This window comes from Lepisosteus platostomus, chromosome 13, assembly GCF_059453375.1.
Source record: "Lepisosteus platostomus isolate fLepPlt1 chromosome 13, fLepPlt1.hap1, whole genome shotgun sequence".
Taxonomy (NCBI): Eukaryota; Metazoa; Chordata; class Actinopteri; order Semionotiformes; family Lepisosteidae; genus Lepisosteus; species Lepisosteus platostomus.
In genome coordinates, this window is record NC_142623.1 from 17752770 (window position 1) to 18040152 (window position 287383).

Below are 287383 nucleotides of genomic sequence, written 5' to 3' on the forward strand. Positions count from 1 at the left end.
TAGCAGCACTGTATCTAGCTGAGGTTGCAATGAGAGAAACAGTGTGTGGGACTGAACAACCCTTTGTACCAGTCTCACTGGTTTTCAGCAGGATTGAGACTGGGGGATGGTTCTGCCACTGAGAAAGCGCATTCATTTGACTGGGTGTTCCTAACACTGTCTTTTGCCACATTAGTCTCTGATATTGACCTCAGCTTCCTGAGTCCACCTATTCACTATAATCAATCAACACCACATTTAAAACAGCACTTCATAGCATATGCTTGGTTTCCTAACACTCCACTGTAATTATTTTATCCACTCCTGTGTAAAGAGTTGCTTTACTTTGACAGCTCTCTCTCTCTATCTATTGAACACTTTTCTCCAAATGTTACTGCTCTGTTATCTGAAAGCTGTGTACAGTTATAAAAATCCTTTTGCTAAAATAATTAGCCTCTTTCAGGACCCAAAGGCCTGAACATTTGCATATTGGTCATCCCCAGAATGCAGCCCAATATTAGTCTACACTCTTCTAGTGATCAAACACAGAAGACCTGGACAAGCAAAGATGTATATAAAGATGCACCTTGCAGTAAATACTAACAATCAGAAATAGGTGCGAACCCTCTAGTGGTGTTACATGAACAACTGAACAATCAGGATAACGGTGATTTTTTTATTTAATCAAACAGAAGGGGATTCATGGCAAATATCTACTTAAAAAGGGCTGCATTAATATAAAGAGGTGTGTTAACCTGCTGGGGCTGCTCCTCTGTGCCTTCTCTTTCATTCTGTGAATAGAAGCAAAAGGTCAGTGACAATGAATCCCCAGGTCATGTGGTTTCAAAATGTTTTGGTGGGGACAGCGGTGTTATTTTAAGAAAAACAAATTTTAGGATAGAAATAAAGACTTCAGTTGCCTGGCAATTTGATTCATTTTGCACTTGAAGAGCCACATTATTTTTGGCATGTCTTAAGAAAATAAATAATGAAATAAATTCATTAATAAATAAAAAATAAATACATAACTCAAAATAAATAATGCTGTGATGCATTTTACAATAGTCTGCAACCTGGAACACCCAAAATGGCGTGAACTGCTATGCAATGGGAGTCTTATTTTTCCAAGATGAAAATCTAAAACGTCTAAGTGTCCCAACCATTCTGTGCTCACATCCTAAAAGATCTACATAATGTCCACAATTTGCATTTCTGTCTCAGAAGTACAACTGTGCTTTGGAACCAGCTAATATATAATGTATGTACATTCTGTTATTAAATTTACAGAATTGTCAGTCCTGATCTTCAGGCTTTTCAATGTATCCAGACAGTCTGATTTTTTTCATGCCTCACAGCCTGGAGCAGGCCTAGTCTGAAAAACTTAAAAACACTTCCTAAGATCAAACATTGCCCTCTCATTGAACATTTACCAGTATACAGAATTTCTTTAAAAATGTTGATGTGATTAATTATACCAAAATATTAAGCGGTTACATCCAGTACATCCGAGCAATGCCAGGTACAAAAATTCTCTAAGCAGAACAAAAAGAGAATGAACTGCATCAATGCTGCCACCATTCCCAGCTCTGTGGATCTTCATGTTGAAATCCACAGCCAGCCATTCTCTGGCTCCCCTCTGACAAACCTTTCCCCATGCTGTGCATGGGAGACTATGACAGACTGAAAGAGCCACGGGTAAGCTCCCAATTGCCAAGGCTTGTCTGTAAGAGTTTTCAAGAAATATAATACTGTAGGTCTATTTTAAACTTTAGCAAGCCAAAGTGCTGTGCAACTGCTATTGAAATTACCATGCTACATCTGGCCAGTTTCCCAAAGGTTTCATTAAACTGCTAATTTAGTTACTTTGCCTTGGTTTCCCAATAATTTGTATCAGATCTGAATCCCCTGCCTTTCCATTTCATTTACTAGGTCTCATACAAGATGGATAGCTTCCCAGCTTTATGACGACATTCCAGCAAGGAATGAGAGAGGTGTGGGCCAGGATCTCTGCCCTGGTTACTGCAGTTACAGTACCTTGGCCTCCTCAGAGCTGGCCTCAGCCCCCTGCTGCAAGGCCTGGCTCTCCTGCTGCACCCTGCTGTACTGCTCCTGCAGCTCCTCCAGGCGGCGCCGGCGAGTCTCGGTGCTGTGCTTCAGAGCATTCAGCCGTTTCATTTTGTCACACACCTTCTGGTCCATGATCTGGATCGCTGCCTGGAGACCAAGCATAGACAGGAATAAGGTGAGATAACAGCTACCTAAGTGTGTTTCAAGACTTGTTTCAGCATAACCAGTTTATTCCTGAACAGAACAAAACCGAGGCTGCGACTGCAGTACAGCCCGACAGCCATATATTCCATTTCAGGTTTTATATGCATGTGTTCAAATTACACAAGAAAGAAAATTAGTGAAAAAACAGACCTAGTATTAAATTTTTTTTTTTTTTTTCATGTACAATGAGGGGCATTGTCCTTAAAAGCTAGAGCTATGCAGGTTTTACAGGCAATTTTCTCTTAACTCCCAGTTACTCAGTGTGCCAGTGGCTTTCAGGCTATCTGGTCACCTTACAGGAATTCCCTCACCTTCCCTGTCTTATTCCTCAGGGTGGCACTCTCTGCAATGCGGTTCCGGAAGGCATCCTTTATCACATGCTCATCTCCCTGCAGAACCAGACAGCACATTGCAGAAAGTTAGAATCTGTGTTATATCTCCTCTTCCATCATCCCCTCAATCCAGTATTCCCAATTACTGTTTCACCGGGTTCTCAGCTTCACATGGGCTTTGTTCAGAAATGCAGCTCTCTGCCAAATTCACTGAAAAATTATCTTTTTAACTGCCCTTCAAAAAATGGACCATGGGCTAGGAAACCACCCTATGCATCACTGTCATTTGAACCTGACTTAAACCAAGGAGTTCACAAAATAAAACGTCCTTTAATGCAATTAATTAAAGGGGGGTTGATGAACCCCAAGCTCGACCTTGAGAAGCAGATGTTTTGGAAGTATAAACTTGGTCTTCCAAAGAGATCCCAGCCTAGACTTCGACTGTCCCTGGTCTTCCAAGGCCGCAGTGTGCAAAGTTTATTAGCCCCAAGTCTAGATTTGTGAAGCACATAAGCAGAATGCGGATGTAAAATGATCCAATCTCTATTCCTGCCTCACGTGAACTAGTCGGCAGGACCAATGTAGCACAGACACATGACGTCTGTTTGTGCTGCGAGGCAAGAGGCCAATGGCTTCTTATCCTAAACCATCTTACTGCTAAGGCTTCAGCCAACTTCTTATGTAGCCTCTTGTTCTCCTGACGGAGCTGCAGGATGGCTTCCTTGTTCTTCTTGATGGTCCACTGGGAGCTCTCATAGTAAGCGCTTCTGTCCCCCTCTGCGAGTCAGAAATGTCATACTTAAGACGCTCCACTCTTCCTCAATATCAAAACCATTACAAAATCTACTGTAACACATATTGTTGCAGTAAATCACCACCAGGCTCTTTTGTGCTTTTATTAGAGCTATGCAGAATGGTTTTCCCCGCACAACGTGCTTTAAAAATGCAGTGTAGCTAGCAGACGTGTGGCAGCTTGGACACCGAAGTAGCTGGTATGAGAACAGAAACCACCTGTGTGGTTTTGGACGTTTCCACCATCCCCACCCCCACGGATGAACACGCATTGTACAGGCAATGCTGGAGAACAGAAAACAGTCAGCACCGATAAGATGATGAGAAATAATGACTCTTCTGGGGTACAGAGAAATCGCGGAACGCTGATATTGTCAGGAGAGCGCAGATATTACAATAATCCGCCGGCATCTCGAACGCACAGGTGGTTGATTCATAATAAGGCATGCAAGGCGTCCTTCCCCAGAGCTGTCAAGTTGGTGACACCTCCACTCCCTCCCATCATACTATGATCTCTCCTAACTTCTTCCTGTACCCACAAGGACTGTACTCCAACACCACTACACACATGACATGTAAGCCGAAATTCTATTGTCCCTTCAATAGCTCAGTAAAACTGTATTAGTTGTAATATTTATTAATCACCATACTATTTTTGCACTGTTCCCCGAATTACCTTGCACTGTTTTTGTCCTGTTATATTTTCTCTGTTTGCGGATTTTGCACAGTTTTGATTACGTTATGGTAGTACACGTTACTGTTATTGTTATTGTGTTAGTCTATTGTCTTATCTTCTGTCCTGTTTATATACTGCACCTGAGCGACTAATGAGAAACACTTTTCATTATACTATGCACCTGTGTAAGTACAATGACAATAAAGTTGAATTGAATTGAATCTGGTGCGCAAATCTCCCACTTTCTGCGCGGCCCCCACCCAGCGTTAGCTGCAATGTTTTAGTTTAGTCATGCCCTATAAACTTTGAAGGCTCGTCCTTCCAAGCGACTGATATGGTCCACGTTTTATCATGACAAGTTCTTGCCAACTCTAACACTATCCTTACATAATCTACTATTTATGTACTACTTACTGTACAGTACGACTGTACAGTAAAAGTCGAGATAAAGTGCCTACAAAATCGACTTTAACTCACACCTTTGTTAAATTACGTGAAAGTTGCCGATTTTAAGTTAACATGTTTCTTTAAAATTGTATTTTATGCACCGTGGTGCGTACACTTAATTTAAACCAGACGAACTCAAGTTTCTAGCTAAGGGACTTCAACGGACGCGTTTAACTGCTTCCCTCAGATGACAGGCTAATATCAGTCCAACGTTAATGAAAAGAAATACCTACCAAGAAGCTGAATTTTCCTCTGGAGCTCCGATATCTGCTCGTGTAGAGGAGGCTTAATTGCGTCGGTATTAAACGAGAGAGGCATGCTTACCAGGTGCGCCTTGAATGTGAAAAAGATAATGTGAATAACCCTATGCCTGACGCCGATAACGTCAAGACCTAGCACTCAGAGCTTTCGGGTGCCACCGTTATTTCAGTGTGCTGCGCTGGCGCCGAGTTTCGGTAAAATGAATTTTTCCTCTTGTAAGGACTCGGGCCTTCTTCACTCAGCTACCTAGGCTGGAGCTGTGAAACACTAGGAGCTTGTCTGGGTGCCCAGCAACAGCCATCCGTCTCCATGGCTACAGTGGGAGATAAACAAATCACGTTGCCAGGAAAAAGTTCCACCGCAATGCATGCTGGGCGTTGTAGTTGAAGACGATCATGGCCGTGCACACTACTATTTCCTACACCGAGCACCTTTCAAAATACCCAAATACACCTCATTGCACTGCCCAGATGCGGAGGTAAGGATTCGCATCGCTGGTTCTTACTATCAGTGTTTCTAAGTCTCCTTACGTTACAACAGCTACCTATCTTATAGCAGTTATAGCAGCCATATCACCCTGCAACTCACAACTGGCAGCCCACTGAAGCTAAGCAGGTGTGAGCCTGGTCAGTACCTGGATGGGAGACCTCCTGGGAAAAACTAAGGTTGCTGCTGGAAGAGGTGTTAGTGGGGCCAGCAGGGGGTGCTCACCCTGCAGTCCATGTGAGTCCTAATGCCCCAGTATAGTGACGGGGACACTATGCTGTAAACAGGTGCCGTCCTTCGGATGAGATGTAAAACCGAGGTCCTGACTCTCTGTGGTCATTAAAAATCCCAGGGTGTTTCTCGAAAAGAGTAGGGCTGTAACCCTGGCATCCTGACCAAATTTCCCATTGGCCCTTACCAATCATGGTCTCCTAATAATCCCCATCTATCAATTGGCTTCATTACTCTGCTCTCCTCCCCACTGATAGCTGATGTGTTGTGAGCGTTCTGGCGCACTATGGCGCTGCTCATTGGTTGTGGTGGAGGGGAGTCCCCATTACCTGTAAAGTGCTTTGAGTGGAGTGTCCAGAAAAGCGCTATAAAGTGTAAGCAATTATTATTATTATCTTGGAGAACTTCGTAATTGGAGCAGTTTTGTCCCGTTTGCATAACATTTCAACAACCTGCAGCTGGATTCCCTGCGTTCAAAAGATTTGAACTTTAAATGTAACGTCATTAAAGTTACAAAAGTTACAATACCCTTTAATGGGTATTGTATCCTGCTGGATACAGACATTTTGACCAGCTGTGGGAGGGGCTAGGAACATGTGTTTTTTTATCCAATTAAAACATACGAGGGAGTCATGTGTTAAGGACTTAGGTCATGTGATTTCATCTGAGCATTCTGGGATAGACTTGTCACTCCTTTCTGAATCTGTCGTGATGGAAGATGGAGAAGGCTTCACTGACCATATGGTGAGTACCTGTATTTATTTTATACATAACGCAAATTTTGGGGGCACATTTTTATAAGCTATTCATTTTTAAGCATGATATGACATGTTAATGTGAAAAAAACTGTGAATTATATTTGTACTGTTCTCCAAATCTGACATTAAATATCTGTATCCCCTGGGATACGTTGCCTAAATGGGGGCGTAAAACAGTCATTAATAGCACTATGGGTGCCTGTTCTTTTAAAGGCCATAAGTATTAGATATTAAATAACAACAACTGAAATGCTGTTTTTTTATTCTTTCATCACATAAAGGTGCATTATTGATTAACTTTAATATAATTTACTAACTATTTCAGGGAATTTCCACAAAGATATTTTATAGTAGGCCTAGGAGAGGGATTCAGCCACCTGTTGGCTCTTCAGATTCAGAGCAAGGGACAAGTGAGGAAGATGATGAAGCCTATGTAGATGCAGAAGGCCGAAGAGAAGATAGCAGCATTAGCAGCGAGGATAGCAGTAGTGACAGTAGCTGTAATGTTGAGGCAGCAGAAGGAGGACACCTGTCCAAACAAATTAAGAAATTTAGGTGATGTAAACCATTAAATAGGATATTGTTGATAAAGTAACACTATATACTGTGTGTTCATGTGGGTGTGTGCACTTACTGTACATGAATGTATGCATGTGGACTGGAAACCAGACAAAAATATTTTATGTCCAAGACTGCTAACTGACCATGAGAATGTGTACATGGAAGTAATACATGTTATTTATAGAATGTATAGTGAGCAAAAAAGGGGAGTGTGAGTGGTTTCCAATAAACCATTATATATTTCATTCCTTTCTAGGTGGAAAAAAACAGATTTTGAACACCAGTCAGCTGCAACACCAACATATTTCATGGCACAAGATGGAATCTTTTCTCCACCAACCTATTTTTCCAAATTCTTTGATAATGCGATTTTTGAGCTAATTGCTGATCAGACCAATCTGTACTCATGCCAACTGATTGGTGGAAGCATAAACACCAACATAAGTGAAATCAAAGCATTCATAGGTATCAAATTGTTCATGGGTGTAGTGAAAATGGCTGCAATGGAAGATTACTGGGCCAATGATACAAAATGTGACAAAATAGCAGATGTCATGCCAATTAAGCACTTCAAATGTTTGTCCAGAATGCTACACTTTCAAAATAACCTGGTCCCTGAGTCCCAAGAAGACCGGCTGGTGAAAATCAGGCCTGTGATAGACCATATGAGAAAGAAATGCTCTCAAATTGAAAGTGAAAATCAGTTCTCGATTGATGAAATGATGGCGCCTTACAAAGGTCGAAAAGCTGGAAGTCTGCGCCAGTACCTACCTGCCAAACCCAAGAAATGGGGTTTTAAGATCTTTGTGCACACTGGGGTATCTGGTTTTGTGTATGACTTCTTTGTCTACACGGGGAAGTCTTCATTTGCTTGTGCTACACAAATTCCACTCAAAGAGTTTGGTTTAGGGGCCAATGTAGTTTTGCATCTTTGCAAAACCATCAGGAACCCCCCTGACTGTGTGGTCTACTTTGACAACTTCTTCACATCTCTCAGCTTGCTAACCTATTTGAAGGATTCCATGGGCCTCAGAAGTTTGGGAACCATTAGAAAGAATCGCTTGATGGGCTGAAAACTGGAAGATGATTGAGAACTACTGAAAAGAGGAAGAGGTAGTTTTGACTACCGAGTTGACAACGATGCACAGCTTGCAATAGTCAAATGGGCTGACAGCAAAACAGTCACCTTGGGGAGCACATGTGCTTCTGTGATGCCTGTAGGTGAAATGAAGCGCTTCTCAAAGAAGAAGGGAAGACAGATATCTGTCCCATCTCCACAGATCGTGGCAGAATACAGCCATCACATGGGAGGTGTGGACTTGGCTGACATGATGATTGGATATCGCACTCCAGCCAAGTCCCATCGGTGGTACCTTTGCATATTCTGGCAACTGATAGACATTGCTGTGAATAATGCATGGTTGCTTTATCGGCATGACGCAACAGCAATTGGTCCAGTAAAGCTGAAGAAACTGAAGGCCTTCAGGCTAGATGTTGCCAAAGGTCTCATCTATCCAGAAAAACAAAAAAGAGCCCGGCCTTCCCTAGGAAATGAGAATGATGCACCAGTGAGGGTTGTCAAGCAGCCAAAGGTCCCACAGCCTATAGATGAAATGCGCCATGATGGAAACAGCCACTACCCAGTTCTGTCTGTGAAAGGGAGATGCAGGATGTGCCCTGATGGACAGACCTCCATCATGTGTGAGAAGTGTAATGTGAGGCTTTGCATTGTCACTGGACAAAATGCATGCAACTGCTTTCATCTTCGAAGAAATACGGTTGAACATAAGGACAGGTTCATAGTACCAGTATTAAAAAAACAATGAACTGTTGCAATTTTGGACCCAAATGATTTGGGGTTTTTGTAAGATTTTACATTTTTTAACATTAGAGTAACTTGTAAGTTTTAACACCCGTTGTAATTTTTTAAACACCAAAGCAAGTAGGGATAAGGGTGTATTGTATGTTTGGCATTCCTTTTTTAATGAAACATAAAAATTAGTCAGTTTTAATGGTTTTATGGTTCTTTTGACTATGGGAGCAGTTGCCAAAAACAGTTCAGATGTATACCCCAAATGGGCACTGTATCCTGTGGGATACAGTTTGTAAAATGGAAAATAAACACACAGTTTTGAAAAAAACTTATGAAATTGTGTTATTTGAGACAAAATGCACTAGAAAAGAACAAGTAAAACATTTTCAGTTAGGTTTTTATGTACTTGCCCATTAAAGGGTTAACTCTGGTAGCTTTAGCTCCTATTAATGTTATGCTAAGATGGTAATTAAGACTACAATGATAGCAGGGTCAAAATTCCTGCCTAAGCCAGAGATGAAGAAGCCATCAGTTGCTACGATTAAAAAACCAAATCAGCCCTGTTGGTGTGGTTAGAGATACCACATGGCGTTGTGCTCTCACACAAACCATCAGCTTTTGTACCGATAACGCTTCTCGAAGTCTCACAGACCCCGAGAGGACCACGCCTTTCTGGCAACCCTCTGCCGCCAGTCCCTTGTCGCTGCTGACACCGCTCTGCCTGGAGAGGGGGCAAGTGAGCAACGCTTCGACTGGACCGAGAAATGCACAAATGAAAAATGCCTTTAGTTAATCACACACAGCCCCAAGTTTACAGAAGCCTCCGCAACGTCTGTACGAGTCTGGGTAGCCCATACTCTCAAGCACCTTGAAATTTCATTCTTTCTCAGAGTTGCTCCCAGACTGATATTCACCAAACTTAAGTTTTGTTAATTGCCTTGAAGCACGTCGGCTAAGCTATCTATAAACATCACTATCATTTTTCAGACGTTTTTAGAGTTTCAGCAGTCGTTGTATGTTATACATATCTTTCAGTGGATACTTACCGTGACCAGTAGTTCAGATCTGCCACTGATCAGACTGAGAACCACCTGTTCCCTGTCAGTACTGGATCAGGAGGTTCCGTGGCAATCAGATCTATACATCGATACTCAAATACATTGCCACTTTTAAAGAAAACAATGCAAGATTCCAAAAGTACATTTAATAAAGGTGTTGTATCCCAATGACCTATAAATGTCAACAGACATTTATTATTCTGCTTACTCATTGGTTTAAGTCAAACCTCAAAGCAACTTCAAAATCTCATTCGGTCTCCAGGCAAGTGGCATGACTAAAAGAGGAGCCTGAAATTAATACGCAGTCCAAGCATACCTCCAAAATTGGATTAAACTTTAATACATCTCAAAACAAATGGATTGTACAATGCTGTACCCCACATACGGACTACCACTTGGGTGTCTGTGCATTCGTACAGCAACACCGTGAACCCCTAAAACCGCAGATCGCGTAGTCTACATTCATATTCTTCATCTCGCATAATGGGTTAAAAAATAAAGTAACAACAAAAATCTGCAAAGGCAGTTTAACATCAGACAGCATTTCTCTTCCCACTACCCCCCCCCCCCCCTTCTCCTTGCTCGGTGGTCCACAAGTCCACCTCCAAGAACAGAAATCCAAAAGCACTTGTTCTTCTCCCTAATAGACTGTACAGACATGAGTGCCAGTGAAAAACTCTGTAGGGTAAGCTCTCCGAATCACTACACACCACCAAGCTACTGAGGCACACAGGCTCATATTGTGACCTTTTAGAACAGACATGTTAATATGTTTACCTTTAAACAGGCTTTTTCTACAGAATCCTTGTTTTTTTCAGGTCAAAAAAGGGGGACGATCATCTTCATTATTGCTTAGGCTGGCCTCAGGTTTCCCTTAGCTTACCTTGACATTAGTTGCGAATAAATACCAGCATAACATCTCAGAACGTTTGTGTACAGAATTAAGAAAACAGTGGAGCTAACAAAACTCTATAGTATAAATGAAATAAAGTTAAAATACATGGTTAATGTTTAATAATTTCTGCCAAAACATAGATCTGAACAGAAGTTTAAAAAGTTTGTTTTCTTCCTTCCAGGTAATGTCCCACATCCATACCTTGATCAGTTTCAGCACAAACCAAATCTTGGGTGTGACAGTTTAGAAGAGTGAGAGAAAACGGGGTGACTACACCCCATCTTTCAAAATCCGAGTGGGAAAGCTAAAATGCTATAGAACAGGGGGACATGGGAGACATTGACTTATAGAACAAGAGCCGAGAGAAAACAATCCTGATTTTCATGGGCAAGGGTAAATCACGGATGTTCACTCAAAACAAAAGGAAAAAAGCCATCCACCCTCTGATCAGCAGATTTGTGTAGGTGCCAAATCCCATACTCTTCCCATAATTCCCCAATGTGGCAGATGGATAACTCTTCCCTTCCCCCCAAGACAACCAGGTTCCTGTACCGCTAAACCAGTGTGCGGTGCAGTGCTTTAAAAAAAAACAAGACCACAATTTTGTCACTGAATCAGCTCTTTGGACTGAGGCACGCCCCCAACAAGAAATTGCATTCAGGTAAACACCCTTAAATGGGTCCCACAGGTGTATAGTTCTATGCTTCTCTATTCTAAGAATAGCCTGAGGGCCACTAGACAGGGTTTCAGGTAATTGGTCAGTAAATCAGTAAAAATAAAGTGATTTTAAATGCAGTAATTGAGCCATATATTTAAGGCTAGGCTAAAAACTGGACCTTTCTTGTGGTTCCCAGGGTTACAATTCCTGATCAAGGAAGCAGTCTACAGAATTCCCCTAGTGGAACCAGAACACATAAAAAAAGGTCACAAGACCTTCCACTATACCCAGCTTCTACCGACAAAACCAAAATCACACAGACCCAAACTGAAGTAAAAAACAGAGATGCTTTAAACACTGCTATCTGAACATACAGCACTGTAGTTGAAGATTTTGTATATGAATGAAAACCATTTGGAAAGGTCAAGATTGGATATGAATCCAAGATGCAGGACGTATTGTGGACTTTCCCCGGATCTCTGATAGGAAAGATAATGCAAAGAAAATACAAGTCAGACAAACATTTCGTGGAGTCTCTGAAGTCCAACACTGCGGTTTCCGAAAGATCTGGCAGCAGAGGAAACCACGCACCAGGCAGGGACAGAAGAAACCGATTGTGTCCAATGGCATAAAAACTAGAGACGGGCATCCGTGGAGGGCAGGCTTGTTCACTCTGCGTGGGGTGGCAGAAAGCAGAAGCTGGAGCTATCCCACGGTTTTTTCCTCATTCTTTTTTTTAAGAATCTTGAGCAGAGCCTCAGGCATGTAGTAGGGTCTTTCCTGGGAGCCGTCGTTGCGTTCCAGGTCCTCCACTGTGGAAAGAGAGAGAGCACGCCGGAGACAGACAGGGGGAGGCAGAAGGGAAGAGGGTGAGTGCTGCATCTTCAAGTGGAGACACTAGTCCTACTTTTAAAGGGGGGGTGGGGGGCTGCGGCATTGGGGATTAGAGTCATTTTTTTGCACTTCTCTCATCTTCAGATTCACCTTGATGTCTTCAATTTTACTTTGAATTACGGTGCAGCCAAGCTTCACAGGGAGACTCATTCTCTTCCTACTCCCAACCCAACGGGGAGATTGGATTGATCAGCGCTTGAACATCGATCCAAACCAGCTCAAAACTTGCCCCCTGCTTGAGTGACTGAGTATTGGGCGAAAAACCCCTGAAATACCAGCACAAAAAGTCCACTTGAATATTAATCATTTCAGTTTAAGCGGCCTTCACACGTTCCAAGTTAAACCCTAAAGTCTGTTCTGAATCATCAATTCAATTTTTGTAGAAACCCCCCTATTCCCAGAGAAACAAGCAGGAAACACAGAGTAGAAAGATGCTGGGTTTTAATAAAGATTACAGCATGCAGACAAGGATTAGTAATGGCACAGTCAGAGGTTAGAGGGCCAAAAAGGCTGCATTAGATTGCATTTACAGTGTCAATCAGTGTTCCAAGGCAAACAAGGTGCTTAATTGTATATTTTTTTAAAACAAGATCCATTCCATATTGTTGAAACCCAATCAAAACCCAGTTCCTCACAGGTTGTAGCATTTTATGGCTTTTTCTTAATATGAAATTGGATGATTATCTGGACAAATATTAGGATATTTTTCCAGGATTGCATTTAAAAAAATCTCATTTTTCAGGGGACCAAGCACATCTAAAATAGACCTGTAGAAAAAACTAACTTTCCTGAAACTAATCTTTTCAACAGATGAAGCGACAGTCTTTGAAATACATTATGTCTATTGACTAAATTGACCCCGAGTCCTCCATCTCTAACATACTGTACAATGAATGTGAGAATAGAAGGGGATTGGAGAGCACTTACGGACACACCCTCAAGCATTTGATTGGTTCATCCAGGTCCAACCATCTCCAATGCACCTCTTACTTCGTGGGAGTGGTTTAAGGATCAATAGCATGACTTGAAAAACTTAAATCGATCTTAGGTCTTTGGGTTTGCAAAAATTGTTAATCCCTGTTCTACAAATCTATGTTAAAAGAATTTCAGGTACCAAAAAATGAATGTTTCATTCCCTGTTACAAGCAGGGAGGAAAACACTAATGGAATTCAGTTTGGAGTCTGGTACAAAGCAAAGACTGATTGTTTAGGCTTTTTTAGTGCTTATGAGATTTTATACTTTGCAGATGGAGAAAACCAGAAGCCGTTCAAATGAGGCCACAAACAAGTCATACAATTCCCTTTGCAGTTGGCAGATGGGAGAGTTATTGTTTCCTGTAGTGACAAATGTTGGATCTTTTATCGGACGCATGAGGAAGCCAGCTTTGTGGAAGACGCATTGAAAGAATTTGGTGCTACTGTTAGAGAATTGTACGATCGTGCAGATCTTTTTACAAATAGAGCAAATTGTTAGGAAACTATTTTCCTTTTGAGCAAATGATCTTGTAATATTCCTGTGCCCTGTGGCAACGTAGAGACGTTGTAACTGGTTGTAAAGTTACGTGATGAATAAGGTCTTTTAAAAGACCCTGGGATCACAAGTATTAGAAGCTGATGCGTAGAAAATCAGACGTACAAGCATGTCGGAGTGCAGACAAGCCACCAAGTTCTGGTCAAGAGGCTCAGAATGGGATCAGGACCGTGACCCAGAAAAAAAACATACCCAAGTAGAAGTGGCAGCTGTAGCTTTGCATATATCAACACCCACACTGAAGAGAAAATACGACACTAAAGATTAGGCACATGAGCTATCCTGGGTCATATTTACACAAGGCTCCTTGGTTCCATGTTCAAAAGAAAACCAGAGATCTTTGGATGCTTAGCAAAAGAGCTAGTATACTTGTCCATTACTGGGCTGTTTCCCCTGTGACTTTACACTCAAGCATGATGTGCAAGAGGTGGGTCCTGAATTTTAGAATTTGCAGATTCCAGTAATCCCAACGCCATTCTGTGTGAACAATCTTTTGAGGTTTCCTCATTTCCAAAGGGCACAAGCCTTGAGCATACCATCTACTGTACATCTGTCAACCACAACCTACCCAACAGGCTGAGATTCTGCAAGACGAGGCTGGATGAAATTCAGCGACAGGTTAGCTACTAGCACTTGAGCACAGATACCTGTAACATTTGCTATACGATCACAATCAAAGGTTTTTCCTACACAGTGATGGAACAAGGTACTGTGCTATCACACAGGAAGTATTCAGAAGGCAAAGCCCTTTTCTGAACACTTTAGTCAGAGGGAGTGAAAAGGGTAAGAGGAGTTAGGAAAGCTTCAGGACATCTTAATTTACTGTTGAAAGGAAGGTACCCATACCATCTCAGCTATGAAAAGGGGGGGGGGGGTATTCTATTTCTACATTCATGCAACCCACACTTAACCTGCTATCCCAAATCCACCATCCATCTTAGCAATTAAATCAAGATGGACACCAGTCGCCCACAGAAAAGGGTTGGAATGTGTGGGTTAAATCCTTAAGACGCAGTACAGCCAATCTTCCCCCACAGACACACTTTGGTACAATCAAAGAGAAGCATTTGCTTCAGGCTGAATGAAAAACCCAACACTGCAATAAAGGGCGTTCTCTTTAAGAGGTGGGGTAGCTTCTTCCAATAGTGCCTCCAGAGCACCAGTGGGAGATATAACATCGCCTCCCCACAGTTCCCTTTGGCTACTCCTGGGCCTCATCAGGTTTTTCAGCTTGCGGTTCTTCCTCCTCTCTAGGCTCACTCTTGGAGAGTATCAGATGGAGCTCGGAAGACATGTAGTATGGCCTCTCCTCGGAACCGTCGTTACGTTCCAAATCCTCACCTTGCGAGGAGGGGGAGGTGTTCAGGCATTTGTTAATACAAGGCAGGGGTGGAAGGGAAGAAATGAGTGGGAAAAAAAGATAGAAAAAAAGAGTCAGAAGCAAAGCCAGGATAAGTCCCATCATTTTTGCCAGAGTTTGAGCCAATCTGCATTTTACAAGGAAGGCATGTCATTGGGGATTCCACACTGTTAGTACACTTGTAAATCATGCAGATTGGTTAAAATCAAGATAGAAGGAAGGCACAACTTGCATGGCTATCAGCAGTGTCAGAAGTAGAACAGTGCAGGAGATAAAAAAAAGTTAACCCCCCTGATCATATTATGTGCGCCAATGTCCCAAGACCACAAGCTTGAATTCGTGAAACAGGCACCATGCACTCTCTGAGACTTGCCATTCCGACGCTGAAGACCACATGAATGTTCTGCGCTAAAATCAGAATTGCCGCACCCCCCTTGTTTCCTACATGGAGACTGGCGAGATTAACCTCAATGTCCGTTTCACTGTGTACAATCAGCAGTTTATGGATTCGATATTTAAAAAGCTGGACAGAAGACCCAGTGAAGTATGGACAGCCCTTAAACACAGTGCTGAGCAACGAGATTCAGCTGGACAGTTCCGTTATTAAAGCGAATGCTGGGTGGCTATTTCTACTCGAGCCGATCATCGACCCACGATCTTAACACGCAAGGACCCTGTACTCGTACAGTCAATTTTATGAAGGATAAGCCTACTCCAATAAAGGGGATAGCCTCTGTAGGCATGCACCGTCAGGAGTTGACAAACACGGGAACGGTTCTCCTCTGGGATTGCAGTCAAAAAAGGTCCCTTTTACTGAGCATCTCCCCCATGCCAGCTCAACTGCCCTCTCAAGATTTCAGAGTGATGAATGAGCGACGTTGCTTTGCACTCAAGCCTCCTTGCTTATTTCCCGGAATAATTCGTTGCAAGGAAACCTGTGTGGGCTATGTCTTTGGGCCTTGTGTCATTACGAGACCAAGCGGTCCAGAAAGGAGGATGCAAATCCGTTCACAATGGAGAAGGCGTACTTACAGAAGCAGAGGAACAGCGTATCCACACACATGGCATAGACGCTGAAGAAGCCGTGAGCGATGAGATACGAGCCGACTATCACCGTCTAAGGAGACCAGAGACAAAGAGAGACCCAACTCAGCCACTGCCTCTCATGTTTCTCAAAACGCCAATAAAATTCAGAAAAGGTCAAGTTGTTAACGTACAACTATTACAATATAGTCACACACCTGAAGAAGGCTCCACGGCCGAAACGTTGTGTTCCCTTTCTTCTTTTTTTCAGCATGGAATAAACCTATTACTTGTTCCTTTGCAGCCTACGCATACTGACGCAGCTACCCACCTGAACTATTACAATATAGTACTGAATAAACAATACTTTACAATATAGCTTGAATAAAACAATCAGATAAATAATGCTTACTGAAGAAGCTACTAAATTTCAGATTCATAAAAGCGTTTTAGCAAATTTTAAGTTTCTCTACTACGCTGTATTCTAACCAAAACAAGGGCTCAAGGTCAGAACCACTTCCAAACACAGGCAAGAAGACCAGGAGCTGCCAAACTACCAGGTTAGGACGAATTGGCTTCCCCTCACATGAAACTCATTCTCAGATAAATCGCCACAATGACAGGCGCTTCCCGGACACTCACCAGGATGGGGACCCAGTAATAATTGAGGTTTGGAGTGGTGTTCTCAATGGCTTTGATTCTCCCCGAAAAAAAGAAGAAAGACAGAATTCCTGCAAGAAAGAGGTCAGGACTGGATCATGGGTTATAAATTAACACACATTCCCGAATGAACAGCGATGTTGGGGGGGGGGTATCTCGCATTCAACTTACCAACAAGCCCGACAATCAACAGCTTCCCCAGGAACAGTAGGAAGTCCGTCACCTTGTCCAGGACGGCCACCCTGAAACCAGCGAGAAACAGATTGACACGGAGAGTTCAGCCCAAGCTACCCTGGCCAGGCCACATGGGGACATCTGCGTAGGTACACCTCCCCCTTCCCATCTCACCTCACTATGTTCCTCATCAGGAGGAAGAAAGCATCCCTGGCCGAGGTGCAGAAGTTTTTTCCGTAAATTGCGATCTAGACAAAAAACCAAAACAAAACGGCAGATGTTATTGTAAACCGCAATGCAAAAAAGTCTCGTTTCACTAGAGTCTGGCCACTCAGGCTGTTTGTAAACGGTCAGTTTTACTGTAAACCTGGACATTCAATATAGACTTTTAAAAAGATGCCTGAAAGACATTAAAATGTGAAAATTGAGCATAAACTGGTTTATCAAAGGTTTTAATGCTTTTATTTAAAATTACAAAGCAATTCAATTGGCAGATTGTAAGCTTCATGCGGTTACTCAAGTTTGTTCAAATCCCTAGTTTATACTGTGCTCTAACCTGCACAGAAAAGAAGAATTATCAACACAGAATCTTTGAAAATTACTCTTTATACATCTGATGCAATATTCCAGAAACTTGGAGATTAGTCTCTATCAAGTAAATGACTGATATAATTTAAATCTCCTGTACATTCTACAATACTGTAATGTTGACAAGTACTACAAGTGCAAGTAGTTAAGATTTCAGTTTAGATCATGTTGATTTCTTTCAGCTTCCATTGCTCAAAGCAGGGGTTATGGTGGCCCCAGGGTCACTTCAATATACACTCACCATGATGTAGGCGTTTCTGTTCAAGAACTTGATGAACTTCTCCAGGCACCAGAAACAGCACTTCAGGCAGCACAGCAGGAATTTGGCAAATTTGTTTTGGGCACCTGTAAAGGTGTGTGATATACCCAGAAAACATCAGGGGCCAATACATTTCCAAGAAAAAGCAAAATCACTGGCATTTTCGAAAAACCACCCGTGTCCATTCAGTCACTCTGATGGAATTACCCTCGACCATAGGTACCGATTTTTCTTTGGAATACTTGAACACAACAGATTTCCCAAATTTTAATTGCAACATCAAGAATGGTACTTGTCCTGCAGAAAACCAGTCCTTCCAGTCCAGAGCCATGATGCCCCACAGCTAAATTTTGCACTATTTAACTCAAATTAATTGCTTTAATTGAGTCCTCTAACATGGCAGGAATCTAGCCATGGAATGGATGGGAATATCCTTGGGCTAATTCCACCTCTCCCGACTCACCTTTGAGTTTATGGTCCAGGTATTCCAACAGAACCCGGATGACCTGGACAATGGCCAAGATTAAAGATCCAAAAGCCAGGGAGCCAGTGTGGTACCTGGGCAGAGAGACAAAGATACAGCAGAACTAGCATCACCAACTTGCGATACACCTGTTCCCTAGATATCCCCAAATAACACAAGCTGTGTTATTTGAACTTGTATTCTCTCACTCATTCCACAATGGCACATTCAGAAAGCCTCGTGAGAAACTAGATCATACACCGTGACAGAAATTTGATTTTACCATGTTTGTACTGTACGTTGAGCGACCCGCTCAATTTTTAGGAACATTGGAAATCGATTGGTCTTGCCTTGTTTGGTAGCTGAGGTTTTTCTAAATTTAAGGATGTTTTACTTGAAAAGACTCAATTTCAGTTAACATTTACTTGATTTGCACAAATATAGCAAATGGGCAACTTGTTCCCAGCAAGGTGAAGGTACAAACTTCCCCGTCTCGCACATCTTTAAAACGGTGGGGAGATGCCTTGCAGTTGGTCGTGCTGGGGCAAAAGCGACTCTTACCTGAGCGCCCGGCCCAGGGAGGAGAAGACAGGGAAAGCGGGCATGTCGTCGGGCTTCTTGAACGCCCAGTAGTAGGAGGCAAACGCCCCCGCCAGAGTTATCTGGCCCAGCGCCGTGACAAAGTTGGCACACCAGAAGAACAGGAAGACGTTGTAGAACTGCAGGGCGATGAGGTACTTGTGGTAGTACGACTCCCCGCCGTAGAAGGCGAACAGGCACTCGGCGTCGGGGCACTGCTTTCGGATGTTGGTGGTGTTGAACGTCTGTGGGAGAAGCACGGGCAGTCTGTTACCGACCCGGCTACCAAAAACCCAGCTATTGCAATCCATGCTCTGCCAGTCCAGAACCATATCTGTCCTTCAATCCCACATTAGGATTGTGGGCTAGTTTGGTATGAGGTCATCTGGGATGGAGGGCTTATGACATTTTTAAATGTAAAAGCTTGCTTTGCCAATTTCAAAATGGGGTCAACAGCCTTCAGAGAAAGGGTGTGTCGTATTCTGGAACCCCCGACTTCAAATATCTCATCTCTAGCAGAAATGCTCTCGTTTCCCTCCCCCATACCCGTGGGATGTTTTTGGAAGCCGGCTTGCTCACCTCAGGATCACAGGTGCTCCTGCTGTAGTTGCACGTAGTTTCATTGGCAAACACTTTGTAAACGGGCTCATTGGAGGTTGAGAGGAAGCTAGCAATTGCAGCTAAGGAAACAAAACGCAGGCCGCAAGGCATGTGTGCCTCAAATAATTAGCCAGACAGACATTGAACCACAAGCCATTGATCTTGCAGACATTAGAGAGACAAAAGGGGTCAGAGGTCACCCCTCTCAAAAGGATACACAGCTGTGATGGCCCAGTATGCAATGACCAGGGCCAGGAGGGCAAAGGTCAACAGCGGGTAAAACAGCGATGACATCACATGACCGATCGCCCTGCAAAGAAAAGAGGTGCGAGTCGCTGTCGTTGTGCTGGAGTGCGGGGCAACGGAAGAGCTTCGTGCACGATGGGCGAATCGCTTACCTGCTGGCTTCCTTGATGAGAGCGATGGCGATGAGGATGCGCTTGCGGAGGAAGATGAGCAGCAGAATGATGATCACCTCCAGTATGCACAGGATGATCACTGCAATACAACGCAAAGGAACGGGGTGGTGTCAGGACACTAGACCGGCTAGAGAGGGAAAACCAATTTGCACCCGTTTCAAAGTCCAGCACCAGATTTCTGTTCTTTAACCTCACTGTGCAATCTAAACAAAGACCTCAAGCGTCTCACAGAATGTTTCAAACAACTACAGTTCTTTATGACGAAGGGTCCGCAGGTACACTCATTTAGCATAAGGTCTCAACACTCTTTCCCAGGCCGTCTTGCAGACTTAGGAGCAGTTCTTAGAGCGGAAGAAGAGGATCATGGGAGCAGAGAAAAGTGGGGGAAGGGGATCCTGGAATTGAGGCAGGTGGACTCACTAAAAGCCAGCCAGGTCTGTCTCAGCTGCAGGTACACGGCGAAGTCAGTCTGCAGGCCCAGGTCCTTGATGGAGACGTCCGACCCAGGGACGCCTTTCAGAGAAGCGTACTCCATGTAACAGTGGAAGATTCCTGGAAAATCCAAGAACGGAGATCTCGCATCAAAAGAGCAATGAGCTACAAATAACAGGAATTCATTTTCCAATGAGGAGTGTCCTGGAAATACAATATCTAAAAGTCCCCATATCCATTCTCCAATATGAGTGGACTTGCTGTAGTTATTCATGTTTGAGCAACTGCCCAACTAACAGTGCAATCAGACAAAGTGTAACCATGGTCAAGAGAGAATAGTCAGCTAAAATTCCAGCTTGGACATTGCAAATCTGACCTCCTTATCTCATCCACTGGAGTCCTACTGCACTGCAGTGACTCCTGATCTCCTGCTGGGTAAAGTGCTCACGGATCCTTTCAGCATAAAAGTGCATTAGCAGCTGAAGATAGTATTATATTACAGTCACCTAGGTGGCCTAATAAGAGCTAGAGGTCAGACGGCGTACCGTAGCCAATGACGAGGATGACTAAGATGATCATGATCCAGACCATGATGCCTGCAAGGTACCGTAAAAGCACGATGAAGATGAGGCTGACGATCATGGCGATGACCAGGCCACTGCACAGAAACAGAGAGGATTAGAATCCTGGCCTGGAAAGAAGTCATTCTGATTTTTTTTCCCCAGCTGGAGGGGTTGGAAGGAAAAGGAGGTAGAGAGAGAGGACACTCACAGCAGAATCCAGTACCAGGACTGTGTGTAGTCCTCAAAGATCTTCATGGCCACCTGTCGCGCCTCCAGCACCATGTTGGCTTTCCTGTAGAAGCAACACGACCCTTAGTCATTTCAGAGGAGCTCAGGTGGGAGTCCAGTTCACTCCGCAAGCTACTGAACTCCGGCAAATTAGATCCAGGGCAGAACAGGATTGTGCCCACATGCTCATTTTTTAAAGATTAATCCTCATGTGTTTACAAACCTACATAGAGTTATTCTTTGTTTAAAGTTTATTTGCTTTTGACTGCTGTGAGCCAACATGAACAGCTCAGCTCATTCGAGAGTTTATACCTCCCTGCACAGAAGCCAGAAGTTCCTCCTATCAAGAAAATGGGCCCGGGTTTTGACATACAAGCTTCAGGGCCAGTAAATTGAGACAACACTACCAGTACTGGGATGGTTTTCTACTGCACCAGACAGCAACAGCAAAATCCCTGGAAAATTGGGATGAGTATCATACAATGCATAGCATGCATTATTGAGAGCGTTTCTGCACCAATATGGTAACCTTACAGTAAGTGGCCCCGACTAGAACAACTAATTGCATGGTTATTAATGGAAGCCAGATAACCTGTCACTGTTAAACTTATACATTTAGAATTTGGATGCCCTAAAAACAATGAGACACTACATAAGTCTACATAGTGCATTTATTTGCACTGTGAGGCGGTGAAGATGGCTGCTTTCCAGCAGTCAGCACTAGGGGAGAAATAAACACTGGGAATCGTGCAGTTTGGTGACAATCTATCGGCACACAGGTGAGATAGTCCAGGCTTGGGGAAGCTGTAGGAACAGACTGGTGGAAGTGAAGGATCCTGACACTTGGTTAAATCAGCAACGGATCAAACTGCTGTTCAGTGGGAGCCTGCAGGGATGAGAAAGTGCTGAAGAGTGGGAGGGTGCCAGTCCTCTGGGGAGCTGGCGGCAGGCCGGAGGGAGTGTGCCGGGCTTCAGTGAAACACGAGGAGCGCCGCGGCTGGCCGGACTCACTTGGCGCCTTCCAGCAGCTCGGTGACGTTGCGCACCTTCCCTCGCCCGTCGTTGAACGTGGTGTCGTTCCCCACCGTGATCACCCCCTTACTCGTCTGGAGAGCGGGGAAGCACCTGCGACTGACTGGCAGCCGGAGGGGAGAGAAGGGGGAGGGATTTAGAAACGGAGGTTCCCGTCTCCTGGCCTCAGGGTCCTAGAGAACCGGACTCCTTAAAATTTTAACATTGAGATTGTGTGGGGGATAAACTGTACCAGTTAAGGCATAACTTGGTCCAATTATCTCATCACCCAGATGTAGGGCTGGTTTAACAAAGAAAAAGACTTATCCAAGAAAACCGATGGGTCGCATTCGCAAAATGGTACATGAGAACTTGGAACCGTCAGTGGCTTCACTTAAGACCCACAGCATTGGAAACCTTAAATTCTCAATCAGATGGGCCCCAGCTCCAGCAAGCAGCTCAGAACAGCATCTCAGTCCTGCCCCAAGGGAGCCCAGCTTCTGGTGGTTATTATTTCAACCGCGTTTGGGTACTGATGCAAGTCGGTTATCTTGGTAAATGCAATCATACTGTCCGGCACTTTAATGAACTAACGTACCTTGCTCAAGGGTACAACAGCAGCGTGCCATCCACAATTTGAACCTGCAACCTTTCAGTCACGGGGCCAGAGGTCCAGGCTGCCGTGACCTAACCAAGCCCTTGTGTCCTATGCACAAGTAGCTTTTTGTGCCTTTAAAAATGGCCTATGGTCCTAGAAAGATATAGCAGATGGATTTATCAATCACTTCAGTTGGATCTGAGGGGGATTAGGTATGCGAAAGCTGAGTTGATCCATTTCCAAACTCCAGTTCATGACTGTGGTAATAATACCCTGGACAATCACCAAGCCTTCCAGTGTGTATAGTGTTTATTTTCTAGTTATAATTAACTGAGGAGGATCTGTAGAATTTTGTTTTCACTTAAGCAGTATTAAAGCGTTTCATGTCAATCCATGGTAAAAAAACAAAACAAATTAAATTATAATTCCACATTGGGCAGTGCAGTTGCAGAGTGGTTAGCACTGCCGCCTTGCTGCGCTGGGGCTCAGGGTTCAATTCTGGACCTGTGGTGCTGTCTGCGTGGAGTTTGTATGTTATTATATGGCCCCGGGTTCAAATGGGTTTCCACCCGATCCTCTCAGACCAAAGATATATTGGTAAAGTAGGTCAACTGGCTTCTGGGATAATTGGCAAACAGTGCGAGTATGCGTGTGCTTCTGTGTGTCCAGAGTGTACCCCGCCTTGCGCCCCTTTTCTGCCAGGATAAGCTCTGCAATCACATGCAGCCCTGAAGTGGAAGAAGCAGTTAGAAAATGGATGGATGGATGGGCGATTTCATATTGTAACCCAATAAAACGTGGTCAAGTCCAAGAGCGTGAATACTTTTGAAAGCCACTGTATTGGAAAATTTTACCATTGGTATTTAGGTCTTCAGAAATGTAGTAGAGTCTAAACAGAAACACATTCATAGTAGAGGTTCGCTTTGAAAAGAACAGTAAAAGAACACCCCCAAAGGGTTTCCTCCCCAGAGTGTTGGCACGAATTTCGGAAAACAAGCGCCTGTTCAGCAGGGGTCAAGCTTATACTTACATGGCTTGCTGGGGGTCAGCATGGCTGGACACAGACCGTCCCTCAGAACCTCCACAGCTGTCTGTAAGACAAAAATGCATGGCTGTCACAAACATCTGCACATGGGATGATGCTAGGAGCAAGGGCTGAGCTCTGGGGATCTGGAGCAACTTCACCCTGATCAATCAAGCAGGCGATCCATTTCATCACCTGCTTGATTTGGAGACCTGGGACCGAGATCCAATTCCCCTTCAGCCCTCAGGAGCCAGAGGTCTCTTAACTGAGCAGATTACTGGCTTAACTGACCTTTAATATACAGGGTGAGCTGCAAGGCTCACTGGAGTGGCCCAGAAAAGTGAACTAGGGCCTCCAGACTGGTTCCACTGGTAAAGGTACAGGTGGAGCTCAATGATCACAGGTTCGAGACAGGGTCATTTGACTAGTGCACAGCAGCTGGGACCCCTTACTACTATAGGGCGGCATTCGACAACATGGGCTCTCTCTCTCTCGAGGAGTCTCCCCTGGGGGTGGTGAAAGGACTCATAGTAGCCAATTTTTCACGTGTCCGTTCAATTATTCCAAACTGGGTGGGTCCAACAGAAAATGAGGAATCCTGAATTTCGACCCAGAGAAAGGAATGGCTCCAAAAGGAGGGTGTGCCCACATTCTCTCATGAGCTGCAGCCATGGGCTCAGTCGTAAACAACCGACAACTTCACACTGGCTGGAGATACGATATCATAAAGCTGGCAATCCAGGTTGTTTTAAAGGAGAAATAAAACCAAAGTAGGTGCCTTGCACACCACAGAATGTCACTGGTGCACAACACTCGAATGACTGAGTCCCCCCCAGGGCCTGCCCACCTTCCACTCAAAGGCCTCCTTCTTTTGCAGGTGCAACTCACCAGTTTAGAAAAAAAAATGTTTTCCTTGCAGAATGTCTGATAGTATTTCAGGTCTGCTGGGTTTGCGTAGGCCTTCAGTAGTGTCATGAAGCGATCCGGACACTCATCAACACAGATCTGCCAAAAGGGAAGTCACACATCAGCCACTGAGCACCGCCTCGAGTCACCCTGAACATGGGCCACTGCCCACTTCGAAAATCTTAATCTGAAAGCTGGCACAGGACAGTTCTCAGTGTTGGCAGGTGCAATAGCCAAGTGCTTCATTCATATATGACTACAGTGCAATCATTGGACATTTGCCTTTCTGGGAAACAAAACCCCAAATTGCACTTCTACATTTCTAGTCATATTGTAGTTAACTGTTCCATTGTTACAAACTGAAGTCTGTTCCGTTATCAAAAAATAATAGGCATTTTCGTACGGTTTCGATACTCCCATTGAGCGTTTGCATTCAGGACCTCCTGAAGAGAGGTCAAGGGTCACGCGGGTGATGGACCTCACCTGCGTCGTGGGACACTGGAACTCCAGCAGGACCAGAGGGCTGGCACACTTCATGATGTTGAAGTAGAACAGGTTCCCCTTTTTCCTGGAAATAAAGAAACACGCAAAGCCAAGGCCTTGTTAGAACAAACAGGGGGCAGAGAAACTCTCGTTTACTTAATGACCACCCATTGGCTTTCTATCCCTTTAAAAGACTGGATTCTAAAGAAATAAGTGGAGTTTTAATCTTGTTTGGCCTTTAAAGAAGATCAGGACTGCCTGATCCGGGTTCTTTGGACTGGGCGTCTACTGTTCTGGAAAACTAGTGTCTCCTGGTCATCAACTTGCTGAGCTCCCAACAACTTAATTGGATTAAGCATCTTAATTAAGCTTTCCAGGTCTCTGCTTGTTGACCATTTAAAGCTGCAGGGCTGGTGTTCTTGCACCCAGGCTGCAGAGCCTAGCTTTTAATGAAGAGTATCAAACCTGTGGACATTAAGGTCCAAGAATTAAAAATTAGGCCTTAATCGGGGATCCCCAATCCTAATACAGGAGGACCAGTGCATCTGTAAATTCTCTGGTAAAATGGCTCTTAAACAGTAATGAGCTGCAGCTTCTTGGGTTTCTAGTGCTTTAAAGAGAGCTAGAAAAAATGCAGAGACACTGCCTGCTTCTTCAGGACCAGGCACCAGTGAAAAATGTTCAAGTTCAATGCTCTTCCTCACATTCTAGGGTACTAATGACAAAAGAGGTTCAACAGTTTAAGAAGGATTAGCTGAAGTACATCACTACATCCATAACTCCCAAAACAGGAGTCCTGAGGTACAAATTCCTTGGTTCTCAGAAAAAAAAATGAACTTCTCTTAACTCTCAACAGGTTTTTAGACGCTTCCCAAGTCAGTAAAGCACACTGTTGCCTCTGTGTACTAAAAGCATCTTTGCAAAATTTTACAAAAGAAACTATACTGGGCATCCAGAGAAACCTACCCCTATTCATGCATGCATGCATGGTTTTGGAAAATTCAAGTATACGGATTTTGGATATTGATTAAATAAATTAATTGTAATTACAATGATTACAGGCCTGCAGCTCTCAACTGGCTACCCAGTAAGATAAGCATGGTTGAGCCTAGTCAGTACCTGGATAGGAGACCTCCTGGGAATCTATGGTTGCTGCTGGAAGCGGTGTTAATGGGACCAGCAGGGGGTGCCCACCCTACGGTCTGTGTGGGTCCTAATGCCCCAGTATAGATGACGGGGACACTATACTGTAGTGGATGCCATCCTTTGGATGAGATGTTAAAACAAGGTCCTGACTATCAGTGGTCATTAAAGATCCCTGGGCATCCCGGTCATCCCGGTGTCCGGGCCAAATATCTCCTGCCTTTACCTTGGCCTCCAAATTGTCCCCATGTACGACTGGCTTACACTTGCCCTGCAATGGACTAGCATCTCGTCCAGGGTGTACCCTGCCTTTTGCTTGTTGCTTGCCAGGTAGGCTCTGGCTTCCTGGGACACCGTATAGTATAAAGTAGTTTGGCAAATGACATGACAATGATTGCAAGAACTAGTCTTTAACAGCATTTCAGGTCCTTCTGTAATAAAGGATCTAAATAACGAAAACAACCATCGTTTCTAAACTGGACTAAGAAGTACATATCCCCGAAAAGCAGAGACCGAGAGAGTAGTGCAGTGATACTCACTCCAGTGGGGTGCCAGCCTGTCCACAGAACTGCCCTCTGCTGTCAGTGGGGTAGATCACCTTTCTTGGGTCACCTTGAGACCAGGCTGGGCAAAGACATAGGGGACACCATTAGAACAGCAGGGGCTCCAGTGAATTGCCTCTCCACATGAGCAATCAGCTATATCCCATTGAAGCTGCCTTGTTAGCGGTTCACAGGTGCAGGGTGGCACCAAATAGCTCAGACACCCCAGGAGAGCATTTATACACCCAGTCAATGTCTGAATACCAGAACGGATTTGTCTAGTCACTTATTCCACATTTTTAATGATTTCCATGTACCTGATACATTTCTGAAGTCTCAAGCAGTTTATGAATTGAAAATGATCATTGTTCAAAATCAAATCATATTGGTTCCAATAACTCAAAGCTGTCAAGATGAGTTTGTTTGCGATGCGGTGGCTCTGTGGCTGGAAGGTTACCGGTTTGTATCTCGCAGCCAGCAGAGGAATCTAACTCTATTGGGCCTCTGGGCAAAGCCCTTAACCCCAACTGCTCCAGGAGCGCAGTATAAATGGCTGACCCTGCGCTCTGACCCCAGGCTTCTCTCTGTCCATCTGTGTGTCTCATGGAGAGCAAGTTGGGATATGTGAAAAGACAAATTCTTAATGCAAGAAATTGTGTATAGCCGAAAAATTGATTTTATCTTATCAACTACACCAAGCAAGGAATTTCAGATGAAGGAACTTCGAGATCATGTTGTACTAGCCTGGCAGAGCTGGCACAGGTACAGGGAATGAATGCGTGTCCGGACAAGCGCCTGGTGCCCTTGGAGGATAGAGCCGAGTGCCCTCTTGCGCCAGCAGCAGAGCCACCGCGCCAGTCCCATCTCACACTTACCCACGATGCCCACGATAAAGTAGCCGATGATGGCGACGATGAAGAGGATGCAGCAGATGATGTCAGTGCAGCCCCTGGGGGAGGGCAATGGGAGAGTCTAGTTAGTGCTACCACAGGGGTTCCCAATCCTAATCCTGGGGACCCCTATGCCTGCTGGATCACTTTACTGTAGCCCAGCTCCTAACCTAGTCCTTAGCTGAATGGTTGCTTCTACTCAAAGGTTCGAGATTTTAAGTGACTTCAATGCTGTAGTTAAGGAACTCCAACAGGTTTAGGAAACGGGAAACAAAAGAAGAATTCAAATGAAACCTGTTATTCAGTCTATTAAGGATTCAGGTGTGGAGGAACCCAGGACCAAGACTGGGAACCCCTGAGCTACTGGACCTTTAGATTAAGTAACACCCCCTCCACCCAGTCTCCCCACACTGACCACCAGCCCACACTTCCTCTCTCTTACCGGTTATGAATGGGTCCTTTAAAACTGGGGTCATACTTCTGCGGTTCCCCTGCAGAAATAAAGAAAATAAACTCTTTAAAGACAGAAAACACAAACCCACAGAGCTACTGTATTTCGTCTTGACTTATTGATTCTTTCTCTGTGAGCTCAAAAGTCATCTTGCATTTAACTCAGCAATTTATTACTAATGCTGACAGAGCTTGTGTTTTCTCTCCCTGCCCTGCATCGCACTAAGTGAAACGCTGGCCCAGGGGCACACCCAGCAGAAACCTCCTGCTGGATTCTTGCCATGACTGTCATTCCATTTTCAAAGCTCTTGATTGCTGCAGTATTTAATCCACAACACCAGAGGGCAGCACTGAGCTAAACTGCTGTTAAATGGCCACTAGAAAATGTTTTATCGTTTTAAGAGATGCTCATTTTTTGTTTGAAAACAAATGAAGGAGGACTGCTAAAATTAGAAAATAAAACGGGAGGCAGTGAATAAATGTATCCCTCTTCTCAGAAATTGTGGTGATAAATTAAGGTAGAGCACACATTTCAGATTTTCCCTAAATATGTATCCTCTGGTTTCACTCAAACAAAAAGGCAAGAAAAAAAATTAGAAGTAGAAGCTCCAGGAAAACAGCCTCCAGAAGGAGCGTCCAAGGCTCCTCAAGGCTGGTTTAAGTGCAGTAATAAATATTGCAGTTTTGACTCCACAGAATAGCATGCTTGGAAAATCAGAAAAAGCAGTGAAGATTAAAATATCCTCTTTATCAAGCATCGGGATTCTGTTGTGTAACAGATAAGCAACAGTTTTTGGAGATATTCCAGACCAAACAGTACTCTCCGATTTAGGGCTTAATTTTAAATCTCCAAAGGTTTGAACCTTTTCAAACCTCCAAAAAGCTGGATGGACACAGATTCTGTCCTCAAGGATCAGAAGACCCTGTATGCGAGTTACCTTGGTGTTTAAGTGCCCAAACACGTCAGGGTTTCAGATGCCAAAGGGAAAACAGCAGTGCTTCTTCTACACAAATCTCTTCTGCTCTTTGTGGGGATCAGGAAAAAACAAACTTGATTGCACTGCACACAGTGCTTCTATTAGCACCAAAAACACCCGTGTAAATGAAAGTCATCCAAAAATCGAGTTTAGGTTGTGCTAAAAGAAAGGGCATTTCTCCTGAATACAAGAAGTCAGGGCTGTTTACACAGAAACGTTCTGTGGAACAATTTCACACCCCTTCCTTAAGGAGTGAATATTTCAATACTGGTGTAAAAGGGCATTATAGGCACTTTCTTGTATAATGGAAAAACAAACTTAAGATTCTCCTACAAAAACAAAATTAGCATCAGCGTTTACTCCCAAGATGGAGCAGAATTGGTTAACACCCTGATAGCTTGATCTTTGATCTCTCCCCCACACAGAGGAATGTTTTCAAGCAAGGCTGGGATAAGGCCATGACATAAAGCAGAAGTGTCTAACTCTCCAGCACACACCCGCAGGTTCTCGGAATCTCTTCACCCCACCGGCTCCTGCCGATCTGGGAAAAGAGCTTCGTCAGGTCTCGAATTCGGGTCACTCGGATCCGAGCTGGACCAAACACTTGCCGACACTCAGTCCACGCCGACAGAAAAGGGTCTGGTACATTGCCTTCTAGATACAGCACCGCCCCACCCTTCGTTTCCCGCACGAGCTACAATTTCAATTCCCAGGACGTCGCCACAAGCTCCGGAGATCCCAGTGCGGTCAGGCCACTGGCTCCACCACAGAAGAAAGTGACAGTACAGCATTCACCAGAAGAGCAATAATCAGCCGAATAACTGCCCTCTCCTGTAGCAGATTTGACAAGGAGTAAGGACTGTACAACCCCTTATTTCCACAATATTAAATACCTTTGCCAGGATTCCTTTTTGCTTCCACATATTTACATTCTACTGGACAATCATAAATGTACACTCATCTCAGAGGCCGTAGATACGTGGTGTAGGCCTAGGCAAATTAAAATATTTTATATTAAATTTTTATAAATCCATATTGAAACGTATTATTGAATATTTGTAAGGGTACCATGCATAGCGAACATCGATCATGGTAAATAGGTCTACACCAAGTGGTACCCACTTCTCCCCAAACCCACCTCCCCTGTGGGGGGCTTGGAGAAGGGGCTTCAGTAGTTTCCCCTATGCCCTGTGTCAGTAGGCAGCCAATACTCTAATACCGCTGTACTCACTGAGGCACTCTGAGGGCTGAAGACAGGATTCAGGCGCAGGTTTAGAAAACAAGAAAACAAGCAAACACGTAACCCATGAACAATAGCCAGGAACAGGCGGAGTCCAAACCAGGAAAGCTCCGAGTGAAGGACCACAGGGACACACAGAAACAGGAAGCCAGGGCTGAAACCCAGAGGAATCATAAAGCAGAGTACAGGGCCAATCCAGGAACACACAGAGAAGGCAAGTACAGTTGAGACACAGAAAGTAAGAGACTGGACAACACTAAGAGTAGTAACTGATGAGCTAAATTCATTCTATGCTCGGTTTGAGGTCAGTAACGCAGACCCAGTCATGAAGATTCCAGAAATCCAAGACGGAAACCCACTGATCACCTCCAGAGCAGATGTGTGTAAAGTCTTAAAAAAGACCAGTCCACACAAGGCTCCTGGCCCGGATGCCATCCCTGGCCGCATTCTGAAGGCATGTGCAGACCAGCTGGCAGATGTCTTCTCGGACTTATTCAATCTCTCCCTAGTTCAGTCTATAGTTCCTTCCTGCTTTAAGAAAACCACCATTGTCCCCGTTCCTAAGAAACCCAGAGTCAGCTGCCTAAATGACTACCGCCCTGTTGCACTCACATCAGTTATCATGAAGTGCTTCGAGCGGCTGGTCAAAGCACACATCACCTCCTCACTGCCCGACACCCTAGACCCACTGCAATTTGCGTATCGCCAGAACAGGTCAACAGAGGATGCTATTGCCACTGCCCTCTCACACCTGGATAAGAAAGGAACATACTGTATGTGAGAATGCCATTTGTTGATTACAGCTCAGCATTCAATACCATAGTGCCCTCAAAGCTTGTCATCAAGCTCCAGGACCTGGGACTGAACACCTCCCTCTGTAACTGGATCCTGGACTTCTTGACAGAACGTCCACAGGTGGGCACCAACATATCCTCTACCACTAAACACTGGAGCCCCCCAAGGCTGTGTGCTTAGCCCTGTCCTCTACTTCTTATTTACTCATGATTGTGTCGCCAGGCATAACTCAAACTCCATCATTAAGTTTGCGGACGATACAACAGTCATCGGCCTGATCACAGATGGTGAAGAGTCTGCGTACAGGGAGAAGGTTAAAACCCTGGCAGCATGGTGCCAGGAGAACAACCTCTCTCTGAACATCACTAAGACCAAGGAGATGATTGTGGACTATTGAAAACACGAGGAGGTCACACACCTATCTACATCAGTGGGACTGCAGTGGAGAGGGTCAGCAGTTTTAAGTTCCTGGGAGTTAACATCTCAGAGGACTTAACCTGGACCCACCACACCAACACCGTGGTCAAAACAGCACGGCAGCGCCTATTCTTTCTCCGTAGGCTAAAGAGGTTTGGCATGCCATCACATATCCAGGCCAACTTCTACAGGTGCACTGTTGAGAGCATCCTGACTGGTTGCATCACTGCCTGGTATGGGAACTGCTCCGCCCGGGATCGCAAAGTACTGCAGAGGGTGATGAAGTCGGCGCAGCTCATTACTGGCTGTGAGCTACCAAACATCCAGGATATCTACTCAGCTAGATGTCTGAAGAAGGCCAGGTCCATTCTCAAGGACCCCAGTCACAAACGCTTTTCCCTCCTACCTTCCGGTAAACGGTACCAAAGCATTCAGTCCAAGTCCAACATACTGCGGAACAGCTTCTACCTTCAGGCAATAAGACTGCTAAATAGCCAACCTGCAGCTCCTTTAGCAAATCACCTGCAATGGCTACATGGACACACAGTTTTCACTGTATTCAGCATAACCGCACTACTTGTATATATTGCATACACCATGGACACATAGCAGCTCTACTCATATTGGGTTTTATTCCGTTTCTATTACATCTATTACCTCAGTTCTGCGATTTTTGTGATTTCTGTGATTCTTGTGAGATAGCAGAAAAGACATTTCATTGCCAGCAACTACTGCTGCACGCTGTATTGTTGTGCATTTGATAAACTTGATTGATAACTAATAACTAAGACTAAGACTATGCACCAGAGGATGAGAAGGGGGGTCTTAAATACCAGATTATATTAGAGTCTGAAAGGTGGTACTGATTAACCACAACTTTGCTTTGGTAGGCAAAGACTGAATGACGGGATTGGCGCTGCGAGTCTGGTGTGATTGTTTGTGGGCCGACAAGCACAGGTATGACGAAAACATGCCAATGAAGCTCTTGAAATACATGAAGGAGCTCACTTTAGCCACTCCTGCTGCACAACAGCCTCCCCCTTCAAGGGGAGGAGTGAGAAACTGCTTCACGAGTTGAATTCAGGGACCTGGGAGATTACACAAGCACAGAGTGGACTTGAGCCAGGACAATGAGGTTCTCACTACCTAGTGTTACCACAGTTTCTATCTACTGGTCCTCCAACACCAATTCCAGCACCAACCAGCTTCTCTTTACTACTGCAGTGGGCAGTCCTCATCTTGGAGGGCAAGTGTACCCACAGGGTACTAAACCGCCTCATTACAGGGTTAACTGGACCAATTTAACAGCTTATCCCAGCTAATCAGCTGCTTGACACCCTGCAGAGACCCCCTGACCCTCCAGGACCAGGACTGGACACTTCTGCCCACCCCATTACTAACCAATCCCAGCCTCGGTCACTCCCCAGTCTCTGGGCAAGACGAGGGGCTGTTGCCAGTATTATCAATTCAGCTCGTTGAGAAGCAACACCTTGATCTGGTTAGAAAAGGCCACAAAATTAGCTCACCTGCACACAAGGTGCATTTTATGCAGATGGGTAACCCAACGAGTTCAATTCCTGCTGCCTGGCCAGACCTTTCCGCAGTGTGTCTTTAACACAGTGGGTGTGGGCAAGAGGCGGCTCCTCCTTGTTTGTTTGAGCAAGTCAGCTTCGGAAAGCAGATTTTCCAAACCTTGAAAGAAAAAGTCTAAGACAGAGCGGCCAGTCTCATCTCTCATCGTCCCTGGGCAAAGGCAGGACCATGTTAGCAATGCTCAGTTGCCTTCCACCTCGATACCTCCAGGATATCTGACCTTTCTCAAAACTTTCCCAGAGAATTCCCAGCCAAGGCTGTAAAGGAGGTGTGACTCACAAAGCCCTGAAATTCGATAGCCCAACATTGCACAGGGACAGCGCAGGAATGCCCGGCTCCTGCATTTTCCTGCAAACTGATCTAAGGCTCTGGACTACAACAGGTTGGGCAACAGTGCACAGCTGTTTTTAAGCTCAAGCTACGATATAACAGGAGCTCTACAAACACCCGATAAAGAACCAGAGGTTGTGTTTTAACAGCATGGCAGTTTGTTTTTGCAGGTCTGCCGAAAACTCGGTGCACGTTGTACATCTCGGCTTCCTCACTCCCACACAAGCACACCCAGAGGACATGCATGCACAGTCAGACAAACAAAGTGACTTTACCATGTTTTCCATAGTAGTTCTCTTCTTCACCTCCCATCTTCTCCTCCGTTTGGTTTTTATGTCCACCTTTACGGCAAGAAGAGGCTCACCAATTTTGCAGTTTTTTTTTTTTTGTTTGTTTTGCGGGCTCTTTCCTTTCTCAGTGTCGTTCTCTCTTTCAGCACCCACTTCCTTTTCCTCTCTGGGTAAGAAACTAGTCAGACCAGCACTGGACTGATTTAAATAACACTAGGCCTTACCTTTCTATTCCCTGCACAGTCCTCCCCTCTGTCTCTTTCCCCTCCCTTTCTCACACTTCCTCTTTCTCTCTCTCTCCCTCCCTCTCCCTCTCTCTCCTGAGAGCAGGCCCCACACATACAGCACTCCTCCCTCCACAGCCAACTCAAACAGCAGATACTGAGAGATAAAACCAGCCCACAGCTGAAACAGCACGTCACTATGCCCCAGCAGCCCACAGGCAAGGCACTCAGGGACTATTTCATCACTCTTTCAGACTCAAGCAACAGCTTTTTCTTTCTGTCCTGCTGTTGGGTTATGAGAAAAAGCAGTCTGCATCTAGGCTATTCATGCTTATTCAAGACAGCTGGACTCCTTGACTTGGCAAATTGGTTCACTGCTTGAGAAACTGAAGGATTTCCCCCTTCACCCCAATTTCTACCCCTTCTAAAAATTAAATAAAGTTACCAGTTGGCCTCCTAAGCCCTCTAAACCAGTTGAGACAGGACACAGTTATAGAGCTGCCCCTAAACCGAAAGAAATTAGCACATAAACGCAGTTCGACTAAACTAAAACAGACCGACAACTCAGTTACTGAGTGTTGCTGCCTTGCAATAAGCATTGAAAATATTCTTCTTTATTTATTTCATTCCTGCCCATTCACTGTTTGTTCTGATTTATGTCCCCCTCATTTTAAAGTCAGAGTTGATCTTTTCAAGCCCTTGAGGGCAGACCCCTCCCGCCGAAATCAATAACACCAATCAGCTGTTCTGTCTTCCTGCTGCTGATCAGACAAAATGAGCAGCTGATCACAATAACTAATTTGATTGCTATTAAAGCGCTTAAACCAAATCCTCAGGTTCATTGAGTCTTTCCTCTGCTGTAAAAAATTCATTTAAGCTGTTGCTTCTATTAGGAATATAACAGGGTTTTAAAGATACCTGATATAACCTATAGAACAGTGGCCATCTATAGGACTAATACCTGCACAATACAATCTTTCTGCCCAGCTGAGGCATTGAAATGAATTCATTTAAAGTAGAACGAGAATTGACAGTAGGGATACCCTGACATTTCCAGCTGGTCACTTTAAAAAAAATGTATTTATATTGGTGCTCTGCTGAAGACCTATTCACTATTCTAATTATCAGACAATATGTGTGAATGATTGATCAATTGTACAGATTTGCATAGGCAAGCCATTGCAAATTAGAAGTGTCCTATAGATCCATTACTCTCGATGTAGAGAACAGCCTCCCTCAGACTTCAATCCAGGCGCACATGTTGTCTCAACACTGTTGGCTGGTCAGAAACCAGACAAACTACTGACAAACGTCTCAAAGAGGTCATTTGAGGACAAATAAGACTGTAATGAATTCTAATTCAGAACTTTGGTTTTAAAACAAAATTCCCATTCACAACGCTATAGTACAGTGCTATTTGTTTTGTGAGTCAAACAAAAAGATGGTTTAATTGCTTGCAGTGGTGGCTGAATTGTGATCTAATTATCTCTGAGACAAGAAAAATGACAACACCCCCACAGTCCATTTCTATTATGAGCTCTGAGAGGAAACAGGCAGCTCATTCTGGAGGCTGCCCAGACTAATATTCAAACATTACACCAAGGCCTCTTTCTAGCGCTCTGTCATAATAGCAATCAATCTTGCCTTATAAAAAGCATTCTCCCTCCCTGACACTCAACATTATACTGCCACCTAGTGGCCACATTGGTATACAACCACTTGAAATAGCGTGCGTCCACGAGGCCTGCTCTCGCAGAAGAGGCCCTCCTGAGAGGGTGGAGTCATGTGGGGAGTGAGCCACATCTAAGTAACCACTCCCATTCTGCGAGCTTTTGCTGTCTGAGTATTACAGAACACGAAATCCAACAGCCTTTTGAAATGCATAATTCTCAATATTACCTTACTCCTGCTGCCTGTGTAACGAATACACCCCTGCATATAACAGGGATAGAAGAGGAGTTCTCCTTTAGCTCAGCTGGCAAGTTCCCTGTTGCGTGACGCCGGAGACCCGGGCTCATGCCCAGGCAGTGAGGGACGTACTGGCAGGGCAGGAGGGGCAAGGGCGGAAACCCCAAGAACCGTTACACCTGCCTCTTTTCAAGGAAAACCCCAAATAATGTTAATGGGAGTTACGCTGCTTGTCCATAAGTCATTACGGATGAGATTTGCTGCACCAGCAGTGACAGCAGTAGTAGCTCACACAGCACTTACATACCAGGAGAGGTGTCCCTGCTGAAGCCGGGAGATACCTGATTTTCTCACAGGACTTCTGGGATACACATTGTCTTGTCATAAAATGTCAAGACCTCAGCAAGAGCAGCTGCATGGCTAAATTAAAGGCTAAGCTGCCAGATACGCATGAGTGTGTGTTTGTGTCTTTTCCATTTTGTGCCGGGTGTTGTCTCAGCTATGCAAGCCTACCTCTGTGACAATGTTCACTGCATTAACAAGACAGAAACTCTGCCTATATGGTCAGTGTATATCAAAGAATTAATTAACCCTTGAAGGGAAACAGACCCAAAATCTTACAAGCAGGCACCCAAATATACAGAAGCATATACAGCATGTACCACAGATGCACACACAGTATGTGTGTATGCTTGCAGAAGCAGAATGCTTCCAGTCACGTGCCCAGCATCTCCTGCTCACAACTGCGATGTTTGAAAATGCATGCCTCTTTCAGAAGCTTTTACAAGCTTTATCTCTCTCATCTAGCTGGGAGAGAGGAGAATAAGGGAGAATTTGGGGAAGGAATTCCCACGTACTGGTGTGGCTGAGACTGGACAGCACTATCCTCCACATGTTCAGGACAAGATGAACAGGCCCCGAAAGTCTAGACAGAAAGGAGGTTAAGCAACACACTGTCTCTTCTGTCTTTCCTAGCACTTGGTAGGATGGATTATTGTTCAATAAAGGGAACTTGCCCAGCCTGTTCTGGCTGTGAAACACTGCACAGACATTTACATTAAAACCACAGGAGGTACACACTGGTCTGCTCACAGTGAGGTGCATATACTGTATCATTAGGCTTCAGTCAGAGTGAGTGAGCAATTTTTAGAAGAAGGCATTTTCAGCAGTTATGTCACCCTGTAGCTTACCACTGGCAGTGAGCTAGTTAAGCGGCCCTTAACTAAAGTTAAGTTTAGCAGCCCCCTAAAGTTAAGCTTTGAGTAGGGTATCCAGAAAAGCTCTATATAAGCGTAAGGAATTATTATTAGAGCTGCCCAAGCAGGAGGAAGGGCTGTGCCCCACAATGCAGAATGACTCACAACACATGTGACTGCTTCAAGAGCAAAAGTGAAACCTGAGCCCGGCACGCACAGTGCAGAAAATACCATTATTGGAACGTGCATCTCAGGAGGCACAGTGGTTAGCACAACTGTTTCTCAGATCCCGGGTTCGATTCCAACCCAGGGGAGCCTGCACATCCTATCATTTTTCACAGGCTGAAAGATATGCTACCATTGACACTGTGGTATAGTCACAGTCACATAAGTGACTGACCACTTTGAACTGTGCGCTTGGGGTCCATCATGAGGAAGGCAGCTGTGTTCCCCCCCACCTCGTTGCCCAACCATGAGTGCAGAGGAGTTCAAGCCTCTCCACTGCCCAGGTCCTGACAACAGGGCATGAGCCTCTGCAGACATAGAGATGCATGTCGATGCCACAGCTCGAACAGCAGGTTTGGTCGGAGGGGATGCAGAAGACTCTTTCACGCAGATGGAAACACGTGACGTAACTCCAGTGCAGCAATCTTCATGAAAGGCCACAACTGTATCAGGTAGGCCATTTTTTCTAGTTTTCCCTACATTCTTTATGCTTCGATATGACGTCTCAGCATGTACCACAACTCCCTCCCTGCATTGCAGCCTGCTTTAACCATGAGTCCATGGACCAACACTTTTACCAAAGCAAATCTACAGCAGAGTCCATGTGGTGCAGTTATGCAAGAAAAACTACAGGCTACAACTTTTTCTCTATTGTTTTGCTCGCTTTTGTACTCTGTATTTTTGAGGTAGAGTTAAGTCTCCTACTAAAATGTCAGTATTGTCATAGTATGAATTTGTGATGCTTTGAAAGTTAAAGGGAGGGTGCTCATGGCTCAAGTACTGGGAATTTTCAGCTGAATAGATTTTTTCCGGGACAAGGAGGGGATGGTGGGCTTTGTGAGGCCCGACACAGACTTTCCTTCCCCCCTCTTATCCAGAACAACCCCCAGGCCTCAATCCTGCTGGAAAACCAGTGTAATTGTTTCCGGTCAATTTTTTTGTAGATTGACGAATTGCTCTGGTGATGGGGAAAACAATGACGTGAATAAAATACATTTTTTTTCATTTCTGCATTGTCTCTTCATTTAAAAACGATTTCAGTAAATTACACCCGTATGTTTTAAAAACAGGGCAGCGCGGTGGTGCAGGGGTTTGTATAGGTCCAACACAGCGCTTGGGCCCAGGGTTCAATTCTTAAGGGTGCTGTCTATGTGGAGTTTGTATGTTCTCCCAAAAATGTGAGTTTTCTCCGGGTGCTCTGGTTTCCTCCCAAAGACCAAAAAACATACTGGTGGGTTAATTGGCTTCTGAGATGGAGTTAAATTGACCTAGTTTGTACAGAAGTGTGACTGCAAAAGCCCCTGGAGTTTTAGTCTAGATTTTAGGCTGAAAAATGCCCCCAGTACATAGGAGTTTGCATATGACTCCACTTCTGTAAAACAGGAATCAGGCAGGATGCTGTTCACTGCTGTACTGTTAGAAACCAGCTCCCAGTTTGAACACAGAAAAACAGGAAAGGCTCCTGCCTTCTCCTGATTAACATGACTTATGTAGATGTTTAACCCATTTAAAAGGGTGAAATGAAATATATTTGTTGACAAAAACATGCTTTATATAAATAAACCTCAGCCTGTGAAGAATACTTCTGCCAGGAGCACTGCTCCAGAGGTGTGGGAGAATTTCCCTGTTGCCAGACATTCGAATGTCCATCACACAGCGTGCTGCACTGGTACACAGTAAAATTACCATTTGGGCCGGCTCTCTTACTCAGAATGACTTCTATTCCAGGGGTGTTCCCTGAGTCAGTCCGAGTGAGACTCCCGGCTCAGAGGAACACAGTAGCTCCCCCACCCAGGATTTGATCTGGACCATCCAGTCCAGACATTTGAATCCCAAATGATGTGCAATCCTCCCAGTCAGAAAGCAAAAGGTGTAAGCGTATTTAAAACAGAGTGAAGCACTGGGAGGTGTTTCACAGACCAGAATGGAGACCGTGACAGCAGAAAGGCTCTCTTGAAGATGACAGAGAGTGTTTATCTTTATAGAAAAAATCCCTAGACACACATTTACTGGTATTCACCAACTTGCAGTACAGAAGGGTTTCATTCCGCACAACCTTAAGCCAAAATTTACAGAAGTCGGAACGCACTCTTAGATTACACATACAACTGTTGTTATTACAGTACTGCAACAATGCATCCATTCATTTTCTAACCACTTCATCCAATTCAAGGTCACAGGAGAGCTGCAGTCTTTTGAGCAATGGTCACAAGGCAGGATACACCCTGAATGGTAGACAGGGCAGAGAGACACAAACACGCACACACCAGGGTCCATTTTCCCAAAAGCCAGTTAAACTACCAGTATGTCTTTGCCCTGTTTGAGGAAACCCATGCGAACAAGGGTGACACCATGCAAACTCAACACTGGCAGCACACCAGGTCTGGAATTGAACCCAGGGCCCCTGCACTATGAGGCAGATATCCTACCTCAATAATTCCTTTTTTGCAATATTATTACAGTATACTGTACTCTTGCACAGTAATTGTAACAGTGCCTTAATTCAGCAGCAGAATGCTTTTCAGACATGAATAATATATAATAACAATAAACTTTATTTCATATAGCGCCTTTAAAAGGTGGCTTCTCAAAAGCTCTTTACAGAATAACCACAACAATTAAAAAAATATACAAGATATGCATGATGACAATACACAGTTAAGAGGAGACAGCAGATGGTGGTACTAAATACAGTAGGAGCAGAGGGGTAAAGAACAGAACCAGTTAAGTAAAGGTTCTTCTAAAGAAGAAGGTTTTGATTCTAGATTTAAAGGAGTTTAGAGAATGTGACTTTCTGATATCCTAGGGGATAAAGTTCCAGAGCTTTGGGGCAGAACAGGAGAAGGTCCTGTCACCCGCAGAGTGTAGACGGGCTTGGGGGACACATAGGAGACCAAGATTTTGAAGTCGACATGAAACATGACAAGAAGCCAGTGCTAGGACTCCAGGATAGGAGTGATGTGATCAAAAGTGAAAAAAAATGCAAATAAAAGGGTAACACTGCAAACACACAGCAGAAGTTATTCCAGACTCATGGAAGAGAAGATATGCACACAGGACAGTGCGGAACAAGACTAAGCTGCATGCGATTTTTTTTAACGGAAAGATGGATTTATGTGAGTCCGAGACTATCTGAATTCATTTGGCTGATGCTTTTATCCAAAGAGCTTAACTCTACTAAACTATGAAAGCGTTAATATTAACTATCCCTTATTAATAATAAGTAATGTATAAAGAGTTAGAATGACAGCACAGCAGATAATAAATGTTAGGTTGCTTTAAAAGACAAATAGATCACAACACAGGATTAGTCATTGACTACACACATGAATTATTCACTTTTGGAGGCCATCTTCCGGGAATGTAATTTAATACTAAAAACATTCGTGGTCATCATCTTGGAATATTAAACTCGTCTTCTTTCGGCTTCTTCCCACACGGAGTAAAACAAGGTAGCATTGAAGCCGATCCAGATATTCCTCTACTGGGTAAGGACAGGGAAAGCTGCTGACTGCTAGGGTCTGCCTTCTCTTTTCCCTTAAAGTGTAGCCAAGAAAAACTCCCCAACTTGCCGACTGACATCTGTATTTCACAGGCTCTTCCGACCGACAGAGGGATCTGCCTGGCTTATCACACTGAGCACACAGCTGCTGTCAGCTCCTGACTCAGTGACGAGAGCCTCTTTAAAGACAGCACTGACAGGCGGTGCTCTCATGGTGGCCTCACCCTGGCCCTCCAAGGCAGGTGAAGCTGATCAGCGAGAGACTGCAGCAGGGCCAGAGGACAATGGCCAGGGAACTCCCAGCCTTCAGCAGTCTGACTGGCCAGTGAGAGGGTGTAGACACACAGCCTTGTTGTTACTGCTCAGACAGTATGACACTGGGCTGCTTCATCTCACACAGAAAGGGATCAGTCCTATAGTTTGTGAAACAGAAAGGCACAGGAAGCACAAGACCTGGAAACAAAGCTGGTCTTGAATCCCCACCACCTAGAACAACATCTTCGACCATCGTGCAACCTGCAATTTGTGGTCAGAATAATCTGTTTTTTATCTCTTTTCTTTCCATCTTGGAGAGCTCCAAAACCTGACGAGTGCCACCGCCTATATATTTCCTTACTTCTTTATTTAAAGTAACATCTTTTCTTCAGAAAAAGCTCCCCGGATTTAATTTCTGGACTTCACAAACCATTTGGGATGGTCTCTACCAGGCACCGCCCACCCACGAGATCATTTGTTCAGCATACATGTTGCTCACTGCTGATTGGAGGAGAGGCTTGTCGCTCACTGATGTCTATGCCACCCTGCAGTTACCCGTGAATATCGCTGGGGTCGCTGTTTTGCTGCGAGCCAAAAGACTCCTGTCTTATTCCAATCTTTGAACTGCTCTGGAATATTGGTAGCAGTCAATAAATGACAGATTATGACGAATTTTGGTGGGAGGCTCCGTGAGCCCATCGAAATTAAACGTATACGTCATTCACAGTACATTACAGTCATCCAATAGTTCGACTATTGGAGGAAAGTAGGCACAGTCCTCGGTTTCCCGTATGTATTAGGATCGCAGCCATGAGCTGAGTTCATGAATCCGCGGCCTACCCAAATTAGGAGTGTATAAAAATAATAATCAAATGTCTGGGCGCATTACATCAATAATAACGCGCTCAATGTGTCAGAAGTTTAAGTCTTTCACTCGGGAGTCAATTATGCCGCGTATATTTATATAGAAGTCAGAAACAGAGACGCTGGTCTACGAGTCGGTGCCAGTAACAGGAAATCAGAGAATTGCAAGGTATTGGGACAGAGCCTAAGCGTTTTGGCAGAAGCGTGCCTCCTCAACTTTTGTTACTCAGATTTTCCTTAACGCTCTGCTTTCTTCCTCCAGCTACACGTCTGGCTCCATCCCCGCAAACGGCAGAGCTGAGGAGCGGTCAGCTTTCAGAACTACGAAGCAACGATGCAAAATGATTACTTTTATTGGAACTTCAAACTGCAAGAGAGCTTGCTGTGGGAGCAGCACGTTTGCATTGTAGAATCCGATTTAGGTGGCAAGAGAGAGAGAGCGCCTGTGTTTCTCACCTCCGGTGTGTTGGTCACCTGACGGATCTGTCATATCTTTGCCCCCCTTCTCTGTGAAATTCAATGCGTGCTCCCTGTAACCGAGAAGTGCTAGGTTCTTTTACATCTCAGGCAGTGGAACTAAAATTTCCACGAAGCCCGTGGAATTGTCACACACAGATATACTGTAGAATTGCAGTTTTGTGTTTCCGGAATTAGAACCATGACACAGGAATTCAGATTCTTCGACAACGTGAGACACAGAATCACGGTCCTTTAAGCAATTAAAATGAACTGAGGGAAGACAGACCCCATATATTTATATAGACACACATCCTTATGTACATTTACACAAGCACTGCCTCATCGATGCACAGACATTTGTACAAGAGTATTCTCTGCCTACAAACTGACCAACACCATTGTCAGAAACCCAGGAGACAGGCGCTCCCTTCTATAATGTTAACTGACCAGGGTTCACACAGAATTAAAAACATATTTTGCTGCAGTGACGTAACTGGCATTAATTCAACATTATTTGCTGATTGTTGCATGGGGAAACATTTGGCTACAGAGAAAAGAAGGCGGCTCTATTTTTAATATACCAATTCTCATGAGTCATTTATTTTCGTTATGACAGATTTAGCACCAGTTAACACCCAACACCCTAGCCCCTGATATTTCAGAAAAGGAATTACCCCAAGTTTGTTCCAAGGTCGAGTTAACGGTTTAACAGAGAGCACTGAATAAAAGAGATTTAGGCTATGGGTTTCAATCCAAAGCTCTAGAAACGGAAAAGCAAATTTAGTTTCATGATTAGACAGTACCTCCTGTGTATTTACAAAGTACCTCTCAGTACCTCCTCTGTATAACAGAACCAGCTTGAACAGTGTTGTACCAGTTGTTTCCTTGCAGTTCTACATAAAACCATAAATGGATTAAGCTGCCATGGAAAGGGACTTTTTACTGGCACTGCTGTATCTGCGTTGTTCAGCAACCGCAGGGTAGAGACCAAAAGACCTCTTCTTGTTTGCAACCGTTCTGAACTCGGTTCTCATTCGCGTCTTCCTGCGCTACCTTGTGCTAATCTTGCAGCGATCAGCGCGCATGAATGCACTCGTCTCCTGCAAAAAGGTGTTGCAGCTCCGGCCAGGTTACGAGGTGCAGCTGAGAGAGAAGGTGGTCTCGCTGCCACACATTACAACTGGGCAGCAAGCGGAGCAGAAACGGCTTCGGATCGCATCCAACAGGCATTGTCCTGCCCTGATATCCAGCTCCCACTAGCATCGCCTGTTGTTCTTTTATAGCCGTGAAAAGCTCTGACAGCAGGAAGGAAAAACAGAGCTGTGAGCAAACTCGAAGCATGAAAAACCACTGGTTTCCTGTTCGTCTGTTTTTGTTTTTGTTTTCGCGCTTTCACGCAGCGCGCACTCGTCACCTGACCCGCTGTAGCCGTATCCTCACTGTGGACTTCACGGTTTCTCCCAGTAGCAGAAAGTCTTTTTACGGCTCCCCGCTTGCAGCGAGAATCGTCTTGCTGACTGCTAAAATGCAAATTTGGGAAGATTTAGCGGGCCTCATATCGTAAAGCCAGCAGCTGTATCACCCTGCAACTCACAACTGCCAATCCACTGAAACTCAGCAGGTGTGAGCCTGGTTTTCCCCTGGATGGGAGACCTCCTGGGAAGCTATGGTTGCTGCTGCAAGAGGTCTTAGTGGGACTAGTAGGGGGCGCTCCCCCTATGGTCTGTGTGGGTCCTAATGCCCCAGTATACTGATGGGGACACTATACTGTAAAAAGGCACTGTCCTTCAGATGAGACGTAAAACCGAATGGTTGTTAAAAATCCCAGGGCGTTTCTCGAAAAGAATAGGGGTGTAACCCCGGCGTCCTGGCCAAATTTCCCATTGGCCCTTACCAATCATGGCCTCCTACTAATCCCCATCTATGAATTGGCTTCATCCCTCTGTCCTCCTCCCCACTGATAGCTGTTGTGTGGTGAGTGTACTTGCGCACTATGGCTGCCGTCGCATCATCTAGGTGGGGCTGCACATCGGTGGTGGTGGGAAGTCCCCATTACCTGTAAAGCGCTTTGTGTGGAGTGTCCAGAAAAGCGCTATATAAGTGTAAGGAATTATCATTAGTTATTAAAGCTTCTTAAAATTAAACATAAGACGCATGCTAACACAGTCCTGCAACACTGCAGGTTCAGTAGCTTTCATGAAGGTCTATTAATATACAGTAAGCATAGCGAAATGCACTTAAGATGCACATCAGAAATCAGCACAGGTCTTAAGATAAGGACTGCTCATAAGGAGAATTAGAAGATGAGGTGCATCCTAAGCAACTGCCTTATATAAGCAGTTTAGGTGGATGGCTGCGTCAGCATGCGTAGTCTGCAAAGGAACAAGTAATATAAGTTTATTCCATGCTGAAAAGAGAAAAGAGAAAACCCAATGTTTTGGCTGTGAATGCCTACTCCACAAGCGGCTTCACAGTCAAAACATTGCGTTTTCTTCTCTTTTCAACATGGAATAAACCTTTACTTGTTCCTTTGCCTTATACTGTATAAGGACCACTGGCTATCAAGCCAGGAGCAGAGCCAGAAGTGCAGAGCTGGAAGTGTAGGAAACACAGTGTCAGAAAGCAAACGCTTTTTGGAGAATAAAAAATAGCCAAAAGGATTTTTTTACAAAATCCCCAGATATGAATCTGCAAAGTCAAATGGGAATGAACACCCATTATAAGAAATTCATTGAATCTGTGCAGTGTGGTAAAGGTGGAAAAGTTTGTGAAGATAAGAATAGTACCTTGCAGGACAATGGCAAAATTAAGTTGCCACATGTACTGTAAATCCGGTTTCTGCAGTGTGAGTCTGCATAGGCTTCAAACAGGCAGAGAACAACATACCCAGAGACTGGGACTGTACTTGTGCTCAAAGTGTATTTCATGAGAATGTCTTCTTCTGGTGACCCAAGTAAGGTTTGTCTTGCCCTATAATCTTTGCGGTGTTGCAGAAAGGCGTAAGAAGGGTCTCCGCTCAGCTCTTGATGCCTGCTTGGCATCAGTGCCACACAGCGTGGGATTTAGAGCGTGCCTGCAGCTGGTTCAGTGTGTCACAGCTCTAAGTGCTACCTTTCAACATCACTCCAATACATGTTCAGCAGACGCTAATGGAGCCTCTTTGTGTTTTTAAAGCCCGTGTATTAATGCACTTGTTCCAATATGTACACACGCAAACAGAACAGATCAACAGTTGTCCAGCGAGATACAGTCACTATTCAGTCTGCCCACTGCTGATCTTAGGCCAGATGAGGACATTTCCTAAGGTGGCCGAGCTCAACGGCTGCCGTGGTTTAAAGCTCTCAGCTTCTGTTTCCAGTGTCCCGAGAGGTCGTCTCTTTCCCTGAATCGCCATCCCAAAGTGCACAACGGTCTCCGCCGCAGGGGATGAGGAGAGATCAGATGACCCACAGAGAGCGCAGCCAGCAGTTCACAATAGAGTCCTTTGATCCTGGTTCTCCCACAGGCCAGTCTGTACAGTGCTTTGGGCTTGGCAGCCTGGAATGACTCTATTTTATCTGCAGATAATGGGCTTCGCCGATGTGGAAGGACAAGATGCCCTTTGATGAACAGTGAGAGAGGAGAGAAAGCTCTGTTGCTGCACAGCACAGCCAAACAGCTGCGGGAGGAAGCTCTGACAGCATTTTGCCATTTGGACTCTACAGTTAGTTTCTCTTTTAATCCGGGCATTTTCAGAGTCAACGCAGCCTCAGGGATGATAGCCCGGGCCATGACAAGAGGAAAAACACAGTTATCTATCCTCTTCATCCTCAAGTAAGGAGGCTCGATTCCCACAGTGCTCACCTACAGAACGAGCGGGACTCTGCAGCGAGCGAGATTCAGCTCCAAGCTCCTGAACAGAACTGGTCTTCATAGGACACTGTAAAAGGAAACCACTCGAGATCACGGAGCATTTGATGGTGGAAGCCTGGAAACAAATGAGCTTAGAACGGAAAATGATTTTTTGGAACAACATAATTATGGCTGAATACCAGAGGCATGCCTGGCAGATCAGTACAGAATAAGGGCTTCTCTGCATTCATAAGACAGAGCTGATATGTTCATGCTGTACCCATCCATCTTCTAACAGCATCATCCAATTCAGGGTCACGGGGGAGCTGGAATCTATCCCAGCAAGCAACGGGCATCGCAGACACAAACGCACACACATTCACACCAAGGCCAATTTTCCTAGAAACCAATTAATCTCCCAATATGTCTTTAGACTGTGGGAGGAAAATGCAGCATCTAGAGTAAATCCATATGAATACAGGGAGAACAGACAAACTCCACACAGACAGAGGCCCAGGTCTGGAATTGAACCCAGGGCCCCAGTTCTGTGAGGCAGCTATACTAACCACTGCGCCACCCTGCCAGTGGCAAAAAGATGAAATCACTCTGATGCTGTTCCAGCTGTCCGCCAGTCAGGTCCCCCCCTATCCTGAAACCACTAGAATCACGAGAACAGTGCTGTGCTGGCACTGGAAACAAGGAGTGGGGCAGAGTCACTGCTCTTGAAAGACACACAGATTCATGAAAAGAGAAGTGAGAACGGTCTCAGTCTGTCTTTCTGAGATGTGAGCTAAGAGATCACATCATATGCCAGATTTAGCCTCGTTCACTTCTCCCCTTGAAGAGCGTGGTTATTTCCAATGCCAACGCAAGCAGTACATCATCTGATCTGAAAGACAGCCGGGTCACAAATAAGAGGAGTGCGTTTGGCCCTGCCATCTGATTTGGATCTTATCCTGCCCTTTGTTGAGGAAAATCAGAAAGCAGAGGAACTTGTTCCAGCCTCCTGCAACCATCTGTGTAAAGTTGAGCCTGTTTTGTCTCAATTTCACTTCCTCCTTGTTTCCACCTGTGTCTTTGGGTCTGCGTTTCCTTGTTGTCCTTATGCAGAGGACGTACTGTATGACGTATGACGCAGACTCAGCAGACAGCAGCAGGCAGCAAGCAATGGAAAAGAAGATGACTGATGCTTAAATCTGTGTGTCAGAGCAGAGTAAGTGGTTCCACTTAGTCTGGATGGAAAACAGAAAGAGTAAGAAAGCGATGACACAGGCACAGCCTCACTCCAAACTAGAAACGTTTGCCCAACAAGAGAAATCCAGCCAGATGGACGTATTTTCCCTTTCCTGATTTTGTCCTAAGCTGTGTTTTTTTTAAATGAGAGAAATATCTAAATTGCAGCGCACAGGAAACATCTGGCCGAGCTTGAAATAGTAACCTACTGTTACAGCCTAAAAAAAAAACCCACCCCAAACATTCACTCAAATTCTCTGGAAACAGTGCCCAGAAAACCACTGACGTATCTGACCTCCTGCAGGTTCTGCTCCGTTATAATTGTTTTCTTGGAGAAGGAGAGGCGGTTTGTGACTTCAATTAAATCCTGAGAGTGGCGGGACAGTGGCACACTGGTTAGCATTGCTGGCTCGCAGTGCTGGGACCCTGGGCTCAACTGCGGAGTGCTGTCTGTGTGGAGTCTGCATGTTCTCCCCGTGTCTTACTGGGTTTCCTCCAGGTGCCCTGGTTTCCTCTCATAGTCCAAAGGCATACTGGTAGGTTAACTGGCTTCTTTGACCCTGGTGTGAGTGCGTGCCTGTCTGTCTGCCCTGTGATGGACTGGCGTCCCGTCCAGGGTGTACCCTGCCTTGCTGGGATAGGCTCTGGTTTCCCCGTGAACCTGAATTGGAAGAAGCGGTTCAAAAATGGATGGGTGAAAAAACGAAGCTGGCTGGAGGCAATGTCGGTAACTCCCTGTGATGAGTACGTCTCTCCTTCCTCCAAGCCCCTAACCTCCCCCACCTGGTGCAGAGACTGGCAGTGCAAATTCAGATGAACCTGTAACTGAGCACTCAGCAACATCAGCCCAGCAAAAGCAAAATAAAAAGGGCCGTTAGCGCTTAACGGTTTACAAATTGCTTCACAATTCAGAGAGTGGGTGGAATCCCTTTCAAAAGCATCTGTCCTGGAGTGCAGGAGGGTTCTAATAAAGTGAAAAATGAGAAAATTGTTCACATAAATATTTGTTCACAAAAAAAACTAAAATGGTCGCCACAGTGGCACAGTGGTCAGCATTGCTGGCTCCCGGATTCAACTGAGGAGTGCAGTCCGTGTTGAGTTTATGTGTTCTCCTTCTGAACTTTTTTTAGACTCGGGCAAAGAAGACCCCAAGAAACCTGATCCAAGGATTCATAATCCTCAAAGGCATTGAAAAAGGCAACATTGCGGACTTCTTCAGAACAAACACTGAAACATCATGGGACACAAGTGGAAACTATGTGGAAGTGCATCTGAAAGGCAATAGGAGGCACTTCTTTACACAAAGGGTAGTGGGAGTCAGGAACAAGTTACCCATGTTGTTGAAGCTAATACCCTAGCTTCTTTCAAGAAACATCCAGCTAATATCTGGGGATCAATTACTTACCAACTGGCAAATGGGCTGGAGTGCTAAATGGTTAGTTCGTAATGGAAGACATGCTAATTGCCACATTATCTCATCTCATCTGTCTCCCTGTCCTTAGAAACCAAATGGAAGAACGATTCCTCTTCTTTGGAAAAATACAGGGGCTTTTAAAAAAACAGATAATAGTGGGTAATGAAAATCTTCCATTTTTAAATCAATCATGAGCTGCTGTTAACTGGATTAACTGCAGCACACTTCTGGAGAAGGGCAGTCGGACCCAGAGGGATGCACCTCTGCTCAGATCTCAGAACCGCACACAAGACAGCCTGTCATTTCACAATAACCATGACTGAAGGGTTTTGTGCCAAACACTGGTTGCGCCCACATTTCACAAGCACGTAATTATAAAGTACAGAATGCAGGCCAAGGGACATGAAAGTTAGCCTAGGCTGCAAACAGCACGTACCAAGAACACAGTCTCACGTGCTCTCAATAGCAGTCATGAGAGCCAACCACAAACAAACGCAAGGGGCTTTTGAGTCAAGATGCCACCTGAAACTAATTTAATCAGCCACAGAGCCACATCAATACGCCCGGGCTTTGCTCTCGATCTGCCGCCTGCTGTGTGCCCACAGAATGCCCCTGCCTCCTCACCCTGGCTGGAACGGAGCAGGCCAACAGCACTGTCATGTGACGGGGGTGGGGGGGAGTGGGTTTCCACTGCAGCAAATCCTTGCAAGCAGAAAAAAAAAATTGCAACAACTAAGGGCGACCTTCCTGTATCTGAGGCAAAGAATGTTGCAAATAATCCAGATGAATGTAACGGGGGGGTCACGGGTTGTTTGGTCATGGCGGGGAGGAGCGGTGCCTCTGTGGCCAAGGATCTGCGCCTGTGGCCGGAAGGTTGCCGGTTCGAATCCTACTCCGTTGGGCCCCTGAGCAAGGCCCTTAACCCCAGCTGCTCCAGGGGCGCCATATAAATTTCTGACCCTGTGCTCTGACCCCAGGCTTCTCTCTTCCCATCTCTGTGCCTGTGTCTCATGGAGAGAAAGCTGGGGTATGCGAAAAGACAAATTCCTAATACAAGACATTGTATATGGCCAATAAAGTGATCTGATCTTATCTGTTGTCAGCGCCAGCGCCCAGTGTGCCAAGACAGGAAGAGTCTGAGGAAGAGCTGGGGGGCTGGGAGAAGGAGGGGCACAGCCTGTCTGTGCTCTAATGACTGTTCAGACAGGCACGATGGGAGGGAATCAGTAATTACAGAGGGTCGATTACAGGGAGAAGAAAGCAGAGGAGAGGGATGGCTTTCCAGTTCCAGGGAATTAAGGTTCACATCTCGGCAGCAGTGTGGAGGTTAGGCCATGGGTTCGAATCCCAGGCGGCACACTGCTGTAGAGGCCCTGCCTGAGGCCTTTCCCTCGAGTCGATCCCTTAAATTCCCAGCTGTATAAACAAGTCTCGCAGGTGGCCACTGCGATTGGCATTACACAAGCTAAGTGTGTGATTCTCAGCAACTGGCTCCTGCTTCAAAGGCGATCGCTCATCCCCTTAGCAAACTATCCTGGCAGAATGTTTATTAAGGATGGAGGAAGTGAAGTGGGGGGCAAAGACTGCACTTTGTCTTCTTGGTTTATAGTCTGCCATGTGTGAAGTTTAACAGGGTGTGAATGACAACAAAGTCAGAACTTGGCATCAGCCTATTGCATGCCTTCTAATGAAATTTTGTTCTGTATTGCTCAGCAGTAATCAGTGGGGCTTCAAGCAACCTTTGACCTCTCGAGTAACTCTCAACATCACATTTTTCTATTGGCCAGACTTTGACACAGATAATCAGAGAGCGACATTTCCCCATTTCCACATGAAAAAAACTGGAAACAGCAAGACGGAGAGAACAGAGCGCTCCGTACTGTTCTTTCCCTGTTTGATTTTCATGGAAGATCCGCTCTGCACTTCTCTGAAGCCCTGGCCCTCAGCGAGAAACCCAAAACATCCCCTTTCCTCAGAGACACTGGCCAACGGTGTTCTCCTGAGTAAAAAATAACTCCTTGATGCTCAAGGAATCAGGTCCAGGGATGCCTTATCGGATCTAACAGCCAGCCTCTTGGGGTTTCTGTTGTAACGGATATTGTTCCTTTCCTGGAAAGGTGACATGCTACATATTGTACCTCCCACAGGGAGCCTGAACTCAATTCAGAAGAGCTTCTTGTATGAGCCAGGACTTCTGTTTCTCACTGCCTGGGGCCTGTGCCTTTTGATTCCCTAATACAGCCAAGAGTGAGAAGAGCCTGTAAAACAAATGTATCAATTTCCACAGCAGCCCCTTGTGAGTGCAGTCTTTAGCACACATTTCATTTTGTTATCGGACCAGGGCAAAGGGAGGAAGGAGGGCTTAGTGACACGCTCAGTCTGTGTGTTAAATGGAAAGGTATGGCACCAGTGCAACCCTAGAGCTTGCACAAAACATGTGTTGCTTAAAATATTTAAGACAAGCACGCAGGCGATGTGCAGCCTGAAGCACAAGGTGATTCACTGATCACACTGTATGGTAGAGCCTCCAATCCTGGTCCTGGAGTGCTCCTATCCTGTAAATCCAACAGGCATTTCTCCAGACAAACATTCTATCTACGGAGCCAATTTCCAGGTCTTTAGAAATTGATGATTAGGAACAGTGACCTATGATAGATAGATACTTTATTGATCCCGTGAGGGAAATTGCAATGCAACAGCAGCTTAACACAGACAACACAGCCACAGTGTAACGAATGATACAATAGTAATAATACAATACATACAATACAATCAGTACAGTAAGAAGAGTTACTCACAGTCCAGAACACACAAAGAACAAACCAGAACAGAACAGTACACAAAAAAGTCATATTGCACAATATGAATATAAATATATTTTGCACAAAAACAGTTTTAAACGGGAAAAGAAAAAGAACAGATGTATCAGTTTACTGTTCAGTCCGGAAACAGGTCACTGTCAATGTTGCCTCTGCCCAGATGCAAGGTGGATGCGTTGTACAGTCTTATGGCAGAAGGCAAGAATGACCTCTTGTAGCGCTCCCCGTCGCACCGTGGATGAATCAGTCTATTGCTGAACGTGCTCTTTATTTCTACAAGCATGTCATAGAGGGGATGGGAGACGTTGTCCATGATGGCCTCTAGTTTGGACACCATTCTCCTCTCAGCCACTACCTCCAGGGGTTCCAGGCCAGATCCAATGACAGAGCTTGCTCTTCTGATGAGCTTGTTCAGCCTTTTAGAATCCACTGCTCTAATCCCAGGGCCCCAGCATACCACTGCGTAGAAAATGGCGCTCGCTACCACCGACTGATAGAACATATGTAGCATCTTACTACACACATTGAAGGACCTGAGCCTCCTCAAGAAGTAAAGTCGGCTTTGACCCTTCTTGTAAATGGCCTCGATGTTCTTAGACCATTCCAGTCTATCATGGATGTGCACTCCCAGGTACTTGTACGAGTCCACCATCTCCACGCCACTCCCATGGATGTAGACAGGAGTAGGTTTGACCTTTTTCCTCCTGAAATCTACCACCAGTTCCTTCGTCTTTGTTACATTTAATTGCAGGTCCCACACTACTCCACAAAGCTGCTGACCAGTCCTCTGTACTCTTCCTCCTGCTCACCCTTGATACATCCCACAATTGCAGAGTCATCTGAGAACTTCTGCAGGTGGCATGACTTTGAGTTGTATTTAAAGTCCGAAGTATAGAGGGTGAAGAGGAATGGAGAAAGAACCATCCCCTGAGGAGCCCCTGTGTTACTTACTACCTGTTCAGACACACAGTTCTGAAGGCTAAAGAAGTTCGGCATGCCGTCACATATCCAGGCCAACTTCTACAGGTGCACTATTGAGAGCATCCTGACTGGTTGCATCACTGCCTGGTATGGGAACTGCTCCGCCCGGGATCGCAAAGTACTGCAGAGGGTGGTGAAGTCAGCGCAGCTTATCACCAACTGTGAGTTACCAAGCATCCAGGATATCTACTCAGCTAGATGTCTAAAGAAGGCCAGGTCCATTCTCAAGGACCCCAGTCATCCCAGACACAAACTGCTTTCTCTCCTACCGTCCGGTAAACGGTACCAAAGCATTCGGTCCAAGTCCGACAGACTACGGAACAGCTTCTACCTCCAGGCAATAAGACTGCTAAATAGCCAACCTGTAGCTCCTTAGCAAATCACCTGTAATGGCTACATGGACACACAGTTTTCACTGTATTCAGCATAACTGTATTACATGTATATATTGCATACACCATGGACACATAACAGCTCTACTCACATTGAGTTTTATTCAATTTAAAAAATGTAACCTAATTTTTTGTGATTTTTGTGTTTTTGTGAATTTTGTGATTTTTGTGATTCTTGTGATTTTTGTGAGCTTGCAGAAAAAGACATTTAATTGCCAGCAACTACTGCTGCACCCCGTATTGTTGTGCATTTGATAAATGAACTTTGATTTGATTTTGATTTTGATTTGACTGTGGTCTGCCTGTCATATAGTCAGTGATCCACGAGATCATGGAGGCACCGACTTGCATCTCTCCCAGCTTCCTCCTTAGAAGTAAGGGCTGGATGGTATTGAAGGCACTGGAGAAGTTGAAAAACATAATCCTTATGGTGTTGCCAGCCTTGTCCAGGTGTGAGTAGGCCCTTTGCAGCATGTGGATGATTGCATCCTCCACACCAACACTGGGCTGGTAGGCGAACTGTAGGGTGTCCAGTGATGAGCTAACCAGGCGTCTCAGGTGGCATAAGACCAGGCTCTCCAGTGTCTTCATGACGTGAGAAGTCAGTCCAACTGGTCTGTAGTCATTGAAGACAGAGGGGTGCCCTTTCTTTGGTACTGGGACCAGGCATGATGTATTCCAGAGCACAGGGACTTTCTCCAAGCGCAGGCTCAGGCTGAACAGTCGCTGAAGCACTCCACTCAGCTGATCAGCACAAGCCCTCAGAACTCTGGGACAGACGTCATCTGGTCCTGTGGCCTTACCCTGGTGCAGCCTCTTCAGCGCCCACTTCACCTGGTCAGCCGTGATGGTCAGCCTGGCCTTGGGGATGGTGCTCATAGCGCTGTCAGTGCTGCAGGCGTTAATGAATGGAGGAGCTCGAGAGTGGCAGCTGTGGGGGATGGGGGGCTGAGTAGCTGTTGGGGGTTGTAGCTGTAGGCAGCCATGTTTGTGGGGGGATGGAGGAGGTGTTGGGCAGTCTCAGCTGTGAAGGGTTAGGGAGCGTGTGGGGGGATGGGTGTTGAGCCACAGAGGGCCCTGAATCAAACCTGTTAGAAAACTGGTTCAACTCATTGGCCATCTCCAGGTTCCCCTCCGTTGCACCCCCAGCCTGTTTGAAGCCAGTGATCTCTCTCACGCTGCTCCATACGTCCCTCACCCTATTCCTTTGCAGCGTGTCCTCTACCTTCCTCCTGTAGGCGTCCTTGCTCTCTCTTAACTTCTGCTTTAGCTCCCTATGTATACGCTTGACCTCTTCCTTATCTCCCCTCCTAAAGGCTCTCTTCTTGTCATTCAGAAGAGCTTTCAGGTCGCTGGTGATCCAGGGTTTGTTATTGAAAAAGCAGTGAATGTCTTTTGTGGGGATGGTGTTGTCTACGCAGAAGTTAATGTAGTCAGTGACACAGTCCACCATGTTGTCTATGTCGTCCCCATGTGGTTCGCACAGCACATCCCAGTTGGTAGCCTCCAAAGCACCACGTAGATCCTCCATAGCCTCCATAGATGAGGATCTCCAGAAGCGAGGCTGGAAGTCCTGCTCTTAGGTATATTCCTAGATTGATACATTGCCTTGGCCTATGTTGGCCACATCGCTCATACCCCTGACAGAACAGGCTAACCTGCACACCGACGAGACATAGCGCCACCTACTGGTCACATCCAACAGCAGTGAAAAGCATTTCGGCGCACAGCACGAGAATATGATATCCTGTATGGCCATTGGCCAACATGCGATACCATATTAGCGACACACAGACAAGAGACTTAGGAGTGGAGTCCCAGGCAGGGAAACCCAACAATGAAGAGAAACCTCAACTCTACTATGTAATGAACTCCTGTATTGGCTTTCCTCCAGCTCACGCTCTGCCATGGCAGGGGGGAATTTGACATCTGAGGACCTTCTGAGAACTATTTTAAGCGAGCTATGAAGGATCTCGTCAACCACTGGCAAAGTCTTGACTGTCCCGACCTGCCTTCTCAGATCTCTAGTTCAGATAACAGACACACCAGCTTTTACAAGCCCAGTATAACATGGCAGAAGAAAAGCATGAGCATTTACTTTCCTAACATACTGTAACACTTACGGCCGACAGGCACTGTGTAAGAGCCGGCTTACCAGAGAGGTGACGTCACCGCCCTTCCCTGTGATAGCAGGACTACAGCTACTGGGCTGTAGAGAGATCTCTCTTTAGCTCACCGGGCTGGGTCCCTGCTGAGTGACGCGGGAGTCCTGGGTTCGAGCCCCCGACGGTGGGGGGCCGACCTAATGTGGCAAGGGCGCCCGCCTGAACCCCCGTTGCGTTACAATACTGTACACACACTCAAGGCATGCTGGCGCAGTGGTTGGCATTGCCGCCTCCTAGCACTGAGGCCCTGGGTTCAATTCCAGGGCTGCTGTCTGTGTGGAGTTTGCATGTTCTCATGTGGGCTTCCTCCCACAGTCCAAAGACATGCTGGGAGGATAATTCTGGGAAAACTGGCCCTGGGGTGATTGTATTGTGAGCGTCTGGCCTGTTATTGACTGGCGTCCTGTCCAGGGGGTGACCCGTCTTGTGCCCATTGCTTGCCAATATGACCCTGAACTGGCAGAAGAGGTAAGGAAATGGAGGGATGGACATGTACTTACAAAAACAGCTCTGGGACACCAGACAGTAACGACCAAGAGGCAAAACAATCATATTCTTAATTAAGTTAAAAATGTGTATCCCATGTCCACCATGACTCCATGATTTTTTTATAGGCCATTCTAACTCCTTCTGCTACTTAACACTATTTTTACATTCCTCTTTCAGGTCCACAGGCATCCATAAGCCACTGAAGTTTCCCTTCTGCTCACAGGTGCCATATCAGTCTAATTTACCAGAGGCAACACTGATCCCTCTGCTCCTACTCCAGCTGCCCCAGCTATTTTAAATGCAAGCGCTGAAACATCATATACAGTACAGAAGGGGCTAATTTAACTTCTGCGCTGTTGCAGTAGCAGTGGACAGTCAGTCCAGACTTCTTGGAACAGGGCAGCCCCTGTTAATGCCACAATCTGAGAAAAAGAGGGTACAAGTTACTCTCAGCTGAAATATTTGCATGGCAGTGCAGGCACTTGGCACAAAACTGGGTGACCATGCCTCTCCCAGCACACAGTAGGCTTAATCTGATCCTGGCCAGTATGTCAGTCTTCACTGAGCCTTAGTGCTCCAGTCGAACCTTCTGGTGAACACGCCTTAAAGAACTGCAAACATACTGTACTTGTATTAAGACATTCAGGCTGTGAGTGGGAGTTTCGTAGATTTTCTATAGGCGAACTAAGCAGGGCGAGGGCGCTATTACCAGCGCTATTACCAGGGGTGCTAAAACTCTGGAGTAACATTTTCCATTTGGTAGTTTTGATTTGCAGAAAGTTAACCCACAGAGCTCCTCCCTTAACAGACTCCAGCGTCAGTGCTGACATGGCTCTCCGGACCGCCTTCTGCTGACTGAGGAGTCACACATCCACTGTGTGTTAAAGAGGGTATCTGGTCTGCTTACACCCTAACATTCTCTACAACGGCCTAAACGATTTTAAACACACTGGAATGGTTAACAATGCCTGGAATTTCACAAGCAGGACTCACCTATTGAAAATAAATTTTGACAGTGCCAAAAAAATAAAAATAACGAACACACACACACAAGAAACTCCTGAAAACGTTAAACTGCCCAGTTTTTCTGGGCTGAGGTTTACAGTATGTACAGGTAGGCATCCTACAGCTATGCAGACGGACTGAAAACCAAACACTACGCAAGTTTATAACGGCAGATAGTTGAAGGGCAAAGTTTTATCAAAATAAGCTTACATTAAAAATAACCATTACCAATTGTTTCAAGATTTGTGGCTTTGGGCTTATACTGGCCACCTCAGAAGTGAATATGATGCGCTTTCGGAGTCATGTACACAAGAACAGCAACTAACACAAGACGTTTAGAATAGGCAAAGCTGTAAGCGTAGTCCTTAATTAATACCTATATTTAGACGGGCGAGGCATTCAACAGCTCCCCGTTAACTCGGACATTCCCAAATAACGCGCAGTAGGACTTGGACGGGAGACACGCACAGGCTTGCCAGTCATTATCTGGGGCGTGAATTAACCTCGGACTGGGATAAAACAAGCGCAGACAGACGGGAAGGTCTCATCACCAGCTCGAGGCAGCTTGGGATTTAGACGTTGAGGTTTCCTCTCGCCCTAAAAAGGACAAATGCATTATGGGGAAGAAAATCCCGCATCGGCAGCGCCGAATTACAGCAAGCGTCTCCCAATTACAGTGGGAATTACAGCAAGCGTCTCCCAGTTTGACAGTCCACTATTACAATGACATACACAGGACTGTGGCCAGTTTGCCGTTAACACTCGTCCAAACAGCAATTTTAACCCAGAGAAGGGATAACAGACTCAGCTATGGCGAGTGTGGAGTTTAATTTTCAGTACCTGAACGTTTATTTCCAATTGTTCCTCAAAAAGAAATAATTGAATATTCTGGACAACGCTATGCACATGCACGCCACTCCCAACGTCAAAACCACCCTCCTACTGTCATCTTTAATGAAAAAAAAGCGCAGCCTGTGGCGACTTGTACTCCGTCTCTTGAGAACTACACGCCCTGGAGCCCAATCAGAGTCTAATTAGCCAATGTAGGTTTTCCGACAGGCTAATATAGTAGTAGTAACAAAAACGGTCATGTTGGCCGCGGTAGTAGCCAAAGTGGAATTTAAGTTTCATTTTTACAACTCAACATTGTCAAAGTCGTTTTAGACTTCGTAGTCATTTTAGCGGTTTGAGTACTAACAGCTCCGTGGGTAGATGTTGAAGTAAGTAATGGGAAAACAGATGCTCGTCAACATGTTGACGTCCACAGTGAAACAGTGAAGTCGGGATGTCTCGCCCAGCCCAGCATGCATACCCTTTCTAGGAAAATCGATAGTGAACCATACCCGTACAACTTGACAGGCAGCTGTGGCGACGTGACAAAACGTTTGCCTTTCAAATCCAGTCCTGTTGTGACTAACATTTCCCTATTCATTCACCCGTCATGTATAAAAACCTGCAAACTGGTCTACTTACATTTGCTTCATTTTTTAACAATATCAACACTCTCACGAAAATATGAACGAACTGCCTCGAATTGTGAACAATATATACTCCCTTTTAATCCTTTGAAGAATATATACTCACTCCTAATCCGTTGACAAAACACGTTCCTTAGTTTTGTACGCTAAAAGAGTTGAAAAGGACGCTTTAATGAAGCCGAGACTGTCAATCAGTGTATATACTGTAGATGTATTTTGCAGGACAAAGACACATTTGAGTGAGCGCTAAATCGAGTTTACTGTTATATTTTTGCACAGAAGCGCTACATTGATAAAATACAGCTTTTATAAACCACACACGCCACTTAGCTATCGCTCATTCCTCGCCCATTGTTTTCTGGACTGCTTGTGTTTATTTACTTCATGCACAGGAACTAAGCAAGTCCGCATTGCAATACAGGAACAGGGTAATTAGTGGAAACAAGCCCACATCTTACCGTATTTAGAATCGGGGTTTTTATTCTCGGGTTCCATCGTTTCCTTAAAAGTTGTAGGGGGAAGAAAATGTATATATATCCTGGTCAAGAAACGAGCGCCGTTAGTCCATCATCCTCGGAGAGAAAAGGCGTCAGACTTCAACAAGGCACCCTGCACCCCCCCTCCTGCTCGGCTCTCCACCCCAGCCTGCCCTCCCCGGGCGAAGAAAGGGAGAGGCGCACCGTTTTAGAAAGCACAACAGAGGCCAATAGAAATAAAGGGTTTTATGATCGACGAACACAATGACCAATGGCGGCTAAGCTGTGGGCGGGTCCGCTCAGAGGTTACATATTTTCCGCTATTCTGAAGGAATGTGAGTCAATATTATGAGCCAGTTTCAACATGTCCCTGGTCTACGGGCGGGCGACGGTGTGTAACTCATCTTTGCTGTAAACTGTATTTAATTTGTTGAAGTTCCGTGTTTTTGTTGCAGCTGACTGCGTATGTGTCCGTATAACTCGCGTTTGATCGTCTATACCCTTTCGAAGCAGACAAGGGGGGAGAGGCCATTTCGTCTTTTCTGTTATTTCTCGTGTTCTGTGCCTTTTGAAATCTGAAGCTCCTTCGTTTATCAAACCCACACCAATTCCAATAAGCAAAGCCTTCAACGAAACCCACTCTACACCTTCTTAAATTATTTTATAGTTCACGAACACCGAGTGGTGTCCAAAGATGCTGGAAGACGTGGTAACGCTCGTTATTTTACTATAAGCACGGTCTCGTCTAATTACCCCTAGTCTCATCGGAAAGGGAAGTTAAGACATTAAAGCATCAGCAAGTAGTAGTTCCAGCTGTTCGTGTCTTTGCTGTAAACAGTACTTATTCTCAGGTTTCCGTACACGCCTTTTTCCGCTGCTCAAAACAAAAACCCAAGTGAATCTGCGGTTATTAATGACCGAGATCAATAACGAGGGTGGGGAAAAAATATTGGACACGAAAAAACACCAGAACATGACGATGATGATGATCATAGCTACAGCGCTCGCTAACTGCAAAAGTTACAAACTGATACCTGAAGAAGGCTCCACGGCCGAAACGTGTTTTCTTCTCTTTTCAGCGTGGAATAAACCTATTACTTGTACCTTTGCAGCCTACGCATGCTGACGCAGCTACCCACCTGAAAGTTAGAAACATTTCAACTTTGAAACTCCCTGGATGCGATACGTTCACTCTTTCACAGATTATAAATCTAAGGAGGTATTCGTTTGATATTTGCATTTTTCTCCTTTTCCACGTTTTTCTATCTCAGTCTTTGTTTCTCTTCAGTCCGTATTTCATTTTTTTTGCTTCCTCTTTTTTGTTCGTTTTGTTTTAATCTGTAGAGTGCCCCCAAACGCTGTTACGAAGCCTTGTAATTTAATGTACGCCGGAGACGCACTGTGATTGAAGTGTGGCACAGACGCGCTCTGTCACAGGCAGAAGTAAAAACTTGACAAACATTGTCAGGGACCGGTGTAGTATCTCAATCCTTGCTTTCTCGGAAGAAGACCACCCTTCATTCATAATTTCATAAACGCAAGCGTTAGCCTTGTCTCTCCCGCAACCAAGCGCTCACATTTTTACACCCAGTTACCGATAACCTGGAGCGCTTCCAGGTAACATGACCCAGCAGCGAGGAGTTTCGCTGTGCGCGTCTAGGGGTTTCCTTCAATGCAGTCTGGTGGTGATACAGTAGATTAATTTTCATTCCGAGCTTTGTCACGACAACCGAAAGGAACATAATACTGTAATCGCAAACCAGTTGCATCCACACAGCGTTTTGAAAAGAGATTTTATCATGGAAATGTCTGTATGTTTTACACATGAAATGTTCTGTTCATTAAAGGTCTCCCCTCATACACGATTGTCTATTTTATTTCCGCTTGTATCGATGGTCTATGATGTTGTTTTATTTTGAAAGATTGATATTATGTAAACCTGCTTATTACTGTTAAAAGCAAATCCACCAATGTTATCGAGAAGGCCCTCACCCGGGCCAAAAATAGCCCTCGGATCATGAACTCGACAAGGAACTCCCGGTCTCACAAGCGCATTCCTTTGGTGCTTCCCTACCACTCGAACACATTTGCTACCCCCAGGACCATTATTAACAACTACTCCATTTTACAGGGCGATCCCTCCATCAGTACCCTTTTTTCTAACCACCCAATCATCTCATACCGCCGACCATCCAGTCTGCGTAAACTTCTGGTTCACCGCTCCCTTGACCGGCAGTCATCCCCCCCAGCCACCTTCCCCTGCAACAGAACTCGCTTCATCACCTGCAAATACATATCTAACAACAGCACGCTCATTCAGGGCCCTGGGGTCAATTCCGGATCACCCAGACAACATCCTGTACCTCCAGCAACCTCATTTACTACATCTCCTGCCAAAAAAAAATGCCCAGCTATCTACGTTGGGGAAACTGGAAGGAGACTAGAAGATCGCTTCAGCTCATTGTTTCTCATTTCAACTCAGGCCATGATCACACTGATCTCTCTGTCTCTGTTCTCAAAGAAGGGTTTCTCAACTCCCATAGCAGAAAAACAACAGAAACGAAAGTCATCCTGAAACTAGGTTCACACCATCCCCCTTCTCTCAATGACCGACTTATTTTAGTATAATCTTCTCCATTCTCATACAGGTTTTCTCATACTTTCATACTTTCAGACACAAACTGGGCTGAATAAAAGATGTCTAAGGCGGAGTCTTTGTTCTGACAAAAGCACAACATGGGTTTGTCTAATTTGTCTTTTATTTTTGCACTGACGATACTCAAATATACATCCATACCAAACATTGACACTGATGTGGCTGTCTCTATTCTATCTAATTGCATCTCTGACATAAAAATTTGGATGACTCAAAACTTCCTTCATCTTAACTGTGACAAGACTGAAGTCATGCTTATTGGTACCCCCCATCAACTTCGTAAAGCCAATCCTGTAACCCTGTCTGTAGATGGCTCTGTACTTGAGCTTCAATCAAAATTGAAAAACCTTGGGGTTATATTCGATTCTGGCTTAACATTCGACCCACATGTACAGCATACTTCAAAACATCTTTTTTTCACCTTAGAAATATCGCAAGACTACACCCTATGCTATCATTAACTGTGGCTGAAAAGCTGATCAACATATTTGTATTCTCTCGAATTGACTACTGCAATGCTCTACTCGCTGGGGTATCTAAATCTACTCTGAAAAAACTGCAGTATGTCCAAAATTCAGCAGCCGGAATCCTGACCAGGTCTAGTGCAAGTGTTCACATTACTCCTATCCTGGAGTCCTTGCACTGGCTTCCGGTCAAACTTCGCGTAGACTTTAAAATCCTCATGCTCACCTATAAGGCTCTACATGGCTTGGCACCTCAATACCTGTCTGAACTATTATCGCCCTACTCCCCACCTCGCAACCTCCGCTCTTCAAATTCTGCCCTCCTTACTGTCCCCCAAGCCCGTCTACATTGTATGGGTGACAGGGCCTTCTCCTGCTATGCCCCCAAGCTCTGGAACTCTTTGCACAAGGATATCAGAGAGTCACCATCTCTAAACTCCTTCAAATCCAGACTCAAAACCTTCTTCTTCAGAAAAGCCTTTACTTAACTGGTTCCATTCTTCACACCTCTGCTCTTCTTAGTACCACCTTCCACGGTCTCCTTTATTGTTATTGTTGTAATTGTAATTGTGTCTTATCTTTTGAATTATTCTTATTGTTGTAGTCTTCTTATTTATTGTTATTGTCATCCTGTAAAGCGCTTTGAGAAGCCACCTTTAAAGGCGCTATATAAAATAAAGTTTAGTATTATTATTATATAATTGGCAGATCTGTTGGTGTAAAATGAAGGTTCGTGTAGTTTCCCATTACTTTCCCTTTGAGAATGGCGCCCTCTAGAGACATTTAGGAGTAACGTCACCCAGGGTAAAACAGCAGACTGGCACAGCGGACAAAGATGTAAGATTTACTTTAATTCTGTTCAACTGAAGTTATCTTTCAGTTCTTTCAGTATTGAACTGAAGGATAACTCTCGGGCCATTAGAATAAGGAAAATCTTTTTATTATTGCCTGAGAATCGATTATCTGGTGAACTTTCCAATTTTCACATGGAGTGATCACGGACTCAAACCAGTAGATGTTGCAACGCGCTGTAGCTACCTCAACAATGTGAACCCCAGCAGCTGTAGACGTGTACATTACAGTACTTGATTACTTCAATTTTTGCTAAACCTGAATGTCCCAATGTACATAAAGAGATAAGAACATGAACTGGTATTCGTCTCTTCTAATCCAGTGACACCAGGAACGCTTGCTTGAACTATTCTTTCTCTTGCAAGTCTGAGGTTTGTACCAAATGAAGCTTGTCGAAAGAAAATCTGTCCAAATCGCCATGTCCCCGTCGAGCTACGAATTTCACGAGTGTGCTTGAGTATAGAAATAAAAAAGCACAACACATTCCATGTATTTCAACTAAAACCCACTTCCTTTATTAATTCACGAAAATCCCTAACATCGAAAGTTGTTAAAAGGTAGTTATTTAGCATATGTCAAGGGTTCATTTAATTAAATCTCCAAGAATCCTTGTTTAATAATAGTAAAATAATAATAACAACAACATACAACGACAGATAAGTATTGCATATAATGGTACTCAATCGTGGACAATAATTACCATTCAATGATCAGTAATCATGGCGCTTCCCTTGTGGATATACACTGCTGTCTGAGAGAGTCGTTACAAGCTTCACCGTTATAGCCGTCGCTCTGCAAACCTGACACAAACTTTTTTTGGCCTAAGGCGTTTTGAAGGCACTTGTACGCGTCAGCTAAAATCGCCCACGCAGTGTGGGAACAGCCGGGCGCTGTTTAAATCACCCGACCCCTCGACCTGTTCCGCACACGCCTCTCCGACTCCACCAATGAGCGCCCGAGCTCCCAGCCACCGCCCCCAAGCGCGAGGGGGCGGCCATTTTGAAAGAGGCGGTCGAAGTCTCGAAAATCAATCAAGCGCGTTATTTCACGAGAAAAGTTTAATTAAAGCTAGAAACAAGCGTTAAAGTATATTTTCTTTGCTGCGTGTCCCCAACCATTTTGCAGTGTAGGTATGACAGTGCACATACAGCGCAGCTTGCGATCGATTACTCAGTTCAGTGCACTTTATAACTTAAAATTGGTTACATGGTGTCCCATTATATGTAATGGAATTGGGCATATAAACATTTCCAATTGCGTTCACTTCCCATTAAATCTAACGAAAATAAAACTGTTCTTATGTCTGCAGACATGTAGGACATAAAATCTGTTGTATAAACAATCACAGTAACTATGTTTCCCAGAAATGTTTGCAAAACGGATTGCTCTATGAAGTGCAATTGCAAATCAGTCAGCAGCAACGTATGATTAATTATAATTCTACAAGTAAGTTGAAAATGTGACTGTAAACCTCTTGATGCTTTCTTTTTAATGGTTTGTTTCCATTTCCGTCGAAGTGTTTATTTTACAGTCTCATGCTTTACATTTTGACAAAACTTGGAAAGTTGCTTTAACCGCAATTCTTATCTTGCCACGCTCAATATGGCGGCTTAGCCGCCCCTCCGCTTCTGACGACTTCAGCGTGCGACCGTCACGTCATAGTGAGCTTGCTGGCTTGTCAAACTGTGAAAGCCGAAGTCCTGCAGCACGAAGGAAATAAACTTGTTTACCCTTTCAGCCCTTTCAGAGATTTTACTTAGTGCCTGCGAGGAAGCACAAACTCAGAGTAAGTAAAAACTGGTAGCGATGCACGGGTAATAATTTAGGTCAGTTAAGAGATCGGGGTTTAATTTGCAGGTTGTGTAACCGGGGTTTGATGCCAGTTGCCAAAAAAAAGTCACCAGACAATAAAACTTTAACCTTAGGGACGCCGCTAAATTATACTGCAACAGTGTCGCTGTGACAGTATATCTATGTTTATTATCGTTTTCCCTCCTATAAATTGTTTTACGGTACGATACGTTGTGGTATCTTCGTAGAAAGCGCACAGAGTTATGCTTGCGTAACATGCTACTAACAATGGAATGTATGGGTCTCGACATACCGCTCATTACAAACTGAACACAGTAGAAGCAGCCTTTATTGATGACAGTTTTTATTCGCGGTTTACTTATTTGTAAAACACGTTATTCTGTTAATAGGCACTCTGTTCTCAAAGGCAGTTACGGAAGACCCTCGAGTTATCTCGGTTTGTTCCTAATCTCTCAAATGTCGAATGGACGAAGATTTAGGAAACACGGGTTTGTAATTTGAGTTATCCATTTCAATATATGAATGTGAGGTGAATAAAAGTAATTTAAACTCTTGGACTAACAAAGCATCTGAAAACGTAGGTCATCCTGTTCAAGGATTGGATGTAAAGCCTGTCCTTCCTGTTTGAAGTCTTTACACAACTCCGACAAAAATGAATTGGATAAACTAAACAGTCTTTTTTCCGGCTGAAAGTATACCTTCAACAGGGCGTACTGTTCGTTTGCCAAACAAAAAGTCAGACTGGCATGATGTCAGACTATGCAAAAAGGAAACTGCTCCTTTGACACAAGAGATCCTGATGTCTCAGTCGTGCTGTATGTTTCCCTGTCAGCTCCACAGCTGCTGAAGGGCATCATGATCTTTGTCTTCCAGTGCAGGTTCTAACCAAGTTTGGAGGTTAATTAATCCCTTTGATTGAACGTTTTGTTTGATTTGCACTTTTAAACCTGTTTCTGTCCAGAATGTCTGACCTGTTGTTGCGATAATAAACCTGCATGTTTATTAAGTGGTCTTTCTGACAAAGCATTTTAACAGCTGTTCAGGCGGATACTTTAATGGAATAGGGGAACTCCAGACATAAGTGGGGGAACAACATCGCCCCCAGATACTCCTGCAGATGGGAAAAAAAAGCGACTGTGTTCTGCGGAGGTCCAGTTACTTCATTTCCACACACCTAATTGACAGGAGATTTCTAGAGCTCAGAAATATTCTCAGAGTCCTTATGTACTTATCCCAGTCAACATCTTAATCAGCTCTGTTGCTCTAGGTGATCTGCTTATGCTTTTTGTACCACTGAGAGCGGCAGGTCTGTCTTGCTGAGCTGACTGGATGTTTGCTCTTCCCTCCCCAGCATAACCCACAATGGCCTTGAGAAGCGCAGCTGTGCGTCTGCTCCAGCCCGTCCAGAGGGGGGCGCTGTTCCGTGCTATCAGAGCGCAGGGCACCGCCGCCGCTCAGAGGGGTAAGACAGCCAGATTCCTTAACGGCTCTGACCATGGGGCAGGCGATGGTCATCTCCAGGCCTCGAGGGGCCCAAAGGTCTGCGTGGCTGAAATTTTGCGAGTTGATTCTTCGGTTTGCATGTCCAGCGATGTTTTCTCCCACAGTCCTCCTGCTCCCTGGGGCAGAAATACCAGCCCTCTGTGTGTGTGTGTCAGCAGCTGGTGGTGAGAGGTGTAGCATTAGACTTCATGCAAGATGCTCTGAATCCAGATTGGTTTAGTTTTGGAGAGGGGAGGCTATCAGGAGGGTTCACTCCTGTATTTAAAATCACAAGAGACACCGATTCACAGTCTCAAGCAGGAGTGCAGCTTCACCACCTAGAAGGACCCAGGTGGGAGCTGACAGGAAATGCAGTTAGGAAAGGACAGCACTTTGTTACACAAAGGGTTGTGAATTAAGAGGACATGAAATCAGTGCCCAGCCATGTGGTTGAAGCAGATCCTTCAGGAAATAGCTGAACAAGGCTCTTGGAAGTGGGAAACAGATGAGCCGGATGGGTCTTCGCTCATTTGTGACCTTTCTGACAGGTGTCTTATGATGGATTTATTTATGTGATTCCTTTAAAAAAGTGGTTTGGTTGCAGACCTATTGTCTGTTCAGGCAGCTTGTTTTCTTGCGGAGGACTATATATATTTGAATTCAGTTTCAAATTTTGCATAACCACAGATATCTCTTTAAGCTGCCTTGTGTAATTATATCACGGATACATTAGGGAGCCAACAGGCAGAGCATCTTCCAATTTCATTCTTTAGAAAATGAGATTCCTTCTGTATGCAGGATTTCTTTTTCAGACTTTACATTGTACCAAAGACAAAGTCACATTGTCTTCTGTTTTCTGCGTGTTCTGAGGCCTGGGTTTTGAATCTTACAGAGACAGAGGTGAAGACGGACAAAACCAGCAAAACAAGTAAGTGCAATTTGAATGATCCTACAGCAAAAATAGCCTTTTAATCCAGACATCCAGTGGGATCTGTGACAGCATGAGATAATGGACCGACATACTGTACTCTTCTAAAGCATCTCAAGCTACTATGAGTAGGTCTGTGCGAAGAGGGTGGTGGGAGTGTGGAACAAGCTGCCTAGCTCTGTTGTTGAAGCAGATACTCTGGCTTCTCACAAGAAGTAGCTGGATAAGATGCTATAAACTACTATATACAAATAAGCTAGCTAGATGCGCTAAGTGTTCTTTTTTTTGTACTCTTTCTTTTGTTCAGAGAGTACCCAGTGTGTAAATCCCTAGGTGAAAATACTTGATCTTTTAACTTTAAACTTGAACAAGTGGATCTTGGGTAGGGCAGCACGGTGGCACAGTGGTTAGTGTGACAACGCTGGGGCCCTGTGTTCAATTCTGGACCTGAGGTGCTGTCTGTGTGGAGTTTGCATGTTTTCTGTGGGTTTCCTCCAGGTGCCTCAGTTTCCTCCCACAGTCCAAATACATACTGGTAGGTTAATTGGCTTCTGGGTAGATTTCCCCTGGTGTGAGTGTGTGCCCTGCGATGGACTGGCATCCCATCCAGTGTGTATCCTGCCTTTCACCTGTTGCTTGCTGGGATAATCTCCAGCTCCCCTGCTACCCTGAATGGGATGAAAGAGCTAGAAAATGAATGAATGAATGGATGGATGGATGGATCTTGGGCATAATGTCGTTACGGGTTGCATTAGTTCCATCACAACTCATTTATCTGCCTATCTGGGGAGGGAGAGGGGGGAGGGCACAAAGAGTATATGTTAATGGTGCCACTCGGCTCCCACCCAGCCAAGGCGCAGATGGACTGGCGTGATGCCCTGGACCTGGAGAGCCAGCTGACAGAGGAGGAGACCATGATCAGGGACACAATCCGGACGTACTGCCAGGAGAAACTGATGCCGCGCATTCTCATGGCTAACCGGAACGAAGGTGAGAGGGAGCAGTAAAGGAGACCACAGCAGTCTGGGGTTGTACTGGGGCTGCTGTGATAAAAGGGTCCCCATCATGCCTCACATACAGGGTGAAATGCAGACGCAGTCCCTCTTGGCCAGAGTTAAACCACAGTGTACAGACTGGCTAGGAGGAGAGCAATAGAATCGGTTTCAAATTTGAATGCAAATGGGAGTTTTTCACTTGTCTTCCAATTGACTGGGTTTGGTGGGTTGTCCTTATTCCTAGTTTTCCATCGGGAGATTGTGTCCGAGATGGGAGAGCTCGGAGTCCTGGGCCCGACGATCAAAGGTGAGTCGAGACCAGGCAGCCGACGTGCCCCGGCGCCCCTGCTGTCCCCCCGTTCAGCGCTCACGGACTGTGTCTCGCCAGGTTACGGCTGTGCCGGGACCAGCTACGTGGCGTATGGCCTGATCGCGCGGGAGGTGGAGCGAGTGGACAGCGCCTACCGCTCCGTGATGAGCGTCCAGTCGTCCCTGGTCATGCACCCGATCTCCGCGTACGGGTCCGAGGAGCAGAAGAAGAAGTATCTGCCCAGGCTGGGTAATCAGGCCCTCGTCTCCCCTGTGCAGAACACCTGTACAGAGGGCATGACCGCTTAATTAGACAGCTGTAATCAGACATCTCCTTTATTTATTAATTTATTATTAAGGCCATATTTCCTTTCTTGTGATTGTTGTGGATTTTTTTAAAAAAATCCCTTTAAAATGCTCCTTTTTTGTTTTCTAAGGTTTAGCCAGGAACCATCCACAAGAGAAGCAGTTATCAATCAGTAGTTGTGTAACTGAAAAATAATCTGTGATGAAATGTGCTTTGAATATTCCTGAAGATTTAAGAAAATATTGTCAAAATTTATTTTGGGTTTTGTAAGGCATCATTTACAGAATGAATGAGGTCTGAGTAAAAGTGTGTGTGTGTTTGCCCGTTATGCCTTCCGGCATGTAGGGCAGCAACAACCTGTTTACATTAGTTTTTTTTACGGGACAGAGTTGTTAGCCTCGTGCCCAACCTCAACATGGAGGACCTGGTGCCCGCCGTGGGACACGAACCCACTACCCTGAGATAATGAGTCTCGTGCTCTACCAGCAGAGCTAGTCGGGGCCTCTGAGTTAGAGTAGTCAGTTACAAATGGAGGATGAACCCCAGACAGGATGCTTTTCCTTGGTGGGCTCTCCCTGCCTCGTCACTGGGGTATTTTCCGAGCTGCTGCTGTTGGCGGTGGGGGTGTGCGGGGCTGACCTGTGTGCTCTCTCAGCCAAGGGGGAGATGCTAGGCTGCTTCGGGCTGACGGAGCCCAACCACGGCAGCGACCCGAGCAGCATGGAGACCCGCGCCCGCTACAACTCCTCCAGCCGGACCTTCACCCTGAACGGCTCCAAAACATGGTACTGAGTTACAGACACGCAGTGCCTTCGGAAGCCTTCGTTATTTCCTGACTGGGATCCAAGTCAGTTAGTCCTGTAGCCTGTAGAGGTTCGTCCCTGTAGATCTGTATCAACAGATATAGATCCATCAACTTTCTAATCCCGTTGTAGAATTCAGGGTCATCGGGTAGCTAGAGCCTGTCAGATGCAAGGCAGGATACACCCTGGATGGGACGCCAGTCCATCATCACAGGGCAGACACACAGACAGACACACCAGGGCCAGTTTTCCTGTAATTAATCTACAAGTGTGTTTTTGGACTGTGGGAGGAAACCCATGCAAACATGAGGAGAACATACAAACTCCACACAGATCGCACCCAAGGTCTGGAAGTGAAGGCAGGGTGCTGCCCACCGATATAGATATACCACAAAAATGCACAGATATGCAGTTCTATATCAATAAAACATGCTAAAGCCCTTGTTGGGAAACGGGCTTCTGCAGGAGGTGTGGAATATAGGTTTTGAAAGGTGCTATTTTGTTAATTTACACCTTAGCTAACAGTAGCCCCGCGTATGTGGAGTTTCGAGAGAGAAAGTGCATTGACTTTTGTTCTTATTTTATTTGACCATATAACTTATATTACCCGATAAAACTTTCTTTCAGCGTAATTATCCGTACTTTACACTTCCAGCTGTAAAGCCAGAGTTGGTAAAACCTTTGCCGCTGTGCGTGGCAGAAATATAACCAGAACGCACAAACTGAAAATGAGTAGATTATACATGACAATAAATAAACGTAAAAGCAAAAGCAAAAGGTTTGGAGGTGAGGTTGAAAAGCACAGGTAGAGTCAAGGGCTCTCGTTTTCTCTTTGGGCCAATGACCTGCTCTGCGGTGAGAGAATTACATGAGTAGTTTTCCCCCTGGGAACATCAGGCCCTAGAGTCTGTGGTCCGTCTCATTAGTTTAGGTGCATTGCAACAGAACAGGATCTAGTTGCTCTTTAAAGCCGAGTTTTCCTAGACGTCAGGTTTGATTTTGGAGTGATCTTCCAGAAGTTGGTAGATCTTTGCCTAATGCTTGAAGGCAGTCACCTCTCAGCCTGGCTCTGGTGCCGTCTCGCGCAGGATCACCAACTCCCCCGTCGCTGACCTGTGCGTGGTGTGGGCCAGGTGCGAGGACGGCAAGGTGCGGGGCTTCCTGCTGGAGCGCGGCATGAAGGGGCTGTCCACGCCCCAGATCGAGGGCAAGTTCTCCCTGCGGGCCTCTGCCACCGGCATGATTCTGATGGACGACGTGGAGGTGCCCGAGGAGAACCTGCTGCCCAATGCCAGCGGCCTGGGGGTGAGGAGGGGGGCGCCGCAGCAAAGCTGCCTCGAAATCTCACGTCCTTGTCTCCGAACTCGCGCGGCGGGCATCCGAGATCACTGTAGGAGGAGCACAAGCGATGACGGAAGGTTTGCCAAACCTGCTTTGCGCCCTGCGGGCAGTGCCAGCGTCAGATCAGATCTGCACTGTTGAAATTCCGCATGATCGCAAAGATGGGCGTGGACTGCAAGCTCAGTCTGCTGATGAAAGGACATGAAAGTCAGGATGCACATTCTCTAGACACATTACTACACATCTCACATTCTAGATCCATCACAAAGCACTCGAATCTGCTTTTGTACTACTTTGTAATATCAGAAAGAATTTCTCCTTTGCGATCACGCCCATGACGTTACTCTACATCTACTTCATCGGTGATGCAAACTCTAATGAGTGCATTGAGAGAGACCTCTAGGCGCAAGCCCTGCACTTCAACATAATTCCACAAGTCCAGATGTGACAACTTTCTCTGCCTGCCTCTCGCTTGTCTGGCAGGGTCCCTTTGGGTGCCTGAACAATGCCCGCTACGGCATCGCCTGGGGTGCGCTGGGCGCAGCAGAATTCTGCTTCCATGCGGCTCGTCAGTACACCTTGGACAGGTGAGTGCTCCATTCCTCTGATCGTAAAGACAATTGCACAACCTCTGCTTTATCTTATGTTGGCTCCATTTCTTGTGTTGTTGTGAGTCCCAGGCTCGAGTGTCTCTTTGGTTCTGCTCAGAATGGGATTTGAAGATGGTGAAGGGAACTGAAATTATTATTCCTTCACCGCTCTTCGAATTGACGGGTTGAGGATCGCATGGAACAGCATAGCAAGATTTGCAACAGCTAATAACCAAAAAAGATTCTCTTGGAAGGGAATTGAGTGAATTCCTTGGATCTTGGAGTAGCAACTAAGACCGTGCTATTTTCGACTTTTATGTTCTCAGACTGAAAAACTGTCACATTTCCCTCATCATAAAATGTATCCTAAGTTTGTTTGCGTTGAAGACTGTAGACAGTGAAGGCCATGTTCACACACAGCATAATTAACTGCAACCTTTGCACACAAACCCTTTTATTTTAACCTTATAAACGTGTCCAGCTACCTGGAGTTTGGAGCTACAGTAAAGCTTTACAGTTGTCTCCACCCATATGAATTGCTTTTGAGCAGGCAGTCAGTATGTGATTGAGTACTGACATTACAGCTGTTGATAGGGGAACTGATGAGTCTACTGGTGCTCAGGAGCTGTTCCTGGTTTTACAAGCCACAGGCTCTGAGCACTCATTCCAGATGTCTTGATCACACTGAAATAATGCTACAGACAGGTCCGGGGCAGGCACAGAAACTGGTTACCAGTGGTGGAGGGGGGGTGAAATGGACTGAAACACCACGCAGAGGGAGTCATCTTACCTGAATTACCTGAATTGGTGGTGCTCGGGTAGTAAAAGGCCTGTTTCCCCCAGGATCCAGTTCGGCGTGCCCCTGGCGCGCAATCAGCTGATGCAGAAGAAGATGGCCGACATGCTGACAGAGATCACGCTGGGCCTGCAGGCTTGTCTGCGGCTGGGGCGCCTCATAGAAGACAAGAAGTGAGGAGAACTGTGGTTGTCCTGTGAGAACCGGTGTTGGTTCCCTTCCTGGGGGGAAAAAGACGAGGGGTCAAGGGGGGTCTGGCACAAGCTGCCCAGCCATGTTGTTGTTGAAGCTTCTTTCAAGATGAGATTCTCAGATCAGTTAGCCACGAAAGGGCTTGATGGACCTCTTCTCATCTTTCTTATGATCTTAAGAAGCCACCTCAAGCTTTAAAGCATCAGCTAACTATCTTTTAAAACCAACGTGCTTGAATGCCTAAAATACCCCCCACTGTTGTACTACATTGGGCTTTCCTAGATATATTCACCTCTGTTCTGATGTTACCGTACCAAGAGGAAAGAAGCTTTTTGCTTTAGTTAGGGCTGTCCCTTTAGGGATCTTTTGGAGAAAATAAACTCCATTAGCAGGGAGGGCAGCACCTCATTCCTCAAGGGAGGTCTGTTTCCATTTGCAACTCAATTAACTAAAGACCCCTTAAGTATTTCATGAGTATAATATTAGGCTGGTGATAGACAATATTCTAGATTTGTGAAATAAAGAGCTTCCTTACAAATGAACACAGTTTTTACTGTAGGCTTTGTATGCACCCAGCCAGATTCAATTAATTTTAGCCAATTAAATCAAAGATAGGCCTCTGTGTTGGATGAAGACTGCACAGCCCTGCTTATTTATACAGTAGGTTCAGAATGTGTGTGAAAGGAGTATCGGGGGAAATGCTTCATGAATAAACAGGGTCTCACGGGTGTGTTTTACCTTCTGCAGGGCTGCGCCAGAGATGGTCTCCATGCTGAAGCGCAACAGCTGCGGAAAAGCGCTGGAAATCGCGAGGCAGGCCCGCGACATGCTGGGGGGCAATGGCATTGCCGATGAGTACCACATCATTCGCCACGTCATGAACCTGGAGGCCGTCAACACCTACGAGGGTAGGGGAAGAGCTTTAAGTGTCGGCGCAGCGCATCACCACTAGATGGCAGCATAACCACGGTTTGGAATTTGCAGGTTGAGGCTGGAGGTCATTGGCCGAGTGCCTTCTTCCAACCATTCTTCCACGAATCATCGTTTCTCACAAAATCCAGCCATCTTCTAGTTGCTTTATCCAATTCATGTCAGTAAGAACCAGGCACAAGGCGGGATACACCCTGGACGGGTTGTCAGTCCATTGTAGGACACACACACACAGACACAGCTATAAACGCACCCACACCAGGGCCGAATTTCAAAGAAGTCAATTCGTCTACCAGCATGCCTTTGGACTGTGGGAAGAAATCAGAGCACCCAGAGGCAATCCACACAAACCTAGAGAGAACATACAAACTCCACACAGACGGCACACCCCAGTCTGAAATTAAATCCAGGGCCCCAACACTGTGAGGCAGTATTGCTAACCCCTGCGCCATCTTCCCCCAAAAATGCCAGAAGTAGATAGTTTTTAATTTCATTTACTAATGTACAGCCTTTGGAAAAAAAGATCTGTAGTGTAAACAAATGTTTATTATGATTTTCACAATATTATGAAGTACCTGAATAGGATGTATGTTTTCAGTGGGTGTAGAAACTATTGATCTCCACTGTATTTTTACCACATTTTGTTGTGTTACAAATGGAAGACGTGACCGACTGACTTGTGTATTTTTAGCAGAAAAGTGTTTAAAAGTTTGGGGCTATAAAATAAATGAGTTAAAAAATGTTCCCTCTAAAAATCTCTATTGGAAAAGTATTCACCACTTTAGCGATTAACACCTGTCTTTGTGAGGCTACTTGCAAAGTTGTTTTAGTTGGTGAAAATTAAACCCACAGATGGAAAAAGCTGGGTTCAACATCACATAAAAGAACTGAGGCTGTGATTGTTAAAAGAGGGAGAGAGAATAAATGTTACATTCTTAAGGTCTAACGGACAGGGAATAGTTGTCCAAGCAGTTTTTTATTTTTCCTCAAATTGTTTTTTACGGTAAAAACTGATTATGCTCTATCAACGTTTGATGCAATTTGAAGTTTAACAACAAAATGTGGTAGAGTTCCAGTGAGGATCAATACTTTCTACACCCACTGTACCTGCTGCAATAGATTACAAATAGCAACACTACTGAAGTGCATTGCTGCCACAAAGGGGAAAAACAAAAAGTCACCCCCTTATCTCATATTTACGAGATAACACATTCTCTCTGAATTATGAGATAGCAATGATTACTTCACTGTATGTACAACTTGTTACGTTGAGCATTGAAGGCATCTAGAAGCTACTGTGAACGTGGCTGGCACTTTCTGTTGAATGATTTAATGTCCAGCGCTGCAGAATTTGTACGGATTTACTTCCGAATGGGGTTTAGTCATAATGAAATCTTGCCATTTTTAGCAAATGTGAACAGAATCATTATAAGCATGAGGACCAGTTTTGTGGGATTTAGAAATCAAGGCAATGATGGTTCCGTTATGAACAGTTATACGTGCAATCACTTCCACTGCTTAAAACTGCACAAGTCCACACGTAGCGATATAGGTATCATATGACAATTGTGCCATCGCATGATCACATAAAGTACGCGAGAATTACAATCTCGAATTATGAGATAATTAGTAAGGGTGAGGAATTTTTTTTTCCTTGGTGGCAGCAATGCGCTTGCGTACAAGACTGTATGCCACTGTGCTTATACAAAGATTTGCTGATAGTCGGATATTTTCAAGCAATTATGGAAAAAGGGAGTTTAATTCTAACCCATCCACTTTCACATCAACTCCATGCTTTCTGTATGACACAATCCCAGCACATTCCATCAAATTAAGTACAAAAATAAAGTCATACTTAGTATAATCTTATTGTAAGAAAGCCAAAACTGACACATGCCATTCCATTGGTATGACGTATGCCATATATTATTGCAATCTACTGGAATGATTGGAACTAAATCTGTAGGTCTGCGCTCCAGTGATTAACAGGTCTTGGTGTTGAAGTTGAAACTGTGAAAAAATCCAAAATCATATTAAACACCACCACAGTGCTTTGTAAAACCATCTTTTACACCATTATAATTGCAGCAGTTTTCACAGTTTTGCTCCATGACAAATTACTTGTTTTAACAAGTTTATGACACTGTTTTTTTTTTATTTGGGGCTGGTCATGGGTAGCATGCATTTCATGGTCTAAAGAAAAAGATCTAATCACACTATCATCACCTAAGATGATGATTAAGGTAACAAATGAGAGGAGTTCAGATGGCACACTGAATGAAAAATGCTGGTTTAAATGACTAATTGTAATTGTATTCAACATAGCTGTTTTAATGTTGATATAATCATCATGCTCATTTTTCCTTTCTGCATTTCATTTACACCTGAATATCTTGGAGGTATAATATTTAAAACTTGAGCTGAATGCCTAATGGAAAACTAATCTTGTTGCCTTGAAAAAATCCTAAAATGGGAATTGAGATACTGCCTCTTTTATTTCCTCTAATTGGACTTGCAATGTAAAATGAGGGTGTTCACCTTTTCCTTTTCCTGTTGTAGGGACTCATGACATCCACGCGTTGATCTTGGGCAGAGCAATTACTGGGCTGCAATCCTTCACCGTCCAGAAGTAGATCTTCAGACTCTCTGGGTGAAGAACCAGGTCCAGAGATTCTTAATTGTTCCCAAAAAGGCTTCCAATCTGGAATCTACTGAAATTTTGTTTTAATCTGAAACTGTATAGAACTTTTTTTCCCCATGAAATCAAGTTTGGAGTTTGGACTTCTGTTCTATTGAAAATACGCACATCCACGATTCCTCTCGAGACTGTTAGTGCCGATCGTTGCTTCAAATGTAAAAGAAAATCAGGTGGGCTCTAGCAGAATATAAGCTTTTGTTCTTATAAATTTCTTTGTGACCTGAGAGCTCACTGAAAATAACTTGTTTTGTGTACTGTGGTTTGCCAAGCATTATAAGTTTAAAGATTATTTAAATGTAAAACCATATTTTTTCTGCAATAAATGTTGTCAAGTTTTATTTTTGACTGATAGTGCATCGATCATCTTACTTAATAACTTAGCAGAACTTTATTTTTGAAAAATAAAAAAGTTACTGATTATGTGTAAGAGAAAAAGCTGCCTACATTGTGCACTTTAGAATTAACTGTTCTACAGTTTCCACCACTTTCTCACTAATCTAATCTGTCTTGAAAGAACTGGATTTTGTTGACTGTTGGAGGATTCTATTTTGTCTGAAATAAAACACTTCATGCAACATTGAGTCATTTTTAAAACAACAACAAAAAATAATTTTAGGTTCAAGCCTAAACTATTTACCACTTCTCTTTTCTATCTTTAGGACTGTGTTGAGCAGACACTTTACTGTAATTATTAAATTCGAACAGTTTGAGGTATTGACTAGGCTTCTTATTTAGAGAGTGACAGCAGACACCTTTTTAGTGAAACAGTTTCTTCAAGATGGATTTGTTAAAGTTTTAGGGTAATTTACTAGGAAAAAGTATTTTTCTGGCTGGAAATAGATATTTAGCCATGTGCTGTGTAAATGAAGAATAAATAAATTTAATTTGATGCAGATTATTTTAGTAAAGCTGTATGGTTTACTGTATTAAAAAATGTACCGAAGAGTCAACTTTCTTACACATTTTCTTCCAGTTGTTCCTCAACATTTTCAGATATAATGTGTAGGCAGTATTGAACAGTGCGCCAGCATGAAATGGAAATCTCACTCACTCAAATTATTTTTTGTACTTAATGATTTTTGAGTCTATTTTTTATTACACTAATATTAAGGCAGATATAATCATCTAGGCAGGTGTATTTTAATCACAATGAACACTGACACTTAAACGTTTACATAATGAGAAATTAAGTGAAAGTAGGTGAGGTTGGGAATTAGGCAACAAATAATAGATCTGTAACAACGACAACAAACAGAAGACCTGTAAAGAAGACTAAAAGCACTGTTTTTTCAAATATAAAGAAATTATAGTATGTGTCAATAGATACCAGTAAACTGAGTGCATGACGCAAGTGTGGATAAGATATGGATGTTTCACTCTACCTGCTATCTTTGAGCCTGTATGCCCTCTCACCTTCTAGGAAACAAAATGTTGCAATCATTCATCTTTAAAAACAAATAGGGTACTGGGGAATCTACTCACTGGGAAGCAGCAGCAGCAGATTTTTAGAAGGTAGCCTGTGTACAAGAGAGAGACTAAGCTGAAGGGCAGGAGATGGCGAGAAGAGGCACTGGTATTCTGTTTGCAGGACAAATAAAATGTCCTGCTTAGAGTTGAGCTGCCCTGACACCTCATCCCTTTCTGCCTTCCATGGGATCCATCAGGAAGTCCATAGTCCAGCAGATGAAATTGACTTCCTTCATAACCTTGGTCCAGTTTACTGAATGATCTGTATTCGACTTTATCATTAGGATTTACCCAATGCATAAATTAACTTAAAAAGCATTTTTTACCAGTAAATCATTTTACTCTTACCGAGTTATATTATTATGATAAAGGGTTCTATTGTTTTGAAAGGATTTTAAACTATTACTATAAGAATTACTATTATTGAGTATTACCAGAGGTCTATATTTTTATATGTAAGCATCTGTGCACTTATACTGCAATTACGCTACAGCCACCAAAAGGAGAAAATAGCCAGTAAACTGATGGCCTATATTTTTTAAAGATTTTTTCCCTTTTGTTATTGTATCCTGCTAGAATTTTTCGAAGGTTCAAATATGATGACAGTGAGCACTCAATGAATTCACAGAATCCTGTTCATGACCAGCTTTCAATTTGTTCTGCAGACTAATTCATAATTTCATAAAATCAAAGTAATAGTTCTAAAACACTGCAAACAAAGGTTGTTTTGGGGAGAATGCAGCATCTCTATTATGGAATATACTTAGACAATACATCAATGAAATATGGAAATATGTTTCTTTACAGAGATTGCATTAATACACCTCTTCTAAAGAATGCTGAAAACATGGGAAACAGGAGACTATTTTTGAAATCATGAAAAAAAAACATTTTAAACATTATACAAAAGATATACTTATCTTGTCAAGCTTTAGCACAACATCCCTTTCTGATTAAACTAAAAACAACAGGTAGTGCCAAATATAGATTTTCCTTTTAGTCTTTTACCTTACGGATATATTCCAATTCAAGGCAGGTTACAGGTATCTACAATCTTCAAATGTCTATAACTTGTCAAGGATAATTAAACGTTTTTAAACATCTTTGTCACAATAACTTCTCCTTTTCCTAAATCTAGTTATATACTGCAGCTTTGAAATTCTAACAAAAACACACCGATAATTAACAGCCAGTAATGCAAAACACAATGGCTGTAACCTATTTTGTTTATCATTGGCCGATTACTGCAGTATTCAGGTATGCAGTTTTGTTATGTATCAGAATACGGCTGTATTCTGTTTCTGCCATTATATCACAGTGCTCCTCCCAAGTACTCACTGATGACCGATATGAATAACGCATTTGTATTATCAATTAAAAACTTTTCAGAAATTTAAGTTTGATGTGAAGCATATCTGGTTTTGGAGCTGTCAAAAAAGATTTGACTTAAACACAGCACACAGTTTGACATCTCAAAAAGCAACCTGCCTTTGCACTGAAAGATGCCTGTTAAGAACAGGACTTTGAAGAAAACACCTGGGAACATCAAAATTTGGCACACCCCTGGGAGCAACCTTCCAATCTGAATGCACATCTGATTTGGGAGACCAGAATTGACATTTTCGTTCTTCTAAAGTTTTACAGGTTTTCTATAGTTCTAAGTGGTAGAATGTCAAAGGTCTGTTGGGAAACATAAGCACTTGTTGATGGTCCTCAGAGACTGGCTGGCTCCATGGAGCTCCATGTTCAGCAGCCTGCTCCTCTGTAGAGACTCTGACAGCTGCTGCAGCTTCTCCTCCACCAGCATGTTGTCCTCCTCATACACCTCACACATGTGGTCCTTCATCTGCTGGCATAGGCTTTCTACCTGAAAGGACGAACATCTTTATATTCTCACCGTTAATTTTGTGGTTCTTCTGTGTTCTTGAGAACATGCTGCCATAGGGGATAAAATATTTAAACTCAATCTGAAAGGTACTTTTTCAAATCACCTGAAATTAAAGCACATAGTATTTATATAAAAAAAGGATACATTTTTATCTTAAAAATACAAAATCCCAAATAAGCATCACTGTGGAGAGATCTTCTTTATTTCTGTGACATACAGTCTGTATCAATGAGGAAAAGCTGAAAGTTAAGGATCTTATTATTTTCTCAATGGCATAAAGGAAAAAAAGTCTTGATGACGATATTTAAGAAAATGAAATACCTTCATCATAATCTTGTCTTGGAAATTGTTCATTAACTCATCGTTTTCTTTCCGGCTCTCGTTGAGCTTTTCAATCAAGTCCTGAGCTTTTTTCCCTATCTCTTCGATCCTCGAATTGAGAGCAGAGAAATACATTGATTGCTCAGAAGGAACCATATCTGCATCGCTGCTGGAGGTTTCAACGCCAGACGAATCACTTCAAACAGAAAAACAAACAAAATGCTATGGCCTGCAGTGACTGTACAGACTGTAAGAATGTACAGGCTGAATGAGAGTGTGATATCTGCTTGGTACTGAACATACTCATTTCAGTTATTAAACCTCAATGAATACCAAACTCTTGTTTCCAGTAATTAGATCTTTACAAACACAGAGTTATCAAGTCTTTCCTGATCCACTTCAGTCTGAAAACTACTATTTTCATTTGACTCTAAGCCATGTGATTCACTGTTAGGAATGAAATGAGTCTCACTAATTAGATTTTGGTCTTGGTGGCAGAAGCAAGCCTGACAATTTAGGATATTAAAGATAAAATAAAAACTGGATGTTTCAATTCCATGATTGCAAAGGTTCAATGTCCTTTAGAACCAAGATTATTTTAAAATGGCTAATTCGTAAAAAAAAACGTTTCTTCACAATGATTGTACTTCAAATCATTTCAATACAAAAATCTGAATCCACCAACACCATTCTGAAGTATCCTCCTCTAAATGAGATTCTACAATTAAAAAAAGATGATTTTTTTAAGGATTGTTGACAAAGGAGAAATTCTGGTTGGGGGATATTCCCTTAAGTAGGATGATTCAAGATTCAAGATTGATCCTTCGTGACTACCAAACCCTAGTATTTGCAAATATTTCACTGAATGTATTTTAATGAATGAAAACCAGCTTTATCTTACCTTACTTGGTGTTCACGGGTCTCATCCAGGTTCAGAAAAAAAGAATTATCTGCTGTTGACTGACCGTCTGTTCCTAACCCTTCATCTGTGTCCTGAGGTTGAGAAGAAGGGAAAATATTGACACATAAACATAAAGAGGCTAATAAGATTTTAACCTTTAAATAGTCCAAGACAATCTATGGATATTTCATCGTGAGAAAAAAAAAGGGGGAAGGCTACTAATTGTTTGCAATCAAACAATAAGGCCTTACTCAAATATCTTCCTAATCTGGGTAATTTAAGGCTAAAAAAAGACTGGCTGTGGCCTCTATGCTGGATCAAACAATAATTAAGTGCAAAGATTCTTTAAAGATACAAATTATTTTTAACAAATTCATTCATGATTTATTTGTCCATTACTGCATTTCATTACTTTTACAAGAGACCCCAATAGAGCACCGAAAAAACATCTCAAGATTCTTGATACTATGGCCACACAATATGTACATGCATTTTAGGATTAAAACTCTCACTCATTTTCATTGATAGCTGGGTTCTTGAGCCGAAAGACAAACCGTATTGGTATAGAGAACTTTTTTATTTTATAAAACAGTTCATTATTTTCAAATACCTTTTACATGAATAAACATACAGGGTGCCTCAATTAGTTTATATTATGTATAGCCATTGCCTTCTAGGGTTTTACAGTACAGTGCAAGGCAATAAGAAGAGAATTTTCTTGCCTTTTACAAATCAAAGATATAAATGATTTGTTTAAGAATACATCAGCGTGTGTGTTGGTTTATCTATTTTTTGTCATCAAGATGGATAGATGGATTACTTATTCCAATTGTAGACTTCAGTTTGGTTTGCTGGACTCCCTCTAATCAAAGAATTTCTCTAAAGGAGGCCTCTCAGACAGTACTACTGAAACCTTACACACCTCTGCTGAAGACTGATCTTGTTTTGGGGTGGAGGTTATTTTCCTAAACAGGAACTGATCCATTTTCAGCAGCAGCCGTAGCAACTGTTGTTCTCCTGGGCAGATGCAAATTAGAAGCTCTTCAACACACTCTTTCTCACATCAATTTACAGCATCTGTTCTCTAGGAAAAAAGTTATTGTACATTTTAACTGACTTATTGGTAGCTCGGATAGAGTCTGTATACGCCTGCGTAACAAAAAGCATCCTTCTGCAGTGTGAATGTGTTAAAAGCAAAATACATTTGTTTTAATACCAGATCCACATATCCAAAATACTTATTGTGACATGCCTGTCTTATAAAAATCTGCAAATACAAAAGATATCTATTGCATATTTTCAAGTAAAAAGCATCTTTAATATTTTTTTTAATTTTGCTCTACCCCTTTATTGCAGCATCAATCTGATAGTGTATATTGTCATCAGACTCTTGTACTCATTTGCAGAGCTTGTGATTAAATAAGTCATCAGTCCTGCACTGTTACCTTTTACAAATCTCCATGACAGACAATTTGCAGCATTTAAAAAATTGGTTAAATGTGATTTATCTAATAAACGACAAAATTTTGCAACTTATTATCTATTAAAATGACAAGATGTTATTACTGATATTGTTTACTTTGTAAAGGTTCAGCAGTTGTTTACCTTACATTTTCACAAAGATTTGCTAAAACCTTTACATATTGTTCTGACTCAAAGTGTGGGGTAAGGTGGTACGATAATAGTACATTTAAGAAACTTTTAAAATAACTGTGCAACCTAAACAATAAGCATTTTCACGGCAGACCGATAGCCGTAAAAGACGCGATTTTACAGTACGTCCAACAAGATATGGGCTTATTCTGGCCCTTTGAAAAAAATGCCCTCCATTTTACCACTACGTTGGTAATGCTCCAGGTTGGAACGACATTGTACATAGGTACACACAAAAACAACCTGATTACCTGACAAATTCAGGACGTGATTTCTTCAGCGCTGTGTCGGTTATTAACACAACTGTCTCAATGTAGACATTTTCCTGTTACCAACGGTTTCGTCTACAGGGAAGTCCTCGCGTCGCAGGCTTGGCGGGCACGCGGTGACTCTGGCGAGGAGGAGGAGGAGGTACACAACTGCGCGCGCATGCGGTGGGACAGAACGAGGACAAAATGGCGGAAAACGTCTCTGTGTGGACAGTTACTGTACTTCTAAATCCTAACCAACATATAACGTGGGATCTGAAGGTTATCACAATGTTAATAACCTTTTCGCACAAAGCCGGGTGTCTAAAACATACGTGTTAAAAATTATTTTAATCCCCCGTGCACAATTTGAAATAGTCGATACAATGAGAATCAACGGTTTAAGACCCAGCAATACAGGAACAGACCTTTGGTGTGTGTGTTAACCACATAGTTTCAGGTGTAGTGTTCCTGATGTACCACCCCAGCTCTTCCATTTTTGCGAAAAGTCTTTTCAGTTCCGTTGCGGTTGAAAGAAACACAAACCTACAGCGGCCGTATGTCGCGGGTGCTCGGGGAGCGCTGTCTCCCGTGGGTTTTAAAGTTGGCTTTGAGGGGAGCCGTGCTAAAAACAGAGCCCTTTAAAGTGTCATACTATGTTCATATCGACTCCTCAATGTAAACCATTTCCCATCACAGCAATGAAGTACCTAGTCGCAGTAACCGTACCTGCGCAGAGGTGTGACCACAGACTTACAGCAGCTATTTTGATATCTAAACGTTTATTTTGCGATTTTCCTCTTCGCTTTTTTTGTAAAGTTGTATTTATTTTTTATTCTTTTTTGTTAGGTACCGGTGACATTTGATTAATGTAACATTATTTCTTAAGTAACCTTGTATCTATGAAGACCACGTTGAAAAGAGAAGTCTCATGGAAGGAGTATGGGGTAAAATATGCAAGACGATTTCAATACGGACTTTCTACAAGTGTCATTTTGCACTTCTTTTTACGTAAAATAGTATATAAGGTGCGATAGCTTTACAGTATTCTATGTTTTCATGCAAGGTTTTTTTTAATGCCAAAGCGGATACGCTTTTGATGAAGTCACAAAGGGTGAGTGTTCCGTTTTACCGTACGTTGTAGAAACACCCGGGCGACGAATTAAAAACACCAACAACACCCACATCTAAACAAATATCAACATTTCTCGGAGGCTATTTTCTTGGTTGAAAGTTATATACAGAATTTAATATTTATTCAAATTAAGAAACAAACGATACTTCCATTCTGACCAGATGATACGACTCTGAAACGTAAGACACGTTTAAGGTAAGTGGAGTATATATTTAAAGTCTATTGTTTCTCCTTTACAGTTTTGATTAAGATGGCCGCTATTTTGTGTCTATCTACTTGTGCCACAATGTCAAGTCCTCCCTTTCCTTATCACATTACTACTTGGTTACACACATGTGCTCAGTCCTATTGACTCAACAATCATGACATTGTGCTATGTGCATGTGAATGAAAAAAAAGTTTTAACAGTAAGCAAGGTAAATGTATTAGTTACAGTAAGCTTCAGTCATTTAACTAAAAACGTGATAGCCAGAGACTCTTCCCTCCTTCGCTCTTGAATGAAATAATACACCATAAAATGGCTCTGTGCTTTCTATGCTCAGATACTTGTGACAGTGTTTGAGACTGCTCCATTTTGTGACTGTTGTTGTGTTACACATTACCTCTATGTGAAAGATCCTGTCGGCGCCAGCATGTGACTGGGTATGTCGATTCTATTTTGTCTCACGCCTCCGTCTCTTGGCCTTGCAGGGATGTCCATCTTGGTACTGTGCTACCTCATCCTGGGCGGGGGTCTCCAGAGCCCCCTGCAGGTGGGGGATGGAGTGCGCCGCGCCGCCCTGGTGGACAAGAACAGGGAGCGTGAACTGTTCTTGCAGCAGATGTTGCTGCGGCTCGACGAGGAGTTCGACCGCCTGAGCCTCCAGGCAGAAACCGAGACCATCCCGGCTGACGTTTTAAGTATGGCGGGAGCCTGGGCGACCGAACCCTTGGTCTGGACGCTGGCTGGGGCTCTGATCCTGGGCCTGTTTGTACTCAGATGGCGTTGTCCTAGACCCAAAGAAAAGGAGAAAAAAGAGGAGGTGAAGAAGGAGGAGGAGAAGGTGAAGGAAGAGAAGGTAGAGGAGGAGGAGGAGAGGAGGGCAGAAAGAGATGTCAAGAAGAAAAGCAAGAAAAGGGTGGTGTTCAGGGAAGAGGAGCACAGGAAGGAGCGGACGCCCTGGCCGTGTGTCCAGTCCCTGCAGGCCTTCTACAAGGCTGAAGTGAGCCAGGCTGGAAGGGACGGGGCCGTGTGGGGCGCCGGCAGTGTTGTACGGGGCCTAGTGGACTCTCTCCTCCGCACAGCCAAGGGCTTTGGCCAAGCAGGCATGGACGTCCTGAGGGAGGAGTGCGTGGGCGTGGGAAGCCTGTTCGAGGGCTGGGGTGTTCGAGGGGGCAAGCTGGAGCCCGTGTACGACGTGCTGGTGGCCATCAGCGCGCCCGCGGGCTTGTCCTTCCGCGTGGAGCTGGGCTACGGGGAAGGGTTCTGGCCCGGCTCCTGGCTGGCCCTCCCCGAGCACCTGGGACAGGGCCGAGTGCGAGTGATGGGGGCCAGTCGGCCCCCGCCCCCGCCCGGCTCCGACGTGCGCAGGCTGGCGGCGGAGAGGAAGGACAGCCTGGACTGCCTGCTGGAAGAGGGCCTGCGCTCCGGGGAGCACCTGGACCCCACCAGCATGCTGCAGTGGCTGGGGGCGGCGCTGAGGAAGGGCTGGACCCAGCAGGCCAACTTCAACCTGCTCTTCAGTGAGGCGGCCTGCCCCTGCCGCCTGCGGCTGGAGTACGGCTCCGGCCAGGCGCTCTGGGTGAACGTGTTGCCGGCCGTCAGGCTGGAAGGCTCTGACGTCTACCTGGTCACCCAGGGGCCCATGTTCCGGCCCCCCCTGCACTGGGTCCAGTGGTTCGCCGTCTATGAGGCCCGCTTTCTGCAGGAGATGACCCAAAGGCTGCCCCCCGACAGCTGTCACATGCGCTGCCTCCAGATCCTGGCCTACATCCACGCCTCTTGCACAGGAGGCTGCGCCCCACCCCTGCCCAACAGCTCCAGGGGTCCCGTATCCTCCTTCCTGAGCTCCTTCCACATCAAGACGGCCTTCCTGCACGTGCTCTTCTCGCAGGGCGACCCTGAGAGCTGGGCCGGGGGGCAGCTGTCCGGCCGGGTTCGGGAAGTGCTGTACATGCTGCAGCACAGCCTGGACAAACAGCGGCTCTTCCACTTCGTGGTGGGCAACCAGGCCCTGTGCCTGCACCTGGGGCTCCCCTCCATCTTCCGGAACGCCCCGCCCCTCAATCTCTTCCGAGCGCTGCAGGACGACCACGCGCTCCGCAACCTGGCCCTGACGGAGTTCCGCCGGCTCCTCGAACGGCTCGGAGACATCGGCCTGAGCGCCCGCCCGCGGGAGCCCCCCGCCCCCCGCGCCCAGGGAGCGGGCACAGAGGCGGCCGCGCCGGCCCCTGCAGATGTCACCCCAGAAGCCGCTTCACCCGTTCCAGATGGGAGCACAGCCAGGTCCAACCTGTAACAACATCCAGAGCCACAGAACACGAGAGCATTCAATACATTTTGCATTAGAAAAAGTGAAGGAGTCTCTGCCTCTTGTGGTTCTTGAATCAGTTCTGTATTAGCATTTGTTTAATTTAATCATTTTTTAATATTAGGGCTGATTTACAGATCAGACCCTTGCCAGGCTCACTTACTGCTCTCCCTTGTCTGTCCAGAAGTTCCTGATGGCATTTATGAGGAGAAATATATTATCATCATCTTAATCCTGGTAAGGTGGCACAGGTGGAGTTACAGTAGCCCAAAGAAGTTCAGGTGGGCAGCTGCGGCAGGATGTGTAGTCTGCAAAGGAACAAGTAATATATTTATTCCATGCTGAAAAGAGAAGATAGAAAGCACAATACTTCGACTGTGAACCCAAAGAAGGCTCCACATTGTGTTTTCTTTCTTGTCTTTTCAGCATGGAATAAATCTATTGCTTGTTCCGTTACAGTAGCACTGCGGCTCCATTGCTCTCTTGGGCTCTGGCATCCAAAATCCTTCTGTGTGGAGTTTGCATGTGGTCTCCACACAGACCAATATGGATTTTCTCTTACCTTCTACAGACATGTCAGGCAGGTTAATTGGTTTTGTTACAATGTCCCTCTGAGCTTGTTTGCGGGTGTCCCGTCACGGACTGGTATCTCATTTTCCTTTTGGGATAATCCTCAGGTTGAGACGCACCACACCAGGAAAAAACAGCTTTTCTCAGCTTCATTTCTGGGGAGATCAAATCTTACGTAAAGTTCCAGGTAAGGTGTAAACAATGATCATATGAAGACTTTTCCAGATTGCTCTCATTAAAAATGCAATATAATAAAAGAGAAAGTTGCGCCTCCCGACTCCTGAAGCTTTTCAACTGGCAGCTTCCAATGAAATCCAGAACGTTCCACCATGACCCATTCCCAGCGTCCATCTCCAGGCCATTGCGAAGGGAAAAGGCATCAAGTATCCAGTAAGAGGAGCTTTACAAGAGCTCACAAACGAAAACAAAAACAAATTTCACACCGGCCAGACCCAGGTGGCTGTCTAAATTGTAAAGGATTTAACCAAGAGCCACCGACGTGAACTGAAAAATCAGTGTGGCGTGCAGCAGCTTCATTCCCTGTGGGACTTCTCATTCGACTTCCCCGCCAGGACATCTCCGAATACTCGTCGCCAAAAAAAAACAACAGCTGGAGCCTAATTGCATGGTAGTGTAGCAACAGCAAAACTAACCACGGCAACGATAACATTCTCTGTTGTGCTTTTCCAGGCCCAGCAGGTCAGGCCACTGGATAGCAGCTGGAAAAGAGGTGAAAATTCTGCCAGTCCACCAGTCTTCTCTCTGCCTGTACACCAGTCTTCCTGTCTATCTATCTCATTTTGCCTGGTATCGAGAAGCAGCTGTTTGTCTGGGAGGAGGCATACAAAGAGTGGGATATGAAAGCAAGGAAAACCAGATAGCGGTTTCCTGCTGTGCATGCGTTCCGTGTTGTGGGGCTTGTATTAGTTATGCTAGCCAGAGAATGTTGGGGGGGCCTGATTGGGGTATTCATCCACTACTACTCTTGAAAGTAGGATGACGGGCCCAGCTAGGCAAAAAAAATCTTCCATTGCATGATATCAGAGAGATTAGCAATCATTGAAACTAAGACGGGTGGCCGAAATTAAAAAAATAAGAGCAGTATTGAGAAGATAGCCAAGCCCTTATGTTCTACGCTTTATTCGCTTAAGCATCACGAAGGCTAAAGACAAGCTAAAAGCCAACCTTGCCCTTTCTGTCCCTGGAAATCATTGAAAATAAACTGAACACAACAAAGCAAACCCATGAAGGCACAGTATAATCAGAGTCACAATGCAGAGATCAGGGCATTGAGCCCCTGGAGGAGAGAGGAACCCAAAGACCTCCCGACCTTCACCAGTATGGAAACATAATATCAATCAAGAAAAGACTAAAAAGGTCATGCCAGATACAGCCATTCCTGGTATTCTGAGTATATCCCGGGATATTTATAGCTCTAGCTCGTGGAAAAAAACAGATTAACCTTCTTGCACTTGACACCAACTGGGGATCTTGAGATCAGAAATTCCACTCATTAAGAATTAGCCTGCTTCCCTGCTGCTCTGAACTCAATGACTTACTTTGGCTTGCAGTGCTAGGGCGGGGCTATTTTTACTGCCCTCTGAGTCTTGTTTAGGATGGCAACGAATTAGGGGACTAATACGTCCAGCCAGAAAGAGCTGAGCTCTAATGGGATGACACAATGTTACACGTTGTGCAGGTTATGTAAAATAGCGGTCCGTCATAGGTCCACTTTGTGCCAATCTGTAGGCCCTGCATCAATGCTTCTAAGAATTCTGCACTTATAGGAGGTTTAACCCGGTCAGCAAAAGGTCTTGCAGGTGAATTGTGGATTATCTAAATAACACCAGCACTTATGATCCTGCCAATTTTTTCAGAGGCTTTTGTAATCTGGGCAGCATGGTGGTGCAGTGGGTAGCCTTGGGCTCAGTTCTGGACCTGGGGTGCTGTCTGTGTGGAGTTTGCATGTTCTCCCTGGGTTTTGTTTTTCTTCTGGGAGGTACCAGTATGTGTCTGGATTGTGAAACAAAACCAGAGAACCTGATAGAAACCCATGCAAACCTGGGGAGAACATGCGAACTCCACACAGACAGCACCCCAGGTCTGGAATTGAACCCAGGGCTCCAGTGAGGCAAGGGCGAGGCAGCAACACTAACCACTGTGCCGCCGTACTGTCCCGCCATTGCAAACTAATATAGGTAAAACTTTAAAAGTGACTGTGTAGGAGGGGAAAACGGGAATAAACGGAATATTCCTGTCCTTATACCCGGATTTTAAACTTGAACTGGATTTGAGGTGGAGACTGAAAAAAGGGGGAGCTAGTTTCACACCTGAGCAAAGGCCTTTGACAGTAATGATGCCAGCGGGCAGAAAAATAACCCGATGGGCTTGTGTAAGGAAGCAGAGTGGTTTAAAGCCAGCAGGTGTATGGAGGTAGGTTCTCTCAAGGTGATGCACAATGTGGTGGAGAGACATTAGGACAGGGTCTCTGTGGAGAGATGCGGAGCTTTGTCATTAGAGAAGCGGCAGCATTCCACCAGGGTGAAGGGTGAGAAAAATCAAGCGAAGGGACGTTAAATCTTCACAGGATGTGTGAATTTAGCCCACAGGTCTCAAGCTCAGAACAAGGGTAACTCCAAATTGGAGCCGTGGGATGCGTGCCTTCTCGAAATTTCACTTAAAAAACGCTTTCGGCTGCGAGCCCCACCTCAAAGCTTCTGAGAGCCCACGGCAGAAAACTCTTTTTTTTCTGCCTTTAAAAGCCACACTTTTGAATTTTCCTGAAGTCAAGACAATGCCGCTGTTGGCAACAAGGCCCGACAGGCCGAAACACTGAACTGCTTCCCCCCCTCCTCCCACACCAGTCCTGGTTACACAACCTCTAAATCGCTTGGCTGGAAACACATTGTTCAAAATCCCCCGCTGGCCCCCACCTCAGGATTTATAAATTATTCAAGCAGACACTCACCCACACCCACACAAAAAGACAAAGCACAAACTAAACTCCCATCCGATGCCCATCTGATGCGAAAAGGATTATAATCTCTAAATGGAGAGATAAACTTAGCTCTGGGAGGCGTTGGATCATATTAATGGACAGGAATAATAATACGGTGAGAGCATTTTTCCAGAGCCTATAAATAAACCTCCTCTGGAGTTCAATGTGAGGAGGGAGAGAGAGAGAGAAGGGGTTTGTATAACACTGCAGTGAGGGTGGTTTCTGCTCAGGTACCTTCTGCAGACCGGAGTGACCGCGGAGAGCAGGGCAGAGCAGCACCCCACTGATCAAACCCCTTCTTAGGTCTGGGCATGAGATTCCAGCCAGGCAAAGGGCTGTGCTGTGTCACTGATAACTCTTTCACACCCCAGCACGCACTGCTCAATGGCAGTACTAAGGGGATGCTAATCGGCCACTTGGCCCAAAGGCAGACTGGGCTCGATGACCCAGAAGTCGTGGTTATCGGGCCCGGTGTTACATTCTCTTTGTTTTTTTTCACTCCCCTCCCATGCGGCAATCTGTTATCGGAGGTAGGCGTATCCCTCAATGAAAGTCTGTCTCTGGATTGGTTGAAAAGAAGGGTCCAGTTTTAAATGCCGGTACGGGACATCCTGAGAGGGTGTCTGAAGAGAGCTGTAAGAAGAAGAAACAGCGAAAACGTGAGATGTGTCGGATTTGTTTTCTCAGCTGTGGTGTAGGCTTGGGATTGTTGTGGCAGCCATGTTTGGTTTTTTTGTAGTTTTCCGTTATAGCTTAGTTTAGTAGAGGGTAGAAAGACAGCTTCCAGAAGACTTTTCTTCGGCTTTGCCACCCTTTTCTTGGGACACAGGTTTAGCGGGTAATTGGGTTGTAGAATAGTGTAGTTATTTTTTTTGTTCACTTATCACCGTGTTTTTTTTTCACTTCCTGGCGTTTTCCACCATCCTGCACGTAGTTGTGTGTATTTCAGTCGTTAAACCCTGGCTCATGTTAGTCCCCATTCTCCCCTAGACTGACCCATATTGAGGACGTAACACCTGGGAGCTGCCTATAACCTCGACCCCCCACCCAAGAGAGGTTGCAAAATTACCTAAGGGCCACCAGGGGGCGATGGGTGCAAGTAGCCAGCAAGGGCAGCTCTTGGCTCTGGACCCGCTGTGACTTCCTGGGCGGCCGCTCCTCCAGGGAGCTCCTGAGAGCGTGGAAGGTGACACAGGATGGACGGCTTCAAGGAGCCACCTGGACATCCTCCTCTCCTCGTCGTGGGGACTGGGGAAGGCGGAAATTCCCACAGAAATGGAGATTTTAATTTCACCCCAGAAGGAGCTCGCCTATTTGCTCCTCTGTGTGGCTGTCGTTGTCTGTGTTAGGAGGGAGAGGAGGAGGAGGGCTGTCTCAGTTCGGGAGCTCTGCCTCGGCACGCGGCCTCCTCTTTCATCACCCTCAGCCCCCCCCCAGGAAAGAGGGGGTGATATATTGGTGTGGGGGGTATATGAGACAACTGTGAAGTTTCTCAGTGAAAACTCTCACCCTCCTTCCCTCGGGCGCCTCCATCTCACGCCTGTGAAACCACAGCCTGTGGCTCATCAGAACATCCCCGGAGCAGGGCATCCTGTGCCCGACTCCTAGGGGCTTCTTGCAGCACAGACGAGATCTCATCGCAAAACAAGAAACAAGGGGAATAAAACTGGAGTACACAGCCAGCAGACTCAGGCTACCACCATCTTACCAACCAGACTTGCTCGCTCACTGCAGACAGGAAATAAGTGCTTCAAAAACAGGGAGAGTTGTAGGACTCTGGTGGCACAGCTGGTGAAAGGACACTAATGGACCAAATTAACTGGAAAGACCATCCAACCAGGATATTAGCAGTGCTGTACAGGGGGGCGGGGTTAGGCTTGGCCCGCTTTTGCATTTTTTAAAACATTTCAGTTACTTACCGAGCTTTTTAAAAATGTTGTGGCTTTATCATCAGCTGGGGTGGGACAAGACCTTACGGCAGCTCTGCAGATGCCATCAAAACTGGGCACACTTGTTCATTTTCCCCATTTCCTTCTTCCTATGGAGCGTTCGAACACAAACAGAACTTCCCCACCCACTGGAGCACAATACAGAGGGAAAAGGCACTGGACTGCAAACTCTAGAATAGCTCAGTCTTCCAGACAGAGACATAGGCTGAAGCGTTACAGGCTCAGAGACCACAGCCTGGCCGCAGACATATGAGCCACAGGGGCAAAGTAAGCACCCTTCCTGCCAGAGACAGCTGTACTTTCTGCTACAGTGACTAGAATAAAAGAGCCCTGCATGATCATATCTCTGCAAGACAAGAGCTGTGCTGGGGGGAGAAGATGGACCTATATTTGCTCATTCTGTTTTTGCTTCCCTTGCGCTTTTTCCAAAAGACTATTCTTGTACAATTTTATTCTTTACACATGTTGTTGAATTTCTTGCTTATTTTTTAATTGCCACCCTCTTTGGCTGTACCGTTAATACTCACAGCAAGAAAGCAGCATGAACCTGAGAAAAGACTATAACTCCCCCCCCCCATTTCTTAATGAGCGTAGTCTCTCTGCTCTAGCACGTGGACAATTGATGACAAAGGAGAAAGCCAGCGGGCGATTATTGATGCAATGCAGGGCTAACCATCAGTGCTCCAGGTTCGTAGTCTCCCTGAAAGAACATACAACAAAACATGAGAACCCAAGGAGACGCAGACTTTCCATTTTAAGAGCTGGAAGCTGGCACTGTCACAGCCACGATCAATGCGCAGCCTGTCATCAGACAACAGCGCAAGGAGCAATAAACAAAGTCAAGCTAAAATTAAAAAGACGTGACAAAAATAGGACAGCTACAGAGAGGAAAGAGGAGGGAAAGGAAAGAGGGGCATTTGAACAGGGAAGTCAGAGAGCTTTCTCGACCCCAATTTTTATTTTAAAATGGGGTCATTCAACAGTAGGTTGAACTGTTTAGAGCAGATTCTGAGCTCATCCTAGAACACGCAGTACAGTCCAAACCTTGACAATTAAACAAGGATGCCTTTGGGAATTAAAATCAGTGGCTCTTCTTTATGCAAAGAGCTGTGTGCCACACAATATGAGACACACATAGCCATCTATAACTACGCAAGATCATTCCAAATTCTGTAGGTCGAGATGGGGATTTCATAAACTTTAAATACCTTAAGCAAATAAGAGAAGATGGAGATTATTAATTTCGGAATTCCTCATTTCCAGTCCTAGTCAGGATGGGGACTGAACAGAGTAGTTAGGACAGCAGAGCAGAAAGGGGCATCCATTCACTGTGGCTCAAAAACTGCTTTCTGCAATGGGTGCTGCACTGCTTGAGCTGCTAGAAGGTGCATTCTGCAGACAACTCCCCCCCCGACTGGCACCAGGTGCCTGACAGAGACTGACAAGAGTTGGGCTCATATTATGTTGTCATCAGCCTCCTCCTGAAACTAGGAGCAGACAGTTCTCTGGGTTAGTGTCAATGATAATGGGCTCTGGCTGCAGCCCAACTATAACCTAGCTTTCTGTCCAGAACACCCTCTCATTGACCATTCTTGCAACCCTCTCCCTGATCATCCCATCAACCTGTCTCCCCGCAGAAAATTCCCAACAGTTCACCTCCTGGCCAAATACAAATGAGCACAATTTTTAGGGCTCATCTCTGCATGAAAGGGATAGTCTCACAGCTCATGACCACAATGCATTCCCATTACGTCTTTCTTGCTTGGTTCTCAAGCTCTCCAACAACCATTCTCACAATGATTTAGCATCATGACCACTTATCGGTTTGGGCATCAGAGTGGCACTGTGCTGGGTCCTGGATTCGATTTCAGACCTGGGGTGCAGTCTGTGTCGAGTTTGTATGTTCTCCTCGTGTTCATATGGGTTTCCTCCAGGTGTCCCCAGTTTCCTCCCACAGTGCAAAAATGTACCGGGAGGTTATCTGGCTCCAGGGACAATTTTCCTTGTGCCAGATGCTTGCTGGGATAGGCTCTGGAACCCCTGTGACCCTGAATTGGATAAGGCAGTAAGAAAATGGATGGATGATATTGTCATGAACAAGCCGAATGCAAAAAGGCTGTGGTTCATGCAGATATCACAGTTTGGGCAAGGTAAGATCTACATTTTATAGTCTTTATTAAGAATTCTAATCTGTCATTGATTTTTTTTTTATTTGAAATCTGTCATTTTGTATTACAGCATATGCTCATCCAATTCGTAATTACTAAATGCTTTAAAACACAGCTCTCCCTAGACAGCCCCTGTACATAGAACATAGTGCAGACATGTCCCTCCAACACACCCAACAGCAGAGCCATTTGTCACCTGACATTCTTTGCCCAAAGGGTGGTGGGAGCGTGGAACAAGCTACCCAGCCATATTGTTGAAGCCAGTATCCTGATTCCTTTGAATAAACAGCTGGCTGAGATCTTTGGTTGGAACTAACTACCAACCAAACAGGCTAGTTCCTGACCGAATTCGTTGTTTGATCTTTAGTGCCTTACCGTGTCCGCTTGCAGACACCGGATACCTCAAGCCCTTAAGCGAGTGGCCATATCTAACCGTAATAAAACTGCACAACTGCCGCACATACTTGTCTTTTGTTCTCTACATGTAGTCTTTTACGCATTTATTATTTCCGTTTTAGATCGTTATAAGGCACAGCTCTTTTTTCAAGCTGTTTGCACATAAAGTTACATTGCGCGATCCATTTCGCTTTGTAATAAATGCAGCTTCGCTCCACAGGCAAGTTTGACAGAATCACTGTTTTGAAACATGGGGCAAGACTGGGAATGACTTCAATCTCCAGCAACCAATAGCCGTGAGAGAACCGCTAACAACACGAAACGTAGGCGGTTTAAGAAAGACCAAACACTGCCCTTTCCCGGAGTTATAAGCTATGCCAGCACCTGTCAGGACCAAGGACAGCTCCGCCCAGCCTCATGAGAAGCGTGCAGAGGAATTTACACGGTCCCATACTTTCTGGGCAGGAACCTTCGCTATCAAATTGAGTTTTTATTCTGAGCCCACAGTAAATCTAATCTCTTAAACTGCTCACCTTGAAATCGTCACTTTGATCAGAAAAAGAACTTTCAAATGGACATTTTTCTCAGGAATGCTGACACTTATTACACAAATATGGGGTTCGACGGAGACATTTTCTAACCTATTACTAAACCAGCACCTCCAGAACGGCCACCTCTGTTCATTCATGGTCGAGGTACGTATTATATATTCTTATCTAACTTTTTCCCGTTAGTCACCTCCGGAGAACATTATTCAACGTGAAACGAACGTTTAGTTTCCCATAAATATAGACCCCAGAAATATTCCAGTTTGGGGATATAATCTCATCTCGACATTTGAATGCTGGTTTCGTGATGACGAACGTCTTTAATGTTTTGGCAGGGCTGACTATCTTAAATGTTTCTCGTTTATAATAAGTATGCACAGGGGATTAAGCCGTTGCTCTTTACAGAACTTCGTGTGTACCCACCAAATCGAAAGGTCTACATTAAAATTAACGATGGTTACTTTGCCATTGTTGAAATGCTCATCTCATGACTATTTTCTTTCGCCCAAGCTTCAGAATAATTTTAACAAGCATCGCCAGCGCTGGAATTGAGGACACATTGAGCACGTTGAGGAGCCCGGCGGCTTGAAAAGTACAACAAGTCTAGGAGAGGGGGGAAAAGCTTCACGATTGACGAATTTGAAAGAATCAGGACAGAACCACGGAGGATATCAACCAAAAAGCTGGAAAACCATGGATTCTACTAACATCACTAGTTTCAACATCACAGATGAGGCGGGACACGCTTTTCAGTACTCCTTCTCCAACAACGACCCGCTGTATAAGGACTACAAACCGACGCCCAGGGACCTCATCCCACTGCCTAAAGCGGTGCTCTATCTCCTGATGGCCGCTCTGGTAGTGGTGGCTGTCGCGTACGCCATCGTGGGTCACCTTATCAAGGACCTCGCCCACGACCTCGCAGGTAATTCGACTGGTCTGTTCTTGGTTATTACTGGGTTTACCCTGATGACAAAAATGAATTGCGCGTTCTGAACAACTCCCCCCAAAAAGTGTGATACAGTATATGGGATTTTAGACAGCTTCTCGACGTCATGGTTAGTTTTCAGTTCAAGGAAACCTTTAACTTTAAGAATTGAAAAACAGTGTCTTAAGACCACCAATCTTACAAATAAGAATCAAGTACTTATTAAAACGGAGATTATAACTACATTTCGATTTAGTATAGACATTCATTGGAAAAAAACAAAGTATCCTAAATTTATAAACTGCTTAGCATTGTAAACGAAGCCCCACAACAATTAAATGAGGCGTTTTTGCATGGAAAAGCGTAATTTAAGAATGAAAACATTTTAAAATTAGAAGCAATTAAAAGAACGCGTTTGATTTATATAAAAAAAAACATCTTTGCAATTTGAAATAGCTACCAATATCTGTTGTTTGTACGTCGTGAGATCATCTGATAGACGTGTCAGACTTTGCCAACTGTTCTTAATTTAAGCGACAGAATCGCAGAACAACGGACCTGGAAGTCTTCCGGAGATTCTTCTAGGAATCCTTCGAGATGTATCAACGGATTTACTGTATATCATTTAGCTACTCATTTTTAGAGGATAATGCATCATCCTGTTGTAGTCAAAGCAGGTCTTCCAGGTAGTTTCAGGTAGACTCTCAACTTTAAAAAGCCTCAGTCTGAGGTAACATCATCGAGCGAGTCTTCTGGACAAGAACGAATTTTAAAAGCTCTTGATCAACCACCAAAGTCTGCGGACCACACGTTTACCACTGTAATAACACAGATATCGAAGAGTTATGTGAATAAAATAATGACTCTAGTACAGGGCTACAGTAAATGAACAGAAGGTATATATAATGCACAGCAGAGTTGAACACAACAGTCCCAAATAGTTTTATAAATATTTCATCACTCACCGACCTGAACAAATTATCTAGGGGGCGGGTAATTTAAATACGATTCCCGAAGCCAAGTCTGAATCATTTCCTTCAACAACAAACAAGCATTAAAAATAAACCATGCTGCTGGATGTTTTTCAAGATAAAAAAAATCAGAAAAAATCCCCGGACGTCTAATGTTTGTTTTCGCAGTTGCACACAAAATACGCTGTAGCACTCTCAGTCTACAATGTACGGGCTAAAAATTAAAACAATATTTTAAATGAACACGATAAAGGTAGGTCCAGCAAAACTAAACGGCGAGACAACTAGAAGTACCCGTTGAAACGGTTCCTGTATTGCTATAAGAAACAAAGGTACAAAGATAACACTTAATGTAAGTTTTGTGAACGTTCCTTGAACGTTGCCCGAATAAGGTCATCTTCTAAGTAAACAATCGCCAATACATAAAACTGAATGAAACGGTTTGCTTCCGCCTTAAGGGACAGATTGTCCAGCTGGAGTCCTTTGTATAAGATTGTTCCTGAGGCAGCCTCTGCTCCAGGAGTGTTTGCGAACTGTCTCTAGGTGTATAAGTGCTGGACCAACTCCAGTCCTGGAGAGCTGCAGTCCAGCAAGTCCTGTAAGTCATTCCAAAATCACCACCTGCCCAAAAGGTGTCCAACTACCCCAGTTAGGGCAATAATTAGCTCAAGGGACTCGTTTAGAGCCAAGCAGGAATACAAAGCTCCAGACTCTGTGGGCCTCCAGGACTGCAGTGGGGTACCCCTGATCAGAGGAACACAGTGTCCTGTCCTCCTATACAGGACCCTGGAAAACCACAATTTGATTAGGATGTAGGATGTAGGCAGGGCGAAATCAGGAAAAGCGCTTGACTCTGTCAGACAGAAACCATCTAGGAAAAAGGAGCTCACAGACAGAGTGAGGGACTCCTATCCAAACAGCTGCTGCTGGAATTACGCAAGACAACAGTCGCACAAAGACCTGCATCATCAAGACAAATACAACCCCCCCCCAACAACTCTTTCCAATATGGAAAGTACGGATTATAGAGCAATCGCTTTAAAAGAACGGCAGAGACCGACACCACAATGATTCGTTAAGAGTGGGAGACTAGGAGAGCTTGAGGTCACCTTGGTACACGTCTGGAAGAGCAGAACCCAATCAGATAATATTATTCCCCACTCTTCAGAGACCCCAAGCCCCTGGTGTAAATACCTCCCACAGGATGGTTCAGTATCATTCCTGTATCAGGGGCTGTGTATTCAGGGTGGGCAGGGAGCAGTGAGAGAACTGGGAAACATCTATGACTTGTAGCACTTTTTAATGGGTCTCTTGCACAACTTCTTTCTTTAAGTTCAGTTCTCGGGCCTCAACCATCTGGTGTAGGAAAATATGTTGGGCTCAATAGACAGGATGCACAGTCCTTTACAACAGTAATTTATGCCAGAGATAGCCAATCCTGGTGCTGCCCACACACCTGCTGCGTTTCATTCCAGCCAAACAAACTCTGCTATACAATCAAACCCTTAACTGACATAACAGTAGGATTCATTTGAGCTGTTTTATTATGTGCAAATGATCGCCTTTTAAGTGTGTCTTTGCTGCAACCAAAAATCCCAAACGATGCAGAAAGGAACTGTGAATATTCCACTTGAGCAAGCTGTTAGCTCAACTGTGGCTCCGCAGGTGTGCGAGCCACCAGGACCAGGGGTGGGAACCAAGGAGTTATGGTGCAGGATTGGAAAGCACATAAGGAGAGAAAAATGCAGGCAATGCAGACAGAACCACGTCAGTAAGCTTAAGAGAGCCACACTTCCAAAACCCTCTCCTCCTTCACCCCTGCAGACTGCATCCTGGGCCCCAGTGAGGAGGAGCTGGAGAAGAACGATCTCAGCTGCATCACGCCCACCCGCATCCCCACGCCGCTGGCCCCCTCCCACACCAACGCCTTCCATGTGTGGGACCAGGACGACGTCCAGATCCCCGTGTCCTCGGACCACAGCCCTGAGCCCAGCCCCTCCCTCCTGCCCTCCTACATCCCGTCCTTCTTCCCCTTGCACAGCCCCACCTACAGCCCCGCCCGCAGCCTCACCCTGCCCCGGGACGTGTAGACACGCCCCCTGACAGAACACACCCAGGGACACGTAGATACGCCCCCTGCCAGACTCCGCCCCCCGAGCGGCCCTCCAGAGCCAAGATCCTGCAACCAAAGCCCCCCCCCCATCCCCCACGCTGTCCATCCTCGCCAGCGCCCCACCCTGGAGAGTGACTCGACTGTGAGGAAGCACACACACTGACTTGCCTTCAGCCCCTCCACGCCTCAGTGCACTACGTCCCTGATCACTCACCTGCAATTAGTTCCAGCTTCCTGGAAAAACAAAACAACAACAATCATAGCCACCTTCAGGGATCTGCCACAGCTAGTCTCAACTTCAACCCCCCTGAACCGCCACGAGAGGGGCCAGAAGCACCCGAGGAAGAGTCAGTCCCCCGCCCCTCCCTTCCTGCCCCCCCCCCACCAATCCTTGAAACCCCCTTGCCTGGGACTGCCCCCTTTTCGGCCATCAAGGACCAGCGCATGTGTCCATCGAGGTCAGATCGTGATCTGGGAGGACAGAACTGGCGGAGGGAGCCACCAACCACTGAGCAACAGCCACCCAAGAGGCAGCAGCAGCAGCACATCACGCATCTAATAAGAGGTGCTTGTTGCTCGTTTTAGCAGGCAGAGGGGGGAATAGATTAGTTACAAATGTATTGTGATCAACGTGACCTTTTTAATCAAAACAACCACCATTAAGTCGATTTAAATCAAAACTCTTTAAACAGGGGCATGCTCTCTTACGAGCAGAGACACTGACTGTCCCACCTGCTGTTTCTCGACACACATTCTCCGCCCTGGACTCCTATGTGCTTGACTGCCACTGGAATAAACCATACCAATTGGGGCACAATATTCTGCTTTTGGCAAAAATAAAACCCGCAGGACTCGCTGCATTTGAACTCAGAAGAGAAAAAGCTCTACCAGACTTGGAAAAGGAAAACCAAAGTGTTTTCGGGAAGCACTTGGGAAACCTAAAACCTCCATCTCTGCTGGCCCAGCTTTTAAAGGATCCTGGCAGACTCACAACATTGTGTGACTTACCTGCTTTAGGCAATCTGATCTTTTTGGATGTGCCATTTCAGGAATTTAGTACTGAAGTGTAGCAAACAGCTTGTAACCAGTAGTTTAGGAAAAAAAACCTCTAAACTCCTAAAGAATGCCAAGTGCGATGTGTTGTTTTTTTACCTGTAAGTGTAAAATATTTGCAGTACTCATGTAAGGTGTCTTTTTATGTGATTTTCAATTTGTTTCTAAAAGCTTAATGGCATTTGAACTGTAACTGGTGCAAACGTTCAAGAACCATACAGATATATATCGTAAGGTAGTCGGCAACAACAGTATGGAAAAAAAAAGCTCAGCAGCTGAGAATTTCACCAGAACAGTTCAAATGACACAAACCTGCCCTTCTGATGCAATAGATTTTTTTTAAATTAAAGGTAAAACTGTCATGTACAATCACACCACTATTGTCTTTCAATGTTGTACAGGTCTTAATGGTTTTGTCTGAGCAACTGGGAATGGCAGCCATGTGAGAAGACAGTGTGAGGAGTGAATGAGCGTATGCATCAGGCCCTGTAGTGCTGCAAACCAGCATGGCTTTGTATGTCTCTATATTACCAGCTGAAGGAAGTGGCCCAATTAAGGCAGTTAAAAAGCAGCAACAAACAATACCTGCTCAAGATAGGCTGTCTAATCGACACCTCAGAGAGCTGAACTGACACCCAAGAGCCAGGCTACAATCACAGTACCACAGTGCCCAGCTGTTCCACAATTGCATCAAGAGGCCCTGTCCATTTCACACACCTTTCGAGCGTGTCAGACTGGTGTGAAGAGACAGGAAGTTGTTCTGTTGCATCCTTTGGAATCAATTCAATATTCTCCCATCCAATTTCCAGAAATGGGAGAACATGTCCACATTTTTAACACATCCTCAGGTTGAGCCAGGAAAGCTGAAATTTACAGAAAAGTAAGAAACATGTTGCAAAGAATCCATGCTGATTTGTTTGGATCTCTTAAAAGAACCAACTGAATGAGTTGTACCATTCTGTTCGTATGCCTCCAAAACAAATAAGGCAACCAGAACAACGTAAAACAATTAGAAAGATTCAAGAAAAATACATTTTCTCCAGAGCTGAAGATGGTGTAATAAAAATTCATAAAACCACCCATATAAATCAGCAGAATTTCAGTATGTCCTTATTTCTACAGGATGCCATTTTCTAGTGTAAATTCCCTGATCCTTCGAGCACACTGATTGCTCGGATCAAGGACACACGCAAACCAGCAAAATAATGTGTTTTAAACTGCTGTATCCGGCACTCTGATGTCGGGGGGGGGAACAAATCCACTCAAGAATTGTGATGCATCTTTCCTGACTAAATGAACAAAAAGAAAAGACAATTTAAAGATGATTTAGAGATCATGTCAAATCTCTCTTTAGGGCACAGTTCAGGAACGAGATTGAGATACAAACTGCTTTGGAGCCTCGGTTAAAATGAGGGCTTAAGAAAAAACATAAATCACTCCTTGCTTTATCCGGTGTAATACCCGTTCTTGGAAGGGTCAGGAACTCATCCAGCACCAGAAAGCTGCTTATTCCTGGTAATGGTAAAAGGTCAGAAGCAGGAGAAAAAACGGCCTGGTTTCAAGCAGGAATATCTGTGCTGCAGGGGCTCAACTGTACTGGTTTCAGTCACTGGGCAGTTCTTTCAAAATCAAGGCAAGGTCTCACCACCTTGACCTTAACTATTTAAAGCCGCAGTTAACTTTAAAAAGAAACCGGAACAAGACTTTATAATGGAACTCGGAAGACAATGCTAATTACGTTACTCTTCCTTCCTCCCTCTTTTCCATAGCAGCCAGTGATAGAATTAAAGGACCAGGGCATGGTGATGTACTTTGTCAATAATACTGTCAGTATTAAGAAAGTAAAATGTGCTTGTTGGCAGAATTAATCCTGGTTCATTTTTGGTCAGCATATTCACAATCCTAGCAAAAGACTTACAGAAACTCACACACACAACACACTCCTTGCTGGGCGGGAACAAAACCTTTAGGAATCTTGACTGACAATGACAGCTACCTTACTTGTTAAGGTCGGAGGTCAGAGAGCAGATGCAGACTGAGCACTGATGGGAGAGAAGGTTAGAAAGTGCTTGAACTGAATGTTTCAAAAGGCCCAAACCTTCTGTCAAAGGTATGAATCAATTAAACCACTGAGCACTCTCAGATCAGAACCAGGCTTTAGTGATGACCTAATAAAGGAAAAATCAAAAGCAAAATGCCTTAAAGAGCGTTTATTTTGTCAACTAGCATTTTTCTCCTGCTGGCCTCTCTGCATGGTTTTGAAAAAGTGCCACTCTATAATGACTTGATTGGTCAACATGATCACAGAGTTTCACTCTGTTGCACAACATACAGAAAAACAGTTCACATACGGGGCGAATTTTGAAAAAATATGCATGAACAAAATACCCTGCTGTGTTTGAGAGAAATACTCTCCATGTGAGCAAACCAACATTTTTTAGCAGACAAAGCACGCTGCTTGAGACAGATCCCTTTTAGAGACAGTAACTGTGAGTTTCTGTTATAAGGACTTGTCAGACCTGGGCAGAGCAGTTCATAATGTTAGTTAGGCACGATTATGTTGTAAGTACACAATGCTTTGGAATTAAGTCAACCTCACCAATGTTTTTAACTAAAGAAGAACTCTGATCGTGGTTTAAAAAAAAGCAGGCGATGTATAACAGTTTGTCACTAGAGTTGGATAAAATGCATAGACGAAGCAGTTTCTCTGTTAAAGGAAGTACAGTATATATTTATCTCCTTTACTTCATTTCCTACCTAAACCAGAGAATCTACAAGTCCCATACTATCACTGCCTAGACTGTGTCCTGCAGGGACACCACTGAGATTAATAAATAAAGTCTGAGGAGCCTGTTGGTGGAGGTTTGGTGGTAACCATGGGTAATGGGGTCCTGAGGTGACAGCCCTTGGCCCAGTGTGGCAAAGTGGACCAGGGGTCGTCCGTGCAGACGCCTGATTGGATTTAGGTGTCGAGTCGGCACACTGGGCTGTCATAAACCATCTGTAAGTTGACCTTGTGGCCCACCAGCTCGCGGATGTTGTTGATGCCATACTTGATCATGGTGGGTCTAGAAGAAAAAACATGAAAAAACGTGAGTGACCGGCAGGCAATGTCAAGACACTAATGTGCAAGCAACAGCAGATTTCACAGTTTAAATGCACCCACCCAGAATTAAGGTCACCACATTCTCCAACCAGACAAGGTGGGCTATTGAACCAACTTTTAAATACACATCCCATTTGTGTAGTCCTCATGCCAATAAGATTCAGGCCAGAAACAACGACACAAACTGATTATGACGCACGAGTGACGCCACAGCAGGTGGCTTCCAGAAATGTCCAGGCGGAGATTTCCAGAAAGCTTTCTTCCAGAAATCTGCCGGGCAGAGGCGGATGGCAACACTCAGGAGACATTTAGGGTCATTTGTTATTTTTAACAAGCAGACACGAAGATCGGAAGAAAGCCGACACCAGCAGACACCATGTACACATGGGAGTGGGGAACCTAGGCCCTCTTTTTGGAGAGAGTGACCCGGCAGACAATGGCTCCTGTGGAAACCACCGAGGCCCATTCAATAAAGGAGTATTCCTGCCACAGACAGCTTGTATAGCTCATGTGGCGGCAGAGAGAAAGAGGTGGAGGGGACGAGGCTGCTTCAGCTAATCTGCTTAAACCACAGAACAGAGGGAACTCCCCCCCCCCCTTCACCCCCCCCAACCTGGATTAAAAATCAATTAGTGATTGAGCTTCTCATTAGTGCTGATTGGATTACCGGCAGTCCCCCCTCCTCCAATCATGTCTTTTACAGAGCCAAGAGGCCAGGGCACGACCTTGTGATTCCAGTTCTCTCTCTATGCTGCTAGAATTGAAAGCCAGGCATAAAGAATTACCAAAAGCCATGGTGTCCTTGGTAACTATGGCATCCTTCATTATGAATGTTATTTCAATATTAATATTTCTCACACCCACTCCAACCTCTAATGCACTATAATCCTTTCTGGTCTCAATGGACAAACCCTTGGAAATAATGACTTAACTGATGGAAATGAATCACTAAGAGCTCATCTGGAATGAGCCAGTGGCTCCGACACATGTACCTCTGTCCCGGGATTTGCAAATGAAAAAAGACACGTGCCGATCATATCGGCTTTTGTTGGGTTTTTTGCTAATTGGGAGGGTTAACCCATAATATTAATTCATATCTTACACTTATATAGCTCTTTTCTGGACACTCCACTCAAAGCGCTTTACAGCTAATGGGGACTCCCCTCCACCACCACCCATGTGCAGCCCCACCTGGATGATGCGACGGCAGCTTTAGTGCACCAGTACTCTCACCACACACCAGCTATCAGTGGGAAGGATAGCAGAGTAATGAAGCAAGTTAAAAAATGGGGATTATTAGGAGGCCATAAATGGTAAAGGCCAGGGTGGAAATTTGATCAGCACACCAGGGTAACACCCCTACTCTTTTCGAGAAACACCCAGGGATATTTAATGACCACAGAGAGTCAGGACCTTGGTTTTATGGATGGCTCTTTTTTACAGTACAGTACTATACTGGGGCATTAGGATCCCCACAGACGACAGGGTGAGCGCCCCCTGCTGACCCCACTAACACCTCTTCCAGCAGCAACCTTAGTTTTTCCCAGGAGTCTCCCAGCCAGGTACTGACCAGGCTCACACCTGGTGAGCTCCAGTGGGCTGCCAGGTATATAGCGGTTGGCTGTAAGCATGACATTGACTGCAAGCAACTCTGGTCCAGTTCTGGAGGACCAGGGTGTCTACAGGTGTCCAAGGTCTCTTCAAAGCAGAGATTCTGTTCGATTGGTGCAGCTCTTCAGTTAATAGCTTCTATCGCTCATTCAGAGCCGAAATGGGGTGAAAATCAGAAAGAGGGCTGGACACCCCAGTTTAGTGTGATACAGCAACTGTTTCCATTACTGATGAGAGGGCCCAGACACTGGGGTTGCAGAAGCCAGTATTTATGGGCACTTTCCCCCCCCTTTTGAGCAGAATTACTGAAGGGCGTCTCTGGCAAGCTGCAAACCTCGTTTGTCTTCCTGAATAGGAAAAGATCTCAAACGACCAAGAATTTGACCAAGAGTGCTGCCAACGGATACACAACTCACGATTAGACAAATAACTGGCAATTAGCTGCTGACTATGAACAAAGTGCAGTAACTGCAGAAGAAAGATTTTCATTAGGGATGTCAGGGCACCACGCCTAGCTTCTTACAATTCCGTTGAACACCACAAGCACATTTCTTCTACCAGCTCTGGCTTCATTAGTTAATAGTGAAGCCTCCAACCCAAAGCGCTCAAGCATGGTGTGGGAAAAGACATGTTAAGGGACAACTACCCAATTGGAAAACCACACTCCGGTATCTCACCTTTCCAGCGACAGGCCCCAAGCAATGACGGAGACTCCCTCAGGGAGCCCCATTGGGAGCAGCATCTCTGGTCGGAAAACCCCTGAGTTACCCACTTCCACCCACTTCTTCAGGCCTGGGAAGGAGAGGGAACAGCAGCATGAAGACTCAGACAAGGCAGAAAGAGCTTGGGGAGTCAATAATAATTGTTTAAAGATCTATTAATTGTTGTTTGTTACTGCACAGCGTTAGCTACACTGTGCAGAAGAAACTGTGTAAGTAACCTTAAGACAACTGAATAACCTGGTAGATTTAATAATTAATCTTTTTGTGTGTTTAAAATAATTCAAGCTTAAACTTTCCTTCTGGTTGCCAAACAACTGACATTCATTCTTAACAATTTCTTCCTGGACAATTCCCTACACAAAAGTTTTTACAGTATTGCTGGTCTCCTGGAAGTACACTCTATTACTAATGATATATACCTAATCTGTTGTGGCTTAGACCTCAATTTGTTTCTCATATTTATTCAACAGGAGACAAAATCTACTGCTACCCTGAATCCCTGTGGAATTCTGCCAGGATGCTAGCAGTATAAAAAAGTAATATACTGACCCCCTCAAACTTCAAATGTAAAAATCCAATAATAACAAGTACTGCTTGTTAAAGCATGCTAATGTATTCAGTTCACTGACACTTCCAGTACACCTTTAAGACTCAGACCATAATCAACTCCTGTTGTGGCCCAGTTTTATTGTGATGTTACTGGCGCCTCCGTTAAGTAACCCTGCGAGGCAATCAGATGATCAGGCACCAGGCTTCACAGGACTGCGCTCAGGAGGCGAGGGGGAGCTTGAAGCGCTTAACGTCCAAACGAAAAGAAACGCCAAGCTTCTGGCGACGAACACAATTCTGTGGTTACCATATGTGTGCTGACCCGGGTTCGAGATGTGGGAGGAGCTCCGGACTGCTTACTCAGGCAAGGCCAGTTAAGAAAGCTCGCTCACAACAGCATCTGGCCTGGAGCGGTCTCAAGCCGGCCCCTACCGAGACCAGCTTTTACCACTCCGATCTGCTAAATGGATATACAATTAAGTGTCTGGAGCTGCCTGACCGCTGCTGTGAGACAGCTGTGCAAACAAAGCCCTTCGTCTTATAAGCCACCTTTCAGAATCACAGAGCAGACCAGGAAAAGACAAATGCTTTAAAAGCCCCAGCTGACTCACAGACTGTTTGTCTTTAGCCAGTCAATTCCAAGTCATCCCAGAATGCTCTGAATCCAGGAGGATTGGAAACAGGGACAGCCCACAGACCAGATTAAAGTGCTAGAGGTTAAATACAAAGATTCTAAGCAAATCAGTGACAAAAGAGGGACATTCACACAATGTACTGGCTATGTTGGAGGGAGACCTGTACCATAAGGAAACAGTTCCCAAAAAAGGGGATCTTACTTGCAGAATGAAAGTGCTCTAGAGAAACCAGTTAACCCTGCACAACACCCCGAAGCCCAGTGCTGTATAACCACACACTGAAGCCTGTGGGATTGAGAAAGCCTCTTGCTCTAGGAGACGTGAAGGGTTAACACTGCTCTTTTAAAAAGGGAAGTGTTTTCCACCCTTTGGATTCTTTGATACCCAATGGATTAAACGCTTAATTAGATCGCAAGCCATTTTTGTAAATTGTCTATTCTGTTGTTCATAACCATTTTCACGTACTGCATACATGTACATTTCTATAGTGTTAGTCATATATTACATAAAAATACATTAACAGTTGATTATGATCGCTTTTAGGTGCTGAATACATTTCATTCATATGGATTTTAACTGTATATTGTTAGAACTAATGTTTCTTGCGTATTTTAAAGCAGTTCTGTTTATAATTGACTTCAAATCAATTGGGAAATTATCTCCTTAGTGCACCTGTTTCCCATGCAGTATGCTTTCTAGTTAATTGTTAACTGCTGTAAAACAATTCTTGTGTTGTTGAGCCAAATCTAGTTCATGATACAGCTTTTGGTGCTAAAACCACTAACGGATTTCAATAAAGTATAAAGGATTCCCGATTATTTAATGGTTAGTAACCTCCTATTAGACAAAAATTTCTCCTATGCCCAAAAAGAGATGTTCAGTATATATACACTTGAATTTCAGAGGCCTCTGAGACAGCACTCACAACAGTGATCAGCCCCCTGTCTGAACAGACAAAAGAAGATATAAAGAATTTAAGTAGAGACTGTTCATGTCCCTTGTCTGGCCAGCCAATCACTAGTCACTCCATACAGAAATAAACCTAACCTGTTACCATATCAATTCTGAAGGCCATGGTCAGAGAGAATACACAATTCAATACCAGCTAGTTGCATGGGATTTGGTTGGGTGAGCTCCTATATTAAAAGACGTACAATACAAATATACAACATACAGCCAATCATGAACAGCATGCACCCAACACACCTTCATGTACCATTCCTAAACACACATCAGTAATTGGATAAATAACTGCGATTAAATAACACAGTTATTTATCTTATTACTCAGGCAGTTTAAAAGTTGCAGGGCTGGAGAAAACTGTTAAGCAATGTCATCAGAAGATGTAACGAGATGCATCTGGGTCTGGAAGTGAGAATGTTTCTCACAGAAACACCACTGTTCCACCAAGGCTGTACTGTAAGTGATCTCTTTTTATCGCTAGTCAATGTGTGAACCAGTACGAAGACTTTTTTTAAAAAAACTTTTCACAGCAGGGCCTGAGCAACAAAAATATCATCCTGCTGGAGCCCCAGAAGAGACACTAGAGAACTAGACCATTTAAGAGACCAACGGAGCATGAAGTTAATCGCACTGATTCAAACGATTTTCCCTGAGGTCCTACAAAGTGAGTGGCAACACCTCTGCCCACTGCGCACTCCACTGCCAATTTAAACTGATGGGTCGGGGTGTTTCCACCCTAGCCAGAAACTAACCCCCAAACTGGACAGAGGGCTGAAGCTTCTGCAGGACACAGTGGATTCTCTCTCCTCATGCAAGCAAAGTCATCTAGTGCCCTGGCTGGTGACGGCTGCACTCATCCGGGACCTTCCGCCTTTTGAACCAACTGCTCCTGTGCCTCTTTACTTAAATATACAAGCTCTTAATTTCATGCGTCATAAATATGATATATAAAATTCACTGAAGTGAAGTGAAGGCACCACTGATATTCCTGAATTTTAAAACCTTCTCAAATTTATTGCAACCTTGTTTTGTTATGTGCACTTCCCCATCGCAAGATATAATAACAACAACAACAACATTACTTCATAAACCCTTTACAATTTCTTGCATTAGGAATTTGTCTTTTCGCATACCCGAGCTTGCTCTCCATGTGACACACAGACACACAGGCAGGGAGAGAAGCTTGAGGTCAGAGCGCAGGGTCAGCCATTGTACAGCGTCCCTGGAGCAGTTGGGGTTAAGGGCCTTAGGGGCTCTGTTGCTCAGGGCCCAACAGAGTGGGATTTATCTGCCGGCTGCGGGATTTGAACTGGCAACCTTCCAGCCACAGGCGCAGATCCTTAGCCACAGAGCCACCGCTCCGCCCTTTATATCTCCCTGACGAGAACAGTTTTTGCAGAAGGGGCACTAATATTTTACTGAAGAGATGCAACACTGGTAACTTCCTTATACAGACGCTTTGCAACCAATAAGAAAGATCAAGATGCCATCAGCCCTGAAAGCTACAGTCCAGCTGTGTTCTTGGCCATTGCTGGAAGCCACACAAGCTGCATGCCTGCGATACAGACTTTACAGGGAGCAGATGCTGTTCTGTGGGATTCGGTCCCGTTCTTCCACAAGAGCCTGGAGACACGTGCCTGTTCGCTGGTCTCTTAATCCTAGATGCCCAATACTGTCCTGGCTCATCCTACAGACGTTCAGTGGGGATCACGTCCGACAAGTAGGGCACGGCATAACTATGACGTTCTCCATCCCCAGTCTCTTACCTTCATGGTAGCTGAAGACCTCCATGCTGGGCTCAGTGTAGGGGTTGTAGGCTGGCTTGAAGCGCAGTTTGGTGATCCCTGAGAAGAGAGGCACAAGGAAAACATTGAAACTGCTCCCTCTGCACTCATCCAGGCTCAGATGTAGAAGAACATCTTCACAATCTGATACCTAATTATTCACTATGCACATACCACCTGAAGTAAATCTACACCTCACATTCAATATTCCGTGAAGCCCAGACCAGACACCAATGCTGATGAGTAGAGGGCGTGGCATTCTCATCTGGATTGTGCAAGCTCCTGCTGTCAGATACTGAACTATACAATCTAGGACCCTGTAAGGTCTTGGCACGACCAGCTCTTTAAAAGGGTCACCTGCTGTCAGCTTTTTTGTAAATATAAATATCCCTCTCTCTTTGAGAGAAACAAAGACTCAAAATGAAGACAAAAGAGCATTCTAAACAAGCCGGCGATATGATTATAGAGACGCACAAATCTGGGAAAGGGTACAAGACCACTGTCAAGGCACTGAACATCGCTCGAAGCTCAGTGCAGTTCAGTGTACAGAAGTGCAAGCTAAACCTAGCTGCCACACAAGAAGGGCACTTATCAGAGAATCTACTGCGAGGCCAACTGTGACACTGAATGAGCTACAGAGGTCGGTGGCTGCAATGGAAGATAATGTACATGGGTCAACAATCTCCAAGGCATTGCAAGGAAGACACCCTGGCTGAAAAAAACAGACCTTTGCCTACAAAGAATCTGCAAAACGAAGATACTGCCGAGATGTGTCAGAAAGTCTTGTGGTCTGACAAGACTAAAGTGGAATTTTTTGGCCTGAATGCTGAGCCGTATGTATGGCGCAAATCAATCACTGCTCACCAGCTAAGTAGCCCCATCCCCACCGTGAAGTGTGGCAGTGGTAGCGTCATGTAACAGGGATGCTTTTCAGTGGCAGGGACTGGCAATCATGTCGGGATTGATGGGAAGATGAATGGTGCACATGACTGACAAACCCTGGACAAAAACCCGGTACCCTCTGCCAAAATGCTCAAACTGTCCAGTTGCAAGACAAACTTCCTCCTCAGTGATCCAAAATGATTCCACACTGCCACAGCAACAACGCCTTCAAATGAAGAAAATGTGTCCTCGAGTGGCCCAGTTGGAGCCCTGACCTTAATCCCATGGAAAATCTGTGGCAAGACTTCAAATGTGCTGTCCGTGGCCGCTCCGCAACAGACCTCATCTAGTTTGAGCAGTTTTAAGAAGAGGGATGGGCAAATATTGTTCCATCTTGGTATGCAAAGTTAACGGAGACTTCTCCAAAAATACTTCAGCTAATAAGTATTGACCACAGGGGATGAATACTTATTAAATGATGATATTGCAGTTTTTTATTTTTAATTATTAATTTATGGCTTACAATTATCTTTGTTTTTTTAGGGATTCTGTGAAGATGAATGTGTGACTCCTAAGTAAAAATTAATTATAATAAATTAATAATAATTTTTATTATTATTAATTACTTACACTTATATGATACTCCACTCAAAGCGCTTTTACAGGTAATGGGGACTCCCCTCCACCACCACCAATGTGCAGCCCCACCTGGATGATGCGACGGCAGCCATAGTGCGCCAGAACGCTCACCACACACCAGCTCTCAGTGGGGAGGAGAGCAGAGTAATTAAGCCAATTCATAGATGGGGATTATTAGGAGGCCATGATTGGTAAAGACCAATGGGAAATTTGGCCAGGACAGCAGGGTTACACCCCTAAAAATTCCCATTAAAAAAATAATTTGCAGGCTTAAGTGTGAAAAAAACGGGATGGGGGATGAATACTTTTTCAAGGCACTGTATGTAATCAAGAAACTTACTTTACAAAAGAGATGCACTGGAACGGTCCACAAGATCTAGTGTTTGAATACCTATAATATTGCATTAAAATTGAATTTGCAGCCCCTAATCTAGAGTTACTGCCAATGAATCCTAAATCAGCTTATTCCTGAACAGATGAGTGCTACTCAATTACGGCTGATCAGCAATTCCACCTACTCCGTTAATTAAGTCAACCTATCCACAATTTGTAGAAAAAAAAAGCTAAAAAACAAAATGCATTTTATCAGAGGCGGCTATGCATTCCTTTTCTGCCGATTTCAGGAACCTGTTGGATTTGAAAGCTGTCCAGGATATTAAATTACGGCGGCTCAATTTTGCACACACAGGAAACACAAGAGAACAATGAAGAAGAAGGGGCTGTAACACATTCTGCACCCATTTCTTACCCAGTTTGGTGAAGAACTGGTGAAGAATGCCCATAAGGTCACCCAGGGTTAGCCCATAGTCGGCCACCACCCCCTCGATCTGATGGAACTCTGCCAGGTGAGTGGCATCCAACGTCTCGTTCCGGAAGACACGGTCAATGGAGAAATACTTCACCGGAGTGAAAACCTCCTGAATTTTTTTGGGGGGGAGGGAAAACATACATTATAATGGTAATTCAGCAAGCTAATAGTAAGGTAAAAAAAAAGTAAAAACAGTAAAAAGTATTAACTGTGCTTTTAAACATGAGGGAAAAAAGGCCAATCCGGTACTGAAGCAAGGATGGGTAAGACTTGTTCTATAAGGAAGGCGAGGGAATGGGTCAGTTTCTCACAGCAGTGAGAAGAAGACGTGGCGCGTGCCCAGGCCAGGCTCTTACCTGCTGAGAAAGGCGGTACAACATGCGAGCGCTCACGGCCGTCGTGTGCGTCCGCAGGATGTTCTTCTGCGCCTCCTCGATCTTCCAGTCGTACTTGTATCTGCAAAAAAAGAGAACGGAGTTTGACACGCAAACTTACAGGACTCTTGGAGCCCATAAGCAGCTTAGCTGCCCAGCTACAGAACCAAAGTAGTCTAGTCAGCATCTCAAAGAGGAGCATAGATTGGTTCAGTTTTATTCTGAGTGTTGTCCTCTCACCGTCTCTTTACCTTACAACAGCTTTGTGCGTCTGTCTCACCTAGACCTGCCTATCGACATTCCCTCTTACAACCCCGGAAGTACATCCCATTTCGCTCAGGCTGTCCCCTTCTGGGGTCTGCGCAGGCAGGCCCGGAGGCCTCTGTCTCGGCCAGGACAGCAAGAAGCCGCCGGTGCTCATACCCCTGCGAGCCGAAGCCCCCCTCCGAGTGGACCTTGCGGACTCTCTCCAGGTAATCCTGTGGGAACTCGTGCGCCAGAGCCGGGTCTGAGGGAAGGAGACGGACAAGGAGGAGATGAGGAGAAGAAACCTCTTTGACCTTGAATTGAATTTGTCATGAGTTTGTAAAAGGCTGATGTGGTCTACTAAGAGCCTTGGCCATAAAAAATCCCCCCCCCCCCCGTCCATTACATGTTAGTATCTCCAATTACAGCCTTAACAATTAACACCCAGCTGATCTTCCCCTACGTGGTTCCTCTTCTTCAAGAGGAAGAGTGAGAGCTAGCAGCACACTGTCCTGCCACGACAGCAGGGCCCGTAGTCTTCGATCACTCGAGGAACAGCGGGGCCCATGAGCTCCTTACCCGACAGGAAGAAGGTATCATGTTGGTCACGGGCAGGGTGCTGCTGGGGTTGGAAAAGGGCATCGAAGTTCCAGAAGGAGCTCTCGATGAAGTTGTTGGTCGGCATCTCCGTGAACCTGGAAACGGATGGGAACGTCATCCTCTCCACCCTTTCGGCACTGGACAAAGGTTACCCTCCCCCAATGAAGGCCGCTGCCAAACCTGCCTCCTTACACTGAAGCACATTAATTGAACTCAGTCAGGGGGGAAAGAGGAATCAGGTCACAGGCTTTTGCTAAAGGGAACTGCAACAGTATTTTATATTCAAAACTTCCAAAATAGACAATTTCCAAATATGCATAGCACCATATTGCCATTATTGTCTCCGATTCAGACCGACGCAATGGTGAGGTGAAGCGGCCGTATTATGTTGCAAACAAGCAGGCTTGTGAATACATCTCTATTAATCCAGTAGATACAGTTCCTTGCGAAAGTATTCGGCCCCCTTGAACTTTTCAACCTTTTGCCACATTTCAGGCTTCAAACATAAAGATATAAATTTTTTATTTTATGTGAAGAATCACCAACAAGTGGGACACAATTGTGAAGTGGAACGAAATCTATTGGATTTTTGAAACTTTTTTAACTAATAAAAAAATGAAAAGTGGGGCGTGCAAAATTATTCGGCCCCCTTGCGTTAATACTTTGTAGAGCCACCTTTTGCTGCGATTACAGCTGCAAGTCGCTTGGGGTATGTCTCTATCAGTTTTGCACATCGAGAGACTGAAATTCTTGCCCATTCTTCCTTGCAAAACAGCTCGAGCTCAGTGAGGTTGGATGGAGAGCGTTTGTGAACAGCAGTTTTCAGCTCTTTCCACAGATTCTCGATTGGATTCAGGTCTGGACTTTGACTTGGCCATTCAAACACCTGGATACGTTTATTTGTGAACCATTCCTTTGTAGATTTTGCTGTATGTTTGGGATCATTGTCTTGTTGGAAGATAAATCTCCGTCCCAGTTTCAGGTCTTTTGCAGACTCCAACAGGTTTTCATCCAGAATGGTCCTGTATTTGGCTGCATCCATCTTCCCCTCAATTTTAACCATCTTCCCTGTCCCTGCTGAAGAAAAGCAGGCCCAAACCATGATGCTGCCACCACCATGTTTGACAGTGGGGATGGTGTGTTGAGGGTGATGAGCTGTGTTGCTTTTACGCCAAACATATCGTTTTGCATTGTGGCCAAAAAGTTCGATTTTGGTTTCATCTGACCAGAGCACCTTCTTCCACATGTTTGGGGTGTCTCCCAGGTGGCTTGTGGCAAACTTTAGACGAGACTTTTTATGGATATCTTTGAGAAATGGCTTTCTTCTTGCCACTCTTCCATAAAGGCCAGATTTGTGCAGTGTAAGACTGATTGTTGTCCTATGGACAGACTCTCCCACCTCAGCTGTAGTTCTCTGCAGTTCATCCAGAGTGATCATGGGCCTCTTGGCTGCATCTCTGATCAGTCTTCTCCTTGTCTGAGCTGAAAGTTTAGAGGGACGGCCAGGTCTTGGTAGATTTGCAGTGGTCTGATACTCCTTCCATTTCAAGATGATCGCTTGCACAGTGCTCCTTGGGATGTTTGAAGCTTGGGAAATCTTTTTGTATCCAAATCCGGCTTTAAACTTCACCACAACAGTATTACGGACCTGCCTGGTGTGTTCCTTGGTCTTCATGATGCTCTCTGCGCTTTCAACAGAACCTTGAGACTATCACAGAGCAGGTGCATTTATACAGAGACTTGATTACACACAGGTGGATTCTATTTATCACCATCAGTCATTTAGGACAACATTGGATCATTCAGAGATCCTCGCTGAACTTCTGGAGTGAGTTTGCTGCACTGAAAGTAAAGGGGCCGAATAATTTTGCACGCCCCACTTTTCACTTTTTTATTAGTTAAAAAAGTTTCAAAAATCCAATAGATTTCGTTCCACTTCACAATTGTGTCCCACTTGTTGGTGATTCTTCACATAAAATAAAAAATTTATATCTTTATGTTTGAAGCCTGAAATGTGGCAAAAGGTTGAAAAGTTCAAGGGGGCCGAATACTTTCGCAAGGCACTGTATATTGCTTGCATAGTGGTTTGCCAACAAATACTTATTTGTTAACTCAGCATGCAGATAACTTAAGAATAGTTCTGCAGTGAAATGTCTGCTACAGTACTTTCCCAATTTTCTCGATTTTGTGCTAAATTGATATTTTACAAATTTTGGGATACCATAAATTAATTTGTTACCAAGATTTAATAACTGGACTGAGAAATCGGGACTGCAATTCTGCTTGAAAGGTCTGGAGGTTTCTCTATGATTTTTGAATAAATAAAGCTGCTTTCATGCTAGATCTCGCATCTGTACTCATGATTCAATCCTGGCCCTAATTATCTTCCAAGGCGCACTCTGGGGGCCATGTTGACTTAGCACAACTTAACATAACTATTACTCAACACAGAGCTCCTAAATATTCAAACAATGAACCAATACATGTTCAGAAATCAACTGAGAGGTCAGTAATGACTTACTTTTAGGCATGCTCAGGATTTACATTTATAATTTTCAAAGCAGAGCAATTAGGTAAGTCCTGAGGCGTTCGTGTGGCAGTAATCGGCTGAACAGGTAGGCACACTCACCCCATCTCCAGGAAGATCTGTCTGAACTGGGTGCGCACCTTCATGAGAGGGTGCAGGTGCCCACAGTCTGGGATGATGCCCATTGCCTCAAAGTTGTAGGGCTTGAATGACTTGTCACGCCAGGAGCCACTGAGTGACAGGGAGAGAGAGAGAGAGAACACCTGTGAGGGAAAGGGGTTCACAATCTGGCTGAGGTGTGGACAACACGCGTGTTGCGTGGAGCCGAACGAGGCGCAATGAAATGACACCACCATGACAACACTTAGCATGAAAAGGAGCACACTAAACCACCTGCAACTGATACTTTGCATCACACAGCCTGATGTACATGGTCCTTCTGACATTTACAAGGCAAGAACAGTGAACCATGAACCAGTGAGCACTAGTGAGAACTATGTGGAAATGCATTTCAAACCAAGAATGGAGGAAGGCACTTCAACTTCAACCAACTACTTAAAGTCAATACCTTGGTTACTTTCAAGAAGCTGCTGGGATCAATTATGTACTACCATACAGGCCAGATGGACCAAATGGTCTTCTCTTATCTGTAACCGAATAAAATAGATCGAAACGTGTTCTTACCGTCTTTTAAAGGTAAACCAGTAAAATAGATCAAAACTGGCAAAACATAAACAAAAAACAGATAAAATAAAATATTACTTTCTGCTCTACCTTTCTATGTCAGAAGAATGTATTGTGATATTGTAAGGTGAGAGGTAAATTTTAGAAGTGCGAGCTGGTTATTTGTTTTGCCTCTCACTCTTAGATAAGAATGGGTTGGGGGCTGGCACGGCTTTAGGCCATCAGATCAAGTAAGCAGAACCCAAATGAGTGGAAAAACCAGGTCTGCCACTGTCTGGATCAACCTTCTGGATCTGACCAGACTAGTTCATGTGACCAACGCTATACTTGTGCATTCCTCAGGAATCATGGATTCTTCATGGATGACCTGAAACCTGTCAGGTATTGGGCACTGAAAGGGAGTCCTCAAGCTTAAAATCTCAGACCAGGAACATCAGTTTTTGTACCAAGATGAAAATTCCACTTTCCCTTTGAACAAAACAACAACTTGGAGTGTGGGCTTAACCAGCTGGAATTGTCTGTGAAAAACACTTCACCAGATGAAGATGTGGGTCTTCTGTTAAGTGCATTAGTGTTGGCAAATGTTAGTAATTAAGTGTTGAAGGTTAGATGCTGTGTTCTGGAACCCACATAACTAAAATAACACCAGGAGCTTGTAAAGTATGTAATGGTGAAGTGGATATCTATAAATTATAGTTTGCACATTTTGTGCCTAATTTATGTTAAATAAATCCTCAACTTTAAGCTATGGAAGACTTGTTTCTCCAAACAGCCAAAATCCAGGATAACACACCCTACAGATCTTAAGATACTGATGCACTTTTTAAGATGTAGCTTCTAACCACTGTGAGGAAGAGAGGCGGGGGAGGGAAACAGACAGTCTCCTCTTTTTGGCATTGTGCCGATTTTAACACATTTAAGTCCCACACGCCTCAAATCTTGTTCCCAACGACCAGAAAGCCAATTCTCACTTCACAGCAGTCAGCACCTCTTTTCTCAGGATTCTGCCTGGGGATGCATCTGCTTAGCGACTTAGCAAGTGAGGTGAGTGAGGAAACAGCAAGAGGGAAAAAAAAAACAGCCCCCGGTTTACATAAAACACAAGCAGCTTGTACACAGGAAAAACAAATCGCCAAGGGGATGACCTTGACAGCTGGCTTCCTTCTGTTAATCACAATTTTCCAATTCAGAAGGCACTGAAAAGTTGGTTAACTCTGACACCAAAAAAAACCCTACAAGCTTTGGAATCGGGACACTAGGAAGTCACCACAAATAGCCTTGGCATATGCAGTGGATATAAATAGTCTACACACCATTATTGAAATTGCAGGAATTTTTTAGACGTAAAGCCAGAAATCAGGAGAAATATCAGACATTTTTCCATTTTTAATGTGACCTTGCAACCAACACAATTCAAGAAAAAAATAAATAGTTAATTATTAGGAAAAATAATTGAAATTAATAAAACTACACCACATCCCCAAACTAATACTTTGTGGAAGCCCCTTTTGCATTTATTACAGCAGTAAGTCTTTGTGATTAAGTCTTTATCAACTTTGCACACTTGGACTTTCCAATTGTATGCCATTCTTCCTTGCAAAAAAGTTCAAGCTCCTTCAAAATTGCCAAGGGACCTCCTGTATATGCATAATTATAAATGCACTGTTACACTGTTGTTAAAACAACAAAGGAAAGTACACTGTTAACAGTGATGTCTCCCAGACAACAAAATCTAGGTCCGTCCTACAGACGCAGAAAAGAATACCTGTGGCCCAGATTCAAGTGGCGACCCGCCAAGCCTTGCGGTTGCTGAAAGCACCCTGGGGCTCGTGTCAAGTCTCAGCTTGAGTGGCAGGACCTTAACGCCCGCTGCTTGGTTTTGCACGGACATCTGGACTCAGGCTGTGCCAAGTCTTCCATAAGGGCATGGGGGAGTTCAGTCACTCCAACGTGTCCCATCTGTGCTGACCTCCCGTAACCGAGAGCCGAGGGAGCGATCGGATTTTCTGGCATTACGAGTCCTTCAGACCTCCGTCTCCGAAACATGGAGGTATAGGTTAATTGGAGAACATCATAAGGGTCAGTCTGAAGGCGGTGGTCAACAGAGAGAACTCTGGAGGAGGGTAAGCTCTGACTTTTGAAGGACCAACACCCTTATTTATTAAGAGCCTTACTCTTAATCCCAAAACATTCAGACTGCAGGACTGTAAGTCACCAGATGCACTGTAAGCGCGGTCAGAGCAGATGTGCTGGGCTAAACGGAGCACGTGCCCACAAAGACACTTTCAAACACAAAGGCTACAGTGTGCCTAGAACAATTTTGCCGATTTTTAGTACGGTTTGACTGTAACCATCTATGCAACTTGGCAAGAGAGCAATGAATCATGAAGGGAGGGGGGCAGAGATGTAAGATGAAATGCAATAAAGTCAGGATGATTCCTGTCATTTTCACATCATGCTCCGGCCCAGGCTAAGGCACAGACACGGTCCAGGGGGAATTACAGGGATGCCTTCCAAACGTGGGTCGCGGCACCTTGCTCCTGCCTGGGTCTGTCTCGGTCCATTTGTCCATCTGGGTTCGGGAACCCATGGCAGGCTATTGGATAGCAACAGCTGGTCCCAGGGACGAGCGGCAGGTCCAATCTCCAGCAGCATTGCATACATTGTTTATGCGAAAAATACTTGCATGCAAGAGTCTAGCTACAGAATTAAGGAAAGAAAGCGGCACAAACCCTGCAAAAGTCGTAACCAATCAGACAACATTGACATCTAAGACAATGTGGCTAAATTAAAAGTACATTTTAACATATGACCTGGTTTGGAGGAGAGTATACTTCATAAGAGAGGAGATCAATGTTGCTGTGAAAAATGGTTTAGACATCTTACATAAATCAGAAATTCCCATATGGGATATGAACATAACCAGTTAACTTAAAACTTCCACCTATGTAAAAGCAATGTTTTGAGAAGAAACTATGTTTCGCAAACTCTAATTCACATTGATTGCAATATTTAAAAACAGTATCACAACAGCTAAATCTAAACACCACGCGAACAGTCCATTTGTAGTGAGGCTACTACTTCACGTCAAATGGACTCGCACTGTCGGGTTATGTTTCATACTCACAGAGATATTTACATTCTCAAGTCAACCAGACGTAATCAAAGAGTCAGTCTTGTTTTTACTTAGGTGGATCCTTACATAGGCAAAGACCAAAGGTCGTCTCCTGTTGTCATCCATTCGCAGTTTTCAAAACTCCATTGGAAGCAGTGCAGTTAAAACCGACAACAGGGGGCACTTCTTTAGGCAAAGGGTGGTGGGAGTGTGGAACAAGCTACCCAATCATACACTGCTGGGTGAGATCCTTGGATCAAATAACTAACAAATAGGCCAGACAGGTTCTTCTCCATTGCAACTGTTCTTATCTTCCAATTGGCAATCCAAGGGCAGACAGGGCTTCCATATTCCAGGCCTGTGTTCCCTTTGCAACTCTTGCTTACTTTGTTGAACAAGGCGCTGACAGATATTTTTCACGTTGTGCATCTATTCAAAACTTGGTATTTTCAAGTTGTTTTATAAAATGCAAAATCTAAAAGAAAGGCTCCAGCAGGTTTTGGGTTTCAACACATTACAGAGTTATATTTAATTCTATCATTAGTTCAATTGAGGGTTTAGCTATTAACAGTTCTCCTGGAATAAATTCAGGTAGGGATTTTGAGCACCAGAACTGGGATTAATGCAGAGTCAATGGAAGGAACACACAAAGGTGGCAGAGCTGAGCTCACACAGTACGTCTGCAAAACAGATATAGATGCTCTTAAAGCCATTTTAATGCCAATTCATGTTTCCCTTAAAAAAGCACCAACGCAAGCTGAACATATTTTCAGGCTTCTGGCAGTTTAATCCTGACAATGCCCATACCCCCTGCTGGAAGAAGGGCAATTGCAAAGTCATTTCCTCTGTAATCCTCTCTCAGCGAGCTGAGATCAAAACAAGATAGCAGAAAAAAAACCCACACAAATCTGGAATATTCCCCTCTGCCTGCAATCCTAATAATTGACTGCCTGCAGTTACGAATTCAATACAGCAGCAATCTGTCCACACCTCCCAGGATGCCTCAATTCAGTTCGTGATAGTTCACCTTCTGGCCCTTCAAGAGCTCCCTGGATTGCTCTGCTCTGCTCTCCTCCCACGTCACATCAGAGCACTTTGCAACGAACAAAAAACAGTTTTCCACTAGTGCCAAGGGACATAAGAGCTCTGGATTTTTCCAGTAAAAAAATCAGACATTTCCATCCTATCCTCCATTTTCTGACCACTTCTTCCAATTCAGAGTCATGGAGGCCTGGACTCTATCCCAGCAAGCAATGGGCGCAAGGTGGGATGCACCCTGGACAGGACTCCAGCCTGTCACAGACTCACACTTGCAACAGGACCAATTGTCCCAGAAGCCAATTAACCTACCAGTATGTCTTGGAGAACATTTGATAGAAAGAGAACATACAAACTCCACACAAAGGATATCACGGGAATTGAACCCAGGGCCCCAGCACTACAAGATAAAACAGCTAAATAAAAAAGGATGGAGTGATAGATACGTGGCTTTTTCAAGTAGGAAGCTTCTCACAGTGCTAAAATAAACATGGGCAAAGAGGTGAGGTGCATTAAAATAGTAAAATGGTGGTCCCAGTGACGGCAGCCGGCGCTTACCTGGCGATCATCTCGGGCGTGAGCTCCGTCTCCTGCCTGGACACCCTCGTGCTGAAGGCGCTGCCCTTGGTGATCCAGTAGGACTTGACCGTCCTGACAGAGAGAAAACAAGGCACATCATGCTTCACACTTTAACTACACCACCGCCAGGGCTCCATCTCCGGACCAGATGGACACGAGGGGCACCCCAGCATTGCTTTACGACAGTCGCAGATCAACAGGCATTCTAGGTACCAGGTCAAGCTGGGATCTCTAGAATTCCCTGGGATCCTTCAGGAATGAGTCTGACGAGATCCTGAGATGAAGACACCACCAGCAAACCAAACCCACAAAAGAGGCCGAACAACCTTTTTCTCACTTGCATACAGTATAACCATGTTGTTATGTCTTTTCAGATTGACGGTTTTAGAGGAGGGAAGGAAGGATAAAGAGCAGATATCTTCTCCTGCAGGCCTTAAATGCATTTCATTTAAAGGTCTATACTCGGTAAAAGGAATTTAAAGGAAACAGACATGTTTATTAGTTTGATGCATTTTGAAAATGTGATTGGAGCAGAAGGGTGGTCAGCAACCCCAAGTCACATCCGAAAGCAGTCACAGTCCTTCATATGACACACAAAACAGACACCCCGCTACATGGTTGCTAAATTCAATCTCAGTGTGCAAGAGTTGGGAGTCCAAAGACTAGCCTCTTGATTTTACATGTAGTTTCCCACTATATTATTTAGCGTAATGCACTAATTTGAGAGGTTTGCTGAAATATACCTGTGAGTTCTGTCAAGGCTGAATCTTTGGATTCCACTTTTAGGAGGTATATAGTAGTCCTGCTTACTTTCACTGTAAAGGTGTGATGTTACCGTATGGTATTACTAACGATCTTGACCAAAACTAGGCTAACTAGGAAAAGTCAACTAGGAGCAACGAGATTTGCTCAGTTACAATGTTGGCGTGGTTCTAAATATGAGGCATTCCTGAGCTGAATAACATTAATCATCTTTCTCTGGCCTTTTGCTTGTAAAAAGCAGAACTGGGATGTGGTTCCCATAAACAGCCCAGCCCACCCTCAGAACCCCCTCAACTAAGGCAACTGACTTTAACGTGCTGCTCTGTTCCACGGCCTTCAAGTCAAGGAACAGCTGAAGGAAAAACCCCAGGGGAAATTTCACTTAAGATGCCTGAGGCCCTCAACCCCAGCTTGTCGGAGACAGTGATGCAGTGCTGTCCTTAGGATGAGTCAATCTGATCATCTCCTGAGCCCTGTAAACAAGGCAGGTAGCCGTTTGGCAATGGTGATTGCTCTTCACTTTATTACAGCTAATGCAGTCGGAGGCCTCAGAGCACCGTCATCCATTTGCTATATTAATTTTTGCTAAAGCCTGTAAGCTGCGTGTTGGACAGGCTCCATCTGGGACATCCTGTAGAAAAAAGCCTGTGGCAGCCCCAGGGCCATTAGCTAAAAGCAATGAGGAAGGGGGGTGGGTGGGCTGTACCGAAATACCAGGAGCTCATCAGCAGCGGCTGAAAATGAGTTGTTAACCTTCATCAAAGACGCAGTGCCCCAAAGGCCCCGGCACAGGGTTCGAATTCTAGCACAAGATCCTCTCCCTCTTTCAATGTGTTGGGTGCCAACAATTACTTGATGGAAAAAAAATGAATGAACGGCAGGTAAAGGAGATGATATTTCAACTGGTTTAGATTTTTTTTCTGTTCTTCAAGATTCATTAACAGTCTGAATATTTCAATATGTGTTTTTATCGAATATATAATAAGGCAGCACAGAAAATGCTCTTCTAATGGAACCGATTTATGGATCCACTAAATGAAATACACACTGTTCTATAAGAAACCAGTGTACAATAATATCTTATACAACACAATTATAAAACACCAGCACCTATTAAAAGAATAAGCCTACATATTTATGTTAGCATATAGCACATGTGGTATTCAATTTAGCCTACTGTGTTATTATATACTGCACAGACTGTGTAACTTGGGCAGGGGTGCAACTGAACTCTTTATATTTTTGCACACCAGACAACAGCAGGACGGTCAGGGTAGGCAACAGCTGCTTGGTTATTTTAACAGGGTTTAATGTGAAGAAATTAAAAAATGGCTTGGGGGGGGGGCATTTAGTAACTTACTTCCAACACAGAGTTCACAGATTACAGGGGAGAAGTCCAGAGAGAATTGATTCAAAATACGTTAAGTACGTCACAAAGCCCAACGATATCTAAGAATATCCGACAAATTTTGCACACATAGCCCACCGCTCCAGGAGTCCACAATAATTAACTGTGTCCACTCAGGTTTTAATGTTAATCACTCCAGCTTTTCAATCAACCCCCCTAGAGAACAGAATCTCAAAGGCCTCTTCCTCTGCAGCCCAAAATCACCCCTATCAGCAGACGAGCCCGGAGGCTGGCAGTGCCTCTTCTGTGAGAGACAGTGGTCCAATACGCATAAACCGAAAACCCAGGCTGCAAGGCAGGGCTCGAATTGGGTCGGTACTGCCCAACATGAAGCACGGGCACTGCTGTTTTTGTGTCGAGGTACTTTGATGGTTCGTGGAACAAAATAAATCCCTCAATAACTCAGTTTCTGATTTTAATCACGTTAAGATTCCAAAACGGACGATTATTTCTGAAACACAGAATGTTCGATTAGGGGAACGCTTTTTCATCTTAAACTGAGATGATAAAAAGTCTTGATCTTGTTTCCAGCCCCGTTATTGTGATGCTCCCCAGACAAACTCTGATCCCTTCACAGAGGATGCGGATCAATCTTTTCTCTCAAGTCATAAGAAAAGAGTGAGGCAAATCTCTATGTATACAGATCATCCCCAAAAGATATGGCTGCTCAGGTTACTTTTACAAAGAGTTATGCTAATGAACAGGTCTGTTCCCATTAAGCATTTTACCAAGATTCATTTTTCTGACTGGGATAATGGATACTGGCATTCTTTCCCAACCAATTCAAGCACTGCTTCAAGTCACCTGGTTATCATTGTCCCCATAGGCTTCTTAACAAATCACTGATTTAATAGGACGTTCATTAGCATCTTTCCCAGGGTGATGCACAAAATATTTCAAACAAATGCATACAACCTATAGGATTGAGACCTCTAACTCTGCACTCTACTGCACTGGTTATCTATAAGGATTCTAAAAACCCAACTTGTTTGGCAGGAAAAAAAAAGTTTCTGATGGCAGCCGTGGTTATGCAAGGCATTCCACCCTATTGAAGTAGGCCTTCCTGAGCATCCGGTGTGACAGTGCTGCCACCTGCTGGTGCGTAGCTGTACAGCATCAAGAACTAAGGTCGACCCCAACTAAGATTCTTATTGTCAGGGTTTCACTAGCTCCCTGAAGTTGGCGCCCCTACAGACAGCGCAAACGATGAAACCCACCTCATTCGTTAGTGCTACATTTGTAGCAGTTTTTGCTGTTGAAAGTAGCGTTTGTGCTGCTTTCATTTCCGAGATAAAGCGCCTTGTTTTTACGGGGTCATGACATCACTCAACCCCCTACAACGTCATAAGGAAACCAAACCGGTCTCATTCGTTAGTGCTACGTTTGTGCCAATGAAAGTAAGTTCCCAGCTGTTTTTGTTCCCGAGATACAGCACCTTCTTTTTTGGGCGATCACGTGACCATGCACGATGACTTTGACCTCCAGTGACCCCGTCTGCCGAGTTCAAGCGGTTGATTTTGCTTTTAATAATAGTATCTTCTGTGTGTTTGTGTGAACAGGAAAATTAATTAATTGCCAACAATACCATACCCTAATCAGAACAGTTTTGCATGATCACACGAAAAAGAAGGCGCTATATCTCGGGAACGAAAACGGCTGGGAACTTACTTTCAACGGCACAAACCAGCAAAAATGTAGCACTGACGAATGAGACAGGTTTGGTTTCTATATGACGTCATTGTTTATGCTGTCTGTAAGGGGGCAACTTCACGGAGATGGTTTAGCTGCCTGATGCTGGCGTTCAGTCACGTTAGAAATAAGTTTTAGCTTTCAATTTAAATTTGAGCTCAAAAGAGGGAGGGCACATCGGAGTTAAACCTTTGGACAACACCTGTTCGTGCTGCTGTACAGATACTCACCAGTAGGTGGCAGCATTGTCACACCTGATGCTTGAGCAGGCTAAGCCATTGGGATGGACTTCTCTGAACATCTAGCATAGTGACAGCACCTAGAGCAGTCATTCCTGTGGGGGGCCCTGTGGGCTTTCCAGACGCAAACGAGGAGAGGCCAGTACTCACACTTCCATCAGCAGCTTCCTCTTCTTCAGCTCATTCTTCTCCTTCTCCTCCAGCCTGTCCGCCTGGCCCCGCTGCACCAGCAGGAGGCGCTCCCGCACGGCGTCTTCAATACTCTCCACCTGAGCACAGGCAGCAGAGACGGACGTCATTCCCCCTGCCTCTCCCCTTCCCGGAGGCCGGATCTCTCCCATTAAGGCATCCAGGAGCAAAGTGGAAGAATTTTCAAGTCCTCTCACACCAGGACTCTCCTGTACATCCGTAGGGGAGTCAAGACCCCAAGCAGTTCTCCAGCTTCTGCATTTTAACTTTGCAGTTATAGAGAACTGACATAATCACTACATATATCAAGGTACGATTCTATCATTGCAAAATAATCCATGTAACAGCAGTCATGGCTACAAAAGCCTTCTCTAAAGGTGAGTCAAAGAGCAAAGCTACCACTGACAGAATTCCCAGATTCCCTCAGCAGACGACAGATGTGAGAGAGACGAACCTGCCCATTACATCTCTGATAACCTCCAGCAAACCGCAGCACATGGATTTAAAGCAGCTGTGCTGCTCGCTTCCAGAAATTGGAATTGTGGGATTTCTGTCACAGCAGTCACTAGTGGCTCTGTGCTAAGGATCAGCACCCGTGGCTGGAAGGTTGCCGGTTCAAATCCCGCGGCCAGCAGAGGAATCCTACTCCGCTGGGCCCCTGTGCAAGGCCCTTAACCTGAACCCCAGCTGCTCCAGGGGCACCATATAAATGTCTGACCCTGCGCTCTGACCCCAAGCTTCTCTCCCTATCTGTGTGTCTCATGGAGAGCAAGCTGGGGAATGTGAAAAGACAAATTCCTAATGCAAGAAATCGTATATGGCCAATAAAGTGATCTAGTAGTGTGACATCATATCCCTGCAAACACAGCATGCCATACAGGATAGGGGTGCACAGCGATGGTCTTTTGAGGCTCACATGAGGCAGTTTCTTTGAGCCAACTCAGCTAGTTGGTTGTGTTACTGGGCAAAATTAACTCTCGCTCTATCCTCAGGTTCAAAGGTACTGTCAACCTAAAAAAAAAAAAAATCCCACAAGTCTTCAAGGGCAGGCGTCTCGCGAAAAAGAATCAAATATATCCGGAAGAAAGCCTTAGAAAGAACCAGGCTCCTTGCACATGCAGTTAGAGGCTCGCCCTGCAGGCCGGCCGTTACAAGCGATATCATCCACTATTATCTGAATCTGAAGCAATCAGGAGCTCCCACGCTCCAACTCCGGAGACTCCTGCTGGGAGAGGGGGCGATGCCCAACTCACCGCTCTGAAGATGCGGGGGCCTCCCTCTGCGTTCTTGTCCAGACGGATCCACTTGTTGGACATGGCCTTGCTGAAGCCCACCTTCCCGCTGGGGAGTTTCTACTCCGGAAGGGGGGGGCAGAGAGACAAGAAAACGCACAACGTCATCCATGGATCTCACCTCCGGCTGGGAAGAGTTCCCTCCTTCTCTCCATCAGCTGCCGTGCTGCCAGCTCTGGGGCCGGCATGCAGAAGCCATCCTACACTATGGGAACCCTCCGCCAGGTCCAGCACATCCACAAACCTGTTCCAGTTTCCCCTTTTATTAACCTTTTACTTACTGCTGAAAGGGTTTACAAGTTAACAAGTTAAGTGATGTTTCATGCCTGAGTTTTCTTTTGTCTTTTAAATACCCAACTGCACTTTCTTAGAACTATTTTACATTATATCTGGAAGGGGTAAAGAGAAATATAATTCCTTAGTCCAGTGGTTCTCAAACTGTGGTATGCCATATGACTCTGGAACTTTGTTGTGTGCACTGAAAAATTGGGACTCCTAAAATGGAAATGGGGAAAAATGCAAGCTTACGGATTGCTAAAGCAGGTAAGCCCCACACTACTTGTGAAGAAATTTGTTTACCGTTGGCAAAAGAGCTGACACGTATTACGTGTGGAGAAAAAGCTGCTAAACAGCTTGACCTGCTGCCCCCCCCGAAAGACACTCACTCACAGAATTACTGATATGGTGGATGATGTCAAATATACGCTGATAGAGCGCGTTAAGATGAGCAGATGCTTTTCACTGCAATCAGATGAGTCTATAAATGTTGATTTGGCCAATTTGCACGTTTACGTTCTATATGAGTTTGAAGGTAAGTCCCATGAGGACTTTCTGTTCTGTAAGCCACTACCAACGGGAACTACAGGAGAGCACATATTTCAGCTTTTGAATGAATTTATCAAAGAGAATGGCAACGACTGGATAAAATGCATCGGAGTTTGTACAGACGGTGCTAGAGCGATGACAAGCTGACACAGCGGTGTAGTTGCACGAATTAGAGAGGTTGCTCCAGATATGAACTGCAGCATCCACCGTGAGGCCTTGGCCATCAAGAAAATGCCTGACAACTTAAAATCTGTTAGACTCTATTGAATTGTATCAAGGCTCGACCAATGAATTCACATCTGCTTTGCTTGACTAAACAAATGTGTATGTGAGTGTGTGCGCGCACGTGCACTCATGTTGGTCATTGAGATTTTCTGGGGTTCCTATGAGAAGATGACTTGTAGGTGGTACTTGGATGCTTTGGTTTGATCAGGAGTGGTACTTGGTCCAAGAAGTTTGAGAACTACTGCCTTAGTCCAATCTTAATTAGCTTAGTCTTGTTTTTAAGAAACAACAGTCTAGACAGAGATATTACTTCATGTGCCTTCAGACGGGGGAATCGGCAACATAAAGGGGACAAATTGAATCTTGTTTGGCCCCTGATCCTTTTCCAAACCCATCTGGAAACACTGCAGCTCTACCAGAGGTACAGTGGCAGTACGAAGGCTGGCATCACACAGCAGACACCCCGCCGCTCACCATGAGCTGACTCTGGGGCATGCCCTCGGTTGGTATGGCAGCAAACACCCGCGCCTCATGGCTGCCCTCCCCGGCAATCTCCTTGCCCTCTTCCGTCAGCTCCCAGTGCTTGGACGAGCGCTGCTCCGCGGAAATCACCTTCAGGAGAGGAAGAAGACACGCCAAAGTCTGTGGTCACTGTTCCAGCGGGGAGAGAGGCTACACACAAACACAGGCCTGTGGTCTACCTGAAGGCTATGTGACTGGCCTCGTCAGACCATCAGCTCATAAACAAAATCCCTACATCCCTATATTACTGCAGAGCAGAAGGAAGACACTGAGTGTTGGACTGTTCTAAGGGCTGAACATTTAGAGCAAGGCTTTTCCAGTCCAGACCCCTGCTGCTCCCAGTATGAAATGGTTTGCAATCCAGCTAGATGTTGTCATTTAACTGAACACATGACTGATTCAGCCTTTTAACCTTTCTTTTCCACCGTGATTTAAAATGGGTCCAGTTAGTAAATAATATGGCACCAAACAGGAATTAAAAAGAAAACTGGCAATACTGGAGTCTGAAAGACCTGGACAGGGAAACCCTAGTTTAGAGGCTTTAAGCAGCACCCAAGTATCAAAATGCCCAGCTGCTTGATCTCAGACTTACCAAGATGTGTTCAAACAAACGACTGATACATTATTAAATATATCAGTCTCTTGGCCAGGACCACAATTCACAGGGACAATGTGTTGGCTGTTTTCGGTTTTGCCTAACGAGTGTTTAGGATTGAAGTATCACAGGCATTTCTGTGGCAGTCGGCTATTTCCCGTGCTGGACTCACGATTGGGTTTGGAATTTAAAAAAAATGACTTACAGAAGCAACGCTTCCAGACATTTGTATACTACAAGGGACACATGCTATTAATAATCCAATTCAAGCTATACGAATGCCATTTCCCGCTCCACACCACTGTTAATAATTACAAAGAGAAATCAAGACATTTCAAATTATGCTAGAAATCAATGCTTTATGGTGCAGAGATGGCCCAGAGACAGAATTGGCCGCAAACAGGTACTGCAAGTGTCAATGCTGAATGAGTTCTTCTATCTTGTACAAAAACGCAGTAAATATCTAACGTGTATCTCTAACTAGTCCCGTTCACTTGTGCTGACCTGAAACCGGCTTTCACACACAAACGCCTGGATTGCATCACTTTCTCCCATTCATTCCGCTGGGGGAAACGAGTTGGGAGGCTTTTAAACCCCGTCCTCTTACCTCCCCAAGGGACTGCAAGCTCTTCACGGCCCCGACCACAAGCTGGTGCTCCACACCGAGATTAGCCGCGACATCCTGGCTGTCTATGCCGCCGTCTGCCTTCTCCACCCGCTGAAGAAGAGACTCCGCTAACAGACCGTCAGCCATGCTGAAAATACTGTCAGCCGCAAGGAGGGGAAGTGACGTATGCGAGTTGTACCGTATTTTACCGAAGAGAAACGCAATTTGGTGTGCCGCTCATCTGACTTCCCGTAGAACACTTAAAACGTACCTAGCAATCCACTCAACTATGCAACTTTCAGAGATTAAAAGACAGATGTAAAGATAACGACACACCATTGATGACTGACACCGACGTAAGGCTTCAATAACAATAAACACATATATCCCACCTGAAGTTTTGTAATGAATGATGATGCTCATATTGAAGATAAAATACGGTAATACCTTCTGTGACGATTACAAGGCGCATGCTGTCAAGTTTAAGGCGTCTCTTCTCGCCATATTGAGTGTGGCACACTCAATATTTCTTGTAATTCACTCATATCCTGAATTTGAATCACTGCCACACGAAACTATGCATACGAAAATATTTTCTGAATAAAAATAATTAAATATCAACCGATATATGAGAATGTCTCACCATTCAAGTAAGCTGAGAACATTTTATTTTTATATTTGATATGAAATATCCACTGAAAATAATTTCTATATACATAACCAGCTCTTTGAAAACAAATATTATGAAAACACAATCCCACTTTCCCAAGGTAATGAAATAACACTACAATTTCATTTACATCTCTACAATTTTAAGCGAAACCAAGTGACTGTTTTCCTAGTGTGTGCACAGTTAGTTGGGAACATATTTCCCTCCTTTTCTATATGGAGAGAAATAGTGCAAACAACATTCTGACCATAAAGTCTGCACTCCCAAGTTTCCATCTGTTTGCTTGGAGCAGTATGGCAGAATTTAACAGGCTGTGTTACCAATCCATGAATTACTGCTATACACATCTTAAAATGGATTAGAATCTGCACCATTATTCTACAGTATTATTCACCATCCAGGCCTGTGTATAACATGTTCATTACATTATTTTAATGTTCACCTCCTACCCTTTTGTTGTACAGGGTGTTTACAAAGTTATCTGGCCTAATCCTAGCATTTCCAAAGGTGGTCCTGCGGGGGGCAGTGTGTTTCAGGTTTTGAGTCCAGCTGGGCTTGTTTTCAGCTGAACTGCTCACGCGTCTCCCAGCTCTGCAGGTACTGGCTTCACAGGACCTGAAGACCTGCAGTCACAGAGGTTCCCAGCACTACTCCTGTGTGTGTAGCTGGGGGAGCTCCATTCCCACAGCACCTGAAGAGCTGGGAACGTCCATTCAACTGCTCCAATTAAGCCAGTGATTACATCTGTTAAATCTTATAGCACAAATACATCCCCTTATCCATCCATTTTCCAACTGCTTCATCCAATTCAGGGTTGCAGAGTTGCAGGAGCCTATCCCAGCAAGCTCTGGGTGCAAGGCAGGGTACACCCTGGACAGAATGCCTGTCCATCACAGGGCAGACAGACACTGACACACACTCACACCAGGGCCAATTTTCTCAGAACCCAATAAACATGCCAACATATCTTTGGACTGTGAGAGGAAGCTGGAGCACAAAACTCCACGCAGATAGCATTGCAGCTCTGGAATTTCAGCCCACTGAAGCTAAGCAGGTGTGAGCCCGGTCTGTACCTGGATGTGAGACCTCCTGGGAAAGCTAAGGTTGCTGCTGGAAGAGGTGTTAGTGGGGCCAGCAGGGAGCACTCACCCTGCGGTCCATGTGGGTCCTAATGCCCCACTATCCTGACAGGGACAGTTTACTGTAAAAAGGCACTGCCCTTTTGGATGAGATGTAAAACTGAGGACTTGACTCTGTGGTAATTAAAAATCCCAGGGTGTTTCTCAAAAAGAGTAGGGGTGTAACCCCGGTGTCCTGGCCAAATTTCCCATTGGCCCTTACCTATCATGGCTTCCTAATAATCCCCATCTATAAATTGGCTTCATCGCTCTGCCCTCCTCCCCACTGATAGCTGGTGTGTGGTGAGCGTACTGGTGCACTATGGCTGCCGTCACATCATCCAGGTGGAGCTGCACACTGCTTTGAGTGGACTGTATATGAAAGCGCTATATAAGTGTAAGCAATTAATTAAATTGTGCTCTTGGTAATGCAAAATGGGCAGCTGATACTGTCTGAAACTGGATCTCTGTTATTCTGCAATTTTCTCTAATTTCCCTCACAGGATCAATAATGTGTATCTTATTCGACTGAAAGAAAACTAGAACAAAAAAAAAACTGACAGGCACAAATTGTCTGGTTATAACCATTTTTATTTAAGTAAATACAATCAAATCTTGCCAAATAAAACAATTACTTAATTCAAAACTTTTTTCCCCAGAAGGCATACATTATTGTAGGCTGCAAAGGAAAAAGTAATAGGTTTATTCCATGCTGAAAAGAGAAGAAAGAAAACACATTTCAGCCATGGAGCCTTCTTCAGGTGTCACACCTTAAGAAGGCTCCTCGGCCGAAACGTTGCGTTTTCTTTCTTCTCTTTTCAGCATGGAACAAACCTTTTACTTAGACATGATTGTATCTTTATTTCAATCATTTAAAACCAATTTTAATCAAACCAACATAGCAGAAGGCAATTTGAGTGGAATAAAATAAGTAAAAGGCTTCAAAGTAAAAGAAACTGATGTATTTAACATTAATAGCCATGGATTTTTAAGAGCTTTAAGAGCTTTTAAGAGATTTCTACTAATGTTTTCAGGAAACTTTTCACCAAGACATCCATTTTAGTCTTAGACAATACATCTCTTAATCCATCTTGTTATTTTATTTTCTTAGCTAGTTATACTTTTGTACTACAGAATCAGCTAGAAATCATACCTTTACATTATTGGCCACATTTAGTCCCTCATTTCTCTAAATAAGCTTTTTATAATCACCAGTTGCCTGGAATAATTTCAGTGTAATAAGTTAAATTTGAGAAGAATCTAATACTTTATAGACTGAAACTAAAAGTCATTCAACTCTTAAGAGTCCAGACCAGATCTAAAATGCTTCTGATCTCGAGATGAATGGGTTCAGGCAAAGATTCAGAGGTAGACCGCTTCACACGTGAGAATGCAGAGCGAAGAAAATGTGATTCGCTTGAGTACTGAACACAATCCGAAGATGACCTTGGTTCTTAAGGGGTAAAACATTGCACAGACCTCAAACTACTCTATTTACTTTTCAATTAAAGTTAGAGAAATTGTTTGCTTATGCAGGTGTAGCCAAAATCAGATCAAGTTGCAGGTTTTACAGAACATGGAACACAACCACAGAACTGCAAATGTGTATTTTCTTACTTAAATGTAAGTCAGAAACTAACAAGAAACCTAGAATATCAACTTCAAAGTTCTTTTTTTTTTTTTAGACAGACCCTTTCCATCTATACCGATAGTCTTCAACTAACATCTGTTTCTTGAGTAAAGGGATAATTAAAGCATTTAAGCCACAACTGGTTTCATGTGATTAACCTTACAGAAATGAAAGTGGTTAATTGAAGACATTTCAGAGGTGAAGGAATAAACCTTGCAAATATTGTGCAGGGTAATATGTAATGATTGGATAAATCTACATAAAAGGCATGGCTTAGGAAGGGCCAAAAAGTGACCTAACTAGTTACCATCTTGTTTCTGTATGTGTAAAAATACAAAGTTGCAGTGTAAAATAACCTATTTTAAAATCCAGAACTTGCATAAAGGTCAATGGACCCATCACACTTGTCTTTGGTTCAGGGATGGAGGTTTTTAAAACGTGTATACTGAGCAAAAAAAAAAAATTAAAAAAGAACTTCTGCTGTGTGACTTGGGCAGAAGGGTGTCAAAGGCGCAGTGTGGTCTTCCCGGCTCTAGGGGGCGGTGCGACGTGGAAGCACAGTGCGGTACAGGGACTTCCCTCGTGCCTGGATGAAGGTGATGGTCATGTCCTTCTTGGTGACCTCCACGTGCGCAAAGCCACCCAGGGAGCTCTGCTGGCCGTAGAAGAACTTGAGGGAGTGAGCGGGCACAGACTTCTTGTGTTTCATGGAGTTATCCAGGAAGTTGCCTGCTCCACTCACCACGTAGCCCACTCCTGACTCCTCCAGGTACTGCAAGGGAAGAAAAGGAGACATTAGCCCCCTGGTGAGGGAGAGATCGGGGGTGTCCAACTATTGCCAGAGGGCAACAGGATTCCAAAGTTATTCCGGCATAACCCATTACTAAACGAGTGGCTTTGTTGGCTCACCCGAACCAAAGGAACCGAGGAACAAAAAAAAAAAGATTTATCTAAAAAGATCCACTCTATTTGCAGATTTCGGCTTTTCACACCTCTCCCCCAGCTCTGTCTTTGTATGCATGCTCTATCTCACCTAGTTTGTCCTTTGTTCTTCTGTGCTTCTTTCTCTGATAGTTTACACCATCTCATTCGTACCTATACAAGGCTTAACAGCTGAAACACTGTTTTTTTTATGCTGCTTTTCAGCTGGAATTAACCATTACTTGTTCCTTTGCAGTCAGCGCACAATAACAGCTGCCTGTTCAAATGGTCTCATTTAAAGAGGACTATTTAAACTGATGAATTTCAGGCACAGTAGGTTACAGCCATTAGGTCAATGGGGACTTGAATGGGACATAAAGCTTAATCCAGCATCCCACAGCAGACTCTGAAGTTCCTTTGGAATTGGGATTCCTGCATCAAGTCCAGTCTCCAGCAGTCTCCAGCGGTCAATTACGTGAAATAACAGCACAGTTAATTCCACTCCTTTCCTTCATTAGACTGCTTTTTAAATTGTCAAGCAGTCTGACCTCAATTAAACAATTAAGGGTACAGAATGAAGCTGCACCAGCAGCTATATCAACCTACACCTCACAACTGGCAGCCCACTGAAGCTCAGCAGGTGTGAGCTGGGTCAGCACCTGGATGGGAGACCTCCTGGGAAAAACTAAGGTTGCTGCTGGAAGAGGTGTTACTGGGGCCATAGGGTGCTCTCACCCTGCAGTCTGTCTGGGTCCTATTGCCACATAGTGACGAGGACACTATACTGTAAAAAGGAGCCGTCCTTCAGATGAGATGTAAAACTGAGTTCCTGACTCTCTGTGGTCATTAAAAATCCCATAATTTGATTAAAACTCAAAAAGATAGGGGTAGGGGTATTACCCCTGCATCCTGACCAAATTTCCTCCTGGCCTTTACCAATCATGGCCTCCTAATAAACCCCATCTAGAAATTGGCTTCACTTTGCTCTCCTCCCCACTGATAGCTGATGCATGGAGAGTGTACTGGCGCACTATGGCTGCTGTCGCATCGTCCAGGTGGGGCTGCAGATTGGTGGTGGTGGAGGGGAGTCCCCATTGCCTGTAAAGCGGTTTGAGTGGAGTGTCCAGAAAAATTGCTAAATGATAACTAAGTTAATAATTTGAAGTGAGAAGTCTGTGATTTAATACATGGGTTGCAGCAGACACTCAACTAGTTTAGGAGACCCAAGATGTGTGAAAGAAGCCTATAATTAGTGCGGAGACTAAATGTTAACTTAAAACCAGCAGAAACATACTAACTTGTTACACATACTAAGATTCCTGAGTGTCTCTTTAAACACAGTGCAGAGCTTCACTAACATCTCAAGATGGAAAAAAAGCAGACTTCTTTACACAGAGGATTGTGGGAGTGTGCAACAAACTCCCAAGTCATGTGATCGAAACCAACTCCACGGGTTTCTTTTTAGAAACAGACAGATGACATTTTGAGGTTATTAACCTTTAACCACCCAAGCAAGCCTGAATGACCTTGTTTGTAACATATCTCAGGTTCTCAAAATCGCAGCCAAAGTTTTACCACCATAAAACCAAAATCCAGAAAGCCCAGGCAGACTGCGCACCTGGAGATTGTGGTCGTGGCCGCAGAGGTAGGCGGTGGCATTGTACTTGAGCAGCAGGGGGCGCACGTTGTCCAGCAGGCACTCGGTGGGGCCGTGATCGGACACTGACCACACCGGGTAGTGGCCGGCCACCAGCAGGAAGTCGGCCCGGGAGGTCTCCAGCTGTTTGGCCAGCCACTGCAGCTGCTGGTTGGCCATCAGGCTGTCGGGGGCGCCCCGGGGACGCTCGTCCAGGTAGTCGTGCGAGTTCCCGCACAGCAGGATGGTGTCCAGCATGAGGATGGTCAGCGTGGCGTCCGAGTGTGGCACACGGAAGTGCAGATCGTAGTAGTAATAATGGAAATTCCTAACGGAAGAGAGCGGGCCTGAGATCAGAACACTGTACCTCCGAGGGAAAAAGTGCCCAGTTTGTAAAACCTAATCCAAAGAGATCACGGTGCCAATAGTGGAAAATGGTCCTGTTTTCTGGGTTTTCATCAATACACAAACAGAAGATTTCTTCTACTAGGTGACTTTGGAGCCTATTGTAGTAGTCCATCTGGGCTTGAAAAGGGGGAGGAGTGAATCGTTTGCAGGCTGTCGCTCACCTTGAGCAAAATCACAGCAGCAGCTCAAAGGGGAGGTGGAATACCCTTAAGAATCTCAATGAATGAAGGAATGAAGAAACTGCAGGGTTTTAGGCTGCACTAGTTTTTTGGACTGTACTGTTGTTTTGTTTTGTTTTACCTGGGCCCAATAAGTTAATTATTGTTATCCTGTGTCTTCCTGCATTTTTGTTCAGGGGGCAGGGTCTAAGAATTGCCCTCCCACTCCCACCCCGCTCAAGGTCAGGCCCAAATGCTGGTCTGTCCTGTGTGCACCACTGACACTGACTCTGTGTAACTGGATTGGCCCGTGACAGGTTTCCTAAATCCTTCTACCTCTGCAAAAATCATGCTGGCTTTAACCTTTTTCATGCGTGAACCTGAGTCACCATCTCATTCTGCAAACACCACTATTTCTACAGGACCACCTCATACGGCGTCCATCAGCAAACTGCAGAACTTACACAACAGGTCAAGATGCTGTAGTGGCTGGTTTCTAAAAGGGGGCGTCGCCCGGAGAGAGCCAGCTGGGCTTACCATCTCTTCGAGTGCCGGCTGTATTCGATCTGAGCCTCCACGTTCCCAAGGTGGTCGTGGTTCCCAGCAATGACGTACCAGGGCGTGTGCTCCAAGGATTCTGCGGTGAACACCCGCTCAAAAGTCTCCTGCCGGCAGAAAGGGCAAGGGTCAGGGCAGCCTGGGACAGCACTCTGTGGGCTTCAGTGGAGAAACAGCTTCTTTGGTATAATCAATATTTTCCATTAGCTGAACAACCAAGGACTAAATAGCACCACGTATTGGTATAATTGGTACATCCATTCTTCTTTAACAGTTCTTCAACTGCTTCATCCAGTTCAGGATCATGGAGCAGCTGGATCCTATCCCAGCAGGATACACCCTGGATGGGACAGCAGTCCTTCTGGGGCATAGACACACACAAACACAAACTTGCACCAGCACCAATTTTCCCAGAAGCCAATTAACCTACTAGCATGTCTTTGGATAGTTGGAGAAAACCCACAAGAATGCTTGGAGAACATGCAAACTCCACACAGACAGCACCCTGGGAATGGAAGGGCCCCAGCACTGTGAGGCAGCAATGCTAACAACTGCATCACCATGCTGCCATTAATAGCACAACTTGGCATGTTTTCCAGGCATCTCTATGGCTGACCAGGAATGCTTTGTATGGCAGAAAGCACATAGTATGAAAGAGAACAAAATCTGAAAGCATAACAGCTCTCTCAGTTTCCTTCCAAGCACATTTGTGGATATAAATGGGGTTTTCTCCAGCTCAACAATTAAAATATTGACTTGTTTAGAAGCCTCTCAGCTGGTGCGTACATCTTGGCATTAAACACATTGACACCTGCGCACCTAGCTTTCTAAACGAGTTGAGCTGCAAAAGCATCTTCGATGTCACTGGCTAGGAAAAAAAATCAAGGTCCCATAAACTGGGAACAGAGGTTGCAGAAAAAATGGGACACACGAGCCCTGCCAGTAAAACTCCGAGGAGGAAAGGGAGAAAAGGGTTTGCTGCACATTTACCTGGAAGCGCGGGTCCCGCACACTGTTCACGCCGCGGTAGTAGAAGTTGTCTCCCACCGCCAGGATGAAGTCCGCGCCCATGTGCTTGGCCGCCTTGCCCATCTCGTGGGCCGTCGCCTTCTCGATGGGCGTCATGTAGGGGGGGTTGGGCAGGCCCCCCCAGTCGCCCACCACGAGAAACCGGATGGACGCAGATGTCCTGTTTGCTGGGAGAAGGAACATCAAATGTGAGGCCAGATGTCTACGACTGGCACTGTCGATTTAACAGGGGCTTTAAATTACTGCAGAGTGAGGCCTAGGAGATGCCGGCCTGCACCAACTAAGCAAATACTTCACCCATCAAGAATCAGGCCTTGGGTCTATCAGACACCTAAAGTAAATGCAGACCTTCAGGTTTGGACATGTATATATTCTCTCACTTTAGACAAAAACTTTTGTGTCCCAAGCAGCTTCACACAAAACCTTCACACTTATTGTAAGCACTAAACACAGTGTAAGTCTCCCCTTAGTTTTTCTTTTGGTAGCTGGGACACGGATTCCCACGTTAGGCCAATGATGGCTGTAGAGTATTGGGAAACTTATTGGGATAACCATACTCAGACCCATTAAACATTCCTCCTTTCTGACCAAAGCTTTATCCCTGATCCTTCACCTACACTGGAGTGAACGCTCCACTGCTGGAGGGAACACTGTAGCAGAGCTACCCCAGACAGGGCAGATTCACGAGGGAGAGACACTCTTGCCCCTCCCTCGGACAGGGCCCTTAAACTGTCGGGTTGTTCAGCTATGCACGTCCTGGAGGAGGTGGGAGAAATCCAGATCACCTGGGCTGCTCCCATGGGATCGGGAGGGCTTGGAGGACAAACAAACCACCCAAAAGATGCCCCAGCCTGGCATGAACCAACCCTGAATCCTGGAGCCAGGAGGCAGCAGGGCCATCCTGCGCAACACCATGAGGCCCACCCAGGTCTAATGACATTGATCCAGCATTGTTCATGATGGGATCAGTATTATAATGAGCATGGTTTAACATTTCCGGCATAAATAAAGCACTAGTCAAAGCCCATATGTGTCCAGCATTACCCATCTTCCAAGACCAGGCCCTCGGGCCTTGATATTTGACGTGTGGAAGGAGTTTGTGCATTAACTCCATCTATTCTAACAGCCCAAGACGAGAGTTATGTACTGGTATGGGCATATAAGGGTCTGAAAGGAGCTGGGAATGGACTTACGTTCATGATGGTCATGGTCCATGTAGGGACTGGGGAAGCAGAGCACCATGGAAAGTGCGGACAGCATGGCGGAGAGCAGAAGCAGGGGTGCCGCCATCTGGGAAACCGGACGAGAGCCTGCTGAGGAAACGGAGAATGGAAAAACCGACTCCCACTGCGCAGCAGTCTGATCCATTTCACGTCTTGCCTTATTTGAAACCAACATCAGGAGCTGGATATTTCAACCAACCAGTAAAACCTGAAATGGATCTGGCTGCTCTGCAATGGGAGCCCCAGCCTCTGCAGGAGGCAGAAGTACACACAGTACCTGAAGGAAGCCTTGCAAATACGCAATCCTAACGAACACATGAGCCAACAGGAAAAGGCTGAGGCACCTCTGATAAGCAATCCCCTAGCACTTCCTCATGCTGAAGATATTCTTGCTTGTTGACCAACTTGGCACAAACTATTTCAAAGACATAAGCAGTAGGCTGCTGAACATATTGGAACAATTACAGTATGTTAGCCTCAACTTTTTACACCAGCTCTAAGCTGTATCCGTCTCTCTCTACTGGTATTTATTTTGGAAAACCATGTCTATGTTATGCTGTCTTTTTCCCCAAGTACATTGCCTCTTGTGAGATTTCAAGCTTAAAGTTCATAAGTAAAGTTTCCAGAAAAAGCTTTTTCTTGCCCCAGTGTAACATTTTGCAGTTAAAGATAGCACACTCCCATATGCTGATTAATTCAATTAAACCTATGGAAATTGCTCTACCAATGTCTCACTTCCACTGTGAAATCACACAAGCCGTATTGCCACGCTGTCTAGCCAGGGTGGAAAACATCCAATCGAATCTCGACTGAAGTTAAAGGTCAAGCGACTTTTGCCACTTGCCAAGTGTGAAAGAAGTCTAGGAAACTCCTCCAACTCTGTGTCAGTAAAATTGGTTAGCTATCACAGTACATCCACTTAGTCACATACTAAACTTGCCATCTGACAAAAAAGATAAGCTGCAAGTGAGAAGAGGCCAGCTTTGCTAACCTACTAAATAAATAGGAATCTCATTCAGCCCTTTAAAGAGAGCCGAAAGCATGGGCCGTTCCAGGCACCCACAACTCTCTGTGTAAACAATATTCTACTCAGTCCTAAATGAAATCTTTTGTAAAGTACAGCAAAGTTACTGCCTTCCCATTCTATCAACCTCTCAAAAACTGTCAAAATGAAATGAAACCCATTATCAGAAATCCTGATAATCCGGACGAGGGTCATAGCTAAACAGACCCTGTCGCAGAAGCACAGGGCACAAGGCAAGACTCCACCAAGGATGGCATGCCAGTTCACCTCAAGGCCGGCATGCAAACAAAGGAAATTCAGTCTAAATCTTGGGGGCAACATGCAAGCTCCACACAGATTGGAAATGAGTCCCGAGACAAAGAAATAGAGACAGCAACACTGAATGCCCCACCACTGTAAAATGGCAAATACTCCTATTGAAAGAAACGTGAAAGCCAAATGATTCTAATGATTTAAGCAAACAGCATAATCGGCTGTCATACATGACATTTAATAAAGTATTAAAGATGGAACACCAAGCATTGTGGTAGAAAAAAAGGATTCAGATTGGACGCAAATGGAAGCTTTATTCTCCATCTGTGTTGCAGGTTTGTGACTGCCTTAAAATGTCTCATCTCAAAAAAAAAAATCCCCACTATAAATTACCCAATTTACTTATATTTGGTTCTTTGTCTCCACATTAAAGTGTTAACCTAAAGCTTAAATTAATGAGGAAAGTGCCAAAAAATTCAGGAGAGGCAAAACAGGTCTTTAAATGCAATGAAGTACTTGTAGCACCTGCATAGTTACCAGAGTAATACTTCATCCTTTCTCCATTTCTATAATGGACACACAAGATTCCTAATAAAATGCTTTCTCATACCTAACTCAATAACAATGAACCACGGAATTCCAAAAAACCCGCAATGAATCACAGAGATGAGCTCTTACAACATCACTCTAAATCAAGTGTTAAAGCACAATGTCAAGCTCAAAGACACCTCCTGTCCTAATCTGGAAGCAATAGATTTCAGCCAGAAAAGAACCACCCTCAGTGGAAATAAAACAGTGCATGCAGTGGACAAAAAAAATCCATAAACATCTATAATGTTTTAATGGAAAAATACACCGCTTCTACAGAATCCACAGGGAATGCTTTTCAATACTGGACTCAAAATCAATCAAAACGGTACCCCTGTTGCCACACCAAAGCCACCACACTGAAGGAGTTCTTATCCAAGCCACAGAATTCAGTCAACCCCAGGAACAGCTGGTGGACATCTCTCTGTTTTACATGTCTCTGTAAAACAGTGCGGCAGGAAGGAACTTACTTTCTGCAGTCTGGGTTCCCTTCAGCTCTTTTTTCACCTTCAGCCCTTCAGGCCAGTCCTCCCTGTGTTAAATACCCTCCACACTCCCTGCCTTTTATCAACATGTATAAAAGGGGAAGTACCGGAGCCAAAGGTTACCCCTAATGGGTTCGGGGGGGGATAAACCAGCCTGTGTGTGCGTGTGCACGTTTTGCTGCTGACGGTGTGACTCAGGCCAGTGTCAAAACAATCACTCGGCCAGCATGTGACCGCACTTTTTCAGTTACAACCCCCACTGGTGGTGCTTCACCAGTCTGAGCTTTTTAACACTTCACAGCACTGACAATCTCACAGTGTGAAGTCAGACATCACAGTGGCATCATCAGATACATCTTCCTAGTGGTCATTTCATCTCCTGGCTTTGATTGAGTTATGTTATTAACAGCCCATTCGTAAACATGGTTATGTCACACAGGGTTTTGAAGCCTATTTGTGAAAGAAGACTGATGGCCACTGTTTGAATGGCAGAAACACCATTATGAAACAATGCCCAAATTGTGATAAAACATGAAGGCTAACATTTTTTAACTTATTTTTAAGAGCTATTTTGTTCAGCTACACTGCTACAAAAATGCTAAAAATCCACTTTCACTTAATTCATATGTAAAAATGAAAAAAAAAAACAGGACTTAGCCACAGAGGACTTTCTGAAACAGTTTATATTCAGGCTTTCACTCCACCTTGACCTTCTGCATGCTGGGCTTGCTTGGATGTAAAAATGTCTCAATCCATCACTCCCAGGAGCAACTTGTCTTGACACTTGCAGTGCACGGCTGTTTTTCTTAATTTTCCAACTAGTAGTCACCCTAATCCTGCACAGATGCAGCCTGTGAGAAGCGCTGTCATTTAACATCATAGAGGCTGAGCGACACCTCACCTTTCAGGCATCAGCCGGCAGGGAACCACGAGTCCTGAAGGGGATTCAATTGATCTATTAAGACAAACGCACTGCATCACCGGGCTATAACTCAACATCACTGAGATTCAAAACTGAAAGAATAAGTGACGCCGAGTAGAGTATTTTTTCCAAATGACATGTATGCAAGCAGTGTGTTTGGTGGCTCTGCAGCCTCAGTTTGGGGATCCTGGGTTCAAGTCCAACCAGGGGAACAACCTTCTATGCGGAGTTTGCATGTTATCACAATGGCCACTTGGGGTTGCTGCAGGTACACAGACATGCCATCTATATGAAGTTCTCTTGTATGCGTGTATCTTTGTGTCCTGCAATGGACTGGCATCCAGGCCAGGGTGAACACTGTATTGTGCCCATTGTCTCCCAGGATAGGCTATGATTATGCAATTACTGAACATAAAGGAGGGACAGGGAGGAGCTTATATAGTTAAATACACTTAAGGTCCTTTCAGAATTCTAGTTTCTCTTCAGCATGTTCACAGTGAATCTCAGCCTCACAGACCACATCTGACTTGCAAACAAGAATCGAAACAAGACCAACACCATGTTACAAGAAACACAGTCACAGGATTGCCTAAAGAACCCTACATCTCCAGTACAGCTTATTATTACTTATTACAGTTCATTACCTGGAAAATGCACAAATGGCCACTGGTTATTCATAAGGACATAAAAGTTAAAGATGGGAGGTCATTCGACTCATCTAGCCCAGTCGGTCTGTAGTAGTCATTCAGTCCCAGGATCTTTCAAGCAGTGGCTGAATGAGAAGGCAGGATACCCACTTTAATCACATGGCTTATCCCATGCCCCCACAACCCTTTGTGTAAAGACGTGCCTCCTGCTCTTTGTCTGAAATGCAGTTCTATGCGGTTTTCTCTGGTGCCCTCTATTCAGCTTGTTATCTAGACCAAAACATGGAATATTAAACAACACAATCAGAGCATATCAGAGAGACAGTGGAACTTGCCAGCACCTACACTGGCACTAAGTCTTTCCCCATAAGTTCCTGGGGTAAATTGGTGCACTATCCACATACGTTACAAAAACAACATAAAAGAGCGAATTGCAGCTTCTGTAGCTGTCACACTTGTGACAGATGTAAGCCTTGAGACAAAGTAGCTGAGAAAAGATTACTCACTACTTTACTAAGGGCTTGATGTTGATTAACTCTGTCTACACATACTGTGCTCTCATTCCCCTAAGGCAGCAATCCACAAATTTATCTCACAGGACTCTTAAGTTCCAAGATCGTGGCATTAATGCCTTCGACTTTACAGCTCTGGCACCCTTTGGGATGAAAGGTGTTGCAAAAAATGTAATATATGCTCTTGTAGTTCACAATCTTCATTGAACTTCCATCTTATTTTAAGATCCAGACACTAATGACTAGACATAGTGTCAGTGCTGCTTCTGCAGAGGAGATATTTTTGCACTCATGGGTACATCGCCTTATGACACAGAAACTTACGGAACAAGACCTGACCTGCTTGTTCCCTCCATGGGAATCTTCTTATATGTTCCGCTGGGCTTGTTAACAGAAACTGAGCTTGTGGGAAAATGTCTCAGCATTTCTGGAAGCTTTCGTGAGGAAAACAGAAATAACTGTCCTGTGCTAAATATGCATAACGTGGGACCTTAAGACTGCGCAATTTATTGAAATACTTTTCATTTTTTCTGAATGAATTTTTCTATGCATTCCTTTCTTGTTTTGTGATTCCAGAACAACTTGGATGGCTTTGATTGTGAAGTAGATCGATCCATTTCAGGTTTTGATTAGCAATGAAACAGAATCAAGACACAAAGGTTTGTTCACCTCATGTTGAGCCATGAATGTCGTTGTCACATTTACTCCCCTGGGACTGCTGCTCACAAACAAGATCGAGTTGAGCGAACTCCAGTGCTCTGAGGAATTTTAAATGCTTAGAATGCTGGACGGGCAGTTAGCAGTTATACAGTTAATATCAATATCAATATTCTGCTGGCTAGTGCCTAAGAAATTGGGCCATGTGCAGAATTAAATGCTTATTTCTTGAGTGTTCATCATCAACTAACTTATAAGAGGTACTTAGATATAAGGGACCAACCACTTAAGAATGAAACATGTTTGCTATTGGGGGCAGCATAGTGGTTAGCAATAATGCCTTGCTCAATTACTGGTGTGCTGTCTATTTGGAGTTTGTATGCTCCCCCTAGTTTGTGGGAGTTTCCTCCAGGTGGTCCTATTTTCTCCCACAGTCCTAAGGCATACTGGTAGTTTATCTGGCTTCTGCGAAACCTGGCCACGGTGGGAGTGTGTTTGTGTCTGGCTGCCCTCTGATGGATCCCTTCCACTTGTCAACATGGGCACCCAGCTCCCCTGCAACCCTTTACTGGATAGGGTGGCTACAAAATAAAAAAAATGGATGGATTTGCTATTGAAAACACTTGCTGGGCAGTATTCCTAAAAACAATGACTGCACAGCAACAATCTGATCACGCAAGCAGCTCAACTGATGGAATCAGTTGCTCAGTTTGAAAGGAAACCCACAAATCTGAAGGATCCTCCTGTCCAGGGTCATACCTTCTTGGGTCAGTATAATACAGCATGTATTTACCTGCCCACAGTGAGAGGCCAAACTAAAACTATATGGGTTTATTGGAATAACTGCCACACTTTTCCTCTTTCCAGACAATGGACGTTACTGACTAGTACCTAGTACCTAAAATTTAACTGAGATACTTTATAAAACATGCCTTATAACTGAGATAGCTACTGGGTCTTCACAATCCCCCTGACAGAACTATGGATGATATATAGAAATGTGCATGCAGACAGATGGGTATTTATCCGAAGGTGCCAATGTACACTAAGCATTGCATTTTGGAAGGTGTTGTTTGTTTTTTTTTTACTTTTCACAACAGTCTGCTTAAAAAAAAACATTTGGAAACTCGTGTCACAGGGTTCGGGAGTTTGTCCTTGCTCACCCAGATAACCTCACCTCGAAGGAGGTCAGAAGTAATCTAACCTCACAAAGTCAAGAAAAAGATTTGCGATAAGCAGTCGCCAGTTCCTCAGACCTAATCTTGGACCTCCTGGACTCATGTGGCAGTGTGCAAAGTGGAAAGTACTGCTTCACATGTAAGAGACGCAAACAAATTAACAATAAAACACGAGATGGGGCAGCCAGACCTAATGGTATAGATCTATAAATATCGTCAGTTCTCTTTACAAAGCAAATAACATGTTTAAATGCCTATTTGGCAACTTACTGAAGGCTGATATTGATCCAATGGTTAAACAGATTGTCTTTACTTCTTAAGTTACACCTACAGCATAAAATGGCAAGGTCACAACAAACCTAGCACTGATGAGCAGAAGGCAGCACAACGCACTGTATTTTAAAGCCACTTTCCCTGCCAAACAAAAAACTGACCTCCAATCAGAATTTGCATTAGAGATGCAGGGACTTAAAGGCTCTCCTGCTGCTGTATAAGGTATGGACTGATCTACTCCAGCTCTAAAGCGGAGATCTGCTGATTCAAGGCTTGTCAGTCTGCTCAACACCAGACTGCAAACCATGATACAGAGCCTGCCTGTCCCCTGCCCTGCTCAACACCAGACTGCACACTGTGATACAGAGTCAGCCCGCCCCCGGGCCTGCTCGACCCCCTGGGGACGGGGCCTTCCCCCACCCTCCCCCCTGCTTTACCCCAGGGGGCGGCGCCTGCCTGCCTCCTGCCCTGCTCGACCCCCCAGGGGGCGGGGACTGCCCACACTCCGCCCTGCCCGACGCCAGGGGGCGGGGCCTGCTCGTCCTCCACCCAGTGCTCCATGCCAGACTGTGCGCAACCGTGAATAGAACCTGTTCTTGAGCAGCAACAAAGGATCCCGAACTTGTTGCTCACACATCTAATTTCAGTCACCAATTCTCTGCAAATGATTAAGCACCCTTTTCTCTCAAGACTGAATTTCTTGAAAATACCTTGAAATACTAAAACTATAATTAAAAAACAAGGCACCCTTGCTTTGTCTGTAGCATGAGAACAATGGGATTCTCCTGTCTTTTCTATACTATCTCTGTGAGCTTCAGCTAGTTAATTCAATTAACAGACTGAAAAAAAAATACTAAATTAGCTGTAAACATGTTTACCAACTGCTGTTCAGCAGACTGAGAACAGTCTTAATAGGGAAAACCAAAGCTTAAAATTGCCTAAGACAAATCCCTATCCATCAGATTTTAAAATCACTTTGTTGCCTAGGTGCATGAATATATATGTAGCGTTTATGACAGCCAGCTGAAGTGGACTCGTTAAGTCAACACTGGATTAATGTACAAGCTAGACATTAAAACAGCTGATTGATGGCACAGGATACAGCTTTGTTTTGTCTTTGTTTTGATTTAGTCCACTCAAGTAATTCCCCTGACAGATTTGTGAGGAAACCAAACCAGAGAAAGTCTTGTGTACAAAGACTGTCTGTAACCTTGGGTTGTGTACTACCACCCAAGTCTGCTTCTTTGTTTATTGCCGACAAAGGGGCTGGTGATCCATTTCACATCTGCAGTTCCCTCTTCAAACCTGTAAAAACAGTGGCAAACCAGAGGCAGCTACTCAGCTACTCTAGCAAAATATTGTATATCCTTTCCTACAGCTGCGGTCAAGCCTCAACTGACTGGATGAAAAATCAAGAATCCTAGATGTGAAAAGAGGAATTGAAATGGAAAAACTGGAACTCATCCTAACCCTACCGGTGACTGCAATCTGCTGATATAAGGAATATATACTGCATATCCATCCAGCTATCCATGATTGTGAATTCTTGTCCATTTTCATATGGCTTCGGCTTTCCAACAAATAACATCCAGTGTTCTATTCTCCGAACTGACAGGAAGGGAGGTTTGCGGGGAAACTAGTGCGTGTTGCACAGTCTTCTGCGGCCTACAAGCAAAATCTCTTTACAGTCCGTTCCACCCTCTGATGTGCTATAATCACATACTGCACCTAAGTGTAGATATGGGTTCCTTTCAAAAACAGAGTGTATTCCCCTCTGAAGGAAAAGTTTTGGTAATTAAGGTTATCGGTTATAGGTTATATTTTTTACATCACAAAACAATTTGTCACAACTTGAAATTTAATGGAATTTTTTTAAATATGAAAATCTCACCTGTTCTCATTTAATCCTTAACTGGTCCTGTTCTTTACCCCTCTGCTCCTACTGTATTTAGTACCACCATCTACAGTCTCCTCTATGTATGTCATGTATTTTTTGTTTATTTTATATTGCTGTTGTTGCCGTTGTCATTCTGTAAAGCGCTTCGAGAAGCCACCTTTAAAGGCGCTATATAGAATAAAGTTTATTATTATTATTAACAATGCAGATGCTTTCCTGCAAACATCTATATTCTGGGGCAAACGGCGGTTTTTCGTTGTCATATGTGGTTACCTTTCTCTCACGATTTATATCCCTTTTAATTGAATTCTTACATTACTGTAGTATCATCTCGACGGCAAAGGACAGAACTATCATTAATTTGAATTTTCAAAACCCTTCTGGGTTATCAGAGAATCATCGAATTTTTATTTTACTGTATTTTAAAGGGCTTAGATATACTACTCAAGAGACAAAATCGTAATTATAATAGTGCTAATACGCACACTATTACAGATACTAGTAGTTAGAATAGAATACCCAATGTTTACGGTACTATCAGCTTGGCACTACTAGACATTCAAAGACAATAACTATTTGCCAAGAAGCGGTTACCCGTTCTATAAATCTGCGGGGATATTTTCTATTAGTTAATTTATTGCAAAACTAAATTCTTCTGCGCGGGATAAAGCTATTTTTTAAGATACGCTGATAACGACATCTTGACCAACCTTCTTCTGATACCGAAATGGAAGTAGTCTTAACCTCACATTTTTAACCTGTAATCTCCTGTGTTAATAATTAGACATTGTTTACGAAATTTACCCTCTCCTTTTGGACCATTTAACATAGCCTAACAAAGATTTATTTCGCTCGTGAATTTATACGATAAATAACATGACTTTAAAACAAGAACAACACTGGCTTTACTCACCTTCAAGGAATGTGGAAGTCTCGGTGAAAACCGACCGTAGCCAAGTCACATTGCTGTAGTTTAGCTGCCAGACTAGTTTTTAGTTCTGCTTTTTTTGTTACTGACAATTTACCGTCAGAAATGACACATCTCTACACCAGATTCGGAACAGTCCGAGAATACTCTGGATATTTTTACCCACTGCTATTTAACCAAACCCCTGCCAATACGCTGGCAAAAAAATGCACATTTTAAATGGTATCATTTTAGTACACAAGCTTAAAAGGTTTTAAAAAGTCGACTTCCCACACTTGCACAAACTGCACGTGGGAAAAGAACCCTGTACCGGAAACTAGACTATATAAACTCGAAACGGAGAGAATCTCCGAATTTTCTCAAAGGTATAAACAGCGTGTAAACACTTCTCTCTTCTGCCCAAAGAGCTGCAGCTTACGTCTGAGCGAATCTATGAGCGATTAGAATATATTTCTCCCCATGTAGCCAAATTAAACAAGACGCGTCTTAAGTACTATTTTACTTTTCAACAACTGAAAGAAAACTTGCAGGAGCCGTGCGTAAAAGCGCAACGTGCGGCCTCTCACCCTTCCGCCGCAGCACAAAGCGCACTGAACCTCCTCACAAACCCCTACAACTACAGCCGCTGATAGGCCGTTGTAACTTCGATCGTCCTGATCAATTGTCCTATTGGATAATCAATTGAGGGCGGTAGGACAGCGGCGGACAGAAAAGAGAAGAATACTGTATTGGCTTGAACGCCGTTTGATTAATCAATCCAGGTGAGGTTTAGCAGACAAAAATAGCATTTTTGTGTCGTTCACTCGTAATTCTATACATCACACCTTAAAAGAGTGCACTTACAAAATATCCCAAATTCCTACACAAAAAGTCAGAGTTAGTGGAAAACCCAAGTTGTTTATAATCATGTCCCATTGCCGTATTACTGCGTACTTAAAATTAAACGTTATTTACCAGGAGAGATCGTTGCTTATATTCAATAGTTTGTTCAGATGGAGTAAAGTTCAAACTGGTTTACGACATGTGTTGTTAATCATGAACGCATTCTGAGACTTTCGTGACCAAATCAATTAAAACGAAGCAGAATTATTTTTTTTCAGTTTTGCAGAATGGAGGATTTGCGCTGGGATGGAAACCGTGGAAAGCGCAATTGCAAGTCTATAGCAGGTGTCTCCAAATCTAGATTTTTTTAAAACCGGTTACCAAACATGTTACGCAAGACCTACGTGTTACCTGATGAGATATTTAAGACAAATGCAGTGCAAATTGACTGTATGTAATATAGATAGATAAGACTATTAATCCCGTAAGGAAATTGTCCTACAGCAACCAGTAACCACCAGGACAGTGAGGAGATGGTCAGCTGAGGCTGATGATGGACTTATGGACTGTTTTGAAACAACGGACTGGGAGATACTCTGTGAGCCTTAAGGAGATAACGTTGATGGTCTTACCCACTGCATCACTGACTACATAAACTTCTGGGTTGGCAGTGCAGTGCCCCCCAGGAAAAGTTTGCTGCTTCTCCAATAATAAACCCTGGGTCACCAGTGATCTGAAGGCCATCCTAAATAGGAAAAAGAGGGCTTTCCAGGCAGGTGAGAAGGAGGAGCTGATGGGAGGAAAATGGAGGACAGGCTGATGGAGAGCAATCTGAGAGAAGTGTGGAATGGCATGAGGAAGATCTCCAGATACAAGTTGTCCGGCGGCCAACAGAGTGAGGGAGTCCTGGAGAGGGCCACTGTCCATTCACCTCACAGGCCTTCACCCCAGACACCCTCTTCATGTCCTCAGTCACCCCATCATGAGATCCCTCCTACTCCTACTCCATCTTCCCCTGCCCCCCTCGGCCTATCCATCATAGCTGACCAGGTCAGAAGGGAGTTGAGGAGACTACATGTAGGGAAGGCAGCGGGTCCTGATGGTGTCAGCTCCAGGATGCTAAAGATCTGCGGGGACAAACTGGGTTCAGTGCTGCAGTACATCTTCAACCTCAGCCTGAGATTAGAAAGGGTTCCGATGCTCTGGAAGACATCTTGCCTGGTGCCAGTACCCAGAAAGGGGCACCCTAAAGTCTTAAATGACTACAGACCAGTGGCACTGACATCACACTTAATGAACACTGGAAAGGCTTGTACTGGACCACCTCAGAACCCTGGTGAGTACAGCACTGGACCCCCTGCAGTTCGCCTACTGGTCACACTTGGGAGTGGAGGATGCAGTCATCTATCTGCTACACAGAGCTAAATCTCACCTGGAAAAGATGGGGAGCATTGTGAGAGTTATGTTCTTTGACTTCTCCAGTGCCTTTAACACCATCCATCCGCCATTACTGAGAGATAAGATAAGGGCGGCGCAGGTGGACACTCCCCTGGTGTCCTGGATTATAGACTAACTGACCTGCAGGCCACAGTATGTACAGCTACAGAGCTGTGTGTCCGAACAGGTTGTTAGCAGTACTGGGGCTCCACAGGGGACTGTCCTTGCTCCATTCCTGTTCACCTTTTACACCTCTGACTTCAGGTACAACTCTGAGACATGTCATCTGCAGAAGTTTTCGGATGACTCTGCAATTGTGGGGTGTATTAGAGAGGGGAGGGAGGAGGAATATAGGAGCTTGATTACCAACTTTGTGGAGTGGTGTCATCTTAACCATCTCCAGCTTAACACCAGCAAGACAAAATAAATGACTTGGACTTTTGAAGGAATAAGTGTCCGCTGAACCCTGTTTCCATCCAGGGTGAGGATATAGAGGGCGTACAGTCCTACCAGTACTTAGGGGTACACCTGGATGATAAGCTGGAGTGGTCTGGTAACACTGACACCCTGTACAAGAAAGGTCAGAGCCAACTCTATTTTCTTAGGAGGCTCAAGTCCTTTGGTGTGTGTGGAACACTGCTACACATTTTTTATGAATCAGTGGTGGCGGCGGCCATTTTTTACGCTGTTGTGTGCTGGGGCAGCAGCATCATGACAAAAGATGCAAATAGGCTCAATAAACTTATCAAGAAGGCTGGCTCTGTGTTGGGGATGAGCCTTGACTCCATGGAGGTGGTGGCTGAGAGGAGGATGCTGACCAAGCTCACAGCCATCATGAACAACGCCTCTCATCCGCTTCATGGGACTGTTACTGGGCAGCGGAGCACATTTAGCAATAGACTGCTCCAGCTACAGTGTTCAAGGGAACGTTTCCGCAGGTCTTTCCTCCCGGCGGCTGTCAGGGTGTATAACGCTGCCCTAGACTAGGACTGTTAGCCCTTCATTTGCTCCTCTACGGACAGCATGTTTACTCCATTGTACTTTTTGGACAATCAGTCTGTATAAACCTATGCACATTTTGCACATATTTTATTGTTTTTAAAGTGACTATGATCATCACATTTTGCCCACACCTATGTATTTATTTTTTATTTATTTTTATTTATTTTGTTGTCTTTTGTTTTATAACTATTCTGATGTCTGTTTTTGCTTGTCCTGGGCTGGACTGCTGTAACACATCAATTTCCCTACGGGATTAATAAAGTCTTATCTATCTATCGCTGAGCTAAAGAAGACCTTCCTCAACCCGGGCAGCCAAATTCCCTGTTACAAGCAGGGGCATATTCGTTACAATATAAAACTAAACCAATTTAATAAGGAAAAAATTAAATGAACGAAATACCACGGAAATTAATTGAATAGACAGGAATGCTCTTGCATCATGTTTAATAATTAAAATACGAATCTACATACATGTATTTTTGCTCTTATAACATTGCTCTGTTTGGGTATTGAAATCCACCTACAGTTTATATGAATTCCATAGAAATATGTTCCCACATCATTGTAATAATAATAATAATGAATAATTCCTTACACTTATATAGCACTTTTCTGGACACTCCACTCCAAGCGCTTTACAGGTAATGGGGACTCCCCTCCACTACCACCAATGTGCAGCCTCACCTGGATGATGTGACGGCAGCCATAGTGCATCAGTACACTCATCACACAACAGCCATTTGTGGGGAAAAGAACAGAGTGATTAATCTATAGATGGGGACTATTAGGAGGCCATGATTGGTAAAGGCCAATGGGAATTTTGGCCAGGACAACAGGGTTACACCACTACTCTTTTCAGACTCAAACAGGCTACAGGGTGAGCGCCCCCTAATGGCCCCTCTAATATCTCTTCCAGCAGCAACCTTTTTTGTCTCCCATCCAGGTACTGGTCAGGCTCCCATCTGCTGACCAGTGGGCTACCAGCTGTAAACTGCTGAGGTCCCACATTGTATTCATTAAGAGACTTTTAAGTCCCATTTTCATTTTCTGGGGAACTCGACAAAGTTTTTATTAATGGGAACTCGCGTAAATTCACACCCGAAATCTCGCTTAAGGAGTGCGTGGTGAAACACATACTCTCTTACCCTGACCCCTGTTGGACACACAAAGTAATTTGCTACTACACGCAAAACACGATTCTTCCGCCCTGGTTTCCCAAACTCCGGCAGCTAGGAAGACGGGTTCGTCTGCAGATTTTCATTGTTGTGCTTCCGTTGTTAATGACCTATATCCGCTTTACGGTTATACAATTCCCCTGTTTCCCCCCGAGTCTTCAAGTGCTATTTGCTTTACAGAGACCTAGAAATCCTGGCTGCATATGCGGTGGTCCTCCGGGAGCAGGATTGGACAGACTCGAATCTGAATGGTGTTCTTTTCCAGTGTTATTCTGACCTTAAGTGGGAGGGCTGGAATCTTTCCCCATTTTCCTTCCAGTTAAATTATTACGTCGTCTGAACCAAATGATCTCTACCTGCTTGAGACTTCGATTTAACCCCTAAAGCCGAATCCACAGTTCTCCCGATACGTGTGTGCTGCTCTCGCCTATAGCTTTGTACACAGCTGGTGATCTAGGCTGCACTAGCTGCCTCTCCGAAACGTCTTCGGCTCCTATCAAATAGCAGGGTCTTCGCTATTTTTTTTCTGTCAGTAATAGACCACGGATACCGCCGAAACCGTGTAAACAAACGTTCAATAACTATACAACATACGTCGTTTAAATGATTATATTTTAATTCCGCTAAACTATTGGCAAACAGTGTACGGAACACTCACACTGCGCACCTGCAGCAGATAGCGACATAGAAACTTCATATCTTTTTGTTGTTGTGTTCATGCTGTAGTATTAATGAGCGCCGGTGTCGTTAAGCGCTTTGCACTTCTCCACCTCGACGAGTTTTGAGTCGTTCATCTTTGAAGTTCTTGTTTTACTTTACTATAACTCGCATTTACGTTTTACGCTCCACTACACCCGCTCAGACGCATAACGACAGACTTGACGCGAAGCCTGACGGCTGACCGCGATGCCGTTGTACACTGCAGCATCGATTTCAATGGATGCCTAACTGGAGCTACAGTCGGACTTCTGACGCGAGTAGAAAAACTTCTACTGGCTACTTTAGATTACCTTCTTGAAAAGATATTCGGTGTTAGGCGTCCCCGGCACTTGTTCTGGAGAACCGGTGAGTCTAGACGATTTGTGGGACTCTTCAGCACCATCAATTCTGATGTGTGGTGAGCGTTCTGGTATATCATCCAGGTGGGGCTGCACACGGCTGGTGGTGGAGGGGAGTCCCAATTACCTGTAAAACGCTTTGAGTGTAGTGTCCAGAAAAGAGCTACATAAGTGTAAGGAATTATCATTATTATTTTTACAGTATAGTGTCCCCATCACCATATAGGGGCATTAGGACCCACACAGGACACAGGCGAGCTCTCCCCACTGATCCCACTAACACCTCTTCCAGCAGCCTTATCTTTCCCAGGTGGTCTCCCATCCAGGTACCAGCCAGGCTCACACATTCTTAGCTTTAGTTGAGTGGCAATTACCCATTGGAGGGAAATAAAGCTGCTGGTTAACTAATAAATGATTAACTGAATTATCAACTCAAAGGCATCTGTATGAAAGGCTGTTTTTTTCCAGTATGTAAAGCCACCCCTTGGTATGTTTGAGCATGACTGGAATTGATAAGCAAAGCAAGCCTGAGGACAGAGGACAAAGAACACTGCCCCCACCTTAAGCAAGTGATATGGAAATGAGATGGATTCGTTTTGTGCCGCTATTCTACAAGAGCGATATCAGGATGTGAAAGTGACGAGTTTCTGGAGCTGTCCGAACACAGACCAAAATGCTGGCTCTTTTGTGGCCCTTGATTCGATTATAACAAGTGGTTGTTCTGTTGTGTAAAACTGCAATTGACCAGCTGTGATAAATTCGATAGAGTGGTGGGTTTCGAATTTGTGAATTATTTCACAGGTGATATTTTCTTACGCAAATAAACAAAACATGATTTCAAGTCCATCTTGTTCCTCAACTCAGTATGAAGTTGGCCTGTTATTCACGCTACAAGATTTACCATGAGCTCCCAGTTTCTACAACGCTCCTTTTCACTTTAGGAAGGTTGTTCTTCGTGTACCATAGGGAGAGAAGAGATGCCAAACGAGAGGCAAGTGGAATAGGAAAAGTCATTATCTTTAACGTGGTCACAGACGATTGGTTTAGTGGTTAGTAATGCATATTCCTATAGCACAACACGTGTTGGTGCTGCTGTTGTCTGCTCACAGGATAGCACAAATGGCTTCATTATGTGTTTGCATGGGTTTCCACCAGGTGCTCCAGTTTCCTCCCACAGTCCACCAATAAACTGGTAGGTTAAGTGGTTTCAATAGATTTTTGCATATGCACAGAAGAACATAAGTGTGAGTATATAGAAAATAAAGAAGGAAACTGCGGAATTATTTTTTGAACCACATGTATTACTTATAAGGAACTTATTAAAATTTGTGTAGGAGACAAATGTTTTTGGATCACTAAACCTCTGCTATTTAAATAATATAGGCAGTTTCTTAGTAAATATGTGAAATAATCAGAGCTCTCAAAATGTGGCGGTACCTCAAAAGGGAACTTGTACATGATTTATATATGATAATTAGGGGCCCATAACTATGAAGGATCTTTGTAAGATTGACAATTGTAAAGGGAAACCTGGGCTCTTATAATCTGTTTTCCCAGTGGGTTGCTGCCACTGCCTCTGTGTCTACCCAACACTTGATGACAGAGATTTTTTTTTTCGATTTTTAAGAACTTTATTTTCTTTTCACAAAAATACAGGGAATCACAAAATAGAAAGCTTTACATTAATATACATACTTAAAACAGTATATAAGATTACATCTCATTACGGTTTGAAGTGATAATAGTTACATAGCAACAATTTCTCCTGTTTTGGTGCAAAGCACATTCTTTACTTAAACATGATAATGTTTTTCACAGCTTCTTGAGATATTGTCCTATGCTGTCTGTTTCCCACAGATTTTCTGCTTCCTCCCTCCCTTCTCTCCACAGAGCTCTGAGGTAATAGTTTTCTCAAGTGATGATCAGGGCAAGGATACCTGCTGCCTTGACTAGGACCTCGATTCCTTTGAACACCCCCATGTTACTCACTCTCCACAGGGCGTGGAGCCTTGATAACAGAGATAAGCCCTTGGTGGGCACTGCCCTTCCGCTTGAATTTTGATCAAGGGACACACTTCACAGGGAAGGTGTGTCAGGCTGTGGCTGCGTTGTTCGGGGTGAGATGGGACCTTCATTGCACCCATCACCCTCAGTCTGCTGGAACAGGAACAGAACTCTGAAAGATCGACTAGACATCAGACTGAAGGAATGCCGTGGGTAGATGTTCTGCCTGCTGTCCTGTGTAGCCTGCGGGCTGGATCAAACAGAACTGTGTAACAGAGCCTGTTTGATATCATCACGGGCCAACCAATTAAACTTCCTGGAGGGCCAAATCTGGCTAATGGATTGTTGAATTTGCTAATTCTCTATTGTAGTATTGTAGGTTGTTAATTGAAGTGGTGCACGGGGCTGGTGAACAGGTGCTGGACACTTGGAGACCTCCAGTAGAGAGAAGACGCGACCTGATACCTGACGAATGGGTGTGGGTGAGGAAGATATACCCTGCCAGATGTTGCAACCCCACTGGGGAGGGACCTTATCAAGTGCAACTGACTAAATGTGGACTAAAGCTGCTGCTTCTGTGCTAATTGTACACCCTGAAGGGATCATGAAGGTCAAAAAATGATTTCATGGGAAAGGTTTCTACATCTCTTATCTAGTGGCAGAACCTGATTGGTAGAACAATATAGTTTTAAGGGAGGTTACCCTTGGGAGTGATTCCCCTAGATGCAAATGTTTATTGTGGTTTGTTTGTTCATAATAAGATGTTTTGCAGGAACGGAACAAAGAGAAATTTACAACTTCAGCTAGAATTGTTCTGCAAAACGACACAGCTGAGGCAGGGGGACATTGTGTAGATTTTTCTAAGAGTTATTACCCAGCTGTTGACCTGTCTTGTAAACCCCCTAAGATTATGCTGGGCTCCAGCCCACAGGGATTTACCTGTACTGTAAGAACTAATGAGTGAATAAGGAGACCACTTTCTTCTCCTGGTTAGAGTCACTGTTTGGACCATGGGGAATGTATTTCTTTAAGTTACTAACACTGGTTATAGTAGCTGTGATACTTGTCTTCCTGTTATTATGTTGCTGTATGACATGTATTATTCCAGTGCTTCGTAATATGGTAATGAATATGTTTACGCATCAGTATATTTTGTTAAGAACACAAGATTCCGAAGCATGGGAACCTCCTGGGAATCCATATGAAGGATCTAGCTTTTAAACATTTTAAGAATAAAAAGGAGGGAATTGAAATGGAAATCTAATGGGTAAATTGATTCTTAAAATGTTAAAGAGCTTTAGAAAAATATATGACAATGATGTAACTGCTGTGCTGCATGCAGGTTGTCAGAAGACAGTTTGTCAAGACAAGACATACTGTCTAGATGACCAAATTAGCCGAGTGCAATTGCTAAACTTTGCAGAATATGTAGTGGCGCTTCTTCTATCGTTTCTATGTTGTAATCTTTCTTGTTCTAAGGAAAGAGTATTAGAAAAGGGACTAAGTGCTATATTTTTCCACTGCATACAAAATCTTTATAAAAAGCCTGTACTGCCTGTAGCAAGTTGAGTCTCTGATGCACTCTGCAGAGTGACAGCAGGGCTCCCAATATTGCAATATCGAAATAAAGACCTTATCAGGTGAGAACTCTCTCTTGTGGCTTCCTTGATAGGTATATTTCTGTGACACAGTTTCAAAGCTTGGACACTATTCCTGGTAAAAAAATTCGTCCATCCTGGACATTTTACCCTCCTTATTCTGCTACCATCTGTGGGCCACCCCGATCTGGGCACAATTCTGCAACAGCATTGCGTTTCCACTTCTGTCAAATACTACCCAGAAGCAAAAGCATCCAATTTCATGACCAACCAGCATTCCACATTGACCCACATGGTATACTAGCGGCTTAATGTCCCTGCTGCCATTCATAACAGGTGAACTTAGCCCTTTGGAAGTCTTGCCATATTTGAAGCAGCTGCTCTGGCTGGGCCAGGGTAGCAGAGACATAGCCCAGGAAGCGGCAGCGGTTGTAGGCAGTGGGGAAGGGAGAGAAGGAGCTGGAGTCTGGGGGGTAGGTAGGGTGGATGCCCAGCTGCTGCAAGCACATGCCCACATACACATCCTCCAGGAAGATGGGCCTCACGGACTGGGATGCCTGCAAGATCTTGGGCACAAGGTCTGTTGAGAACACATAGCTTACCCCTGAGACATACTGGGGATAGAAACAGCCTGGGTATAGAGCGAGGGGCATGTACCACTTGGAGCCTGGATCTCTGCGGATAATTCCATAGTTTATGATTCTCCCAGTGATGAAGTCCTGCTTGGGAGGGACTCTCCGAGGGTCCAGGACCTTGTTGACCAGGTAGTCCACGTTGAGGAACATGTCCGTGTCGATCTTCATGACGTAGGAAGCCCCCGGGCAGTAGGAGGCCAGCCAGTCCAGGATCATCATGGTCTTGATGGTCAGGTTGCGGTAGCTGTCCAGGAAGTCCTTCTGGACAATGTCCCGGTGCTCTCGGCTCTCCTTCTCCAGTGCCACCTGGATCCGGAGGGCCTGGTCACCCTGGGGAAGCCCCACGTAGAAGATCCGCCAGATGATCACCCCTGGGATCAGGCCCTCTCGGCCCCAGGTCTTCCGGATGGCGTCTCTGGCCGCGCGATCGGCTGGAGCCACTGGGATCATGAGGATCAGGAAGGGGGACATCTCCCGGCACTTGTCCGGCTCGTTGAGGATGTACCTGTACACGGCGGGGTAAGCAATGTTATAGTCTTCCAGGGAAGTGAGTTTAGTTCTCAGCATCTCCATTATCCTCCTTGTCAAGGACACACAAAAGGAGATGGCCATGACGGAGAAAAAGAAGACGGCAGTGCTCTTGAGGGACCAATTCCTCAAGACGACCATCTTCCTGCTGAAGAAGACTTCCTGTCTGACAGCAGCTGTTGAAGCCCGCAGAGCAGGAACGGGATCATACGCTGCAGGGAAAGTGGAAATTAAAAAAATAAAGATCAAGCCAGTGTGCATATCATTATTTATGTTAAAAAACAAAATTAGGCAGTATGTCCAGGTGGAACGGTGTTCTTCTGTGGGTGTGCAGGTTGTGGCTCCAGTAGGTGGTGCTCATTCCTCTAGACCTGAATTTCCACACCAATACCATATCTCAGGGGTTCCCCAGTCCTGGCCCTGTGGACCCCCACTCCAACTGGCTTTAGTTCCACCTGAGCACTCACTTCAATAATTGAGCCCCTAATACACCTAATAACTGGTTTAACTTGAACTTGTCACTTGCATTCAGTTCCTTAACATGTAGGAGGTCGCCTTTTAACTACTGCACTTCTTATGCAACTGAACATTTCTATTCTCCAAGTAGAAAAACCTTGTAAAGGTTGTAACCAAGCAGTTTATTGGTTCAGTTCAAGATTCATTGAAGTAAAGAGCCCAGCTGCATTAAAAGCCAGCAACTCTATCCCAGCATGTAATTAAAAAAATTTCAGTCATTAAAAAATCCCACGACACCGTTGATAACCCCAGGTGTGTTAAATTTGATACCCTAGCTCAGGGTAGAATTAAGCCTATCCTGGCAAGCAACAGGCACAAGGCAGGGTACACCTTTAACAGGACACCAGTCCATCATAGGACAGGCAGGCACAGACATACACCACAACTAGCCAATTAACCTACCAGCATGTCTTTCAACTATGGGCTGAATGCCACACGAACACAGAGAACATGCAAACTTCACACAGACAGTATCCCAGGAATTGAAAACAAGGCAGCAATGCTAACCACTGTGGTACCATGCTGCCTGTGACTATCATAAGCGATAATATTATTAACTGCCCAGGAGTGGGTCAAACCATTTCAAAACGGGAGTTTCATTTGAGGTGTGTGCCTAGCAACAGGTGTAGCACGGATGATCAAAAGGGGTTTTCAGGTGTAAGACAAACAAGAAGAAATACCATCACATTTCTCTTCCCTCAAAGCTTGTGCTAGGCATTGCACAATGTTTACTGTTACATTGTGGGTTTTTGGGTCTGTGGGATGTCTGGCTTCCAAGACTACATTGACCTGTATATTGTAACACTTCGGGGTTCACGTGGGCACCCTTGCCGCTGCCACATCAAGTCGGCCCCCCACTGTCGGGGACTCGAACCCGGGCTTTAGCGTCACTCAACAGTAACCCAGCCTCGCCTCTTGAGTTAAAGGGAAATCTCCCCTCAGACCGACGGCTGCGGTCCCTGCTATTCACAGGAAAGGGCGTTGACGTCACCGCGCTGGTGAGCCGGCTATCACAAGCAATGGAGGCTATATCCGTTACACTATACAGTACTGGTTTAACTGGCGGATGTTTCGTAACGTTTTGTGTTGTGTCTTGTTTATAAATTTTTGATTTATTACTATTTAGTAACTAGAGGTTCATAAGACAAATCACGCGCTTCACAAATATCCCGAGCGGTGGGTCCACTTAAATTAGTTCACAAACCGCCTAATACTAGATTTTCAACGTGGCAACGTTTCTTGGAACTAAACGTTTATGTACAACGAAGAGAGCGACAGCTGCAAAGCTGTTTTCAAGACTTTTAACCGTGTGGCAGAAACAAAACTAGAATATGTCTAGAGGAAAAAACGTTTTCTTTTTGGAAGTGCGCCAGGCTAAGTCTCGAGATACACGTTTTTGTTCAAATTTATCAAAAACATCAAAGCTGTGCGACGATACAAAGTTTGGAGTGTTAATAACGGTGTTAAAACCTGCAGTAGACTGGCGACGTGAGGACTTGTTTTTACCCCTTGTGTGAAACAGGTTACAAGTTAACAATATTAGCTGACACTCAGACAGTATCTGCGCCTAAGCAATGCTTTATGGATTGAAAGCACTTTCCTAACGCCGAAATGAATCGTAAAATAGCAAATAATTTCCGATTTATCTAAGTATTATTTTTGTACCCTTGTATCCTTCAAACTGGTAACAAACCTTGCCAAACTAAACGTGTTAACCAGGGGTTTGAGAAGTTCAGAAAAAAGGCTTGCGACCAGATTTTCAAAAACTTTGTTACTAAAAACCTTTACTATTCAAGGAAAATTGTGCGGCGGTTTAGACAGCCAACCAGAAATTTGGAAAAACGTGCAATTAAATACGACGGATTCTGGGAACTACCGTATAGTTCTTACTCCTGTCTCTTTTGGAAAGGAGCTTCCCATGTTCTGCTACAACACTTACCTTGGCGAAATGAAGTGAAATAGGTCGATTTCACAAGCTCTTGGCTCTTTTTCATCCAGTTAGAGTTACAGGTTGTACTGAAGTTTTTTTGGCTTTCTTTTCATTCAGCAGCAAAGCAAAGTCTTATGATGATGCAGCGGTCACTGCCACGCTGCTGGTTGTTTTAGAAACAAATGTTTGTAGTTTGTCGTTTCTTTCTCGTGGGGAAAAAAATATGCGGCCACACGCGATCTCACATTTCTTCTATTGAGGGGGTGGTATTATTACCAGTTACTAATATTTGAACCTTCACTTTTGAAGTGAGTGACAGCAACCCTCTAACACAAGGAGCCACTTGTGATAAAAAAACCCGACCTTCATAATCTTTACGCGAGATAAGATCCCGCAAAGTTAAAACGTTCGAGGGAAATGAGTGTATTTTGACGGACCTCCTACACAGCAAATAAACGTTCAATTCTCGGACTTGAACTCCGGCGTGTTTTCCTATCACTGGTGTCCACCCAGTACAGAAAGTTGCGAATTCAGTTTTTGCGATTAACAATAGAAGAGGGCTACAGACTTCCTACGGGAACACCAGAGAGCGAACTCAGACATATTGGACACAATATTAGACGCAACTTGGACACTTTCCATAAACACGCGGTAACAATCCCCCCCAAAATTTGGCAATACAATGTTTAAATCGCATGTAGTATTTGGGGAATGTGTAATTCGTGCCGTTTCCGATTTGATGAGCGGAATGACGCCACTCCCTAATTAAAAAAAAACGCTACTGAAAAGGTAAGGTTACAATTTTAAAACGAACGGCCGACATTGCAGCCGGTTGCAGGGCGGTGGTGGCACACAGGGATGCTGTCCACGTATTGAGCGACGCCGGAGACCCGGCTTGGGACGAACCAGGACGGGAGCGGCAAGGGAAGAAAACCCTCGAACTCGTTACAATATTTAATCTCTGTTAAACTGTTTAACTGAATAAAACAACAATAACATAACCTAGGCTTAGGTCATACAGCATACGCTTACACTATTATCTTGGAAACTAAAACGTAGGACATTGATTGTGCTGTTTGTAAGGGGGGCAACCTCATGGAGCTTCGTATTAGGGTCATACAAATAATGTTTTATTCTTCTGATTAAAATAAAAAGATTTTCTACAGCAAGGAAATCCGAAACAGAAGTTACTTTTCCTTCAGGGACGCCAACAGGAATGCTGACATGCGGGACATGTCCAAGTCAAGCCGTCTGTCATGGTTCGAAATCAGGGGGTGGTCAGCCCTGATCCTTGAGAGCCACGGTCACAGTCCAGTCTTTCAATTTGTAAAGCCCCCGAAAACGCCAACAAGTTAACAACAAGTTCATTCTTACAATTACTAAATTAAGTCAGGAATGGCCAGCTGCTGTCCTCGAGAGCTACACGAGTGACCAATAATGTTGAATGAATGAAAGCCTCTTGGACTGCACTTTTCCGGGACCGAAATTGCCCACCTCTTCTTTTAAGCACTAATGTCTAACGAAAATACTTCCCTATGCCAGGGTAAATAGCGCTCCAGTGAAAACCGAGTAAGGGTTCGGCAGCACCAGGGACAGCCACCTCAATCCAGACGGAACTGGTAAAAAACCAGTCACATTCTGAAATGCTAGCTGAACCCTAATGTTAATGTTTCCGTTTTCTTTCTTCCTTTTCAGCTCCAGGGATTTGCCTATATTTTTGCAACAGAGCAGAAACTTGCGGTGTGTACTGTACTGACATTGTTTCACCACGGCTAAACGTGCGTACGGAATAATACCCAGAAACAACCAGTGACATTCTATACTTCTGCCTCATATTAACATTTTGAGGTGAAATAGAGACATTATCAGTACATAGCAAAAATGACAATTTCCATGTACTTTGTCTGAATATTTGTATATTAGTGGTTCGCTTTGCTGCCTCACTGGAAAGGGTGCTATTGGTGTGGAGTTTGTATGCTCTCCACAGTTCCATGGCTTTCCTCCAAGTGGTTTCCTTCCACAATCCAAGTACATAGTGGCAGGTTATTGGCTTTTGGGAAAATTGGTCCTGGTGCATGTCTGTGTCTATCTGTCCTGTGATGGACTGGCATCCCATCCAGAGTTTATCCTGCCTCGCCCTTGTTGCTTTCCGGGATAGGCTCTTAACCTACTAGCCTTACCCTACTATCTGAACACATTGTCCCAATTTATTTCAACCCACCAAATAACTCCAAAAATATAAAATACAAACTGACAAAGATGTTTCCACAGGGCTCCTTTCAAGTAACAACAGGGGAAATTTCCTTAGAACCACCACTTAATTCCTCAGTTTCTGGATAACTCAAAACAATGTTGAGTTTAACAATCTAAGACGCACACTCTTGCGTTCTCACAGTTTAAGCGAGGAACAGTAGTAACCTGGACTTGGGACGTTCCGTCTCCACCTAGTCAAGAGATTCAGATTGTTGTTGATTTATAGGCTTTTAATCTTTGGGTGGCTGTCGGTGTATTAAAGTAAGCTTTAGTAGTTCTGGTGGGTTGCTGGTCAGCATGCATAGGCTGCAAAGGAACAAGTAATAGGTTTATTCCATGCTGAAAAGAGAAGAAAACAATGATTCGGCCGTGGAGCCTTCTTTAGGTGCGAGAAGAAGGCTCACACCTGAAGAAGGCTCCACAGCTGAAATGTTGTTTTCTTTCTTCTCTTTTCAGCATGGAAAAAACCTATTACTTGTTCCTTAAAGTAAGCTTGCTCACAGCTACTGGTACTCATAGATGCTTCATTGCATCAGCAATACTTTATTGTGCTTTCTAATTTTCCTAAGGGTTCCAAAATAATGACTAAAGAACTAAAAGAGCCCGAGCTGGACAAAGATTGACAGAAGTTGATTACAGGCACTTACACACACATGCATGCCACCAGGACACCTATCAGCACCAAATCCAGGAACTGTAAACAAGGGGCAGATCAGTCTATCAGACATGTTCAACCATGCACATAAAACCCTGGTCATAGTTCTTGATTAGGGATTCATTTAAGTATTTAAACTCAGCTGGAATAGAAACCAGCAGGTGTGTGGGAGTTCAGGACCACAAGTATTAACTCCTTCTAATCTGCTCTACAGCAGTACTTCTATGCAATCAGCTCTTAAAGAACCGTCACATCATCTCCTAAACTGTTTAATAATCTGCCAATCCAGGATCATGAGCTAGTTTGTCCCAGGCACCTGTTCTAAAGAGATCCACAAGAAGTCATCACCTGAAAACTATTTTATCACCTAGCAAAGGAGGTTGTCAAGAAAATTTCAGGTGGAAACAGAGCCAGAAAGTTTTTTTTTTTATGACGTTCCACTGGTATTGTAGAAATATGAGTTTAGCTTGGGGTCATTACTCCTGAACTAATCAGAGTTCATTTTAAACAGACACCAGCTGTTGTATGCAACATCTCAGGAATAGCTTGAAAGGTGCAGATAACAGTAGTAGGAAAAGAATGATTACTTATAAACACCCACTAACGGTAATAATGTAGGGTGACCATGGCTGTACGTGGAATATGATACCCTCAGAAACACTGCTGTAATTCAGGACACTGTGGGAAATACACCACCTTGTGTGCGTCTCCTTCAGTGTTTGCTGGAAATGGCCGTTTTCGTCACAAATTAAACTAATCTTAAACCTTCACTGGTCTGTGACTCCTTGTATCCCTGCAGTATTAATAAATCAGCTAAAATTATGAACTCTTACAGGATATTGTTTCATAATTGGAAACCAGTTTCAATTGTTCTGTTGCTTTTATACAAATATTTACATGTTAAGCCATTTTATATACATGAACAATGAGTTGGATGTCTCCAGAAAACGCACTGAAAAATCCTATGAAATCTGTTGATATTCATCTTAAATTACAAAGATACCAAACAATCAAAGTTTTTGTGCCAATCATTAACACAAGAAGCCTTGAAGGTAAGTGCCGCATGACAGTCCAAGTGTCAACTTTGTTTCTTTGAAACCTAACAAGACTGTCATTGAGGTTTATTTTTTTTATTCCAGTCATCTACATTCACCAGTAAAGACTGGTTGAAATGTTTGAAATTAAAGATACAAAAAGAAAAAAAAAAACTATGGTTAAAACTAAAACACATTTTACACATAAAAAAGCTTAAGTACAAGGAACAAAAAAATCATTGTTTTTCTTTTTACAAACTGTTTGAGAAGGTGTAGATTTTGTACAGTCCAATGCAGTTGGTTCTTCAGAACCTGTGTAGGTCTCCTCTTGTCACAATCAAGTCTGTTCAGCAGATGATGTGGACTCCAAAAACATCAGTGAAATGATCTGACTGACTGCAACATCAGGTCTGTGTCAGATGGCCGTTAAAGTTATGTCAAAGTAAACTGTGAAAAAACAAAACCAGGATCCCCATCACAGAACATAAACTCAAGTACTTCTGAGATGTGGTACGAAACTGGCAGGGTTATTTTGTTTTGGTCTTTATTTAAAAGAACAAAAAAAATATCCTAAGATCCAATAATATAAAATGTGGCTACATACAACTTCACACAGCTTCAAATACTCTGAACCAAAAATAAAAAGCCAACTTGAATTTCAAGAGGATGATGCCAGAAGTCCAGTTTTCCGCTAAGCCGTTGTGTAAAAAAAACCCGATGCAGGGACAATGAAGCATTAAAAAAAAACAAATGCGCGAGATGTTGCTCCTTTGGAAAAGGCTGGGTACACGGAAAGGGAACGGGGTTCAGTCTATCTGTACTGATAGCTCATGGTGTGATCCCCTCGCCCGTAGCCTCCTTGGTTCTGGTAGGAAGTCTGGTTGCCCCCATAACTCTGGCCACCGCCTCCTTGTGTGCTGTAGTTTGACTGGCTGTTGTAACCTTAAGGGGGAGAGAAAACCAGGGTTGATGGGTGACGTTAACTGGGCTCTGGGAAGATGATTGTCTGACCTTGCCCATTTCTTCTACATATATGTCAAATGCCTATTACTTTTTCAGAACTTAAGCCCTTTAAAACTCTAAAATGGGACTCCACTTCCATGGACTTGCAAGTTTGTTGTTGGTAAGCTGTGGGAGGTGGTGCAGTCATCAGACGTTGGGTGGGTGAGACCGTTGCTCAGGAGAGCCTACTAAAGTCATGTTATACACAAGTTTCCCCAGCCAAACAAAATGCATGTAAAATAACTCTTAATTCAACTGCAGCCCAACCCTCTTCATTTTCCCCGCTGTAACACAGCTGTATCCGTGCAAGTAGCCAGTACCTGCTTCCATCTTATCGGTTTGAATCGGCAAGTCCTCAGATATAAAGGCCTCCCAAGTTCATATTCTTACCCTGGTAGTTGCTAGCGCCCGGAGCTCCTGTTCCACCCCCATAGCCCCCCTGTGAACTCGGGGCGTATGTGCCACTTCCAGACCCGTAGGAGTTGTTACTACCATAACCTAAGAAGAAAAAAAAAGTATCAGCACTGACATCATCTGGGAAAAACAAGGTTAGATAAACAGCTGTGCACAGCAACATCTGTTTAGAGGAGAAAAAAGTATTATCAAAAAGGCCAGTATCTTTAGGATAGTGTTTGTAAGTAAAACATCTGCACTCACCACTGTTTCAAAGAACTGTTAGAACTTGCCATGTCTTATCATAAAAAGACTAAAACAAACTAGAAATAACTTCACTATCTAAATTGGGATTGCTCTATTTCTACAATTATCACAATGATGTAAACCAGGAATCTGCAGCCCTTGTACTTGGAGACTGCAATTTCTGATTTTCCTTCTTTTTCAATGAAATGTAGTCAATTCAGCTGGTTGTTAAAAATGAGTCAACTGGATGTGATATAGACACCTTTCGGCCCCCTCAACGGATTTACTGGTGGGACACAAGAAGCAGGTGACAAAAAAGCCAAGAAACCAAGTCAGGAGAAATGAGCAGTCTATGAAATCAGCTTCCAAGAGCTGCGAGATCTGCGGAACTGGACATTTCCACAATGCTTTTAACCGCACATCCGTCATGAAGTTAAGCTTTTGGGAGAATAATCTAACCAGACCACGGTTAATTCTCAGCGTTCCACACGGCCCAGTCCTGGAAGCGGGCGGCACTCACCTTCGTAGCTGTAATCCTGGCTGCCGCCGCCCCCTGTCACCTGACTGGGGTAGGCGGTGCTGTAGTTGGAATACCCCGCGCCCCCCCCGCCACTCTGGTTATGGCTGTAGCTCTTCTTGCCTGGGCCTCCCTGGTTGTAGCCCTGGTTGTACTGGTTATAGGAGACCTGGCCTTGCGGGGGAGGCTGGTAGCCTCCTGCCCCAGCGCCAGGCCCTCCTCCTCCCCCGCCGAAAGGCTGCTTGCCTGGGCCGCCGCCGCCGCCACCGCCCGGGTGGTGGGGTGGCTTTTTGCCGGGGGGTTTGGGGTTCTGCGGCTGGCTGGGAAAGATGCCGTCGTTCTGGTAGTAAGAACCGTAGTTGCCGCCGCCGCCTCCTCCACCCCCTCCTGCCCCGGCGTTGGTGCCGGAGCCCATCCCCGCTCCCCCTGCTCCCGGACCACCGGCGCCGCTGCCTCCACCGTTGTTGTTGTAGTAATTATCTGGAGCAGAGAAAAACAGCTGATAGCTCGCAGGGGATAGAGCACTGGCTCAGCCAGGGCTGGACACCTGCCAGGATACACACATTAAACACATCTGATTCAATGTAACTGAGGATGACATGTCTCTATCACATGAGGTTCAGCTGTGGACTGCTCTTAACAGGTGTGTGCATGTATGTGGAGATGAATATATAAAGAGACAGGTGAACAACCTTTCACTTCCAAGTGTCTGATAGCACTGCCAAGTATTCAGGCAGGATAAGATTTTGTACAGATGTCTGATCATTTACCAATAGGACACACAAACAAAACACTCCTTTTTACTGCCCTCTTTGTAGAAGGACAAAACATTTATTGTGTAAAAAAAAGCAACATGACTACTTACATACAGTAACAACTGGTTTTAAAAGGAAATCACAGTATCGTGCAAGATTCAGCAGTGTCACTGTCTTTTAAAACTGTTACGATGGAAAAGTCAAGCTTATTACTACATCATTGTGTATGGCCTCGTTATTCAACGTAAAAAGCCACTCTGGAATTAAAACCATTGGATGTCTTACATCTAGTTTAGCCTGAACTAGCATTATTGATTGGCTAGCCTTGATCTATTGGCCCAACATACACAGGTAAAAAAAAAAATCAGCCTATCGGTAAAATGAAAGATCCTTTAAAAAACATCTTGCACATAGTGGATGCATAATGACCAGGTAGTGAGCTATCTGCAACTTTTTAAAAACTGCTGAAGGACCTTGCTGTTAATACTGGTCATAAAAAATGGAAACAATGCATGACCTGGCTATGTAGTACAAAATCTAGAATCCAGGAATCTGGGCATTCACCTTTATATCCAAATCCTTTCTCCATTCCCCCCCTCCCCAACCCCCCCCCCCCACCCCATCAAAGCACCTCTACATTACAACCAGAATCCATTTTTGATTAAAGCTGTTAATCCAGGTAAGATCTGTCTTTAATCTTTTTTTCTTGAAAGTCCAGTTCCTGACAAACGATGCAGCAGCAAAAGTCGAGGTGTTGGGAGTTCTCTTGGATGCTCGGCTATTGGCTTCTAAACCTTGGGGCTTTTGGAAGTTGATATTGGATGGAGGGATTTTAAATGCTTGGATTTCTTTACAATGTGAAACATTTAGATCGTCTATGATGCAAAATCGTGGTAGCCATAGCAGTCTGAGACAAAATCACCTACAGAGTGAGACAGAGCAGAGAAAAAAAAATTAGATTTTCTTTCAGAGTGGCACATTCGCCATTATCATCTCAATCTTAGTATTTTATTTTTAGATTTCTCTGCTCCTGTCACCCTCAAGATGGCGTTTCCTCAGAACAAGCTGCTGGGGGGGAGGGGGTTTTCAGGAAATTCCCATTGAGAATCAAAAAAGTGACGGATTGCGTCCTGTGGCTTAAAGCAGAGAAATGTAAAAGTGTCACAAAAGGGCAATTTTAAAAGGGAAGACAGACTAGGGGACTGTCCTTTAGAATGCTAAATTGGACCTCTTACAATGATTCTCAAATTAACATTCACCACTCAGATCAGATTTTTCTTCCAGAGTCTCTCAAGATGGAGACTAAAATCCCCAAGCCAAAAAATAAAGCTTTGAAGGTTCAAATAATTTCTAATCTTTTCAGCAGAACCAGTAAATAACATGATGAAAGTGAATAATTACGAAAAAAGACATTTATGTCAGTTAACCATGCACTATAATTAACTACATGCTTAAAAACCAGAATTCATGCAACATGTTTGTACCAATTGAAAACAGTAAAAAAAAACAATTTTAATTGTGGTTTTATGTATTAAAAGAATTACACTTTTCAAACCTCTTGAAACTTTACCGGAAACCTAACAAATGCCTTTGACTACAATAAAAGCAGTTGTTTAAAAAAAAAACCCAAACCAAACTGGACGTATTTGCTTGTCACACTCATGAGCGTCTCACACATGGAGCCACACATGAAGCCAGGCCAAGGTTAATATTTATTACAGACCTGGGGACACAAGATAGGAAGTTCCTTCAAAACTGTAAAAATTCATTGCATGGCCATATTTACACTTATAAGTGCAAATTCTCCAGACAGACTTGGAGACTTACAAAACAGAATTTTACATTGCACCTTCCAATGATTAAAAAAGAAACTAAGCCTAACTACTTGGATACCTAATTGTTGCAATGGAACATTTGCTTAAAAGCTTAAATTCTTAGTTTATCCAATCTATCCCAGCAGCCCATGTGCACTTCTAGTCAGTCAGCTAGTGACGTGACCTGGGTTCAAATCCAGGACTCCGTGACACTAGGGCCACATAGCACAATCTACAGTGCTTTGCAAAAGGATTCAGACCTTTGACCAATTCTCTCATTTTAGTTCTTTGAGATTTTTATTCCTATTTATTAGCACTGAAACTCAAAATGAATTATTTTAATGTGACTGTTTTATGTTAGAAAATATTCTTAAGAAAAATAAAAACAAATGAAACATGCTGTTTGCATGAGTAATCAATCCATGTTGTGGAAACGGAGTTTACACAGGTGAAAAACACTTGCCCTAACGAGGACAAAATTGCCTTACAATTGGCCTCTACCTGTGAATCATTAAAATAACTGCCACATTTTGTGGATAAAAACCCCACAGTTAAGGGATCATTATTCAGGCTGTGAATCTGAAGGAGAGCTGTAAAAATGAAGACTAAAGAGCATTCCAAAGTTAACGATAAAGTAAAACCAATGCATAAATTAGGAAAAGGGTACAAAACAATATCCAAATGTTTGGGTGTCCCAGTGGGCACTGTTGGTTCAATGGAACAAGCAATAGCTTTATTCCATGCTGAAAAGAGAAGAAAGAAAACAACCTTTCGGCTGTGGAGCCTTCTTCAGGTGTAAGAAAGATGGGGCAGTCAGCAAAGCAACAAGTCTTGAACATCGAACTGTTGGTCCAATTATCAGGACGTGGAAGCTACATCCAACAACCCAGACACTGCCTAGAAAAGGTCATCCCTCAGAACTGTGGCTGAAAAGCTGATCAACACATTTGTGTTCTCTCGAATTGACTACTGTAATGCTCTATTCGCTGGGGTATCTAAATCTAATCTGAACAAACTGCAGTATGTCCAAAATTCAGCAGCCAGAATCCTGACTAGGTCTAGTGCAAGTGATCACATTACTCCTATGCTGGAGTCCTTGCACTCGCTTCCAGTCAAATTCCGTGTAGACTTTAAAATCCTCATGCTCACCTACAAGGCTCTGCATAGCTTGGCACCTCAGTACCTGCCTGAACTATTATCGCCCTACTCCCCACCTCGCAACCTTCACTCTTCTAATTCTGCTCTCCTTACTGTCCCCCAAGCCCGTCTACATTGTATGGGTGACAGGGCCTTCTCCTGTTACGCCCCCAAGCTCTGGAACTCTCTCCCCAGGGACATCAGAGTCACCTTCTCTAAACTTCTTCAAATCCAGACTCAAAACCTTCTTCTTTAGAAAAGCCTTTACTTAACTGGTTCCATTCTTCACCCCCCTGCTTTTCTTAGTACCACCATCCACTGTCTCCTCTGTATATTGTTGTTGTTTTTTATCTTGTGTATTCTTCCTATTTATTGTTGTTGTCATCCTGTAAAGCACTTTGAGAAGCCACCTTTAAAGGCGCTATATAAAATAAAGTTTATTATTTATTATTATTATTAACTTGTGAGAGAAGCCACAGAGAGGCTAACTATCACTTTGAAGGAGCTACAGAGTTCAATAGCTGAGAGCGGAGTAAAGGTGCACAAGTCAACCATATGAAGAGCTCTTCATAACACTGGCCTGTATGGGAGGGTGGCACAAAAGCCATTACTCAAAAAGAACCATGTGAAAGCACATCTAGAGTTTGCCAAAAAGCACGATAGATACCCAGTTGCGATGTAGGAAAAGTTTTTGTGGTCAGATGAGACCAAGATAGAGCTTTTTAGCCAAAATTCAAAGCGATATGTGGCGCAAATCTAACACTGCCCATACCTCAAAAAACACCATACCTATAGTGAAGTATGGTGGTGGTAGCATCTTCATCAACAGGGACTGGGGATCTTGTTAGAATATTAGGAAGAACGAATGGGGCAAAACACAGGGAAATACTGCAAGAGAACCTGTTTCTGCCTGGTAAAAAACTGAAGCTTGGGAGAAAGTTCATCTTTCAGCAGGACACTGATCCCCAACACAAGGCCAAAGCAAAATTGGAGTGGCTCAAGAACAAAAAGGTGAATGTCCTGCATGGCCCAGTCAAAGCCCTGATCTCAATACAATTGAGAATCTGTGGCACTATTTGAAAATTGCAGAGCACAAGCATCATCCAACTAACTGGAACAACCTGGTGCAAATCTGCCTGGAGGAATTGGCCAAAATCACTCCTGAACACTGTGCAATGCTGGTACATACTTACCCTGAAAGACTTAAAGCTGTTATTGCTGCAAAAGGTGGCTCTACAAAATATTAAAATGTGGGGATTGAATACTTATGTAAACAGCATATTTCAGTTTTTTATTTTAATTAAGAATATTTTCTAACATAAAACAATGTCACATTAAAATAATTCATTTGGAGCTTCAGTGCTTTGAAAAAAATATCAAATAACTAAATTTCAATGTAGGATTTGTAATTCAGTAAAACGAGAGAATTGGTCGAAGGTCTGAATACTTTTGCAAGGCACTGTATGTGCTGAGTGTGTACTGCCACCGAGAGCCTTAGAAATCATAGAATTAAATACCTGCAAGTCAATTCACAGCACTAACCTCTGAGAACTGTCAGATGTATAAAGGATGCCTAAACAAAGGGCATAATATAGGCAACAACCTTTTGAGAATAAATCTGAGCACTGCTAAAAGAATCACATTAAAAAAATGGGTACTTACTGTATCCAGAGTTTGCATTTGATCCATACCCATAGGTTCCATAGCCTCCTGTTGGAAGAATAAAACAGCAGATTAGGGTTTCCCAGTCCAATTGGATTTAATTGGATTGAACCCAAAGTGTCAGTGAATTTATCAATTAACACTCTGAGGTGGTTTTCAATTATGACAAGATCACATTTCAAGGATATTTCAGCAGGATCAGGAAGCCATTGTAAAATTGGAACAATGTGGTTCATCGTTAAAAAGACATTCAAAAACACAAGACCCTATCACCTAGTTGCTGTTAGCACCATTCAAGGCAGTCTGTTTGGATGACAAACTTGCTAGAGAATGAAATGTTTTATTTTCAACAACTAGCGGGGAGAGTCAGGCCAGGCACAGGAAGGCCAGAGAATGATCAAATCCGGTTGAAAATGATCAGCATGTTCAGTGGTAACATGGTGACAGTGGAGAGACTAAACTGACAGAGGATCTCTTAAGCAGTAGGAGAGCATACAAAGAAGTGTCATGCATCAACGAAAGCCAATTTCTCCTGACGGACCTTGCTGAAGACCATATGTGGAGAATTTGTGATGAATGTTATGTGGACTGTTATGTCTTTCATAACAATGTTTGTTTTGGGGGGAATCTCCTTTAACTCCAGTGAACATTGAGGAACATTCATGAGAACACAGCACTTCCATTCCTGCAAGCCAATCGACAAGTGAAGAGGTTCCCACAGGCCAATGTAAAAACATGGTGTGCAATGATTACAATGGGACGGCAAAGAAAATTGAGCCTTGCTGTAGTCAGCCCCCCCCCCACCCAATCCAAACCCAACATCTCATTTGCGGGTAATAAAACCTTTATATCAAGGATAACACCCATTTAGAAAGTCTACACTGCTGTTTTTTCCGATCCTTTGTGCAGAAAAATGTTTCTTTAGGTCATATTCCCAGCTCAATGTGAAATACTCCAAAACCAACCTGCCAATTTCAATACCTGGGTAAAAAGCATCAAGAGACCCAAATAGCATTATTTGTATAGAAACTGACTGGTAAAAATGAACGAAAGGTGGTAGAGTGTACCTTGATTGTAGCCTCCTGCATTGTTGAACCCCCTGCCCCGCCCTCGACCACGCCCCCCTCGGCCACGCCCCCTGGGGTTGACTGCAGGGTCCGCTGGTGCGCCTCCCATCATGCCAAAGACTGGACTGTGCTGTAGGGGAATGTGTTCAAACCAACTTCATTCATTCACTCATGGTATACAAATTTCTAACATTATTAGTTGTGGTGTGTATGTATGTGGAAGGGGGATTCCAGAACTATGATAGAAAACCTTCTCTTCTCTCAGAACTGGAAAACATAACTCTTACTCTGACCACTTTGCTCTAGCAAATCCTCAGAGTACTGCATAAAACAATGGTACCCACTATCTCACAAAACATACAGTTCCATGTTTATATAAACTGGAAGCGAGGTTGTGAGTTGATTCAAAATAAAGGCACACTATTTGGAACTGTAGCTGTGGCAGATTTAGTTTCTGCCCGAGACTGCTATACCACACAGGGAGAGTGAGAATGGACATACATGCCAACCTGTCACAGTTATCTTCTGACAGTCGGCTGTGTGTAATCATAGCATCAGCACTAGAGCAGCAGTGCACTCGCAGTAGCACTGCCACAAGAGCGCACACAGCCAAGTCACAGTACGCTGTCCTTTAGAATGCTAGATCAGACAGCACCCTGATCGACCGCTTCGAACCCTGTGCTGCGCTGCTGTAGGAAAATCCCAGTCCGCCCACTAGTGTTGCAGGCTCAGACCGATGACTTTTCTTATACCACACTCCTCGTATAGTTTAAAAACAGTTACCTCCACTATGTTGACCCCCACAGTTTAAAAGTACTCTCTCTCATCCTAGCTTTAATCCCACATCAGCAGGGTCTCCATTTGGTGGTTTGAACCAAATCTTTGAGCTGATGTTGCCATTAAATGCGACTGAGAATACTCCAACCGGCACGTCGCTCCGCCTGCCGTCGGAGTGGGGGGAGGAGGAGAACAAAGTAATGTAGCCAATTCATAGAGGGGGATAATTAGGAGGCATGGAAAATTTGGCCAGGACGCTGGGGTTACACCCCTACTCTTTTTGATAAACACCCTGGGATCTTTAATGACCACAGAGAGTCAGGACCTCGGTTTTACGTCTCATCCGAAAGACGGTGCTTGTTTTACAATATAGTGTCTCCGTCACTATACTGGGGCATTAGGACCCACATGGACCGCCCCCTGCTGGCCTCACTAACACCTCTTCCAGCAGCAACTGTAGTTTTTCCCAGGAGGTCTCCCATCCAGGTACTGACCAGGCTCACATCTGCTGAGCTCCAGTGGGCTGCCAACTGTAAGTTGCAGGGTGACGTGGCTGCTGGCTACACAGTTTAAATGTACTCAAAATAGTCAAATAATTTAAAAAAGCACTGACTTTTACTTAGGCTCACCTGAAAATTCATAATGAACAAGAACATTATTTCAAATCCTGTAGCCCTTCACTCATATCCAGCACCACCTGCATCCTCTGATTCTTCTCAGGTGCTTCTCCAGATAGTTTTCCCAGTATAGACTTGTATATTCCATGCATAGCTAGATTTTGCATCACATGCCAATGCAAATTTTGATGCCATACTTAGCCTAAAGGCCCAGCGTCCTCTGTATGAAATAAGGGCATTCATCCAATGTAACACGCAAGCCATGATGGTATATAAAAGGCAGGATCTCTACCTATTTTGCCCATACATCTCTGACTGCAGCCAGCTTGTCTCTTTCACATCAAGCAGGTCTGGTATCAGTTATCAGAACAAATCACCCCATAAAATCATAAAGTCATAAAGTGATTCCAGTGACATGACTGCCGGAAAAACTGCCTTTCCGTTCTGGACATTCAATAAACTAGCAGCTGATTCTACCTTTTGATTTGTAAACTCCAGCTAATATCAGCTAAAGAACCTATGTATGGATATTAGTTGGTCTGATCAAGTGACTTCTAGTTTTTTTCAAATAGCACACCACCCCTCCAAGGTCCAGTATAATCTTCACCCTCGCCTGAGGTATAAAGAGTTCAAATGCTGATCTTGTCATGGATTCAAATGGCTGCAAATCCGTAGCCCTTGGCACCATTTTGATACGGCGACGCCGACCATTCTGTATTCCCATCCTGAGGTTTCCATAACCCTTTTCTTGAGGATGGTTGTTGTTCTAATTTTTTCATTGGCTGAAGGCAAAGCCATGGCTGATTCCTCCTCTGACCCCTCTCCCGAAGAAAATCCACAGTCAGGATCACCAGTGTCTTCTGTCTCTGAAACCTCCTCTATTTCACTATTGCCATCCACAACCTGGGATAACACTTCACTGATCTTCTGAAGCTCATTATTGAGTGTCTCTAGTATATACGTGCTGACACAGCACTAAGTAGGAGACAGTTCAAGAAAGCTCTTTTTACACTGTCATACTTATAAAAGAACAAAACTAATTAGCCAAACCAAAGCAAATTTAACAAAAAAAAGCAAAGATGTTTATTTTTGATGTCAAAATGACCCACATCATCATCTTTGTATACAGTCTGCACAGACTTTCCAAAACATTTCAGGGTTCAAACACTCCATATGAGGTCATGACACCAAACAAGGATAAGTCATTAAATATTACTAACTAGAACAGTAAAGCTGTCTGGCTAAAGACTCAAATGGGCCAAACTCGCTCACAACATAACTGCTACTCACCATTGGAGGCGGCTTCTTCTTTTTAGCAGAGTCTGTTGTTGAACCTTCGGGGAAAAGGCGCTCAAGTGCAGCTAACGCAGCATAAGCCTTTGCTACCTTCTTATTGGACCCCGTGCCCTGGAACTTCAGGCCATCGATCTCAACCTGACAGACAAGCATAACGATCACATCAAACAGAGCACACTAGCTAAGGAAGAGGCAGGCTCAGCGATTTCTTTTTCTCCCTAGGCAGGACACTTCTAACGAGATATCAAAACCAAGGGGATACACGGATGGGAAACTGCAAACACCATGCATTTCTCTAAAACATTTCAGCACTTCAGCTGCCATGATTTAGTACATTAAAGGAAAACTTTCTTGCCATGTGCACCTCGTTAAAAACACTTGTCAATACTTGTGATCTTTTATGAGCTGGCAGTATAACAAAGCGTGGGACAGCACACATTTAAAATGAAAGTTAATACTGTGAAACAAGGCCTCCTTTCAAAATATGACCCCATATAAACAGCAGCTGAAGGAAGAGAAACAGGATTGGCAGGTGGAGTGAATAAGCGATCTTATTCGGGTCTCATTTATTTCCAAGGCTACAGGACACTGCGAGGTGACTTACTTCCATAACGAAGCGCTTGTCGTGGCTCCCGCCCGTCTCGGAAATCAGCTCGTACTTCAGGCCGCGCCGTTTCTCGTTCAGCTCCATGACAGGGTTCTTGCCGTGCTTCGTCAATATCGGACCCTGCTGCCTAGAATTCTAGGGGACAGGGGAAAAAGCAGCTTTATACTTCATATATGCAAAAAGAAATGGAAGCCCACCCATCAATCCATTCAATTTGGTGGCTAAAACAAAATACTACGCCAACTACAAGGCAAAAGCCCTCAAAGCAATGAAACAGCACACAAGAGGACCTTGCAGACACTGGTGTCACCATTGCCAAAAAGAGGCAAAGAGGTTCATCAGCACAGGTGCTGCTCTACATCGAGACCTTTAAATCATCCAGCTCTTATAGCCGTCATCAGCAGCAGCGAAGATCGATTAAGAAGCATTTTTTAAATGTCATCACGTTCAAAGTATTAATCACACGTATCATATTTTTAACACAGTAGTTTAGATAGCTTTGTTGACCTTTTTTTTTTTACACTGAACGGTTCATGGCAGTTGACGTGGCTGGTTTTATTCAATGCTGAATACGTTTGGTTAAGAGTTAAACATAAGGGAGGTACATGCTGCTCTCCCTCAACGCATCGCGTAGCCAAGACTAAAGACAGCGGCAGAGCTCTGAACTGTCTAGATTACAGAAGAGATGACCCTCCCAGTTACACAGGAAAAAAGTACACAAGTTGTCATATTTAGATATTCATCAGGCTTTTGGTAAAGGTATTTTAAAAATTGCAGGAGGAAGGCATTCAACATAATGCATGGACTTAGAACAGGAAACAGGTTAAAGGACAAATTAATGGTTTAATGTGGCCAGTATAACTAGCAAAGTTCTCTTAGACATCATTTACAATAGTTTATATAAATCTGATCCAAAAACTAGAGCTCTGGAATTGAGAAAGAGCAACAGGACACAAAGGTACACTGAAAGAAGTGTCCAACACTGAAGTGTGGAGGAACCGAGCCATGTTGCTCTTGAACAGAGAAGACCATGAGTGGATCCAGTTCAAAATCTTCAAAGGCATTCATGAAGCCAATTCAAATCACATCTTCAGAATTAAAAATGAACTACAGGACACAATGATGAACTATAGTAAGAACAAAATGACAACTATGAGTAAAGAAGAAAGCACTTCTTTACAGCAAGGATCATGAATGTCTGATACAAGCTACGCAGTGACACCCTAGTTTCCTGAGTACTAATCACTGAAGAAAGAATAAGCTAGATGAGCCTAATCTTTCACAACCAGTTTAACATTCTTAAAACCAATGCAAGGGTTACCATAACACTTAATGGGAAAGCTTAAAATTACAATGACATAGTAAAAACATTCAGATTTACAGCATATAATAATATTTAAAAACAGTATAGGATTCTTTTACATAAAGAAACAAGTGCTTCCAGCCCCCAGATAAATTAAAATGTATTAATGCAGTTTTGCTCAATTCTAACACGAAATTGAAAACACCTTTTCCGATCACACACCTCTGTGCTGTCCGCAGTCTCAGAATTTGGCGCCGCAGGGGTGCTGGAATCTGTAGCTACAGCAGGAGCAGCAGGAGGCTTCATCTCCACATCATTGGGCACTTCTTCCCCTTTTGTGGAATCGGCGGTGGTCTTTACCTCCACTCCTGTAGGCAAGCCCATATCCTGCAGGACCTGCAGTGGACGGGAGGGAAAATAAAATTCCGTTTACATCCAGGGCAAGAAATGTAATCCGGATAAACACTAAGCCACCAGCAATGCGGTAAGGAATCGTCTTCCTTTTGGAAAAGGATTGTGCCCTGATGGATAGGGTAGACGACAATACTTTAATTAAAAGTCAAATTTTACTTTCCATGAAAGACCCAACTGTAATGTAATGCAAACCCAGTGAATCCGCAAAATGTTTACACTGAGATGATAAAGGGTTTAAATTGAAAACACATAATTGGAAGGCAGGGGACTGATTATAACACCAAACCTATACGTGGGTTCAAGTAGGAGAGGAGGCACACACTAAGGAAAGCTTCCAGCAGCTTTCTGAACACTTCTAAGTAAAGGGCATTTCTTTTACCTTTGGACAAACAATGAAATAGTCATCTACCGCTAAAATTCTATTTCCTTTAATCCTGAGGGGAAGGGCCACTTACTGTGTTCAGAAACAATTAAAAGATGATTCCCTACTGCAAGGGATCCCAAACCCATTTCTGGAAAACCACACACCTGCTGGACTTAGCTCCTGCCGAATTCTTAGTTTCACAATGTAATACTTATTCTGATTTATTCAAACCGTTTTAAGCTCTTAAACATATTGAAGTTTGTCTTTTAACCATTGAACTTCCTTTGTAAAACAAAATCCCTAAGCACAAAAAAAATCATATATTTCAAATTTCAGTTCAAGTAAAGCTTCAATTAGGTAATTAAGCTCCACACTAAGACTGAGATCTCTTGCCCTACTGCATTTCCAATGGGACTGTGCAAACCCCCCCAGGTTTTACACCTGAATACTGAAGCCAAAAAAGAAAAGAAAAGCACTGTCCTGCTCTTCAGTAAGGTCCTACTTCACTGTAGAGGACATGTACCTTTACTGCTACATGAAGCTTGGCTGTCCTTTTCGAAGGACCAGAAGCTTCAAACGTCTTCCCATCAACCTCCACAGCCATCGTGAAGACGGGTACGTGCACTGGGCCGGTCTGAGAGATGAGCTTGTACTGCAGTCCTGGTTTCAGCTGGTTCAACCTCATGAGCGCGTTCATAGCTTGGGGAGGCTCGGCCTTCTCATCCGGCGCTAACCAATGGAAAAGAGAGCAACTCAATTTTCCACAGCTACACTAATGAACCTGTACTCTTGATCAAATGGAACAGCTACTGCTAAAAAGAGATTAAAACGATATTCCAAGGTATGAAAAAAACACTTTCTGCACTCTTTCAGCTTCCTGTGCTCCTCCGCTGCTTTTCATAGATGAATCATAATGCTGTATTCCTCAGGTTATATTGTAAGACAAAATATTTTGCAACTGCACTTAAATAATAGTCTTATAAAAGATATAAACATTTACCTTATCCATAGGAATGTCTACAATTTTAGACCTTGTATTTCTAAAATTACAGCTAAGCAAAATAAAGCTATTGCCATCCTCGGACTAATAGGAAGAAGGTGCTTTTCCCCACTACACAATGGCTAAGAAACAGCCTGAACTATTTCAGTTCTGTTCAACAGATTATTAATAATATTTAATATATTAAAAGGAGCACAGCTTTGATCACAGTTCAGTACAGTCTGGCCTCTTGTTTACTAGCACAAGGTCTCCACCAAGTCACAGCCTGCACACAGGCCCCATCATCTGGATCGGATACCGCTCAGCAAAAAAAAGGAAGCTCACATTTCTTCTGTAGCTTCTTCTTCTTCTTATTTGGGTTTTTGTCATCTCCTCCTTCCTCTTCCTCGATTGGCCGCTTTGCTGGAGGAGCATAGGTGGTACTTGGAGGAATCTGAACTGTAAGGGATTAAACACAAGACATCAAGTCACCGCTTAACACCAGCAACCTTCGGGGCCTGGAATTCCCCTTTAATGCCACCATTTCCATCGTCAGAAATACTTGTTAACATATAATATGTAACGTAGAAATTATCCAAAAACTCATTACAAGCACAGTTTATTTTCCAGTGAAATTTCAGATATCCTTCAGACTGTTTCTAAATTGGTTTGCAAAGGAATTTTGGAATAGTCATTATGATAAAAACATTAATAAGATGTGTATAATATATATTAGTTTGGGGGGTGGAACCAAAGTGTTGTGTGTATACACATTCTTCTAAGAACTATTCTTGTATTCCAATATCTATAACACTTCTATTTAAAATACAAGTTTACCTGTATAATCAATCGGCGCATCAGTTTTTGGTTTCCTTGGCATCTTGGAAGGTAAGGGGTCCATTCCTAGCACTTTGTGAAGCTGACCAAAAGCAGCCAGTCTTAAGGCGTGCTGTAAAAAACAGAAAAACTCAATCATATAGACCTTATACATTTCTAAATTACTTTTGATGCTGTTGTACAATTCTTGCATATACTAGACTTCACTGCATGTTCATATCATGAAAACTAGATCACTGGAGAAATGAATTACATTTGGAAGTAACTTCAATATGAAATAAAGCACAGTGTTTCTACTTGCTGGAGTTTGCAATTGATTTAGGTTATCTATGCGTCTTAACTTGATATATCAGAATATGAATAAAAATGGTTCTGCAAAGAGATTCAAAACCCACACTTTCTGCCATTACCCTGTCTACCAAAAGAACAGAGATCCAGTTAGATCCAGTTAATACACAGAACCGTTATGTGGGCGACAATATCAACCTTCTGCATCAGATCCTACACAAAGGACAAATACAGGCTGCCAGTCATGTTCTGTGCCCAGCTGTCACAGCTGTGTTTCTGTTATTTCACAAGCGGCCAATTCCGCTATGGCAGGACTTCAAGCTGAATTAAATCCTTTTATCAGGGCATTCACAGCAAGGCAGGAAGCCAGTACAGTGAGGCTGGAAATGCTGAAACGGAAGCCCATCTGATATTCAGAGCGCCGCGGGCTCTCCCCTCCGTCTGTTCTCTGATCAGACAGGTGAGCAGTAAGGCTCACCTGAGCGCTCTGCGTGATGTCCTCCCGCTGTTGACGGTCCAGGTGGCTGATGGCATCGGTGGTCTCCTTCTCACAGGGGTCAGAGATCCCAGGACCATCTGGAAGGTTTAAAGTCATTTAAATAACTTCCTCCTGTACCTTTGATCTACGGTAAACCAGAACAACTCCGATATTAAGAATTTCATAAAAGCTCTTCTGGACACCACAACATACATTTTCACTATTAACCCCGCTCTTCATCTTTTGATCATAATCGAGACTGAAGAAATCTCGCAACGGAGGATTATTTCAGGAAGTGCCTTGTAACACCCAGGTGTTAATTTTACCTGGCATTAGGATCCCAGAGGCAAGGCACTCGAGGACTCTGCGAAGCGCCTCTCCGGCTCCCATGGGCCTGTTTCCAGTTCCTATCGCTTTTTCGCACAGCAGCTCCAGTGGCTGACATCGTAAAGCAGGGAGAGATCATGGTGAAAAATCTATAAAGTTTGTCAGGTCTTCAAGCAAAGCTGCAACACTTCTGCAGGTGGCAAATGAATCAGGGTCTCACGAGTTGGGGGGAAAAAAGTACAAGATCAATTAAGTTGCTGATTTTCAGAATAAAATGGCAAACACTTGCTACAAATTTAAATATACTTCTGCCCTTTAGGACTAGAGTTTCATTAACTAAACAAACTACTTGGTTAATGCATAACTCACAAGTCTTCCCAATCTAAAATAAGGGTTTTGGGATCATCGATAAATTGACAAGGATTGGGTCCTCCAGGACGAGGGTTGATGACTTGTCACTAGGTCAATAGAATTATCAGAACTGAAGATAACTTCCAGATGTAGAATATCAGCACACTCATCCGAGTTTATCATATTGCTGACTGAAGGTCATTTAATAATCTTGCCACAAGCTTCAGGAAATGTTGGCAGTACATTTTCATTGTTATGTGTGCTCTATAATTTAAGTCCAAGTCTAGATTGACCCCTGTGCTGCTACTCACCCATCCTCTAAGCGGCGCCCACGTGGGGACCCGCGAACACAGGTCCCTCAGTATTCGGATCACTATGACGCAGGACTTCAGCCCATTGGCCCTGGCCTAGAAAAAGTCGGGAAGGGAGAGCAGGCTTCAGCAAGCGTGAAGAATCACCATCCTTACACCTTGCGATTAACATTCAGAGGTATACCAGTCAAACGTTCAGGCCGTTAACACAGATTCAGAGAAGTCTAAAGCGCAAGTGGCACACCATGACTTCAAATATAAAACCATCTAAGACCGTGCTAGGAATAAGAAACTCTGCTTAACAAAAGTTAAAGATCGGTACAAGTGCGCGTCCCCATTATTGGCTCTTGCCATTGTATTACAGAACTTAAGAGCAACAAGATCTTCAATTATTTTACCGTATTAGCTCGAAACAGACTTTGCTGAAACAAAGATTTGTCATAAAATGCAGAAGCCAAGGATGCCCACCCAACCTCAGTCAGTTTTGGGTTAACACCATCCTTTCCAGTCTACTGCAGTGCACGATTGTGACACACCCTGCCATTTGATTCAGACCAAAGGTTCTGCAGATTTTCATTCCACCTCTTATCAAAGCTCGATTGTTACCATCGGAAGTGGATCAAATTAAGTTTCTCCCAGGTCTTCAGGTGTTGTTGCTTTAAAGAGACCTAGAAAGCTTGCTCTTATGTTGGCCCTCCAGGACCAGGACTAGACACTTTTTTTGCCAGCTGAATATTTAAGGAGCTGGCTGCACCCAAAAATCACACTGAAATTGAACTGGATGGCAAGGCACATGAGGACTTGGTGGGGGTGTTCCTTTTGGCCCAAGCTGTCATCCAACTAACGGGCAATGGAGGCTGAACTTGGCCCTCACCGGTAATTTTGCTACATTAAGGCAAGAAACGACCCTGAGCAACTTTGTAACTAGCAAAATCCCAAAAGGCCTCTACATTATTTGAACAAGTATACCTCTACTCTACAGTGACAGAAAAGGCAATGGAAGGTGCAATATTCCTTTTGGACTGAGTGTTACAGAGTCAGGGGTTTACAGTTCTGGTTCTCAGTACCCCTCCCATCCACATCTTCTGTTTGTGTTCCAGCTGAGCTGTTGCGCTCCTGGATGAGTCAATGCATGTGAGTTAATTTGAAAACTTAACTTGAACATGCCAGCAATGTGTTTTTACTGGTCTTGTCTTATAAAATTACATTAAATTGAGACCTAGACAAGGGTCTCATCTAAGGAATGATGATGATTCCTTCAAGAATGATCTAGCAACAGCTTGACTGGATGAAATAACAGCAGCTGTGTGTGGGGGGGAGTTTGAGAAGCAGGATGGGAGGAGCAGAGGGAACCTCTGCCATAAAGGATGAAGAACAATGAGCATGGAGCTGAAACATCTGTAAACCAAAATAAAATTACTAAACAGATGGAACACTCAGTACTACAACAGATTTACTAATGGACCTATAAGGAAAATAATACTTCATCAGCACCTGATCAGCAGATGTTCTATAATTCCCTTCCTAATTATATGTTATGCAGTAAAGATTAGTGGTAAATGGCATCTATGAACTTACTGGACAAGGTGAAACATGCAATTAAATTCAGAGATATCTGCAGATGGAAACCTCAACAAAACCTGGTTTAACTACTTGAAACCCATCACTTGAAAATCCATTTGATCATGGCTTACACCCTAAAGAAATATTGCACCCACAAACAGTAAATGCAAGTTAGGTTAATACAATGTCAGCTATTTTGACAAGGATAAACAAAATAAAATGGGAAATGTCCATTAGAATTAATATTCACGAGACAAGTGTATTAAAACATACTCTTAAAAAGCAGGAAGTGAAAACCATTATGCCTAGTTAAAAGCTAAACCTAAAAGAAACTGTGTACTCTTTGTAGCTCAAAACATTAAGAGTTGAAGTATTTCTCCCTAAGACAAGTGCCAAATCCGGCACTATACATTAACTGCATCGATTAAAAGAAAAAAAAACTAACAGTGGTAACACTTCAAATGCACAAGAAAAAAATTCCACTACTTTAAGACAAATAAGAACAAGATGCAAACCTGGAACCACTTGGCGTGGCGGAGAGACGCCAAGGCAGTAAGGCATTTCTGCCTGTCCAGAACATCCGGGGGATCGTTGACTGATAGCGTTTCTATTGGCGGGTGGAATAAGAAGACAAGGTACAGTTTGACCAAGGGGGTTCTGTCAGACGGCGAGGGGGAAGAGGCAGCTTTCCCAACCCTGGCAGAAGGGGCGAGGGGAGGGGGTCCCCCCAAAAATATAATGAAGTCTGGCAAAAATAAAAAAACAACTGCCAGAGCACCAGAAAATAACCTCAAGCTTAGCAGCTTGGTTCACTGGTTCACTTACAGCCAAGACTGGTGATGGGATCAAATGTATTATCACTTCCCATACAGGGGACAAGTCAGGGACTTCATCTCCCTGCTTATTAAATCTTTAAATGATCCTGCTCTTGGCTGAGCAATTCACTTGTGCGTGTGTATATATAATCAGGGAGTCGACCCCACCCCTTTGCCCCTTTGGGTATACTGCATAGCCCCTTCCGAGACAGAGCGCGTCCAGTTGGTCAAAGGTCCAGCGTCCCTAAAATTGACAAACTAGAAGGCTTGATAGACATGAATCAGATTTGAACCACAGGCAGCAAGAATCAGGTGTACAAGTATAAAAACAAGTCTGCACTGCAGCAAAATTGATCGCTTCACAACCAACAAAGGTTTTGCTCTTGGCATGAGGTTTAGATAAGGCCAGTCATCCTGTTGGCACAGCTATTTCCAAACATGACCTAGGAAAGCTGTGATCTTGCTTTTCCTACAATGTATGCTTCTTCTTTCCTCTTTACCTTCCACATTATGAACTTTCTCCTGCGGTAACCTTATTTTGGGAAAAAACTGCTTCTAGAGGATGATCTTCTCCAGCCTTCCCTGACTCCATCAAGTACGCTGCTCGATTTTTTTGACTGTGACTGGGTGAATTTGCATTCAACCATGCAGAGCCAAACTGCCCAACATTATCTATAACCCATGCCTCCCTGCTACAACACAATTTCAAGTCCATAGCCTTCTAGCGGCCAGCAACCAGAACGGTACACACTTGCTACTCATTTTTGCTGCAATACAAACTGTTAATACAATTTCAGCATAAAAACACATGCAATTATTTTTTTTGTTTTGTTTTTGAGATTTTTTTTAAACTCAGAAAGCCTTCAATAAATATTTTACTTTTATTAAAGAGAAAGAAAATCGTTACAGGTTTATAAGTTTAGTTACTGCTTTACTGTGTATTGGGCCATCAAAAATGCTACATTTAAAAGGACTAAAGGCTAAAAATAGCAAAGGCTCAGTACATTACTGCTAGAGGACTCAGCTCTATTGAAGGCCCAATAAACAATGGACAGGGAGTCTGCAGTGAAAGCGGGGCTGCTCCGGACTAGCCTACCTCCGGCGGCCTGCTTCTCCGCCTCCTCCCGCACCACAGGGGACGTCAGGTGGATGGTAAGGGTCAGCACGGGCTCCTTCGTGCTCTTGATCACGATGGCAGCTTCGCGGATGCTCTGGATGATCTCGTACTTCTCTTCTGTGATGCTCTGCAAAGCACAAGGGGGAAAAAAAAAAACCAAAATTACTTTTATTTTACAGAATTGGACAAAACCTGATCGGAACGGTCCGCAGAGACCAAAATTCCGTGGGGTCAAAAGTTCGCCAAAGAACTCAGATTCATCGCCAACAATTAAAAAAAAAAAGAAAAACATTTAACTGCTAGCGCTAGTACTATTATATTACATTTACTGAAGCTGAAATCAAACCTGAGAGATGGCAAATCTATTTTTTAAACCGACGTTTAACAGCCAAGCTGTCAGGACTAAGGAACTGGTTTAACATGGCATCTGAAGGATAAGCACTCACTTTAGTGTAATGCACAGTTTGAAAGTGAGATTTAGAGGTTCCAGCAGACTTGACTCCCCGACTGCCTCGAACAGGAAACACCCTGGGTCTGGGTACATGCATTTAGAAATTAAGGACAACCAATGGACGGGCTTTGACAAAAGCACATTCAAAAATATGGACTCAAGATGTTCCTCTGAACCAAAAAACAACTTACTGCAAACTGCACTGCCAGGTTCTCAGCCACCTTCTTGAGCAGAGTGATGGTGGGTTTGTCCTTACAGAGCAAGACCAGCTCCAGATCCAAATCTCCCTTCAGCAAGAGCCCCTTCGCCACAAGGCCCACCCTCATCACACCTCGTAATGTCCTGGTCGCCTGTTCTGTAGGCTTCTGTTCACTGAAAACCAATGACAACACAGTCACAAGACTGTACTGGACATGCACATTGTATTGCATACAAATGCTAATGCATCAGTGAGGATCTGGATAAGTACCAAGATATTGGCTTTTCAACAAGCTTCCCAAACGGCAAATCACTCTGACATCATGCAATTAGAACCATGTCCTCACCTGTTGCATGGCAGCCAGGAATGCCAAACACAATAAAATCAAGGCAGATTTAATTCCAAATTCACCAGAGGTCACCAATTTGGAAGAATAGCTGCCTAAGGGCAGGAGAGGAGCTGGCTAGTAGACAAGACCAGATGTGTTCAACCATTCCGGCCGAGGTGAGGGTCACAGCAAGGGGGGGGGGGGTGCCGGAAAAACAAAAGGGAAACCAAAATTCAAGCCCCTGGACCGCCTCACCTCTCCTTCTCTTCCTCCGCCGCCCCCTCCGCGGGAGCGTCCGGCTCCTGCTTGACGACGACAACGACCTTCTCCTGCTCGTCCAGCCAGTCGGACACGGCCTTGAGGGCGCGCTCCGTATGGGACACCATGTTCTGCACGCCCTCCAGCTCCTCTTGCGTGGGGTAGACGGCCGAGTGCTTCGCCATGACGTGGCGGTCGTCGTTTACGAAGATGCGCATGGGCCGCTGGCGGAAAGGGGGAGGCTGTCATAAAGTTAGTCACCCTGCTCTGCGGCACCATTACCCTGTCAGTCAGTACACACACCCTCAAATCACGCTCAGAGAGCCGGAAGAAAAGTCGTTTCCTTTGGCTATAACACTTAAAATATCTACCTATCTGGAAGTAAACCACAGATATACACCAGGAGTTCTTTTAGTTGCCAGTAAGAAAACTATCACAAGAAAATGGTTTACTAAAGAACCCCCCAACACCAGAACAATGAACAAATGTTGTGAAAGAAAATTTCTTAGGTTACACACAGAGAGGTTTAGCAAATACTGGCAAGCCCGGATTGGGTGCGTGGCCCCACCAAGACCTGATTTTTTTCTATGAAAGAGGATGAAGTAATCTATTGTCTGGATTGCTGGTGGTTCGTTGGGTTTCCTGCTGACTATTTCTATATGCTACCTCCCATCTATGCTGGCATAATGTAAATAATAATAATAATTGCTTACACTTATATAGCGCTTTTTCTGGACACTCCACTCAAAGCGCTTTACAGGTAATGGGGACTCCCCTCCACCACCACCAATGTGCAGCATCCACCTGGATGATGCGACGGCAGCCATAGTGCGCCAGAACACTCACCACACATCAGCTATCAGTGGGGAGGAGAGCAGAGTAATGAAGCCAATTCACAGAGGGGGATTGTTAGGAGGCCATGATTGATAAAGGCCGATGGGGAAAATCTGGCCAGGATGCCGGGGTTACACCCCTACTCTTTTCGAGAAACACCCTGGGATTTTTAATGACCACAGAGAGTCAGGACCTCGGTTTTACGTCTCATCCGAAGGACGGCGCCTGTTTACAGTATAGTGTCCCCGTCACTACACTGGGGCATTAGGACCCACATGAGCCGCAGGGTGAGTGCCCCCTGCTGGCCCCACTAACGCCTCTTCCAGCAGCAACCTTTCCCATGAGGTCTCCCATCCAGGTACTGACCAGGCTCACACCTGCTTAGCTTCAGTGGGTTGCCAGTTGTGAGTTGCAGGGTGATATGGCTGCTGGCTTTATATAAATATTTATATAAAAAGATAATTGTAAAATGAAAGCAGTAAATTATTTGACTTTGTTTTATTCATTAATCCTTTCATCCTTACATAAGTTAAAAAAAAAACTACCTGCATATTAGCAGGTGAACATAGGCGCCCTCAGGGCACTCAAAAGAAACCATGAAGATCAGTATTTGCAGGATCAAGGACTACAGGATTATATAGATAATGGGTCGTATTCGATTCTGAAAAATCTCTAAACTTTTACAGGTTACCTCATGTACACCTACATGCATAACCCATTCTCTTTCAAGAAAAAGGTTCTTGAAATATTTTCTTTACAAAATCTCCCTGAAACGTTATCTTGCAAAGCCTGGATTATGACAAACAATAAACCCATGGATTAATCTTTGCATTGCGGCTGCTGTTAAAGGTTTTACAAGCTCTCCCTGCACGAAGACCTGAAATTGCACACGCACCAGTGCAGGAGCTACAGCAAGCCGTAAACACCTACCATGGCGGGCTCCGAGGGTCCTTCTTCTGGGTCCTGTGTGGCAGCTACGTACTGGTGATACAACCTCAAGTCCTCCTCGTAGCACAGGCAGTCGTACCAGTAACGCAGCTCTTCGTATCTACGGCAACAGAGAGGGCAGGGCTTAACAGGGCACGAGGCTGTACCGACGTCAGCCATCCCAGAGCTCGAAATCAAACAGCAGCACTATACAAGCGCAAAGGAAGGAAACACTTACAACCCCAGGGTGCTTCAAACTTCGCGTCTCCAGCCATTTCAGGTTTTCTGAGCCTCCGCCACACCACTGCCGAGTATATTAAGCCCCAGGTGCGACGGACAACTTTGGGGCAGCTCAAGAGGCAAAGATGAAATGGAACCTTTTAAAACGTAAATTAGTGAGCTGAGGAGCGGGGAGACACAGGAGTGCCGCAAAACAGTTGAGACTGGTTAAAAACGCAAAATGCTCAACCGATATGGTACACATATCAGATCACACACTTCCAGCTCAATTGCTTTACACAGCACTGTGTTGTCTGTGACAACGGTAAAAAGCACTTGCTGGAATAACAGCTTGTGCTCAATTCCACGACCTGCTTTTTAACGCCACTACAAATGCACGTTTCCAACTGGACAGAGAGGACTATCCCTATATTACCAGGAGTAACAGCTGTAAAGTATCATCTCCGTGTCTGAAACTGCATCGTTGCAGCAAAAACCCAACACTCGTGGAGTGCATACACACAGAACTCTATCTCCCTCTGAACCTCTGCGTAAGACAAGGCTGTACTGGAAACAGGACACTTTCCCCAAGCAGAGACATCAGTCAGCCTAGGAGGGAAGAGGTGTGTGTGTGTGGGGGGGTGCTTGCTTCAAGACCCAGCTCAAAAAGTGCACAGGCTTAAACCATTTGAAAACTGCACCCTCCATAAAGCCAGACAAAAATCCATTTCTCTGTTGCTCAAGCAGGGCAGGTGAATGCTGTGAACAGCGGACAGCTGGAAAATGTAGAAGACACGCTCCTCTGGGCTTGAGGAAACCCAAAACCTGAGTGGACTGGGTGTGCAAGAACCATCAGTTAAATCCGTTCAAGAAATGGTCCTGCATTTTGGGCACGTTCTCACACCTCTGACGCCGCAGTGGAGTACCATCCCTATTAAGGCAGCTTCGCAAGTTGCCACGAGCAGGAGTTTGAAAGAGACCGAACTGACAAGGCCGAGATTTTCAAAATCCCCGCATCAAAGTGAGGCATTTCTTGCAAGCAGGAGGCCAAAAAGGATCAAACGCTCCACGATAAACTTGCCGATTATCGGAGAGGCGCCGTGGGGAAAGAGAATTGATTTTTTGCCTGGCTGAATTGCTACGATTTCCTTGCAAGTTACCTATTGTAGTCTTGTGGGTGAAGGCGCCTGCCATGCTGTATCAGATTGTCCCAGTATAGGAGCTCCTCATACGCCAGGCGCTCGTCCCAAACTGGCATCGGCACCGCCTCGACTCGCTTAGTCTTACCACCCCTTTTCTGACCGCAACCTCTGCCCATCGCCTGCAATTAAATGGTCAGCCTTTCAACCCACAGACGTACAAGGCACTCAAGGAAGTTCTCTTGTCATCTTAGCAGTGCCCAAACGCTTGCCCGGTTCCGCAGACCAATCGCTGACCCGGGTTCAGACCAGGAAGGATTCCTAAAACCAAGCCGTCCCCAGCCAATTTTTCCCGGCCAGATTAAAATTCTCAGAAGCGATCCACGGTGTGACCTGAAGTTGGGGCTCTGGAAATAATGACTGGGAAAACACAAGCAAGACAGTGGCCAAGACTGAAGCTCACTTCAAGCTTCAAAGAGCCACCCAACACCCCCAGCTCTCCTTCTGCCACTTGCTTGCTGCAGCCCTTATGATTTACACAATGGAAAATGTGTTGGATCGCACCACATTACAAATTCAAACCCATAACGCATAATTTTTGGGACTGAGGCCACAAAACATGCAAAGTCAATATTATAAGAAAGCCTTTTTAAGACTCGGCAGCATCGACAACCCAACATCAGTAAAGTGCAGTGCCTTTTCATGGTTGGCACAAACCGCGAACATGTGAAAGTGGCCACGCCTGTCCCCAGCCTATAACAAATGCCCTTGGGCACTCATAAGACTCAATAGTTTCCAGTGTCCAACTCAGCCAACTCCATAAACAGTTCTACCAGTACATCTTCATTACAATGATGCTTACCCATGCACATAGGTTAAACCCCCCCCAGAATTAACTTCTCCACTGACACCCTCCCCCAGTGAACATGAGAGTATCCAGTCTCTAGGAGAACACATCTGCCTGGCGAAACTGGACATTGGAAATCAAATGATTTACAATTCGTCTCTGTCAATCATGGCTCTTGTATAATCCAGTTTTAATCTACTCAAAACATCCAGATCACTGCAGAATTACACAACCGCACATCCTCGTCCCACTAGAGGCTTCAAAACCCACTGTCACGAGGAAAAAAGTGCCTAGGAAAGAATCCGCTGATTTTTGGAGTCTTCAGTGAATGTCACGTAATTTATCAGCCACTCCTACTTGCTCCAAGATATAACAGGATGCTCTGAGAAACAATTTTGTGATCTAACCCAGGGAAAGCATTTCAACCCCGGTACTGGGGTGGGGGGGGAGGGCGTTGAATGTCTGTTGGTTTTCAAAGTCTAGTTAAAACAGCAGCAATTGGAAGAAGCAGTTAAATTTGGTCCTGTCAGTGCAGTAACCACAATATTTAGCTTGTTAAATAGCTGGGTTGGGGTGAAAACCTTCAAAATACATCAAGACTGGACACTCGTGGCCCAAAAGGAACAAAAACCATGCAATTTGAACAGATCAGGCTTAAAAGCAGCAGCCTAAATACACACAAAAGCTAAAACAGAATTGTGTATTTGTAAGGGTATCTCACCAGCAATTGCCTCAACTTTCTTCAAGTAGCAAAGTAATCAGGTCGTGTGGCAGGCAGTTTCAGCACAGCCAACAAGAGGCAGATGCTCATACAAGAGCCTCGCAGACCTCCCCTCTACACTTACCAGACATCTGAAGCCCAAAAACACATGATGGGAGAAACAGCTGAGAGCAGGCATTAGCAGATTCCAAGTGCTTAAAATGTTAAAATCCGTAACGTTAGAACTCCGGGCTTAAAACGGAGTTTTGCACTTTAAAAAAACAGAGATCAGACCGTTTTGAATTTATACTTTAAGTTAACCGTTTCACAAGTAATCATGTCGGTTGCATTCAACCGAAAGGTTAACAATTCAATCTCGGTAAACGAATGCTTTAAAATCGTGATCGAGGTTGTCACCGCACTGTGGCGTTGACCAATGAGCTTATGAATCGAGGTATCAAAAGGAGAATTTTGGAAACCCACGCACGGCTACTCAATCACTTCCAACTGTCACCCTCAGGAGCTCCACATGAATCTATGCCAGATGGTTAATTTACAAATGTATATAAAGCATATTTGTGGGGATTAATCTGGGGTTAAAGCGAGCTACACGATTTAATAATTGTGAAAAGAGACGCGCCCCCCTCGGGCACAAACAGCGGAGCACCCATCACCTCGCCGCCATCTTTCCCCCCGAAAATACAAAGCACACAAAGAGCATGGTGGTCTTTCCGGGCGATGAGGACGGCACACGCGTTCGCGTAGACACCCCAGTTGGAAAAGGGGGGCAATCAGGTCCGGCGGGCACCAATCCGGCCCGATTGAGGCCATCGCCATTACCGCACGCCCCCCCGTGTCTCTCTCCAGCTCCTCGTGTGGCACAAATGCCGAAGCCGCCATTTTGTTCAGAGCCGGAGCGCAGCCGAGGCCAGGGCAGCAGCGAGCTGCTACAGCTACACCGGCCGGGGGAGGAAAGACGCCGGCTGCAGGAACTAAACCGCACCGCCCAAGGCTTGCCGTCTGCAGAGCTGCGGACTGGACGGGTGTTTCATTAACCGACCCTTCTAATCTCGGCTCCACATCGTCGGGTTTTTTGCTGCAGAAAAAGGCCGTGATCTTAGAATACAAAAGTGTAGCTGCAGCAAAACCATGCCATTTTAGCCCACATCAAATTTACTGGATGCTATATGAGGGAAGGCAACCGGACAGATTAACCCTCGGTTGTTTTTCTACTATTTTGTAAGGATTGATAGATATGCACTAAGGTTTAGGTACCAATCAAAGGTTAAATAAAGTCACCCCGTCCCAGCACTCCCCAATCACAGGTAAACAAAGCGGTGAAAAGTGTACGATATACCCGCGGGTTCTACATAAGCACTGGACACGTTCGCAAAGGGATTCAAACACACCAGTAAAGCATGAGATGTGTAAAATTCTAAAAAAAAAATCATTTTGCATTCTCACCTTATCAACGAAAACCGCCGCGCCAGACGACCAACACTGAGGACAGCAGCCGTCCGCGTCACCCAGGGTCTCAACTGGTAGAGAGCGAGCCTGCACGTCACCAAGGCAACAGCCAATCCGAGTAGCACGTTCGTCGCCGCAAGAGGACGTGACGTCAGTGAGATTTTACTACGACTTCTTTTCAGAAAAAGAAACAACCCAAACAATACGGCCGAGCGTGTCTTTTATGGTTTATTTTCCCCTGGAATTACTTTAATGTTTTACATTAAAGAAAGATAACCGTTTATTTAATTGTCAACATTCGAGTTCCAGGGAGCTAATCGTTGTTATTTCTTTCTTTAAAAATGGGGGTCCATGTCGGTTTAGTAAAAATATAAAAACTTAGAATTTATGTGTAAGATTCCACACGAGCGTTTCTGGGTAGAAAACAGCTCTGTTGTCAGAATTACTCACCCCGTCGGGTTGGAATCTCTGGTTATAGAAAATTATATCTTATCAGAGAGTTTTCAAACAGAAATACATTGCAACAAAATATTTCCCTACCACTTGCATTGGATCCTTCTACAAACAATGAAGATAGACTGTCTGAGTGATTGAATTATCTCATAAATTATATATTAGTGCCAAACTATAACAGAAGTTATTTAAATGGAGAAAGTTCTGTAAAAAGCGAGCTATAGAGTTACACAAGAGAAGGCAAATGTTTAAAAGAGGCTTGGGTAGTTCTAGGCCACTCTGGCACACCTCCACACTCTTCAGTTCAAATCAGCTCAACCAAGCAGTTAAGATCAGATGTGTAGTAAAAGACAGAGAAGCAAATTTCCCATCTCTACATCTGAACAGGGGATCTAGAGGGTCTGGATGAGGTTTTTATATAACCACCGTTATAAAGTGACCTGTAACCTTCAACCCTGTAACTCACCAGTGCTTCCAGTGTGTCAGAACAGGTAATAGGAGTGTCTGCTGGGCACCAGGTTCTGAACCAGAAAGTCAACTCCTTTTCAGGAGCTCTTTCCTCATAGCAATGCTCTCACCTCAACATAGACTGCAAACTACCAAACTAACAAGAGCATTTAAAATGAGCAGACCTGCCTGTGAACAGATCCAGTTTGTCAAATTAAATCCCAGTGCTGAGCTCTGTGCAGGAGTGCTGATTATACACTGTAGCCTTGAGAGGAAGATATCTTCTGTTTATGTCTTTGGTAAGAGGTTTCACAGGGGGACAGATCCATGGTCCCAAACCTAAGGTTGACAGATTCTCCTGACCGAGGTTTTTCAATAGCAAGGACCAAGGTTCATCAGGAAGTGAATGGAGACACTAAAGAGTGGCGGCAGTTTCACTGTAGTTTAACACTTCAGGCACCTTTGCACTATTTATCAGAGTTTAGATGCTGCCCTGAACATAACCTCCTACTGACCTACTTGATACGTGTTGGTTTTGGGTCAATGAGCTATAGATTCGCAGTTCTGTGTGACACCAGTGGTCAGTCTGTAACACCCACCTCAAAGATGAGTCTTTGTGCATCCATTCGACATGAATACTTTACCCGAATCGGAAAAAAAAACAGATCGAACATGCTTGCTGCTTTGAATGTTTTAGCATTCGTTTTATCTTGAATACAGTTTGAGTCGGTGAAAAAACCGTCACTGCAGAGGAAACGGCGGAGTTGTAAACGGAGCAGACAGAGCACTCAGAAAACTTACAGTTCCAGCTTCCCAGCACCAGAGGGAGCCCTCTGGTGATGGGAAGCTGGAACTGTAACACAGAGCAACAGGAGTACATTGTGAGCTGTTAACTGCTGCAAGAAAAGGACACAACAAGAAGTTTATTTTGAAATTTGCTCTTCACAAAAGAAAGTACGGTGTTAAACGTATGCAGTAGGTGCTCAAGAAGAGACAACACAGTCAAGTTTAGGCCTGGCAACAGAAGACAACAATAGAAAAAGATGTTTTTCCTTATTAAATATTTTAACAATGTAATCTAATAAGAGTAATGTTGAATGCGACCCCGCTTGTGTTTAAAGACAACACAACCTTTATCAGGTTTCTTTGATAACAGAAGTCTTGTTAGAAAAACACTGTTACCGTTTGTTAACTTTTCCCTCTTTGAGCATCAACTGTGTAATACCGGTTATTTTTTTAGCATGTCTTTGAAAACAAATGGGTTTTAGTCATATTTCTCTGTCTTAATATTCAGCATAGAGAAGAGATTTTCTCCTCTATTTCACTGTATATTTCTACTACGACGTAATTTATACGGGAGCAAAGTGATTTATAGTTTGTGCAAAGCCCTAGGTGGGGATTAAGGGGGTTCTTAATTTCGCTGAGTAAATGATACCTTTTGTAATGATAATCGTCATCACCATATCGGATTTAGTCTTCCCTCATCTGCCTTCGAAAACACTTATATTCCCGGCCAGATCTCTTATCTCCCAGTTGTTGTTCATGTACGTAAAGCGCAGAGTTCAGGACCACGGAGAGATACATACAACCACACTTTTTTAAAAACCAGTGTAATCCAGTCATGTATGGAGAGATACATACAGCCACACTATTTTTAAAACCAGTGTAATCCAGTCAGCGTGACTCGGGAAAAGCTTGGAACGGCGTTTTTTAATCGTAATGTATCTCAAATTTACATTGACATTAGCGTAAGGCAGTCGACGAAGAGTTGAATCGAGTAGAACGGCAAACTCTTCTGCTTTTCCTCTACGACAAGGTCAATACTCGAAAGAGGAGTTTCGCTGTGCATTAGGAAAAGGTCTGCGGCCACGTCTCTCTTCAGCAGTGGGATGGTAGCCTGAGACTGCCGAGAGGGTTGATGTTCACTTTTAAAAATGTATTTTAAGTGATAAGGCAGTTTTATTTTTAATGTGTTTCGCATGGTTACGCTGTGTTCGAGTGTTTTTCTTTTGCTATTACCAAAAGTAAAAAAAAAAGTAGTCTCGAAGCACTCTTTCGTCTTTCGAAAAATAAATAGAAAAATAAAAAATATTTATGATCAGTTTTCTTCTGCTCTTCGTTAGTTGCACTGTTTTTTTCTTCATGTTGCGTGGTATTTCCCCCCGAAAGACACAGGAAAGACACTTCGCTTTAGCTGCCCCACTTGGCTTAGTGCCAGGTACGTTTAGCGCACGAAACAGCTAAACGCCTCGTCGCCGAGAGAGCAATTCAATTACGTTTCCGCGATTCCGTTTTTTTTCTTCTGCTCATCACAAAAATCTAGCTTCCGAAGAAAAAGCGTGTATATACATTAGTTGCGATGCCAACTATATCTGAGTCTGTTCTGACAAAACAAAGTAAACAATCAGGGAAGATAATGTGAATAAAGACACGCAGTTTCCCTGAAATGTTCTTTAGATCACAAACATTACCCTGAATGACTTTAGACATGCGTGTGTAACTCCTTTATTGTTTGAATGACATTTTAACTATCAGTAAGCTATACCTTTATTAACCTTTCGGAGATACCAGATCCCCTGTGTAAAGATTAAGATGGAATTTATTTCCTTTAATAACTAAAAGCATTTAATTGGTGAATAGTACAGGAAATGTTTGCTTTTAGAATTTTTATAAGTTAATTGTCTGTTTTTAACCTTATGGTAGTGGAAGAACTGAATTGAGTGTCATGGAAATATAACTATCAAGGAAGCCACAAGAGAGAGTTCTCACCTGAGTAAGGTCTTTATTTCAATATTGCAATATTGGGAGCCCTGCTGCAACCAGTGCAACCAGAGCATAAGACGTTGCGCTGTAAAAAAGCTCAGCGCTTTGTCCCTTTCTAAAACTTCCCCTTTCCCTAAGAGAAAACAGATTACATCATAAAGCGAGAGAAGAAGCACCACTAGATTTGTTATTCAAAGCTTATCAGTTACTTTCGGCTAATTCTAATGACCCAGACAGCATACCTGTATATTGTTTTGGTACATTGTCTTCTAAAGTAACCTAAACGGTGTACTTTGTTGATGCACTGTTTTCTAAAATTCTGCACGTACTGTAGCACAGCAATTACATCCTTGAAATATATTTTCTAAAAGCACCAATATATTTTTTGCAAAGCTCTCTACATTTTAAGAATCAATTTACTTATTAGATTTCCATTTCATGAGTGACGTTGAATATGGTTTTGTACTATCATTGTATTATTGTTGTATACGTTTCTGAACTTTTGATGTGTAGGAAAAAATATATATTCTGATGAGAAAAAGAAACACAGCATTTTCTGAAATGAGAACTCTATAGTTATATCTTATGTACTTTCACAAAAAGTTGTCAATTTGTTTTAAGCCCCCTGACCAGCAATACAGCTTGTGCAGTGAGGCATTGCAACTTGCCAATTACACGAAGCTCGTTAGCTGCACTTTTACCCAACAAGGTCCAGGTGGAACAATGCCAGATCAGGTCACCTTTAAAAAGGCCTTAATTCAAAGCTTAGGTCACTGCAAGAAAAAGGCCACACTACGTCAGTTTTCTGTGCATTTCATAATGCCTCAAATGTCACCAGAAGCAAGGGAGAGGGCCATTGACATGCTACAGGCAGGCATGTCATGTGCCAACTGTACAAAATTTACATTGTGTATTAGGAAAATGTCCCGTTATTTATTTCAACAAAATGAGTCAGGCTGGAAATATTAAAACTTCACCTCAGATAACCCCCACTCTGATTGGCAAAAAGATCATCTGCTGATCCCCAAGAGGCAACATTAGCTACAGCCATTCTCCCATGGGAACTCTTTGCAGTGATCAAGAACCTGCAGTGGTTACGTTTCATTCAGGCCTTAATTCAAAGCTTAGGTCACTGCAAGAAAAAGGCCACACTTAGTCAGTTTTCTGTGCATTCCATAATTCCTCAATTGTCACCAGAAGCAAGGGAGAGGGCCATTGGCATGCTACAGGCAGGCATGTCATGTGCCAGTGTTGCCCGACCCTATGGAGTAAGCTGCGTCCTGACTGCAGAGAAGGTTTCAGCAGACCAGCAGGACAGATGACCATCCAAGATCCGGTCACCCTCGAGTGACCACACCAGAGCAGGACCAACACATCAGACTGGTCCATCTGAGAGATCGTTCCAGATCTGCCACCCGTACTGCTGCTGAAACTGCTGGCAGACACAATGCCCGGACAGTGACGCAGTGACAGGACAGTGAGGCTCCATGCTGCTGGCCTTCGAGCAAGGCGACCTGTCAGAGGCCCTCTGCTCACACCCGACTGGCTTGGGCCAGACAGAGGCTGCGATGGACTCGTCAGCAGTGGCATCAGGTCCTCTTCACGGATGAGTCGCTCTTCAGCCTGTTCCACTCAAGAAATACTACAGTTAAAAATAAGATATTTCTTTCAAGCTACTTAAGATATTAGACTTTAACTGGAGACTCTATTGTCTTAACCCTAGTAAGTTTTTTACATTTCTATGTGAAAGAATTAAATACTACAAACATTTTAACAGTGTAACAAAACTAGGAGCACAAATGACTGATTTTATATTGTTTTAAGGACAATTGACTAATAAACAATTTTTGCTTTCAAATTGTTTAAAGGTATTTTGAACGGATGTTTAATTTTGTTCATAGGACTGTGGGATGAGACAATGTTAAATTTATTCATTTTGGGACTATTTCTGTAAATCAATGAAAAACTGAATTAATTTGCCCGTTTTAGTGGCAAAAGATAACTCTGAATTTTCTCTCCACAGGCATTTTCAAAAGGGCTAATAAAGTTGCTAATGCCAACTGAAACAACTAATAATGAAGACACCAAGTGTTAGGCTAGTCCACAGCTCAGAACACAAGGAATGGACCCTATGCAGGTTCCAAGGACACAAAGAACCAAAACAGTAAATGAAAGTAATCCAAGGCCAGGGTCAAAAGGTGAGCAGGGAGTCCAGAGCAACAAGGAGAAATCCAGAATCAACATCCAGGAACAATATCCAAAAAGTCAGAGTCAAGGGGCAGGCCAAAATCCGAAAACCAGGTAAGCAGTTCAGGAGAAAAACAAAAGATCAAGGGCTGAAAACACCAAACTGACAAAAACCAATTCAGAAAGCTACAGACAGAACTCAGGAACAGAGAAAAGGTGAACATTGAACAGGGAGGAAAACAGAAGCAGGAGACAAAAATAGGAACCAGGGAAGAATGTACCAAAGTCTCAAACAAGCAACCAGAGTAGTGGAAACAATAGTAAGCACGGCTTGAACCATGAGCAGGGTTTAAGTACGCTGGAGCAGGGGAGCCGTGGTGAGCTGGGACACTAGGGGAGTAATGTTTGGCTACAGACATCTGCTTGTTCGGATCCTCGGCTGTGTAGTCGGAGTAGGCGATAGAGGTTTGCGTGCCCTCTGGTGGACAGATGGTGGAATCGTAACACTAAGTGTATATTACTATAATAGTTCTGTCATTTTTATGTATATCATGACAGTACATACAAAAAAATGTCCCATCCGATATCTGACTATATATAAACCCTCTGTTGTGTTGTTGCTTTGTTTTCAATTGCATTTGCAATTGATTTGTATTAAACATCATACAGTATTCAGAAACCCTGTCTATTCTGCACTCAGAAACAGCTGCAAATGCACAGAATTCTGTCAGCCTACAAGACTGAATCTAGAGTGCTGTCAATCTGGACACTCAGTGGCCTCTCTGTGTGATGTCCTACACAGGCAAGAATGATAGCCGAGTATTTACACAACAGGTTAAAGCTCTAAAGGATATGGGATTTAACTCACATTATAATAATTGTGGAAAATATACTTGTTTTATTTATAGCTCATTGCTCCTTGCAGTTCATTTAAACACTTATGGTCCAATTATATCTTTGTGAAGTAATTGAATTTGCTATAAAGGCAGTACTGTTGTCTGTTCAATTACTGCTACACAAAACATGTATTTCTGAGTTATTTATTTTCTTAGCAGGTGCCCCTATTCCGGAGTTACGAATATATACTGTACAAAATTTACATTGTGTATTAGGAAAATGTCATGTTATTTATTTCAACAAAATGAGTCAGGCTGGAAATATTAAAACTTCACCTCAGATGACCCCCACTCTGATTGGCAAAAGGATCATCTGCTGATCCCCAAGAGGCAAAATCAGCTACAGCCATTCTCCCATGGGAACTCTTTGCAGTGATCAAGAGCCTGCAGTGGTTACGTTTCATTCAAGCTGTCAAAGGTACAAGATTAGGTAGAGATAAGGACTGAGCTGTCTTGACCTGCGGGTCAAAGGTTATAGTTCAGTGGTTCCCAACTGGGTCTGAAATCCAACAGTTTTTTAAGGTCCTCCTAAACCCTGAAGAGCTCTTCACTGGGGAGACGTATTAAACTGATCCAAACTAGTAAAAAATCCCTGTCAGGGTAACATTCAATATAACAAAGACAACAGGTAATACACAGTAACAGACCATGTAATTCGGTCGTGTTGGGAACTGTGACAGGATGTGTTGGCTGCAAAAGAAAAGGCAAAAGTCCATTCTGTTTTTAAGAAGAGACTGGCGTATGTGACTGGGTGGCATCGTGTTTAATAGTAGTGCTGGGGCCGTGGGTTCAGTTCAGGATATGCGGTACTGTCTGCATGGAGTTTGTTCTTTCTCCCTGTCTTTCTAGGGATTTCTTTCAGGCTCTCTGGCTTCCTCCCATATTCCAAAGATATATTAGCTTTTGGGATATTTGGCCCTAAAATGTGAGTGTGTGCTCTGCAGTGGACGGGGCAGGTCCAGGGTGTATGCCCCAGCCCCCGGCTTGTGCCGTTGCTCCTCTGCAATCCTGAAACGGGAGAGGTTAGAATTGTTGGATGAATCGAATAGCGTCCGAACGTCCTAATCCTTAAACTCTCAAAACCAGAAAAAGCCGATCATATCAAAGCAGATACTTAACGAATTCACACATAGCTCAAATTACAGAAACAATAACAAACCCACCCTCTTTCATCAACTTCCATTTTCGATTAGAATAAAACGCGAAATGACATCCAAGGTACAGTATGTTTTTTAATCCACTGTAAACACGTCTGCAAAAATAATTTATTAATCAGTCTGAATTTGTCGATTCGGCACTGAAAACCGCTTTGCTAAAACATGATCTGCGGTAATTTCTCGGTTGTTTCCCTGTCGTAAACGCGACGCTCCCAAGAGAAGTACTGATTTTAATTGTTCTAGCGCGGTAATTGTAAAACGCAGTTTTACTTGACTTTTTAAAAATAGATTTGATAAACCAAAGAATAATAGATTGCCTGATAAGGGAAATTATTATCTTATGCTACTCTGTGTAATTTTTTTTCGATTCTCGAAAGTCTCTCCAGATGATTATATTTTATTCAACAGGTTACCAAGATATTTCATTGTTTTGTGGAGTGTGCATGTCTGTCTTTCTCTGTGTAGGTTTAACTGCTGTGAGGTTACACTGACCAGCCGGAGCTGCAGATAGCTTCAAAATCTTTTGAAAAGCTACAGCTGACTTGATGTGTTTGCGACATGAAGTCATTAATCATCCTTGTACTGGTTCTTCAGGGTGTTAAAGGTAAGATACCTGTTAAACTCGGCGATACTGCTACCATGTAAATAAGAAAAGCAAAACGAATATTTGAATTGGAAGTTTAAAACCCGAGATTTATCCGCATATCTCTTCTTCTCTTTTCAGTATTGAAGAAACCCTTACTTGTTCCTTATTTATTCACATTAGCTGTTTATAATAAAGAGCCTTTTTACTTTAAAGAAGAACAAACTACATTTCAAAATAAAATGTAATAAAATTATTTTTTTTTTCACTTTCGCACGACTGTAGACATCTATATGAGAAGAAAACGTAATTACAGACCAGGCATAGTATGGCTTTGAATTCACTTTAAGAACGTCAGCAGAAAAGGCTAGTTTCAATTTCTCGATTCAGTACTTGCAAAACCGGTTTGCTAAACAAATTCTGCGTTCATCTCTCTGTTGTTTCTGTATCGTAAACACAACGCTATAAAAGGAAGCACTGCATTATAATCACTCTCCGCAAGAGAAACGCTGTTTTACTTTACTTTTAAAAATACTTTTGATAAAACAATAATTAAATGGTAAATACGGGAAACTGTCAGTTAGTGCGGTTCGATATAAAATCTTCCGATTCTCGAAAATGTCTCTCCAAAGAAACACTAAAATTACAAACGTTTTTAAAATTGTTTTATTGAACCGTATTTTATCTACCTCAGAACGCGGAGGCACTCGAGAATTATGCAGAATGGTAGCTTTATTGAACAGCAAAGCTTCCAAAGAACAGCTAACTAAACTAATCTAAACTACTTCTCCCGGAATCACGTAACGTAACCCCCCCACACCCCCTGTTAAAAGAGAGGTACAACTAACGTTCAGTTCCACAGTACACCACATCCCTTACCCCTAATCCACATAGTCCTTCACCCCCACAGAGGGGCCCGATGCTGATGTCTCGTACAGGGGACACTATACCTTTCACTCTGTGGTGGTGTCCATAGCTGGTGAAACAGGGACAGGAATAGAGGGTGTGTCCGAGTGGACAGAGTGGTCCAAACATCCTGAATCCTCAACACTAGACAATTTCAAGCTATCAGGCTCAACCGGCAACCATCCCTGCATCTGATCCACATGGCGGCGATGAGTGCGGCCATCAGCCGTCACTGCCCTGTATGACAGTGGTCCTGTTGCCTCCACCTCTGTAGCAGGCACCCACTTTGGGCCCCCAGCGTCACTACGGATTTGCACCTGATCCTGTAGTTCAAATCTACGAGCTACACCCCCACTCTTTGAAAACTTGTGCGTATCGTTGTACAATAGCCTGTGCTGAGGGCTGTATGATCTGATTTACTCCTGTAACCTTGATGCCAGGTTGTTCAAAGCAGTCACGCCCCAGCAAACTAGTCCCTCTCCCTTTGATGATGAGCAGTGGTAATTTGCATCGCTTATTATGATATTATACATCCACCCTGATCTCTCCCACCACTGTCTGAGTTTGGTTTATTTCAGGCGGTGTGTTGGGCAACAAATACTGATACGTTGCATCATTTAGAAGTGAGCAGGCTGATCCCAAATCCACTTCCATTTTATATTTCTTGTTCCTAATCAAGACTTCTGCATAATACGCCATTCTCCTTTGTTCTCTTTGATGTACGCTGTAAATTCTATACTCCTGACTGTCATTCTGGACACACCCAATCTGTCCCGTGAGCTCCTCATCCTCTGTTTCAGTCACTGAGACCAGTTTACTGAGATCCGTCTCATCTGGCAATCTCCTCTTTTGTTGCGGTTGTGGCACACAGCTGTAGAAAAGTGACAATCATTCAGATCGTGTAAACCTCCACATTGAAAACAAGGTTTTTCTTCATGTTCTCTGCTGTCATACTGAGCCCTATTTTTTCTGGTTTCCTTAGGTCTGATGCACCTCCACTGGTATTAGAGTGCTTGTTTCAGGTTTTGGCCTCAACTGGCGAGAATTTATGGTGGCTTTTTCTGCAGCCAGTGCTTTTTCCTCAGCCATTTTAAAAGTTAGTGTTGGTTCTGCCAGTAGGTGGCGCTGCAGCGCTTCATCATGGATGCCACACACTAACGTGTCTCGCAGCATGTCCTCCAGCTGGTCTCTGAACTCACAATGCACTGACAATTTCCTCAGTGCCACTATGTAGCTTGCTGTGGGTTGGTCTGGCTGCTGTGTACGATGATGGAAATAAAATCACTGCACTATAGTGGACAGCTTCGGGTCATAATGTTTTCGGAAGCACTCAATTCATTCTGCATAAGCTACTTCAGTAGGTTTTCTTGAGGCTACAAGAGATCTGAGCATTGAATATGTAGCTGCACTGCAAACGTTAAAAGAACTGAACGTTTTTTTTTCAGGTCTCACAAAGTCATTTGTGTAATAAGTCTACACTATACATGATGTTGCATCTATTCAGTAACTGACTTTCTTCTGTTGTCACCTTCATTTAATATACTCCCTACGGAAATCCAAGAGGGTCATTTATGTTAACACATATCCTTACAATACTCCAGTCTTTCTGCATATTCCAGCCACAAACTCTCTCTGTTTGCCATAAACTCTTCCATACGTCCAATAGTCGCCATTTTAGACGATGTTTATGCCGTCAGTATCTGTACAAGCGAAAAGGCAACCGACACTCCTGTGATAACCATCGTGGCATAAAGGATGGCATGATGGCTCATGTGCTGGATGATGGTGAGACCTCAGAAACCTTCCCTGTGACAAATGGAGTAAAGCAAGGGTGTGTACTTGCCCCGACACTGTTCAACATGATGTCCTCAGGCATGCTGTCTGATGCTTTTTGCAACAGTGAGGAAGGCATCCACATCAGATACAGGAAAGCAGTCACCAAGGTGAAGGAGACAGTTGTCAGGGACTTCCTATTTGTCGATGATTGTGCACTCAATGCTGCCAGCGAGCAGGACATGCAAGCCAGCATGGACAGTCACGGGATCGACACTCAATGTCGTAGATAGCTTCACCTATCTGGGCAGAAATCAGGCATGTGAACATAAATGAAGAATTGAACTGCAGAATTGCTAAGGACAGTAGTGGGTTTGGGAGGTTGCGAGTCAACGACTGGGAATGTAGACGTATTAGTCTCAACACAAAGCTGAAAGTCTACAAGGCTGTAGTACTTCCAACATTAATTTATGCATGCGAAACTGGACCATCTAGAGCAGACACGTCAGACAATTGAAACATGTCCACATGAGGTGCCTGCACAAACTGCTGAAAATCAGGCAGCATGATAAGATTCCTAACAATGAGGTTCTTGCACCCTGCTGCAGAAGACTCAGGCCTGATGGTGTCCACATGAGGTGCCTGCACAAACTGCTGAAAATCAGGCAGCATGATAAGATCCCTGACAATGAGGTTCTCACCCGCACTCACACCCTGCTGCAGAAGACTCAGGCCTGATGGGCCTGTCATGTCCTACACGTGGATGATGAGTGTCTTCCCAAGAAGCTCTTGTTAGGTGAACTGGCAGAGGGAAAGCGCCCAGTCGGGAGACCCAAGATGCGATTTAGGGATAGTCTAAAAACCTCCATGAAAAGCCTAGGAATCTCTGTTGACACTTAGGAAAGCTTTGTATCTGAACACTCAGCATGGCGCACCGAGATCCTCAAAGGAACAGAGGCTGCAGAAGAACAAAGCATAGCCAAGGCCAAAAGCAAGTGTGAGACAAGAAAAGCCAGAGCGGTCAGCACCTCCACCACAGCAAACCCTGGTCTTAATGCCATATTTGTGGTAGAAACTTCTGTGCCAAGATTGGACTCATCAGCCACCTCAGGACACAATCAAATCAATCTTAATCTCTTGATAGTTTATCGACATCCATGCATAATCGCCCTCATGCGCGGAGCGGTATTGCTTTCCCTGCTTGAGCTTGGTATATGGACATCTTCTGCCTACCTCTTCCCTCCGCCTCGTTTCCAGTATTATATCTAAGAACACGGAGGCACTCGAGGATTATGCAGAATGGTAGCTTTATTGAACAGCATAGCTTCCAAAGAACAGCTAACTAAACTAATCTAAACTACTTCTCCCGGAATCACGTAACATAAACCCCTCACATAACCAATGTTCATAGTACACCACACACAGGTTCTCAAGACATTCAAATGTTTTGTGGATTGTATAGCTGTATATCTGTCTATCTCTGTGTAGTTTTATCTGTTGTGTGGTGATTACGATGACCAGCCAGAAATGCAAATGGTTAAAAAATATTTTTGAAAAGCTGCACTTGACAGGAAGTGTTTGATTGTGACATGAAGTCATTAATCTTCCTTGTGCTGGTTCTTTAGGGTGTTAAAGGTAATCTGTCTGTTCAACTCGGCGATACTGCTCTCGGGTAAATATCAGAATTCACTATCACATTTTAACACAATACTATCTTGTATAAACACACTTTTTTTCTCCATGGTGCCAATAATCTGGTTTTAGCTCTCTTCCAAAGGACCTACAAAAATCTGCTGTCCAGGAGCGGGGACACCCAGGACTAAACTGAAACTGGACAAGGCTCCTGAGTTACGCTCTATTAATTTCCCCTTTAGTGAAGATTTTGATTTTAGTCTTTTCCTTTTACAAGGGACCCCACGTGCTCACGTGCTGACGCCAGCGATCACCGCGCTGCGTGGGAGTGATGTCCGAATCGACTGCCAGTTCCACACTTCAGGGATGAGGAAAGACATTGTTGGCGAGTGGCTCCAGAAGAGACAGGGACGTACAAACAGCATTCACCTGTTCCACCAGAGCCCAGAGCTGTCACACGTTTGGGACCACGGTGTCACTGGGAGGAGCACGATGTTCCCCAGTGCCCTTGCCAATGGAAATGCGTCCCTGCTGATCTCCAATGTGGAAATGACTGACGGGGGCGAGTACACCTGTTTCATTGTGATGGATGGTGCTGGTTACAGAGACACCTCAGTGTTGACAGTAGTGGGTAGGTACAGCCCCACTGTATTCCAGTTACAGTTTGTTGTCGTGTAAATTAAGACTTAGCTCCAATTACTGGAAACGCATTGCAACCGATTCCGTCATTTAGCTAAATTGTATGGGCTCAATTACACCACTGGCTTGATTACAGATTTATTTTATTTTTGATAAAAATAAATATAAATTAAAAAAGGTAGAGTACCTGTGAGAAATGATTTTGGGCCAGTCATTGTTTGGAGTACCACCTTAAGAATAAAGTCATCCACTACTAGTAAGCATGGAACAGCTCTTTCACAATGTTTCAAAAGGAATGCATACTGTTTATTTTATTTATGGAAAGTTGTTTTCTCCTTAAGTTTTTTATTGCTCCTTGAAATTGAGCAGTTGGAGTGGTCAGCAGTGCTGTGCTTTGGGAAGGGCAGGGCTGTTCAAGGTCTGACACACAGACTCTCTCACTCTCTGCAGCCTCCTATGAGCAGCCAGAGCTGCAGCAGGTCCTGGAGCAGGAGGCTGTGTCGCTGAGCTGTGTGTCTCGGAAGGGGTTTCCTGCAGCTCTGGTGAGCTGGATTGACGACAGGGAGGAAAGTTACAGTCAGGAGGCCATCACAGAGCTCACACTGACCCCAGAGGGGCTGTATGATGTGCACAGTCGCCTCAAGAGAGCTTTCACCTCCCAGCGCAGGGTCTGCTGCATCATCACCAACAGCCCCCTGCAGGAGAGCAAGAGGAGCTGCGTTCAGCTCGGAGCAGGTAAATCACTAGAACATCAGCAGGCACTTCTCTGAGCAAATTATTCTCATGAGGAGTGGTGTCTAAAAATTCTGTGCAAACAACTGTCAAACACTGTCAGAACTCTGTAGAGTGAACCCGAACCCTAACCTAGGTCAAGCCACAGAAGTAAGCAAGATAGTTAGAACAACTAAAATCTTGTCAGATATTGTTTGTTCCAAACATTTCAGCATTTGGGTTTCTGTTGCAACCATGCTTGTGTTCCTGTAAAATTCCATCGTATTTTGTAAGGATGGATATTCTATTTTAATTCCCTGTCCTACAATATTACCAACCAATTCACACAAAGATGAATTCTCCTCTACACATCCACAAGTACTGTTGACTGAGAAAATGTCTGCCAGGTACTACACAAGTGTGTGGTTGACATGGGCAGATTTAAAAATGAACTACTGATATGCCAATTTTTAAAATCTAACAAGAAGCTTGGTTTTTTCCCGCTTTAATATATATCTGCTTAGTTAATAATTTCTCTGGTTTCTGCTTTTCTGCAGCTGTAAGGATTAAAGAACACTCACAAACCTGTTTAAATGATCACTTATGTCTCTTTCAGAGCAACAAGAAGATGGCAGAACACGAGACATTTACACTCTGATGGTGTCTGTGATGTTTGTAATAGTCCTACTCATTTTATTATATTGTTGGTATTGTCGAAAAAGAACACCACAGAAGTCACCTGGTAAGCAGAAGTAATTGTAAAATACAAATATTTAAAGAGAAACCTCACATCTGTTCTGCTTAAGCTGACCTGACTAATTGAATTTAACGTGTGTGATGTTTAAATTGTTCTTGATTTATGCATCATATTTCATAAACTCTTACTTCTTAGGTGCATTAACGTGCTGTAGCTTGATCTAGTCAGAGCTGAACAAGTAAGCAGACAGGGTCTGGTCAGTAAGGGGACAGGAGATCACTGAGGAAAACCTGGTTTCTACTCCAAGTGGTGATGCTGGACCAGTAGGGGGCACTCTTCCCCAAACCAGTGCCCCAGTATAGTGACAGGGTGCACTGCTCTGTAAGAGATGCTGTTCTTTAGACATTAACCACATAATCATGACTTCTGTTGATCATAAGCTGATTACTGATCACTGTTTAATTACTGTTAAAGCTGATCAATGAGCAGGACATTATGGGAAGTGTGTATCATGCACTGCAGTGATGGCAGTTTTGACTAATATGTAAAGCAATCATGCTACGTATATGTCAGGGAACTGGCAGGTAGTTTTATGAGGATCCTATGCGTAGCTGTGAATTCTGTGGGATGCAGAGGCAAACAAAATCATAATCCAGAAACAAGGTAGATTGGAGAAGCTATAGATCAGATAAGATAGACCCGAGACAAAAACGCGAACTAGAAAGCTCTAAAGAGGCTTCTCAACAGGGTTGGTGCGTGAGGGAACTTTAAATCCCGAAGGGAGAGGGATGTGGTTGGATAATTGGTTAAGGAATGAGAAGCTATGGAATCTGGTGCCTGTGAGAATGGGATGGGTTCGGTTAGGAATGAGATCATGAAACAGTGGGTATGGGAATGAAACGGCGTTTGCGAGGTAGAGTGCGGGACGTGACAATATAGGTTTGAAATAATCATGTTGATAAACTTTGGCATGGCTGAGGACCTGGTACTTTCATGTGGCGGAGTTATCTGCTGTCCTTCCTTCAGCCATCAAAAAGGACAAAAATCAATTGTGTCCTTTTGAAGCCCAGTATAAATATTTTAGATGCATTAAACCAAGATCGCTGCCTTCAAATAATCAAACTTCTGTCAGTTACAATTAACTGTACCTGCAACTAGAACTCACAGTAAGGCTTATAAGCTTTAAGGTTGCTTACCGCTTGTTACAGAATTTCTCTGAATATTACGTGTCTTTTTCTCAGGTGCTGCAGAGAAAATCCGCAAGCGAATCGGTAGTTTTTCACAGCCAGTTACTATTCGGATGCTTTCTCCGAGATATCAAGGACTGTCCTCCCTGCTAAACTCTTGCCTGTATGTTTATAAAGATAAAGAGCCGTACCAGAATGTAGCAAACTCTCGTGCTCCAGCACCTCTTGGTACTCAGGCTCTGGAAAAACAGCTCACTGAGAGCATCACTTTGAAGAAAGAACAGCTATTTGAAGTAGTGGAAGACGAAACATTCTGGAGCCCTAAAGATTCAAGGGATGTGTATTTATCCAGATGGAGGGATGAGAGAAGTAAAGACTTCATCAATGTATACGTACACAGGTATGAAAACAGATTTATCAACATTGCTCAGGTTTCAGTTTTATTTCATGATACATAAAGATGCCTGGAGGTGAACTGAAGTAGGTCCGTAGCCCACAGAATCTTCCAGAAAGAGATGACAAGGGAGGCATTTTTCACTGAAGACTTTAGAACAGTCTCTGAATTTTGCCTCCTGTAAAACCTCAGTATTAATCATGTACCAGGAGGGATTGCCTGTAGCACAGAACACTAATAAAACACCTCATGATTTTGTGCATCCCCCTGAAAAGAGAAATGTCAAAATAATTGGTACAATGGAATGTTTTAGTGACTCTCTTACCACTTCATTGTAAAACTCAAAAGGAAATAAGACTTGCTGTTAAAGATTCTTCAGAAATTCAAAATTGATTGCGCTGAAGCAGTGAAGGATACACTCAGGAAGCAAAACTATTCCACAATTTCATGTCAAATACATTTCATCCCTACTCTGAGACTGTCTGCACTTTTTTCTCCAAAAACCTATTTCATCCACTCTGCACCATGTATACTATGTACATTAATTTTTGTACTGTTTTTCCACAGGGGTAACATGAAACTAAGTGATGTTTTCCAGGAAGAAATTAAGCAACTTTTTGAAGACTTGAAGCTACTGACAGGTACTTTATTGCTTAAAATCCACACATGACCCTTCTGTTTGATTGGTATACTTTCTCATTGTGCTTGTCAGTAGTGTATAGGATTATTATAGATTTTAGTGGAATAATTCTGGAATTTTTAATTCACTTAATGAAAACATAATAACTTGGAGTGACATTAAATTTCTACAATCTTGAAGACGAAACCAATAGTTCTTTGTCCTGGTGCTGGTAATATACTGTATATGTGCTCATCATTACCTTTCATGGAATATGGCTGTTAATATGCATTTCAGTGTGGCACGTCCCCTTTAAGTAGTGTGGCTGTGCAGGAATTGCACATGAAGCCTTAATTACAGGGAGATACAGAACCATGGATTTGGACAATTTGACACCGATGTAATAACTTTCCCAACTCTAGATCCAACACTGGTCCATGACCTACTGACTTTCTATTTCTCTTTTAATACATAGCGCTTGTCTCACCACAATAAAACCTGGAACCTATTTATTAAGGACCTTGATGACAATTAGTATTAAATTCCTCTGATAACCTCATGAGGAGGCCTTGATATTCCTCTCTTGAGTGTCCCTCAGTGTCCCTCTAGTGCCAGAATCCAATACCTGATCCTACCATTCCAGTTGCTTTGTTGCATTATAAAATCCACAGTACAAAACTTAATTTATACTGGAGTGCATCCCGAGCAGCAAATGTACACTAGCAGATATACTTACTTATTACCTGGTAAAGGAAGAATAAGTAAGGGCTAGCAATCACAGGCCATTTCTGAAAGGAAGAAATTGGCCTGTTAGTTTCAACTGTAAGTGGTGTGCAGTCTTTACAGAATTATTTTGTCTCTGTTCCCGAGCAGGGTCGTACCCAATTACTGTGCTGACCATGAAGAACAGAGGAGTGGAAAAGGGGTTGAAGCCTTTTTTTCTCAATCTGGGATGCAGACACGTAGTTTCAGTGCACAACTACATCATCGATGACCACAGTAGAAGCCCAGAAAGAGATATTGACATACTGGATTTCCTGAACATCTGTCTTGATGAAGCAGAATCACTGAGATCAACACGTGAACTTGACCCATCCCCTTCCAGCTCTGCATCTTCATTAACTCCATTGATAAGCATTTCATTATCAAGGAACAGCAGAACATCCTCTCCCACTAGGTCCGAAGCTCAGACATAAATATGGACAAAGCAGATGTAATAATGAATAATTCCTTACACTTAGCGTTTTTCTGGACACTCCACTCAAAGAGCTTTACAGGCAATGGGGACCCCTCCACCACCACCAATGTGCAGCCCCACTTGGATGTTGTGAGTGGAAGGTGCGCCATGTCAGTTCTGCTCCAACTGGTGATACTTTCACACAAACTGATCCAGACCCAGTCTGCCTGAAAAGTGTTCCTAATACCCATTTCATAAATGTCACACAGTTAAATGGTCTGGCTGTCATAATTCAGTTCAACTTATTATATACGACTGTGTTGTAAAACAATAAAAACAAGGAAGACAATCATTACCAAAAGTAATATAGTGTTACAGGAGATAAGATAATTCCTTTACATTGAGAGAGATATTGCAGTGGGGATGAAAGATTTCCTGAGTCTGTTAGTTTTACACCTTTTTCACCTGGGGATATAGAGGGATCTCCAAGATGGGAGCAGTGTAAATTCTCAATAGAGGGGATAAGACCTTTGTATAAATATGTTATATTTAAATATTTAAATTTGCCCCAGTTATTTTGTTACTTACTTTCACTACTTTTCCAGCTAATTACAATTAACGGTCCTGATGTTGCCAAACCAAAAAGTGAGACAGCATGTTAAGACACTTTCAATAAATAACTTGTAGCAAAGTGTTAAAATAGTTCCACCTACCTCAGGTATTTGTCTTAATCCACTCAGCAAGTCAGGAAAACGATGAAACACCGTTTGAGTGAGAAACGTCTCAGGACAAATAAGTTTTTATTCGACATAGGTATAAGGCACTTTATGCAAAGTCAAGTGGAAACATCATCTGTTATGCTTTTCCTCTAGTTCAAGCTCAGTACCCGAAAGAGGCATTTTCCTATAAATTAGGAAAAGGTGTTTTGCACTAAGTCTCTCTTCAGCAGTGGGATTGTAGCCTCAGGCTAGCAAGTGGGTTGATGTTCACTTTGTGACGTATATTTTGAGCCACAGTGCCTTATAGAGCAGTTAAATTCTTTAAATGTGTTTCACAAGGTTATGCTGTGTTTGCGTGTTTATTTTTTTTGCTGTTAAAACAAACAAAAAAAAAGATCTTAAAACATTGTTTTATTCTTTTCCAGAAAATTATGTCATTTGCCAAACCGCTTTATACTATACGGTGTCGCGGGAAGCCGGAGCCTACCGAGCAACTAACGAGCACAAGGCAGGGTACAGAGGATGAGCTCTCAAAGTCTAACCCAATACTTAGCAGTAAGTTGGGACAGGGGGCAAGGTTTAAGTAGGCTCGAGAGGTTAACGAGGTCTGATTAACCTACGCTTCCCTAGAGTGGTTAAGGGACGTACTATCGGTTTGGGTGCCCTCTACTGGAGGGATGCTGGTACTGTAACAGAATATAAGATTTTTCTTCCAAGATGCTTAGGGTATTGGAACAACGTGTGGGTGTCGATTAATTGGACACTCATATGGAATTTATCCATCCATCCATTTTCTAACTGCCTCTCACACTTTTGGGTAACAGGGGAGCTGGAGTCTATCCCAAGAAGCAAGAGGCACAAGGCAAAATACACCATCACAGGGCACGTACGGGCCTAAAAACACTAACCTGAACCAACATGCGGAGAACATGCAAACTCCACACAGATAACACTTTAGGAGTTAATCCCAGGGCCCCAGGACTTTTTTCACTTTGCTATTTGCTATATCACACATACAGTTTATTTAACCTTGCTATATAACCACTGTGCTGTCTCATTGACCCAAAACCAGCAATCAAGTAGGTGCATTGCTAGACAAACACATTTACACTTACCTGTAGCACCAATTTTCCCAGAAGTTTAAGGCTTAATCCTCATACATATTCATTACATTTCAGTGTGAAAGAAATTATTAAACAGTGCACAGATGCCAATACATTTGTTCCAATGTATCAAAACTAGGAACAAAAATGACTGATGCTTTATGTCTCTGTAGGGACAAGGGTCCAAAAAACAACTTTTACTGTAATATTGTGTAGAGCTATTTTGAGAGGATGTTGTTTATGGAACTGTGGGGCAGGGCGTGATTTTAAAACTATTCATTTCTGTCAATCAAGTAAGAAATTATGGAATTTGTAGTGTAATTGTAGCGGCAAAATATAGGTTTGTGTTTTTTAAATAAATTCTCTGTTGTGCCATTGCTTTGCCTTTAATTGCATTTGCAGTTAAAAACGTACAATATTCTGAAACCCTGTTAAATCTTTTCTTGTACTCAGAAACAGCTGCAAATACACAGATGTCTATCAGCCCATAAGACTCTGAATCTAGAGTGCTGTCTGGACACTCAGTGGCCTCTCATCTACAGCCTGTCTGATGTCCTGCACAGCAAGTCAAGCAGAAATGATTCACACAACAGTGTAAAGCACGAGAGGAAAGAGCATTTAAACCACATCTTCATACCTGTTGAAAAATATACTTGTGTTATTTTTAGCACTGCTTTTTGAGGCTCATTTAAACACTTATGGTTTAATTAGATCTCTTTGAAATAATTGGATTTGTTGTATAGGATTTACTGTTGTCAATCCAATTATTGCAACACAAGAAAGGTCCATTGCCTTATTCGCGTCAACAAAATGACTCAGGCTTGAAATATTAAAACTTCACCTCGTATGACCCCCCACTCTGGTTGGCAAAATGATCATCTGCTGATCCCCAAGAAGCAACATCTGCAATCTACAGTATAGTCACCCTCCCATGAGAACTCTTTGCAGTGATCAAGAGCCTGCAGTGGTTACGTTTCATTCAAGCTGTCAAAGGTACAAGATTAGGTAGAGATCAGGACTGAGCTGTCTTGACCTGCGGGTCAAAGGTTATAGAGGTCAGTGGTTCCCAACTTGGTCTGAAATCCAATAGGTTTTTCAAGGTCCTCTTAAACCCTGAAGAGCTCTTCACTGGGGAGATGTATTAAACTGATCCAAACTAGTGAAAAATCCCTGTCAGGTAACGGACAATATAACAAAGACAGCAGATAATACACGGTAACAGACCATGAAATTCGGTCGTGTTGGGAACTGTGACAGTATGTGTTGGCTGCAAAAGAAAAGGCAAAAGAAGAGACTGGCCTGTATGTGACTGGATGGCACTATGGTTAGCATGCTGGGGCCCTGGGTTCAGTTCAGGATATGGGGTACTGTCTGCATGGAGTTTGTTCTTTCTCCCTGTCTTTCTAGGGATTTATTTCAGGCTCTCTTGCTTCCTTCCATATTCCAAAGATAAATTAGCTTTTGGGATATTTGGCCCTAAAATGTGAGTGTGTGCTCTGCAGTGGACGGGGCAGGTCCAGGGTGTATGCCCCAGCCCCTGGCTTGTGCCGTTGCTCCCCTGCAATACTGAGAGGTTAGAATTGTTGGATGAATCGAATAGCGTCCGAACGTCCTAATCCTTAAACTCACAAAACCAGAAAAAGCCGATCATATCAAAGCAGATACTTGAATTCACACATAGCTCAAATTACAAAAACAGTAACAAACCCGCCCTCTTTCATCAACTTCCAATTTCGATTAGAATAAAACGCGAAATGACATCCAAGGTACAGTATGTTTTTTAATCCACTGTAAACACATCTGCAAAAATAATTTAATAATCAGTCTGAATTTGTCGATTCGGCACTGAAAACAAAAATTTGCCAAAACATGATCTGCGTTAATTTCTCGGTTGTTTCCTTATCGTAAACGCGACGCTCCCAAGAGAAGTACTGATTTTAATTGTTCTAGCAATGGAAACGCAGTTTTACTTGACTTTTTAAAAATAGATTTGATAAACCAAAGAATAATAAATTGCCTAATACGGGAAATTATTATCTTATGCTGCTCTGTGTAATTTTTTTTCGATTCTCGAAAGTCTCTTCAGATCATTATATTTTATTCAACAGGTTACCAGGACATTCCATTGTTTTGTGGATTGTGTATGTCTGTCTTTCTCTGTGTAGGTTTAACTGCTGTGAGGTTACACTGACCAGCCGGACCTGCAGATCGCTTCAAAATCTTTTGAAAAGCAACAGCTGACTTGAGGTGTTTGATTGCGACATGAAGTCATTAATCATCCTTGTACTGGTTCTTCAGGGGGTTAAAGGTAAGATACCTGTTAAACTCGGCGATACTACTACCATGTAAATAAGAAAAGCAAAACGAATATTTGAATTGGAAGTTTAAAACCCGAGATTTATCCGCATATCTCTTCTTCTCTTTTCAGTATGGAAGAAACCCTTACTTGTTCCTTATTTATTTACATTAGCTGTTTATAATAAAGAGTATTTTAACTTATACTGTAATACTGTTATAAAACTTAATAGAAGAACAAACTACATTTTCAAAATAAAATGATGTAATGCAGTGGGGGCTCAGGCGGGCGCCCTTGCCGCATTAGGTCGGCCCCGCACCGTCGGGGGCTCGAACCCGTGTTTCCCGCATCACTCAACAGGGACCCAGCCCGGTGAGCCAAAGAGAGATCTCTGCTAATGCGGCAAGGGCGCCCACATGAGGCCCCGTTGCGTTACAATGTAATAAAATTCATTTTTTTTCACTTTCGCACGACTGTAGACATCTATATGAAAAGAAAACGTAATTACAGCCCAGGCATAGTATGGCTTTGAATTCACTTTAAAAACGTCAGCAGAAAAGGCTAGTTTCAATTTCTCGATTCAGTACTTGCAAAACCGGTTTGCTAAACAAATTCTGCGTTCATCTCTCAGTTGTTTCTGTATCGTAAACACGACGCTATAAAAGGAAGCACTGCATTATAATAACTCTCCGTAAGAGAAACGCTGTTTTACTTTACTTTAAAAATACTTTTGATAAAACGATAATCAAATGGTAAATACGGGGAACTGTCAGCTTGTGCGGTTCGATATAGAATCCTCCTATTCTCGAAAATGTCTCTCCAAAGAAACACCAAAATTACAAACGTTTTTTAAATTGTTTTATTGAACCGTATTATATCTACCTCAGAACACGGAGGCACTCGAGGATAATGCAGAATGGTAGCTTTATTGAACAGCAAAGCTTCCAAAGAACAGCTAACTAAACTAATCTAAACTACTTCTCCTGGAATCACATAACGTAACCCCCCCACACCCCCTGTTAAAAGAGAGGTACAACTAACGTTCTATTCCATAGTCCACATAGTCCTTCATCCACAGAGGGGCCCGATGCTGATGTCTCGTACAGGGGACACTACACCTTTCACTCTCAGGCTCTGTGCTGGTGTCCATAGCTGGTAAAACAGGGACAGGAATAGAGGGTGTGTCCGAGTGGACAGAGTGGTCCAAACATCCTGAATCCTCAACACTAGACAACTGCAAGCTATCAGGCTCAACCGGCAACCATCCCTGCATCTGATCTACATGGTGGCGATGAGTGCGGCCATCAGCCGTCACTGCCTTGTATGACAGTGGTCCTGTTGCCTCCACCTCAGTAGCAGGCACCCACTTTGGGCCCCCAGCGTCACTACGGATTTGCACCTGATCCTGTAGTTCAAATCTACGAGCTATACCCCCACTCTGAAAACTTGTGCATATTTTTGTACAATAACCTGTGCTGAAGGCTGTATGATCTGATTTACTCCTGTAACCTTGATGCCAAGTGGTTAAAAGCAGTCATGCCCCAGCCAAACTGGTCCCTCTCCCTTCAATGATGAGCAGTGGTAATTTGCATCGCTTATTATGATATTAGATATCCACCCTGATCTCTCCCACCACTGTCCGAGTTTGGTTTTATTTCAGGCGGTGTGTTGGGCCACAAATACTGATACGTTGCATCATTTAGAAGTGAGCAGGCTGATCCCAAATCCACTTCCATTTTATATTTCTTGTTCCTAATCATGACTTCTGCATTATACGGCATTCTCCTTTGTTCTCTTTGATGTACGCTGTAAATTCTATACTCCTGACTGTCATTCTGGACACACCCAATCTGTCCCGTGAGCTCCTCATCCTCTGTTTCAGTCACTGAGAGCAGTTTACAGAGATCCGTCTCATCTGGCAATCTCCTCTTCTGTTGTGGTTGTGGCACAATCATTCAGATCGTGTAAACTTCCACATTGAAAACAAGGTTTTTCTTCATGTTCTCTGCTGTCATACTAAGCCCTATTTTTTTCTGGTTTCCTTAGGTCTGATGCACCTCCACTGCTATTAGAGTGCTTGTTTCAGGTTTTGGCCTCAACTGGCGAGAATTTATGGTGGCTTTTTCTGCAGCCAGTGCTTTTTCCTCAGCCGTTTTAAAAGTTAGTGTTGGTTCTGCCAGTAGGTGGCGCTACAGCGATTCATCATGGATGCCACACACTAACGTGTCTCGTAGCATGTCCTCCAGCTGGTCTCTGAACTCACAATGCACCGACAGTTTCCTCAGTGCCACTATGTAGCTTGCCATGGGTTGGTCTGGCTGCTGTTTACGATGATGGAAATGAAATCGCTGCACTATAGTGGACAGCTTCGGGTCATAATGTTTTCGGAAGCACTCAATTCATTCTGCATAAGCTACTTCAGTAGGGTTTTGTGGGGCTACAAGAGATCTGAGCATTAAATATGTAGCTGCATCGCAAATGCTAAAAGAACTGAACGTTTCTTTTCAGGTCTCACAAAGTCATTTGTGTAATAAGTCTACACTATACAGTACATGATGTTGCATCTATTCAGTAACTGACTTTATGCTGTTGTCACCTTCACTTAATATACCCCCTATGGAAACCTAAGAGGGTCATTTATGTTAACACATATCCTTACAATACTCCAGCCTTTTTGCATATTCCAGCCACAAACTCTCTCTGTTTGCCGTAAACTCTTCCATATGTCCAAAAGTCGCCATTTAAAACAATGCTTATCCTGTCAGTATCTGTACAAGCAAAAAGGCAACCGTTACTCCTGTGATAACCATTGTGGCATAACGCTCCTTTCTATAGCTGGTAAGATACTGGCCCGAATCATGCTGAACCGCCGCATCCACCATCTCGAGCAAGATCTTCTCCCCGAGAGTCAATGCAGCTTCCGCACTGGGCGTGGCACAGGGGACATGACCTTTGCGGTCAGACAACTTCAGGAAAAGTGTCAAGAGCAGAACAGGGATTTGTACACCATCTTTGTGGACCTGACTTTCAGGCTTTCAACACTGTCAGTAGGGACGGAATCTGGAAGATAATGGCCAAGTTCAGATGTTCTGACCAGTTCATCACCATTACAGGCCAGTTTCAGGATGGCATGATGTCTCATGTGCTGGATGATGGTGAGACCTCATAAGCCTTCCCTGTGACAAATGGAGAAAAGCAAGGGTGTGGACTTGCCCCGACACTGTTCAACATGATGTCCTCAGCCGTGCTGTCTGATGTTTTTCGTAACAGTGAGGAAGGCATCCACATAAGATACTGGAAAGCAGTCACCAGGGTGAAGGAGACAGTCATCAGGGATGTCCTCTATGTTGATTATTGCGCACTCAATGCTGCCAGCGAGCAGGACATGCAAGCCAGCATGGTAGGTTCTCTGAAGCATGCAACAACTTCGTTCTCACAATCAGCACAAAAAAGACAGAAGTGATGTACCAGCCCACCCCTGGTAAGCCCTATCAGAAACTCTGCATCACAGTCATGGGATTGACACTCAATGTCGTAGATAGCTTCACCTATCTGGGCAGTAATCAAGCATGTGAACATAGATGAAAAAATTAACTGCAGGGACAGTAGTTAAGGACAGTAGTGGGTTTGGGAGGTTGCAAGTCAACGACTGGGAACGTAGACATACTGTATATTAGTCTCAACACAAAGCTGAAAGTCTTCCAGGCTACAGTACTTCCAACATTACTTTATGCATGTGAAACATGGACCATCTACAGCAGACATGCCAGACAATTGAATCACGTCCACATGACTTGCCTGCGCAAACTGCTGGAAATCAGGCAGCATGATAAGATCCCTGACAATGAGGTTCTCACCCGCACTCACACCCTGCTGCAGAAGACCCAGGCCTGATGGGCCGGTCATGTCCTACACATGGATGATGAGTGTCTTCCCAAGAAGCTCTTGTTAAGTGAACTGGCAGAGGTCGGTATATGTACATCTTCTGCCTACCTCTTCCCTCCGCCTCGTTGCCAGTATTATATCTACCTAAGAACACGGAGGCACTCGAGGATTATGCAGAATGGTAGATTTATTGAACAGCATAGCTTCCAAAGAACAGCTAACTAAACGAATCTAAACTACTTCTCCCGGAATCACGTAACATAAACCCCTCACATCCCCTGGGAAAAGGGAGGTATAACCGACGTTCATAGTACACCACAAACAGGTTCTCAAGACATTCAAATGTTTTGTGGATTGTGTAGCTGTATATCTGTCTATCTGTCTATCTCTGTGTAGTTTTATCTGTTGGGTGGTGATTACAATGACCAGCCAGAAATGCAAATGGATAAAAAATAATTTTGAAAAGCTGCACTTGACAGGAAGTGTTTAATTGTGACATGAAGTCATGAATCTTCCTTGTACTGGTTCTTTAGGGTGTTAAAGGTAATCTGTCTGTTCAACTCGGCGATACTGCTCTCAGGTAAATATCAGAATTGACTATCACATTTTAACGCAATACTATCTTGTATAAACATTTTCTTTTCCTCCATGGCGCTAATAATCTTCTGGTCTTAGCCCTCTTCCTAAGGACCTAAAAAAATCTGCTGTCCAGGAGCGGGGACACCCAGGTTTAAAATGAAACTGGACAAGTCACCTGAGTTATGCTCTATTATTAATTTTCTCCTTAGTGAAGATGTTGATTTTTGTCTTTTCCTTTTACAAGGGACCCCACGTGTTCATGAGGAGTGGTGTCTAAAAATTCTGTGCAAACAATTGTCAAACACTGTAGAGCTAACCCAAACCCTGACCTAGGTCAAGTCACAGAAGTTAGCAAGATATTGTTAGAACCACCAAAATCTTGTCAGATAGTGTTTGTTCAAAACATTTCAGCATTTTAATTCTATTTTAATTCCCTGTCCTACAATATAACCACCAATTCATCAAAGACAAATTCTTCCCTACACATCCACAAGTACTGTTGATTGAGTAAATATCTGCCAGGTACTACACAAGTGTGTGGTTGACATGGCAGATTTAAAAATGAAGTACTAGTATGCCAATATTTAAAATCTAACAAGAAGCTTGGTTCTTTTTTCGCTTAAATATATGTCTGCTTAGTTAATAATTTCTCTGGTTTCTGCTGTTCTGCTGTTGTAAGAAATAAAAAACACTCACAAACCTGTTTAAATGATCACTTATGTCTCTTTCAGGGCAACAAGAAGATGGCAGAACACTAGACATTTACACTCTGATGGTGTCTGTGATGTTTGTGATAGTCCTACTCATTTTATTATATTGTTGGTATTGTCTAAAAAGAACACCACAGAAGTCACCTGGTAAGCAGAAGTAATTGTACAATACAAATATTTAATGAGAAACATCACATCTGTTATGCTTAAAGTGACCTGACTTATTGAATTGAAAGTGTGTGATATTTAAATTGTTGTTGGTTTATGCATCATATTTAATAAACTCTTACTTCTTAGGTGCATTAACATGCTGTAGCTTGATCTAGTCAGAGCTGAACAAGTAAGCAGACGGGGTCTGGTCAGTAAGGGGACAGGAGACCACTGAGGAAAACCTGGTTTCTACTCCAAGCGGTGATGCTGGACCAGTAGGGGACACTCTTCCCCAAACCAGTGCCCCAGTATGGTGACAGGGTACACTGCTCTGTAAGAGATGCTGTTCTTTAGACATTAACCAAATAACCATGACTTCTGTTGATCATAAGCTGATTACTGATCAATGAGCAGGACATTATGGGAAGTGTGTATCATGCACTGCAGTGATGGCAGTTTTGACTAATATGTAAAGCAATCATGCTAGGTATATGTCAGGGAACTGGCAGGTAGTTTTATGAGGATCCTATGCGTAGCTGTGAATTCTGCAAACAATCCAAAATCATAATCCAGAAGCTCGATCGATAGGGGAAGCTATAGATCAGATAACCAGATAGATCTGAGACAAACCAAGAGCCGAGAAAAAAAAGTTGGGTCCAAAAACTGGGAAATCCAACGAGACAAAAACATGCACTAGAGAACTCTAATGGAGGCTTCTCAATAGTGAGCAGGGTTGGTGCGTGAGGGAACTTTAAATCCTGGAGGGAGAGGGATGTGGTTGGATAATTGGTTCAGGAATGAGAATCTGCGGAATCTGGTGCCTGTGAGAATGGGATGGGTTCAGTTAGGAATGAGATCATGAAACAGTGGGTTTGGGAATGAAACGGCGTTTGCGAGGGAGAGTGCGGGACGTGACAATATAGGTTTGAAATAATCATGATGACCAACTTTTGCATGTCTGACGACCTTTAGACATCAAAAAGGGTAAAAATCAATTGTGTCCTTTTGAAGCCCAGTATAAATATTTTAGATGCACAAACCAAGACAACTACCTTCAAATAATCAAACATTAACTTGAAACTGCAGACTCCTGTCAGTTACTATTAACTGTACCTGCACTTAGAGCTCACAGTAAGGCTTATAAGCTTTAAGGTTGCTTACCTCTTGTTATAGAATTTCTCTGAATATTACGTGTCTTTTTCTCAGGTCCTACAGAGAAAAACCGCAAGCGAATCAGTAGTTTTTCACAGCTAGTTACTGTTCGGATGCTTTCTCTGAGACATCAAGGACTGTCCTCCCTGCTGAACTCTTGCCTGTATGTTTATGAAGATACCAGAATGTATCAAATGTAGCAGAATGTAGCAAACTCTTGTGCTCCAGCACCTCTTGGCACTCAGGCTCTGGAAATACAGCTCACTGAGAGCATCACTTTGAAGAAAGAACAGCTATTTGAAATAGTGGAAGATAAAACATTCTGGAGCCCTAAAGATTCAAAGGAGGTGTATTTATCCAGATGGAGGGATGAGAGAAGTAAAGACTTCATCAATGTATATGTACACAGGTATGAAAACAGATTTATCTGCATTGCTCAGGTTTCAGTTTTATTTCATGATACATAAAGATGCCTGAAGGTGAACTGAAGTAGGTCTGTAGTCCACAGAATCTTCCAGAAAGAAATGACAAGGGAGGCATTTTTCACTGAAGACTTTAGAAAAGTCTCTGAATTTTGCCTCCTGTAAAACCTCAGTGTTAATCATGTAGCAGGAGGGATTGCCTGTAGCACAGAACACTAATAAAACACCTCATGATTTTGTGCATGCCCCTGAAAAGAGAAATTTCAAAACTATTGGTACAATGGAATGTTTTAGACACCCACAGCAGTTTTCCATTTTGGGACTCTTTCTTACCACCTCATTGTAAAACTCAAAAGGAAAAAAGACTTGCTGTTAAAGATTCTTCAGAAATTCAAAATTGATTGCATTAAAGCAGTGAGAGATACATTCAGGAGGCAAAACTATTTTTCTCCAAAAACCTATTTCATCTACTCTGCACCATGTACAGTTGTTACATTAATTTTAGTACTGTTTCTTTACAGGGGTGACATGAAACTATATGATGTTCTGCAAAAAGAAATTAAGCAACTTTTTGAAGACGTGAAGCTACTAACAGGTACTTCTGTTGCTTAAAATCCACACATGCCCCTTCTATTTGATTGGTATACTTTCTCATTGTACTTGTCAGCACTGTATAGGATTTGTATAGATTTTAGTGTAATAATTCTAGAATTTTAAATGCACTTAATGAGAACATCGTAACCTGGAGAGACATTGAATTTCCACAATCTTGAAGAAGAAACCAATAGTTCTTTGTCCTGGTGCTGGTAATATACTGTATATGTGCACATCATTACCTTTCATGGAATGTGGCTGTTAATATGCATTTCAGAGCGACACGTCCCCTTTAAGTAGTGTGGCTGTGCAGGAATTGCACATGAAGAACTCCCTTAATTACAGGGAGATACAGAACCAGGGATTTGGACAATTTGACACTGATGTAATAATTTTCCCAACTCTAGATCCAACTCTGGTCCGTGACCTACTGACTTTCTATTTCTCTTTTAATACACAGCACTTGTTTCACCACAATAAAACCTGGAACCTATTTATTAATAATAATAATAATAATAATAATAATAATAATAATAATAATAATAATAATAATAATAATAATAATAATAATAATAATAATAATAATAATTGCTTACACTTATATAGCGCTTTTCTGGACACTCCACTCAAAGCGCTTTACAGGTAATGGGGACTCCCCTCCACCACCACCAATGTGCAGCATCCAACTGGATGACTAAGGACCTTGATGACAATTAGTATTGCTCTGATAACCTCAAGAGGAGGCCTTGATATTCCTCTCTGGAGTGTCCCTAAGTGTCCCTCTAGTGCCAGAATCCAATACCTGATCCTACCATTCCCATTCCTTTGTTACATTCAAGTATCCACCATACAAAACTTATTTAATACTGGAATGTGTGCCAAGCGGAAAATGTACATTAGCAGATATACTTACTTATTACCTTGTAAAGCAAGGATAAGTAAGGGCTAGCAATCACAGGTCGTTTCTTAAAGGAAGAAATTGGCCTCTGTTAGTCTTAACTGTAAGTGGTGTGCAGTCTTTACAGAATTATTTTGTCTCTGTTCCTGAGCAGGGTCGTACCCAATTACTGTGCTGACCAAGAAGAACAGAGGAGTGGAAAAGGAGTTGAAGTATTTTTTTCTCAATCTGGGATGCAGACATGTGGTTTCAGTGCACAACTACACCATCAATGACCACAGTAGAAGCTCAGACAGAGATAACGACATACTGGATTTCCTGAACATCTGTCTTGATGAAGGACTGAGATCAACCCGTGAACTTGACCCATCCCCTTCCAGCTCTGCATCTTCATTAACTCCATTGATAAACACTTTGTTATCAAGGAAAAAATCATTCAGAATGGATCCATGACATATTAAAGGTCCCAATTTTGGAGTCCTTTAATAAACTGACCAGGGCTGTTTTTCACTCCATTTTAATTCCACTTTTTACCAATGATGTCTATGCATTCCAATGCCTGAAAGCCATTTTTACTTACCTGTAGTCCTTTGCCTCCTAAATGACCTGTGAATAATGTTACTGGTGATGTTTTTTACTTTAAATTTAGCTCTACATTTTTCCTTGATAATACATACATTTGTCTGTATGGAATTATATACCTTACCCAGTTATTAGTGCTGAATATAAATAAAACATGCCCTAGAATGCTTTTACTGAATGTTTTACAGTGGTTTGGGGTACTGTGACATCTTTCTGCAAATTACCTAATTCCCCGTAAAAGCAACGACATATGAAATAATTCCTACCTCCACTTTCTTCCTTTTCACCACGGTTGGAGGTCCCATCCTCTTCAGGGGCAACACGTTCCTTATTTTTCCATCTAAAACAATTTTCTTAAAAACATAAGAACAGCACAAAATGTTGTGGGAGAGTTTTGAGTATTTTGTCTTGAGGTATATATATATACAAAACCCTAAACACTATTCCGTATAACTCCTACGGGGAGACCTTCTTGCCTTGAGCTGTGAATTAGAAAATCCAATACAACTCTTTATCTGAAAGTTCTACTTTAATCTCTTTATCATGTGACTGTCAATCTCGAGCACATCTGATGCTAATCCACCAACGCATGGGTTTTAAATAATCGTGATTTTATGTTTGGTAAATAAGTATTGTTCACGGCCAATTTTAAGACGGAAGTTTAAATTTTCCACAGTAGTCTTTTACTAGAAAAATATTTTGAGTTGATTTCGTCACAGGTGGATGAAGTTTAACAAACTGCCACCAGGTGTCACAATGGCGTCATTCTTTTTCTGAAAAGAGGCGTGTCTTCTTTCCCTCAGTACGGCGTTTCATTGTTGTCGTGTCAAACACAGTATCCGCTTTTTATATATTAGTAAGGCCATGCAAAGAGAGAAAAATAATATGACTCCTCTACTGCAGAGGTCTGCAACTCTCGTGATGGAGAGTGACTGCGTATTCTGTAGGGCTCTGAGGGACATAATTGGATCTGTTGAACTTAAGACTGTCTATAAAACATTCGTTACTGAAGCTCTCTGGGTCCACGTTAACAAAACAACTTTGTTAGACAAGAGTACATACAGGTAAGTGGCAAAATAAAGGAAACATTGTCAACTGTGAAAACAGTGTGAAATACAAGAGACAGTGTCAAAGGAAGGCAGTGTCAACATAAAGTGTCTCATCAGGGCGTTGGCCCACAACAAGCCACCATATCACCAGGTACAAGTGTACTTTGCTGGAGGGACACAACACCATTTTTCCATGATAAATTCCATCATGGGGTGTTTTGTTGGTGGTGGTGGTGGTGGTGGAAATTGCAGTCTTTGAATCTCCCATAAGTGTGCAACTGGGTTTAGATCTGGTGATTTGGACCTGTGACCTTCAACCCTGTGACTCATCAGTGCTTCCTTATACGGTAGTTTTATTTTTTAATGTGTTTCACGTAGTTATGCTGTGTTCGGGTGTTTTTTTTGCTATTACAAAAAGTAAAAAAGTAATCTCGAAGCACGCTTTAGTCTTTCGAGAAATATTAAAATAAAAACTATCATCACTTTTCTTTTGCTCTTCGTTATTTGCACTTCATGTTGCGCACAGGAAAGATGCTTCTCTTTATCTGTCCCATTTGGCTAAGTGCTAGGTACATTTAGTGCAAGAAACGGCAAAATGTTGTGTTGCTAAGAGAGAGGTGCAGTGAAAATAAAATTCTAAAACATTCTGAAAATTAATTAATATTACAACAGTAAAATACCTTATTTGAATAAGTGAACACTCCCCTTACAATTGCATTTGTAAATTTGCTCAGGTATAACTAATCACCTAACAGATCACACAAGAAACTAACTGGCTCCTATTTGTGATCAATTGAGGCGATTTTGATTAGTTCAGAATAAAAACAACTGTTTCTAGAGGATTCCACTGCTTTGAAGTGGGCAGAAAGGTGCTTTCAAAAGAACTTTGAGATAAAGTTGTGGAAAGGCCCAAGTCAGGAGATAGGTATAAAAAGATTTCAAAGGCTTTAAGTATCCCATGGAGCACAGTCAAGACCATCATTAAGAAGTGGAAGGCGTATGGCACCACCCAGATCTTGCCTAGATCAGGCCGTCCCTCCAAACTGGATGACCAAGCAAGAAGAAGACTGATCAGAGAGGCTACCAAGAGGCCGATGGCAAGTTTGAACGAGCTAGAGACCTTTATGGCAATGACTGGTCATTGTGAACATGTGACAACAATATCACAAGCACTCCACAAATCTGGCCTGTATAGGAGGGTGGCAAGACAAAAGCCACATCAAGTGTTGTTTATGTTTTTCTAAAAAGCACCTTAAAGATGCTGTGGTCAGATGAGACCAAAACAGTACATCTGGCGAAAACCCAATACATCTCACCATCCAAGGAACACCATTCCTACAGTAAAGCACAGTGGGGCAGCATCCTGCTGTTTGGTGTTTCTCTTCAGCTGGGACTGGGGCACTTGTCAGGATAGAAGGGAAGATGGATGGTGCAAAATGCAGGCAAATGCTTGAAGAAAACCTGCAGCCCTCAGACAGTAAGTTGAAAATGGGAAGACGGTTCACCTTTCAACATGACAGTGACCCAAAGCAACCGTACAGTGGCTGAAGGACAGGAAGTTGAATATCCTTGAGTGGCCTAGTCAGAGCCCCGACCTCAATACCATCGAAAATCTTTGGAATGACTTGAAGAGGGCAGTCCATCAACGGTCACCACGCAGTTTGACTGAGCTTGAACAATTCTGTAAGCAGGAATGGGCAAATATTCCTCCCTCTAGCTGTGCAAAGTTGGTAGAGATGTATCCAAACAAACTAAAGGCTGTAATTCAAGATAAATTGGCTTCCACCACGTATTAACTCAGGGGGTGTTCTCTTATCCAACCCAGTTATTCTACTTTTTTAAAGAAATTTTGCTTTCTTGGATGTTACAAGGTACAATTTGTAAATAAAACTGGAAAAAGTCTGATTTGGTTTTCTTTTTGGGCTTTAGGGCAACACAAAAGGTAAACATTTTCAAAGGGGGTGGTGATTTTCTATCCCTACTGCATATACATCAATTACAATGAAACCTGTTTAATTTGTTTTGTCAGAAAAAAATCAAAATAGGGGAAAATAATTTAAAGACACAATTCAGTTTCCCTGAAATGTTCTTTAGAGCACAAACATAACCCTGAATGACTTTAGACATGTGTGTGTAACTCCTTTATTGTTTGAAAGACAGTTTAACTATCAGTAAACTATACCTTTATTAAACCTTTTGGAGATACCAGATCCCCTGTGTAAAGATTAAGACGGAATTCATTTCCTTTAATAACTAAAAGCATGCAATTGGTGAATAATACAGGAAATGTTTGCTTTTAGACTTTTTATACGTTAATAGTCTGTGTGACAGTGTGTAGTGGGATCCTAATCAACGGGGTCCAGCCTGGGGGAAAAAAGAGCCGCTAGCACAACGGAGACCAGACTGGACTGACACTATTTAGCGGGGTCCAGTCTGGTGAGCAGAGCTCGTAAATTCGAAACAAAACATGAACTGTGTACGTAACAAGAACGCGTTTGTATGCCTGCCGCAGTGAACGTGCGCGATGAGACAGGCAAAAAGAAAAAGTAAACCTTACGCGTTTGCAGAGATGCAACTACGAAGATGATAACACAACAGGGAGAGACAAAAGAGTTTGAAATCACAGTTGGAGTACACCAAGGATCAGCACTAAGTCCTTTCCTTTTCATAAACATTATTGACACACTGACAGAGGAGGTAAGAACAGAAGTGCCTTGGGAACTCATCTTTGCTGATGATGTGGCACTGATGGCAGACTCAGAAGTAGAACTACAGGAGAAAGTGTTCAAATGGCAGAGGAGTCTGGAAAAGGGTGGACTGAAAATGAATGCAGAAAAATCTGAAATAATGGTAATGGAGAGAAGAGGAGATACTATGACCAATGTTGAGGAGACAAATGGAGGAAAACTGAAACAAGTTGATGACTTTAAATACCTTGGATCAAAACTGGTAAAGGGAGGAGAAACACTGGAGGCAGTAAAACAAAGAGTGAAAGCTGGATGGAACAAGTGGAGAGAAATAACTGGAATAATCTGTGACAGGAAAATTCCCAGAAAGTTAATGTGCAAAATGTACAAGACTGTGATTAGACCTGTACTACTATATGGAGCTGAATGCTTGGCAGTTGGAAAGAGGGAAGAGAACTTGATGAGAAGAACTGAAATGAGGATGTTGCGATGGATTCTGCAGATTTCAATGAAGGATAAGATCAGAAATGAAGAAATCCGTAGACGATGTAGGGTGGTGGATGTGGTTGAGAAGATGCGAGAGGCGAGGTTACGGTGGTATGGACATATCATGAGGAGGGACGTTGAGGAAGTAACAAAGAGGGTAATGGAATTTGAGGTGGAAGGTAACAGAGGAAGAGGCAGGCCTAGAAAGAGATGGATAGATTGTGTGAGAAAAGATATGGAGGTATGTGAAGTGAGTGAGGAAGATGTGCTCGACAGAGACAAATGGAGAAGAGCAACCAAAGCAGCTGACCCCAGGAGAGTCTGGGACTAAGGCTATGAAAAAGAAGAAGAAGAAGAAGTTTGCAATCCCCTCCGAGACTGCCCGTGAAAATTCCTTTTCCAGGATACCAGGGCTCCGCCTCCACACTGGCCACACCCCCTCGCGAACGTCACATCCGTTTTTAACCTTATATGGTGGTGGTAGATTAGGATTGAGTGATGTTGAATATTGTTTTGTATTATAGTTTTGTACTATCATTGTATTATTGTCGTATATGTTGCTGAACTTCTGATGTGTAGGACAAAAATATATATTAGAATGATATAAGATATTTCTTCCAAGTTACTTAAGGTAAAGGTCATTAACTGGATACTATTGTATTAAGGCTAGTACATTTTTTACATTTCTATGTGAAAGAAAATTAAATACTGTACAGATGTTAACACAGTGTAACAAAACTAGGAGCACAAATGAATGTTTTTATGTTACTTTAAGGACAATTGTCTAAAAAACAAATTTTACTGTCAAATTGTTTAAAGGTATTTTGAATGGCTGCTTAATTTTGTTCATAGGACTGTGGGACAAGACATGATGTTAAAACTTCATTTTGGGAGTATTTCTGTAAATCAATGAAAAATGATGGAATTATAATTTTAGTGGAAAAAGATAACTGAATTTTATTCTCAACAGAGGCAATTTCAAGAGGGCTAATAAAGTTGCTAATGTTTAAAAAAGCTTGCAGAAAACGTTTTATAATTACTTTCAATTTCTCGACTTCTCACTGAGAACCGCTTTACTGAAAAAGCGTTAATCTCTCGGTTGTTTCCTCTTCGTTAACACGAAGCTGCAAGTGGAAGGTACTGTATTCTAATCTCTAATCTAATTCTCTATTCTAATCTCTCTCCGCAAGAGAAACGGTGTTCTACTTCTAAAAATACGTTTGATAAAACAATAATCAAATTCTTAATACGGGGATTGTTAGCATGCGCCATTCTATGTAGAATGTTTCTATTTTCGAAATTGTCTAAAGAAACACCCAAATTACATTTTATTCAACAGGTTCTCAAGACATTCCAAATGTTTTGTGGATTGTGTGTATTTGTCTATTTCTGTGTAGGTTTACCTGCTGTGAGGCGGTTACACTGACCAACTGGAGCTGCAAATAAGTTTAAAATATTTTGTCAGTTGAAGCCTTTCTGGAGGTGTTTGATTGCGACATGAAGTCGTTAATCATCCTTGTACTGGTTCTTCAGGGTGTTAAGGGTAATCTGTCTGTGCAGATCGGCGATACTGCTCTCGCGTAAATATCTCAAGCATAACGAATATTTGAAGCTTAAAACGTGACACGTGGCCGCATTTTAGCGGTTTACAATAAAGAGTAAAAGGAAGAAAAACTTTTTTTAAATCCATTTTTTAATTTGAGACTGTTCATGATGAAGAAAAGACTCACGCCGAATTACTTTAATAGTTTTCTATGAAATCAGTCTGAAGTCTTTGAACTCTGAAAAACATTCCAGTAGATTTTCTGGGAGTCCTGAATCCAGCAACTCCAGACCAGTGCAGAACAGTTACATTAATCCACTGAGTTACATTAGTTATCTAACTTGCACTCTTCCTAAGGAGCCAGAAAAATAATCTGTTCAGTATCTGGGACCCAGGTTTAAATTGAAGCTGGACAAGGCTCCTTATTTACGCTCTATTATTAATGTCCTCCTTATTGATGATGTTGATTTTCATCTTTTCCTTTTACAAGGGACCCCACGTGTTCACGTGCTGACGCCAGCGATCACTGCACTACGTGGGGCTGATGTCTGAATCGACTGCCAGTTCCACACTTCAGGGATGAGAAAAGAAATTGATGGCGAGTGGCTCCAGAAGAGACAGGGACATACAAACACCATTCACCTGTTCCACCAGAGCCCCGAGCTGTCACACGTTCAGGACCACAGTCTCACTGGGAGGAGCAGGATGTTCCCCAATGCCGTCGCCAATGGAAACGCGTCCCTGCTGATCTCCAATGTGGAATTGACTGACGAGGGCGAGTACACCTGTTTGATTGTGATGGATGGTGCTGGTTACAGAGACACCTCAGTGTTGACAGTAGTGGGTAGGTACAGCCCCACTGTATTCCAGTTACAGTTCATTTGTTGTATGATGTAAATTAACACTTTGCCCTGATTACAGGAAATGAACTGCAACCGATTCTGTCATTCAGCCAGAATGTAGTGGCTTGATTACAGCACTGACTCAATTATAGTTCTTTGATAAAAGAAATATAAATTTAAAAAGATACAGTACCTGTTAGAAATAATTCTGGGCCAGTCATCCTTTGTAGTACCACCTTAAGAATTAAAACAAGAACTTAGAGAACTACTAGTAAGCACTGAAAAGCTGTCTCACAATGTCTCAAAAGGAATACATCCATTTTATTTATTGAAAGTTGTCTTCTCTTTAAGTTTAATTTTACTTCTCCACACAGTTGAGCAGTCTGAATGGTCATGTTCATTGGTGAGTCAGCAGTGTTGTGCTTTGGGTGTTACGCTGGACACCAGCTCGTGGGCCTTAGGTGGGTGACGAGATCACGATGAAGCAGTTAACAGGAAGATCAGTGAAATCCAAATTCGAAGTCTAAAGACTATCACAAAAGGTCAAAAGCCAGAAGAGAGACAAATCATATAATACCCAAGACAAGATCTAGAAATCAGGGTCAAAAGACAATCCATAAACCAAGAAGCAGTTGAAGGACCATTGCAAAGAGGATCAGACACAGTATGTAGCTCACCAGATAAAATCCAATACTGATCAAGGTTGGAACAGAGAACAGGGTTGAAGTAGGCTGGAGAGGGGAGGCATGGTGATGAAGAAGTACTGGGCTTGCTAATGAAGTCTGGTAGATCCATGCCTCCCCTGAGTAGTTGAGGTAGGCTGTAGTAATATAGTTGCCCTCTGGTGGTGGGATGCTGGTACTGTAACATTGGGAAGGGCAGGGATGTTCAAGGTCTGACACAGACTCTCTCACTCTCTGCAGCCTCCTATGAGCAGCCAGAGCTGCAGCAGGTCCTGGAGCAGGAGGCTGTGTCTCTGACCTGTGTGTCTCGGAAGGGGTTACCTGCTACTCTGGTGAGCTGGATTGATGACGGGGGGGCAGTTACAGTCAGGAGGCCGTCACAGAGCTCACACTGACCCCAGAGGGGCTGTACGATGTGCACAGTCGCCTCAAGAGAGCTTTCACTTCCTAGCGCAGGGTCTGCTGCATCATCACCAATAGCCCTCTGCAGGAGAGCAAGAGGAGCTGTTTTCAGCTCAGAGCAGGTAAATCACTAGAACATTAGCAGGCACTTCTCTGAGCAAATTATTCTCATGAGGAGTGGTGTCTAAAAATTCTGTGCAAACAATTGTCAAACACTGTCAGAACCCTGACCTCGGTTAGAACAACCAAAATCTTACCGGATACTATTTGTATCAAACTTTTCAGCATTTGGGTTTCTGTTGGAAACATGCTCATGTTCCTACAATATCCATCTTTATAAAGCAAGATGGAATATTTTATTAGAATTCCCTGTCGTACAATATTACCAGCCTGTTCTTTAGAGATGAATTCTCCTTGACCCATCCACGTACTGTTGCTTGAGAAAATTTCTGCCAAACAAGCGTGTGGTTGACATGGGCAGATTTAGAAATAAACTACTGCTATCCCAATATTTAAAATCTAACAACAGCGATCTCAGCTCTGATTCTGCATAAATACATAATTTCTCCCATTTCTGTTGTTTTGCTGTTTTAAGGAAGAAAATGCTGCACAAGCATGTATAAATGATTGTAACCTTCTCTTTCAGGGCAACAAGCAGGTGGCAAAACATAAAACACCTCCTTTCCAATGGTACCTGTGATAGTTGTAATAGCCCTTACGTTTTTATTGTTTTATTGGTATTTTCGAAAAAGAACATCAAAAAAGTTACGCGGTAAGCAGAATTATTTATACAATAACATATTTTATGGGATTATGACATTTATTAAACTGATCTGACCCATTGAATTTAACAGATTCTGATGTCTGAATTGTGTTGAACGTTTGATTCATTCCATTTCATGAACTCGTACTCCATAGCTGTATAAACATTCTGTAGCTCGATCTAGTCAGAGCTGAGCAAGTAAGCAGACAGGACCTGGTCAGTCAGGGGACAGGCGACCACTGAAGAAAACCTAGTTTTTATTCCAAGGGGTGATGCTGGACCAGCAGGGGGTGCTCTATCCCTGCTCTCAACTTTCCAAACCAGTGTCCCAGTATGGGGACAGGGGACACTGCTCTTTCGATGAGACATTAACCATCATCTATACAGGTGGATGTAACCCTGTATTGCTTTTGCCTGCCACACCTCCTACAGTGCCAAGAGACCTGCTACAGGGTCTTTAGCCGGGGACCACAATTCATTGTTTTGCCCTTTACCCCAGTCCTAGTGGTGGGGCAGTGACAAGCTGGCGTATCTCTTAGGGGTTTTGGGCTCCCAGGCTCCTATCTCTTCTCCTCACCAATAGCCAGAAGCGTCCTTTTTCCACATCTTCCGCTAGATCCTTTACTGCCCTCTTCAATGCTATGCCAGCCACTCACACATTCCTTGGGAGGTGTAAGATTGATGTACACTTTAAACATATAATCATGACTTCTGATTATTGTAGATCTCATGGCACTGTTTTTAAGAACAGGGGTGTTAACCTTAATGTCTTGACTAAACTCCACTCAGGGCTTGCTCAGTGTGGTCTCCCTAAATTTCCTCATTTAATTCTATTGGTGAATTAGCTACTCACTTCATCTGATCTGCTGTGTAGTGGGGCTGCTGGTGCAGAATGGGGGTGGGGTTGCTTTTCAATGGTCTCTGCTTGTATGTGAAAGCTTTGGGATTTAAATTTAAATTCAAACAATTAACGTAAAACAAAGTACACTTTTGAGTGTTTACTTTGTGACAGTTTTTCTGGAGTTATTCATAAGCTCATTACTATTAATACTGATGATCGAGCAGAACCTTTTTGGAAGTGTTTAACATACACTGCAGTGATGACAGTTTTGTCTAATATGTAAAACAATCATTCTAATTATATAAAGTGGCTATCAAAAGTATTCACCCCCTTGGACTTTTTTATATTTTATTGTGCTACAACATGGAGTCAGAATGTATTTAACTGGGAGTTTTTGTCATTGATTGACAGAAAAAAAAATTACAATGCCAAAGTAAAAACAAAATTCTACAGATCCTCCTAAAATAATTATAAATATAAAACAGAAAATAACAGATTGCCTAAGTTTTCCCCCTCTTTGAGTCAATATTTGGTAGAGGCACATTTGGTAATAATTACCGCTAGGATGTCTTCTTGGATAAGTTTCTACCAGCTCTGCACATTTGGAAAAGTGTTTGCCCATTTTGGGGGCATAAATGCCCATTCTTCTTTGCAAAATTGATCAGACTCCCTCAGGTTTGATGGGAAAAGTTGATGAACAGCAATTTTCAACTCCTGCCACAGATTCATGATTGCACTGAGATCCGGGCTTTGACAACGCCACTCCAGAAAATGTACTTTTTCTGGAACATGAGTCGTCTGCCAAGTCCCATGTCTCCTGCAGACTGCAGTAGGCTTCCTCCAGGATTTCTCTGTACTTTGCTGCTTCCATTTTTCCTTCCGTATTCACAAGTCTTCCAAAGCCCTAATGCAGCAAAACATCCTCATAACATGATACTGTTACCACCATGCTTCTCAGTAGGAATGGTGTTCAGCGTTATGCTTGTGCCAAACATACGCTTTTACCATTGAAGCCAAAAAGGTCCATTTGAATCTTGCCAGACTAGAGAGTCTTTGTCAGTGTTGGTATCAGAGTCTCCCTCATGCCTGCTGGCAAAGTGTAGTTGAGATTGGATGTGATTTTTTTATCACTCTCCCATGAGGCCCAAATTTGTCTGTTCCTCCCATAAAAGAAAGACTTTTATTCCTTTAGAGTTGTCACAGGCCTCTTGGTGGCCTCCCTAAGTAGCGCTCTTCTCGCCTGGATACTCGATTTTTCAGGACACCCTGATCTTCACAGTTGTGCCATATTTTCTAGATTTTTTTATAATGGATTTTACTGGGAAATATGTAATGCCTTGGTAATTTTCTTATACCCTTTCCCTGATTGGTGCTTTTCAATAACTCTATTGAAGTACCTTTGTCTTTCTGATGTAGTCGTTGTTGGGAGCTGTACCTATCAATTGTGGGACCTCCCAGAGAGAACTCCTGTGAAAACCCCAAATTGCACACAGGTGCATCAACAAATGATGTGAATTCTAAAGGCATTTTGTTGCATCAGAGCCTATTTAAGTGTGTGTTAGTAAAGGGGTTAATACTTTTCCACTTTGACATTATAGAGTGTTTTGTGTCGATCAATGAAAATAAATCTCAGCCACTGGAGGTTTTAAAAGATCACATTAACTGTACCTGCACCTAGAACACACAGTATGGCTTGTAAGTTTTAAGGCTGCTTAGCTTGTAAAATAATTTCTCTGAATATTGCATGTTTTTCTTTTTCTATGCAGCACCTGAGGAAATCCGCAAGTGAATCAGCAGTTTTTCACAGCCAGTTACTATTCGGATGCTTTCTCTGAGACATCAAGCACTGTCCTCCCTGCTGAACTCTTGCCTGTATGTTTATAAAGATAAAGAGCCGTACCAGAATGTAGCAAACTCTCGTGCTCCAGCACCTCTTAGTACTCAAGCTCTGGAAATACAGCTCACTGAGAGCATCACTTTGAAGAAAGAAGAGCTATTTGAAACTATGGGCGATGAAACATTCTGGAGCCCTAAAGATTCAAGGGAGATGTATTTATCCAGATGGAGGGATGGGAGAAGTAATGACTTTGTCACTGTATACAGTATGTACACAGGTAAGAAAACAGATTTACAAGTATCTGCATTGCTCAGGTTTCAGTTTTATGCCATGATACATAAAGAAGTTAAGAGATGGCTGAAGGTGAACTGTAGTGGGATCGTATCTTCCAGAAAGGGATGACAAGGGAAGCATTTTCACTGAAGACTTTAGAAAAGTCTGAATTGTGCCTCCTGTGAAACCTCAGATCCGTTAGTCACCTCATGAGCTGTTTATTGTGTACCAAGTGAATGAGGTGTGGCCTCAGGCAAAGAACAGTAATAAAATACCTTATGATATTTTGCATCCCATTGACAAGAAAAAAAAAGTTTGACACCCAGAGCGGTTTTCCATTTTGTCTTACAATGTTATTCTGAAACTCAAAAGGAAATGAATCTTGCTCTTAAACATTGTTTAGAAATTCAAATTTGATTGTGTTGAAACAGTGAAATATCAACTCACTCTCAGGTAAAAGCAAGAAAACTCAAAAAGCAAAACTATTTCACATTTTCATGTCAAATAAGTTTCATTCCCACTCTGAGAAGGACTATTTTTAGTCTCCAAATACCTTTTTTTATCCACCCGGCACAAAATGATGCAGAGTAATATTAGACCATTGTCTCTCCACAGGGGGGACATGACACTAAATGTTCTTCTCCGGGAAGAAATTAAGCAACTTTTTGAAGATGTGAAGCTACTAACAGGTACTTTCTTTGCTTAAAATCCACAAATGCCCTCCTGTTTGATTGGTTTACTTTCTCATTAGGTACAATTTGATGTTATGCTTGTCAAGAATGTATAAAAATCCTAGTGTAATGATTCTAGAAGCTTAAATATACTTCATGAGAAATATACTTAATGGCATTAGAGAAAATTTTCTTGGGACCACAAAATTACTCAGCAGACGAAAAGGTTTCAGCTGGAACAGAGTCTTTATTTGCATGCGTGTGGGACATGCAGTGTTGATTTGTCCAGCGCCCTGGTCCTGATATAATAACCCTCCAAACCCTAGTTTGGCCTGTGATCTACTGATCTGTTTCCCCTTTACCCTCAACTGAGAGACAGGCACTGAGCCTAACATGTCAACTCTGAAACTAACCTCGCAACTTTTGTCTCACCTCAAGACTGAACTTCTTGACACACTGCACTTGAGTTGCTGCAGTGAGGATAGTCAGGCACTTTTAGACTCTTAAATGAACTTGTCTCGTTACAAGACTTTACCTGTGTATTCCTATCATAACAGTAGGCAGACATCTGTTATTCCTGAACCTGTTTAACGAGGAAGCTAATGATAATCAGCTGGATTCGATACCTCACATAACCTCCTGTGGAAACCTTGTTTTCCTCTCTGCAGTGTCCTTAACCTTTCCTCTAGTGGCGGAAATTGAAACTACCATTCCTATTACTTCGATACATTAGGTATCCACAGTACCAAAGCAATGTTTCTTGCTTTACTTGTAATACTGTAAAGTGCCCTGAGTGACAAATTTACACTAGAAAATATTTTAATGTAATCAAATAGCAAGTACATTTACAGACCAGTAATAACAGGTGCTTTCTTAAAAGAAGATGCCCTTTGTTAGTTTAAACTAATTCTGGTAAGCCTGCACACCACTTACTTTGTCTCTGTTCCCGGGCAGGGTCATACCCAATTACTGTGCTGACCAAGAAGGACAGAGGACTGGAAGAAAAGTTTAAGCTTTTTTTTCCTCGATCTGGGATGCCAACATGTGGTTTTAGTGCACAACTACAACATCGATGAGCACAGTAGAAGCCCAGACAGAGATAAAGACATACTGGATTTTCTGAACATCTGTCTTGATGAGGCAGAAGCACTGAGATCAACACATGAACTTGACCCATCCCCTTCCAGCTCTGCATCTTCATTAACTCCATTGATAAACCCTTAATTAGCAAGCAACAGCAGAAAATCCTTTCCCACTACTTCCACAGTCCGGACTGTAATATGGACCAAACAGACGAGGACAGAAGGTGCTGCATATCATTAATAATCCTACACAGAAGCAGTAGTTCTGATCCAAACCTTACCTACATGAAAACAACTCTATATAACAAAGGTTTCCCAATAATCATGTCGTAAGTGTTTCTCAGCCGAAAAAGAAATCATAATTTCACTCCCTTTTATTCTGAACAACATAGGTCCAGTTGTCAGAGATTCCAGGCTCCTTTCCATTCTCTCCGTCTTTATGTTAACTAGGTAATTTATCCATCTGCCACCTCACCTATTACAACCAGATAGTGTTAGTGCTCTCTTAAAAAAAAATTAAAAATGGAAAAAAAAAGAAGCTAAATAGCCAACCTGCAGCTCCTTTAGCAAATCACCTGCAATGGCTACATGGACACAGTTTTCACTGTATTCAGCGTAAACGCACTACTTGTATATATTGCATACACCATGGACACATAACAGCTCTACTCATATTGGGTTTTATTCCGTTTCTATTACATCTATTATTATGTACCCTTATTTTCATAACCTCAATTTTGTGATTTTTATGTTTTTGTGATTTTTGGAGATTTCTGTGATTCTTGTGATTTTTGTGAGCTCGCAGAAAAGACATTTCATTGCCAGCACTACTGCTGCACGCTGTATTGTTGTGCATTTGATAAACAAACTTTGATTTGATTTGATATTGTAGCCAAGAAAACAATTTATTTGATCATTATCTGACTTTCCCTTTCAAGCAGTGGAATCGAGCGCAGGGCACACTCGTTCTTGTTTAATGCTACATGGGAGTGTCCTCGTGGTTCAAACTGTGCTCCCATGAGGTAACTGTAACATTTCAGTCTGAATACACCCCAGGGAAAAGTAAGTCTGCGCTTTTTGCACCATCGCACTTTGTCAGGAAAACTAAACCCGCAGTGCCAGCAAAGCCAGCGGTAGCCTGTAGGTGCCGTCATTGCACACTGGAACAGGTTGCTCATACACTGATATGATCAATGCTATCTCAGGTAACACAGGAATGCACTTCCATGCATTAGTGAGTTCTAGATATTTTTCCGCTTGGTTTGAGCAAGTATTAAGGCAGCTTGTTTGAAGAATGGGAGGAATGGAACTTTTCTGTATTCCCTTTTTTTAATTTATCTTGTGCATAGATTTTTTTTCCAGTTTCACGAACAGTTAATGTTGAAATCGTAACTGAGTTTTAATGTTAGTTTTTAGATTTCTGTACGATCTGAATTCTATTTTAGTTTCGTGTATGCTGACTAATAGTGGCCAAAGTTTGTAATTTATTTCTTGGGCTGTTTGGGTGGCCTTATAAGAAACTTTATCGGGTGGTCTTTCAGAAGTGGAGAGAGTGGGTTGTTTCACTATCCTAATGCAGCTGGAGTTGTTTTTGTTGGCGTTGTCTTATTTGAATATAATAAATGTCTCATTCATGTTGGTGTCTTGCCCTTTAGTTACTCCCAGCAGATAGAAGAACCTTTTCAAAAGATGGTTTTCCGAACATCAGAAAGACTACCAAAACCAAAATTATCCTGCAGCTAGGTTCACACCTTCCCCCTTCTCTTAACGACAGACTACTTTTCTTCTAAATTTTCTCCATTCATTGTAGGTTTCATTTCACACCTCTCTACACCTGTTTTGACTTCACACCTATTGATTGGCCTCTCTTTCTGTCCCCTGCTCCCGCCTCTCGCTCCTCCTCTCTCACAGCCTTTGTTCTCCCACTACATCACTGTACCTTAGCTTACTGCCCTGTCTTTCTCACACCCGAAGAGGGCTCTACGGCCGAAACATTGTGTTTTCTTTCTTCTTTTTTTCAGCATGGAATAAACCTTTTACTTGTTCCTTTGCAGCCTACTCATGCTGACGCAGCTACCCACCTGATAGAAGAACCTGATTGTTATAACAGGAGGTTCCAGCATCTCTATTGAGGGTGGTCTTTTCGGGGTTGCAAATATCTAATTTAAAGATATGAAAAGGAAAAGAGGGGGGGGATGACCTGCAGGTCCAGGTAAGGAGCCAAAGGAATGCAGTGCCAACAAAGTGTCTTAATAGGGTGTTGAGCAACAGAAAGCCACCAGAACAGCTTCAATGAGCCCTGGCAGAGATTCTACGAGTGTCTTGAGCTCTACTGAAGGGATGCGACACCCTTCTTCCACGAGAAATTCCATCATGTGGTGTTCTGTTGATAGTGGTGGAAAATGCCATCTCAGACTCCTCTCCAGTATCTTCTACAAGTGTTCAACTGGGTTGAGATCTGGTGACTGGGACAGCCATGACATACAGTATGTTCAATGTTCAATCAACTTTTCCCGTCTGAAGCACGAATGCACGAGTAAGACAAGACGTCATTGTTTCTTGCGTTAAAGGGCATTTCACTTGGAAATATTTGGGATATTTACATTTTATCTGAAAATACTTTTCAAACACTGTAAGAACCCGAAAAGGAAAAAAGGTCCCATGAAAATGGAATAAGAAGAAATCAACTGATGCCAGATTTCTGCTTTCAACGTGGTTTGTTTGCGGGTGTGGATTTTCCTCATATACTGTACATCAAAATTCTTAAATTGCAATACAGTAACCTGCAATCGCCACTGAGACTTCCAAGATACGACCCACAAATGTGACCATGTCAGTACCATGATGAAAGAACAATTACTCTTCAAACCGTCTCTTAGTGTTTTAAAAACAACAATGCTGCCATTGTGTCTTGCAGACCACAGAATTATGGTGTTTAAAAAAACACTCCATCTGTGCGTCCGTACTCAGATTACGCATATCACATTTGAACACGTTTAACGGCTTTTCTGAAGCATCTTTGACACTTTCGTTCCTGCTCCTGAGGTTAAGGAGCGTCTTTATCTGAAGTGACAAGCCGATTAAACATTTGTTAACTGAAAGAATAACGAATTCTTGTAGCGCAGTCTTAACTGGTAAACCTTTTCTTGAAGCCCCGTATAACCTCCACACTGATGCAGCTGCTATTGTATTGGCCCTTGACTTTCACTTGTCTGAATAATTTTAAAGAGGTTTTAAAATCTTTAGATTTCAGATAATTTAAAATTTGGAGATTACCGTGAAACTTAATATCGGTATGGCGTTATTATAAAAACAGTCAACAAGCGGCGACAACAAGCAGTGTATAAAACAGATACAAATGACTCCTTGGCTAGACTTAAAGTTTACTCGTCGTTCAGCAGTTTGAATACGAATATTCGCGACTCTGAATTATAGGCGTCTGATTTATCTATGGACAGAAGAAGACCCATGTTGCAATATTATACATTGACCTTCGTCAAAATTACTTTGAAGAAGAAAAGTCACACTCGGGGACCTGAATAAACTGGACACTCATTCCGTGTTTAGGTTCCGTCTTATTGAAGATAAACTGATTCTCCTCAGTTTTTGAACATGTTTCGGTGAATATACAACTTCCTTGAATAACAAACATCTGTTTTCTAACCGCTTCTTCCATTCCAGTATCAAGTCACGGTGGAGCCCGAGTCTATCCCAGCAAGCAACGGGGGGCAAGGCAGGGTACCCATCACAGGGCAGACACCCAGACGCGCATGCACTCACGCAAGAGCTAATTATCGCAGAACGTAATTAACCTTATAGTACGTGGTTGGACTGTTGGGCGGAAACTCATGCGAGCAGGGAAAGAGCGCACAAACCCCACGCAGATCTCACGCTAGGAATTGAATCCAGAGCCCCAACGCTATGAGACTCCAATGCTAACCACTGCGCCACTCTGCAGGCCAAGACGAAAAACGCAAATCAGAAATTGGTTACTACCTCATGACCTCTTTTTGCAAAGTTTTTAATTCGGAGTAAAAGAAGCAATATACATCGAATAATTCCTACCTCCACTTGTCGTCGCTGTTGTCACGGTGGGAGGTAGCATCGTCTTCGAGAGCAACACTATTATTCAATTCAATCTATAAATTTTCCTCATAAAAGAACCCCCCTAGACTGAGTAGAATGTGTTGAAAGATTAAAAAAAATATATATATATAACTGCTACAGCAAAACCTCCTTTTCTTGAACTGTGAATGAGAAAATCGAATGCGACACTTTTTCGAAAAACTGCTTTAATCCCTTTGTCCAGTGACTATCAATCTCGAGGATTTCTGATGATAATCCTCTATTGTAAGGGTTTTAAATAAAACCCTTTGCTATACTGATTTGCATGGAACAATTAAGCGCCACTGAATGGCAAATAATACTTGTTCACGGCCAGTTTTTCCATGGAAATTACTGTCATTTACCAACGAACAGTTTGGAGGTGATTTCATCACAGATGGATGCGATTTCACAAACAGCCAACAGGTGTCACAATTGTGTCATTATTTCTCTAAAGAGAAGCGTGTTTTTTCCTACAGCAGCAACGCGCAGTAATGCGTTTCATTGATGATAAAAATCTACCCCATTAAACACACTACCTTCTTATTTTTTTTAACTTAGACAATGGAATTGGAGAAAATGCATCTGAACCCCCTACTGCATAAGTCTGGAACTCCGGTCAATGTAGAGAGTGAATTCCGTTTTCAATTCCAGCTAAGCTCAGAGTGATATTATTGGATCAATCAGTGGAACTCACCTTGTTTAATTGACCACTTAAGACTGCCTATAAGACATTTATGATGGCAATTATCTTTCCAGAAGCCAATGACTTGCGGTGGCTCTGTGGCTAAGGATCTGCGCCTGTGGCTGGAAGGTTGCCGGTTTGTATCCTGCAGCTGGCAGAGGAATCCTATTCCGTTGGGCCTCTGAGTAAGGCCCTTAACCCCAAGTGCTCCAGGGACGCCGAATAATTGGCTGACCCTGCGCTCTGACCCCAAGCTTCTCTCTCCCTGTCTATGTAGCTGTGTCTCATGGAAAGCAAGCTGGGGTATGCGAAAAGACAAATTCCTAATACAAGAAATTGTATTTGGCCAATAAAGTGATCGTATGTCTTACTTTACTAGAATGCCTTTGGACTGTAGGAGGAAATCCAGAGGAAACTCACATAAACATGGAAAGAACATACAATCTCCACACACACTGCAGGAATTGAACCCAGGGCCCCAACACTGTGAGGCAGCAGTGCTAACCACTATACCACCCTCAAAACCATATGTATAAAATTCTCCTTGTCCATACCTGAAATCAGCACACATACCCAAACCCAATGTCCCAGTGCCTCATTATATTCAAATTAAATTTAATACAATGCATACTGAAATAAATCAATAACGGATGCAGACACTGTCAAATATGGAAGCCCGTTTCCGCCAGGGAGTAAAAAAAAACGCGCTATGGTATCTCAGAATTCAGACTTAGTATCTCAGAATTCCGACTTAGTAACTCAGAATTCCGATTTAGTAACTCAGAATTCCGACTTAGTATCTCAGAATTGCGACTTAGTAAGTCAGAATTCCGACTTAGTATCTCAGAATTGCGACTTAGCAACTCAGAATTCCGACTTAGTATCTCAGAATTGCGACTTAGTAAGTCAGAATTCCGAATTAGTATCTCAGAATTGCGACTTAGCAACTCAGAATTCCGATTTAGCAACTCAGAATTCCGACTTTATATCTCACATTTGTGACTTCGAAATAGCCATATTTCATTGTCTGTCCTTTTGTTACTGTAACGGATTCGGGTTCTAGGGCTTGTGCCCTCGCCGCTCCCACCCTAGTTCGTGCCTCGCTGCACTGGCTCACTTTCTTTAAGAACACTTTCTTTAACCCCGGCGGCCAGCATCCCTGTTATGCGCAGGGGAGGGTGGTGTACTGCAACCAGATCATACAACCTGTATGTCGGCCGTTCCGTTACACTATTTTCATGAATCGTACAGGATCATAGGATCTATAAGCCTGAAGACTTGTCCTGTACAGTGCCCTGATAAAAATAATTTTTATAGAATCCCATTTCCGCCAGTGAGGCTTCCATAGTACCCGGATGGAATAGTGCACGGTGGGCTTTTTAAAAATAGTTTTTATTTACGTAGACAGAATATGAAATAAGATACAGAAATAGGCACTTCACATCCAGAAGAATTCACAATTATAAAAGCTGAAACATACTTTTTACGTATTTCCATTGTATGTCCTTTTTTACTTAAAAAAGAAGGTCTTCTGTAGCTCAGCTGGCAAGACTCAGGTTTGAGCCAGTGCAGCGAGGCACGAACAAGGGTGGGAGCGGCGAGGGCACAAGCCCTAGAACCCGAATCCGTTACAATAACAAAAGGACAGACAATGAAATATGGCTATTTCGAAGTCACAAATGTGAGATATAAAGTCGAAATTCTGAGTTACTAAGTCGGAATTCTGAGATACTAAGTCGGAATTCTGAGTTGCTAAGTCGCAATTCTGAGATACTAAGTCGGAATTCTGAGTTGCTAAGTCGCAATTCTGAGATACTAAGTCGGAATTCTGAGTTGCTAAGTCGCAATTCTGAGATACTAAGTCGGAATTCTGAGTTGCTAAGTCGCAATTCTGAGATACTAAGTCGGAATTCTGACTTACTAAGTCGGAATTCTGAGATAACATAGCACATTTTTTTTTTACTCCCTGGCGGAAATGGGCTTCCATACTTCCATAGTCAAATCCTGGTGCTGGAGACCAGATGTGTCTGCAAAGTTTCATTCCAGCTAAATTCTTAAAAAGCTCATTCAGTCCAATATTGGCTCCAGTATCACAGTTTGGCATCTCAGATGCTGGTACTTTATAGAGACCCAGAAAATCTGCACACACCCTCTTCTTGAGATAGCTAGGTGTTTTGCAAGCAAGGTGTAATCAAAACTTTTTCTCCCAAGAGACTTTTCAAAGAGAGGCTTTTTGGCTCAGGAACTGTGGCTTGCAAACATGCAGGGAAAATGAGATGTCAAAGCAAAGACAGAAATGGAGATGTCATTGTGAAATTTAACACGGGGATATAGATCAATGACAAATGTCAGCCTAACTCAGTGGCAATTTTAATTTTGGCTTTACTGAGACAATACATATTAGAATAACTTGAAGGGGAACTGCAACACTATTTTTGTATTTCGGAGTCAGAAAGAATCAGCTTTGATGAGTGCATTTCAAACACACAATGAAAGTAAAATTTACACAGTAAAGTGTTAAACCTCCAATTTCCATCACAAAATAGATTGTTTTCAGGTATGCACAGTGCCATGTTCTGCGATTCAGAACAAGGCAACAAAACTTTCGGTGAGGTGAAGCAGCCCTATTACACTGTGAACTGTGAGGCTTGTGAATATATTTTTTTTAATCCAATAGAAATATTGCTCTTGATTTCTAGATGGTTTTGCGGACAAATACTATTTACTTACTAAAGGACAAAGAGAGGCCAGGCTGAGAGACAGAAGCCATGTTGGGAGTCCTTGGACAGGAAAGAGAGAGAAGCCAGGCCTGTCGCCGCTGGAGACGGGAAACCAAACAGCTGTGTTTACAGCTGAATTCATATCAGCATGCCACATTAAGACCGGGATCAAAACAGAATCCTGTTTCCACACTAATACTAATAATACAACTCATATTATCTCTGTAGACAGTTGTGTATATCTGTACAAAGACTGCATGTTTCCAGATAAAGTTTAAAATTAGAGCTAAGTTAGTGGATAGAACAAAGTTAAACAATCAGGAGCACTAAATCATGCCCCTTTGCATATATTAAAAATGGAAGATTAAAATAACAGAAGAGAAAGCAGAGTTCACCCAGACCAATATTTAGAACCCCACTTGCAGGCGTTTCTTTAGTCTGCTGTCATCCAAGGACCTATCTAGAGCCCTCCTGCAACTTCAGACACTCGAACGTAAAAGAAACAAAACTTATGACAGAGCGACAGTACTTTAACTTCCTTCCTCTCCACCTGACTTCCTTCTGAATTGTTATGTGTTGCAGAGTTTCAGAGTGGCACCAAAGTATTAATAACAACCAGGAAAGAAACTGTCTTGGGTTTTGGAGAGGTTACTAACCCATGTCTTTGAGCAACCACTCAGGGCAAATTCCTGAATTCCCTAGATTCCAGAAACACAGACTTTTTTCTGTGATATTTCTGGCCTTGATGCTATATGACCAGTATTCCATCTGGCATTTTTGCAGTTATGTGCTTTCAATACAACCACATGAAACAAGAGACTTGAGTGCCACTCTGTAAATCAATAATCAACACAGAAAACACAATGCACATCGGGCTATTATCCATGTCCTGTTTTTATTCAGCTTCCATTACGTCACCAGCTCACATTTGCTTCAGGGGTTCAGGATTATACAGCCGCACACATTACTAAGGACTGCTTATCTGTCTTATGATAACAGCTGTGCAACATTATAGATTTTAAACGGTAATCACCTGGTGACCCAAATACACTTGTTCTGAGGTTCATGAAGAAAAGAAACCAGTTGAAATGTCAGCTTGAGAACAAGCAGTTAGAAGTTCTAAAGGCACAAGGTCTTAAAAACATAATCACCTGTATGAAGGCACTTTTCAGGAATGTGCTGCCTTAAAGAAAGTTGGTTGCCAAGTCCTGATTCATACTTCCTGCCTGGCTGGATTCAGCAGGTGAACTTGGCTTTGCTAAAGTCATGCCAGACGTGAAGCAGTTTGCTGGGCGTGTAGCCTGTGACTGTGATGAGCTGGGAGAAGATGCACCTCTCATAGGCCACGGACCGAATGTTGAACAAGCTGCGCCACCATGAGGAACGCCTGGGCGGGACTCCAAGCACCTGCAAGCACAAGCCCAGGTAGATGTCCTCCAGAGGAACGGGCCTGACAAACTTGGAAGCAGACAGCAGCTTTTTAGCCAGACCCACGGAGAAGACGTAACCCGTCCCAGAGACATAGGGCGGATAGGTATCTTCGGGATAGGCGTCCTCTGGCATGTACCACTTACTTTGCTTACTTCTGCGAGGCCTTCCGTCAGCAATGACCGCTCCTGTGATGAAGTCCTCCTTGGCAGGGACACTCCGAGGGTCCAGGACCTTGTTGACCAGGTAGTCCACGTTGAGGAACATGTCAGTGTCGATCTTCATGGCGTAGGAAGCCCCCGGGCAGTAGGTGGCCAGCCAGTCCAGGATCATCATGGTCTTGATGGTCAGGTTGCGGTAGCTGTCCAGGAAGTCCTTCTGGACAATGTCCCGGTGCTCTCGGCTCTCCTCCTCCAGTGCTGCCTGGATCCGAGGGGCCTGGTCACCTTGGGGCAGCCCCACGTAGAAGATCCGCCAGATGATCACCCCTGGGATCAGGCCCTCTCGGCCCCAGGTGTTCCGGATGGCGTCTCTGGCCGCGCGATCAGTGGGAGCCACTGGGATCATGAGGATCAGGAAGGGGGACATGTCCCGGCACTTGTCCGGCTCGTTGAGGACATATCTGTATGTGGACGGAGAGATGACCTTGTACAGCTTGGACTCCACAAGCTGCTGTCTCTGATGCTGCTCTCTGGGGAACCAAACCAGGTAGATCAAGAGGGAAAGCAATCCTGTAAAGAGCCAGCATCTTCCCCGTCTCCAGAGCCACACTCCCACCATGCTGATTTCACCGTTCTTTCTCCTTCAGCCCCATCCCTGCGGCTCACAATCTTCCTCAGAGGAGCGACGCCTCAGCCAGATGCCCTGCATGGAATTTCCTGGTTTCCTGTTTTTTTTTCTCCAACCTTTCTGTGGGCATTGCACTCTGTAGCCCCGGCTGCTCTTCTAATTGTTTCTAAGCTACTTCTCTTTCCCCTGTTAGCTGAAGAGAAGCTCCTCCCTGAGCTTACAAGAAATTTGCACAGTCCCTCCCCCGCAGCACCTATGTTAAAGATCAACAAACTTGTTTCCTGAAGAACGGAGGGGGAGGACAAGCAGTCTGACATCTTCATTCTTCAAGTTTGACAATGATTCAATCAAGTAAACATGAAACACCGGGGATCAGAAAGTAAAGCATTATAAACAAAATGGCTTTTACACAGAGAGCTTCCTTTTGGCTCTCTTTTTTCCCCTAAAATCCACAAAACAGCGCCAGTGGCATGGGCTGGTTAAACAGCAACTTTTGTTTGATCAGATACCAGCCTCTCCCGTAGTCCAGCACAAGCTGATAAGGAATGACTTGTAGACTTATTCTCCAGGTTTTCCTAATCAAGAGGTTCACTTCTTTAAACTGTTCACCCTGCACGACAGACAGGTTCCCTTGACCAGCCTACCCCTCTGGGCCGTTTGTCTTATTACAGCTTTCAGATGTTTCGAATATGTTTTCCACCTCACAAATACTCAAAAAATGGCAGTTTGTCGCATTTATTACCAAGGTACTTTACAGATTCTGGTAATTCTACATAATCAAAACAGAGTTTGCTTTCAGATGGTGAAAAACTCATCTTCAGGCCCCTCAGTGCTTTCCAGTCGCTGTTCCACCTCAACATCTGTAAAATCCACCGAATATTTTATGTCTCTGTATATACACTGTTTTATTTATTATCTCAGTAAGGCCAAAGGGAAATGTACAATGTATGAGGCCACTGAAGTGGATTCTGATTCTGAGAATGTGGCATTTGGGATGTCTCATCTCCGCACTGTTTTCTCAAACCAGATTTACCTGCCCTGTTGCACCCTCCTTGTCCTAAACACAGCTGTAAAACGAGCTGGCCTATAATGAGCTCTGAGCTCAAGACTCTGGAATTCCTAAACTGCATTCCACATTGGTAGAACTGTGTTATTACTCAGATCGCATGGAGACAGCAACAGGACAACACCCTTACCTGAATGAAAACAGGACGTAGAGGAAGGGTTTCAGAAATCAAACAAAGCTTTATTCCCGTGCTTACAGTCTGGGTAATTGGAGACTTCGCTGTTCTGCTTCCTATGGTCATATACGGGTTTTTCACACGAAGCCGTATTGAACAGTATTTCTCGCATTGTGAACGTGTGCACACAGCGGTCCCCCGGGTTCCAGTTAGTGCGTAATTACGCATCGATGAAAAACCGAAGGTTTAAAAAAAGATAATTAGCTCACTGATAGTTTGATGTACAGGCTGTGGAAATTCCCACAAGTCGTGGTCTTTAAAATGCATTTGGTTTGGAGGCGTTCTGTGCTTCCATTGCGAAGATATGGACAAAAGAATATTCGAGCGTGGTCAAAAAAATGTTATAAAAACGACAAAGTGAAGGCTGAGAAAGCATCCACAATGTATTTTATACAGAAAACAAGTGTTTTTGTAACTCTAAGAGATTTCGCGAAAGCGCTACAGGCGTGCCAAAATCGTTTTCGAACTTCAAGCTAACTTTATCCCGGTATCATCGGCCGTGTCCCAGTATGCGCACTTGCGGTCTTGGTCAAATCTGCAAGGGTTTAGGGTGCTTTATTTCTAAATCTGTGTTTTACAAGGGTGCTTGCGAGCCCTTAATAAAACGCCCTTCTCTGAAGTCCGCATCGGAGCGGACTCTAAAGGAAACTTCCCCCCATTCTAAGCGAAACGGGGACGTTTCATGTTCTAACCTATTAAAGCGGAGAAAAATTGCTGTGGGGGTATAAAATATTCTTGTTGAAATGAACTTTTTACAGTTTTTAAACCCATTGTATATCAAAACAAAACTTCATTAGGCTACTTAAGATTCATACTGTATGTGTTATAGGTACGAAGTGTTGACATAAAGCTTTTATAGCGTCACCCCATTACGACTGATGTATATTCGTTTAGTAGACGTATTTAATAAATATGTGTACCATTAAAGGTTTGAGCTTTTAAGTATTGTCAAGATTACCTTTTTATATTTTACTTTATATGAACGTAAATAAATGCGTTTTGTTCTTCGTACTGTCATTGTTGTACTGGGACAGACGATATGAAATGCATTAGTAATACAAAGTTTTGAATACACAGCGGTATTGCCAAAGTTTTCCTTAATTTACTTTGCCCGTTTCGAGTCGAGCCTGTTCCACACGATGTGTCTCTACTTCTGTGCAGGGACAGGCGAGATAATAAAAATGGTGTCCCCCTGACCCTTTTTATAACGGCGCGCCCTCGCATGCTCGAGCACTTGAAGTCCACACTGGCGCTGAGTCACAGAGGTGCGGGCTTGGAGGAAGGGCTTCGGGTTTAAGTAGGGCTATTGGGACAAGGCAACGACCTTTTAAGATGAAGTGCAGACCCTAACCCGCTTCTGCTGGATACAATTTTATCACCATTATAGCTTTTCAGTACACGTTCAATGGCGTAGATGGAGTGTCCAAGCAGGTATTCCACAGACGAAACATTTTGCCGCGTTGAGTGGAAAAAAATAATTTCCTCAGGGTACCCCGCTGCGTATTTTCCTTGGACAGTATGGATATCACCTGTATGTGGTGATGAAACAAGGCACAAAATTGCGTTCGCTTATCTGCCCATCTTAGACTCTTCGTTGCATTTGACACGCGCACTTCATGCAGAGAAAAAAAATGTCACCCTTTAATCAGAACCACCACTCGCCGACTCTTTTTATCCAATTATTCTTTGTCAAAAACATTTTTAGAACTGAATAGAACTCTGCTACTTTTGGAGGATGACTAAATACCACATGAATTACTGTCAGCTGTAGCTCAGTAAAACTTGAACTCTGCCAAAGATGAATAATGGTCAAAACCTTTACTGCTAAATCAGTGATTCAATAAAGGAAAAATTTCCCTTAGGTGGCAGCAAAGTACTATTACACATTACGTTTGTCTGCAGTTTCTCTGGTCATGATATTTCACAATTCTCGGAGCAGGGAACTCCTTTCCCTCTCAGTGCAGGGCTACAGTTCTGTCTCGCTTTACTAGCGGATTAAGCTGATGAGGCCTCAACTGATTATCTCTGACGTTTTCAGGTGCGCATGAATTATGTAAAGGCCCAGGCCATTAAGAAGCTAGTTGCAGCAGAAGTCAGTGGACCAAGTTGTCATCTGGGATCAGGAATGTACAGTGGCCATCAAAAGTACTTATCATAGGACTTGTGCAATCAGTTATTTTCTCTTTTAAATTTATAATATTTATAATAACTGCAGCTATCGAAACTATTAATCCCCTTGGGCATTTCATATTTTATTGTTTCAAAATGGAATCATAATATATTGATTTGGGCTTTTAATTGCTATTGGTGAACACCCAACCATCTATAATGTCATAATGAAAACAAAATTCTACAGATCCTCTTAGATTCATTATAAATATAAAATGGGAAATAGATGATTGCATAAGTATTCACCCCTTTGTTATGACACACCTAAATACATTGTGGTGCAACCAAATGTCTTTGGAAGTCACATCTTTAGTTGTATGGAGTTCACCTGTGTGCAATTTCACCTTAATTAATGAGTTCAGGTTAAAAACATCTATATCTGGGAGATCCTACAACTGGTTTGTACAACTCTCAGCAAAAATCACATAATGAAAACTAAGGAACATTCAAAGCAAATCTGGGATCAGGTAATCGAAGAGGAAGGGTATAGGAACATTTCCAAGGTATTAAATATTCCCCAAATTACAGTGAAGTCATTATAAACAAACAGGAAAAACAGGACATCCTAAAACAATGAGTATCCAGGTGAGAAGAGCACCAGTAGGGTGTCCACTAAGAGGACAGTGATAACTCCAAAGGAATTGCAGTCTTCCATTGCTGAGATGGGAGAAACTGCATACAACAACAAGTCTGGGTGCTTCACAAATCTGGACTTCATGGAAGAGTGGCAGAACAAAAAACCCTGTTGAAAAAACCCACATTAGATCTTGACTGCCAGAGCCCAAGCAGAACCAGTATCTACGGTCTGATGAGACCAAAATGGATGTTTTTGGCCTTGACGCTAAGCTCTGTGTTTGGTGTACACTTAACTGTGCACATCATCCTGTGAACACCATCTTTACTGTGAAGCATGTTGCAGGCAGCAGCATGTCATGGAGATACTTCACTGCACCAGGGCCTGGAAGACTTGTGAAGATAGAAGGCAAAAAGATGCAGCAAAGTCCAGAGAATTCCTGGAGGAAAACCAGCTACAGTCTGCAAAATACCTGGGATTAGGAAGAAAATTCAGCAGGACAATGACCCAAATGTATAGCCGAAGCCACACTCCATCTGAGAATCTGCTGAAATCTAACTGGGTTGCTCTTTTGGAACGGTCCCCATCCAACTCAAGGGAGCTTGAGCAATTTTGGAAAGAATGGGCAAAAATGAGTGTCCAAATGTTCCAATTAGTTAGAAACATTGACGTTGTAGTATGTTTTGTGTTCATCAGTGGCAAATAATCCCAATTACATACTGTACATTAAGATCCCATTTGTATTATAACTCCATGTGTAACACTATACAATGTGAAAAAGTCCGGAGGGGTGAATACTTTTAATATCCACAGTAGCTTGTGAAATGCAGGCTGTGTAGCCAATGCATATAGAAATCCATGAGCTTTCCTCAGATCAGTTATTTCCTTAAAACACCCCTGCTCACTGACTATTTAATGCCATCTATCAAATGCTTAGAACTGTGGTCCCTCGTCACAAGAAAAACATCAGTTATTTTTAAATTTGATTAAAATCTGTCACAGCATACAGTCATCTTGGCCAGGATTGTCCAACCCCTGGCCTGGAGGGCAAGTGTGTCTGCAGGTTTTCATTTTCTTATTGACCTCTTCAGCTTGTAATATATTGAACTAGACAACCCCCCCTCTTCATGCCCAGCTATGTTAATGAGACCTTGAAGACCCGCAGATACACTGCCCATAATTCCTATGTCATGAAGGAGAGCTCTGTACAGAAAATACCATGGCTCTGCAGGAGCAGGAGTGAGTGCTGGTATTTTTTTCTAACCATTTCCATCAAACTCGGGGTTCAATTCGGGGTTATGGGAGAACTGGTGCCTATCTCTGCCAGCAACGAGGTGCAAGGCAGGATACACCCTGGATGGAACACCAGTCCATCGCAGGGCAGACACACAGACACAAACACATACGTTCACTCCAGGGCCAATTTTCCCAGAAGCCAATTAACCTGCCAGTTTTTGGACTGTGGGAGGGAAATCAGAGGACCTGGAGGAAACCCATGCAAACATAGGGAGAACTTGCAAACTCCATGCAGACAGCACCACAGGAACTGCACTCAGGGCCCCAGCACTGCGAGGCACCAATGCTAACCACTGCACCACCATGCCACACACGTTTAATTATCAGAAATTAAATACTGAGTGGTCACATTAATAAGAATCTCTTTATATGAATATTTTAAACTATTAGCTACTGAATAAAGGGGATTGGTAGACCAGCAACTAAATGACCAACAACTGTCTGATTTAATTTCTGAGATTTACTTTACCTTGGATTCAAACTGGATAGTTAATTAATTCTTGTAGGTATAAGAGTGAAGTTCTCACGGTCATCCCACATGCAGCAGTGGTTTATGATGAACTTCGAATATGAGGGGAAAAAAAAGGAGTTCAGCAAAGTTTTGTCAAGGAGCACACACCTTGTTAGTGATCTCAGAGGAAGAACCGCAAAAGACTGTGGATTAATGCTCAATTTGAAGCTGAATCTAAAATCCAGCCCTCAGGAGGATAATATCCTTATCATACCTGTAAATTGTTATGGCAGGGTGCCAGGCAGCCACTTAATGAACACTGCGTGCTCATTAGTGCTCAGGAGATTAGTTCTGTTCCAGCTCTCTCCACTCCTTAGCCTGAGAGGTTCCCAGTCCTGGCTGTGGAAATCCACACTGCTGCACGTTTGTGCTCCAGCCTGGCTTTGAGCTACACAGCTGAACCATTAATTGACTTAATAATAGGATTCATCGGAGAGGTTTGTTTTGAGGTCATACAGTATGTACGTTGCGATTTGCCCTATATTGCATTTCATAAGTAAGATAAAATCCCCAAACCTGAGTGGAATAATACCTTTTAACTGTTCAATTAGGTAATCAGACTCAGTTGCAATCAGACCAGCATGTGTGGGGGCCACTATGACCAGGACTGGGAATTCCTGACCTATAAGAGGTGGTGTGCTGTGGCCCTCAAGGAGCAGGAGTGAATATCGCTCCTCTGTTCACCTAAGATGGGAATCAAAGGAATGACTGACTGGACATGCCAAAGGGCACTTGCCTGGGTACTGCCAATCCAGTGCCCTCCGGGCCACACTGTCTTTGTCAAAGGGTAAGTATTCCCCAAGGTCCCATCTCTACATTTCATCTCTCCAAAGCGCAGCGTCCACGACGCGGCTGCTGGCTCGGACTGGCACATGCTGGTCGCCTTAGCTACACACAGCCTCCCGATGATGACGAGAGCAGCAGCGTGCCAGGCTACTCCCGCGTTCTCAAAATCAGACAGTGTCTGCATCTGGGGCTGTTTGAGAATTCCTGGTCCACCGCAGGCAGTGAACAACAGCCTTGAACCTTGGAGAGCTAAAAAAAACAAAACCTCTCGATAGCAGTTAAGATCAGCTATACTCTGGAATGCCTCAAAGGAAAAAACAACAGCAGAACATTACGTCAGTGATAGTTTATTTATTTACAGTACATTCAGTAGCTTTACAAACCTTAGCTTGCACTTCTCCCAGACAATTGGGAAACCGACTTAGATAATAAATACACATACACAGTATTTATACAACGAAAGCTTTTGATCTCACATATACAAACAAACACTGGTAAAGAGCATGACATTGCTTGGTGTAGCAACATTCACCTGCAATTCAGCAAAACCAGCCTTTTACAGTTTTGTAGCACTCTGTGCATTTGAATCCTAGCCTCAGAGCGTCCTTCAAGAAAACGCCCAGCAGTTTGAGTCTGGTCTTGGGGGGGTGAAAGTGCAAAGAGGGCAGCTGTTAATAATGTTTAGAGATTCATTGTGGAATCAGATAGGATTAAAGATGTTTATAAAAAACATCCAAATGCTGGAACGGCACTTATTTGCTTTGCAGTTGCATTCCAGAGCGACAGAGAAAAGCCTGAAAAAGACTACAGATACACTGCATCTCAAACCGACTACTGATCTCCAATACAGAAACCCCAGCAATACCAACCTCTTCTCCATACACACACCTACACACTTCCAACAGCTTCTTGACTGTAACCTTCTTTTACTCCCTTCACACTGATATGTAAAGTGCTAAATCCCATCTGAATAGGTTTAGTTTTTGAGGACTATGTTAGCTTCTGGATATTCCGTCACACCCAAGCAGGAAGTGGCTTGTTTAGCTGAGTCTGTTTAACGCCCTTGCAGTTAAGATTCGACTGCATGGCTGGGCTGCTGGTTCCAGTCTCCTGCATCGCTTCTTTCATTTCGGAAAGGAGTGGGCGGAAGAGATACTGAGCTGTTAGAATGCAAGGAATGACATTCGATTCTCCATTTCCGGCAGACCATTCCAACACAGTTCTTTAGACCACTCGGCTACCCTGGCCCATGCACCTGTGCCTCTCTGGACCCGGCCTTTGCCTACCCCTGCTCCAACTAAGGAGGGACTGAGTGTAAGAATGCAGCACGCTTTTCTGTTGAAAGTATAGAAGGAGGAACAGATCGCATGTTTCCACATGAATTTTCTATATTCATCAGCATGGAAATCCTAAGCCATGTTGAAATCAATCATTTGTGAAAAATCCGTCATTTTCCCACCCTGCATTGTGCAGGGAAGTTGTAAGGAAAAGGGGATGGTTTTCTACATGTTACATTCCTGTTCCCAAGAGAACAGAGCCCACATCTAGTATCGCAATCGTAGCGTCTACCTTAACGTTCTACATCACTAAGGCAAATCGGTTGTAGAGCTCCACGCTCCAGCTTGAGATTTAATGAAGAACATTGCTCTGGTTCAACCTAAATATGCTCTGTTTTGCAGTGATCCACTGATGTATTCCTTGTATATCTGAACCTACCACAACATTTATTCTACTGCTGTGACTTCCCTGAGCAGTCCCATGGGATCAGTGGATGACAAGCTTTCCCCTCTTCTATAGTGCCTGAAATGCGAACCCACACTGCTTTCCTGTTCACTTCCCTGCTGCTGCTGAGGGCACAGTGCAGAGCAGCCCGCGTGGGAAACAGGACCTCTTCTCTGCCCATCAACACTTCCCCTGTGACTGAGCAGGCAGTCGTAGGGAGGTCTTCCCCATGTTGCAACCCCTGCCCCTTAAAACTGTATACACCAGCTTTTCCTTCCCAGGACCCCCAACATTCTCTGCCCCCGTTCCCCTTCTTTAGGGATTCTTAGGGATTCAGACTGGGATGTTTAGTCTTCTTGCCCATCAATGCGTTTCCTGTCTTCAGGCTGAGTGCCCTCTGTCAATGCACTGAATCGGGAGGCACGGCTCCACGGATGGAAGGCACCAGCCCACTCCCCTTCTGGGGGAGTGGTGGGAACACTGATTAATGAACAAATGTCCCCTCCCCACCACCTTGCTTGTCCTCCAGACCTCGAATGGGCTCCTCTATCCAGGCTAGTGTCCTCACACCCGGTTCACGGCCATCTTCTCCGAACCCTGGAGGGAGCTGATCTCCCATCGCCGAAACGTGCTCCCTTTCAGGTTGCTCTGCCCCTTGGCGATGGTGTAGATCTTCCGCAGCACAGCTCTCCGCAGCAGAATGTACACCCAGGGATCCAAGATCTGGTTCCAGGAAGCAAGCCGGACCCCCAGAACCATCAGCCGCTTGTAGTACTGGAGGTCCACCTCACAGTTGCTGTAAGATTTGGTCACGGAAATCATGCCGAAGATCTGAGGGAGACAAAAACACAAGCTTTCAGCTTTCCAGTCCAGTTTTTCACCACTACTTTAGGAGAAGTAAAAAGGACAGGATGAAAGACTAAATCAGGCAGTTAAGATTCAATGTTACCTTGAAACTGAGTCTCTGGAGAAAATGCTTTCCTGCACAGTTTGCAAAGTCAATCCTGTTGACGATGCAGAAACACAAACTATTTTTTCAGCCCCTGCAGGGTGCAGTTTTAAATAAACAGTTGTTGAAAACAAGTTTCAAATTATTCTGACACAACACCGTGAAGTAAAGGAAACCTACGACTGACAAAGACAAAAAGGCAGTGTAAACTGAGCTATACATTTCACACTGTGACAGATGCTCTATTTATTTTGCTTTTTGCTGCCTTTTCACTCATCCATCTATTTTCAGTTCAGAGTTGTGTGGGAGCCGTTGCCTATTCTGGCAAGCAATGGGCAGGATACACCCTGGGCAGGATGCTACTGCATCTCAGGGAAGACAGACAAACACACACACTCACACTAGAGCCGGTTTTCCCAGAAGCCGATTCACCTACCACTATGTCTTTGGACTGTAAAAGGAAACCAGAGCACCCAGAGGAATCTCAGGGAGAACATACAAACTCTACACAGACAGCATCCCCAGGTCTGGAATGGAACCCAAGGCCCCAGCATTGCGAGGCAGCAATATTAACCACTGTACCCTCATGCCACTCAGAGCTTTTTCAGTTCAGCCATGCAGTATACAGTATACTCAATTACACTGGAGTTCATCGGCAACGCATTCTGATGACTCTGCAGAAATGCTGACAGAGTTGAGCCTGGGAGAGCAGCTGTTCACTATTCATTGTTCCTGGGCTTATCTGTTAATATCCTCTCCCTGTCACTTTCCTCCATCTATAACCAGAGAGGCGTTTTCGCAAAATGGCACTGTTATCTGGCTTTAGATGTAACACCTTTACAAAACATACGAAAGCAGCTTTTTAGAGACTTTGAAACACTCTGCTGTTGTCATGGTTTGCCTCGTCAATTAAAAACAAAGCAAACATCATGTAATACTCTGCGTCTGGCAGTCGGGGGACAAGACAAAGCAAAATAAAAAAATGGTCAAAAACAGCCTTTGTGAAAATGAAATTTTGATATTCCATTTTGGGGTTGGTATAAAAAAAGATGTTAAAAAGATGTGATGCTTTGTTTAAAATGGGTACAAAACATCCCATTTTGGCTTTACAGACAATGAAAAAGTGGCATTTTAGAATTACTCATAAAGGAAAAAACAGATGGAGGCTATCATTTATTTCACCAGCTGAACATGTTGAAATGGTGTGTCATATTTTCATACTGTGATACCAAGATAAGAGATGTGCAAGTCACAAGGCCAAAAGCTGGGCTTTTTTGAGCTTCAACTTGCTCACAAAAGAGCCGATAAATCATAACACAAAGCAGCCTGCTGCTTAGGTCTTACAGTGCAGGCTCCTGAGGAGTTCTGTGACCTCTGTCTGCCCCTGTACCACAGTTTGCTAACGAGTTGAAAGGCTGAAATCATTTGTTACTTTCCAGATGACTTTATACGGAGCAGCAAAGATTGAATCTTTCTGTTCTTCAGTGTTTGTGCTCAGGAAAGGTTCATCTCCTTTGGCACTGATAGACTAAAGAGACAGAACCTTTTTAGTCTAGAACACTGAAATAACGTTCAAGTGCATTTAAACCTGAGAATAGCAGGCACCGCTTTACCCAAAGAGTTGTGGGAGTATGGAACAAGTTAGTTAGCCATGCTGAAGTAGATATGCTGGTTTATTTCAATTATTTACTACCAAACAGGCTAGATGGGCTGAATTTTCTTACCTTTACCTGTCGCGAAAGAGAGCCCCAGATCTGTTGCTCAAGCAGTACTAAAATCTAAGGATGCTTGGAGGCAGACGCACTGAAATACTGCACACAAAAAAAAATGCCGGACACTTCAACTTCAGCTTTCCAAATTATTCAGCTTCTCCACAGAGACCATGACTGAGATTTGGATGTAGAGGCCAAAAAATGCTAAATTATCGACAGCTCTTCTCAATAAGCGAGCAAAAAAGCACAAACCCAGTACTGCCACTGAAAAAGACTGAAGCAGAAGTGTCTGTCAGTTTGTGTTATTAAGATTCGATTGCACAGCCAAGTTACAGTAAAGCATTGTGATGGATGTGGTGACTTTAGTGAAACTCTTGCTTTATAGGAGTTTAGGAAAGATTTTCTGGGTGATTCCTTTTTCCTGCTTCCTCATTTTCAATACAAAGTTTGGTAATTACAATATTTGTACAGCTGGATTTGCTGGAGAAATCCCAGTAATGCTCAAGGCTACAGCAACAGTGCAACAATCTGGGATTTAAACCCACTATTTCCACAAAGCTTTCAATGTCTAGTCTACTAGACTACAGTCATTGTAAGGTTTTTATAACTAAATCTTGGGAAGGATCACACAGCTCCTAGGAATATGTTTACTCTCTGACATTACAGTATAGTTATATGTTACTGTAGTAATACACTGTTACTACTGTGCAAACACAGAAAATTGTGACCATACAAAGGGGAGTGGATTCCTGTGGAAAGAGCATGAAATCACACTTTCCTAAAGGACTCCCAGACAGAACCAGAACAAATCCCGAGAAATGCACATGTTCCCAGCACCGTATACATTACATATTCACAGACAGGACAGCCTGTGTTTGCTATTTCCTGCCGTTTCCTTCCTGAGCTTTTGAATGTCTGATTGCACGCCTCAGGAGTGATTATCTTCCCTTTTTGGCTTTCATTGCTATTTGCAATCCTAAGTGTTCAAGAAACAGCCTCTGAGAGATGACTGGTGGGAAATAGCAAGTATTAATGCATCATTCATCTGGGTCCCCAAGTGGCTAATGCATCACCAGTGGATGGTTCAGACACTGTGGCTCATTATTGTTTTGTTTCCTGTAAAAATCTGCCTCTTAATCAGCTATTAGACACCTCTCAACAGCCTCTTTTCTATTTCTGCCACCCAGAATATGACACGCCAGAAAATGACTCTTGGAAAACAAATGCCAGAAATACAGAAATGAAGAATGTATGAAGCTCAGAGAAAACAGAGCCATGGAGGCTCGTGAGGTCAGAACTTAGCCTCTCCTGCCACAACCTCCCTTTTGCTCAGTACACAGGCAGATTGCTCTGTACGAAGATTGTCTGTCTTCCTATAATTAATAATAATAATAATAATAATAATAATCATAATAATAATAATAATAATAATAATAATAATAATAATAATAATAGCTTACACTTTTATAGAGCTTTTCTGGACATTCCACTCAAAGCTCTTCATGGGTAATTGGGACTTCCCTCCACCAACACCAGTGTGCAGCCCCACCTGGATGATGTGACAGCAGCCATAGTGTGCCAGTACGCGCACCATAAACCAGCTATCAGTGGGGAGGAGAACAGAGTGATGCAGCCAATTCATAGATGGGGATTATTAGGAGGCCATGATTGGTAAAGGCCAGAGGGAAATCTGGCCAGGATGCTGGGGTTACACTCATACTCTTTTCGAGAAAGGCCCTGGGATTTTTAATGACCACAGAGAGTCAGGACCTCGGTTTTACGTCTCATCCTATCATCTGGAGATCCCTTTGTTACACAAGTTCAAGATACTGATTATATATATTGGCTTCCTATTGGTCATCAGCTCCCATACACACTTTACCAGCAAGAAAACAGCTTTGAAACCCCCACAGCACTGATCAAACACTATGTGTGTAGTAGGATCTCTGGGGTAGTTGGGAGAAGTGTTCAGGTCTCTGGCTCCAAGTTCTCAATGCAGACACTTCTCATGGAGAAAACTGAGCAAAGTATGTTATTTCTACTGCTTCTCTACATAATCAATCAGCAAGAAGACACTTGTGAAACCCCCATAGCACTGAACACTACGTGACTATTCAGTAGAGATCTCTGGGGTAGCTGGAAGCAGTGCCAACTCTGGATCTCTGGGAAACTCTGGGAAACTGGGAGTGTAGTTACCAGTCAGCAATGGGGATTTACGTGCCACTGACCTCCCGTCCATAGGCTGTCCCATCCGCTTCCACTAAGTGCTTCCACTTCCTATGTGGAATCTACATGGAAGTGCATTTAAAACTAGATACAGGAGGCACTTCATTTCCCATAGGGTAGTGGGAATGTGGAATGAACTATCTAGCCAGGTTGTTGAAGCTGATACCCTGGCTTAATTCATATAATGACTGGATGAGATTCTCAGCTCAAATAGCTACTAACTGCCAAACTGGTTAGATGGGCTGAATAGCTAACGTTAATTTAATAATAATAATAATTGCTTACATTTATATAGCTCTTTTCTGGATACTCCACTCAAAGCACTTTACAGTAATGGGGACTCCCCTCCACCACCACCAATGTGCAGCCCCACCTGGGTGATGTGTCAGCAGCCATAGTGCCCCAGTACGCTCACCACACACCAGCTATCAGTGGGGAGGAGAACAGAGTGATAAAGCCCATTCACAGATGGGGATTATTAAGAGGCCATGATTGGTAAGGGCCAATGGGAATTTTGGCCAGGACCCCGGGGTTACACCCTTACTCTTTTTGAGAAACACCCTGGGATTTTAAATGACTACAGAGAGTCAGGACCTTGGTTTTACGTCTCATCCGAAGGATGGTGCCTTTTTACAGTATAGTATTAGGACCCACATGGACCGCAGGGTAAGCGCCCCCTGCTGGCCCCACTAACACCTCTTCCTGCAGCAACCTTGTTTGCAACAAGTCTGCAACTTCTTATGTTCCTCCTTAATGCTACAGGATCAGGGACGCGCCCCAGCTCTGAAAATCAGTTGGGAGCGTGAAGTACTTCATGTTTGTCCCTAAAATGGGTGTTTGTGAGCCTCTGTCGTCCTGTGAGAAGCCACCGCCCTCCCCATGGCCTGATTGAGCCTTATCACGCAGGAGCTCGCCCGAACTCCAGCTGGCAATGGCGCTCGTGCCTTCCCACTCACCAGCAGGGGGCTCCAGCAGATGCAGGAAGTGACCATGATGCCCACCAGCTGCACCACCATCTCAATGTCGTGGGACTTGGCCCGGCGGTTGTAGGTCCTCTTGCGGAGACGCGCCAGGACCAGGGTGAGGCCGCTGGTGGTGTTGCAGACCATGGACACCCCCAGGGAGGTCAGGCCGAGGCCAGAGAAGAGCAGCACGAAGATGACATCTGATGCGGTGGTGTCACTGTCCACCTTGATGAAGCACCAGGTGCCGGGATACTGCATGCCATAGGCACCCAGCTGGAAGCAGGGCAGCAGGGCCACGCAGAGGGCGAAGAGCCAGATGACGGCCAGCGACAGCTTTGTCCGGGTGGACGTCACCAGGGCCGAGTGGAGCAGGGGCCGGGTGACGCCCAGGCAGCGCTCGGCTGCCATGGCGCAGCCCAGGAAGAGCGGACACAAGCCAAAAAACACCATGCACCCTCCCAGGAACTGGCACAGAGCGTCGGAGGAGGCGTAGGAATCCGGCACTAGGTACAGCCGCAGCACGAGAGCCCCCGGGATGATGTGGCCGGCGAAGTCGGTGGCCACCAGTGAGCTGGCGAAGAGGAGAAAGGTGGCTTTGGAGCGCCGCCGCATGCGGGCATAGGCTTTGGCCAGGATGAACAAGGCAATGATGTTGGACAGGATGCCCAGAGTCATGGACAGCCCGGCGGCCGTCGGATCTGTAGGTTTGTAAGCAAAGACTCTCTCGTCGACCACACTCATGTTGTCCCCGAGCATCCAGGTGTGGTTTCGGGAGTTGGCGGAGTCTTGGCCAGCCCCCGACGTGTTAAACTGATGCACAGCTAACATCATGGGGCTCCGCAGGTCAGAACTGGCGTAAGGGGGCCTGAAGGACAGATGGAGAAAAAAAGAAGAAATTATACTGTGTTGGGAAAGTGTGTCTGTAGATCGGAGCTACTTAGCGTATGTCACGTACATTCCCCTACATTGCAGAGTTTGGCTACAACCAGCTCCTTACCTAAGGAACTGATAAAATCAGCTGGCATGCAGCAGTCAAGCCTCTATACTAATGCACTGCAATGGAATGGATCAGAAGGACCATTTGATATAGCCTATAGCAAGGACTGCATATACAGTATATGATATATAATATACTGTAGAGCCTTAGTGTCTCCAACCACCTGGAGAGCTGCAATACTTTGTTTTTTTATAGGTGTCCTCAATCAGCTCATCTGAAACGGAAGACGGTTGGATTGAAAACTTCACAGCCGCAATGAAATGAAAACCAGACTCTTCCCTTCCCCTACAGGGAATATGAATTCGAATAATCTCGGGTTTGGAATGTATTAGGGCGACTGGAATCCTGTTGTTATTGCTGCATTACTCAATTTTACTTAAGAGACTACAAAATGATTTTTTTCCCCACAAAAGAGCAAAACATGGCGCTCCCCTACTACGGAGAGATATGTTTCTCGTTTGTGCTCACAGATGGTGATTGATAAAACAGAAAAATGATAAAGCTTCGCCAGAAACACTAGAAACATGATTGTTACTGTAGATATACCCCAGAAAAGCCAGGCGAATACGGTGAAAACGGCGTTTCTGAACAGATATTCTGCGTAGCTGCGGTGGGAAAATGAATATCAGGGTTATTTACAAATAGAGAATCCCCTAAGCAAACTTTTAAGTGTAGACGTCTGTCGCTCTTCTTTTTGCTCCTTTTCCAATACTTTTTTTGTGGAAGTGCAGAACTTCCGTATTATAAATTAATAATTTCAAGGGTATCGGTCCATCGAAAGAACCGAGACAGTACCGAGAATAAATCATGACAGCCTAGAAAAAAATAATTTTAGAATACAAAAAACGCGATCTTACCCACGTGTCGGTGAAAACATACAGTACGTTCTTATAGTGTGCCTTTCGTTTTATAAAAAACAAAAATAATTAAACGATGCATATGTAATAGAAACTTTTTCTCGAGTGTCTCGAGTACTGTGCGGTCTATAGAAAGCATTCCTATAAATGCATTTCTCTACAATTTCTAGTGCCCAGGATTGTTCCAAGCCATGTAGACACTCTAGTTCCATTTGTCTTTAATGCCTGAGAGCAAGGCAAGTTAGGACAGTTCAGATGCCAGAGACTATCACGAACGCGCCTGCTCAGACAGGGCGCTATTTTAAGAAGTGATGGTTATCTTTTGGAGAATGAATCGTTCTTTCTTAATCTGATCAATGCTGTGCTATCTCCGACTTGCCACAGTTTTTGTATCTAGCACGAATAAAAATTCAAAAGACCTGGGAGACCAGTATACAGTATATGATTCCAGTTGCCCTAATACATTGCAAATCCGCATTTCAAGCTTGTATAAAAAAAATCACTGAGCGGAATTAGTCATTATCAAATATGATGCTGTTTTAAATGTAAGTGACGAAAACATCTTGTTTTTAAATACTAAGGCTTCACCCAATTTGTTCAATAATATAAAAGAATAGAACCAGACGTAATCAGTCTAATAAATACACTAAATTAAAGGTTTTCTCAGTGGATTAATAGCAGAGAAAATATGACTAACAGGAAGAAAACAAACGACCGGTTAGAAATTAAAAAACAAAAATCAGGTAGAAAAAGGTTTTAGATATTTTACAGCGCAGTTTGACACAATTAAAATATGTATAGGTTTAATGCTAAACTTCAGGAAATTAAAATCAACGTTGCACAGACACATAATTCGTCGACGGTAACAGACCTGTAGGTTATGTACAATTATTTTTCTCCGCACTACAACAGTTGTGGTACGAGGGCTCGTAGGGAGTCAAACTGGCAAAAGCTATTGGATAGCAGACGCTTTGCATGCAAACTTCTCCTCATTCATTCCGGTCTTAGACACTGTAATAATGATCGAGTCATCAGTCAAGAAACCGCTTCTCAGAAATGAGCTATTTTGCAAACAAAAAAGTAATTATTGTTATAAGACATTCTGAAGAACTAAAAATGCTATTTAGTTGTGAAAAATGTTTTAATTACATTTAAAGATATTTATTTAAATGATCGGTAAAGCTAAAGAGAAAATTCGCTTTATCTACCTTGTTTTTATAAATAGTTAAGTGGTCATTTCTCAGAGCACTCATTGTTGCTCCTCTGTGATAGCAATAATTGTTTCAAAATCAGTTATGTCCACAATAATCTTATTTAGTTTCATTATATAAGATATATTCATGATATTAGCCTTTTTACTGCTGTAGTGTTGCTATAAACATTTTAATAACATTCTTTCCCTTTTAATTTCGCGTGCAGGTGCAGACACCCTTTATAACTTATAAAGACATACTGTACAGATCAACTGTACAAAGGCACACTGACAAGTCATGAAATCCACTTGACAGCACTGATGATGACAAAATTAACCTTGTCAAAGCACAGGTGAATTTGCGTCCTTTCACTATAATTCATACCAAAAACCCTTTCAAAAGCCCCTTCTTAAGCAAATGACATCAGGCTGTTCACGACAAAGTTTTGAAATTAATGCCTACATCAAAAGGTTTCAGGGATAGTTAATAAAAATGCTCTCAAAGGGAAAGGGAAGTACATTTTCCAAGAGTTTACCGTTTCAAATAAAGATTCTTTGGCGACGGTGAAAGATGACATGATTTGAAAACGATTTAGCTTTTTAAATAATTTTCAGCTTTCCCTGTTTAAACTCCTGTTCCGATAAGGCGCTCTCTTGCTTTTCAGTTCTTCACGAAGTCCAAACCACAGTCTTGTACACTTCAAAATCAAGCCGTTTCAGGGAAAAAACAGTTTTCAATTCTTGCTGCAGCGCGTCTCCAAAATGACTGATTCGGAAATAAATACCGTTCATTTTAAATCCGTTAATGCGTGACGCAGAAGTGAAATATCCTTTTATTCTTGAAAGAAAATACAAATACATAATCCTTCACGCGTTTAGTCATGTAAAGCTAGACCCATCTGTGTATTGTATGTCCCCATCTCGATGTTAATGCCTTTTCACTGGCAACCAGATTTATATTATTTTTAACCTGTAGGCGGCGACTCGAGGGGGCGGCGAAGCGAATCGATTCGGAAACAGCAGCGTGTGCCAGGTACTATGAGAGAGGAGCTGTAGTGAACATGGAAACCAGCGGGTCTTCAGACTCAGCAAGATTAATTTCCAAGTATTTAATGCAAGTCCAGTCTGTGTGTGTGTGTTTCAGCGATCTTGTAACAGTTTCATTTACATGAAGGTAAATAAGACTGAAAAAAAAGATTGAGAACCGAGCCACCCTTCCTTCCTACGGCTTTGAACAGAATTCTCTCAGGAAAATAACCCCAAAGTTGTTAAATTTAGTTTTTCTTTAGAAAAGTTTGGCGATCACACTAAGGCGAGAGAAGACAGACCCCTTGGAATTACAAATTTGAAAACGCCTGTTTTTTCTAGTCTGGCGGTGGGCTCCTGAAAGTTTCCATTTGTTTTTATGCAGTAATGAGTAAGGGCCCTTCTTCAAAATTGAATTGTGCATCAAACTGCAACGCGGTTTTATTAAGTTTTTGCTTTTTTGTCAAACAAAAACGTTTGGAAAGAGTTTTTCAAAGCACACTGTTTGCCTTTGCATAGCTGACAAGGAAGTATTATAATTTTAATGAAACATTACTGCCTAATAATACTGCCAGTGAAAACAAAAACCCCAAATCGAAATGGAGGACATACACAAGTGGTACACAGATTTCAGTGTACAGTTTATCACCGATGGGTTTCAGAGCATGGTGCGACACTGATTAACTCTCCTGAGTTGTACCTTTATATCTGGCAGGACTGGAGAAAACTTGAAATGAGCTTTTTTGGGTTCAGTAGCAGACATTGAACATGACTGAAACTCCTCAGAAAGGTGAAAGGTCATGCAGAATGCACATACCTGTAGTATCCCAGTATCCCCCACCAAAGAGGAAGAGTTAGAGCTCCAGCACAAACAGCCTTGGAGCCCAGAAGAAGGCAGCTGCCTGTGACCAGAGTGCTCTTGCATGAGCTATGCCTGGAAACAGAGAAGATAGTGTCAGTGCTGTATTTAAAATTTGGAAGCTAGCCATGGTTAGAGTTCGGGGCGGGGATCTCTAAGGCACCCTTTGCCACTTACTTTTTTTTAATCTATGTGGACCTTGTGTAAAAAGGTGTCAGGTGACCTCTACAGTTTTGGCCAAAGCTGTTTGCAATCATCATCATTCAATATCTCTCCTATTCGTAAGGTGGCAATAACAAGGAAGTGAGATTTCACAGACAGTATAAAACTCAGCTGCAACTTAATTCAGGTCATTAGCTGTTGGCATGAGTAAGGACGTCGCTGGCCCTAAAACAGTTTTATTCGGGAAATGCACACACATAGCCCTGCTGTATTACATGGAGAAGGACGGCATAAAATACAGGAGTGGTCTATTTTCTCAGGAGTGCCTCTAAGCCACTGTCAACAATACCCTTTTCTCTTTGAGCATCTGCCTCAGGCCCTGCATTTGTCATGCGACATGCCACTGCAGTTGTGCCATGGATTGTTCTGCTTAATTCGGATCGCCTCCAGCTGTGTTTATTGTGCAACACCACGCCCACACAAGATTCCTGCCTGTGTTATGGGGTCACACCTCTTGTATCTGAGGGCCCTGCATCACAAGGGGCACAGCCAGGACATTATCCTTTGGCGCCTTCAGAACATGAGGAGCGCGAGACCTGAGAAAGGAAACACGAGAGCATCAGTTTGTAAGAAAGGCTTCAAACGAGAGGAGGTCATTGGGCCTGTCTAGCTCAGTTGTTAGTAGTTGATCGATTCAGAGAATCTGTTTTTAAGCCAGGCTTCATCCGCTTAGACATGTCTGAGTAGCCTATTCCATTAACCCAGAAAAAAAGATTAAATTGATCCAAATTAAGGTTTTATTGTGTGATTTCAACCCTACTTTACAGACTAAGCAGAGGATGTTTTCAAGGAGCATTGCTAATTGCAGACAATAAGTAGGACAATGACTGAGAATGAAGTTTCCAGGTTTAAAAGCTGTTTGACAAGTGACACACACAGAGCCCTGTAAACTAAATGGCCATACCCTTACATTTCTTCCATCACTTTTTTGGGGGTATTACATACTTTACTCTGCGTTGCCACAAAATAAATAACCATCCTGTAACACAGATCATCCACATTCAAGTCACAAATTTAATTAATACCTGCTTATCTATTCCCTGCTCTGTGGACTTAGAAGACAGTGTGAACAGCAGAGCAGAAGATTTCATTAAAAACACCCAGACTGTGAAATTCAATTGAATGCATTGTTGAATTGAATCCACCACTGCATGTGTTCCACTACAGCCCCAGTGTGCACCCAAAAAGACAACTGCGTGGTTTCCGGTACAGGATAATGTTGAGAGGCCCCCCCATTTGGGATCATCTCATGCTCCTGGGAATCTGTCTCAGAGAACGGGATGTACTCGTGTCGAGTGTTTTAACTCTTCCACCATCTGTCCGGGGCCTGCAGGAGCAGTCGTGAGCAACTCGAGCTCTGCCCACCCACGGGCTGCGCTGTGTGCAAAGTCAGGTGGGTGTGTTCAAGTGTAGCTATTCCTGCTGCTCTTCCCTGCATGGGGGGGTGGGGTCATGACTGCAATACAAGCTGTTCCCCCAGTACAGAACCCACGCTGACCTGTCCCAAGTGACCATGCTTCACGACTGTCTCGTTTTTAGATGTACAGATTCAGCGGGGCTCTCTTCAATGCGGTCATTATTCGGGCTGTTCTGTCACAGAGTAGCAGGCCCTTTAGAGTGCACTTCAATGCACTTGTCTTGTCCAGTTCATACATCATTCAAACGCCATTTCTTAAATAGCAATGTTAGAGCTGTGGCTTGTGGCCAAGGTGCAATATGATATCTGCTATATGACGACACCTCGCGACACCGCCAAGAAAAAGAAATACAGGGGAAGAAGTGCATGAGAATTGGACCAACGTCGTTGGTGTTACATGCTCCCTGGTTGGTGGTTTCAGTCTGGCTCTCAGCACTATGACTACCTAAGGGACATATAGGTCACCCTAATGTTCCCCATCAGATGTGGTGAAGTTTTTTTGAAATGTTAACATAAACATAGTCTTTTCGGAGCTCTGTGCCACTGTTCACAGCATTTCCATTGCGTTAAACCACAGTAAAAGTACAATGAAGTGCACTGAAGTGACTGGAAGAGCACAGTAAAGCACAGGAGTTTCCTAACTCCTACATCAGAAAGACTACAGAAACTACAATTATCCTGCAGCTAGGATCACACCTTTTCCCTTCTCTCAACTAATTTTCTTCTAAATTCTCTCTATTAATTGTCGGTTTCATTTCACAGCTCTCTACACCTATCCTGACTTCGAACCTCCTGATTGGCCTCTCTTTCTGTTCCCCGCTCCTGCCTCCTGCTCCTTCTCTCTCCCAGTTTTTGTTCTCCCGCTACATTTCCTTTGCTTCCTGCCCTGTCTTTCTCACGCCTGAAGAAGGCTCCACGGCCGAAACATTGTGTTTTCTTTCTTCTCTTTTCAGCATGGAATAAACCTATGACTTGCTCCTTTGCGGCCTACGCATGCTGATGCAGCTATCCACCCGAACTACAGTAAACAGACTAGTGCGGCAGAGGGGTGTTAGCATGCAAGCTATGATCATGCTGAAACCGCAGCGCCAGGTTCGACAATCCTGCTGCAGGAGGGCCGGTATGTCTGTGGGTTTTCAGTCCAGCTGGGCTTGGAACAGCCCAAATCAGCTCATCAATTGTTTTCAACCAGCTCTTGACATGTTTAAAGAGACCAAGAAAACCTGCAGACGCAGCTCTGCCCTGCAGGACTGGGACTGGAGATCCCTTTCATTGCAGAATTAGTAGGCTCAAGAGGAAATGAGGATAAACTTGCCTATGGGCAGTTCTCTCCACATCCAGCTGAACTAGACCTCTGCTGTAATTTGGCAAACCTTGATTTAGCTACAATTTGAGCACAGGCAAAGAACAGCTTCAGACTAGCTCTTTTATAGATGTTTTTACAGCCCACAATGCTTAACAATGCTTAAAAAGGCCCTCAATGGTCATTAAGTTAAAGCACTTTTAATGAATGATTATTGAAAAATAATAATGCCTTCTCGGTGTGAGCTTCTTGAAACCATGTTTCATAAGGGAAGCTCAATGGCATGAAATTATGGAGTGCACATAGCATTCATTCGGGCAGGTGCGTCTGTTTGTTTAAACTAATCAGACCCTGGAACTAATTTAGACAGATGGTCTGGAGGCCAGCTTAGATTAACATCTTCGGGAAGCACGGGGTTACATTACAGAGTTTACTCAAAGAAAGCCAGTATCTTTCAGAACAGAGGGAGGTGTCTGGGTTTCTAAAACCACTGTCTTAGATTGTATTTTTGTAGCTGATGATGCTGAAAGAAGCAAAGCTCTTAATAAGAACTTCACCAAATCAGCATATGGTCCAAATTATTTTTAAATTGTTTATAAAGCAGGGTTTGTTCAAATTCCTGCTGAACATTGTTAACCAAAAGGAAAACCCAGCCTGACAGCTGCAAAGGAGAAAAGCATCTAAAAACCTTAAAGAAGGTTGAAATGAACATGTTGTGTAATCTTAAATAAGGACTGTGTGAAAACAAAAGAGACTGTATGTTCTTAATTTGAAAGAGATTGCACAAAACTGAACCAAGAGCTCAGCCATATTGTTGAAGTGGATTTTGTAGCATCACCTGAGAAACCTCACTTGCCCTTGCAAGAAAGGCTACAAACAAGAGTAGGTAATTTGGCCAATCTGGTCCATTTGCTTGTGGGTTTCTTGTGAGTAGCCAATTGATCCAAGGACCATGTCCAGTTTTTTTGTGAAAGAAGCTGTGGTATCTGCTTTAACAATATGACTGGGTAGCTTGCGCTACACACCCACCACCTACTATGTAATGAAGTGTTTCACAGTTCATTATGAAAAAAAACTACTGACTTAATTTTAAATGCTTGAATCAGGTTACAGGACTGTGATCCTTTGTGTTAAAGACTAAAAAGGTTCAGTTCTTTTATCCGGTCAATGTAGAACATTCATTCTGCTTGGGAATGTTTCTTTTTGTTTGACACCTGACTGATTCTAGAGCAGGAATTTGTTTTTTTAATTTCCATTTATATTCCATTAGATTATATTTCCATTTATAATGAGACAACCACAACCATGCACAATATATGTTTGTTTTACTAGTGCCTTATACACCCATTCATCCAATTTCCAACTGCTTCATCCAGTACAGGGCCACAGGGGGGCCTATCCCAGCTAACAGTGGGCACAAGGCAAAGCACACCACAGGCGGGATGCCTGACCACTGCAAAGGACACACTCACACCAGGGTCCATTTTCCCTGAAGCCAATCAACGTTCCTGTATGTCTTTGGATTATGGGAGGAAAGTGGAGCACCCAGAGGAAACACATGCAAACTCAGGTCGGATGTATAGACTCCACATACATAGAACTCCAGAAACTGAACCCAGGGCCTCAGCACTGCCAGGTAGTAACACTAACCAGTGTGCCAATGTGTCTTGTGCAATTTTAATGTACATTATAATTTTTGGCATAGTTAAAAGTTTATTTCCTTTTAATTGTTTCTCCACATTGTCTAGTGAAGGTGCCAAAATGTAGTCAATACTAATACTAAGGTCTTTTTCATATGTAGCTATTTCTTCATTTTATGCACTTGTTTGTAATAAATATCACTTGCCAGGTGTTTGCCCAGTCTTCACTTTTATCAAAATCCTTTTAAATTTCATTTGCTCCTTCTACAGTGTTTGTTAATCCTCTGTTTATATCTGCAAACATGGTCAGTATACTATCTCTACCGGAATCTAACTCAATGATATAAATCAGGAAGAGCTGGTAGGAAGAAAATACTGAATATAGAAATAACATGTATATATTGTGTCTGTTCATTTTCCTTTTTCATTTGGGGGAATATAGTACATTCAAGGCAGTATATATTTGGATAACTTACACTTCAGACCTTGTGGTTCCTTCAATCCTAAGAAACCAGGTGAATTGACACGACAAATTTCTTCCTTTACGTAATGGTTTAAATTAAGTTCAGGGAAAATATCAGATCGGGATAACAAATCCTTTTCTAATCCCAGCCTTTTGAAGGCTTTTCATTTTGTACACCTGTGGAAAATCTGCACGGATCTGCTTCTGCTCCGGTTCATGACAATGCTCTGTTGAAAGATGTTTGATGGGCTAAGAATTGTGCCTGACAATGCACTTTTTCCTATTTTTCTTTGCAGCTCTAAACTTTGGATGAACTCCAGCCTTCTGTAGTCAGTATGATCTCTCTTGATTGTGCATAGGTAAGCATGGGTGGAAATGTGCACAAATGCATGATGATTTTTTAAAGGAAATGTAAACAGCAGAACCAAAAAAACCCCAACAAAGGCAAAAAATGGGAGCTCATATGTAGAAGCCATCTTGCCTTTGTGTCATTTTTTGCCCTTGAAAAATGTAAATGTAAAATGTCATTAATTCTACAAATGAATGCAACCAGGAATGAAAATCTCTGCACTTCAAGTTATTTCAGGGATTAAAGGGCACTGGGTTAAAATGTTTTCTTCTTTACTGCAAGAATGTAATAATCCAGGAAGAACAGGAGTGAACTCTCATCATGGAAATGTGGTGTATCTAATTGTCTGGCCACCTGAAGAATAAGCTGTCGGTCACTATAGTGTCAGAGTTAAAGGTACAAGGACTTTCCTTTTGTGTAGTGGAATGGTCATAGATCCTACATTATGTGTGTTATGCCCCAAAGAGCTCCAGCACTGCTGCATTTGTTCCACCAAAAACCAATGCGCATTCCGCATATGCTGGAGACTCAATGGGGCCATCCTCAACGAGATCAGACCGGGCCTGTCAGGCCAATTAGGGAACCTCACACAGTATTTAATCATCTGGTTCTCAAAAGTATAAGCCCTCAGCCCTCAGCCCTCACCTGATTCAGCTGTGCAGCTACTGCTTAAGCTGTTTTCTCAGTTTCAGCTCTGTTGATCCTCTTCAGTGCTGCCACCAAATAAATTACCTTGATCGCCGCATATCTTGGCTCATCGACTAATTTTGACCGAGCCCGTCTCAACACCTTGTCGGGCCCGGCGTAACAGAATGTCTGAGCCACCCAAGTCTCGAGCCAGGAAGCGGCAGAAGAAATCAGGACGCAGCGCTGCTTATGCAGCACAATACCTCAGAACCCTGCTCCAGGAAATTCTTCCAGAGGCTCCACGGTTAACTCCTTCTGCCTCTTCCATGGATATGATACCCTCTGCCTCAAGCCCTGGGCCTCCCCAGTTGCCAACCCAGCCCACAGGTCAGTGCTCACCTCAGGTGGTCTCAGCCTTTCCTCAGCATCAGGTTCCAGGTTTCCAGATGCCGGGACCTCAGCCTCAGTCACACACCTCTGAACCCGGATCTCAGTTTTTTGCCCCAGGGGGATTTGCTTCTCAGCCTCAGCCCCAGATTCCAGCTCAGATGCCGCCTCAGTCTCAGGATACAGGTCAGTGGCCATCTTTCCCACCATTTCCTGCAAGAGGGCATGAGCCAAGATAGCCTCCTCCAAGCTCTTTCTCTGGAGCTCCAGACCAGTGTCGAGGCTTCATCATGTAATGTGAGATGACCATGTCTCTGCAGCCCTCAGCATTTCCGAATGATGCCTCCCTGTTAGCCTTTATTTTTTCTCTGCTCTCAGGAAGAGCTCTGGCATGGGCTACAGCATTGTGGTACCGAGGAGACACAGTTTGCCAAAATTATTCGGCCTTTACACAAAAGCTGCTTCAAGTTTTTCAACCCCCAGGGTATGCAAAAAGAATGGAGCATCAACTCCTTCAGCTGTCTCAGGGCAACCTCTGTTAGTGATTATGCTATTAAATTTCAGACCCTAGCCTTGGAAACTAGGTGGACTGAAGCGGCCCAGTGTTCATATTTTTATCACGGCCTCGCTGAAAGGATCAAGGATGAGCTGGCAAGGAATGAACTCCCGGACTCCCTGGACGAGCTCATATCACTTGCAACTCGGCTTGATAATCGATTCCGGGAAAGACACTCAGAAAAAATTCCGAAAGGGTGAGACCAAACCTCCCATTGCCACTTCTAACTCCCTTCCCTCAGACTCCACTCTCGCAGGCTTCAGACTCGGAAGAGCCCATGCAAATTGGGAAAACGAGACTCTCGGTGGAGGAAAGAGAAAGAAGATATCGAGGTAAACTTTGATGTACTGCGCAAAGGAGGGCCATTGGAAAAGGACTTGTCCTGAGTTATCGGGAAACGGGGTCCACTCAGTAAAAAGGGGAGGAGCCTTGCTGAGCGGAGCCCTTCAGTCTCCTCTAGTCACAGATAAACATCTGTTACCAGCCTCTCTCCACTGGGCAGACGGTCAAGTGCATCTGTCTGCATTTGTAGACTCTGGGGCGGCTGGTAACTTTATTGATGAAGACACCGTAAAAAGTTTAGAGATTCCTCTAGTTCGCTGTAATTCTCCCCTAAAGGTCCAAGCTCTAGATGGCTCCCCTATTGGGTCAGGCCAAATCTTTCGACAGACTATCCCACTAAGTCTTCAGATCGACTCTTTCCATCAGGAATCTATTTCCCTATTCTGCATCAGGGCTCCACAGGCGCCGCTAATTCTTGGCTTTCCCTGGTTACAGAAACATAACCCGCACATAGACTGGAAAAAGATAGAATTACTCTCTTGGAGTCGCAATTGTAACTCCCAGTGCTTGTCTGGAGCCAAATTACTGGCCTCTATGGACATTGATCTTGATAAGCTACCTATTGAATATCGGGATTTTCAAGGTGTTTTCAGTAAACAAAAGGCTCTTTCAGAACTTCCACCCCACAGACCATATGACTGTGCTATTGACCTAGTCCCAGGGAAATTACCCCCCGAGGCCAGTTATATTCCCACAGAAACAAGGGCTATGGAGGAGTATATCTCAGAAAATCTTGCCTCAGGATTTATTCGACACTCTACCTCACCAGCTGGGGCTGTTTTTTTCTTTGTTAAAAAGAAAGAAGGCAGTTTACGTCTGTGCATTGATTACCGAGAGCTCAGCAAAATTACCCGAAGGAACCAGTACCCTCTACCTCTGATACTGGCATTACTGGACAAGGCTTCAAGATCCACTGTCTTTTCGAAGGTTGACCTCAGGGGGGCGTATAACCTGGTTTGAATAAAAGAAGGAGACGAATGGAAGACTGCCTTCAGCACAGAAACTGGACATTACGAGTACCCAGTGATGCCATTCGGTTTGTGCAATGCACCAGCTGTTTTTCAGCACTTTATAAATGACATCTTCCGGGATTACCTAGGTAAGTTTGTCATCATTTATCTTGACGACATCCTAGTGTTCTCCCGTGATTGCACGGAGCATGTGCAACAGGTACGAATGGTGCTAAGCCGACTCCGAGAACATCATCTCTATGCTAAAATAGAAAAATGTGAATTTCATCGCTCAGAAATTGCCTTCCTGGGTTACATTCTCTCCTGTTCAGGCAGGAAGATGGATCCATCCAAAGTCTCAGCAATTCAGAATTGGCCTACTCCCAGTACCTTGAAACAGATCCAAAGTTTTATCGGCTTTGCTAATTTCTACAGGTGCTTCATTAAAAATTTCAGTTCTCTCATAGCTCCCATTACTGCCCTGACGAAGAAGGGAACGGAACAAGGACAGTGGAACCCCTGGGGTCAAGAAGCCTTTGAACTACTCAGTTCAAAATTCATTTCTGCACCTATTCTGCATCACCTTGACCTGGAGCGACAGTTTGAAATTGAGGTAGACGCATCTGAAGTCGGGGTAGGTGCGGTGCTCTCTACCTTGTTCATTGGCGGGGGCGTGGAGCTGAAGATCGGTCCTGGGTCCCAGTGAGACAGTTGAAAGCTCCACGACTAATCCGGGCATATCATGCGAGGTTCCCCAGAAGGCCTGGTCCAGCGCCCGGAGGCCGCTCCTTCAGGAGGGGGCACTGTTATGCCCCAACGAGCTCCAGCACTGCTGCATTAGTTCCACCAATTGCCAATGCGCATTCCACACATGCTGGAGACTCACTGGGGCCATCCTCAATGAGATCAGGCCAGGCCTATCAGGCCAATTAGGGAACCTCGCACAGTATTTAAGCCCTGAGGAATATTTCCTCAGGGCTCAGACATTGAGTTGCTAACTCTGCTTGAGTTTCTCAGTCTCAGGTTCTCAAAAGTATCAGTCTTCAGTCTTCACCTGATTCAGCTGTGCAGCTACTGCTTAAACTGTTTTCTCAGTTTCAGCTCTGTTGATCCTCTTCAGTGCTGCCACCACATAAATTTACCATGATCGCCGCATATCTTGGCTCATCGACTAATTTTGACCAACCCGTCTCAACACCTTGTCGGGCCCGGCGTAACAATGTGCCCATGAAATAGACCATGGTGATCGTCACTTTGGTGGAAATGTTAATAGATGTTAATGTTAATAGGATATTGGCACTGTTCTTAGAATAGTTAGTCTTATCAGCATATTTTATTCTACAGTTTGTCTAGGAGGGATTTAAATAGAAATGTCTCTCCAGTCCTATGTCATTATAGTTCCCATGTCCCATTAACAACATTACAATTTGACATACAGTCAGATACATTTACAGTAACCAAATAAAAATTTAAAGAATGTCAAAGCCATGGGGAAAATCGAATTATATATCTGAAACAAAAGGATGTTTCTTAATTTGGTATTGACTTGGTTTTCCACAGAAAATGGTCCTAATCCCCTCAAAACAGTTTCTTTGTGGCAATGTGAAATATAGCAGGAGTTTCACATTAATAGCAGTCCCTCTGCTTGAAATATATTGGACAACGATGAGTCTATGGATATACATTTCCATTTCATATCTTTTCAGTTTTCTGGTTCTTTCGTTCATTTCATGTTTATTTCACATATTGAAGCACAGCTGTTTGTTTTGTTTCTTAACAGTATGGGAGAAGTACTGAGAAAGAAACAAGGGACAGACATGACGTACTTTTCCATGATTATGTGGCGTGTATTTACTCCCACTGTTAAGGCATGAATGGTATTCACTGAGAACTACTGTGCCAGACGTTCTGTGGTAAAATGACATTTTGTATCACCATTACAATAAATTATTTGGTCCCTGTAAATGCAATCTGAAACTAAGCAGAATTAATCCTTTTTCAAAATCAGGCTTCCTAGAATAAATTTACAGTGAAAAATGTCTAAATTTACAATGAAAACAGCAGTGTCAGTGGGTTAATTAACAACTGGCCACATCATTTCTACAGCAAGCCTGAAACACTGTATGCACTTCACTTCCGCAGAAACTGCACTCCCTGAAGCCTTTCAATATCTGTCTTCCCCACTGGGGGTGAGTCCAGTTCCCTGCAGAGGAGAGACCTCCCTTCACCAAGGGAACATCTCCCCTTATGTGCTTCTGCTGCTGTGTTACCATTGCGTGCCCTCAGCTCGGGGGTCTCTCTTAGAGAACTGCATGCCCTCAGCTCGGGGGTCTCTCTTGGAGAACTGCTTGCCCTCAGCTCGGGGGTCTCTCTTGGAGAACTGCATGCCCTCAGCTCGGAGGTCTGTCTTGGGGAACTGAATACCACAATGACTGTGTCACCTGCACCCATGCCAGGGGGAAACGAGAAATGCAGGAAGCATAGGCACACTGCAATCACCGCAATCAAGCACAGTACAGGGGACTACATGCATAATGGTACCAACGGAGGACTTCACCATCTTCACTGCTACAGTATATGCTTCTTGCATAATTGGTTTTGACAGCAAGAGCTGCACAGCAGGGTACAAGATGCTGTTTTCATTGGACACTCTGTCATAGATGCCCTAACGTAGCTTCCCACGAGATTCTGGGAAAACCCACTATTTCTTAATAAATGTTCTCATTTAAAGTAGGCAGTGCCAACCCCTCTCTCTTTCATCCCCTTCTCTTGCCACAAACACAGCTCCATAACACGATCTGAGATCTGAACTGACAAAGCTGTTTCCAGCTCCTCCAGGGTATTTGAGTCACCATCACAGGCCATCCACAACAAGGCCGAAAATGAGCAGCACATTAGTTTCATTTAAGAGGGAACACACATACCTTTAATACATCTGCACTTCAGATTTGCCTCAGTGAAGGGACTCAGATAGAAGCTTGTCCGCCGCAGTTGACCGGCTGGCTGGCCACAGCAGGTTAAAACACGAGGCTGAGTCTTCTTAATCGCACATCACCAGATGATGAACAGTTACGCGCCGATTCAGCTCACTGGACCGCCGTGCTGCTGGATAAAGAAGTGGAACAGTATTGGCGCCTGATAACGAGGTCAAATTTTAAACAAACTTTGCTCATTTTGGCAGCTTTCATTTCACTTTATCCCTCCCCTTACTTCACTATTGCCCCAATAAAATCTGACACTGAGCAAGTGGGTGCCCACCGAAGTGAGCTCCTGCTACAAATCATCTCTTCCTGTCTTATAGCATTGCCTCATTGCAGGGATGGAAACAAGATCCCGCTCTGTAGAGCTTTGAGTTGTGCCAGGTTTTCAGAGTTGTAGGTTCTTAGGCATCAGCAAATACCAGGAGATGGAGAAACATGAGTCTGCACAGTCTGTTGTATGTTAATATAATAATATTTGACGCTTAGATCAGTCATTTGCACCTTCAGCTGCTGTTGATGTTCTCTATAAACTCCAGTCTTTGGCGATCCTCATGTCACCATCTACTACATAGGTTGTGACTTTTTGGATTCGCAGAAGGTCCTCTTCTGCTTTGTTTCTTGTCCTTTAGAGTCCAGTATGGATGCACACACACATTTTTGCATTCTTATACAGGTAGGGATCTCCCCATCAACCTCATCCTGTCTTAATTACAGTTCCAAGTGAAAATCCACACAGGGTGAAATAAGACCCCAACTCCTTCCGGAGAAATATTTGGAAAATTTTAAAATAATGCTATTTGGTTATATAAAAAGGTAAGTAACATTACTTGTTGATAGTAGAACATGCCCACAAACCCACACATTCTTTTCAGCTTCATCAGTGTGCTGAGTTTCTGCAACAGCCTGCCTGTTGTTGAGAAAACTCCACAAGAATGAAGCTGTGTGGTTCCATTTCTTGGAAGAGAATGAAAGGAGTCCAGTTGACCCTTCTTCCACAGTTGGTTGCCAGTAGCTTAGATCTGAGGATTCCTCTCAGCTTTCTCTGGAATCATCCCCAAGGATTCTTCTGTTCCAGCAACATGGCTGGGTAACTCATTCCAGACCTCCCACAATCCTTTGTGTAAGGAAGTGACCCCTGTTGTCGCTCTGCAGTTCCTCGCCTTTTCCTCTTTTGCCAAGTTGTTGAGACCAGGATTCGCTAGCTGAGACAACACAAGTCTTGCTGGAAGTGGGATCAGTAGAGAATGGAATGACACAGGAACACAACAAAAAGTAAGGTACATAAAAGTTTCAAAAACTTCACAGAGAATTCACATACAGAGCAAGTTTGGGCAGCTTGTCAGCCTCCTTAAATCCTCGTGATATTCCATTCTTTTTCCTCTCGGTCCTGCTTTCCCTATGAAATTGGATCCCTCCATGTGACTTGGGCATTTCCCTTTCTGCATGATGCGGACCTCAATATAGTAGCTCAGACCTGACATGTACCCCCCCAGAAATCAGCTTGTGCTCTGGGCCCTGGAAGAATTAGAGATGTGATTTAAAAAAAAAAGCTCCTGTTGTGCCACAGAAAGATTCACAGAAAGATTTACTCCTGGGGTTTTTTTTAAAAAAAGGAATGGTTTGTTTTAGGGCCACAAAAAGAGAAAGTAATTTCACACTGTGCACTGTAGTCCAAAGCCTAGAGCTACGTCCAGTAAGTGATTTTAACTTGTCCTCGCAAGGACCCCTTCTCAGGTCGCTGACTACTTTTGCTGCTCCAGCATGAACTTTGTACGTTCTTCTGGCAGGGGTGATTACACTTGGACTCGATACTGGAAATAAAATCAGACTGGAGCATTACAAAGCTGGGATGAGGAAACACAGCCACAGAGCGTCTTCCTTCCCCAAATCCCTGAAAGGCACGAGTGTTCTTCTAATCTGCACGGCTTGACCACAGACACACAAAAATGCATGCTCTTGTAAGTCTTCAACAACCACAAGCTTGCCTCCATCGATTTGGCCACCGGGGGCTGGATCCTCTAAAATAGGAAATAAATTATTCGGGGGAGAGGCCAAAAAACACAAATCACCCGAGGAGCAACACAGTTTGAATTCAGTCCTCACGTGAGCGAAAGGATTTCTGAACCGCAAAATACATTCTGAATAATGACCACAAAAATGCTTGCTCCATTTCTAGTAACTATTGAACTTGCTGAAAGCATTTATTGAGATCATATTCGGCATAATATTAAGCGGCAGTCAAAACGACCCAACAATATTGGCACAGTAGCAGATGAATCCAGACGACTCCTCCTTGGCAAGCTTTTGTAGGTTTATAGTCCTCAACAAATCAATTAAAGCAAAAAAAAAAAATAAGTAGTAACCATGCAAATACTAGTGGGAGAGATGAGTTTCTAAAGTTTACAGCATCGGACAGCATTCTTGATCAGCAGCAAGAAACCTGAGAAGCTGTCTGTCCTGAGATTATGTTTTTACCCAGTTCTCCATCTTTATGATGTCACTTCCTGAAGAACTATATTTACTATAGTGAGCCTCTCCCTCTTGAGCTAATCTTTCTGCATCGCTCCTCATCTTCACCTGTACAGCCCCTCTTGGTTCACTCCTCTCTCTGTGTGGGGGTCGTGACTTCCTTCTCCTGTGGTCTATTTTTGGCCCTTAGCCTAGCGGGTTAAGACAAATTTCTTCCACCTAAATCCTAAATGCATTTTCTTATTAGTTGATGTTATTCCCGGTGAACATCCACTTGTAACTTGGGGCTAAATCAAGTCTCTCTCTCTCAAAACAAGGAGCAAATATTCAAATGTCATCCTATTTCATGAAATATGGATGCAAAAGCTCATCAGGCAGTGCCTTAGTGAAACACCCCATTTATGAGCTTCTCTGAGTAATAAGTAAGTATTCCATCCAAATTCCATTAAGCCTTAAGTAAGCCTTTATTCAACTCTGTTGTTCTGGTAGGGGAGGCCAAAAGGATTGTAAGGGCCTGGAGCTCAGGTCACATAGGGAATTGAGATTTCAAATTTCAAACTGATTATTTACACAAAAAGAGCACAGCAATTCAAATGGTGGGGATGCAGCTTAAAATCAAACCTTCAAGGGATGTTATGTTAAACATATATAATGACCTGACTAGTTAGGCCTGACTAGAACATGATGTACAATGTTGGTCACAAAATTACCCAAAAAAAAAGATATTATGGCTCTGGAATCAGTCCAGAAAAGAGAGAAAGATCTACATTCCTAGACTACAAACAAAATGTCCTATACTGACAGGCTAAAATTATCCTTGGTCTTGAACAGAGAAGGACAACCTGATTCAACCCAGTGGACATCTTGAGAATTAACAGTAAAACGCCAACCAGGGGTCACTGGGAACATGACGTTGACGTGCATTTAAAAATGAGACTGAGAGGCACTTCTTTACGCAAAGGGCTCCATAAAGTACAAGTGTGGAACAAACAATCGAGCCACGCTGTTGAAGCGGATATCCTGGCATTTCTCAAGAAACAGCTGGTTGAGAACCTCAAATCAATGAATGGTTAACTTCCAACTGGACAAGACGGACCTCTCATTTGTGACTCTCAAAACGTCTTCCATTCCTCAGTTAGTCTCATGCGGTGTATAATTGGTGGTGATGGGTCAATGGACAGAAATGTGGAGAATACAGGGATGTGAATCTCTGTATCTGTGGCAGCAGTTGGTCTCTTTAGTTAATTAACTGATTCTCAAATTAAATGTAAGAATCTATAAAGAAAAAATACTGAATCTATATAAAAATACAGATACATCAGAGGGGGACTCCATGGTTCTTGTGAGCTACAACATCTTCATTCCAGCTGATTCTTTAATATTAATTTGTTTTCATTGAGGGCTTTATCAGTCCAGGTTAATATAACCTTAAGCCATGAGCTAAAGACATCTATAAACTCTACATTATCCTGGAGCAGAGCTAATTGCCTTTCCACCAAAACATGTTAGCTTTAGAATTGTCTCGTAAGCACAATGTTAGGCAGTTAGGTTTGTCTTATTGAAAGTAAAGTTGAAAATGGAAATGATGGAATCTTGTCTAGTAAATGCTGATAGGCAAGGTTACAGAGATAGGAAAGATGCTGATTTCTTTAAATTCAAGGATATGTCTCCTCTGAAGCCCTGTAATGAGCATTCCTTCTCTATGCTGTAATCAGAAACTAAAACATGACTGTAAAAAATAAAGTTATAATAATGTTTCATAGTTATAAAGTTTATTTTTTCATCAAAAATAATTGCCTGGGAAATAACTGCCAGGGACAACAATGCAGCTGGTATTTGAGAATTTTTGGCAGGACGTTTTTGCTTTTCAGGGTGAAAAAAGCAAGTGTTGTGCTCTAGTCACAGCAGGATTTATTTATGAGACTCTTGCTGGCATTTCGGCAGAGACTTTCTGTTAGAAATAAAGAGATCATTGGAAGAAAAAAAGATGTACAGAGGAATAATTCTACATATTAAATTGGATTTATCAGGTGATGCACACTACTTCCTGAGTAATTAATGAAAGGCAGGAAGAAATATCAGATCTCATCAAACCATATTGCAGAATACCATCTGATTTTGTGTGAATGACCGTATAAAAGTATGATTAAAATAAACAGATTAATCATATTATAATTTTTTATATGAGCTTTGTTTGCTTTCCTCTCTTTCAAAGCAGACACATATCTGATATTCTACAGGGCCGAAAAAGCTAGAGATGTTTTTTTCTTGTTTTCCCAGAGGCAGACAGCTTAATTTCTGGATTTTTTTCCATTTAAAATAATGGGATCCATGGCTCCAATTCCTTGTGACAATTTCCATTAAGTAATGTCCTTGGATTACTCAGTGCATAAACTTTGTCCATTTGGAATGGCTTTCCGGACAATTACGCACTAGGAATTGTGTAAACTGATAAGACAGGCGAAATTTCCCTCTTTTTGACTCCTGGGTATGTACGCTAAGACAAGATCTATAGAACTCGGATAATCTGCATTAGTGACAGACACACCATTCAACAAAGGAAAACTGTGACCCCCAGCTAGTTTACTTGTGCTATCTCAATCTTGCACTTCTATCTGTACTCTATTAAAGTGGTCGAGAAGCTAAATCTGTAACTTAAACACTGTAATTGCAAACAGAGCAGGATGTTTTAGAGTTGATCTACGTTGTATTTACAGCCAGAATATTAGAAACACTTTACAGTAAAACCCATTTGTCCAAATGCATTGCAGTTCTGTATTTTTTTTAGAAGGAAATAAACATATATAATAGCAGAGAATAGAGACATTGTGGAGCCACTCTATGTGTATGGTTTAGAAGAATTAGTTAAGGAGTCATGCTTTTTTATGGGGCTGCAACCTCATTTCCTCTTGCCAGAACAGGCTGGCTCTCTCGTTGCAGTGCTGGAGAGATGCAGCAGAACATTTTACAGAACTGAGTCGCTTTGAGAATGTGCTTCAGACTACAGCTACTATGGTAACACCAGAGCATTCTGGCTAAAACGGACTGTATAATGACTCATGATTGCAGCACACAAAACAAACAGGAATGTAAACCTGAAAAGCTGTGTGTAATATCATGAAGCTGTCACAAACTACACCAGGAACAAATGATTGCAAAGCCTTGTAGCATCCTGGCCCTTTGCTACACCCTCCATCTTTATATTGTTTCTTCAAGAGTTCCAAGAGTTCCTTCAAGAAGTCAGTTTGCAGTACAGGCAATGGTTATAAGCTCCATATTAACTGCAGCATATAAAGAGCTCAATCGCACACAGGCATTGGAATTACAGTAGCTCACCTGAAATTAGCCAGCTGTAGATCAAGGAGCCAGTTCCTATAAATGTAGAAGCGAGTATGCACACGTACGGGCTTTAGAAAAAGCCTCAGATCTACGAAGGTGAAGGGAACGCAGTTTTGTGTAAACTGTGGTTTAAGGCTCGTCCTTGTGGTCAACAGCCAACAGGTCTCAGAACCTCAGGGGACGGCTGCCGATCTAGGAATGTACCAAGAGTGGAAAATTAAATTACCTCAGATAGGGAACTAGATCTGGATGCTTTGATTGCTGATATGAAAAGGAAATGCTGGAAAATAGTTGGCAAATAATGAGATCAGGATAATTGCAAGATCTTGGGTGCGTGTGACCTCATCCACTTGACTTTTGATCACTGCGCAGCAACAGCTTACAATGTTTAGGCAGTGATGCACTGCTGGGACAAAGTTGAGAGAGAGGAGCCTAGAACAAAAAAAAATGTACAGTACTATTTTTGCGTTGCACAAATGTGTCATCAACCATCTTTTGAAATCCTTGTGGGAAATGTGAAACATGAAGGCTTTAGTGCGCTCCTGGGAATGCTTTTATAGGGAAATCGAAGACATGCACTCCTGGGATACATTTCAGAGAACTATACCGGCGCAATGTTCTTCATACATGCATGCGCTTTTATTCCAAGGAGAAATAAAATTGCGTGAGGCTGGGAACTACCGACTGTGTGTCGGTGTGACCATCGGCTGAATTAATGTCTTCCGTTCTCGACCGTATAGGAAGTTTTGGTTTGTAGCGCAAATCTAGCCACCAAGAGCCCATCTAAATTGTATTTATTACTTCAATATTCTATAGACATCATCACAAGTGAGATAAGACAGAGCAACAAATCACACCTGGCCATCAATGGTAGAATTCATTTCATTCAGTTTTTTGGTCATCATCATCAGATGGAGTCAGGATAAAATATTGCACTTTTTGGCTTGCCATGCTGTTTCAGCTGTGAAGAAAATTAAGTTCAAATGACCATTTACCCTGCTATTCCTAATGAGAGCTGAAAACCCACACAGCAAGGTGACTGGTCTCCCCTGATATGCCTGATAATCTACAACAAGTAGGTAGCTGCATCAGCATGCGTAGGCCACAAAGGAACAGGTAATGGGTTTATTCCATGCTGAAGAGAAAGGAAACACAACATTTCGGCAGTGGAGCCTTATTCAGGTGTGAATAAGGTCATCATCATTAGATTGATGGACTAAATGATGGAATACGATGGTATATATTCCATCATGGAACAAACCTGTTCAAATCTACAACATATTCCTTTTGTTTGGACTGACGGTTTTAATCCCAAATTATTTACACTTGTACCCAGTTGAGTATTTTACTGGAGCAATCTGAGCTAAGTACCTTGCTCAAGGGTACAACAGCAGAGTCCCTCCTGAAACTTGAACCCTCGGCTTTCTAGCTGAGAGGCCAGAGGTCCTGATCCAAGGGATTCCAACCCAGCTCTTAAGCTCAATCAGCTCATTATTGGTTTAATTGGACCAATTTCTCAGCTTCTCCCAGCTCTTCAGGTGCTGCTGCTTGGAAGACATACTGTAAGAAACCCGCAGACACACAGGCCCGCCGCCTCTTGTACAACATACTGTAGATCCTTTTTGCTTCAGAATGCTTGGTATTACCACACATCTCCCTGCAACTCCCCAACATTTACCGGTATCCAACACACTGTGCTTTTACTTTCCTTATAATGGATCCGTTGTGCATGCAATCGCTGCACTTTTTTTCTATTAGGACTGACATAGCTGTGGTTATCTGACCCGTCTTCATTCATTCCCACTGTGGCAGCATAGAACCAGTTCAGCAATACCCACAAGGGAAATATCTTATTAGCCACCATGTCATTAATATACTCCCCCATAATACTTTAGCTTAGCAAATATGGACTTCCGTTTTAAAGCTGTGCAATTGCATTCCTTAGAATGTTTGCCCAAACCAAACCTCTTCTCATCAGCGTCTATGAATTCATTCCCATGCATGTGCACTGCCAGCCTTAGGATGGCTTAACTGGGGTAAATGACTATAATGAAATTAAGCCAAAGCATAGCAGGAGTGTCACACCCGTGGACACCTACCCCTACAGTAAAAGTTGCCAGGGATAGTTTGTACCAACTGAGCTGCGTGCATTCTTGGAATTTGGAGTTTCAAAAAATCTCCGGTTTCCTAAAACTGGGGGTCTGCGACTTTAATTTCATGAAAAAAAACTCAGTTCTTTAACTTCAGGGGATTCATCACCACAGCTACAGGGGGTATTCTAAGAAACCAGAAGGAGTTACCATACCAAAACTTTACTGCTACCTCACAAAAACTTTCAAGTGCATGTTCTTTCAGCATAGATTGCCAAAGTTGTCTGGCCTTGTTTCAGAAAAAGTGCACAGTCTCTTCAGAAAAGAACACACAGGTGTATAAAACCAGAATATCAAACACATCTAAATCAAAGACTACTGTATATCAATTTTCCAGCAAGACAGTGAACAAAGTGGCCGATGAGGATTTAGGTACATGTGCAAAGACTACCAAAGACAACAGGCAGCACCCGTTTCAAGACCAACATAGAGGAGACAAACACAGACCTACATCCCAGTGCAGGGGAGCAGATGTCTTTAACAGAGCACTAATCACAGTTTTAGTGCTGCCACTCCAAGACAAACTATACCTGTTTTTTTTTAACAGCAAAACCTGTTCTGGTTTAGCCATCAGTACTCACTAATCCTCACATTATCAGAGTCTGTGCAGTTCTCCTGTACCGGACAGGAGGCCAGTTGCACTGGAGAGGGTTCAGCAGGCTTACATACACAAGCTCAGTCATCATATGAAACCTGTTACAGGCCCAAGAACAAGGGTGTCACAGTCCGGGGGAACTGCTCCAGAACGGACTCTGTGTTGCAGCAATGAAAGTAGGGAAGAGAATCGGGGACAGGGCAGGACTGGGCAGTGTGCTCCTGGAGCAAGGCAAGACAGGGTGCACGTTGTTGGAGACGTCTCCCAAAGTCACAACAAGAACTGGGCCAATCAGACTCTGCACACTATCAGGGAGGTTTACTCCAGAGACTGGGCTGAGCACGTGCTGTCAGGGTGGACTGAAAAAGTGCAACAGTGCACCCACTGAGGACCGGAACCGGAGTCCCACGGGCAGGTCACACACAGCAGGCAGAGGGCCTGGGTGATGTGCAGGCTGACAGGAAACAGGGCCGGAGGGTCTGCACCTGGAGCTGGGCAGGACAGCGAGTATGTCTACTGGAAGTGTGCCAGAACCAGACCGAACAGAACACGTGCTATCAGGGCAGTCTACTCCTGACCACTGGGCTGAACTGCAGAAGGCACGCTGTGGACCAGGCCAAACAGTGCCTCCCACTACAGGGCCCAAAGTGAGGAAGGGAAGAACCTGAAGCTGCACTGTAGTTCAGGGTTCAGGGCAGGCTCAAGGGTCTGCACATGGAGCTAGGCAAAACAGTCAACCAGGAGCACGCCAGGAACCGAGCAGACTAAGCCACACCCAGCTGTCCAGATCAGTACTGCAAAGCACAGCAACAGATGGGACCCCCTCAAGTGGAATCTGGGTGTGCAAGGAAGTGGGGGAACGACAGAAAATCCAGGCAAGCAGGGAAAGAGGCAGGGATGGATTTTGGTGTTCGTAGGCCCTGGGGACTTTCAATCCGGAATGTGCTAAAAGAGGGGTAAATGGCAACTGAATCACATTGATTGACATGATGCACTTTAAACTATTCTAATGCTAAACCCTGTGATTGATGGAGCGAGTCTAGCGACCATCACTTCAATCTTTCTAGTTTCTAGAACAGCCGCTAGATAGCGTATGATTATTGATTTGGAGCACCTAGAGCAGGGGAAATCATTTGGTCTGGCCCTGCCAAGGCAACCGCAGGCGTAGAGCCTGGCGATAATTCGATAACGATAATTATCGCAATATAATTTTCCTCGATATAATTTTAACAAAAGTTTGATAAATGTTCATGCTTTACACATGATACGCGTATGCGCACTTAATACTGCTCGAGTCCGCGTTGGTTTCTTCAACTTTCACTCAGGAGAAAAAAATCTGCCTTTAAACTTGAAAGAAATAGTGATTTGACATTTATCGTGATAATTATCGATATCGACTGATATGATTTTTTTTATCGTGATAATGTTTTTGGCCATATCGCCCAGCCCTACGCAGGCGGGACTTGAAATTCAATAAATCTAGGAGCTTTTTTCATAGCAACATAAATTTATATGAAGTGAATCATAATAATAACGTAAATTTTGAGGGACAAGCAAGGAACGTACATTACGGGATAGACAGGACACATACGAGTACATGACGGGACAGACACGCATGCTTCTCGCCGGCTGCCCGCGGCCCGTCTGCCTGTATTGTGGTGACTCAGAGGACAGTCAGTGCCAGGCAGGCTGGGAGTGTACACGTTGCGAAAGTGTTAACACACTGTGTTTTACGAACTGCGGGATGAAGTCAAGCAGTTCATGG

General features: G+C 43.5%; 13 protein-coding genes and 2 long non-coding RNA genes across 34 annotated transcripts in view; 4 read left to right on the forward strand and 11 right to left on the reverse strand.

Moving 5' to 3' along the window:
* odad3 (outer dynein arm docking complex subunit 3) overlaps positions 1-5124 on the reverse strand; it is a 16202-nt gene extending 11078 nt beyond the window's left edge. The window contains exons 1-5 of the mRNA XM_088603641.1: positions 4731-5124; positions 3238-3359; positions 2562-2639; positions 2014-2193; positions 735-770 (exon numbers count right to left, since the gene is read on the reverse strand). Coding sequence (XP_088459767.1) covers positions 735-770; positions 2014-2193; positions 2562-2639; positions 3238-3359; positions 4731-4815 — 501 coding nt within the window. The 5' untranslated portion in view covers positions 4816-5124. The remainder of the gene's footprint in view (positions 1-734; positions 771-2013; positions 2194-2561; positions 2640-3237; positions 3360-4730) is intronic.
* Positions 5125-9982: 4858 nt separating this feature from the next.
* slc44a2 (solute carrier family 44 member 2 (CTL2 blood group)) lies at positions 9983-58772 on the reverse strand. 3 transcript variants are annotated; one of them, XM_088603644.1, is made up of 22 exons: positions 58579-58771; positions 28031-28079; positions 27574-27647; positions 26696-26780; positions 25014-25098; positions 24513-24629; positions 23631-23691; positions 22003-22126; positions 20972-21055; positions 20746-20858; positions 20189-20320; positions 19748-19847; positions 19567-19659; positions 19329-19416; positions 18732-18994; positions 18171-18265; positions 17690-17793; positions 17035-17108; positions 16858-16928; positions 16669-16757; positions 16036-16120; positions 9983-12030 (listed from the first exon to the last, which is right to left on the reverse strand). In XM_088603644.1, exons 1-22 carry the CDS (start codon positions 58613-58615, stop codon positions 11924-11926), a joined length of 2130 nt encoding a protein of 709 aa, XP_088459770.1. In that variant the 5' UTR covers positions 58616-58771; the 3' UTR covers positions 9983-11923. The 3 variants fall into 3 exon arrangements, with proteins under 3 accessions (XP_088459770.1, XP_088459768.1, XP_088459769.1); XM_088603642.1 differs by lacking the exon at positions 9983-12030 and adding an exon at positions 12536-14984 and having other exon boundaries at positions 58579-58772; XM_088603643.1 differs by lacking the exons at positions 9983-12030; positions 58579-58771 and adding exons at positions 12536-14984; positions 33666-33963.
* Positions 58773-64194: 5422 nt separating this feature from the next.
* On the forward strand, positions 64195-76326 carry gcdha (glutaryl-CoA dehydrogenase a). The gene is made up of 12 exons (XM_088603646.1): positions 64195-64354; positions 65732-65842; positions 66755-66790; positions 67640-67780; positions 68030-68092; positions 68174-68344; positions 69057-69186; positions 70293-70509; positions 71029-71132; positions 71979-72104; positions 72871-73031; positions 75613-76326. Exons 2-12 carry the CDS (start codon positions 65743-65745, stop codon positions 75684-75686), a joined length of 1323 nt encoding a protein of 440 aa, XP_088459772.1. The 5' UTR covers positions 64195-64354; positions 65732-65742; the 3' UTR covers positions 75687-76326.
* A 1614-nt stretch (positions 76327-77940) lies between these two features.
* Positions 77941-83005, reverse strand: syce2 (synaptonemal complex central element protein 2). 3 transcript variants are annotated; one of them, XM_088603648.1, is made up of 5 exons: positions 82233-83005; positions 81251-81345; positions 80329-80420; positions 79428-79623; positions 77941-79085 (listed from the first exon to the last, which is right to left on the reverse strand). In XM_088603648.1, the coding sequence occupies exons 2-5, from the start codon at positions 81311-81313 to the stop codon at positions 78891-78893; spliced, it is 546 nt and encodes a 181-aa protein (XP_088459774.1). In that variant the 5' UTR covers positions 81314-81345; positions 82233-83005; the 3' UTR covers positions 77941-78890. The 3 variants fall into 3 exon arrangements, with proteins under 3 accessions (XP_088459774.1, XP_088459773.1, XP_088459775.1); XM_088603647.1 differs by having other exon boundaries at positions 81251-81412; positions 82233-83003; XM_088603649.1 differs by lacking the exon at positions 82233-83005 and having other exon boundaries at positions 79428-79536; positions 80334-80420; positions 81251-81269.
* Positions 83006-83370: 365 nt separating this feature from the next.
* LOC148650138 (inositol 1,4,5-trisphosphate receptor-interacting protein-like) lies at positions 83371-85926 on the forward strand. Its single transcript, XM_088603645.1, has 2 exons — positions 83371-83559; positions 84055-85926. Exon 2 carries the CDS (start codon positions 84057-84059, stop codon positions 85860-85862), a length of 1806 nt encoding a protein of 601 aa, XP_088459771.1. The 5' UTR covers positions 83371-83559; positions 84055-84056; the 3' UTR covers positions 85863-85926.
* Positions 85927-86943: 1017 nt separating this feature from the next.
* On the reverse strand, positions 86944-93638 carry LOC148650139 (uncharacterized). The gene is made up of 3 exons (XR_015926038.1): positions 93265-93638; positions 90512-92091; positions 86944-90075 (listed from the first exon to the last, which is right to left on the reverse strand). It is a non-coding gene; the product is annotated as an uncharacterized LOC148650139 (long non-coding RNA).
* Positions 93639-94301: 663 nt separating this feature from the next.
* Positions 94302-99942, forward strand: LOC148650140 (uncharacterized). The gene is made up of 3 exons (XM_088603651.1): positions 94302-94650; positions 95014-95428; positions 98227-99942. The coding sequence occupies exons 2-3, from the start codon at positions 95197-95199 to the stop codon at positions 98490-98492; spliced, it is 498 nt and encodes a 165-aa protein (XP_088459777.1). The 5' UTR covers positions 94302-94650; positions 95014-95196; the 3' UTR covers positions 98493-99942.
* Positions 99943-101763: 1821 nt separating this feature from the next.
* Positions 101764-128963, reverse strand: farsa (phenylalanyl-tRNA synthetase subunit alpha). The gene is made up of 13 exons (XM_088603650.1): positions 128784-128963; positions 127534-127671; positions 125971-126069; positions 124679-124797; positions 120410-120502; positions 115117-115245; positions 112467-112582; positions 112065-112149; positions 111624-111723; positions 111208-111376; positions 108921-108998; positions 104963-105077; positions 101764-102636 (listed from the first exon to the last, which is right to left on the reverse strand). The coding sequence occupies exons 1-13, from the start codon at positions 128928-128930 to the stop codon at positions 102531-102533; spliced, it is 1494 nt and encodes a 497-aa protein (XP_088459776.1). The 5' UTR covers positions 128931-128963; the 3' UTR covers positions 101764-102530.
* Positions 128964-131141: 2178 nt separating this feature from the next.
* Positions 131142-148570, reverse strand: acp5a (acid phosphatase 5, tartrate resistant a). 7 transcript variants are annotated; one of them, XM_088603658.1, is made up of 6 exons: positions 148452-148570; positions 138105-138221; positions 136873-137078; positions 135862-135989; positions 134741-135086; positions 131142-132973 (listed from the first exon to the last, which is right to left on the reverse strand). In XM_088603658.1, the coding sequence occupies exons 2-6, from the start codon at positions 138199-138201 to the stop codon at positions 132734-132736; spliced, it is 1017 nt and encodes a 338-aa protein (XP_088459784.1). In that variant the 5' UTR covers positions 138202-138221; positions 148452-148570; the 3' UTR covers positions 131142-132733. The 7 variants fall into 7 exon arrangements, with proteins under 7 accessions (XP_088459784.1, XP_088459785.1, XP_088459783.1 ...); XM_088603659.1 differs by lacking the exon at positions 148452-148570 and adding an exon at positions 148341-148362; XM_088603657.1 differs by lacking the exon at positions 148452-148570 and adding an exon at positions 147483-148301 and having other exon boundaries at positions 138105-138224.
* Positions 148571-154324: 5754 nt separating this feature from the next.
* On the reverse strand, positions 154325-160927 carry LOC148650143 (beta-1,3-galactosyltransferase 2-like). The gene is made up of 2 exons (XM_088603661.1): positions 160212-160927; positions 154325-157968 (listed from the first exon to the last, which is right to left on the reverse strand). The coding sequence occupies exons 1-2, from the start codon at positions 160264-160266 to the stop codon at positions 156902-156904; spliced, it is 1122 nt and encodes a 373-aa protein (XP_088459787.1). The 5' UTR covers positions 160267-160927; the 3' UTR covers positions 154325-156901.
* Positions 160928-164224: 3297 nt separating this feature from the next.
* Positions 164225-192662, reverse strand: ilf3b (interleukin enhancer binding factor 3b). 4 transcript variants are annotated; one of them, XM_088603663.1, is made up of 21 exons: positions 192548-192606; positions 189558-189718; positions 188182-188299; positions 186415-186641; positions 185824-186004; positions 185161-185308; positions 183765-183856; positions 181687-181782; positions 181024-181135; positions 180698-180795; positions 179932-180043; positions 179440-179553; positions 178639-178844; positions 177560-177733; positions 176032-176169; positions 175422-175565; positions 172738-172867; positions 171671-171718; positions 166306-166782; positions 165537-165644; positions 164225-165086 (listed from the first exon to the last, which is right to left on the reverse strand). In XM_088603663.1, exons 2-21 carry the CDS (start codon positions 189713-189715, stop codon positions 164956-164958), a joined length of 3012 nt encoding a protein of 1003 aa, XP_088459789.1. In that variant the 5' UTR covers positions 189716-189718; positions 192548-192606; the 3' UTR covers positions 164225-164955. The 4 variants fall into 4 exon arrangements, with proteins under 4 accessions (XP_088459789.1, XP_088459788.1, XP_088459791.1 ...); XM_088603662.1 differs by having other exon boundaries at positions 186415-186659; positions 192548-192605; XM_088603665.1 differs by lacking the exon at positions 189558-189718 and having other exon boundaries at positions 192548-192662.
* A 7710-nt stretch (positions 192663-200372) lies between these two features.
* LOC148650145 (CD276 antigen-like) lies at positions 200373-224034 on the forward strand. Of its 4 annotated transcripts, XR_015926039.1 has the most exons (10): positions 200373-200514; positions 200919-201057; positions 205625-205978; positions 206437-206721; positions 207314-207439; positions 208636-208981; positions 209543-209616; positions 210468-210771; positions 211916-212045; positions 213047-213260. XR_015926039.1 is itself a non-coding variant. In XM_088603668.1 (8 exons), the coding sequence occupies exons 2-8, from the start codon at positions 201012-201014 to the stop codon at positions 223730-223732; spliced, it is 1530 nt and encodes a 509-aa protein (XP_088459794.1). In that variant the 5' UTR covers positions 200399-200514; positions 200862-201011; the 3' UTR covers positions 223733-224034. The 4 variants fall into 4 exon arrangements, 3 of the variants coding, with proteins under 3 accessions (XP_088459794.1, XP_088459792.1, XP_088459795.1); XM_088603668.1 differs by lacking the exons at positions 209543-209616; positions 210468-210771; positions 211916-212045; positions 213047-213260 and adding exons at positions 222309-222382; positions 223434-224034 and having other exon boundaries at positions 200399-200514; positions 200862-201057; XM_088603666.1 differs by lacking the exons at positions 210468-210771; positions 211916-212045; positions 213047-213260 and adding an exon at positions 223434-224034 and having other exon boundaries at positions 200400-200514; positions 200862-201057.
* Positions 224035-230769: 6735 nt separating this feature from the next.
* Positions 230770-231707, reverse strand: LOC148650146 (uncharacterized). Its single transcript, XR_015926040.1, has 2 exons — positions 231473-231707; positions 230770-231329 (listed from the first exon to the last, which is right to left on the reverse strand). It is a non-coding gene; the product is annotated as an uncharacterized LOC148650146 (long non-coding RNA).
* A 12450-nt stretch (positions 231708-244157) lies between these two features.
* Positions 244158-247168, reverse strand: b3galt8 (beta-1,3-galactosyltransferase 8). The gene has a single exon (XM_088603670.1). The coding sequence runs from the start codon at positions 246735-246737 to the stop codon at positions 245766-245768; it is 972 nt and encodes a 323-aa protein (XP_088459796.1). The 5' UTR covers positions 246738-247168; the 3' UTR covers positions 244158-245765.
* Positions 247169-253659: 6491 nt separating this feature from the next.
* On the reverse strand, positions 253660-265899 carry LOC148650148 (prostaglandin E2 receptor EP1 subtype-like). Of its 4 annotated transcripts, XM_088603674.1 has the most exons (4): positions 264480-264898; positions 263623-263762; positions 260889-261762; positions 253660-255876 (listed from the first exon to the last, which is right to left on the reverse strand). In XM_088603674.1, the coding sequence occupies exons 3-4, from the start codon at positions 261726-261728 to the stop codon at positions 255610-255612; spliced, it is 1107 nt and encodes a 368-aa protein (XP_088459800.1). In that variant the 5' UTR covers positions 261729-261762; positions 263623-263762; positions 264480-264898; the 3' UTR covers positions 253660-255609. The 4 variants fall into 4 exon arrangements, with proteins under 4 accessions (XP_088459800.1, XP_088459799.1, XP_088459798.1 ...); XM_088603673.1 differs by lacking the exons at positions 263623-263762; positions 264480-264898 and adding an exon at positions 265787-265899; XM_088603672.1 differs by lacking the exon at positions 263623-263762.
* Between the last annotated feature and the right edge of the window lie 21484 nt (positions 265900-287383).

Bases quoted from the DNA above. Each gene is read 5' to 3' on its own strand.
- slc44a2 (XM_088603642.1), bottom strand. From the start codon at position 58,615: ATGGAACCCGAGAATAAAAACCCCGATTCTAAATACG. The intron at 25,099-26,695 runs GTGAGTATCACT...CTTTATTTCCAG, and splicing joins CAGGCTGGCACCCCACTGGA to GAAAAAGGGGAACCTGTTCT. The intron at 16,121-16,668 runs GTGAGTGTCCGG...TGGTCTCCTTAG, and splicing joins ATTACTGGGTCCCCATCCTG to ACGGTGATAGTCGGCTCGTA.
- gcdha (XM_088603646.1), top strand. From the start codon at position 65,743: ATGGCCTTGAGAAGCGCAGCTGTGCGTCTGCTCCAGCCCGTCCAGAGG. The intron at 68,093-68,173 runs GTGAGTCGAGAC...GTGTCTCGCCAG, and splicing joins CCTGGGCCCGACGATCAAAG to GTTACGGCTGTGCCGGGACC. The intron at 72,105-72,870 runs GTGAGGAGAACT...TACCTTCTGCAG, and splicing joins CGCCTCATAGAAGACAAGAA to GGCTGCGCCAGAGATGGTCT.
- syce2 (XM_088603648.1), bottom strand. From the start codon at position 81,313: ATGGATCAGTTCCTGTTTAGGAAAATAACCTCCACCCCAAAACAAGAT. The intron at 80,421-81,250 runs GTGTGTAAGGTT...TCTCAACCTCAG, and splicing joins AAGATCAGTCTTCAGCAGAG to GACACAGATGAAGGGTTAGG. The intron at 79,624-80,328 runs GTAAGATAAAGC...TTCTGTTTGAAG, and splicing joins ACCCGTGAACACCAAGTAAG to TGATTCGTCTGGCGTTGAAA.
- LOC148650138 (XM_088603645.1), top strand. From the start codon at position 84,057: ATGTCCATCTTGGTACTGTGCTACCTCATCCTGGGCGGGGGTCTCCAG.
- LOC148650140 (XM_088603651.1), top strand. From the start codon at position 95,197: ATGGATTCTACTAACATCACTAGTTTCAACATCACAGATGAGGCGGGA. The intron at 95,429-98,226 runs GTAATTCGACTG...TCACCCCTGCAG, and splicing joins CCTCGCCCACGACCTCGCAG to ACTGCATCCTGGGCCCCAGT.
- farsa (XM_088603650.1), bottom strand. From the start codon at position 128,930: ATGGCTGACGGTCTGTTAGCGGAGTCTCTTCTTCAGCGGGTGGAGAAG. The intron at 124,798-125,970 runs GTGAGTTGGGCA...GCCTGTGCTCAG, and splicing joins GCCCCCGCATCTTCAGAGCG to GTGGAGAGTATTGAAGACGC. The intron at 111,377-111,623 runs GTAAGAGCCTGG...AAAAAAATTCAG, and splicing joins TGTACCGCCTTTCTCAGCAG to GAGGTTTTCACTCCGGTGAA.
- acp5a (XM_088603658.1), bottom strand. From the start codon at position 138,201: ATGGCGGCACCCCTGCTTCTGCTCTCCGCCATGCTGTCCGCACTTTCC. The intron at 137,079-138,104 runs GTAAGTCCATTC...TCCTTCTCCCAG, and splicing joins GGACCATGACCATCATGAAC to CAAACAGGACATCTGCGTCC. The intron at 132,974-134,740 runs GTGCGCAGTCTG...CTTCCCTTGCAG, and splicing joins GCCACGACCACAATCTCCAG to TACCTGGAGGAGTCAGGAGT.
- LOC148650143 (XM_088603661.1), bottom strand. From the start codon at position 160,266: ATGAAAAAGAGCCAAGAGCTTGTGAAATCGACCTATTTCACTTCATTT. The intron at 157,969-160,211 runs GTAAGTGTTGTA...CTTTCCCTGCAG, and splicing joins TTTCACTTCATTTCGCCAAG to CGTATGATCCCGTTCCTGCT.
- ilf3b (XM_088603662.1), bottom strand. From the start codon at position 189,715: ATGGGCAGAGGTTGCGGTCAGAAAAGGGGTGGTAAGACTAAGCGAGTC. The intron at 179,554-179,931 runs GTAAACTTGTAT...AATCCCTTACAG, and splicing joins TGCGCCGATTGATTATACAG to TTCAGATTCCTCCAAGTACC. The intron at 176,170-177,559 runs GTGTGTGATCGG...CCTGTCCCCTAG, and splicing joins AGACTGCGGACAGCACAGAG to AATTCTAGGCAGCAGGGTCC.
- LOC148650145 (XM_088603668.1), top strand. From the start codon at position 201,012: ATGAAGTCATTAATCATCCTTGTACTGGTTCTTCAGGGTGTTAAAG. The intron at 205,979-206,436 runs GTAGGTACAGCC...CACTCTCTGCAG, and splicing joins CTCAGTGTTGACAGTAGTGG to CCTCCTATGAGCAGCCAGAG. The intron at 208,982-222,308 runs GTATGAAAACAG...GTTTCTTTACAG, and splicing joins ATCAATGTATACGTACACAG to GGGTGACATGAAACTATATG.
- b3galt8 (XM_088603670.1), bottom strand. From the start codon at position 246,737: ATGGTGGGAGTGTGGCTCTGGAGACGGGGAAGATGCTGGCTCTTTACA.
- LOC148650148 (XM_088603671.1), bottom strand. From the start codon at position 262,771: ATGTTTTCACCGACACGTGG. The intron at 261,763-262,751 runs GTAAGATCGCGT...TCTGTCCTTCAG, and splicing joins ATGTTTTCACCGACACGTGG to GCCCCCTTACGCCAGTTCTG. The intron at 255,877-260,888 runs GTGAGTGGGAAG...TGTCTCCCTCAG, and splicing joins TCTGCTGGAGCCCCCTGCTG to ATCTTCGGCATGATTTCCGT.